The 277,747-nt window shown below is 43.5% G+C and overlaps 9 protein-coding genes across 42 annotated transcripts; 8 read left to right on the forward strand and 1 right to left on the reverse strand.

Moving 5' to 3' along the window:
• The first annotated feature begins 12,208 nt into the window (after positions 1-12,208).
• gphna (gephyrin a) lies at positions 12,209-71,840 on the forward strand. 19 transcript variants are annotated; one of them, XM_020054244.3, is made up of 28 exons: positions 12,209-12,332; positions 29,523-29,601; positions 35,565-35,622; positions 35,858-35,986; positions 36,923-37,084; positions 37,166-37,339; positions 38,483-38,629; positions 39,160-39,291; positions 44,355-44,489; positions 54,757-54,798; positions 55,748-55,822; positions 57,979-58,044; positions 59,081-59,123; positions 59,209-59,346; positions 59,545-59,589; positions 62,584-62,676; positions 62,829-62,884; positions 64,512-64,631; positions 65,266-65,324; positions 65,523-65,676; positions 66,214-66,335; positions 66,658-66,745; positions 67,365-67,438; positions 67,557-67,621; positions 68,297-68,392; positions 69,846-69,949; positions 70,178-70,274; positions 70,394-71,840. In XM_020054244.3, the coding sequence occupies exons 1-28, from the start codon at positions 12,269-12,271 to the stop codon at positions 70,525-70,527; spliced, it is 2,751 nt and encodes a 916-aa protein (XP_019909803.2). In that variant the 5' UTR covers positions 12,209-12,268; the 3' UTR covers positions 70,528-71,840. The 19 variants fall into 19 exon arrangements, with proteins under 19 accessions (XP_019909803.2, XP_019909802.2, XP_028981291.1 ...); XM_020054243.3 differs by having other exon boundaries at positions 35,858-35,950; XM_029125458.2 differs by lacking the exon at positions 68,297-68,392.
• Positions 71,841-72,534: 694 nt separating this feature from the next.
• mpp5a (membrane protein, palmitoylated 5a (MAGUK p55 subfamily member 5)) lies at positions 72,535-103,113 on the forward strand. 2 transcript variants are annotated; one of them, XM_010897255.4, is made up of 13 exons: positions 72,535-72,726; positions 90,779-90,888; positions 93,095-93,614; positions 94,986-95,194; positions 96,859-96,936; positions 97,511-97,657; positions 97,955-98,194; positions 98,342-98,525; positions 98,608-98,751; positions 99,233-99,400; positions 99,652-99,854; positions 100,069-100,179; positions 100,338-103,113. In XM_010897255.4, the coding sequence occupies exons 3-13, from the start codon at positions 93,164-93,166 to the stop codon at positions 100,512-100,514; spliced, it is 2,112 nt and encodes a 703-aa protein (XP_010895557.1). In that variant the 5' UTR covers positions 72,535-72,726; positions 90,779-90,888; positions 93,095-93,163; the 3' UTR covers positions 100,515-103,113. The 2 variants fall into 2 exon arrangements, with proteins under 2 accessions (XP_010895557.1, XP_010895558.1); XM_010897256.4 differs by lacking the exon at positions 90,779-90,888.
• A 1,366-nt stretch (positions 103,114-104,479) lies between these two features.
• On the forward strand, positions 104,480-109,032 carry eif2s1a (eukaryotic translation initiation factor 2, subunit 1 alpha a). Of its 2 annotated transcripts, none has more exons than XM_020054404.2 (8): positions 104,480-104,495; positions 105,708-105,956; positions 106,166-106,245; positions 106,421-106,572; positions 107,322-107,428; positions 108,350-108,447; positions 108,621-108,764; positions 108,882-109,032. In XM_020054404.2, the coding sequence occupies exons 2-8, from the start codon at positions 105,716-105,718 to the stop codon at positions 109,005-109,007; spliced, it is 948 nt and encodes a 315-aa protein (XP_019909963.1). In that variant the 5' UTR covers positions 104,480-104,495; positions 105,708-105,715; the 3' UTR covers positions 109,008-109,032. The 2 variants fall into 2 exon arrangements, with proteins under 2 accessions (XP_019909963.1, XP_010895556.1); XM_010897254.4 differs by lacking the exon at positions 104,480-104,495 and adding an exon at positions 105,029-105,191.
• Positions 109,033-109,162: 130 nt separating this feature from the next.
• LOC105026085 (cation channel sperm-associated protein subunit beta) lies at positions 109,163-127,366 on the forward strand. 6 transcript variants are annotated; one of them, XM_034297467.1, is made up of 28 exons: positions 109,163-110,268; positions 110,401-110,470; positions 110,636-110,724; positions 112,025-112,174; positions 112,311-112,365; positions 112,528-112,647; positions 113,378-113,530; positions 113,873-113,962; positions 116,504-116,634; positions 117,056-117,088; positions 117,184-117,250; positions 117,348-117,394; positions 117,478-117,630; positions 118,331-118,474; positions 118,624-118,768; positions 118,866-119,017; positions 119,812-119,978; positions 120,454-120,650; positions 120,915-121,103; positions 121,431-121,571; positions 121,770-121,912; positions 122,965-123,162; positions 123,251-123,361; positions 123,545-123,655; positions 126,195-126,336; positions 126,549-126,649; positions 126,759-126,833; positions 126,944-127,366. In XM_034297467.1, the coding sequence occupies exons 1-28, from the start codon at positions 110,242-110,244 to the stop codon at positions 127,151-127,153; spliced, it is 3,411 nt and encodes a 1,136-aa protein (XP_034153358.1). In that variant the 5' UTR covers positions 109,163-110,241; the 3' UTR covers positions 127,154-127,366. The 6 variants fall into 6 exon arrangements, with proteins under 6 accessions (XP_034153358.1, XP_034153359.1, XP_019909958.2 ...); XM_034297468.1 differs by having other exon boundaries at positions 121,842-121,912; XM_020054399.2 differs by having other exon boundaries at positions 120,915-121,097.
• Positions 127,347-143,632, reverse strand: ankrd6a (ankyrin repeat domain 6a). 6 transcript variants are annotated; one of them, XM_020054401.2, is made up of 15 exons: positions 143,544-143,632; positions 142,844-142,984; positions 142,536-142,583; positions 134,946-135,101; positions 134,069-134,167; positions 133,643-133,840; positions 133,095-133,193; positions 132,935-133,012; positions 132,547-132,666; positions 132,307-132,468; positions 132,057-132,215; positions 131,713-131,865; positions 128,792-129,095; positions 128,168-128,562; positions 127,347-128,055 (listed from the first exon to the last, which is right to left on the reverse strand). In XM_020054401.2, the coding sequence occupies exons 4-15, from the start codon at positions 135,090-135,092 to the stop codon at positions 127,849-127,851; spliced, it is 2,121 nt and encodes a 706-aa protein (XP_019909960.1). In that variant the 5' UTR covers positions 135,093-135,101; positions 142,536-142,583; positions 142,844-142,984; positions 143,544-143,632; the 3' UTR covers positions 127,347-127,848. The 6 variants fall into 6 exon arrangements, with proteins under 6 accessions (XP_019909960.1, XP_034153364.1, XP_019909962.1 ...); XM_034297473.1 differs by lacking the exon at positions 142,844-142,984 and having other exon boundaries at positions 133,679-133,840; XM_020054403.2 differs by lacking the exon at positions 142,844-142,984 and having other exon boundaries at positions 132,562-132,666.
• Positions 143,633-143,688: 56 nt separating this feature from the next.
• rragd (ras-related GTP binding D) lies at positions 143,689-166,593 on the forward strand. Its single transcript, XM_013137367.4, has 8 exons — positions 143,689-143,897; positions 145,836-145,981; positions 146,199-146,345; positions 147,296-147,495; positions 148,174-148,288; positions 154,595-154,737; positions 162,663-162,811; positions 164,757-166,593. The coding sequence occupies exons 1-8, from the start codon at positions 143,759-143,761 to the stop codon at positions 164,909-164,911; spliced, it is 1,194 nt and encodes a 397-aa protein (XP_012992821.1). The 5' UTR covers positions 143,689-143,758; the 3' UTR covers positions 164,912-166,593.
• A 16,566-nt stretch (positions 166,594-183,159) lies between these two features.
• Positions 183,160-205,149, forward strand: gabrr2a (gamma-aminobutyric acid type A receptor subunit rho2a). The gene is made up of 9 exons (XM_010878755.3): positions 183,160-183,559; positions 187,262-187,368; positions 195,158-195,225; positions 195,902-196,125; positions 200,488-200,570; positions 200,857-200,997; positions 201,173-201,325; positions 201,431-201,651; positions 203,427-205,149. Exons 1-9 carry the CDS (start codon positions 183,417-183,419, stop codon positions 203,775-203,777), a joined length of 1,491 nt encoding a protein of 496 aa, XP_010877057.1. The 5' UTR covers positions 183,160-183,416; the 3' UTR covers positions 203,778-205,149.
• Positions 205,150-206,225: 1,076 nt separating this feature from the next.
• On the forward strand, positions 206,226-230,853 carry syne3 (spectrin repeat containing, nuclear envelope family member 3). Of its 4 annotated transcripts, none has more exons than XM_010878748.4 (19): positions 206,226-206,388; positions 207,810-207,967; positions 209,589-209,761; positions 210,158-210,296; positions 210,894-211,064; positions 211,933-212,088; positions 212,603-212,950; positions 215,313-215,449; positions 216,134-216,308; positions 217,180-217,362; positions 217,514-217,657; positions 217,926-218,060; positions 218,237-218,398; positions 220,120-220,292; positions 221,480-222,518; positions 222,729-222,884; positions 223,898-224,074; positions 224,401-224,448; positions 227,765-230,853. In XM_010878748.4, exons 2-19 carry the CDS (start codon positions 207,824-207,826, stop codon positions 227,951-227,953), a joined length of 3,849 nt encoding a protein of 1,282 aa, XP_010877050.2. In that variant the 5' UTR covers positions 206,226-206,388; positions 207,810-207,823; the 3' UTR covers positions 227,954-230,853. The 4 variants fall into 4 exon arrangements, with proteins under 4 accessions (XP_010877050.2, XP_010877051.2, XP_010877052.2 ...); XM_010878749.4 differs by having other exon boundaries at positions 227,768-230,853; XM_010878750.4 differs by lacking the exon at positions 224,401-224,448.
• A 13,863-nt stretch (positions 230,854-244,716) lies between these two features.
• On the forward strand, positions 244,717-272,719 carry clmn (calmin). The gene is made up of 13 exons (XM_010878752.4): positions 244,717-245,169; positions 262,173-262,234; positions 264,143-264,238; positions 265,719-265,802; positions 265,918-266,010; positions 266,110-266,303; positions 266,481-266,674; positions 266,916-266,998; positions 267,488-269,803; positions 270,438-270,625; positions 271,084-271,171; positions 271,282-271,340; positions 272,017-272,719. Exons 1-13 carry the CDS (start codon positions 245,079-245,081, stop codon positions 272,156-272,158), a joined length of 3,690 nt encoding a protein of 1,229 aa, XP_010877054.2. The 5' UTR covers positions 244,717-245,078; the 3' UTR covers positions 272,159-272,719.
• The last annotated feature ends 5,028 nt before the right edge of the window (positions 272,720-277,747 follow it).

Here is a 277,747-nt window from a genome sequence, read left to right on the forward strand (position 1 = left end):
TAAGTTACAGTTGGAGTTAGGGTAAACATTTATAGGGTTAGAGTAAAATGGCTTGGTTTTGGGTTAGGTATTAAGGGTTAAGGTTTGGGTTAGGTCAAGACTTTTGAATATGAATGTTTGTGGTACCCACAAGGACAGTAAAACGAATATATACAGTGGGGAGAACAAGTATTTGATACACTGCCGATTTTGCAGGTTTTCCCACTTACAAAGCATGTAGAGGTCTGTAATTTTTATCATAGGTACTCTTCAACTGTGAGTGATGGAATCTAAAACAAAAATCCAGGAAATCACATTGTATGATTTTTAAGTAATTCATTAGCATTTTATTGCATGACATAAGTATTTGATACATCAGAAAACCAGAACTTAATATGAGGTACAGAAACCTTTGTTTGCAATTACAGAGATCATATGTTTCCTGTAGTTCTTGACCAGGTTTGCACACACTGCAACAGGGATTTTGGCCCACTCCTCCATACAAACCTTCTCCAGATCCTTCAGGTTTCGGGGATGTCGCTGGGCAATACGGACTTTCGGCTCCCTCCAAAGATTTTCTATTGGGTTCAGATCTGGAGACTGGCTACGCCACTCCAGGACCTTGAGATGCTTCTTTCGGAGCCACTCAGTTGCCCTGGCTGTGTGTTTTGGGTTGTTGTCATGCTGGAAGACCCAGCCAAGATCTCGCGATACATAGCCCCATCCATCCTCCCCTCAATACGGTGCAGTTGTCCCCTTTGCAGAAAAGCATCCCCAAAGAATGATGTTTCCACCTCCATGCTTCACAGTTGGGATGGTGTTCTTGGGGTTGTACTAATCCTTTTTCTTCCTCCAAACACGGCGAGTGGAGTTTAGACAAAAAAGCTCTATTTTTGTCTCATCAGACCACATGACTTTCTCCCATTCCTCCTCTGGATCATCCAGATGGTCACTGGCAAACTTCAGACGTCCCTGGACATGCGCTGGCTTGAGCGGGGGGACCTTGCATGCGCTGCAGGATTTTAATCCATTATCACACTTTTTTCTGTGTCTTCAAGAAAGACACTCCATTGGTAAAACTGGATTTATTGTCTAACTGTATTTTTTTCAAGTTTAAATGTTTAAATGTTGTGATATACATATTACAATTGTCCAGGGACGTCTGAACTGCAGCCCGGGTGGTTGTGGAGGCAAAAACTCGGGCCTGGGAGGAGTTCGGTGAGGCCATGGAGAAGGACTTTCGGCTGGCCTCGAAGAGATTCTGGCAAACCGTCCGGCGCCTCAGGAGAGGGAAACAGTGCCCTACCAACGCTGTTTACAGTAGAGGTGGGCAGCTGTTAACCTCAACTGGGGATGTCGTCGGGCGGGGGAAGGAGTACTTCGAGGATCTCCTCAATCCCGCTGTCATGTCTTCCATTGAGGAAGCAGAGGATGAGGACTCAGAGGTGGACTCGTCCATCACCCGGGCTGAAGTCACTGAGGTGGTCAAGAAACTCCTCGGTGGCAAGGCACCGGGGGTGGATGAGATCCGCCCTGAGTACCTCAAGTCTCTGGATGTTGTGGGGCTGTCTTGGTTGACACGCCTGTGCAACATCGCGTGGCGGTCGGGGACAGTGCCTCTGGGATGGCAGACCGGGGTGGTGGTCCCTCTTTTTAAAAAGGGGGACCGGAGGGTGTGTTCCAACTATAGGGGGATCACACTTCTCAGCCTCCCCGGGAAAGTCTATGCCAGGGTTCTGGAGAGGAGAATACGGCCGATAGTAGAACCTCGGATTCAGGAGGAACAGTGTGGTTTTCGTCCGGGCCGTGGAACACTGGACCAGCTCTATACCCTCTACGGGGTGTTGGAGGGTTCATGGGAGTTTGCCCAACCAATCCACATGTGTTTTGTGGATTTGGAGAAGGCATTCGACTGTGTCCCTCGCGGCATCCTGTGGAGGGTGCTTCGGGAATATGGGGTCCTGGGTCCTTTGCTAAGGGCTGTCAGGTCCCTATACGACCGAAGTAGGAGCTTGGTCCACATTGCCGGCAGTAAGTCAGACTTGTTCCCAATGCATGTTGGACTCCGGCAGGACTGCCCTTTGTCACCGGTTCTGTTCATAATTTTTATGGACAGAATTTCTAGGCGGAGCCAGGGGCCGGAGGGTGTCAGGTTTGGGGACCACACGATTTCGTCTTTGCTCTTTGCGGATGATGTTGTCGTGTTGGCCCCTTCAAACCAGGACCTTCAGCATGCGCTGGGACGGTTTGCAGCCGAGTGTGAAGCGGTGGGGATGAGAATCAGTACCTCCAAATTCGAGACCATGGTCCTCAGTCGGAAAAGGGTGGCTTGCCCACTTCAGGTTGGTGAAGAGTGCTTGCCTCAAGTGGAGGAGTTTAAGTATCTAGGGGTCTTGTTCACGAGTGAGGGAAGGATGGAACGGGAGATTGACAGACGGATCGGTGCAGCTTCTGCAGTAATGCGGTCGATGTATCGGTCTGTCGTGGTGAAGAAAGAGCTGAGTCGCAAGGCGAAGCTCTCGATTTACCGGGCAATCTACGTTCCTACTCTCACCTATGGTCATGAGCTTTGGGTCATGACCGAAAGGACAAGATCCCGGATACAGGCGGCCGAAATGAGCTTTCTCCGCAGGGTGGCTGGGCGATCCCTTAGAGATAGGGTGAGAAGCTTGGTCACCCGGGAGGAGCTCGGAGTAGAGCCACTGCTCCTCCACATCGAGAGGGGTCAGCTGAGGTGGCTTGGGCATCTGTTTCGGATGCCTCCGGAGCGCCTTCCTGGGAAGGTGTTCCGGTCCCGTCCCACCGGGAGGAGACCCCGGGGAAGACCTAGGACACGCTGGAGGGACTATGTCTCCCGGCTGGCCTGGGAACGCCTCGGTGTCCCCCCGGAAGAGCTGGAGGAAGTGTCTGGGGAGAGGGAAGTCTGGGCATCTCTGCTTAGACTGCTGCCCCTGCGACCCGGCCCCGGATGAAGCGGAAGAAGATGAATGAATGAATACATATTACAATTATAACCTTGCTTCAACACAGCGAACTCCTATAGGGAGGGTTGAAAATTGAGACTTGCCTTCTAAATCACATCTCACCAAGTAGGTTTCTGCTCACTCAGCCAGGTATCTACTTTTCACTGATATCTGCGAGGAGTACTATGAGCTTGCCCATTCCCAAACTGCTACAAGGGGTCACTAGAGCGGCACAAGACAAGACTGCCCTGTCCAACATTCTACAGATCCACCTAAGATGGGCCATAGACAATTTGTACTGTAGGACTCCCAGTCACTTTTGATTTGCCAAGACCAGAATTTTAATTTCTGGTTGCAAAGACTCACCTGAACTGCAAGGTAATGACTTTACCGCTGCGCCATTCAAGGAGCTAGACAACCATAAAGATCCAAGATGTTTGATGGGCCAAACTCTTGACCAAGTTCATAATCTCACAGTCTCTCTCACAGGGAGAGAGAAGGGGGAAGAGGCGGAGTGTGGGGAGGGAGAAGCGGGAAGAGGGGGAGTGTGGGGAGAGAGAAGGGGGAAGAGGGGGAGATCACAGAGCGTCAGAGTAAAAACGGAGCTTGTCAGTCTCTTGTCTACACATTGAGAGGCAATAAAGGACACAGAGAAAGAGAAATACATTTGGGGAAAAAGACCTCATAATTACAGCAGTTACCTCCGTAAAGCAGATTACCCCCGCCCTATCTGAGACATACAATACAGATCGTCCAGAAAGGCCGTAGCAGGACCCTACATTAATCTCTATCTTCCTTAGCCAGGCAAAGCTGCCTTAATTATTCTGGCAAATGGGCTTTTCTTCCCTGAGAAAATTAGGCTGTTTCCCAAATGGCACCCAATTTAATATCTGGTGCGCTTCTTTTGACTAGAGCCAGATTCCCTGTGTTAAGTGTATGTCTTTTAAAAGTGAATAGGGTGCCATTTTGTATGCACCCAGGGAACAGAAGGTGTTACGTGTGCCTCAGAGGTGCGAATTCAGACCTTTTATATTTCACATCTTCCATTTTTAATAGCTAATCCTATGTTTAATGTTTAAAAGTGGGATCTTTTTCCTTTGTTTTTTCAAGCAGGGATTGGTTCTTTGGTCTGAACTGGGATGGCGCGTTACAATATCAAACTGTTGATATTGGAGGTGCACTTCTGAGGGGTTCAGAGGGAGGTGTGTTCCTGCTCCTTGTCGCCATAGGTCCAGTCCCTTTACTGACCCCAGCTCGAACCGTTGTCCCTGCACAGCATGACTTTCCACTCACCGCCATTACCACTGGCCCAAAACGGCCAAAGCAGCTGTATCCACGTCGGTGCTATTTTCATTTCACAGTAGATAACGAGTTCATGAGACTACAACCCCAGCGACACCCAATTTCCCGGGGCACCGTGTGGCTCTGATTAAGACCATGGCGCCGCGATGCCGTTAGGGACTTGCCATCCTGTTGTCCGCCTGTGGAGAGGCACAGATGCCGCGTGACTGACTCCTGTGGTTGGCCGGCTTGACGGAGAGCTGGAACGGTGCCCTTTTATTAATGAAGAAGGATCACATGCCTGGGACTGCTGTGTCAGCTGTGACAGCTACCGCTGGATGGATTGGAGGTAGGGAATGATTGGACTAACTGACAGGATTAATGTGTGTGTGCGCGCACAAAGGGGAGAGACACGACATGCAAGAGAGTACAGAATGCCTGTTTCAACAGGCTAGCTTACTGTCCAGCACGTCTTTGGTTTTATCTCACTATTAGGGAACAGAATATTGGCCTATACTAGGCATATGTATGTTTTTCAGTTAAGGGTGGCACCAAGTGGGATATGGGGGTGGGGCATATGCAAATATTTGTAATATCAATACAGTATGTAGTATAGCATTCTCCAGTATACTAAAACATTCCAAAGCATAGTAAGCACTACGCTACAGCATGGAGCACAGTATTCCACAGCTGAATACATTGTACCACAGAACACCATACCAAGTATTCTAGTATTCTATCATAAACTGTTGCTTTTTTACATGAGATTGCAAACGCGAACTATGGCCAGGATTCATTTGCACTGCATATTTGGACCAGTCACCGTTTAACTACTAAGCTGACATGCAGCACTTAAAATGAACGTGGTCACAGCAAACGCAGGAATATTGCATTTAATAAAACATGGCATAAACCTGGCCTGTGTCTGAGGGAGTTGGTATGTGAATAAAAGACTTAATTTTCTATGAATGATTTACTGAAAACAGGATGAAACGGCACAGAGCACAGAGAGAGGATATGGGGAGACTTTCAATTATGTATCCGGCACATCTTTCAGTTTCCTTCAAGTTGCAGTTCCTGGATGTATGTGTGTGTGTGTGTGTGTGTGTGTGGTCTTTCTTTATGTGTATATGAGGAGACTTTGCATGATGTATCAAGCACATCCTTCCAGTTTCCTTTCCAGGTCCAATGGAAGAGGTTGTGGTTTTAACCCCCACACACCTCCCAAGCTGATCTCACCATGACAGGAGTTGGGTGAAACCCGGGACTCAGAAGCTCCTGTAACCCTCCATCTTATATTCCCCATCTCCTCTGTGTCATCCGCTCGTTTTTCAGCCTGTATCTGACTCGTTAAACACACTGGCCAGACAGCAGCGGCGGCTGGTCCCCGGCTGTGGAATAGCTCCTGGAATTTACTGCCCATATTTCCTGGTTCTCCGTGCGTTCCCACCGGCACCCTATCCCCTGTATTGTGCACTACTCCCCTATATTTTGACCTCGGCCCAAGTGTGTCCTGCTTGGTATTGTGTGTGTGATGGATAATGCCAGTGACAAACCCACAGCGTGCCCCTAAGATTTACCGCACAACAGATCAAGGTCCACAGCTCAGCCACAGTCAGCTCTGCATCCTTCCAGAACGGCAGTTTGTCTCCAACAGCAACTAGGAGATGCATGCAGGAGAGGCAGAGAGGGAAGGGAACACACACAGGCGCACAAATACACACACACACACCATTTTCATAAAAGCCATGCAGAAAACCAATCATGACAGTGATAAGGTTATGCCCCCCCCCCCCCCCCACACACACACACACACACATACACACACACATACTTTGGATGGAGCATTTAGTCTAATTAGCTGTGGGCTATTAACACACACAGACACACTTTCTATCCCACTCATACACACACACACACACACAAACACACACAGTGGGAAATGAAAAGAAAAAGCACCTGGTGTTTTTATAGCAATCAACCTGCTGACAGTCAGCTATAGGTAATGTGGCAATATCTTTTTTCTTCTGCCATTTTAAATGTCAACTCACACACAAGCACACACGCACACACACATATACATGCATACACACATTGTGGGAAATGAAGTGAATATGCAGCCATTAAAAGCAAGGGTTTTATAGCAATCAACCCCCGACAATCATCTGTACGTAAAGTGGAGATAAGCTATTTTATACTGCCATTTTAAATGTCATCATGTTTAGCTGTGAACCCGTGATGGTGGGCGTACAGTACGTTCAGAATTAGGTACGCGCACATTGCGTTCCCTCTGTAGTTAAGCACATGTTGTTCCCTCGTCCTCTTCACAGTGGTACTCTTTTCCAAGCTGAAGGAACAGAACGGTTCAGGGCGAGGCACGTTTAAGGATGTTCAGATAGAAACACGGCACGTAGAACAGATAGATACGATCGCTGGTCAGGCTGAATAGGAAATAGTTTTGACTCTGTTCTATTTCTGCAATGTTTCAAAGTTTCCATGAACCTCTGCCAATCATCCCAGCTATTTTCTTCCCCTTTAATGTCCTTGTGTCAAACTCAAGCCTACAACTACAATAACCCCGTTCTGCTACAGTTTAATGGGATCACTACGGTTTTAAATGATTGTGGGCAGTGGGATAATAGCACTGCTTTGGAGATGGGCCTATGCTACGAGGGTCATTCTGCCATTACTGGACACGTCTGCACTAAACCAGCATGAATAACTCACAAAGAAACAAGCAACACAATGTCTGTGAATAGGCAGTGACCAGATATTGTGCTTTTAGACATAATATATCTGAGCATTTTTCCAACAATTTTGCCTTTCAGTTTACCTTTCCTTTTGCTAAAAAGGAAAGACAGTGTTTCTGCCCCCTACTGTTTCCTTAGCGAAGCACAGCTCTAACCAACACAGCCATTCGTCATCAGGTAAAACTCACAGTTAAATCCTGAATTTATCCATCGGTGTAGCTACAATACCTATAACTGACATTAATATTAGTTGGAAGTGGAGTGATAAGATATGAATGGGGAGTCTGAACAGGTTCAAGCCGCCAAATTGTCTGGAATGGAGCGTGAGACAATTCTCTAAATAATCACAAGATGGTGCTAAACCACCTCTTTTAGAGCTGCTGAGCCAGCCACATTCCCACTTGACTGCCAGCACTGGGCCATCTGAACAATCAAACACCTATGCATTTATTGAACATGTAATATCATTCAGTGAAGTAAATAAATATGTTGTAATTGCAGCCTTTAGTTTCATGGCGAAAGGTGTTTTTGCATTTTCTTCAAATAACAAACAACTGTCCCTAAAATCAATTGGACTTGACCAAAGTGTTTGGTTTCCACAATTCCTCAGGTCACAGTTAATTTTACAGAACCTTAATATAATATATCCTTTGAAAAAAAATTAAAATACAGAAATGGAATTGACAAAATGATTGACACCCCAGACATACTATTTGATAGCACAGCCGTTGGATAACTGGATGTTCTTCCTGAACATCTTCACTGGCACTTTAACCTACTCGTACTGTGCAAACTGCAACAGTTCACAAAGAACGCAGCCTCGTCCAGGAGAGTAGGCTACTGCGGCCTTAAACATCTTGATGACATTACGTAGGGAGTTACAAGTCCAGCCCCAAGGTCTCAGAGATTGTGTCGTGGTTACAATCGTGTGTCTGATGTCCTCAGATATATTTCAGTTTTTTTTATATTCTCATTGTGGTTCACACGTTGACACAAATTTTCTCAATTTAAACTGGTTGAATTGGTGATTTTTAATATTGCAGGCACCCGCAACTCACTACAGATTAATTCAATTCCACGTTTAAGAAAATGTCCATTATTTGAACACAGGGTGAGCGCGTCAATACCACTGGCTACAACTGTAGTATGTGAACCTCAGCCTTGCTGTTGTCGCCCCGGACCATTGCGCTGTACAAGGAGTCTTCTATTGGAGCGTCAGAGAATACTGCCCACTTCTTCAGAAATAAAATGTTATGCCAACATCTAATAACCTTCAACAAACCTGAAATTAACCACAATGCTCAATTCCATTATTTCTTTGAAATCTGCAATCTGTCATGAACTGTTAGCTTATTTCAGATGCAATTGCAAGCTTTTTAATATAAAAGGTTAGGCATGCAGGCTTTTTTAAATATTTTGACAACTTTTAACTGGGAGTTGGACAGCACAATATGTTGAATTGGTAAAATAACGCCTAATCCTAAATGATCTAACAAAGAATGAGCGTCCAGGTTTCAAATCCGCTTAAAGTAACTTCTCAGTGTTTACAGATTTCCATTAAATATATAATTAGTAAAAAAAAGTCTAACATTAACTAAGAAATTACTTTAAAAGTATAGGAACCCTGTTTACCTTTGTCTGTTGTTAAGATGTTCTTGTTTTGAGCTCTTGTCATCACACTGATCAGCTTAACAGGGCCCAGTTTCCTGATTGCAATGGAACATGGTTTTAAAAGGTATGCATACAATCAACCTTCCTTGCCCAGCCTCGAACAGAAACGCTAGTATATTACACAGGGAGAAATTAGGACTGGAATTTGGAGAGGCTGCTCTGAAATACATTCATTACCTTTCTCTTTTTTTGGTTAATATAAGACTTGGGCAACACACTGAAATTTACATTTAAATGAAATTGACTTGGGGCCAGAAGATGAGCGCGAGTCCCCTGACACAATCTGGTGGCGGAGCGGTGGTCATTATTTACTGATCTGTGGTCACAGTTTGTGTCATTAATGGCACCCTATTTCTTTTAATTATAGTTTACACATTTTAAACCTAATCTCTATGGGCCCTGGTCAAAAGTAGTGCACTACATTGGGAATAGGGTTCATTTGGGACTCCGACGTCAGTCTGGCTGTGGTAGTCTGGCCCAGGCCCTCTACTAAACCTTCGCTGCCACCACAAATCAAAATGAAAGTGTCATACTTTTCTCAGTTCATTTTTAATAGATTAAAGGGGCAATCTGTGGTTCCTACATCCACAGATTTTTAATATATCCAGAATTTAACATAAATCCCTTATGAGCTTAGTTTTACTGCCAAACTCATTAGAACCAGTTAGGTTGTTTCATTCCAATGTTTGTAAGCTTTGTAAATGTAATATACTTATATATTGCCTCAAAACATGTTGAAAACTATCATTTGTATATTTTAATGGTCGGTCTTTGCAGACCGTTATAGGATTTAGATGGACACAAGGACTTGAGAGGAGGTAATAAGGAGCATGAGGAAAGAATAAAGATAGAGTAGAGTGGGAAGGTGGAAAAGGAGAGAAAAGAAGACAAAGTATGGTCAGAAGAGGCAGAAAGGCTCTCTGGGTAGAGATGTATTGTAAATGACTCTATTGTTCAGATTCAGTTGTTTTGTGAATTATTGTTTTCATTTTATCCAGATCAACTGAGAGTCAGTGCATATATTTTAAGAAGCTAAGTGATAGAACCACACAACTAAATAGTAGTAAGTACATTCTACTCAATGAATTAGTTACTGGCAAAAGTCAATGCAAGAAAGAACACAATACAAATAATAAACATAAACAAAATGTCTTTGTAAATTTACATTTAAGTAATTTATGTGACTAAAGGATTTCAGTTGCGGGGGCTTGTGGTGAGGGACTGGTGGTCAGCGCCTCGTGGTGAAAGATTTGCATGGTTGTCACATTATTATAGTAAGGTCTTCTGTCATGAGACAGCATGGTAATAGGTGTGAAAAATAAAATCTGGTCTTTTGCCCTCTCAAATCTAAATGGGTTTACAGGGACCAAAGGGAAAATAAGTCTATGAATTTAATCTGGCTGCTCTGTTTTCAAAGCCAGGTCTTTACTGTTCTTAAATACAGTATATTTGATAAAACTTCAAGGTTTTCAATGCAAATATAAGGTCCTCAAACCTGATAAATGTAAATGTATAAAAATTTTGTTTAGTAAAAATGTATTAAAAAATATCAAACCTACAAGGAGATTAGAGTTTTCGAGAGCAGCTCATATGATTATTAGTATTAGCATTATAGACACATTACTGACCTGTGTCCTGGGATTTCTGCGTGTCTTATAAATAAATCCTTGGTTACATGGTCAGATGTGTGTATTCGTGGGAGTCGTGGGGGTCATTTTGTAGCTCAGAACATTTGGCCTCAATTAACCGTGCCTGAATTCACAAACATCGCTCTGGTATAAATGGATGCAAAATAAATACATTTGTTTTCCAGAACTTTCTAATAATTTTCTGATGCATTTTAATAACTCTAAAGTATAAGCATACTTCCTTCAAACTGACCTTTGTTCTTGGCTAATTTACTTTCCAGACATGGAAACCTATTAGAAAATGTGTTCAGTTGGCATATAGACTTGGGAAATATTGTCTTTTTTATTTTTATTGGCTGTTTGTAACTGACCAGTGGCCACAATCCATTCAAAGTCTCATCCCTGGCTGAAGCTCATCAAAATTCAACCTGGAATGCCTCGATGCTGTTTAAAATTGCTTCCATGTGAGGACATTACCATACAAAACTTAATCCCTGACAGCAGAATATCTCCCCAGCTATTAACCCTATTCCCTATATACTATATTGCATTACTGCTATATGTTATATATGATATAGGATAAACCATTCTTTAGGATTCTGATCAATGTATCCAAATTATGATTACATTTAAAATGAATTAATTATTTAGCTGGGACATATACAGTTTCATAAAGAAACTCAAAAGCACATTTAATATTGGACAACTTGTTTTCACAAAGGTAAACAATTGGAAGCCATGGGTTAAAATGCCCTTTGGAGTCTGGGACTCAGTAAGCAACCATTTGGTGGTTCCAATAATTTAAAGGACAGAAAAGCTCAAGATACCGAAAGGAAAAACAGCATGACAACAACATGTCAGTGCTTACCTATAAATGTCTACTCTATACCATAGAAATCCTGAGTGTCCTGTCACAACATGGTTTTATAAAATATGTGTTGACCCTCTAACATCCCATGTCTCATCTCCAGCAACAAACTAGGGACATATTCAGCACATCAAAGAAACTCTGTCATTTACCCTCAGTTGCATGCTGACTTCAAAGACTGGCAATGGCCTTGTTCCACTGAACCGAGGGAATATGTCTGGCTGGTCAAACTGAATGATAATGGCCTTTTTCCTGGCAGGCTCCAAATAGTGTGTGTTTGTGCGTGTATGTGTGTATGAGAGAGAGAGAGAGAGAGAGAGAGAGAGGGGAAAGAAAGAAAGCAGGATTTAGAAGCCTTCTGGCAGGCTGAAGGCCCTTGTGCTCTCCAGACAGTCTCCATTAGTCCCCTCAGTGAATCTGGAGCTGGAACAGAAACAGCAGTCATAGAAGCACACTGGTCTGATTAGTAATCAGGTTACCAACTACTTGGATGACCTCTGTTGTAGAAGATTCACCAAGAAGGTCATACTAATGGCTGTATTTTGCTTCTGATCCACTATAGAGTAGTCCAACAAGCATGGAACAAAAATTGTAATAATGTTAATATTTAGCCATCTTATTAGAGAAACTGCGTGGAGAAGGGAAAATGCTCTAGGCGATGGGGTCTATCCCAGTGCTGCCACCAATGTTGCGATATAAAGAGTGGACATCTGCATAATCCGGTGTCATTCTAGAAGTAAGCCTGCAGTAAATGCGCTACCTGCCACATACGCTGCGCAATAAAAGCCTGGGAGAGACAGAAGTACAATACCCACATGCGGGGAGAAGACCACATTATACTACATTACGGGCGGTACGCTGTAGGCTTGTGGCATCTCTCATTTCGGAAACTGCCTACTTGTAAGGGTTTCCGCATGAATGCACGTATTCACATTTTCAACTGCCCACGCACAGTGAAGAAGTGTGGGATGATTTCTAAATATACATTTCCCTAACATCGTGTTTCTGCATGGTCTGAACTCGACTTGTAACGCCTGGCACCCATACAGCCCCCCTCCTCCCCTTGTTCAATGCTCTCTGCTATCGATTCACATTGGACCCTCAGTGCGGGCGAGAGCGGTGGTAAACATGGCGTCGGAAGGGATGATTTTAACCAACCACGACCACCAAATTCGAGTCGGAATTCTAACGGGTAATTTCTAAATCTCTCTAAATTGTTTTATTTCATTTCCGGAAACTCCTGTGTGTTCAGATTACGTGAGTGTCCATGCTGTCTTGCTCTCCAGTTGGTTTGAGCCATCTCGCTAGCTGAGCTGTGGCTATCTCGCATCGGCTTCTCGAGCCTGTCAAACGGTTAGCTCGCTACAGTACTGCTTGACCTGTGTTCCTCGACTCCTAGCTATAACGCTGGTGATTTACAGATGTTTGCCTCTGTGTGTTTTTTTAAACAAATTTGCGACATTTTAATGATTTTTATATGCAAAATGCACATGTTCACGAATGTGTACAAATGCTGCATTTTTTCGCTGTGTAGAAAGCAGTTTTGTGATTTGAATAATTCATGTCTTGTACGCAAGCAAGCAGTAGCCTGGTAAAGCAGAGTAGCACGAGCAAATTTTGTCAGTGTCGCGGACTCGAAACTAAGATCTGAATGAATGACAATACATTCTTACATTTCATCTTGATTTATTTTGCAATACTATTACATAATTAATTGTTGGTAGCTGCTAAGTTAACAGCACTATTCATTTAGAAAATAGGAGATTCATTAGTGTGGGAAGCTTGTCATAGCATGTCATTGCATGAACATTTTAGACGCATTGATTCCGATTACTTGTTATAGATCATCCAACATAGTTGTTCATTGCAATACGTTGTATTGGATGCATGACAAAATGGAGCTGTATTTTGGTGCAGCTAAGCGGTAGTCAATTTAACCAGCCGTAGAGTATAATCGTTGTTTTGCAATTCAAAGCAAGTCTGCTGAGCTTTATGTCTGACCCATTCACCCGACCCGTTTTTATGGAAATAATAATTGCTAAAAGATGACACACACTGTTTGGACATAACAATCTGACTACGGATGAGGACCTATCACACACGAGTACCCCACCCCGCCCCCTAGATTCGGGGTAGGCGCTGTTCCTTGAAACGTGGTGCTGAAATTGAGCGTTTTAACGCAGCGGTTTGTTCGAGGGGTATCTCTGGCATTACAATGGGTGGGGCGTTGGGGATCCCCCAATGGCATGTAATGCTATATCTATTTTAAACGCTTTCACCGTTTTTATCTCTTCTTAATTACTAGTCAGTCGGAGGACTTCTTTAGCTGTATTTAAAACATCTTATTCTAGCAGATGGTTTGTGGCCACAGTTTGGACTATTTGTGAACCATGTTAATGTTTATGAATGCTGCCCAAATCTCTTTCCATAACCCATCCAGGAGATGAATGATACCTTTGACCTTCAGACTGTCCATGTGGTATGCAAATTGAAATACTTTCCGAATTTTACTGTTAATTGTACTGAATGAATGTAGTAGTGTCTGCATATCATTTCTTTAGTCAGTGGAAAGCTAGCTGTTAGTTTTTAACTGCCATTTCCTCGTCTCAGTATGAAATGTTGTCCATCAGTCCTCCTCTCCTGTGTGGTCTTACATCAGAGATGTCATGATTCTCTCTGTTAAGCATCTCACTGGAAAAGGCTAATAGAAAGTTTCTGTAGAAGGTTTCTGAGGGAGATCTCACCTCTGTGGCGGACTACACGTTTCCTCTCGATCCTCTACATCCGTCAAAAAGAGGGGGCACCTGAACCCACTGGTCTATTCCGGACCAGCATTACACCACAGTCATTCATTAGAAAGATAAAGTAGACCTGGTGTTTCTGGTAGTCTCCGCCTGTGTGAGTTTGCTCCTCGTGTGTGTTCAAACATGTGTTTATGTGTTGTGATGGTTGTCACTGTGTATTGGCCAGATGCTGTAAAAGCTTCATCCATCCAGCCCGACAGTGGAGAGCAGTGGGCCACGGCAGTGTGTTTAGCTGGGCCACGGGCAGGTTCTCCCAGTTCCCTCCTCCTGACTCTCCCGCTGTTTATCAAGTGGCTGGCAGCTAGCATAATTGGCCTTGTCAGGTGTGTGTGTGTGTGTGTGTGTTGTGTTTGTCCATGCATCTGTAGTGGCAGCTATGCTAATTGTCCTTGCAGGTGTGTGTGTTTTAATCTTAGGTGTGTTTGGGGTTTGGTTCCTGTTGGTTAGGTAGATACACATGATGGGACATTCGTACCGGTAGTAAAAGACTCAGCAGTTGTTTGTCATTTGGTGTGTCACCCTATGTGTCGTTTTGTCTGTCTGTCTGTGCCTCTTCTTGTCTGGCTGTACCAACCTGTCTATTGCTCCGTCTGTCTCTTTGCGTCTGTCTGTCTTTCTATGCGTCACCCTATCGGTCGTTCTGTCTGTCTGTTTGTACTAACCTGTCTGTCTTTCTGATCTGCCTGTCTGTCTGTACCACCCTGTTTAGTGTACCTGTTTAGTCTGTACCACATCTTTACTCTCCAGTAGTCCGGAGAGTAAAGATGCAGTGTGACTTAGTTATTCTACATTTTCTGACAATATTAACTTTGATAAACAAGACAAAAAAAAAATAACTTGGGGCAAGAAACAGAAAAATAAAAACCTGTCAAAAAGTTTGTTTCTTCTCCCAGCACCCGATGTTGCATTCAAAGGAGCTGCGGCTGGCGTGGATTTCTTTTTCTTCCAGACAGAGTAGAGCAGAGTGTCTGTCTGACAGCTCCTGTCTCTGTGCTGTTCAAAGAGCTGATCACAACCACGCTGCAATGCTACGCCGCACAAACCAAGGCTACATGGTCTGTGTGTGCTTCCTGTCCCTCTCGCCTTTGCACAATGGCCTCCTTTGCGTGTGCCCTGCTGAGATCCCCGTATCTCCCGGGGTCGAAGGGCACGACAGTGTTGTCTGTCCTCAGCCTTTTACCAAGACTGTAAGCCTATGGGAACTTCTCAGACAATTGACCTTGAACAACCGACTCAAATCTGCCTTGCAGAAATGAGAGGAGCTGGGACTGTTGAACGCGCTAATGAGGTGAGGGGAACGTGATGACAGTTGGTGCCGCTGCAGGGTCTTGTCTGGACACAGATCTGCTCTAACCGTGTAACACCTCGGAAGCCCCTGTTTGCTGATCTGAGATCAGATACTGTAAACTGTAAGCTCTATAAGCTCTGGCTGGCTGTGAAGGAGGAGATGCCGGCAGCTAATTCAATCTGGAGCTCATGTTGCCAGCCTTTTAGGACTTACTGAGTGTTGTTGCCGAGAGGCTTCTGTTAATGCCAAGTGCTACTCTACAGTGGGAGTCTACCAACCTTAAACCAACCTTACATGGTCTTAATGAGATCTGGTGGGATATATTTTAGTCACTGGTATCAAGGGTGCCTCTTAAGTCAATGTAGTCATTCTATAGTGTCCATTTGTTACAGCAGACGATGGCAGTGTTTGGTCTCCATTTTGAATGGAGGTTGGCCTTGTTCGTATACGTCCACACAACCACACGTGGCTTTTCACATCTGCTGAGGCTTTTCTATAAGCTCCCTGTCATTGGATTAAAGCCCATCGAACATACTACTGTAGATTATGGATTAATGCTGGAATTAGGATCATTGGACATACTGTTATTAGATTGTGTATTTCTGTGTGTCGATCGCTGGGAATCTCTCCTATGGAACTAGACGACTGTCACCGTGGACATGCTTTCTGCAGCCGTAGTCCATCGTGTACTAGCCTCTGTGCTGTTTGATGAGAGTCACCTTGCTTGTGGATGTGCCAGTCTGGCTGGGGAGACCTATTGTATTGGTGGGTGTAGGAAGATAGGGTGTTCTGGTATTACTGTGACCATAATTCAATCGTAATGATCTCTGAGAAAGCCGAAAGGGGCTTTGAGACTGGCTGGTCATTGCGGATCCCACAGTTTCATATCCGTGTTTGTTGTAAGAAAACATCAACACCTTGAGGGTTAACAGTTTAGGCATCAAATCTGACTGGTTAGTGTAAGGGATGCTGTTTGGGGCAGTGTTAATTACATTTTTTTTTTTTCTTTTGAAGAACCAGCCCTCCCCAGAACATGCCGGATCAAATAGCTGCTGGTGCTCTTTATTTTATTTGGTCCTTGCAAAATTGGTCAGTATTAAATGTTTGAAGGATCTGGGCAAATGTCTGACATTGCCTCTTATGAGACAGTGCTGCACTCTAGAGTCCCTAACATGCCAGTTCCTAACACCTTGGCCCCTCAGGGCACTTCTCTCTACTCCCGGTTTATGTGTTCTTTCAAGGGTATACAGCAGTGCCCACGGGCTCCGGGCGCAGTGCCCAAGGGCTCCAACGCTACATGGCTTTGTCATAAATGTGGAACGCCACAGAGCACCTGGTGTGATGACAACAGTATTTCTAGAGATTGAACTCTTTGCTACACGTGTCTGCCCGTACTCCATTCATTGGAATACACCACATCAGTGTGTTGTAGACCCAGTGGGCCAGCCAGTGGGCCAGCCAGTGGGCCAGCCAGTGGGCCAGCCAGTGGGCCAGCCAGTGGGCCAGCCAGTGGGCCAGCCAGTGGGCCAGCCAGTGGGCCAGCCAGTGGGCCAGCCAGTGGGCCAGCCAGTGGGCCAGTCAGGTAGTGTTTCTATAGCCTTTGGTTTATGCAGACTCCCTGTTCTCCTCTCCCCTGCTTTAGTGGAGTGCCTGAATGATAGAAGTACGAAGATAGTGAGGGATTGATTAGAAGAGAAGAGGGGGAGTGGGAAATTAAAATTTGTAACGAGAAAAAGACAACGAGCTAAAGAGTGAGTGCGTGAGAAAGAGAGAGAGAGAGAGAGAGGCTTCACCATTGGTTCAAGCCTGGGACTGGAGGGAGAGAGAGAGGCTTCACCATTGGTTCAAGCCTGGGACTGGAGGGAGAGAGAGAGGCTTCACCATTGGTTCAAGCCTGGGACTGGAGGGAGAGAGAGAGGCTTCACTATTGGTTCAAGCCTGGGACTGGAGGGGGGGAGAGAGGGTGGGTGGATGGATGGAGGAAGGAAGGGGTGGATGGATCAGAGGCTTGATGAGTCCATTAGGATGTGGATGGAGCAGTGCTGGGTCATATACATGCTGAGTGACTTCTCTTTCTGCTGCTGTTGCCTGAGTGCCTCTACTCTGCTTGACCCTTTCTTTACTTGTGCTCTTTCTCTCTCTCTTTGGGGTATGTTTTGTAGTTTATTTATTTTTTATTTATTTATTTCTCTCTCACTTTCTACCTCTGTAAAGCAGGGCAGCAGCTCTTTCCTTGTAGGTTTTAAACACATGCGCGCGCACACACACCCACCCAACTGACAGTCTTGTATATTTTGCCGTGTGGGGATCAGAAAACCAAAATCTGTTTCCTAACGTTATCCTTACCTCAGTTCTAACCCTATTTGTAAGTGTGACCCTACACCTAACCCCTAAACTGCAAATTGACGGTAAAAGTCAGTCTTTTCATTTTGTACTGTTCTTGTATGGACTTCTGGTCCTAAGTTGATCTGTGAAATGAAAACCAAAACGAGCACACACACGCGCACAAACACACACACACACACACAGTGGTTGCAGAAGAGACAGAGACTCCTCTTGAGTTCAGTGAGAAGACAGAAACAGCTAAAAGAACATCAGGGCTAAAATCCTCCCCAGTCTTAATCCTTTAGTAATCTATGTTTTCCCAACCAAGAGCCTGCAGCTCACCATAGTTTGGGTGTGTGTGTTTTTGCGTGTGTTTGGGCTTTCCTTTCACAGATCAAATTAGGACCAGACATTCTCACAAGGATGGTAAAACATGAAAAATCTGCCCTATTAGAACCTTCTGCCAGTCTCGATGACAACAATGTAAATTTCCAGTTAAGGGGTTAGGTTTGGGTCAGAGTTATAAATGGGGTTAGCGTTGGAATTGAGGTTTCTTTAAGGTTTAGATATTAAGGGATAGGTAAGGATTGAAATACAGCAGTGTATGTTAGAGTGTGCTCCAGGTTTAACAATACATGAATTGGTGATAGTAAAACCTGACCCACCCTGTTGTGACTATTTTTTACCAGAAATTTTTTTAATCGCCACCAGAAAAAAGTATATTTTCAGCATTGAGGTTAGGTTTAGTGTAAGGTTGCCCCAACATTGAAGCTGAAACTCTCAATAACCATGCGGTTGTGTGTGTGAGACAATATCTTGGTGCCACTGGCTAGCTTAAATCAGATGTCTTCGCTGGCAGTTGCAGTGTGAACTGACATTTACATTGAAAAGCCGTCAAGTATTTGAACAAAATGAGTCCTGGTATTAAAGTAATCTACAAAAATACCTACAGCACCCACAGGAAAAACTAATACAGATGGACATGTGCGCCCATGGCTAGAGTGAAACATGTTTCATTCACCTTTTGTGGTGCAGAAAAATGCGGAAGTTGGCGATTTGGATGTTGCACATGACAATATCGCAATTTAGTTTATAATTTCATTAATCGTGCACCCCTAGTTTAGGGTCAATCTTATAATTTGGGTTAGTTGTCCAGCAAGGTAAAGTTTAGACATAAAGGTTACATTATTTGAGGTTAAGATAAAGTAGGGAATTAGGGGACATGGTTTTCTGGCCCCTACAGGGATAAAAATATATATACATGTGGGAGGATATGGTGTGTACGCGTGTGAATTCGTTTTGGACGGATTTTAAGTCATTGTGGAGTATAGTGATGAGTCATACTCCTCCACGTGGAAGGTTGATTTGAATAAAGAAAGAATGCAGGGAAAGAAGAAGGATCAATACCGAGACTGTCCTCTGCAACTCATGATGCCAGCCTGTTTTGTCATGGCTCACATTGTTCAGTCTTGTGACTGACCTGCGGGCTGAGGGAGCTTGTTTAGTTTGCAAGGTTCCAGTCAATTCAGGATGCACACCAAAGTTACACTTCTCTTCAGTGTTTTTGAGTTAGGAACATTTTGATATTTGCCTCTGGATGTGTTTGCATTTGTTGAATGGGCTGGAATTAAAACAGAGTCAACCCAACTCTCCAGTTAGAGAGCTTTCTTTCTGTGGAGAGGGAAAGTGGGCCTGTTAGCTCTGTCCAGTTCTCTGTTGACCTCTGCTTCATTGTGCTTGTGCTTTAAATCTTCTTAACAGACGCTGCCAAAGCCACAGCTTTATTCTACTACATTTATTAAGGTTATTAAACACCACAACAATGGCATGCTGCGGGAAGTAGGACAAGGTCACAGTCAGATTTGCTTTAGTCGTACAGCGTATCATTTGTTTTGGCTCACACTGATTAAAGTAGGTGGAACTCCTGTAACTGTGAGCCACTGACCATGACCTTCACGGCACCAAGCTGTACACGATGTCAAAGGGAATCATTCTCCCTCCGTCTAACCAGACGCTAGCGCGACGCTGGACCCTGGCAGCACACTCCCTCCACAGACTGGTGACAAAGATGTCGGTTTGGCTCTCTGTTTCAACCACTGTGGAGATTATCAAGCTTCAGTGTTAGTGGACAGAAAAGCACTCTGGCCCCGTCCAGTCTCTGGTTGTCCAGGCCGATCCTGTCATAGTTCCATCAGGGACGTGGGGGGAGGTGTGTACCGCCACTATACGGGGAGGGTTATCAATGATTCATAGTCCACATCTCACTGGGTTAACAGGTGTTTCAGTCTGGAAGGTGTTGGCAGCCTGGGGAGTACAAGGAACATGCTGCCTGTGATTCCTCTAGGATTTTCTTACAGCTGATGTGGCCAAGGTAGACTAGCTGTTCCTGTGGACTTCCATTAGTTGAGCCAATGCTAGTTAGAAACTTTGTATCCATGGATCTTACAGAATCCATAAAAAAAATGCTAAAATACTATAAATATATAAGGGCAAAAAAAGACAGACAGTCAGACAGACATCGTAGCTAGCCCATGGAGCTACTGATGACGGCTAAAGACTGTCAGACAGACATCGTAGCTAGCCCATGGAGCTACTGATGACGGCTAAAGGCAGTCAGCAGCTGCATAAAATACAGTAATTTCTGCAGCTGTCTAAAAAATTGTAATCTTATAAAGGAAGATGTTGTTGGACAGGACAGCAATGACTGTGTCAAATGTTCCCTCTGTTTTTCTGTCTCATGCTCATATTCTGTCGCCCCATTTTTCTGTTGTGTGTGTGTGTGTGTGATCCAGGTCTGGCAATTGATTTGGGGACTAGAAGTCCCCGCAAACCTGATAAATTGGCCTTGAAAGTTTTTTAGCTAGTTCTCACAAAAAGGTGTTTTTTCACCTAAGGGCTTAGGGAAAAACTTGCATTTGGGTTTGTGTTAAAATTGTGGATTATTTTTGGGTTAGGTATTATGTGTTCGTTTTGGGCTGTTTGAGTTGATGCATAGAGGTTAGGTTATTAAGGTTAAGGTTAGTGAGTAAAAAGGGGGACAGGCGTGGGTGGAGAGAGACGGCTCAGCTCAAACAGCTGTACTGTTAATCCAGGTAGAGAGGGAGGGAGCGAAACAGAAAGGTTGAACAGGTCTGGCCTCTCCCGCCCTGTTCCTGAACACACACACACAATACTTGGAGAGATTGCTTGCTTCTGTATAGCTTTGCCAAAGCAAGTACATGCGTGCGTGGCGCTGTGCAGTGTCAGTTTAAATGATCAGGTGTGTGTTTGTCTCTGCCGTTCTGATTCCTGCTGTAGCAACACAGATGTACTGTACCCTGCCCAGTCCGGGAAGCTCTACTGCAATCCAATCAAATACTGGCCGCCGTTCTAAATAAAGACTGCCCAGAGACATGCGCTGTCAATACCCGGAGAAATCTGTCCACATCTCTTCCCAACCAGTCAGTCATGCAAACGGACTATTTTTATTAACAGACTAACATATGCACATACATAGTAAACATCCCTAATGGGACCCTATAAGGTGCTTAATTTTGACCAGGACCAATTCAGGAATAACAATAACCTGGAACTCAGCCATATGTTCAGCGTTAACCCTTAAATGGATGGGCTCATTAGCTTACGTTGAGTTGAGATTACATTAGAGAATGTATCCACTGGCATTTTGCCATTTGCAAGTCAGTAATTTGGAGGTATGACAGTGACATGTCTCTGCATCTGTTTAGTGGGACCGAGTTACGGGAATAACGTTCTGTCAGCCCGTTTAGAGTTGCAGTTACGGGAATGTAAATAATATGTCCTTTGGCCTTTTGCTCTCTGCAGGGCAAGCGCTCCGTTTATGGATGCAACGTGCCATCCCTTGTCTCTTAGTGTGATGAGCCTTAATGCGGCAGCTACGGAAATGACATCCTGTTAAGTGCGACAGAGTTACAGGAATGACATCCTGTTAAGTGCGACAGATTTACAGGAATGACATCCTGTTAAGTGCGACAGAGTTACAGGAATGACATCCTGTTAAGTGCGACAGATTTACAGGAATGACATCCTGTTAAGTGCGACAGAGTTACAGGAATGACATCCTGTTAAGTGCGACAGATTTACAGGAATGACATCCTGTTAAGTGCGACAGAGTTACAGGAATGACATCCTGTTAAGTGCGACAGAGTTACAGGAATGACATCCTGTTAAGTGCGACAGAGTTACAGGAATGACATCCTGTTAAGTGCGACAGAGTTACAGGAATGACATCCTGTTAAGTGCGACAGATTTGCAGGAATGACATACTGTTAAGTGTGACAGATTTACAGGAATGACATCCTGTCAGGTGCAGTTGAATTACAGGAATGACATCCTGTTAAGTACGACGGAGTAACGGGAATGACATCCTGTTTAGTGCGACGGAGTAACGGGAATGACATACTGTTAAGTGCGACGGAGTAACGGGAATGACATCCTGTTAAGTGCGACAGAGTAACGGGAATGACATCCTGTTAAGTGCGACAGAGTAACGGGAATGACATCCTGTTAAGTGCGACTGAGTAACGGGAATGACATCAAGTTTACTGAGTCACTGCAAGCAGCCGTGGCCGGGTGGTTGTTTGCCCGTTAAGGGCATGGTTATCTGCAACCCACAGTTCATTTCAGTGGCAGGACATGGGGTACTCACCTCTGTGTATTTAAATATCCCTGTTTCTCCTGTCATTTTCACCCTGCTCACTCCTCACTCTCCTCATTCCCACCCTGCTCACTCCTCACTCTCCTCATTCCCACCCTGCTCTCTCCTCACTCTCCTCATTCCCACCCTGCTCTCTCCTCACTCTCCTCATTCCCACCCTGCTCTCTCCTCACTCTCCTCATTCCCACCCTGCTCTCTCCTCACTCTCCTCATTCCCACCCTGCTCTCTCCTCACTCTCCTCATTCTCACCCTGCTCTCTCCTCACTCTCCTCATTCCCACCCTGCTCTCTCCTCACTCTCCTCATTCCCACCCTGCTCTCTCCTCACTCTCCTCATTCTCACCCTGCTCTCTCCTCACTCTCCTCATTCTCACCCTGCTCTCTCCTCACTCTCCTCATTCTCACTCAGCTCACTCCTCGTTCTCTCATGCATTGAGTGATTTCGTTTATTCGCCAGTTCAGAGAACACAGGGATATCACCAAAAAGTCAGAACCTTATTTCCATGAGTGTTCCTAGATTCCATGGTGCAATAAATTACATTTAAAGACTGATTCAGTGTATAGATATCAGATACCAACCCCTTCTTTAGATATCGGAATCTATTGCTTCATCATTAACCAGCTTTGGGCATCCTTTTAGTTTTGGTGGTATCTTCTCCTTCTATATTCTTATCATATTCTTATCCATCTCTCTCCTCCCTTGCTCCAGCCAGACCTGTCGATCTATGTTGATGTATGGTCCGGCCCACCTCATCATTCCTCTCCTCCCCCTTCCTCCTCTCTTTTTGTATGCTTTCTGTTCTCCTCTCCTTTCTTCTTTACGACCTTTCTGTTCTCTGCTCCAATCCCAGACTCATTCACTCCATCCTTCCTTCCAATGTTTCAATCGTTCCATGTCTTGTTTTTTCTTCCTTTTCACCTTCTTCTGTTCTCCTACCGGTGTCTCTGTCTTTCCATCCGCAGGAGCTTAAGGGGGAATGAAGGGATGGCGTGGAGTGGGTGAAGAGAGGATGGGCAGTGGTGACAGGAAGGGGCTGTGGAGAGGAGAGGGCCCAGTCTGTCCAGAATGGAGCGGCACTGTGTACTCTAGTCAAGACAAAGCATTTTTCAATTGCTCTGATTTCCTTTTCTACAACCTATCATTTCCCTCTGAAATACTGCATTGAAGTGCTTCATTAGTGAGCATCCATTCAAAATGCATAAGTCACTTAAATAAAACATCAACAGTCAGAGGAGATAGAGGCCCTATACGTTCAGCTGCTTCTATCTGCACTCCCAAATGCCACCCTAGTCCCTACTTAGTCCACTACCTATGGTCTAGGGTCCATAGTTCTCTCATCAGAAATAGGGCACTTTATACTGTAGGGGTCTGTGCATTTCGCAACTAAACCTGGACTCTGCTGCTGCAAACTTCAAGTATTTCAAACAAATTAAAATGGAGAAACTCCAGGTGATCGCTGTTTCCCTCTGTCCGTCTCCCCGTCTCTCACCTTCTCCGTCCGTGTCCCTATCTTCCTCTGTTTCTCTCTTTCAGTCTCTCTCTGTCATCACTAGTGGGGACTGTAGACTAATGGGTCTCCCTTCTCATGTGCGTGTGTCTGTGGAGTGTATCTCAGTTGGACGTGGGCATGCGAGGATGTTATGATGCATGTAGGCCACCATGTGTGTTCCTCTGCCTGTCTTCTGGCAGGGTGGTCTATGGGTCTGAGTGTGTGTGTGTTGAAGGATGGGCTGTGCAGGGTGGTCTATGGGTCTGAGTGTGTGTGTGTGTGTGTTGAAGGATGGGCTGTGCAGGGTGTCATGCTGACTCAGTTCCTAGCTGTAGCGGAGCACCGGGGATGTAGTCTGATGTTTTATGAATTCCTCCAACTGAAGATACAATTGATGGATACAGGCTCCGAGGCGCTGATCATTCCTAGAGCAAGCCCAGGGCACTAGTCACCTCCACACATATAGTTTTTCTCTCAATTAAACTGAAGTTAGTTTTTTTTTGTGTGGGGGGGTGGGTTAGGGTATGTTACTGAGTACGGTTTCCTTGCCTAATTTTGCTCTAGTGGCTCCTTGTGACAGCTTGTGAGGTAAAAGACTGGAAAGTGCATATCTGGGACGTAAGGATTCCGATCTAGACTTTTTGGTTGAACGAGCAGCATAGTAAGAACCAGAATGGCATGGGATGGGATTCAGAAGACACACATATCAACATGAGTCTGTTGGGATTTGCTGTAATTAAGTAAGACAAATTGGAGAAAAAAATATTGGGGACAGGAACAAAAAGGCTTCAAAATAAACACACACAACAAGTAGGCTTGGTTGTTCCTTAACTGCACCTATACTCAAAATAACTACAATTGGAAATATTTCCAATGACTAGCGCATTAGTCTTAGTCACTGCCTTAGAGTACAGCTGAATTCCTGGCTAACGGGAGACACTCAAACTAAAAACGTTATAGCTCAGGAGTGTTTGCCGTCAGTGGGTGGTGTTGTTTTAATGGGTCACAAGACCGTCAGTCCAGAAGGTTTCCCTTGAGATTTTCATACAATATTGTGACCTCCCTTTCGCATGATGGATTGCAACATTCAATGAAGGGGTGTTTCCACCAACTCTTGATGAGGGTTTCCTCACTCATTTGCTTGACATTTTTAAGAATATAGAGAGTACACCAGAACGTTATAGAGAGTACACCAGGTTATAAGCACCTTATCAAGGATACAGTGCAGTCCATTTGGACAGTGCATTTGGACAGTGACACAGTTTGTTCTGTTTTGGCTCTGTACTTCCACACGTTGGATTTAAAATTAAACAATGGCTGACTGGTTAAAATGCAGGCTGTCAGCTTTAATTTGAGTATGTACATCCATAAACCATAACCCGTGTAGGAATTACAGCCCTTTTCTTAAATAATCTGCCTATTTCAGGTGACTATGTAAGTGGACAGATGAACATAATCTTCAGTAATGGTGTCATGATTAGCTGCAAGGTGAATTGCCGTCCAGGGGATTTGGTTGGATATTAGCAGACAAGATGTTTCTGTACACCTGAAAAATTCATCCTACTTCTGCTATCAGTGGCGATTTCATAAACAACACTGGGTCAGTTCCAGTAACAGTCACACGTGCCCATACATGCCCAGAACAAAACACTCCCTACCTTTTTTCACAGATACCTTGGTATGCTAGTTTTCCGGTTTTCCTCCACACTTTCCTCTTGCCCTCACTCTGGTACATGTTAATACTTGTGTCATCTGTCCACAGCACCTTTTATCAGAGCTCCAGTTTTGGGGTTGTACTGTTAGTCTGAACCGGTGTTCATACGCGTGGCAGTCCAGCCTCTGTAGTACGGCTGGTGAAGACTTCCGGAGGTGGAAGAGGCTGACGTCCTTGTCTCCTTCCTGGAGGGTACTCCTAATCCTGCTTCTGCTCTTCTTTTTAGTTTTTTCGTGTGTCTTGTTTATGGTGAGCATTCATTGGTCATCCTCTGTGGAAGTTGTCCTTAGATTTTTTTTTTAATGTCTTCATTATGGTGAGCATTCATTGGTCGTCCTCTGTGGAGGTCGTCCTTAGTCTACCAGGTGTGAATGGTAGGGGAGCACCCGGGAAATCAACCAGACAATGAATGGACAGTTTTACACAAATGGACAGTTTCAATGCGTTGGATTGTGCCCTACCTGTGCTCTGCGGCCGGACTGGGGTTGTTCAGGGGATTCTCTGCCAATGCTCCAAAACTGTGGAACAGTCTACCACTCCACATCCACTCTGCCCCATTCTTGCCCATATTCAAAAAGCACCTTAAAAGCTATCTTTTCAATAAGTCCTTTGATCCCTAACCCCCAAGTCCCCCCTCCCCCCTCATTTGTTAAGTGACCTTGGGTATTATGAAAGGTGCTATATAAGTTATTATTATTATCCCGATTTCATCAAATGACCGCTCACACTGGTCATTTGTCATTGCTGAACTAACTTGTGTTTTATTTCCTCTTCAAAATGTCCCACACAGTTGTTTTGTCCATGTCTCTGATCAATTCATTGTTATTTGTATCACAAAGGCCAGCTTGACTCACATTTACACTTCTTTGGTCCTTGTGTTGTCAGACAACAGCACACAACTCCAAATGCAGGTGTAAAGCCTAGGGTCAAGACTAGACATTGGCAGTTTTCTTGTGCATGCACTAGTGATGCTAATATACACTTTCCTAATAAGAGACAGTTGTGTAGCCAATTGTCCAAATACTTTTGCTACACTTAAATGGGGGTGGGGGGCTGCAAGGTGTGCTGTGATTTTCTAAAATGTTATTTTAATGTGGATGAAAATAACCTCAAACCAAAGCTATCAGTTTGCACCCCATTGTCATTGTATTAGTACATATCCATAGTGCTGGAACACAGAGCCAAAACAACAGCACTAGTGACTAGTGTCTAAATAGTAATGGAGGTAAAATACACCTTGATACATCCAGGATGAAAGGAAGACTGACTTCTTGAAATGTTGAAGCTTCCATGTGGGCCAGTAAAACAAGGTGATTGTCACGTTCCAGCCTCCCATTGATCCTGGTGTTCCCAGGAGGACTAGATTCACCGCGACCATGGCTGCCCTTTCTCCTACTCTTTGTTTCCTTTCTGTGTTTTTCTGAGAAAATGAAGGAAATATTTAGGGTAGAATGTCCTGTCTTATAAAACGTGTTTTAAACTCAATATTTGTAAATTCAACTAGTGGCACTTTCCACAACATGCTGGCTATGCTGGGGTCTTCTGAACAGGCTGACGGATGTGCTGTGTGTGCTAAGTAGAGGCACCACTCGAAAAAGGAATATAAAATAGTATTAGGTTTCATTTCCTTTTTTTTCTTAGCTGATTTTGCTCACATACACACGCTCACACACACACACATACCCCCACACACACACGCTCACATACACACACACACACACACACACACACAGGTGTTGCAACAGTTTGCCGCTGTTGACCGTGAGCCTGGGGATCAGTGTGTTCCTGTCACGGATCTCTACGTCAGCCCTACGATGAGCTGACCTACCGCACACACACACACACACACACACACAGGCGCGCACGCACACACTTGAACACGCACACACGTACGCACACACACACACACATATACACCCCCACACACGCGCATGCGCACACACTTACACACGCCTACGTACACACATGCGCCTACGTGTACGCATTTCTCTCCCCTGCTCCCTGTCTCTTCCTCTGATTCTCCTGTTGCCCTATTTTACACTCTTCTGTCTCTCTCCCCTCTCTCTCTTTCTCTCACACTCTCTCTGTCCCCCCTCAACTCTGTCACTCTCGGTGTCCGTCCACCCATATAATGTAGCATGGGGAGCTGTTGCCCGGTTGGTGAGACAGAAGAAATGGTGAGAGACAGATTGCGGGAAAAGTTTAATAACGAAATGGTTGAACCCAATGAGCATGTACGTCACTTGCTAACGGCTGTTTCAATACACGGCAATTCTAGTCAGGTCACTTCAGTCCATCACTAAAGTTCCAACCTCCTCTGTCCTCTCTTTCTCCCTTTCTCCAACCTCCTCTGTCCTCTCTTTCTCCCTTTCCCCAACCTCCTCCCTCTTCATTTCTTCATTACAGGGTAGCTTGAGTACAATCTGGGTAGTGTGGTGACATAAAGGCTCCTTTGAAGCCTGTTCCAACTGCACTCATTCTCTCTTTCTGTCTCCCCTCGTTCCTCTGGATGTCTCCCTCCTCCTCTACCTGTCTCCCTCCTCCTCTACCTGTCTCCCTCCTCCTCTACCTGTCTCCCCCTTCCTCTACCTGTCTCCCCCTTCCTCTCTTCCTATCATGTCCAATCATCAACACTCTTGCTCAATCTCTTGTTTCGTTCTCTGTCCCCTCATCATTCTTGGGGTGCAAGTGGCAAGCCAGGACAGGGGCTGGTGAGGATAAGGGTATCCAAGTGGCCGAAGTTCCTTTCTGTCTCTCTCCCTTATCTGTTCCTCTCTCATCCACTTCCCTCCTTCCGTCCTTCCTTCCTTCCTTCTCTCTGTGGACATCACTCCTACCGCCTGCAGTCTCCTGCATGGGATCTCTACCTATTTATAGAAAAAGGGTTATCGGGGAGGAGCAGAGGGAGAAGGGGGTTACGGAGAGTGGAAGAGGGAAGAACAAGCAAAGGAGAGGGAGTGCGTGGGTAGAGAACGTGACTCTAAAAGGGGGAAGAACATGTGAATGACAGAGTGGGTAAGAGGAAAATGGAGTAAATGGCTTAGAGAGATGAGAAAGGGGAAGGGAGAATGCTGCAATTACGGAACAAGTATTACACCATCCTCCCTCAGCCGCTCCCTCAGCCTCCTTCCCTGCCCCCTCTCTGTGTTGCTGGTTAAAATGTCAGTGCTTTATATCGTTTAACTGGCTACAGGTCAGCGCTCTAATACGGACCACCATCCCACATGACGACAACGCCCTACGGCCGCTCTATCCCTCCTTTTCTCTCCTCTTGCCGACCCTTTCTTTCGTTCTTTTTCGCCCCTTCTGATTTCACTGATATCCACATTAGTGACGATAGCCTTGTCTCCACAGCAAGCGCTAGGGAGTCAAAACGTCCCCCGAAGCTCGTTGCCACGCCTCTTTTTATCACACTGCTTGCTCAACCAGGACATTTGCACTACAACACAGGTGCTGAAGGTGAACGCATTCCTCAGCCAACAATCACGACCCGGCAGCCCTGGAGCCCTGTGCACTGTTGGGATGCCGTTTGAATCCCGGTCACACAGGGAAGTGGCTGTACTCGAGGAAGTGACTGTGCCATTCCTGTCTCTTTCTTTTTTACCTCCACATCTGCCCACTCTATTTTGGCTCCGTCCTCGATTCCTCTTTCTCACTTCTCTCCCTCCCTCCACTGAGTGAGGAGTGCTGAAGGAGATATTAGGTGTGATGTGATGTCACAGCCATGTCCCCTGAGTGTGCAGTGCTGATGAACATATAAGGTGTGATGTGATGTCACAGTCATGTAAATTGCTGCACTAACGGACCAGAGCACGTTTCTAATTTGTTGTGAAACTTACTTGGCGATTAAACTCTTTCTGATTCTGATGTCCCCTGAGGAAAGCGTGCTGATGGAGAGGTGTGATGTGATGTCACAGCCATGTCCCCTGAGTGCACTAGCAGATGAGTGCTGTGTGTTACTGTGTGTTCACTGACCCACGGAAGGCCTCAACTAGCCTAATATTTTCTCCCCTCTGTTCTCCCTCCCACCCCACCCCTCTCCCCCCCGTTTCCCCACCCCCTCTATCTCTCCCTCTTTCCCTCCAGTGAGTGACAGCTGCTTCAGGAACCTGGCAGAAGACCGTAGTGGAGTGAACCTTAAAGATCTGGTCCACGACCCCTCACTGTGAGTCCATGTTCCCACATTTGACCTTTTGCTGTACTGAGAGGTCCCCATAAATGATTGCCATATAAGAAAATCCTGTTTTCCATAAACCTAATTTTAATCCCTATTTTAACCGTTACCCTAAACCTAACCCCTGATGTGGAAATAGCCTTTTTCTTCACGGGGATCGACAGTGTCGCTCCACAAGGTCACATAGTCCTTATTTTACTGTACATTGGTCGTCCCTAACGAAATAGTCAAACTTTAACACACGCACACAATTGACCCCGACCCTTTTTAGACTCTGGAGGTGTGTGTATGTGTGTGTGTTCCTGCTATGGGCTGGCCTCTTCTCCACGGGACCATCTTGCATCACAGCCTCCACAGCTTAGGTTGTTCCTCACGTAGATCCCACCTGACAAGCCACTTTCACCAAGGACAGAGGCTCCTCTGCTCTCTCTCCAGCCTTCTCTTTGCCTCTCCCACTCCATCCATCTCCCTCCATCCCTTCTGTCAGAGTAAGGGGTCAGGTACCGGCGTGTAGCGTGCCATTTAAATAATTGATTAATCTCAGTACAATTATGCTGGTGCCACATTTGATATTTCACGGCAGCACAGGCGTGTTGTGGACCGTTGAGGCCCCATTGTGTGTGTGTGTGACTGCTTGTGTGTGTGTGTGTGTGCACCCTAAGTCTAATGGCTGTTTGAATACCCAGACAAACCCTAAGGCTAGTTAGCGGTTGTTTTAATACCCAGACTAACCCTAAGGCTAGTTAGCGGTTGTTTTAATACCCCGACTAACCCTAAGGCTAGTTAGCGGTTGTTTTAATAACCAGACTAACCCTAAGGCTAGTTAGCGGTTGTTTTAATACCCCGACTATCCCTAAGGCTAGTTAGCGGTTGTTTTAATACCCCGACTATCCCTAAGGCTAGTTAGCGGGTGTTTTAATACCCCGACTAACCCTAAGGCTAGTTAACGGGTTTTTTTTATACCCAGACTAACCCTAAGGCTAGTTAGCGGTTGTTTTAATACCCAGATTAACCCTAAGGCTAGTTAACGGTTGTTTTAATAACCAGACTAACCCTAAGGCTAGTTAGCGGTTGTTTTAATACCCAGACTAACCCTAAGGCTAGTTAGCGGTTGTTTTAATACCCAGACTAACCCTAAGGCTAGTTAGCGGTTGTTTTAATACCCAGACTAACCCTAAGGCTAGTTAGCGGTTGTTTTAATACCCAGACTAACCCCTAAGGCTAGTTAGCGGTTGTTTTAATACCCATCACGGAAATCAAATCATAACTGTTAAACTTGTTCTGTTGACCTCTACAAACTGTGTGGTCTGTCAGTTAACTAGCATGATTCAGTCTGTCTCTCTGTTCTGTTGTAGCAGGCACGCTTATGGTTTGGTGCAACAACATTTAATCACGTTGTTGAGAGTCCATGTTACCACAGAAACCCACTCAACCGGAGGAATTCATGAATGCACACACACACACACACACACACACACACACGCACGCACGCACGCACGCACGCGCGTACGTTCATCCCAACTCTCCATTAACCTCAGAAGCCATAATATCAGAGAACCAAAACAAAGGTCAGTGTAGAGATGTGTTCCACACGCTTTCTGCTCTTTAAACCACCGCCTGGGTACACACGCGCGCACACACACACACACACAATGTGGCCCCCGGCAGGGTTGACAGTGAGTGACCGAGTGTGACGGCACAGTGATCAAGGGACAGGATGCTCTGAGTCGCTAATGACAGTTGGCAGGGAGAAGGGAAGGACGGGAGGAATTGAGAGGGAGGTAGAAGAGGGGAGGAAGTGAATGGGAGTGTGAGAGAGAGTGTGTTTATATCTGGGACCCTCCTGATACAACACCCCAGATTCATTTAATTCCTAGTTCCTGCCAAACCCATACCTCTCCTTCACACTCCATCCCTCTCTCCTTTTCTCCACCCTGGGTACTCTGGTTATGTGGCTACTCTGGATATGTGGGTACTCTGGATATGTGGGTACTCTGGTTATGTGGCTACTCTGGATATGTGGGTACTCTGGTTATGTGGCTACTCTGGATATGTGGGTACTCTGGTTATGTGGCTACTCTGGATATGTGGCTACTCTGGATATGTGGCTACTCTGGATATGTGGCTACTCTGGGTATGTGGCTACTCTGGGTATGTGGCTACTCTGGGTATGTGGCTACTCTGGGTATGTGGGTACTCTGGTTATGTGGCTACTCTGGTTATGTGGCTACTCTGGGTATGTGGGTACTCTGGTTATGTGGGTACTCTGGTTATGTGGCTACTCTGGTTATGTGGCTACTCTGGTTATGTGGCTACTCTGGTTATGTGGGTACTCTGGTTATGTGGGTACTCTGGTTATGTGGCTACTCTGGGTCTATGGCTACTCTGGGTCTGTGGCTACTCTGGGTCTGTGGCTACTCTGGGTCTGTGGCTACTCTGGGTCTGTGGCTACTCTGGGTATTTGGGTTCTCTGGGTATTTGGGTTCTCTGGGTATTTGGGTTCTCTGGGTATTTGGGTACTCTGGCTATTCATACCCAGTCGGTTGCTGCAGTAAATGGAACCTTAAGCATAGAGCTCCAGTCCACCTTTAAAGGAAGCTTAGCAATGGGCTGGTCTTAAATATCACAACAGCATGTTATTCATGAAAAACAACTTGCTCAACCCTAAGTATCATCTGGATATGTTATTGAGTAATGTGCCCATTGAGCACGTTGAGAAAACTAAAGGGCTTCATTTAAACCTAGCTGGCAAGCTGTTATCGTCAGTAAATGTAGTCAGTAGTTATTAAAATGGGTGGGCTGTCCATGATAAGCGGTTGCTCTTCTTTTCTGACATCTCATTACGATAATGTATATATGGTTATTCAGTCCGTTCTGCAAGTGGCTGGGGATGAATGGGTCTGCCAACAGACCTCAATGTTTAAAGTAAGGAAAGGCCAATGGGGGAGGTGAGAGAGAGGTTCGTTGTATTTCTGAACATTAGAGATTTGTTCAAGTGTAGCGTTGGAGAGAAATCCTTCCAGAGGGAGGGAGGGAAGCGTAGGAGCGGGAGACTTATGGGATGTAGAGGGAGTAGCAGATTGAGCCTATTAATGTAGCTGTCCCAGAACAGAGCAGATCGGCACAGCTGGGACATAGCAGCTGTAGACAAGGGCAGGGGGTTATGTACACACACTCTCATACACACACACACACACAGATTGCTCAACCTTATGTAAATATACAACCCAACACACCGATCTCTGTCGCTTTCCCTCTCCCTCTGCACCTCTGCCTGTCTCTCTCTGTCACCACTACTCTCCAGCTATTCCCACTGTACACGTTTCGGATGATTTTCTTGGAGTTTTGTTAGGTTGTCTATTAAACTTAACATTGTATACATCACAGCCCTTATTAAGAGCAACAGTTTCGACAGCTCCTCTGCCAACTACATCTCTTGTCCTCTTCCCTGAAATAAACCGTGACGTTTGTTAGCGAACACAAATGTTGTCGTTGGCACTGTTGCACAGGAAAAAAAACAAACGTAGGTTCTGTTTTTTGTGTCCGTACTGCTAAGGCTCATTGTTAATGTCGTTTTCGCTGCTTTTCAAAAAAAAACGAATGAAGATTGAAGAACACGTTAGAAATACTGTTGAAGGGCCACTGTGTTGAATCCTGACTGAAGTTTACAAGACTGAATTTAAACAGTAACGTGACTTACTGACTTACTCCCCCTCTTACCTATCCAAATGAGACCGGAACAGTGTTAGCTGGTTTAGGGTGGGGTTTAGGGTGGGGTTTAGGGTGGGGGGGGATAGTATAACGCAAGAATGAGTAGACTACAAGTCAATGCAAACTGATAGATGGAATGTCTAGAAACTTTAAAAGGGGAATATATCAATACTCCAAATACTTCTGTTGGAAAAATACGTTTAAAACTTTCACTTAAAACATTAACTGCTGATGTCTTCTGGTCGTTTATGCTTGTAGCAGGAACGGCTCCAGGATGAAATGACTGAGAGGCCATTTTATAATAAATGAGGGGGCATATCTAATTCATATACCATTTGCAGTGCTTATGGGGAAACAAAACTGGGGGGCACAGATTCTATCAGGGGAGGCAATACACCCTTTTGCCCCCTCGTGGAGCCGGGCCTGGCTTGTAGTTACGCTAGTAGTGCAATAAAATGTGTATTTCCCCTTACAGAAGAACGAAATTGAATGAAGAAATAAAAACGTTGATCATGCGTGTATGGTTTTCTTTGCCTGGTTGTAATTACGTCTAATTATAAGAATGTGCAAAATATGGTGCTCTTTTTCTCTTTCGCTTTCCTAGTTAACCTTCCCTTGTGAACTGATCGAAATGCTATCAGCGCTGACGGCAAGCTAACTGACCGTCCATTTCACACCCGTTAGTGCAAATGTACTGTTAATGCATACCATTCAGGAAGAAAGCTTTTTCACTTCAGCACGCAATTCATGGAATGATGCCAAACTAATGCTGAGCAATGCAGTATCTCATTTCTGCATCTCCCGCAGACCCAACTAATCAATAAGGAAATTGGTTGGCAACTATTTTTATTATCGACATTATCAATTTTTATTGATTAGTTGTTGTAGCTCTGTATTGTAGATAGGCAGGCAGACCCTTATCTATCAAACGTGGTTAGACAGGCAAATATCGCTTCCTTGTCATACAGTAGTCTACTCCAGTTCATACATAAATTATTCAGAAAAACTGCGTAAAACCATTTTCAAATAACGATTAATACTTAATGTCATGATGACAACTCATTGTGTCGCGTAAAGTTAGCTAGCTAGCTGTAAGTCATAGTCTGAGGTCAGATTATTTCAGAACAGGAAGTACTGCACCACCTGGTTTGTAGTGTTTTAAACATCATGATTGCACACAAAACTGCTTGTAGCATGATCAGTGTAACATGGAGGCTTTGCGAAATTGTCCAAAACATGTCAACATAAATTTTTCTGAAGTCACTCGCTCTTCAGTACACGCTCTGACATAATAGGGTGTATCAGTTAGCGTGCGAAACCCATTTCACCACACCATCTGGCCAATTATGTGTGAAACGAATTTCACTGACCTGGAAATCTCTTAAACTTTATACAAAACAACTAATGGTCTCCCAGGGTGAAATGCTCCTTTAAGGAAAACCTTCCATTTTTTCCAAGATGCAGCAGGCATAACAGCACCACAAAAACTGTGTTCATTAGAACTTCTTGACAAATTACAAACAGATTTTGCTATTTCACCATTGAAGATTTCTATTTGCATGGCTCAATTTAGTCTGTTTCTTCAAATTTCTTGTGACTTTCTAAGGATTTTGACAGTAGACTGAATTCCCTCTAGAGTTGCGTTAGGTTCAGATGTTTGTATATTCAGTATTTTGTGTGTATTGCAGGATTAACTTTTAAATTATTTTAAAGAGGTGTGGATACATTGATTTTGATGTACAGATCTATTTCTGAGATGACATGACTGGCCTTTACCGTGTTGGCCTTTCCCTGGTGTGGTAACTATATCTTCCACTGGTAGGCGCCAGTGGACACCATTTGACTTCAGCTGACTGTGTTTCAGCGTTCTCGCTCTCCATCACAAAACCATCAGTTTCTACAAAGAACTTAACAGTCTGACGTTTTATAATTAGGAGTTATAACAATTTTCTTGTTAAGTTATATCAATTTTCTTGTTAAGTATCTCATAACCCAATTCATTTCAGTACATATTTGTTTAGTTCAGGATAACTTATTTTCTTCTGTCTCTCTCACTTTTAACACTTTGTTCTTGGGCACTTACTTCCACTTATCTATTTTTGCTCCCTGTTTGTGTATGCCCCCCCTACACACACACACACACACACAAACACACACACAACGCACTGTCTCTACTGAGTTTGTTAAGACTGTATATGAACTGAAGTAACTATGTTGTTGTTGTTTTCTGTTTCCCCCCACAGGCTTGGTGGCATCGTATCTTCCTACAAAATAGTCCCAGATGAGATAGACGAGATAAAGGTGAATGCCTCTCTCTCTTCCCCAACCCCCTTTTCTCTAATGCTGCCCCCTAGAGGCCACCTTGGGCTGTGGTTCAAAGGTGACACCATTTTGGATTCTCACGTTTACACTCTCGCTACATGAAATCGTTCTTCTGTCGTTACACCCTGTTATCTTGGAAACATTAACCAATGTTACGGTGATCTCTGTGATTGGCGATGCTCCCAGCCAATGACCTTTCTCTCTGCTTATTTAGGAGACGCTAGTGGACTGGTGTGATGAGAAGGAGCTGAACCTGATTTTGACCACTGGGGGAACCGGCTTTGCCCCCCGCGATGTCACGCCCGAGGTACATGAAGACCCCAAAGTTTGTGTTTGTGTCCATGTGAGTGTGGATGTGTGTCGACCCTTGATGCCATTTCAAAATGCAGCTGTGTGTGTGTGTGTGTGTCAGGTTAGTCGCATTACGGATGAATACGTTTTTGTGTTTTACTTTTCTGTATGTCAATTGTATTTTTTTCTTAGCATGTGTGTTCTTTTACTATTGCAACTGTTTTATTGTGTTTGTGTGTGTGAGAGTGAGAGAGAGAAAGAAAAAGTGCTTGCAACTCCTGGGGGATTACTGCTGGCTGTGCTGTGCATGGTTTCTTGTTTCTTTTCCCCCACTTCCCTGCTTTCTCCTTCATTCTCAAGTCTCCCCTTTCCTCTCTCTCCTTCTTTGTCCAATTCTGTCCCTTTCTTTCTTTGAACTGTACTTCTATCTCTCTTCTTTTTTCCTAATGTTCATGTTTGATGTGTCATTCAACTCAAGGGCACATGGTATCCGTGCTTTTTAAATCAATTCCCCTGTTTTCCCCCTTTCTTCTGTCATCACGGTGTGTTTCCCACTGGGATGCAACGAACAGGGGCTCATAGAGGTTCTTTCTTCCTAGGGGATTGAGAGGGTTACAAACACACACACGCGCGCACGCGCGCACTCTCACGCGCACTCTCACAGCTTAGATGAGGGCGTTTCAGATAAAGTAACATCAGGGTTTGAAAGGCATCACTATTGTACCAATTCCAGCAGCTCCCTGTCTGTCTGTCTGTCTGTCTGTCTGTCAGCACAGTGACTCTGGTCCTTCTCTTGGTTGTGGTAATTACTCTTTCGGCAACATCACTAGATGGATTTGCCTTGGCAGTCGTAGGGTTTAGCAGTAGCTTTTTCCCCCGCCTTCAGGCTGTTCTCTCAGACCTGGTAGGGGCGCTGGACCCTGGTCACGGGTTGGTGGAGGTGATATTAGGATGAGTGTCCCCACCCGCCTCCCTCTCTGTCCGTCAGGCCACCAGGGAGGTGATGGAGCGGGAGGCTCCGGGGATGGCCCTGGCCATGCTGATGGGGTCACTCCAGGTCACCCCCCTGGGAATGCTGTCCAGGCCGGTCTGCGGCATCCGGGGCAAAACCCTCATCATCAACCTACCTGGCAGCAAAAAGGGCTCGCAGGTAGGCCCCCGTACGCCGTCGACTTGCTTCGTTACTCACCTTGACCTCTAACCCATGACCCCCGCTTGGCGCTCCTCACAGGAGTGTTTCCAGTTCATCCTGCCTGCCCTGCCCCACGCCATCGACCTGCTGCGCGACGCTGTGGTGAAGGTGAAGGAGGTCCACGATGCCTTGGAGGACCTGCCATCGCCTCCTCCGCCACTCTCCCCCCCTCTCAACCTCAACAGCGTAGCCTGTACCCAGACGGAGGACAAGGTGACACTCTTTCTCTGTCCGGTATTTGAACTTTTTCTGGGGTAAACTTGAGAGCAGATGCGCTGAGACACCTTCTGTTAAAATGAATTTGAGGTCTGTTTACAAACTATTCCCATTCCCAACTTTGTTTTATTCCTTCACCATAACCACAATGTTTTATTTCTTTACCATAACCACGTTTTATTACTCCACCATAACCACAATGTGTTATTCCTTTACCATAACCACAATGTTTTATTTCTTCACCATAACCACAAATATTACTCCACCATAACCACAATGTGTTATTCCTTTCTTTATAACCACAAATATTACTCCACCATAACAACAATGTTTTATTCCTTCACCATAACCACAATGTTTTATTCCTTCACTATAACCACAATTATTTATTTCCCTGAAGGATTCTGGCTTTTTCTGGCTAATTAGATTCTGGCTTTTCACTCAGCATAGTTCTACCATCCAACCCACTGCTGAGTGACATTGAAAAGCCAGAATCTAATTTGCCAGAAAAACCTGAACAAGCCACAATCCTTCAGGGACAATCTTCTGTGGACAGAGAAGACCAAATTATAGCTTTTTGGTAAAGCAGACCATCTCTGTTTGCAGAAAACAAAATGAAGCTTTCAAAGATACCTTCCCACAGTCATACCTGGAGGAGGTTCAGAGATGCTTTGGGGTTACTTTGCTTCTTTGGCACTGGGAGCCTTGAATGTGTGCATGTCATCGTTAAATTAAGAAACTACCAAGTCATTTTGGTGTAACATATTGAACCCAGTGTCAGAAATCTGGGTCCCCATCAACTGTCATGGGCCTTGTAGCCCGACATTGTCCCCAAACACACTTCAAATTGCACCCAGGTATGGTTCATGAAAAACTTTGGAATTGCCAGCAATGAGTCCATTTCTAAATCCCATCGATAACCTGTAGAGAGATGTGAATACAGCAGTTGGGAGGCATCGTTCAATCTTTGTGAACTGTACCAGTTTGCACAATAATAAGTGGACCAAACTGCCAGTACAAAGGTGCAGGAAGATCATCCATGGTTAATAGCTTGATTGCTATTATTTTAGCCAATTATTGAGTATAGTTTGTCAATGTTGTTCATGTCTGTTCACTAATGGAGTGTGTTCTCGTTCAAAGGGTGTGCAGTGCGAGGATGACGACGACGACAAGATGAAAGACGGTGGCATGGCGTCCAACGACGACCATCACGGCCACTCCCACCACCGCCACGCCCACTCCCATGGACACAACTCGCACATCACCGCCGCCGCCATTGCTGCCAAGGTAACCGCGCGTGGTGAACACACGCTGTGATAATAGTCCTTCTGTCACTCATGCAGCTACAATGGATAACTGTAGGAGATGTTGTGCGTCTTTGGAGCAATTAGTTCATCTTAAACGGCCTAGTCGTGACTGAAACAGAGAGGTAGGAAATTGTGGAAAGGTTTATTTATTTTTTGTGACAAATGCGGTTGTCCACTGCGTTTCACACGGATGACGGGTTGAAACGGAATAGGGGTTAGTTGTGGGTGAAGAGTAAAGGAGAGGGGCTAAGGGGAGAATTCGTGAGGATGAGGTATTTGAAGGTTGCTCAACGTGTGTTGTTGTCTCTGCTATGTTATTTCAACGTTAGGTTCCTGTTCACTTCATTACTGTGTTGATCCATCAGTGTTGCGATACTTTACACGCAAGCTCATTTGTCTACATTTTGTGTGTGTCTTTGCCTGTCGCATGTGTGTGTATGTGTGTTTGCCTGTCGTGTGTGTGTGTGTGTTTGCCTGTCGTGTGTGTGTGTGTTCCATCTCCATCACCAGAAGCCCCACCAGCACCATAACCACGCTGTTGTCATGGCTAAAGGTAGTCCCTATCTACCTGGTCAGGTGTCTGCCCTCCCCCCCGCCCCATCTCATTTCACCTGCTCCTGCTCCGGGGACCAGGCGGTAACGGTAAGACCCTCCCACCCAACACGTCACAGGACTCCATCACACCTTTCCCTGCCCTCAGCAAACGACCAGGGGTTCACCTCAGTAGTTCCCAGTCCTCCCCCCGATCTGCTCCTGAGGAATTGAGGAAGGGCTGTTCACCGCATCTTATGTTAAAGGTTTATTACAACTCCACGACCCTGTCATGCGCCACATCAAGCGCTAGTTGATTTGATCTGTGCCCACCAGACCTGAAAATGACAATGCTCAAATACCGAAACCAAACAGTTCGAAACGTCACTTATTTCACCGTAAGTTCACCCACTGTTGCCTAAATGTATATAGTCCTTTATTTGGGGCTGGAGGTTTATGTGAAAATTCTTGAACACTCATGACTTGAAAGTAGAGGTGGGATCAACCAAGTGCTATTTTAGAGCCTGGCAATAGAGGCGCTTACCGCTACGCATTCGGTATGAAACGATTGAACAATGTGTGTGTGTTAGTGTTTCCCTGGAGCATGCAGCATGCCTGGCCTCATCAGCTTGTTGGCCTGTGTTGCTGATCAGGGCATGGGCTCGATGGGCCGCCAGTAAAGCCTGTGGCGTTAATTAGAGGATAGCTAAGCCGTAAGTGGAGGAAAAAAGCAGCGTAAAACCCTGTGGCTGTCCCCCGGCCCACTGGCTCGTGAGGATCTGTCACATAGCCACGCTCTGCCAGCAGCAGCCCTGAGGGGATGGGGGGCTGAAACTGGACTGGAGCCATACTGTGTAGAGCACAAGCACACGTACATGCATACATACATACACACACGTACGTACGTACGTACATACATACATACACACACACACACGCACACATACATACATACAAACATACACACTTACATACATACATACATACATATACACATACACGTACATACACACACACACACATACACACACATACATACACACACACACATACATACACATCCGCACACACACACACGTACATACAGTGGGGCAAAAATGTATTTAGTCAGCCACCAATTGTGCAAGTATTCCCACTTAAAAAGATGAGAGAGGCCTGTAATTTCCATCATAGGTACACTTCAACTATGAGAGACAAAATGAGAAAAAAAATCCAGAAAATCACATTGTAGGATTTTTTATGAATTTATTGGTAAATTAGGGTGGAAAATAAGTATTTGGTCAATAACAAAAGTGAATCTCAATACTTTGTTATATTCCCTTTGTTGGCAATGACACAGAGGTCAAACATTTTCTGTAAGTCTTCACAAGGTTTTCACACACTGTTGCTGGTATTTTGGCCCATTCCTCCATGCAGATCTCCTCTAGAGCAGTGATGTTTTGGGGCTGTCGCTGGGCAACACGGACTTTCAACTCCCTCCAAAGATTTTCTATGGGGTTGAGATCTGGTGACTGGCTACGCCACTCCAGGACCTTGAAATGCTTCTACGAAGCCACTCCTTCGTTGCCCGGGCGGTGTGTTTGGGATCATTGTCATGCTGAAAGACCCAGCCACGTTTCATCTTCAATGCCCTTGCTGATGGAAGGAGGTTTTCACTCAAAATCTCACAATACATGGCCCCATTCATTCTTTCCTTTACACGGATTGTCCTGGTCCCTTTGCCGAAAAACAGCCCCAAAGCATGATGTTTCCACCCCCATGCTTCACAGTAGGTATGGTGTTCTTTGGAAGCAACTCAGCATTCTTTCTCATTCCAAACACGACGAGTTGAGTTTTTACCAAAAAGTTCTATTTTGGTTTCATCTGACCATATGACATTCTCCCAATCCTCTTCTGGACCATCCAAATGCTCTCTAGCAGAACTCAGACGGGCCTGGTACTGGCTTAAGCAGGGGGACATGTCTGGCACTGCAGGATTTGAGTGCCTGGCGGTGTAGTGTGTTACTGATGGTAGCCTTTGTTACTTTGGTCCAAGCTCTCTGCAGGTCATTCCCTAGGTCCCCCCGTGTGGTTCTGGGATTTTTGCTCACCGTTCTTGTGATACTTTTGACCCCACGGGGTGAGATCTTGCGTGGAGCCCCGGATCGAGGGACATACAGTGGTCTTTTATGTCTTCCATTTTCTTATAATTGCTCCCACAGTTGATTTCTTCACACCAAGCTGCTTACCTATTGCAGATTCAGTCTTCCCAGCCTGGTGCAGGTCTACAATTTTGTTTCTGGTGTCCTTTGTGATGGAAATTCCATGTATCGACACTTTTAAAGGAGTAAGAAACAGAGACAAAGTTCTCTTGGCACATTCTAACAGTTTTATTAACTATTATGCAAATATGAGAGACGCGTCAAACGCTTACAGACATAATCATCCGAGGAGTCTCTAACTCCATACATGAACAATCCGTATTTATTACATAGAAAAAGGGGTGTGGTAAGTTGTTGCCCGTCGGTCTCATGTCAATCAAACACATGCCCTTTGTTCTATCACATGTCCTGGGCTTGACACAAGGGACATGTTGTCTTCCCCCATCTGGTTAACTTTCTCAACCCTTGAGGGAAACTTAAAGCATCTAGACAACCTACAGGTCGGCAGATGATTAACCCTACAACCTACTGTGACCAATCAAGAATGCCCCCTAAGACATATACCAGATCCCTCTCTCCTACATTCCTAAGGAACAGAAAGGACTGACACCTTCTTTGTCTAGGCAGGAGGACATGGCCCAAATACCTAATAATCCTCTGATATTATACAGACATGTGTGTCACAATCAAAGTAAAGATTTACATACCAGCCAATAGAAAGACAGACATTTCTCAAATGTACCTTAGTTCAAAATTTCCATAACACCTTTGACAGCTCTTTGGTCTTGGCCATAGTGGAGTTTGGAGTGTGACTGTTTGAGGTTGTGGACAGGTGTCTTTTATGCTGATAACAAGTTCAAACAGTTGCCATTAATACAGGTAACGAGTGGAGGACAGAGGAGCCTCTTAAAGAAGAAGTTACAGGTCTGTGAGAGCCAGAAATCTTGCTGTTTGTAGGTGACCAAATACTTACTTTACCGAGGAATTTACCAATAAATTCATTAAAAATCCTACAATGTGATTTTCAGGATTTATTTTTCTCATTTTTGAATGGGCCAAAATACCAGCAACAGTGTGTGAAAACCTTGTGAAGACTTACAGAAAATGTTTGACCTCTGTGTCATTGCCAACAAAGGGAATATAACAAAGTATTGAGATTAACTTTTGTTATTGACCAAATACTTATTTTTCACCATAATTTACCAATAAATTCATTAAAAATCCTACAATGTGATTTTCTGGATTTTAGATCATAGTTGAAGTGTACCTATGATCGAAATTACAGGCCTCTCTCATCTTTTTAAGTGGGAGAACTTGCACAATTGGTGGCTGACTAAATACTTTTTTGCCCCACTGTACATACATACACACATACACGTACATACACACACACACACACGCGCATACATACATACGCACATACACGTACATACATACATACATGCATACACACACATACACATACATACATACATACATACATACATACATACATACATACACAGAATGGGCCAACTGATTCAAGCTGATAGAAGAGCAACTTTGACTGAAATAACCCCTCACTACAACCGAGGTATGCAGCAAAGCATTTGTGAAGCCACAACACGCACAACCTTGAGGCGGATGGGCTACAACAGCAGAAGACCCCACCGGGTGCCACTCATCTCCACTACAAATAGGAAAAAGAGGCTACAATTTGCACGAGCTCACCAAAATTGGACAGTTGAAGACTGGAAGAATGTTGCCTGGTCTGATGAGTCTCGATTTCTGTTGAGACATTCAGATGGTAGAGTCAGAATTTGGTGTAAACAGAATGAGAACATGGATCCATCATGCCTTGTTACCACTGTGCAGGCTGGTGGTGGTGTAATGGTGTGGGGGATGTTTTCTTGGCCCACTTTAGGCCCCTTAGTGCCAATTGGGCATCATTTAAATGCCACGGCCTACCTGAGCATTGTTTCTGACCATGTCCACCCCTTTATGACCACCATGTATCCATCCTCTGATGGCTACTTCCTGCAGGATAATGCACCATGTCACAAAGCTCGAATCATTTCAAATTGGTTTCTTGAACATGACAATGAGTTCACTGTACTGAAATGGCCACCACAGTCACCAGATCTCAACCCAATAGAGCATCTTTGGGATGTGGTGGAACGGGAGCTTCGTGCCCAGGATGTGCATCCCACAAATCTCCATCAACTGCAAGATGCTATCCTATCAATATGGGCCAACATTTCTAAAGAATGCTTTCAGCACCTTGTTGAATCAATGCCACGTAGAATTTTGAAGGCGAAAGGGGGTCAAACACAGTATTAGTATGGTCTTCCTAATAATCCTTTAGGTGAGTGTACATATATATATACACACACACACACACACACACACACACACACACACATATGCATTCACACAAATATATATATATATACAAATACATGCACACAGATACACACACACACACACACACACACACATGCATGCACACACACACACACACACACACACACATATATATATATACACATACACATAAATGCACGCGCACACACACACACACACAAACATACAGGGTTTAACATGTGACTTCTCATACTTTATAGATATTGTTACAGCTCTTAGAAAAAAATTGAACTTCAGAGGACTGGTTGAAATCGGGGATGGGCTGTTTGTGGCTGGTCAAGTGGTCACTAGTGGTTTTATAAATAGCCCCCTGACCCTGTCTTCCTGTCTGAGGGGTAGATAACTAGTCGTTTTATTACTAACACTCTGTCTTCCTTTCTGAGGGGTAGATAACTAGTCGTTTTATTACTAACACTCTGTCTTCCTTTCTGAGGGGTAGATAACTAGTGGTTTTATTTAAGATAATATTCCACTGTATCTCTGTGTGTGGTAGAGCTCCCTAACCCACTGTGTCTCTGTGTGTGGTAGAGATCCCTAACCCACTGTGTCTCTGTGTGTGGTAGAGATCCCTAAGCGGATGTAAGTAGATGTGGTAGTGGATGTAACTAGATACCCTGTCTCTCTCCACAGATCCCAGACAGCATCATCTCCAGGGGTGTCCAGGTCCTGCCCAGAGACACAGCCTCTCTGAGCACCACGCCCTCCGAGTCGCCCCGTGCCCAGGCCACCTCGCGCCTCTCCACCGCCTCCTGTCCCACACCCAAAGTAAGACACCTCTTATACCCCACATTCGTCCATCCATCCATCCATCCATCCATCTCTTCATTCCTCCACAACCACCCAGCCTGGCCTTAACACTACCCACCCTCATTTCGCCTCGCTCCCGCCTCCCTCTCGCCTCCCTCTCGCCTCCCTCTCGCTGTGTCCCATCAAGTCTGGGGAGGGATGGCCTGTTCCTCCTTGAACTCCCTCCCTCTCCATGGTTTTTGGGGAGGTGTGCTACTGGAGCCCCGTGTCCAGACAGTTGATTAGGTTGAACTATAAGCTGCTCATTTTGACTACAATTTGATCCAGTCCCTGTGCACCGCTTTAACATTTCATTTCCTGGTTGGAGCAATGACCCCTGCTGGAGTGTCTGGTCCATATCTGATTAACAGATGTCCTGTGGTGATTTGTTTCAATTGACAGTATCAAACCGCACTGTGACCAAAGGCTTGGTATAGTCTGCTGTTCTTTTAATGTCTTCCTAGTGCCATCCCCTCCCCAATGTCTTGGTTCAAGGGTTTCTGGGTCTGGTCTAGTCATCTAAACCAAGTATAGGCTGTGATATCCTGTCATAAGTTTGGTTTCATGTATATGCATGTATGTTTTAATGTACATTATATGTATTGTATATTAATGGAGTTGCTGATTTAGGTGTTATAAGTCTCGTGTTGAGCCTTTGTTGTGTTTCTTTTGCTGAGCTCTGAGAGGGGGATTGGAATGGGAGAGCTGATTTATCTTGACTCTGTCAAGCTTTTTGGTCTTTAACCACCAAACCCATTCTCATCAATGTCATGTTTTTACCTAGGAGGTATCTTTCTGTGGTGGAGTGTGGCTCCCCAACCACTGTGGTCATACAACAGGGCTTCGATTTCCCCCATGCTTCTCTTATCAGAACGCTATTCGATGGAGTCTGTTTTCCATTCACCTGGTCAGGTGTGTGCGTGTGTGTCTGTGTCTGAGTGTGCATGTTTGTGTGCGTTACACTTCATAACTTGACATTGAATAATATTTTTTATTTTGGTCTTGCACAGTGGTGCACAAATTGTAAGATGGGTTTTACACCATAAAATTCATGGAATAGATGGGACAGATATGGACTTCATACCGTATTATTCACTGTTATATGGGACAGATACGGGACTTGACACCATATTATTCCCTGTTACATGGGACGGATACGGGACTTGGCACTGTATTATTCACTGTTATATGGGACAGATACGGGACTTGACACCATATTATTCACTGTTACATGGGACAGATACGGGACTTGGCACTGTATTATTCACTGTTATATGGGACAGATACGGGACTTCACACCTTATTATTCACTGTTATATGGGACAGATACGGGACTTGACACCATATTATTCACTGTTACATGGGACGGATACGGGACTTGGCACTGTATTATTCACTGTTATATGGGACAGATACAGGACTTCACACCGTATTATTCACCGTTATATGGGACAGATACGTGACTTGGCACTGTATTATTCACTGTTACGTGGGACAGATACGGGACTTGGCACTGTATTATTCACTGTTATATGGGACAGATACGGGACTTCACACCTTATTATTCACTGTTATATGGGACAGATACGGGACTTGACACCATATTATTCACTGTTACATGGGACGGATACGGGACTTGACACCATATTATTCACTGTTAAATGGGACGGATACATGACTTGACACCATATTATTCACTGTTACATGGGACAGATACGGGACTTGACACCATATTATTCCCTGTTACATGGGACGGATACGGGACTTGGCACTGTATTATTCACTGTTATATGGGACAGATACGGGACTTCACACCTTATTATTCACTGTTATATGGGACAGATACGGGACTTGACACCATATTATTCCCTGTTACATGGGACGGATACGGGACTTGGCACTGTATTATTCACTGTTATATGGGACAGATACAGGACTTCACACCGTATTATTCACCGTTATATGGGACAGATACGTGACTTGGCACTGTATTATTCACTGTTATATGGGACAGATACGGGACTTGGCACTGTATTATTCACTGTTATATGGGACAGATATGGGACTTCACACTGTATTGTCTCTTGAATGTTTTTGATATACTGTCTCTTTAGATTACTTGCATGCACTATAAGGTGAGCCACATTCCACACCATTTATCACATATTTAAAAAGTTAAGTTACCCAGCTTACTTTTGAAACCACGTACATAGGTACAAAACCACTTCTTTCATCAACAAATGATAAAAAATGTATCCTTTACCTGGATCAGTTATCCCTGCATGTAAATGAAGAGCGTTTGTAGGCCGGGCTGATGCAGAAAGGCGGAAGCATTAAGAGAGACATATGAGATGGAGAGAGCTCTACATGGACGCAACAACAACATGATCATAGTGGACAGAAGTCTGATGTTTTCCACAGCTCCCTCTGTTGGGGAAAGTGTGTCCTGTTCCCTGTGGAACGGTTCAATGATAATGATCCCTCCCCACTTACAAGCCCCGATGTTATGAATAGATCGCCTCCACTCTCATCACATACTAATGTATGGTTTCATCTAGATTATTCTATTCCAAGGTTTTTCTAACCCAATAGTCAGGGTTAGTTGGGTTTATAGCTAAGATCATGTTAGGTCCTTGAACTTGCAATTATCACAATATTATCTTAATATTGTTAAGAGTTCTGGAAGTAAGATGCCAGACATGTCTTTGAGTCCAAGTCAAGTCTCAAGTCGTTTAAGCACTATAGGATATAGTTATATTCTGTTAGTCCAAAGCAAGTCCTTTCAACTTAGGGTGCACTTTTTGGGGATGACTATTATTTTATGGACTATTTTAAATCAGCAGTCGATAATCAATTTATCAAGGGGAGCAGTCCCGATCTGGGAACTTTTTAGACCGAGACGAGTGGCGTATCCACCCTTGCCCATTTTAAATTGGGCTAGCACCTTTGCCTAAAGCTTGTTGGCTCGGCTCCAGAGCAGGGTTAGCATGGACATCCAGGTGTTAGCTCCAGAGCAGGGTTAGCATGGACATCCAGGTGTTAGCTCCAGAGCAGGGTTAGCATGGACATCCAGGTGTTAGCTCCAGAGCAGGGTTAGCATGGACATCCAGGTGTTAGCTCCAGAGGAGGGTTAGCATGGACATCCAGGTGTTAGCTCCAGAGCAGGGTTAGCATGGACATCCAGGTGTTAGCTCCAGAGGAGGATTAGCATGGACATCCAGGTGTTAGCTCCAGAGGAGGGGTTAGCATGGACTTCCAGGAGTTAGCTCCAGAAGCAGCGCCAATAGCCAGTGTGAAACAGTCAAATGCAACACACCATTTTCACAGTCTAATAACATAAGTTGCACTTATTTTGCATATGCTTGCACAGCTGCGTTCTTGCTGCCAGGAGTTGAAATTGTGGTCATGGTGTCCCAACACTGCCTCGGGGCCTGGCACGTAGTGGGGCAAATTGGCTCATCGCTGTCCAGGGTTGGTATCTGACAAGGGTTGCCTTGCTGCACCTCAGCGAGAAATCGGTCCAGCGGCTAGTCGGTCGTAGGCCAGTTTACTGCATTTACCCGAGTACTTCCTGTGACTTCACCCTAACCTTTAAGCAAGCGTGGTCCTAGCTCAATAGTACATTTGAAACAGATGCTGTGGGAGAGTGAGACAGAGGAGGAACCCATACATTTTGTAGATGGTTTGAGATGCTTGTTTGTGCATGTGTGTGTGATTATTTGTTCCAGTGCTGTAAAAGCCCTCATCAGTGTTGCATAGAATTGAAGAGAGCCGTGTCTATGCAGCAGCAGTCAGGGTCTGTAAGTCATCCTCCAGGGGAGGTGATTGGAAGAGGGAGAAAGGTGTCCTGGTGTGTAACGCTCCCTCTGATTAAAGTGTTTCTGTCCTTCATATTTACAGTATGGGCCTTGTGATGCCACCGGCCCTGTGTGATCAGCCTTCTAGCACCAACACATCATTCAGTCATCACCTCATCTACACACACATCTACTGTAGGTCTCACACACACACACACACACACACACACACACACACACACACACCATCTACTGTAGGTCTCACACACACACACACAAACACCTTCTACTGTAGGTCACACACACATACACTTCTTCTACTTTAGGTCTCACACACACACACACACACACCTACTGTAGGTCTCACACACACACCCACACCTTCTAATGTAGGTCTCACACACACACCTTCTAATGTAGGTCTCGCACAAACACACACACACACCTTCTAATGTAGGTCTCACACCCACACCTTCTAATGCAGGTCTCACACACATGAGCACACGCATCAACCTGCCCATCTCGGTACAAATTCCAGGTACCCAAGCAGTGTGTTCTGGTTGTTGTTTGCCTTGTGTTTGTGTGTGTGCATGTGTGATCAGCACAGAGGTGATATGTTGGCGTTCTGGAAAGACGTGAAAATATCAACGGAACAAGCTCCGTTGACAGGCGACATACCAGAACACTCCGCATTGAAATATGCTGCAGTGCAATGGTCTCTACGCTGTCTTAGGAGAAAAGCATTTCAAGCTTTGCTGCCTGGGAATTGCCCTCCGGTGTCACATCCTGGTTAATGAACGTTCTCGTCACTACCTCCCCGCGTCGGAGCTGGATTGGCATGCCTTCTGCCTTCCTTGGATGGGGTCGCCGTTTCTCAGCCTCCGTCATTCGGGGGCAAACCTGAGGAGGGGCCCTTCCACAGTGGGTAATGTACTGATTGGTTGAGGAGTCAAGCTGGGTAAACATAGACCAACGGGATGGAGGAAACAGGAAAGGAAGCACCACAGCTGGCCCTAATATCTGCTAGCACCGCCCTGGGGCTGGGTGAAATGCCAAAACCTCTCCAGGGCACCAGGCCCGGCTCCTCGTTAGATCACTGAATTGTCGCCCTAAGCGACACAATTTCTTTTTAGTTCCGAAATGGATCCACTTTATTTGAAATAAACATCTGTGGTATAACTGCAAGTAAGCGTGAGGGAACAGGGTTGAGATTTCCTAGGGTTGTGAGAGCATAAACGAGGGAACAAGGTTGAAACATTTTAGGGTTGTGAGAACATACCCAAGGGAACATTTGGCTGACAGAAGACTGGGTTAAGCGGTGGGCACAGGGAACATGCGTTAAGGGAATACAGGGCCCAGAGAACACAGGGTTGAGCCTCCAGCCATGTGGACCAATGGAGACGAGGCCTGGGACTCTTGACCAGCGTATTCCCAGGAACATGTACACGCTTTCAGCCCTGCAGGCACACATGCTTCACCTAGACCTGCAGAACACATCAGACAGATCCATACTGTGTGTGTATGTGTTTTAGGTCTAACTATACTCATGGGGACCAAATGTCCCCATGAGTATAGTAAAACTAGAACAAATTTGACTCATGGGGACCTTTTGCTGGTCCCCATGAGGCAAAAGTCAATTTCCGGCCCTGGGTTTAGGTTTAGGGTCAAACTTACAATACATTTTAGAGTTAGAATTTTTGGTTAAGTTTAGGGTTAAGGTTAGGTATTACATCTTGGTAAAGTTTAGGCATAAATGTTACTTTATTGAGGTTAAGGTTAGGATTGGGGTTAAGATTAGGGCAAGGAAGCATGCAGTTTCTATTTTCAGGTCCCCATGAGGATAGCTATACAAACTTGTATGCGCGTGTGTGTGTGCGTGTGTGTGTGCGTGCGTGTTAGCTTGCAGCTGCTCTACAGGGAAATATTCCTTAGTGATGGTTGAGATGGTGTTTACATGGAGAAGAGTCTCCATCTGTCTGTCTGAAAACTACTTTCTGTTTCTGTATATGCCATTTTTCCCTCTCTTCCTCACTCTCTTTCTGTCTCTTTCCTCTTCTACTCTTTCCATGTTCTCTCCTCTGTTTCCCTCTAGAGCACTACATTGTGTTTGTGTTTGTGTGTGTGTGTGTGTGTGTGTGCGGAGGAGGATGTGTTACAGACATTGTTCATCAGTTCTCATAACCGTCGCACACAGACTGACAGACTGGTGCTACATGCATGTTTTAGTTCTGAACAGCCGCGTCCAGAATTAACTTCCAGCTCCTGATGTTCTCAGCTTCCTCCGCTCTCCGCCTCTCTCTCCGCCTCTCTCCCCCAGCTCTCTCTCCCTGCTCTCGCTCTCCCTCGCTGCTCACCCGCTCATTTCCTCTCTCTATCGCTCTCTGTCTTTTCTCCACGCTCTCTCACTCCCACTCTTTTCCTCCCCGTTCTACAGTCTTCATCATCTCTCCCTCACTCAGTCACTCGGCCTGCCGCGCCAACCCTGCGCTCTTCTCCCTTCCATTTGTCCCTCTCTGAGTCTGCGGTGTGTGTGTGTGTGTGTGTGTTCTAGTGAGCGGGTGGGAGACTACATCATCATACTCCAGAAGCAGAATAAAGCATGGTAAGCATTCTTTCCTCTTCTGACTGACTGTCTGACTGACTGGTTTTGTGTTTTGGTTGCTCATCCTGCACATGTAAGGGGGATATAGAGAGGTAGTTGTTTTGTGCTTTCCTTGGGGATGAGAACATTGTGGCTCATTGTTTGTTGTTCATGCATAACGTGTCTGTGTGTGTGTGTGTGCGCGTGTAAATGAAATAGCTCAGTTTGCTAGCCACTACTCATATCCACTTAGATTAGATTATTAAATATTGTGATCACTTTCTCTTCCTTGGTTATGGCCAGGTCTGCTCTATTAAACAGTGCTGTTGTCTCAATGAGACAACCCCCGGATGAATGAAAGTGAAGTTGGATTATATAGGTTGCAGACAGCACTGCCTCGGATGATTGTCCTGTCTTGCGGCTGGATGTGGGGTTGGCAGAAAGCCAGGCTCTGGATGCTAGCGCGTTGTACTACAGGTGTACTGAATGGGTCTCTCTGGTTCTCTAGCGTAGCTTCATGGTGCTGCCGATGGCTGGTCAGTACCTGGAAGACATGGTTATTGTATGACAGTGTTTACTTTTTAGAGCGACCCAGGGTTCTTCTCTCTGTCTTTTTCTTTCTCTCGTCTCTTTCTCTCTGTCTCTCTCTCCGTCTTCCTCGTTGCCTCTCTTTCTCTCGCGGTGCCTGGGTGGTCAACATCATGGGTTCTTCTCTGTAACCTGTGAGTTGGACAGCATCAGCCTTATTTAGCACAACGGCACTCAAAAGACCGGTTCATAATGTTTTTCATTTCCTCTCTGTATAGTTAGCAGGGAAGGGTTCTTCCTTTCTACGCTCTGGGTGTATGTGAGAGAAAGAAAGAGGGAGCGCTAAGTGAAGCCCTCCCTGTCCCTGTGGGTTAAACACAGATGGACACTATCTGTCCTTCTGTTTGTTCTGTACTTTTCTGCTGACCAGTTCTTCCTAGCATTAGCCCCCCTGTTCTGGGCAACAGGAATCCAGGCAGATTCTTCTGTGTTCTGCTTGTACCTTTCTCGTGGTAAATGTTGCTCTGGGTCCCTGGCCATTTTTGGCACATTAGGTATACCTTAATTGGCATGATAAGCTTTATAGATGCCTTATAGTTGACGTTTAACGTGAGTTAGGGACAACACATCTGGAGGCCACATGATAAGGGACGACACATCTGGAGGCCACATGATAAGGGACAACACATCTGGAGGCCACATGATAAGGGACAACACATCTGGAGGCCACATGATAAGGGACAACACATCTGGAGGCCACATGATAAGGGACAACACATCTGGAGGCCACATAAGGGCCGACACATCTGGAGGCCACATAAGGGCCGACACATCTGTAGGCCACATGATAAGGGCCAACACATCTGGAGGCCACATGATAAGGGCCGACACATCTGGAGGCCACATGATAAGAGGCAACACATCTGGAGGCCACATGATAAGAGGCAACACATCTGGAGGCCACATGATAAGGGACAACCCATCTGGAGGCCACATGATAAGGGACAACACTTCTGGAGGCCACATGATAAGGGACAACACTTCTGGAGGCCACATGATAAGGGACAACACATCTGGAGGCCACATGATAAGGGACAACTCTTCTGGAGGCCACATGATAAGGGACAACACTTCTGGAGGCCACATGATAAGGGACAACACTTCTGGAGGCCACATGATAAGGGACAACACTTCTGGAGGCCACATGATAAGGGACAACACTTCTGGAGGCCACATGAGCACGAGTGGTGGAGGGGGATTTGGCTGGCTCTGAGTCTGAACTGTCCCTGAGGATAAAGATTCTGCATAACACTACAGTCAGATACAGAAAAAGAGAGATGGAGGGCCGGATGGATGGATGGATGTAGCGAGAGATGGAAGAGAGAGAGCAGAAGGAAATTGTTGTGATAGAAAGTATGATGAGTAAAAGTGACATGAACAAGGACTTGGCACTTCGGGCTATATGCGATGCGTGTGTCTGTGTAAGAACAGCTTTACTTTAGAAATCGTGGTGCACAGATAACCCAAGCTGTGTTTAAACCAGGAAAATCTGGTTTATAGGGACATTTTGTCTGTCCCCATTTACAAAAATACATGTTTTTTTGGGCTTAATGTTCAGGGTGAATGCGTGTGCGTGTCGACCTCCTCTAGCTGTAGCGTGTGCATGTCGACCTCCTCTAGCTGTAGCGTGTGCGTGTCGACCTCCTCTAGCTGTAGCGTGTGCGTGTCGACCTCCTCTAGCTGTAGCGTGTGCGTGTCGACCTCCTCTAGCTGTAGCGTGTGCGTGTCGACCTCCTCTAGCTGTAGCGTGTGCGTGTCGACCTCCTCTAGCTGTAGCGTGTGCGTGTCGACCTCCTCTAGCTGTAGCGTGTGCATGTCGACCTCCTCTAGCTGTAGCGTGTGCATGTCGACCTCCTCTAGCTGTAGCGTGTGCGTGTCGACCTCCTCTAGCTGTAGCGTGTGCATGTCGACCTCCTCTAGCTGTAGCGTGTGCGTGTCGACCTCCTCTAGCTGTAGCGTGTGCGTGTCGACCTCCTCTAGCTGTAGCGTGTGCGTGTCGACCTCCTCTAGCTGTAGCGTGTGCGTGTCGACCTCCTCTAGCTGTAGCGTGTGCGTGTCGACCTCCTGTAGCTGTAGCGTGTGCGTGTCGACCTCCTCTAGCTGTAGCGTGTGCGTGTCGACCTCCTCTAGCTGTAGCACCATGAGATGTTTCCACTCCCAGGCACTTGACAGTGAGCAAGAACAGCATCACTGTGACATGGCTCTCTGTGGATAGGCTGGACACCAGGCTATAATCACCTTGGATCTGTTCAGGCATTTCACCGCTAAGCCTGGTGTGTACACACACACACACACACACACACACCTGGCCTCTGTCCAACACTGCAGATAAATAAAACTAACTGTGAGAGAATATCCCTTCCGCAAGCCGCTGTTTTCAACCATGTAATCATTTCCCACAACAATGGCCATGAGACTAGCTCATTTACATGGGTTGGTGTGTTTGAGCTGGAATGGAGGACTGTGTGAGTGTGCGTGGGTCCGTGCGTGTCTTTGTACATGTGTGTCCTATGCACACTAAGTATTAAGTAGCAATCCCACCCTTATTCTCTGCATTACACACCTGTTGATTGGTCGTTGCACGCCCATCCCTCCTACACACACGAGCACACACACACATATACACAAACACACCATCCAGATGTTGATTGATTACGTCAGAAAGAGTCTTGAGGTCACCTGATGGAGAAGGACACGCATCTCATGGTTGTGATGGAAACACCCACCCCAATGAGACCGACGTGTCAGCCACAAAAGAATCCTGTGGATTCGCTTGACACAGATGTGAACAAAGGAACCAAGCTCAAGCCCAACCCCATCCATAATGCTGCCACCGCACTACTGCCATCTTCCATCGCCAAGCCAACACTCTGCCGCTATCCCTTTTAGTGGTGTCTACAGCTTCCGGCCTTGCAGTTCGACACTAGCTGAAGCAGATGTCAGGTTTCCGAGCTGGGTTCAGCTCTGTGTCTTACTCTAGCGTTTGTCCAGGCATGTCTGCGGCCATGTAGCTTTTTCTTGTTGTGCGTACTGCCAGATTAGCGCTGAGCGGAGGATGAGTTACCATAGGACACAACATATGCTCCAGGGGGCCTTTTCACTGTCAGCATATCCTCTGTATTCCTGCCCAAGGCTGGGGTGAGTGGCGGCTGTTACTCTCCAGCCCAGCAGGGGGGGCTGTTGTGTGTGTCCTCCCTCTCCTTTCTCACCGGTGTGTTTAACCCTGTTCTCTTCTCGCCCCTCCCCCTCCCCCCTCTCTTTCCAATGGCTTCGTCGCTAGGCCCGGCTCCCCTCCTGCTCATCCAGTTATAGTGTCTCCGAGGTACCTCCAGCATGTGTCAGTCTACCTGCGTCGCCATGGCAATCGCCCCATACACCCCCCCCCCCCCCCCCCCACTCCCACAGCCACCCCATCTCCCTGGACCCTTCAGACAGTCATGCATCTCACTGATCCGATGACCCAGCTTGGATGTCATTTTTTTTTAATGGAAATATTACTTCTCTTTGTTCTTACCTCATTTAGAGAAATCCACTAGGTTCTTTTTCTTGATTTGTGTCCTGTATTTATTTTGCAACTCCTTTCTCTCTGTCATTATTGTAGAACATCATTTTTCCAAATGTTGTTCTTTTCTCCTTGTTCTAAAGCCTCGCAATATCCTGTGACCTTCCAACCTCACACACACACACACACACTCTCTCACTCACACACACACACAGTCAGTGTGGCTGTAGGGGAGACTAGACGTTGTTTGAATCCTCCTGGCGTCTTTCCAAATGACACACTATTCTCAGAACATAACCTGATCGGAGTGGGCTGTCTCTTCCATGCCTCAGGGTGGTAATCGACTCAGAACAATCCCTTCAAAAAGACCTTCCTGCCCTAATCCTCGCGCTATCATTTCGCACAGTGACTGACCATAGCCCTTTGCTTTGTTTTCATCACAGCAACCTTATTTTTCCTTGCTGCTGTTTTCTGAAAGTGTCCATGGTAGTTCATTTAACGGCTCAGGACCTTCAGATCTTTTCCTATTTGTTTTTTTATTTGCTTTGATTGGCTAATTGTAGTTACTGTGCAGTTTAAGATAAGTTGTGAAAGGTGTGTTTGAACAGTCTGTTTCTGAACAGCTGGGAATTGGTTGTGTGTGAAGTCACACCTGTGTGTTATTTGTACGTGTGTCCATGTTTGTTTAACGTTTGAATGAATGTATGAGCTGTGTGCGTGCGTGCGTGCGTGCGTACCATGTGAGTGACTGTCCTGTGGCTTTCTCCAGGCCGCACGGAGAGAATTCAGGGCTCACCTGGATGAGGTCATCACGCTCCAGTCTAGGTACTCTACCTTGGACCAGGTAAATGGTTACACGCACACGCACGCACACACACACACACACACACACACACACACGCGCACACACACAGTTGTGTTTCACTATACTTGTGAGGACATTTAGGGGACTAACAATTGATTCCCATTCAAATTCTGATGGTCCATAATTCTAAACAAAAACTTAACCCCTATACAGTATTTGAGGCATATTTATGTTTTATGGGACAGGGAAGTGGGGAAAGATAGAGAAGAGAATTGTTGCTTAAAATAGCAATTGGTTGGATTCTAACCCATTCTGCAGCAGATCATTTGCACTGGATTGCACTGGATTGCACTGGACCACCCTAAACCTAACACTAAGCCTTAACCTAACCCCCAATTACTTCTCATTTAACGTGTACCCTTATTCTTACCCAAAACCTTATCCTGTAAGACAAAACTAGTTTGTTAGGGTGGGCAAATTGTTTGAAGTTGTGCTATTTTTATTTGGTTTAAAAGACTTACAAGTATAGAAACACACACACACACACACAGACCCACACAGCACCCTCCAGGTTCTGTCATCTCCGTTGTGTAACAGGCTAACTATAACACAGGAGGTCATTATATTTTGTCCTGTTAGCACTATTGGCATCCTGGCCCACAGGCTCTGATCGATTCCTCTGATTGGGTAATCACCTAGTAAGGGTATTTTCAATTGGGCCTGACAGTAATGTCTTTCTTCCAGTCCCCCAGCCATCAGAGTCCTTATTGACATTCATCAACATGCACACTCATCTGTTTCTGCTTAAAACCAATCTCCTCTCCTCAGAATGACTGTGGACATGGTGTGTGTGTGTGTGTGGGCATTTTTCTGTATCTTTTGCAGCATCTGGCAAAGACAAATAATATTCCCACATCCCCTATATTTCTTCATTCCCTCCTTTCTTTCTTCATTCAATCATTCCGCCGCTCCTCATCTTCTCTGTCTGCCTCGCTGTTTCATTCACGATGTTTGGCTGGCGGAATAACCAACAGTCGAGGAAAGCTGGAAGAAACGGAGGAAGAGAGAGAAAGGGTGGAAGAGGAAAAAGGAGGAAAGAAACATATAAGGGGGTGGGGGGGAGACGCTGACAGACGGAGAACATCAGTGTCCACGCGGAGAAAGTGAGTCACTGTGTTCCTTCCGTCGGCAATCCTCTTCTCCGCTTGTTCCTGTGAGCCCGTTGTCATGGTGAAGTCGGACAAGCCTGCTGTACATAATGTGTCCCACAGGCAGCTGCCTGTGTGCGTATTTGCACATCGGGACGTGCGCGCGAGCGCGTGTGTCTCTTGCGTCTCCCTAGAAACAGTCCTCCTCTCAGATGTTCTCCTGCCAGTCTAGCCGTGGTCGGTAACACGGTGGCATCTCGTCCGTGTCTGTGCTGGAGCCGTTGTTTGTCTACTGCCAAGCTGTTTCGCCGTTTGGTTGTTTAGCTGGGTGCTTTAGGGGGCGGAGTCCTGCTGTTCTCCGTGTGGCTTAGTCAGTTCGTTTCCGGCCTTGGCAGATTACGAATTGATAGGCAGAGATTGAGAGACGTGTAGTTTGAACTCTTGTTTTGCTGTTATTATTTGCTTTATTTGGTTATTATTATTTTTTTTATTTTTTTTTATATGGGGTCTACGTAAAAAGAATCCAATCCCTTTTCCTCAACCCCAACCTTCACCTCATCTATACTCCAGTCTTTGTTCACGGCCTGCATGACCATATTCTCTATTGTTCATGTACCAAGGGGGATGTGAATGTTTTAAAAACACACACACACACACACACACGATGCAGGGCTGTGAAAAAAACATGGTGTGTTAAGATGTGTTAGTCTCACTAACGCTGCGTTGCGCTTGCTCAGTCATCCTTCCTCGCCCCGAGCCCGCATCGTTCCGTATTCTCTCGTTCTTTTTTCCACTTCACCTCTCCAACCCCCCCCCCCCCCAGCACCCGCTTTTGTCTTCAGCTACAGCTGTTCACTTTTCAAAGCTCACCCACCTCTTACCACCTCCACAGAGAGTCGACTCTCGACTGTCTGTGGTTTTATTCAACCCCGGTTCGCTGATGTTGATGACTTTAAGCTTCTGTCTCCTAGTTCCTCTGCCTGTCTGTGTGCTCTGTCTGTCTGTTGTCAATCTCTTGTCTCTGTCCATACGCTGCTCGTACTGTAGCTCCATTCTAGGTTGGAGGGACTCAACGAGGACTACCGAGGCCATAGCAGGACCTACGACTCGCGAGTAACTACTTCTCCACTACGTCCTTTACATCTCTCTCTCTCTCTCTCTCTCTTTCGCTGTCTGTCTCCTTCTGTCACTCCCTCTCTCCCCCACTAGCTGTCCAGTTATTCTAACATGCATCTTCTCTCCTTGTTTTGCGTAGCTGTGTGGTGACGGTGGACTCCGTTGCGTTCGCTAGTAGTCTTTCTCTCTTTGCTCATCATCCCTCTTCCTTTCTCCATTGAGATGCTGTGCCATGTTTTTGCCCTCTCTCTCTTCTGTTAGCGTGGGCTGCCAGGGCCTCGCTGCGCCACCTCACCCAACCCCCCCCCCCCCCTCCCGCCACCCCCCCCCCCCCCCTCAGTGTTTCTGACTGCACAGATGTGTCATCCGAAGCGCCGGCCCTTCTGAGAGTGGTGATTGGTTGGTTGGTTTGACGGTTAGTCACACCTCGCCGGCACTCCTGGGGAGAGAGCCGCCTCTGACTCCCCCGTTGCGTCATACCGCCGCCAGCCCACGTGCCTGACACGGGTCTCACAGGTTCCAGCTAGGGGTCCCATTACTCCATCGTTACAGCACACAGTGGTTTAAACACTGCTGACCATCTCCTATGTACTCCTGAGATTTGTAGCCCCCCCACTGGAAGCCAAGTCTCCGGTTGTAGGAGCTAAGCCCGTAATCAAGGAAGCCTTTGCTCCCCCGCACGCCCCACCCGCCTCCCACGCCCCTGTTTCTTGCCCTCCCTGGCCGACTGTGCCCCCCCCCCCCCATACACATGCTCTGCTCAGATATGTCCTCAACCTAAGGACTCCTCATCTGTTGCCATTCATCTGAGGACTGTACTGATGATTGTCTCTGTGTCATTAGAAGTTAATGGATGTAGATGGCCATTCTAATGTGTTGGAGCCAGTGTGTGGAATACTTTTATACTTTCTGGATTGGAGGCCGCTATTCCCATTGGGATCTCACCTCAACCATTTCTCTGCCTCTTCTTTCCCTCACCTCCTCTCTTTCTGTCACCTTTTCCTTCTTTCTGTCTCACTCACCCTGTCTGTAGGTTCAGTCGCGGTGTGGCAGCAAAGAAAACATCCTGCGAGCTAGTAAGTTATTGACTTTTTCGGAGGTTTTTCTGGCCGGTTCCCGGCGTGTGGGCGTTCACTCATTCCCTCTCGCCTGTTCCGTCAGGCCACAGCGCGGTGGACATCACCAAGGTGGCCCGTCGGCACCGCATGTCCCCCTTCCCCCTCACCTCCATGGACAAGGCCTTCATCACCGTGCTGGAGATGACCCCCGTGCTCGGCACCGAGATCATCAATTACCGAGGTGGGTGAGAAGGAACCCCCCCCCCCCCCCCGGGAAAGACGGACTTAAGGGCTTGGTGACGGAGGGAGGCGTGGGGGAGTTTAACGGTGCCTTCCCAGGGTTCTCGGACGTCAGACCCCCTTGGCCTACGCCACTGGAGTTCTGTCTGTCTGTCGGAATCCTATGTGTGTTGAGTCCATTATTTCTTTGTTCCAACAGCTATTCCAACTGACCCAGATGCTCTCCATTCCACCCTGTCTATCGGTCTGTCTGAGTTCCCGCCTACCCAGCTGCCTGTTGTCATCTCTCATTGGCTTGATTGTTAATTGACCGATTTGCTTTGCTAACCAGTAAACACCATACACGTCTTTTGTGCGTCAGTTTAGGCGTGTTTCGCCAAATAACAGCACACGCCCCCTAACCATCCTAATGTTTGGACTGATTCCTCAACGACCCTTTGTGAGGGGTTCAGGTTTTGCCTTTTAGTTGCTTAGGCTGTTTGTTCACACCATGTCTAAAGACACACTTGAGAGTACAGCCCCATGGAGTGGGAAAACCAGCTACAGGGAGCAGTGGCTCATTGCAGTCTAGATTACAGAGGATTCTCACCTATAAATAACATTACATTACAGTGCCCACTTGGTGCTCATGTGAATTTCTTCTTTTCCCAACTTTTCAGACCAGTGCCTCTTTCTCTCAGTTAAATAATTTTTTTATGTTTTAGTCTGTCTCCATTGGACTGCAGCACTCTGCGGTGTTGGTTGCATGTTGAATGACTGTCATGGCGACCGTAGCCTGGCTGCCTGCAAGGTTCTGACTGTCAGCGCACTAAGCCTATGGCCTCTGTGTGTTTCTGTGGGAAAGGGTGTACAGTGATGTGCTCTGGGGATGGTTGGGTTAATGTAGCACGCATGTGAGCAACAGAGACGGGCCCTAACCTGCGTGGCCCCCGGCAGGCCCCTGTGGACCAGACCGGGTTAAGCACATTTGGCCCCGGAGTGGCGCGGACTGGAAAAAGACCCCTTGCTTTACCACAGGAGGAGCGTCAAAGCAGGAGAGGAAAGCCGGGGGTGTGGCCGGGGGCCCGGTGGGGGCCAATCCTGCAGGTGCCTCCACCTCCCTGGCACCCTGGCATCACACAGGTCAGTGATGTCATCGGTGACATCGTCTGTGATGTCAAGCCTCCCCCCTCGCCACCGCCAAGCTCCACCGCTAAATAAAGGCACTCAGAAAAAAATAAAAATAAACGACGCCAGCTCACTGCCCAGAGCCCACTGCCCAGAGCCCACTGCCCAGAGCCCACTGCCCAGACCATGGCACACAGGGTTTCGGTTGGGGGTCTCAGGGGGACACAACTGGAGGGGCCCAGTCCCGCCGCTCTTTTCATTCCTCGATCATTTCACCCCCTGACCACTAGGGGGCCTGGACAAGGCCATGGGCTTCCAATGCTGCTGTTGCTTCAGAGTCCGTAGCATGGTCTGGCTGCTAGCAACACCCGCCCACTCCCCTCGACACCATATTTCTGTCAGTATTGTACAGTTACCGAGGACCCCGGGTCCTGTTGTAATAAGACAGAAGTTGTGTTGGTAATGTCTGTAAAAAGGACTGGAAATGCAGGAGCGGGCGATTGTCACTCTGCAACACCTTCCTCCTCCGGTGCCAAGAAAACCACTCACAACATTATAGAGTTGTCGTTATTACAGTATTCAACAGCAGTCAGTTAAAGAATCCAGTTGTTTGACAAACTGTTATTTTGTCCCGTTGGTTAGTATAACAATAAAAGGAACGATGGCTGTTTAAACTGAAAGGAAAGATGGCTGTTTAAACTAAGTTGAAGAGGTTGAAGGAGGTGGCTGTTTAAACTAAGTTGAAGAGGTCGTGGCCATGTCGGAGTAGCTCTGTTGCACTGCGTCCAGTGGCAGTGGCCAAGCTCTAGAACGCAGTGGTTTGGTTCTCGATGACTGACGTGCGTCTTCATTCATCCTGTAAAAGAAAGTAATGAGGAGAGAAGTTGGTTTCGGTTGGTTTCTGGTGGAGCAGGCGCTGAGGTGTATGAATCACTTCTTGAGTTTTGTTAGTAAAACTGTCCCAGTTGGACAAACGCACAAACACACATGCTCTTGTTGTGATAGCAGGTACAGTAGCATTTTCTTTCAGCTAATAGAGCTGATTGTTCTATTTTGGCGGGCCCCTGTCTCTACCTGTCTAGTCATTATGTCCCGCTGTGTGTGTGTGTGTGTATATTTTATGCTGTGCGTGGTTATGGCGTCTTGATTTCCATGGGAAGTTGTGTGATCTTACTAAGCAGCTTTGTAGCCTCGTCAGTCAACTTGACACAGGCGAGTGTGGTGGCGCTCTGCCCGCTGTGGATTCTGTGTTTGTCTGTTTCCATAGATACCTCCATCTGTTTGATCATGGCTTAAAAGGCATGTCCTATATTTAGCTGCTTTTTGTCACGTAATGTCTCCTAGTAGTCAGCCTCCAACAGAAGAGGTGCCTACTCTCTCTCTCTGTCTTTCACCTCTTCATTACTCTCTCTTCCATCCTCTTACTCATTCAGTTTCTTTCTCTCTATTCCTCCTGGATTGAGTATTTGTGCGTGTGCGCGTGCGTGTGCCCGCGTATCAGAAATGGTTGATTGGGCATAGTGTTTAGGTGGTTAAGGTTAGGGGATATCTGAGTTTCAGGTCCTTAAAAAGATAAGAGTGTGCGTGCGTATGTATGTGTGAAAGGTTGTAGTGCGTTTCTCTGCTGATGTAACGTCAGAGTTTGCTAGGATTGCGGTTTCCCATCAGGTCCCTAGCCTTCTGTCTCCTTCCCTGCCTCTGTCTTCTTTCTCCATATTCCCTTCTCTTTGTCTTGCTATCTCACAAATGCGCACACACATTAACCAAGGGAATTATGTCATGTAAGGCCTTTCTGTGTGTCTAGACTTGGGTCTCTTCACATTGAAGTCCTCTACACCCATCTTGTCCTCTCATTGTCTGCATCTCTGTGCTGTTGTCAACAGGTTGTGTAGCAGCATGGTTCTGTTGTGTGTTCTCAGTCCTCACTGCATTGCATACACACCCTAACTGAACCGCCAGGAAACACAGCCTACCCAGCCAATGGATATGGCCTATCCCGCCAGCATGCATTTCTGATATTGTGTACATTTCAGCGTGTGAGAAATGACTAGCCTTTTTTCCCCACTCTGCTTTCTCTCACCTTTGTCCTGTTTTGGGCTCTACTCTACTTTGCTCTACTCTGCTATTCTAGATGGGATGGGCCGAGTCCTCGCTCAGGACGTCTACGCCAAAGACAACCTGCCTCCCTTCCCTGCGTCTGTCAAAGATGGGTATGCCGTGCGAGGTGAGAGTCCGCGACTGGGTACACACCTGTTTGAGACATCACAGACCTTTAATGCTCAACTTAGCGCTTGGTTTTTCTTCGGCTTTATCGGTCTCACTGTTACTTCCGTCTCTTTCATGCCTCCGTCCTTTCCGACTTTCTGTTTCTCTCAGCGGCTGACGGTCCCGGAGATCGTTTCATCATCGGGGAATCGCAGGCAGGACAGCAGGTGAGCAGTTTGTGAGCCCTGATATTTTAGAGCACTGCTCTGCAAGCATCTTAAAGTAGAATTAAAAAAACTCCCTCCGAATTCCACCGGGCTGTCCTGCCATGTGGATCTCCGCAGGTCACTGGCTCAGCTGTGATTACGAGACTCCCCACAGAGACACCTCCCCACAGAGACACCTCCCCACAGGGACACCCCCCCACAGAGACACGCTGTGTGACCTCCCCACAGAGACACCTCACAGAGACACATCGTGTGACCTCACAGAGACACACAGAAACACCTCCCCACAGAGACACACTGTGTGACCTCCCCACAGAGACACCTCCTCACAGAGACACATCGTGTGACCTCACAGAGACACACTGTGTGACCTCCCCACAGAGACACATGTCGTGTGACCTCTCCACAGAGACACCTCCCCAGAGAGACACATTGTGTGACCTCCCCACAGAGACACCTCCTCACAGAGACACATCGTGTGACCTCACAGAGACACACTGTGTGACCTCCCCACAGAGACACATGTCGTGTGACCTCTCCACAGAGACACCTCCCCAGAGAGACACATTGTGTGACCTCCCCACAGAGACACCTCCTCACAGAGACACATCGTGTGACCTCCTCACAGAGACACACTGAGACACTCTCCACAGAGACACAGCGCGTGACCTCTCCACAGAGCAGATGTTCCCTCCAAGCTGTGTGGCATCGCTGAATAATGACCAGTCTTTTCAGAGACGCACATTGGAGTAAAATGTCACTAGTGTCGCCCCATTGGTTTACATCGTAAATGTTTTCTCTACTGTGGAATTTGTGATTGGATTGATTCACCATGTTAGCTCCTATTAATGTAACAAACCAAAACAAATCTAACCAGCCAAGACAGTCCGTGATTGTTATTTCAGGCACAGTGTATCCAATTATTATATTAAATTGATAGGCATTAGCGTGTTATAAGGAGATCTGCACGATTTGACATCAGCCGCACACTGGTTCATTTTATATGAAAGTTAGTGGTTATTGGCCCATTTATAGCTGATTTTGGGATGATTCCAACAAGAGCACAAAACGTGTACATGAGTAGCCATGTTTGAAACTTCCTGCAAAGAGCTACTTCATGTCCTAAAAAGGGAACCGTTGTATTTTGAGACCGACTAGCTTGATTAAACACGCCTGAATGTAAGCCTTGCATGTTTTGAAAAAGTCTCTACAATAGGCCTAGGTTGTGATCAAATAAAAACATTAGCCTACGCATCCACAGATGAAACTCTAACTGAAGATGCTCAGAATGTTCGCAATGTTCAGGTTTCCGCTTGGCGAACCTGAAATTTGCTCAGTGCCAAACAAAGTTAGCGGGGAGCATTACAAAGTACTATAAATGGCTGTCTGTACAGCCCCCGTTCCCTGCTGTCTGTATTTACAGCCTCCCCATGGACACTCATTTTCAAATGTGTCTTTTGAACCCTGTACACGGTCAGTTATTTCTAGCCGTAAACGTACAAGAACAGCACCTCGTACCAGCATGGAAACGGCATGCGGGTATTACGCCTTGACTGGTGAGGAACATGTTTAACACCTTTTATAATGTTGTGTGTGTGTGTGTGTGTGTGTGTGTGTGCGCGCGCAGCCCACCCACACAGTGATGCCGGGTCAGGTGATGCGGGTGACGACGGGGGCTCCTATCCCCTGCGGGGCGGATGCTGTGGTACAGGTGGAGGACACCGAGCTCCTCCGAGAGTCAGAGGACGTGAGTCAACACCCTGAATCAGTTTCACACACAAACACGGTCCGACTCTCCCCTCGCTCCCCTGCTCTCTCCCCTCGCTCCCCTGCTCTCTTCCCTCGCTCCTCTGCTCTCTCCCCTCGCTCCCCTGCTCTCTCCCCTCGCTCCCCTGCTGTCTCCCCTCGCTCCCCTGCTGTCTCCCCTCGCTCCCCTGCTGTCTCCCCTCGCTCCCCTGTTCTCTCCCCTCGCTCCCCTGTTCTCTCCCCTCGCTCCCCTGCTCTCTCCCCTCGCTCCCCTGCTCTCTCCCCTCGCTCCCCTGTTCTCTCCCCTCGCTCCCCTGTTCTCTCCCCTGCTGTCTCCCCTCGCTCCCCTGCTGTCACCCCTCGCTCCCCTGCTGTCACCCCTCGCTCCCCTGCTTTCTCCCCTCGCTCCCCTGCTGTCTCCCCTCGCTCCCCTGCTTTCTCCCCTCGCTCCCCTGCTTTCTCCCCTCGCTCCCCTGCTTTCTCCCCTCGCTCCCCTGCTGTCTCCCCTCCCCTGTTCTCTCCACCATCTCTCTGGTCTGTCTCCCATCTCCTCTCCACGAACCGAGAGCCTTTCTTTATTCTACATGCACACTCTGCTGTTGAGTTTCCTCTTTCTGACCTCTATCTGCTTTCAGGGCACAGAAGAGCTTGAGGTGCGGATCTTGGTTCAGGCCCGTCCTGGACAGGACATCAGGTAAGTGACTTCTCAGCTGTACCAGTCACGACTGACTCCATCAGTTCTGTTTAAGTCTGGTCAGTTCTGGATGTGAATAGAATTTTCAACTATGCTTTTCCGTACCAGTAGTTGGTTATCTCACGAGCTGCCTCGTCTGATTGGTTGTGAATAATAGCTCTAGTTCCTCACAGGCCCTCTGTGTCTCATCTCCTCCAGGCCCATAGGTCACGACATCAAGCGTGGGGAGTGCGTCCTGTCCAAGGGAACCCACATGGGCCCCTCTGAGATTGGCCTTCTGGCCACCGTTGGCGTCACCGAGGTAGAGGTGCAGAAGTTCCCTGTGGTGGCTGTCATGTCCACTGGCAACGAGGTGAGCACGCGCGCGCATACGCACATACACACACGCGCACATACACACATACACACATACACACACGCACACAGACGCGCGCACACAAACACGCACGCACACACACACACACACACACACACAAACACACGCGTGCGGACATGTGAACACACACAGTTATGGACATGTGAACACACACACAGTTATGGACATGTGAACACACACACAGTTATGGACATGTGAACACACACACAGTTATGGACACATTTTGTCATCTCTCATGGAGTCTTTAATACCTGGTATTGGGACCGAGGAAGGGATTAAGTGGAATCAGAATGTCAAGATGTGTAAAATGAAAATGTACCAAACTCACCCCAAAAAGACATTGTGTTTGATTAATAGCAATTTATTAAACACGTTTCTAGATTAATAATGGGTTATTTTACAATTTTTTTTGACAGTTGACAGATTTGAATTGACAGTTATTGGGATGGGAAAATCTTGTTTGCTGTGAGATGCAATAGACAATGGGTGACGTGGTCATTTGTTTTTGTGTAGCTTCTGAATCCAGAGGATGACCTGCACCCGGGGAAGATCAGGGACAGCAACAGATCCACACTGCTGGCCACCATTCAGGAACATGGCTACCCCACCATTAACCTGGGCATCGTCGGAGACAAGTCAGTCCACACCACCTAATTTTGCCCTTCAGCACTAGGCCGCTTTCATTGACTCCCATTTTTCCTAGTCTGGGACTAAAAAGCATGCTCGATGGAGAATCTTAAGGGCTGTTTTCGGGGACAAAGATTAAGCCTAGTCCAGGACCTAAAACAATCAAGCTCAATGGAGCTTAATTTATTTTTTTGTCCAAGACTATGCATAACTTCCGTCTCTTAAAAGTACTTTTCAGTTCAAGACTAGGGAAAGTGGGTATGGAAATGTGTAGAAGCCTATAGGTTCTGAGACATGGCAGGGTTGTGAACTATGACCTTTACCCTACAGCCCAGATGATCTCCTCAACGCCCTAAACGAGGGCATCAGCCGCGCTGATGTCATCATCACCTCCGGTGGCGTGTCCATGGGAGAGAAGGTGAGGTTCAACTGAATGCTAAAACAGATGGGGGGGGTTTTAGATTGCTTTTGCCTGAGGTCCCTGTGTGTGAGAGCCGCGTCCAAACCGTCGCGACTGGGGACAAGAATTCACCGCCAACTGGGTATCCGTGAGTGCTCCGCAAGTCCGTCTCGCTGCACTCTGCTGCCATCTGCTGTTCTGAGCCGGGTGTTACTCCGAGTGACGACACCGCGGGTTTGGCTGACGTTCACCGCTCAGCTGAACGCTCCGCTTCTCTCTCCGGGTTTTCTGCTCCAATTACTGCTGTTGCTGGATCACAAATGGACACCTCACCATCTGTCAGACCGGCGGACGTGTCAGAGATGCACAGCGTTTCCATTAGATTAGAACTTCAGCAGTCTCCTGCGATTTCCTGGCAATATCTCAATCTGATTCAACTGTGTCGGGATGAAGTACACTATAAACATGGGTCCGGTGTTGCTCACTCTCTGGAGAATGGCAACTATAATGCCAGGGCTGTGGGTTCAAATCCCACAAGGGGGCCAGTAGGAAAACTGTTTATTACTCTGGATAAGAGTGTCAGCAAAATGACTTGAATGTCAATGTAATTAATATACTGGATCTCTCTTTGTTTCAGGACTACCTGAAACAGGTGCTGGACATCGACCTCCATGCTCAGATCCACTTTGGACGGGTGTTTATGAAGCCAGGGTGAGTCAGCTTACAGGAAATTCAGTACAGTTGAAAGGGGTATGTTTTGTGGATGGATGGTTCAGAGTTGTAGGCCTTGGATGGACTCTCTGACATTGTAATGTCCTCTCTCTCGTAGTCTTCCCACCACCTTTGCCACTGTAGACATTGATGGAGCACGGAAACTGATATTTGCTCTACCAGGTATGTTGACGAGACGTGTGTGTTTACTGTTTACGAGACGTGCATGTATTGTGTAGTGTGTGTATGTAGTGTGTGTGTGTGTGTGTGTGTATGTGCGCTGTGTTTTGTTCGGGTGTATAGATGTTGTTGAGTCTCAGGACTGGCAGGGGTATGCTGGTCTTTGACTGAGATCTCAGGCACTCATCTGTGTCTCTGCTCCAAGTCCAAAAAGTCACCATTTAACAATCAAATATGTTTCAGTGAGAGAAACATGTGATACTAATCCAACCGCATGCCTTTTGACAGAGCTAATGTTTCTCTTTCATTAAAATTCAATTTTCGTTTCTGCGGCACCCTCAGTTTGTGTGTTTCTATTAAGGTCTTCCAAAACTGTGCTCCTGTTTTACCTCACCCCAGACTCACTCAGCTCTAGACCGCAATCACCCCCGACCCCATCTGAACCTAACTGGAAATTTGACCCGTCCAGCCAACCAAAGCGCCCCGTCTCCTCTCTTTCCCGACCCTGCTGACAACAGCCAGTTTTGTCCTTCTGCTAGCACTCTACCTGGCCCCCCCGCCTCTGCCCATCCTATTGCCCCGCCAGCTCGCTGCCTTGCCCCTGCCCGTCCTACGTTTGTCCGGAGGGCTGGTCTGTGGCTGTGGTGACTGCCACTCTTTTCATATTCCCCCTTTAAGGTAATTTCACCTTCAGAGACACAGGCGCCATTCTCATCGACTCTGTGCCCGACAGTGAGGCAAGCAGACAGCCCGTGCCACCGCCACCGCGCGGAAGTAGGTTCCACCTCCGTGGTCGACCGCACTGTAGAGTGGGCTGCTCTTTACCCGAAAGCAAGCTTACGTCAACTGAGCTCAGAAAACGGAATTTAAGCTTTAAGAAGAAAATAATTCTCCCATTGAGTGCCTAAGTGATTATTGGCCTATAATTCACAAAATGCAAACTTGAGGCTAAATTAATCAATTTTATTTTTTTCTCCCAAACTTTGGGCATGTTTGGGGGCATTTGTCTGGTTTTTACTAGTAATTTGACTAAGATCACGACACCTTGTAATAAACCCAAACTTGAATCTTAAAAGTAGCTGTAACATAAAATAGTTAAATGTAGTTTTTCTTTACTTTTGTGATTTTCTGTTCTGTTTTCTGAGAGAAATATAGTTCTTTTTTTTACGTTTATGTGGCATTGCTATTGGTTCTGTCACCCCTCGTTATGTTACTCAGTGTGTCACAGAGCCCGACCTCTGTCGGTATCCAATGGTTTCCATGCTATTGCTTTTTGTTGTGATTTGACATCCACCCCCTGTCGCTACCGTTCACTGCTGCTCGTTGGTGTACAGAGAGAGCACTCACAAATCCCCTAAGGAGTGCTCACTCACTAGCCCCTTTTCAATCCACACAGTGGGACTGACACAATTCATATGTCCAGATCCCACCCTGGTCCCAGTCTTCAGAGCCACACTGGTGCAGTGGTATAAAGTAACTAAGTAAAATATAGCCCGAAGTCCTGATTTATTTGAAGGATTTTTGGACTTTATATTCTCTGACAACTTAAGAAATAAAAAAAGATATACTTGACTTACTACAATACATTTTCCTTGACACCCATTATAAAAGCAACATTTTTTTAAACGAACATTTTGTAATTCGCTTTGTACTTACCTTACTAAGAGAACATCCCTGGTCATTGGTATCTCCTCAGATCTCACTAAGCACAAAGTCTTGGTTTGTAAATGACCACTGAGTGTTGGAGTATTTGCCTGGGTATCTGTAAATTAACATCAATTACACAATTCTTCCCGTCTGCCTTTTGATGCTTAAATATATTTCAAACCAGATAGTTTTAGATTTCTACTCAAGTAATATACTCAGTGACCCTTGTTGAGTGAATCTCTATTTAACTTCTTTTGCTGAGGTATGACAATTGGGTGCTTTTTCCACGACTGCACTGGTGTGAGTGGCGGACTGTGGCTCAGCACCCCCTCGTTTTCCCGCCCCCAAGCCAGACCCCCTCCTCCAGGCCCAGACTCTTGGTTTTCCCTTGTCCTGGTCTGGAGGGGTTGCTAGCTGGAGCATGTGTCAACACCCACCAGGCTCCTGAACCTTCCAGCTCCTATCGTCCAAATGAACCTTTCGCCGGTCCGTACCCCTGTCCTTCATCTGCCCCCTGAGCAGTGGTAATGTCCCCTCCTTGTCTCCTCTCATCCTCAGCACCTCTCTCTCTGTTGGTCAGGTAATCCAGTGTCTGCTGTCGTCACCTGTAACCTCTTCGTCATCCCCGCTCTGAGGAAGATGCAGGGTATTCTGGATCCTCGGCCCACCATCATCAAAGCCAGGGTACGTGAACAGCGCTGGCCGATAGGGAGCGTTTTTAGCCACGCCTTGAAGACCAATATCAAGTCATTGTCCTTGGAGACAGACATGTTAGTCCTCATAGTTCACAGCAGGGGCTGTATTCACACCCAGTAGCTTTAACGGGAACACTCTGGGGTTTAAACCCGGGTGTTTGAAGTGGAGTGTGATGTCATCACTCTGCACCCTGACCTCTGCGGTGTGTTTGAACAGCTGTCCTGCGATGTGAAGTTGGACCCCCGTCCAGAGTACCACCGATGCATCCTGACATGGCACCACCAGGAGCCCCTGCCTTGGGCACAGAGCACAGGTATCCTCACCCCATACCACGTAGACACAGGGTCCTTTCTAACCAGCATGTCTGCATAGGAAATACGGTGTCTCCTCTCATGGTCCACTCTCTCGTTCTCACTCTCTTTGCCTCCACAGGAAATCAGATGAGTAGTCGACTGATGAGTATGAGGAGTGCTAACGGTCTGCTGATGCTGCCCCCGAAAACCGAGCAATACGTAGAGCTTCATAAAGGAGAGGTCGTGGACGTGATGGTCATAGGACGACTATGATGATGTCATCCTCCGGGGACAGAGAGACAGACAGGAGGAGGAAGTGGTGCATGTCCACATATCATCAATATTCTGTAATATGTAACGGCACAGCTAGTTTCGATTGGTTTCGGATAATGATGTTGGTCATGTGTAATTTATCAACATCTCAAATGTAAAACGAGTACATTGATCATGAAAATATTAATTTGAAAATATCATTGTATTTCGAAGAAAGACAAAATGTAATACCTTTTAAAAGTGAAAAAAAAATATTTAAACCATAAGAGATTTATTCTGTATTATATTATGATAATTATTATGATTATTATTATAATTATTAACATTATATTATCCTCATATTAAGCAACTCTGTTTCTTTCATCCTCGCAATTGCTTTGTGTGTTCAACGCTAGACCTTATAGATAGATAGCAGTAGCATTTCAATAGGAAGCTGTAGGTGCTTAACAGGATTCAGAAAGAAAGCCTATTTAAAATAATGTCAGAAGTCCCCCTTGGGCAATGTCCCAATTCTCCACCCTTCTCCTGAAGTGTGCACTTGCACCATTGTCGTTATTAAATGCATGGGAATGGTGTAGGAATTGGCTGGAGGGGAATTGCCACCAATGCTAAATCTATGCAACGAAGTATGCAGGAGAAGAGTGGAGAATCAGGATGTGGCCTTGGTGCTCTGGCTTGATTCAGTGCTTTCAGAGCCCTGAGGTGTCTTTAGGTAACACCGCTGTCTCCCACCCTTTACTAGTATTCAATGCCTCATTATACAGGCTTCATTATGATTCATAATGGCTTCACACACAGCTTTGCTTGTCGTTTAACTTGTGAGTCGTGTTTATGTGCGCAGTGCCAAATGTGGTGGGCATCGTGGGTCAAAGGTTAGTGTGTCGTCATAATGAGACCTGGGCCTATGTTCATAAAGTGGCTCAGAGTACGAGTGCTAATTCATGATCAGAGCCCGAATCCAAAAAGCCTCAAAATAGGAGTGCTGATCTAGGATCTGTCAATCTAATCTTTTTATTGTGATCTAAAAGGCGAAACAGGTCCTAGATCATCTACTCTGAGATGGTTTGTGGATGATGTATGGGCCTAGGTCCCTCTGTGGATAATTATGATATAAAAAATAAACTGATCCTAGATCAGCATTCCTTTATGAATACAGGCCTTAAAGAAAGGAAGCATTGTGACTGTGCCCCCAACTGGCCGACGGTTTCTCCTAGCTGCCCTCCAGGCCCACTAGCTTCTTCATTGTCTGACCCCACCTGGTACTGAAGTCCCAGCCAGAGCCATGTATATCCCTTCACATATCTAAATATATGGCCACCCTGTCCCTCTACCAACACTCCCTCTCTCCACCACCCTCACCTATCCAGGAGTGCTCAGCCCACACACACACACACACACAGATACACACACCTACACCGACACACATTAACAAACACTAGTACAGATAGTTGAGTGAACAGGAGGAGGGAGGAAACTTTCTTTTGTTTGTTTGATTTCCGAATGAAGAAACAGTTTATTTCAAGTGCTGACTGCCTTTTTAACAACTATTTAAACAATGTACAGAAACATGAATAAATAAAAAAAGTGATATTGTACAGATATTATGGTGACCAGCACTCCTGGAGAAATTAATGAGCATCGAGGAGATATTGAACTCTGTACTATAAACATTTTCTGTAATGATATTGATGAAACTGATGAACAATTAAAAACAAATCTTTGATCATTATGTAAAATTATTTGTTACGTCTCTTATTTATAAAAGGAAAAATCTAACTACTTTATGATAATTAGAAATATATTTCTACCACTACTTTATTTTATTGCCTTGATTTCAAAAATATAAATAAAATAAATAAAAAACTGAATCTACCTCCGTCACTTCATAAATGTAAACTTAGCTCTCATTGGACAGGACAGGGCATTGTTTGGGTCCTGTGCCCTGAGCATTGTCCAATGGCGAGCATTGTTTTATGAATGCATTGGGGCGCTGTGGAGCAAATGGGAAAGAATCTTCTGAATCCTTGAGTTGGAAATGACTCTTAACACAAGGCAACGGGGGACAGGATGTCGATTGATATTGTGGCGAAAAGTTAGGAAGTGTTGTATTTTTTCCCCACTCAGTTCGTAAAGAAACACTTGGAGTAACGTTGTATCCGCCAATATAGGATATATTGTCGACAATATTGCTGAAAAAAAGTGAGTAGTTCTTCCATTCGCTGTTTATTTTGGAGTGCCATTGTTTGCAACAGGTTGCCTGGAAGGAGCTCGCTAGTTAGCATACTAGCGGTAGCGCAAGCGTTTAAAGTTTTTAATACCTTATAACAAAACATTCGCATCTCATTCAATTAAAGCTTGTGACCTGTTGAACTCTATGGAATAACGCGTAGTATATTCACTTGTGTAAAATTGTCACCGAATGATCCTGTCACTTTCCACCCCTCATGTCACAGCAGAAAATGTCGCAAATGTAATGGCTGGTGTCAGTGGTTAATAAGCTAGCTACCTGTGGAAGTTTGCGTGCCTTTAAAAAGGTATTTCGTTTTAGTCGAAAGATTTACAATAAGACAACTCATGTTTGCTTGTATGTTGAGTAACTTGGTAAGTAAGTTGGTTTGTTCATTTCTAGTCGGTCTGCTACTTGCTCACAAGGTGGACTTCTAGCTACATGAAAAGGACTCCTGCATTTCCAATGTAATTCGGGTATTTCAGCCTGGACTCCCGCCTTACAGCTAACCTTGCCTCCGCAGATTTGGCATTCCATTTAAGCCGTTTAGCATTTCAGTATTTGATACAGGATGGTATCAACGTAGGAGATATGATGGGTGTTAAGTCATTATTGTGACAGCAAATCGGTATAATGTACTAGATTAAAGAATCTATTCAAGGATAGAAACTAATCGTCAATTGGTATCTGCCTCTATAATTAGACAATGAGTTGTATAGTGAGCAATCATTTTAGGCAGTGCTTGTCTGACCAAAGCATGAATAACTCGTTTTTGTCTGTATAGTTCTTGTATACGTGTCCAGATCACCCATAGTAATGAAATCCAGATACTGTAAATGACTACCACCTTATCAATCATGCAGTACCCACTCACTGGAGGCTTATCTTCTGCAGCCCAATCTTATCAGTTTCCTTAAAAACAAGCCTCCAGTCAGCTGACTATGATCTGTCATTCACAGATAGGAGGGTGTCCAGATTTTTTAGTTCCCCAGTAATATTGCTTATCACAATTAACAGTGCTTTGTGACCTGTGAGAATCACAGCTGTAATGTTCACAACTGGGCCTAAATGATCAGATAAGCCTGTGATGTTATATCTGATAATAAGCTACAAAATACATGACAGCCAACTGTATTCATTTTCATTTGACCATCTCCTTGTGAAGATATGCAGTACTGGTTTTCTAAAACTTCCCTTATTTACCAACAGCATTTAGAGAACATAAACAGATGTGATTAACTGTGAGGTCTGCTTTCTGGTACGCTTTCATAATAGGTTTTGTAATGACACTATTCTTGGAAAAACAATTAAGTTTTAGAATTGAAACACAACCGTTGAGACTTTAACCAATTTATGCCTTAAGGGACACACAGAAACAGCAGGTGTAAAATGTAATGTCTTATCCTGTGAGTGCTACCAACTAGGCCTGCCCTGTGTTATCTGGACTAGCCTCCTCGGTTGATGGAATAAGCTCTGAGGAACTTGTCGTCTTTCTGGCCAGCCTCTTCAATGTAGCCTAGCTCAGTGGTTTTCATACCACCTCAGATGGGCACTTAGATGTTTCACAATTTTGTTGCCCCTCTGTTCTAGCTCACCTGCTTCACCTGTTCGAGGGCTTGATGATTAACTGGCAAGATAAGTGTGCTACCTCTGGAATAGTTTAAATACGTAGTACAGTTGGGGGTCCCATGGGAGAGGTTTGAAAACGTCTGGCATAGTTGATGTAACCAGTATCAATAATATAATTACTTCCTATTTCTATCGATGCGAAAGCATCAGCTCATACTGTAGGTACGTTAGATCTGTCTTGAGGCTGTATACATTGTGTACAACCATGTTTCCAAACAAGTTGGGCCACTGTAAAATGGAAGTGCAAGTCATTTAAACCCTATTGATAGAAAATAGCCCAAATATATTAATTTGAATGTTGAAACTGAGAAAAGTAATTGTTTCTTGAAAAAGAAATGGCCATGTTGAATTTGATGCCAGCAACATGTTTCAAAGAAGCTGGGACGGGGCAACAAGACTGGAACATTTCTGTTGATTGATGGGGTATAAAAAGAGCGTTCCAGAGAGGATGCGTCTTAGAAGTAAAGATGGGGAGGGGATCACTACTCAGTGAAAGACTGTGTGAGCTAATACTGCAACATTTTAATGTTTCTAAATGTAAAATTGCAAAGGGTTTGGGGATCTCATCATATACGGTACATAATGTATTTAAATCATTAAAAAAAGATTCTGAGAATCTGGATAAATCTCTGTACGCAAGAGACAAGGCCAAAAACCAAAATTGTATGGCCATGATCTTCGGGCCCTTAGGCGGCACTCCATTAAAAACAGACATGATTCTTTAGTGGAAATCAGTGCATGGGCTCAGGATCACTTATGAAAACCATTTTCTGTAAACACGCTTTGTTGCTGCATCCACAAATGCAACACCATGCAACAGAGAAACATACATAAACAAGATCCAGAAACGCCGCCACCTTCTCTGGGCCTGAGCTCCTTTTAGATGGATTGAGACAAAGTGGAAAACTCTCCTGTGATTTGACAAATCAAAGTTAGAAATTAATTTTGGGAATCATGGATGCCACATCCTCCGTGAGAGTGGCCATCAGGCTTGTTAGCAGCACGCAGTTTAAAAGCTGTGACGGTATGATCATGCATTAGTGCACATGGCACGGGTGACTTGCACATCTGTGAAGGCACCATTAATGCTGAACAATATCTACAGGTTTTGGAGCAACATATGCTGCCATCCAGCCAATGTCTTTTTCAAGGAGACCCTGAACTGTGGAGCAGCTGAAATCCTATATCAAGCAAGAATGGGAATACATTTCACTTTCAAAACTACAGCAATTGGTCTCAGTTCCCAAATGCTTACAAAGTGTTAAAAGAAGAGTTGATGCAACACAGTGGTAAAGTTGCCCTGTCCCAATTTTTTTTTTTAAACGTGTTGCTGGCGTCAAATTCAAAAAGGGGCATGTATTTTACCGAAAACATTTCTCAGTTTCAACATTTGACATGTTGTCTTTGTACTATTTTCAATTTAATATATGGATAAATGATTTGCACATCATTGCTTGCTGTGTGTATTTGCATTTTACGCAGGGTCACAACTTTTTGGGAAACAGGGTTGTCATTTTCTCTTGCTGTTTAACATATTTGTTTTTTGCGGAAAGCTCATGGGCCCACTTTCACATTCTATTGGTATCGCACACACACAGTAGCGAGCTGAGGCAGCAAGGTCCAACTAGTTCAGCACGTCGGCAGTAACATGGGGCCTGTTCTGGTCGACTGGACCCGGGCCAGAAACAAACAGTACCGTAGTGTTCTATCTGACCTGTCTCTGTCCCGCAAGAATTCTCAATCTGTCACTCAGTGAGGGCAAAGACTGTGCCCCATCAGCCCTTCTGTCTGCCTCAAATAAGCTACCCCGGCCTTAACCCCTGGGTGATCTTGACCACTTTCCTCTCTCCAAAATAGACCCTGGTTCAATTACAATAGTAGGTGGTTTTCTGCTATAGAACCAAATGATAGCATCCCAAGAAGCCCCTCAAGAATAGCTAAGCACCCTGAAGTTAGATTTGTATTAACTACATGCACACGTGCCTTTTTTACAACGACTAAGCTACCTCTAAGCTATGCCAGTAAATGATTGCTTTTGCCTCCCCTTGACTGGCGACAGAAGTAAAATGAATATTTGAGTTGAAATTCAGTCCGTGTTTTCTTCAGAATGACCTATTTATCCATCTTACTGACTAGAATTTAGAAATACATTCTGCCCTTTTCAGCATGGAGAACATTTGTTTCTCCAGTCGTAGTTGTAGTCAGAGAGAGACTTCTATTTGTCTAACTATGAATGCATTCCTGCAACTTCCGTAATGTTGCCCACATGGGAGTAAACAAGTTCACACTGTCACATTTGTACGGTTGGTTTACATATTAATTGAATTGCCTTAGCTTCCTTTTATCTACAATGCCGAGTTGAAGGTCATTGTCAACTTTTTATCCAGGTTAGAATCTGAAATGACTCCACTTTTTTGGAAAGGTTTAATAGCTGATTAGTTAACTAACTTCTGCTGCATGTTATCAAAATGTTGTGTGTCAGGATCTATTGTATTGATTCTATAACTCTATGTATCAAGTCTTCTTTGTTTATTTGTTTTTGATTGGTAGGCAAGTTTAATGTTTGGCAAGTTTAATGTTTATTTTGCGATATACTCAATATTGCAATTAGGTATTGCAATTCATGTTTCTAAATAATAACCATATACATAAGAACATCATTGTAGAACTCCACTACATCTGATATTAAAAGTGAGCGATTTCATCAGCTGATTCTAGGGATGTGAAAAGTGAGGAAGTTTGGTTAACATTTAAATAGGCTTTTTTATTTTAAAACAATTAGGATTTTTTTTAAATCAAATGTCATGTGACTTGGCATGTTTAGGTAGTTTTTTTGACATGGTCTTCAAATATATGATGTACCCAAGCAGTGTGGTAAGCAGATACTTTATGGCTTAACAAAAAAATAATATATAATAACACAACAAAATCTTATAATACAGGCAAATGCATATGATCTCTCTGATTTCCCTCACCACCTGTTCAGAAGCATGCACCGCACCCATGGACTGGCCTGGTTGTGTCTAGCATGCATACCTAGCTGGATTCATTGTAGTTCATGTTGTATGACAACCCAAGTTACACTATGGTATAATGATGTCTCAATCCCTGCTACTGTAAATGCCATGGTCTTCTATGGACCAGAGTCTTTCATATTTCCATCATTCCCTCTCTCCACCTTCATTCTTCCAGTCTCTTCCCCTCCCTCCACCCCTCCTGGTACGAGGTGGCACGGTATGTATGTGCCTTTACTCTCACTTCACTGGGCTGCCGTGGCCAGGGTTCTGTGTGTGGAGTGTTGGAATGTGAAGTGATAGTTGTGGAGAAGATAACTACCTTGTCTGTTTCTCCTCTACAGTGACAGGCTGAGTGGACAGCTGTTCCTGGAGCCTTTCCTTAACACTCTGAATACCTGTTATCACAAGGCACTATGCCCAGTTATCGGTTTCTTCAAATCTCCCTTATTTTTCTCATTCCAATGTAAGCCAAGTGAGTGTACATCAGCCAATGCTGATGTATTTAGTTTTATATTTAGAGTTGGAGTGCTGCCAATTGTTGTTGGTGTACCAGGTCCTCACAGCTAAATGTTGTTTTCCGCTACATTCACTTGCAAAACTAGGGAACAGAAGCAATCTTTGAAAAAACAACCAAGCATTGTTTACCCTAGTAATTACAATTATAGTGAGGCTTTTTACGTTATTGTTCTAATGATTATAGCACCTTGATTATAGATGAGAATTAAATGTATGTATTTAATCTGAACGCAAGCCTTAAGGAAGTGACTGGCCAAACCAACCTCAGCCCAAGGTAAACTCTGACTTTAACTTGCAGTCCAATTGCTCTACCACTGCCTTAGATGAGAAGACATATTATGTAAATGATGTAACCTAATTCTTTGCAAATAATTGTTAGCTCAACCTATTTTATCAGTAGTAGTATATCTGACAATCGTATTACTACATGCTTGCATAAACCGAGGTATTATAAGTTGTAATCTTGTCCCCATACTGTTGAGTCACACAAGTAGCTTAACAAATATAAACTCCTCTAGCAATCCTGTGTGTGGACAATCCATATACATTACCCCTTACCCAGATTTTGTCATTCAGGCACACTGTCATTATTTAAAACAATCCATTATTCAGCTTGATCTCAGTCAGTCAGTAATTAGCATTATTTGCGTCGTACAAATTCATGAATGGAAACAGTACGTACCCCTATCACAAAGCAGCATTGGGAGTGGAAAACTACTCAAAACTAAGACAAGTGGTGTTGTTTACATCAAAGAACATGATGTTGTATTCCTCGAAATAAAGTTGTAATTTTCGCAATATAATTCTCATTTCAAATTAACTTATTTTGTTTACTGGTCAGTTTTGTTCACCATTGTATCAATCCACGTGTTCGTTCGGGAAGAGTAAGTGTAGGCTATACATGACAGTAAAGGAAAGTTAGTATTCGCTAGCTAGAAAGCAAGTTACCTATTTCATCTTTCGTATTCACCTAGGACAGTCAAACTTTATTTGCATGAGCGAGAAAGGAAAATATGTATTGTGTCTGACTCTGAATACGAGGATGGAGAAAATTATTCGGGGGATAGAGCCTTACTTGTTCTAACCATAATACACAGATGATGAATTGACTGAAAAGATGCTTGCCAGCAGCTAAAGGGGGGCGATAGTGAACACGTTAATCCCCAACCCTTGCCCAGAATATCCGGAGGCAAGTGTACTTTGTGTAATACAACATAGCAATCGGAAGTATTACTTGCAGTCTGTTTTGTCTCCACGGGGGTAAAACTGGGTAACTAGATGGAAAAGTGAACATGGGTCACGATTCAATTTATTAAAATGTTTATGGCAAAAATTGTCTCGTTGGCGAAGTTGCTCCATTGATTCTCACATAATACAACTCCGGAGAGGCAGAGGTATTGTCCCAATCGCAGTGCGAGTACAATTTAATTAACTCAAGAGCAGGCAAAAGTTGATATCGGTACAAACAAAGGAAATCCAGAAGTTCAAAGTTGATCATATGCACCAAATAACACAGCGTCACAATTCAATTATTACACGACATCTACTTAATAAGAATTAAGAAATATATAAAGCAAAATATAGCAATAATATACATAAGTGTAAACTAGCAGCAATTCTAAAAAGCTAGGCGACGCAACCTATCTTCACATAGTTGTTGAGGTTAAAGTTCACGCTCACACTCATCACTGCTGAAGAACAGATGCTGTTTATGGTGGCTATAGGAAATAGTTTGCTAGTGCCCGTTTGAATTCAGTCAATTCCACTGGCTGTTTCGTGGGTGTACAGTTTAAAAAGTTGGTGCTACCGCGACAGACTACTGAACTTAGTTGGAAGGGTTTTGGAGTAGTTTTCCACTTGCAGTGCAGCTTTGCGATAGCGGTACGAAATAATATATTGTTTGAAAAAATTACTGTGCTTTCTGGAATATCTCTTCGTAAGTGAACACTGAGAAAAATATGAATTTTGGAACTATCGCTTTAATATTGTTGTTGTTGGGGTATAACATCCACCATCTGCAAAGAAAGGTATGCTAAATCCACTAATGGACCAATTGGCCACATTTGGGCGTAAGCAGCCAAGCCACATTTATCACACATACAGGTGCATCTCAAAAAATTTGAATATCATGGGAAGTTCATTTTTTACTCTAATTCAAATAAAGCGACACCTTCATGTATTCTAGATTCATTACACAAAGTGAAACATTTCAAGCTTTTTTTGTTTGGCTTAATGATTACGGCCTACAGCTCCATGGAAATCAAAAATCCTGTATCACAAAATATTAGAATAAAAACTTATAATACAGATATGTCAACCCAAGAAGAGCTATAATCAGCTAATTAACTCAAAACACCTGCAAATGTTTCCTACGTATGTTAATTTATGCACTCAATACTTGGTGCGGCTCTTTTTCCACAAATTACTGCATTATTGTGGCGTGGTATGGAGGCAATCAGCTTTGATAGCAGCCTTCAGCTCGTCTGTGTTGTTGGGTCTGGTGTATCTCATTTTCCTCTTGACAATACCCCATAGATTATCTATAGGGTTCAGGTCAGGCGAGTTGGCTGGCCCATCCAGCACAGTAATACCATGGGCTGCAAAAGAGTTTCCAGTCGTTTTGGCACTGTGGGCAGGTGCCAAGTCCTGCTGGAAAAGGAAATCAACATCTCAATGTCACCAGATGGAAGCATGAAGTGCTCTAAAATCTCCAGGTAGACTGCTGCATTGACTCTGGACTTGATAAAACAGTGGACCAACACCAGCAGATGACATGGCACCCCAAATCATCACTGACTGGGGAAACTTCACACTGGACTTCAAGCAACTTGGATTCTGTGCCTCTCCACTCGTCCTCCAGACTCTGGAATCATGATTTCCAAATGAAATGCAAAATGTACTTTCATCTGAAGAGAGGACTTTGGACCACTGAGCAATGGTTCAGTTCTTTTTCTCCTTCACTCAGGTAAGACGTTTCTGATGTTGTCACTGGTTCAGGAGTGGCTTGAAACTAGGAATGCAACACTTGTAGCCCATTTCCTGGACACGTCTGTGCGTGGTGGCACTGACTCCAACATCAGTCCACTCCTTGTGAAGCTCCCCCAAGTTATTGAATCTGAGTTGCTTGACTTCTCAAGGAAGATCCTCTCAAGGCTGCGGTCATCCCTGTTGCTTGTGCACCTTTTCCTACCACACTTTTCCCTTCCAGTCAACTTTCCATGAATATGCTTTGATACAGCACTCAGGTCAGCAGTTTTCCCAATGATTGTGGTTGTGTGTACTGAATCAGACAGAGATTGAAGGCTCAGGGAGTTAATTAGCTTATCAGAGCTCTTCGCAGGTCTACATTTCTGTATTGTAGATTTTTTTTAATTTTCATTCTAATATTTTGAGATTGAGTTTTTGAGATTTGATTTCCATGAGCTGTAAGCCGTAATCGTCATGATTGAAGCAACAAAGCTTGAAATGTTTCACTTTGTGTAATGAATCTAGAATATATGAAGATGTCACTTTTTGATTTGAGTTATGGAAAAGCATATCTTAACTGCATTACAGCCAATCCAGAGGCTGATCTAGCACTACGGTTTTTCAGTTGTGTTTTTACCTCTATATAGGGTTGCATGATATTGGAAATCACTCACATGGCAATATTTTGTTTTTCTGCGATATATATTGCAATATGAAAAAACAGAAGATGTCTTCAGAAAGAGCTTTGGCTATCAACCTGACAATCTGTATCCTTCATTCTTCCCCATCCTCTACAATAAAAATGTATGAAAATGGTTATATTTCAGAACAGGTTGCTAGGTAATAATATGTAACAGTAATAGTATAGCTTATTTATACAGTCTATGTAGTATCCTACAGTCTATGTAGTATAGCAACAGTAGTAAAATAGAATGCGCAATTGGGCATAACTTGGAAACTGCAAGATGCACTATGTGACCAAAGCACTGCAATCTGGTCCACTTGTTCAGGGCGGCCCAGCCTTCACCATGTTCACGGCATTGTTTGTTGTTATACAGACTAGATTACTCTAATCTAGGCCCCAATCAGCTAAAGCTTCTCTCATCCCTGTTGCATGTTCTCACTTATTTGATCCTCTGGGGAAAATACAGTTTGCAAACCGTGACTTTTCACGGAAGTCCTCATTAATAAAGTGTACGGTCAAACGTATGTAGGGCTCCGTTGTCCAGCTGGACCAAAAGTCTTGTTGCTGTATAATATTCAACTTGTGACAGCTCTGTTTCAACTTGTCTTGCGTTTCTCATACAGCTCTGGGATGGCAACTTGAGAAAAATAGTTGCGTGATGGCATTACAAGCAAACGGTTCATGTTTTTAAAACCCTCTTTGGTAACCGTGTTAATTGGTAACAAGTCTTTGTTGACGTGAACTGTTATTGAATCTGTGATTTTTCTGCGCAGTTTGGAACTTTTCTTGTATGGTATTTTTGCTTTGGACAGCATTGAGATGCTATGCACGCATCATATGTAGATTTGTGGTACCACCTTAAATGATCAAACAAATTGGTCGTGTTGCCTCGTGTTGTGGCAACAATTGCAAGGCACTCTTGACAATGTACCTGTTTTTGGTCAACATTATCCTGTCTGTAGCGAAAATATTTCCAAATAATTGACAAACCAAATTCTCAATTTCTGCCTTTTTTGCCTTTTCCTCGCTCATCATTTCGTCATGCGGAAGCAGAGCCTGCATGTCAACCACGTGTAGCAACAAACTCCATGTTTAAAATAATAATTATAACTAAATGTGTATCCAATAACCCATACATTTGTGGAAATTGTTATATCAGACAGATAAACGCTAGTTTTCCATTAGAAAACAATATATATTGTAGACTGATATTTTTACCTTACTAAATCGCACGTTCTGCAATGTGACTACTGCGGATGCGTACATCACGCAATGTCAATGCTGAAACCATATATTGTGCAGCCCTACTCTATACCTTCATAAAAGTAATGTGGTGTGGGAAAATGCTACAAAAACAACTTCTATCTTGGGCTGGCAGTGTTTTAAGACCTAGAGAAAGCTATGCATAAAACCTATTAGAAAAGCAAAAGCAGACTACTATGTAAATACACTGTCTACCTGAAATGGATGTCCTTACACATTCTGGAAAACAATAAAAACCCTGAAGAACAATGCCTTCACCACACTGCCACAACAGATAGTGTTAGACTAAGTAACTGTTACTGAACAAATGCAATTGCAGATTGTGGCTAGTGATTTATTTTCTTTACTTCATATCTACGCCAAATGACAGAGGAATAAATGAGAGAGGAATATATAAAAAAAAAACACAGGGGCTGATATGCTGGATCTAGGCTTATTGGTTAGTGCTGCTCCAATTATTTCTGGAACTCTAACACTATATATATATATATATTTAATCTAACATTCATTTGGGTTGTTATCCCTGAAGAAAAAAAAAAGGTGGGGACACTAGTGTCTTTAATAACTTTTGCCCTGTCTAAATTCTCATCCCTTACTAAAATCCTGGAGGCATTGGTAAATTGTTATTTTCCTTGTTACCCGAAAATTTAATTTTGAACTGATTTCAATCTGCTTTTAGAACTGGGCACGTTACTGTCACAACAACTGCACTTGTTGTACATGATATTGTCAAAGCCTTAGATGAGATATTAACCTGTGTTGCTCTGTTTGTTGACCTGTCCAAGGTGTTCAATGCACTAAGTCTTCTTTAGGCCTGGCCAAGGGCACCTGCACAGGATATGGAAGGAAATCTACATTCCTTGTAGTCCACAAATCAATGTGGGTCCTTTATTGTTCACTATATATTAATGAAATATTAAACTTTTTAAGATGTATTTCTATGTCACAGAACCTAGCATGGGATGACCCTAAAATGACTACCCTAAATGGTTACTGTATAGAACGTGTTGCTTCTTTCACATACCTTTGTATTTTATCTCATTGTTAGATGAAAAGCTGTCTTTTAAAACGCGTTAATGACTTGGTGAAAAAGCTAAATATTCTTTTTTTTTTTTATAGGACATGTCTGTCATGTCAGCATAGAAAATATATTGTGCAATCAACTTGTTGTTACTATGTTGTGGCCTTGGCCTTGTTTTCACTGGTGCCCATTTTCGCGTTCATCACTGTCTGTTAAATGGTCAAGTTGGCTGGGAGTCACTGACGTGTAGAAGGGCCATACGTTGGTTGAGGTTTTTCCTGCAACTAAAGTTAATGAACAGGTTTTCATAGAGTGGGGTGGCTACCGGAAAACGTCATTCCGTGTATAAGGAAAAGGGAGGAAGGTCTATGGGGTGTCTGCTCAGGGCAGTGGGCTGGAGGAGGGAGGCTCCTGGCTTTAGAAGGAAAGCTAAAGTGAGCCAGCGAGGCCGACAGCAGTCTTTAGTTGACTCTCTAAGTGTGCTTGCGCCAGCTGCTGCTGTGAGGTACAGTATGACAGTGTGTGCTGTCACAACCATGCCACTCCCAGTGTCTGTAGACGAGTCCCTTCATGCCCACTGTTTTACTGGTTGGTCCTGTAGCCCCGCTGTGGAGGCGACACCTGTTTGAGGTCAGCGCCCGTGTCTCTCTCAACACCGGCATGGCCCCATAAAGCTGTTAGTGGTTTTCTTGTACGTCTTGTTGAAGCCCCAGAAGGAGCGGTGTGGTTGCCTGGAAGATGGCGGTCATGTGGTGGTGTTTGTGTGTCTGTCTTTTAACTGGGTTAGCTATTGCTGACTTTGTTGTGAGTCATGCTATCATAGCTATGGTTATAAGGTGAGGTAATTGCCTGATGCTTCCCACTGATTAGTGTGTGTGTGTTTGGGCATTCACAGCAAATAAGTTTTACCCTAATGAGAGGGTGTAAGAAGATTAACTGTGAGTCACTAACAGAGTCTCTGACATGCCTGGATGGTCGGACAGGTACTGACACTGTCAGTCGACTCCTTAAATTCAGGCCTGTAGCTCTGTTCATCCCATTCGACTTTTACTGGAAGATTTGCGCACTCCCACAGCCTAGGGCAGCCTCGGGCTGGCTTACTGCACCTGTTCCTCTGAAACAAAACGCATACATGCGCACCTGCCTGTGCCCACGCATAGACCGACACACACACACACACACACACACACACTGTGAACGAGTTCCTACTACTTTAACTGTCACATTCTGGTATTTTTACTGTTGGTGCTGGGAAGCTGTAGAGCACTGAGTGACTAATGTTATGTGTTCTATGTATTACAGTGTTGCCACAAATAAGTATACATAATGCACCAATGCCATAATATTGTAGCGGTTAGATAACTTTTGCAGTAGCAGTATTACGTAGACAACGTGAAGTTTTTCTGATTTTGTTTTATTGTTTTACGAAGACAAAATAAATAAATGTAAAACAAAATCTTGTTTTGGTGTTAAAGGAAAATGTGCCACTTCTCATCACTACTTGCCAATTTTCTCACAACAGTACCACTGGAAATTGTAGTAATACAGTAAATAATAGTAATTTAGTAGTGTGAGGACCGATTGGAGTGGCAAGGAAAAGTATTTAGAATATTTACTTGTGTGAGATGGATGAGTGGAGATGTTTTAAATTTAGCAGTTTTTAACATGTCCAGGCATTAATTCATATTGAAAAGGGCTCTTCTAGCAGCAATTAGTATTTACAAATAAAGCTTGTTAGGCACAGTTTCCCCAAACTCCTTCTCATAACCAACCCTATCCAAAACTAAACATATTTGGGCGTGGCGGCCGGACAGGCATTGTCAGTGGGATATAAACATAAGCTCAAATTTTGTATTACTGTTCAAACCTGTTGACTATGCTGATGTTGCATGATGGCTGTTGCATCTCTGATAAGTGAAGTCATGCGAGTTCTCTTAATTCTACCAAATTGCTAGCATGTCCACATATCCACAAGGCAGTTTTATTTACTAAGTTTTCAAGCTTGAAGAATTTACATTTCTCTTCCTTCATTCTTCATTTCCAGTTCCATGGGTCAACTACAGAAATTCAGAACTGACTCTGATTAAGTCAGGTAGGATCTTAGGTAATCGATTCCTACTCAGATCCATAGAGACTTCTCTTCTATCTATCAAGTTATTTGTGGCTATGCATAGTTTAAAACAACAGAAGTTTATGGTCATTGGTTACAAACTGGTTGTATAATTGTTATTTTTGTGTCTGATGTTATTTTACGTGTTCATTCGCATTTGAAAAAAATAATCGTTCCATAACTCTGGTGCTGCTCCTTATGAGAAAACACCAAAATGTTTATAAGAAATGAACTCACACATTTTCTCTCACGAGACACATGTTCCATTTTTCTCCAGTGCTACCCCTTACAAGATGACATTACATTCTAATAATTTATCCAAAGTGACATACAGTAAGTGCAGGAAATGTTTCCCCCGGAGCAACGTTGTCCCATTTGGGATTCTAAACGGGAACCTTTCGATTACAAGCTTGACTCCCTAACCACTGACACCCCAACTTGAAAGCTTTGGTAGGATATAACTAAAGTGGTTAGTTTTGTTTTGTGAAAGACATGCAGCCTTTCGAGTACAGTTGAAAACAGTGAAATTGGTAGAGCATCACAAGTGGCCCCAATGATCTACTGGACTATCTTAACTTCGTGCAAAAGGGACTTGCAGACATGTTTGTGGAGAACCTTCCGTACCAGGTCGTAATGCAGCATGTCAGAATTATTTCAATGATGCAGGGGTTGTACTCAGAGAGGACCCAGGCCTAACTTCTTCAGTTACCTTAGGGAGTAGAGCCGCTGTAGAACTCTCGCCGTGCAGAGACCGTGTCGTGGGTGAACAGGGAGTAAAGCAGGGGGCAGAGGACATACCCCTGTGGGGCTCCGGAGTTTAATTTCAGTGTACAAGTATGTAATATTCTTTTGTGAGGAGTAGCCTTAAGCATAGTGCCTGAGTCTGAGAGGACCATCAGGGTGACAGCACAGACTCCACCAGGGTGCTCAGCAAAGCCCCACACCAACAGATGGTCCACTCTAAGGAGTGCTTGGGGGTGTGCGTGTTTATATCTCACCTCATTTGCATGGCTCCTTTAGGGGGAAGGGAGGGTCCTGCCAGACGAGATTAGCTCAGGGTCTAGATATGTTGTCTGTGTGGCTGCCTCTTATTTCTGGATGTCTGTAGTTAATTTGGGGTGGTGCCTGGTCTCTCCGTTCCTTCTTTCATCCATGTCATGTCTAATTGTATCTACGAAATTGTCATCGGAACAACTCAACGGATTCGGGAGAGGTGAAGACATGCCTTACACTGAGGCAAACATACCAAGCCCCTCAGCTATTTCTCACACTGCTTGTCCCATAGGATGTCATGTGGGCCAGTCTGTGGGTTCCACAATTCTATATGTTTTGTGATTCATTACTACTGTGCTTTTTATATTGTAAAACTAATATGTTGTTATCAAATGGTATGCAGATGTATACCATTTCTCTTATCAGTGCTAATGGTTTAAAGATCTCTCAGGTTAGTTAGGTCAGGCGTGTATATAAGAGGTCGTGCTACTGCTGGCCCACAATCATTGCCTTAGGTAATCAATACATGGCCTTGGGCACAGAAACTTGTCAACCTTGACTGTGCATTAACGTTTTGCTTCGGCTTTAGCCAGTGTTGGACAATGCAAATCTCATTGAATCGTTAGGCTTGTTTAACTACTGTTTTGACATTTTATCACCCAGTCTTCACAAATCAGTATTACTTAGCATTGTGTTGCAGTTCCTAGTTTATATTTCTCAGCAATACATTTTATTTCAAAAGAGCTTTCTCAATGAATTAGTTATTCTGTCATTTACTGTAAACTACTACTGTTCTTATTAAGGCCATTATCAAATAAAAAGGTGAAAGATAGCAGAGTACACTGGTGGAAAAACCTTTCAAGTATTTAGAATGGTAGCTTATAATTGAATTAGTACTTACTCAATTCAAGTACATGAATAAAATGGGAGTGAGTAGATATTCACAAATCGGATGCCGTAGGGAAAGCCCTGCAGTTTTTTTCATTTACATACACATTGTCCTCTGTGTCCTTGTAGCACAACGCATGTGATAGGTTACTTAAGTCCATAAGAACAATGTGTTTTCTGCTGAAAAAGGGAATGATTGAGATGTGTGTTCGTCTGCTTCTGTGTGCGATACTGTAACAGTCTGTCTTCTAGATTAAACACACGTCACTCCCTGAAACTCCATTATTTATTCAAAGCTTCTGCTCCTTTTTATGTGTGAACGTTTCGAACAACAAACATGCTGCTTCTCTTCCACATCACACGGGGAATTTCTTGTCAGTTGTTAAATCTTATAACTTTTTAAAGAAAATAACCGATGCCATTCGACAGTTATTTAAGTGGTCTTATTCAGATAGAGATTCATGCAGTTATTTTTTTTCTTAGCCTGACAGTTATTTTTCTTAGTCTATTGGAAAATTGATTCAGCATTATGTTAAAGTGTTGTGTATATGTGTTTGTTGGGCTGTAAACACGCTGCACCGACAATGTTGAAGGCAGGCCCCACCGATCTGACCAACACCAGACTATGTAACCTGGCCTGTGTGCTGGATGTTTAATGGTGTTTGTTTACCATACTTGGTGCAGGTGAGTCAGTGGCTGTTCCTGGTATCTAATAGTAAGGTTTAAACTAATTGACATTGTTGCTGATTGTCGTGTAGCCTACACTCTCACTGCCTCAATTAAGCCCTTTTGTTTTAGCAAGAGATCAGAACATGTCTTGTCTTTTGAAACCTCTCTATCAAACAGGGCAGGCCTTCATCTAGCCCCCGCCCGCTTTGAATTTAATAAAGAATAATGTTTAGGCTGTGATTGCACTGCCCACACACACAACCCTCCCTCATACACTCACACCCTGTGACCCTGACAATGGGTCCCTTGTGTGCTGCTCTGGAATGCTGTTCCCAGGCTGTTTTGCATTCTTACCATTTGCATCATGGGACTTTTTCTGTGTCACTGCAATGCTTTGACCGCTGAGATGGCCCGAGGCCCTATACAAGGGAGGGAGTTGTGTGTGTGTGTGTGTGTGTGTGTGTGTGTGTGTGTGTGTGTGTGTGTGTGTGTGTGTGTGTGTGTGTGTGTGTGTGTGTGTGTGTGTGTGTGTGTGTGTGTGTGTGTGTGTGTGTGTGTGTGTGTGTGTGTGACTGGTAAATCTCCTGTGGTATTTGAAAGAAATAAGAATTTTGCATTGGCGATGTTCTTCTTGACTCTTATTCCATCAGCATAGTGATAGTAAAGGTTTCCTCAGGCAACCTCTCCATTTGTCTTAAGATGGTTCAGTACAGTTCCAGAACATAACCAGTGACTTACAGCCCAAGGTGTTTGTATTAAAGCACATGTGGGTAATTCCAGCATACAGCATACATGTTATACATTTTAATGCAAAATAACAACTTTGATGTTAGTAAGAATGGACAAACTATAAATGAATTGTTTTGATGTCTTGCACCCTTTGGCTGCTTCCTTGAGGTGCAGCGGTTAAGTCTTCTTTTTAAAGGATTATTATTGTTTTAATTACAAAACATTTCCTTAAATGTTGTGAATGCTACATGGCCTTGCCGGACCCAGTCTCACCCTCTTTTCTATTTTGGACTGTAAAATATAATCTAAATTACACATGAAGCAGCAGTCAGTCTCAAAGGGGATAAGTAAAATTTAAAGCTGCATTCTTCAGAAAAATCACCCATGTTTGCTCTGTAATATGTAGGTTGTTATGTTTTAAGGGATCCAGTGTCGAACAAACTACGGTCTTGTCATAACTGTCATAACACAGATGCTGGGAAATGTAGTAGCAACAACACACCTCTTCCAGCCCCCGAGGCAGGATCACGTAGTAGAATGGGAGGAGTGTGAAATACAGGACGTGTCGAGAAGCTCCACTGATGATAACCGCCAAATGACTTAAACAGATTTATCGCCACACTATATTGCTAAATATATGGTTCCCACCTACAGTGGAAAGCCCGGTTTAAAAACCTGCTCAATACGATTGATGCCAAGTAGGGATGTCACAATACCAGAAATCTAGTAGTCGATACCAATACCAGTGAAACTCCACGATTCTCACTACCCAATTTAAAACAAGGAGGCGGAACTGCAGCTGCACTTGCTGCCATCTGTCACGTGTTGGATCCCTGGTACCTACAAACTGTACAACAACCAGTACTGTCATGTTTTCAGAAGCTTCTCGTGACATCCCTAATGCCAAGTATCAGTTAGCAAACTGCAAGCATTTTGCAGATGAAGGTGTGTCACAATAATATTGTTTCGGTACTCTAAGTTATCAGTGCGCTTTCAGAAGTGTTTTACCTCTAGAGCTGATACAGTCAAGCGTTATGGTTTAATGGCAATCAATTCATAAATACCTGCTACATTGGTTAAACATTAGCCTGTGTGTGGGGTGTTTGTGCATCTGTGTTTTGCACATCTATTTGACTAAAAGTAGCATTGTTTATTTTAATAAGGAAATACTTTTTTTTTTATTATTATTTATTCAACTTTTTTTAGCCTTCTAAAAGAGAAACAAGAAAAAGATTGACAAATCCTTAATCGTCAAAACCTCTAAGCACTAAAACAAAAGAAATCTAAAAACAGATGCTCAATCTAAATTTTAGATGCTCAGGTTGACTTTTCCATGGAATCGGCTTGTGTAAGGGGCTGTGTGCTTACACTTGAATTCAAGAGAGACACACACACACACACAGAGTTGTCACGCACAGCTGTGTCACGTCCACTTCATACACATCATTGCTCCCAACCACTCCTGCCACCTCCCTTCCCCGTTCCTCTCCATTTCCCCACTGACGAAGCTAGCTGACTGAGTGCCTGTTGATCCTAGGAGGGGAAATCCAGAGAGCCAGAGCCTGGGAGAGGAGACACTGCCCTGGGGGAATCTACAAAGAAATCCCTCTGCCCAGCCACTACCGGAGAGCACCAGACAACACTTGGGTAAAGACATTAGACCCTGTTTCTCCTCCCTTTTTTCTACCAACAGTCCTCCTCCTACAGTATACATGTTTGTGTGTGCTGCTGCCTTTGTTTTTTCGCCTCCTTTATTTCTCAGGGATGTTCAGTGGTGACCTCCCACTTGCTGACAAAGCTGTAGTCATGGAGACGCGGAGTGCGCCGTCGTAGCCCAGTAATCTCCACACGGCAGAGGGGCCGACTGAGGGAGGGGGGAAGGGAGGCGGGGAGGGGAAGCCCAGACAGAAATGAGGCAAAACTGGGGAATGAATAAAGAGAGTCAATGTAGGATTTTGTGATACATGGAGGGGAGGAGGTCTAGTTCACATCCTGAGCTGTGCTGAGGCGGTTATGATGAAGGATAGCACTCCCACAGGCAGCACGAACCATGCTTGAGTGCTGCTGGTTGCTTCGGTCCGGGGTTGTTGTCTGTGGTCTCTGTACGGGGGGGGTTGTCTGTGGTCTCTGTGTGGGGGGGGGGGGCTGTGGTCTCTATGAGGGGGTTATCTGTGGTCTCTATATGGGGTTGTTGTCTGTGGCCTCTGTTCGGGGTGTTTGTTGTCTCTGCAAGAGGTTATCTGTGGTCTCTGTACGAGGGGGTTGTCTGTGGTCTCTGTACGAGGGGGTTGTCTGTGGTCTCTGTACGAGGGGGTTGTCTGTGGTCATACTAACACAGCCCACCGTGGTGTAATCATGTTCTAGTCTGGGTCAGTCTTTGAAGGGCACGGTCCTGTGCTTTGCGTTTGTGTCCAGCTCTCAGTGGGACTAGGAGGAGAGGAATGTGCCAGGGTGGGTGGAGGAGGGGAGCATCCACGAACATAGGGACAAAGGTTATCTATTCTCCTGGTGTCCAGGGTCATGTGACCAGCTGTGGGATTGAGTGAGAAGGAGAATGGGGGACCCCTGATTTTGGCAGGTGATATCTTCCTGAGGCTACAACCGAAATGTGTTATCTGTGTATTGACACACAACAGGATGACTGACCGGTCACCTTCTACGATGACCTCTTATCTTCTAGGCCGACTAGTGAGTCAGGTTTTCAATCATGTTTGTAAAATTGCAGAGATCTTTGACTCACTGCACTGCCCTTTGACCCTTTAGAGATCCATTGAAAAGGTGAGGGGAGTGTCCGTGTGTCAAGGGTTAGAAGTGTGTGTGTGTGTGCTGAGGTGTTGGCCTAGTTTAAAATCATCTGTGTAATAAGAGGTAATGATGAACAGTGATAATGGCGTCTCTCGCCTAGTCTCTCTCAACCGGGGAGAGAGGGACAGATAAAAGAGGAAGCTGTTATAGGGCTCGGTGTGTTTGTTGCCCGGCCCTGGTGTGTAAATACCCTAGTTTATCTCCTGCCTATAGTATTATTTTACAGTTTGGTTCCCAGTGTTTTTCGGGCTGGGGAGGAGTGTGGATGTCAGTGACGTGTCTAGGAATCTCACATATAGTTATGCATTACAGTTAATGTTAATATACAGTTAGTGACTATAAATGGTGTTTAGGTTTGTTTTGATTCTGAGCAGTTACTTGAATGTCAGAAATGAATTAAGGCCTGGTCTTCCAGAGGATTCGTGAGCAAACAGGCATCTCTGGAAAAACAATCTAGTATGGTTTAGTTATCTCCAATGCACTTTTCAAGTATTAGATATGCGGCATGTATTAAGTATTTACTGGACTCCAATCTGACAAATTACAACAGCTCAAATGTGGATAGACAGGCCGTATTTGCCTAAACCATTCAGATGATTAATTTAAATGTTTCCTTGGTGTAGTTGACATAAAACACTGAATAGGGCTTTCTGTCTCGAGCCTGAGGAAAATGGACCATCGATAAAACTAATGGTTTCTCACAAAGTCGTTAGTATCAGCATCAGCTGCAGGATAACTGGCATTCAGTGATCAGTCAGAGAACGTCCCTGTCCATTTGAAATGAAAACTATTAAGTACTATAAAGCACAAATTATCAAAGAGTTCCACTGTGGAACATTTCAATGTTTAGCCTTCCAGATCATTGTGGTGTATTGCTGTATGTCTGCGTTTATTACATTCAAATGGGAGCGGGAACAACCAAACTCTCTCTGGCCTATGACCTCCGTGGCCAGACGGCCAACATTCCTTATGGCCAATGTGTTTTGGGTGGTCGGTGAGTGACAGCCTTTCTGCGCCGTACCAACCCTGTCTCCTCCCTACTCTCCAGGCCCCTCCCCGAGATCCCAGCATCTGTTGAGTCGACTGTGGCCCGTCAGGGTGTCATGGCCCCCAGGATATGCAGAGGTCAGCCCTCCTAGTGCTTCCCCCGGACAGCCACCTGCAGACAGACACACACGGAGGAGGCCCCGGGGTGCGGATGATGACCACCCATATGAACGGTCACCTGACCGAGTCAGACGGCGGAGGAGGCGAGTCCAACATGGAGGAGCCACAGCAGTGGACCAGGGAGAGGGCGGTGGACTGTCCAGGGGACCTGGGCGCCCGCACCCTGCCGGTTCGCCGCTCCGCCCAGCTAGAGAGGATCCGTCAGCACCAGGAGGACCTGAGGAGGCGCAGGGAGGAGGACGGCAGGAATAGACAGGAGCTGGATCTGAACGCCTCCATACGACTCAAAAAGCTCTCTCAGAACCCCAAGGTGGGCATCGATAACCCCACCTTTGATCCAATCGAAGGCCCAGGAGGGCCCCTGGGGCTGTCGCCCAACCTCGGGGCCCCAACTCTACTGGGTAAGAAAGACTGTTTTAGTGAATACTCTGAACAAAGCCAATCATGTTTATGGGTGATGTGAATCTTAGAGCCTATTTAGAGTACATCAGTGACAGTGTTGTTTACCTAGTAACTAACATTCTTTTAGAGTTTAAATGCCTGAAAATTGTATCTCTGCAAATATGCCATTAAGTCTCGTTCATCTAAATAAAACTATTGTTAGTGTTTCTAACTGCTCTGGAAGTATGCAACATTACTGATCACAACCCCATGTGAAGAAGAATCAGTGCCGTGGTTTGTTTGGAATTCAGAATAGGCCTTTCCAGCTTTCAACACAGCCTAGACAAATGGTGTTCAATAAAATAATCAGCACATCCGGATGTTGATTTCTCAGAGGACACGGAATGAAATGTTTCTCCTCACTCTCACACCCCCCTTTCTTTTCTCTTTAGATTTTTATGAATCATCTGTCTCTTTCTCTTAGCGCACACAAATTGGGTGTCCCTCTTTTTCTGTCTGTCTATGGCTTTTCCTCCATCTTTTACCCCCGAGTTCATTGTTCATTGTTCTTGTTCCAGGTATATGCTTACAAATGAGACAGAAAACACACACACACACACACACACGCACGCACACACTTGCTACATTCTTCTGGTAAAGCTCTCTGAGGGAGTCCTGCTTTATTTCCACTTAATTCTCTGATGAGGGAGGCTGTTAGAGACTGAGATGGAGGGAGATGGGGTGTGAGTAAGGAGGAGGGGGTGGGGTGTGTTAGCATTCTTCAGACGGAAGGAGTTGGGGGGGGGGGGCAGGATGACGGTTAATTAAAAAGTATGTTACAAAACATTCTGACCCTGGCCGCTGGCTGTGTGGCTGTCTGTCCTCTCCTCTGTTTTCCACCCTCTTTTGTACTTTTCCTGCCCTGTGTTCTTGTATTGATCTACCACCGCTCCTGACGAGTTAATGAAGCATCCAAATGATCCAAGTCATATGGCCTAGACCAAACCTATGGAACTATAATGGAGAGAATAGAGGAGGTACATCAAATAGTCTGTGAAGTACTGACACTGCATCAGATGGCGTGTCACTAACCTCCCACTAAGATACTCCCATAACACACACACACACGCGCACACACACACCTCTCCTTATTGTGGTCTCGCTTAGACTGGACAGTTATGCCTTGGAGAAGGGTCCTGATTTTAGAGAGCGGGTAAGGTTTAAGAATGTTTTTTTTTCTTCAGATATTAATATCCTGTTTTGACAATAGGCCCTGTGTGAGTAGTTTTATTTAATGGTATGAATCTTGAACCGGTGTGTGGTGCATGTATATGGACAACCTCTGTAGACGGGATGTCTGACACCCTCTTCCTGTGTCTCACTGCCTGTAGAGTTGGAGGACCTTCTGATGTCCTTGAAGCAGATGCAGCACTGCCTGTCTGACGCCCAGAGCCAGGAGGATGTGGAGCTAGTCCTACAGCTGGTTCAGAAGACTGACTTCCAGAAGGCCTTCAACATCCACAACGCCGTGGCCCAGCACATGAACAGGCCCAGCCCGCCCTTCCCCCACACGGACCACGCTCAGAGCCTGGCCCAAGAGGTGAGTCCTGATCTGAAGTCAGTCTGGCCTTTTATGGTTAGAATTGCAAAGGTGAACTGATTGTAGATGTGTACTCACGGATCAACCTTTCCATCCAATGGTCTTTGGCTGAGAACCCGACTCTGACTAAATGAATCTAGAAAAGAAGGAAATGGGATGGGACACCAACATACACACTGGCCTGGCCAACTGGAGAGAGCGACCACTGGGAGGGTCTGACACAATTACACCAACACACACATGCACACCTAGATTCATACACACTCACAAGCAGTTAAGTATTGCTTGACACTTCAGCAGAACAAAGAACATTTTGCCTGCATTAGGTAGCCGACTAGCCATGAACGAAGTAGAAGTTCAGAGTTAGTCCACTCTTACAAGGTTTCTATTGGACTGAACCTCTTCAAAGTCCTAAATTACTTTTGGGATATTTTGTCCACCAATGAATCTTGGTTAAGAAGGAAGCCTATTCTTCCCAGAATCTCTGTAGTGTGAAAACCTGTTAATGAGCGACTCCGTAATAAGCGTGTTTATTGATGTTGTCCTGTTGGGTCTTCCCGTCCTGTCCATTCTGCCCCAGCAGCACACAGCAGCTCTTGTACTCCGCCCCATCATTAGAGCCCCAAATGAAACCCACTGACCTGGACGGGATCAGACGGGACACTCACAATGGGGTTTGTCTCTGTCTCTCTGCTGCCTGCTCCGTTATAGACCGACTCACTGACAGTTAGCCAAATCCACCAGGGTTATATTAATGAGGCTCAAGAAAATGGAGCAAAGCAGGGAGGAAATCCAAGAACCGCCCTGTGTGTTTATGCATGTGGAGGGATGATACTCCCCTGTTTACATGTAGACCTACACCAGTCGTGTCAAAGGCTCCCTCTTCCAAACTCCACTTGTGCCCTCCGACGGGAAAGGTTCAGTGGCCTCCCCATTGGCTGCTGTCGCTTCAGAATGTCCAGGTGTCCTGTCTGCCAGCCTCCCTGTGAACCACAGCCCCACTGTGTTCTCTAGTGTCTGCACCCAGGCTGAACCCCACCTCCACAGGCTCGGGGCTGAATGGGTTGACCAGGTCGACCTGGTTCCTGTGAGGTCAGCCCCTCCCTCCTGTGTGTGGGTGTGTAGAGGAGGAGGGGGTGTTGTGTTCATTTGGGCACCAAGTAGAAGAAAACAGAGGAGGGCCATTTGAACCCTTGCAACAACTGTCGTAGACACTGGACAACTTTTTCCATTGTCTTCCGCTGCATGCCCTGTTGAACGTATCCCAAGCTGAACCTGGGGGGCTGGGCTGGTTATTATGCTTTCACAGCCTGGGGCAGAGGGCCTTTCTGAGAACCCACTTAAGCTCTAAGAATAACGAACCTTTACTCCAAGGAGAACGTTGAAAGGCTTTGAGATCCACCCCATATCTACCCACATGGATGTAAACTGCATCTCATTATACAGTGTGCAGAGGTTTATCGGTGGACACCTGCGACAGCCCCCCCACCCCCCAACCCACCCACCTCTGTCACTGACTTTCCGGACATAAGTCCCTGTCTGTTATGATGTTCAAAGGCTCTGTACCTTTTGATCAGTTTCCTTGGTGTGTCAGAACAGGTGTGAATGATGAGACGTTTCAAGTTGACAGTGTCCCCCTCCCTGTGCTCTGCTGGGTTCCCCAGGTCCAGTTCATGGTTCAGAGCAGCCAACTCAAAGAGGGCCTGGAGCTGAACAGCCTGCTCTCTTCACCACATGTTCAGGTAAGGCCTCTGTGTATTAGCTGTGTAACTGGGTGTTAGTTAACCTGTCAGTGTGAAAGCTGTGTATCTGGGTAACTTGACTCTGTGCCAGTGAAGTACTGTCCTTGTAGAGTCTGTGTCCTGTCTCTGGACTGGGTTTGTTCAGGTTAGGACAGTGTTGGTTCAGCCGTTGAATCCATGTCTTTACAGAGGGATCTACACCAAAGCCCGTATCCACAAAGCCTCAGAGTAGGAGTGGTGATCCAGGATCTGTCCATATAGTCTTTCATCATGATTCAGATGTCAGAACAGTGATGGAGCACTACCTACTCTGAGGCGCTTGGTGAATATGGGGTCCAGATCTCTGGTATTTCTGATCCAGTTAACTCTCTCGTGAGTGTAGGAATGGCAGATATGGCCAAAGAATTATCATAATATATTCCTGAATTCTTTTGATACGATATGGAGGACGATATATTAACAAAGATTATCCTTCCTGTGGAGAAAAAACGGTGTGCCACGCCTGCAAACGTTCTAAACTGAACTGTGGTAGTTACCCCTGTAGGTCTGACTGCTGCTCCCTGTCCCTCCCCAGGCCGTGCTGCTGGCCCATGACGGTGTAGCGGAGCAGGAAATGCAGCTGGAGCCCCTGACCCCAGACGGCCCGTCTGAGACCCTCACCCAGTGGGGAGGGGAAACCGTCAAGATAGTTCGCATTGAGAAGGCCAGGGACATCCCACTGGTAAGACACAGCCTTTTAAATCACTGTGTTTTTGGAAGAACTCGACCATGTCATTGGGCGGCGATCATGTGACTGTTGTTCTCCATTAAATCCTTCAGCTTCATTGGGGAATGCTTGTGTACTTTTGCTTCTGCAGTAAAAACAACATTTTCAGAACATCATTTATTGAAGGTGCTGCTTCAACATTTAGTTGCAAGATTTCTTACTTTCAAACCAATGGTTTTTGCTTCGCACACATGAAAAAGCTATTTCCCTGAAATCACCTTTAACTAACATGGGTTTCTCTGTGTGCGTCAGGGTGCAACCGTGCGCAACGACATGGACAGCGTGATCATAAGCCGCATCGTGAAGGGCGGGGCAGCAGAGCGCAGCGGGCTGCTCCATGAAGGAGATGAGATCTTGGAGATCAACGGGGTGGAGATCCGGGGGAAGGATGTCAACGAGGTCTTCGACATCCTCGCCGACATGCACGGCAACCTGACCTTCGTCCTCATCCCCAGCCCCCAGACCAAACCCCCGCCCGTCAAGGAGACCGTGGTACGTACAGACACACCTTCTCGTCAGACCATTCCGCTCCTACCCTGGCCCAAGACTCCTGTTGACGTTTAATATGACCTGTGTCGATATGAACGGTCACTGGTTCCATGAGAAGAAGGTCAAGTGGCGTTTCCTCTGTTCCGCCAGGTCCACGTGAAGGCTCACTTTGACTACGACCCATCTGACGACCCGTACGTGCCGTGCAGGGAGCTGGGCCTGTCCTTCCAGAAGGGAGACATCCTCCACATCATCAGCCAGGACGACCCCAACTGGTGGCAGGCCTACAGGGACGGGGACGAAGACAACCAGCCTCTGGCCGGGCTGGTCCCAGGTAAGCTCATACACAATGAGCCAAGTTTCAGGTCAGACACTTGGGGCAGAGGAGAGTGTAACGTGTATGTCGCCGAATGCAGGCAAGAGCTTCCAGCAGCAGAGGGAGGCCATGAAGCAGACTATCGAAGAAGACAAGGAGCCAGAGAAGTCAGGGAAGCTATGGTGTGCCAAGAAGAACAAGAAGAAGCGGAAGAAGCTCCTCTTCAACGGCAAGCAGAACGACGGTAAGGCCCGGTTGGCTGGAGGAAGGACCCTGTAACGTTGTCCTAACTCTGCCCTCACACCAGGCTGACCATGGAGATCATGGTAACTAAGATTTCTACAGACTGCAGATCCTAGATCAGCACTCCTGGTCTGAAAGGCTCGGTGGACACGGCCCTGCTAGCTGTGTGTCTCCACTTCTGGAATGTGCCAACTCTGCTTGATATAATGCTTATGCACATGGAACTGCTCACACTTACTCTTCCCCTATCATCACAGTATTGAATGATAGTTGTATCTCTTAGGGTGGCTAAAATGTTTCAGCCTCAGCAAGAAAAAACAGTCATGTTTAGATTAGTCACTATCGCGTTGAGGCAACGTACCGGCAACGTTGGCATTGTCATGACCCCAACATGTAGTTGAAAAGCTTTTTCAGCTCTACTCAATGCCTCCTTTTCCCAACATGTGACCGCTGTTTAAAAATAATCTCTCTGCTCCTCCCAGACTATGACAACGAGGAGATCCTGACCTATGAAGAGATGGCTCTCTACCACCAGCCAGCCAATCGCAAGCGTCCAATCGCCCTGATTGGTCCACCCAACTGTGGGCAGAACGAGCTGAGACAGAGGCTGCTGTCCAGCGAGCCGGACAGATTTGGGGGCGCTGTCCCACGTAAGTGTGACCCTGCTTTGTAATGTAGAATGTGTGTACTCCATTATGTAAAGGTTAATACTCCCCACCTGTTTGTCCCTCTAAGAAGGCTTCATATTTCAGACTTGTTCATTTCCCATGTTATGAGGAGGATGCATGCAGGTGCTCCGTAGTTAATATTTAACAGGTTTTCAAAGAGCGCATCAATTAGGGCTGAGCATTTCAGGGATCTAACGATTGTGCACACTGTCGATCCCAAAACGGACTTCCAGACACGACTCGGAACCGGCGTGACGTGGAGGTGAATGGGAGGGACTACCACTTCGTCTCCCGCCAGGCCTTCGACATGGACGCCGCCGCCGGGAAGTTCATCGAGTCGGGAGAGTTCGAGAAGAACCTGTACGGGACCAGCACCGACTCGGTTCGCCAGCTCATCAACACGGGCAAGATCTGCCTGCTCTGTCTTCACACGCAGGTAGGATGTGGGGGGAGGGAGGGAGGCGGGGGTGGTGACGACATCCGTGCTTGGTATATACTGTTGAGGGGAAGTGATGGGGATATACAGTGGTCAGGAGGTTTCAGACAGGGATTGGAAGACGGACAGGTAAAATAAGGGGAACACAGGGCACCAGATCGCTTGTTGCTACAGCTGCCATGTCTAACCGCGTACTCTCCTCTCCTCCTCCCAGTCCTTAAAGACTCTGCGCAGCTCAGACCTGAAGCCTTACATCATTTTCATAGCTCCGCCCTCCCAGGAACGACTGCGAGCCCTCCTGGCCAAGGAGAGCAAGAACCCAAAGGTAGTGAGTCATGTTGACACATCCGTTTCTTCATTCCGTTTGTATAGCCCCCGCAGTCCTGTCAGGGAGACCTGAACTGTTTCCGTTGCCTTAAAGCTAACGTGGTGAAATGTGTTGGTCCTTCCCACTCTTATCACCCGCCCGTTTCTATTCATAAGCCGGAGGAGCTGCGCGACATCATCGAGAAGGCCCGTGAGATGGAGCAGAACTTCGGCCACCTGTTCGACGCCGCTATCGTGAACACGGACCAGGACAAGGCCTATCAAGAGCTGCTGAGGCTCATCAACAAACTGGACACGGAGCCACAATGGGTCCCCTCTTCCTGGCTGCGCTGAGGGCCGGACCAGTGTCTCTCTCACACACACACACATACAACCTGACACCTGCATATGATGACACACACCGCTTGCCTGACTCAACACACTACTCCTTGGTTCAGTGATGTGACAAAGACCCTGGATTGTGGACAATAGTTGCCCAGGGAAGACGTATTAGCTGAACATTAGCCTTGACAATATTCTCCAACCAGAAACAGTGAGAGGCTTGTGGAAGTTCCTGAATCTATAATTCACTTAAAATGCTTCACTACTTAGGATGCTGGACAGAACTGAACTGAGCCAAGCTCGCCTGCCTGGAGGGGGGGGGATGATTGAAATATTGCTCTGATCATTTTTCTTCTGTCTTTTTTTCTTCTCTTTGCTGTATTTCTCTTGACTAAATGAACTATTCACATTCCATATGAAAAGTATGATAAGACTTGGCACTTGCTGGCAGAAATGGAGTTATTGCTCCCATCCTGCTTATGATACCTATTTATGATTGTAAATATATTTTTAAGACGGTTTCGATGATGAGTAAAATCCATAGCTTCTGTGATGTAACATCCAGTCAGCAAATGGCTCTCCTACAGAACACTACACTGGTAGTCGTTACCTCTGCTTTGCTGCTCGGTCAGATGTCGGTCTGCTCAGTAATGCCAAGCTGACGTCACTGGGGCATCGTCTTGTGGTGGCAACGAGTTGCTGCTGACCTCCCTAACAGCCTCTGGGAATGGGATCAGGCAACGGCTGGTATCGCTGTCATCGTGGATGTGATTTGCACACCTAAACGTCTGAGAGCAAATGGCACCCAGGAGTAGCATTACATTAGCGGCACAGGCAAGTTCAGTCAAGAGAGCCAAAACAGCAAACACTCTGGCAAGTTTGATCCAAAAGTGACCCAAAACAGCAAACCTTAACCCCACCTGTGGGACAAAAAAACTAAACTGCAATTTATTTTAAATGTTTCAATTGCTGTGTGAACAGGTGTGAACTTTATGGCAGTCAGAGGTATAGAGGTACTGGCATGGGTTCACTGGGTGAGGGATATTATTAAGACCTAAATGGCCAGGTGAAGGGAGTTAATTTAAGTCTTTTAATAGGAACTCATCTCACCTGGTGGACACAGACATGTACTGGTGAAGACTGGGCAGGTACTTTTATTTTGTATTTTTTACACCTCTGACTACTGCACAGGCTGAACTTAGAGATGCCTTTTAGCCACTGGTTCTGATCTGTTGGCCTTTTACACTGTTGGGCCAATCGAACCTATGCTGTGCTAGCTCAGAGTAGTGTGAATAAGGTTCTGGAGGAGAAATTAACCTTACCCCGCACCTCCACCCAAGCACTGTGGGTCGCACCTACATAGAAAGCTGGCCTATCCAGAATCACTGGATTTAAACCACCATTGATGATAATGAAGCGAGATTGTTAGGTATTTTTACAGTTATGAAACTAAAACCTTCAGGGGTAACTTTGTTTTTCTTGGTCTTCGTTTTCTCTATCTCAGTATTCATCATGCATTCTTCCTGTGCTACATTGTAGGAATGTGGCCATAGAAATGGAGTTCAGTTTCTATGAGACTTGTAACCAGCAGTATTTTATTCACAGAAAATGCTAAGGATTATCTGAGCACCGCTGTATGTGGGATTCTTTTAATAATCAATAGTTTATCAATACATTATTTGAAATTGAAGCATTTTCTAATCCACTGAAATGCATTATAAACCATCCAGCTATGCTGCCATTTTAATCCAATGGTTTTCACCACATGAGATTTTAAATGTGTGATTTTTCTTTTGGTCTCTGTTTTGGTTTTAGAGCTGTTATTGAAATGTTCATTTTACTCTTTGATCTGGGTCTGTGAAGTTGAACCGATACAAGCCTGAATGCTTTAGGAGCAGGGGAAATGGTTGGCCTATTATTATTTTTTTTTTATGTTTGTTTTTGCATGTGGTTTTTCTGTGATCATCAGTTTAAGTTTGCCCTTGATTAGAATGTCTGATTGTGTGTGTGTGTGTGTGAGTGCGCATGAGGGGCAGAACTGTCAGAACTTAAAATTCAAGCATTATCTCCAGTAGACATAATGGAAAATGGTCTTAACAATGATCCGTTTTACATGGTTACGCAGTTCCCGTGAATGTCGTGTTACTGAAGATAATGGTGCATTTTAACATTTGACATGTCTGCATTTGTAAGGTTCAAGGTAGATTGGTCAAGTACAGAGTATTGCAACTAAAGTATGTTCCCCCAGCCACTCTTCTGTTCCTCATTTCTTCTGGTTTGGAAACTAGAACCAGAACTGAGGTTTACTTAGTGTTCCACTGGTACCGTCTCCTGGACTTGCTCTGTACCAGCCTGATACCAGATCTGTTGGTGTTACTGGTCAAGGATCAGGCCTGCCCTGTCTATTGTATTATTATGATTTAAAAGGGAAAACAGATCGAAGATCAACACCCAATTCTGAGGTTTGGGAATTTATTCAGATCTGGTACCAGTCTAGTTCAATCCCTTCAGTATGTACAGTATACACAATGTAGATTTGAGCTGTTAACTGGAAGTAGAACTAATGAATGTAAAATTACTGTATTATTAAAAATCACCTTTTCTTTCTGAAGATGTTTATGTATGAATTATTCAAGTAAATCAAAAACGAGAGGAATGGAGGTAATGGAATTTCTTTCATTTCTTTGGCACTGTTTAAACAGATGCTGTAGAAGTTATAGGAATGTACAGTGATACAAGTTACTGCTTTGGGGCTACAGATTGATCCAGTGGGCTCACAATTTATGGGCTCTTCAATATCAGAACATATGTCTCATTTAAGACATTTTAATGTTATGATAATATCAATCTTTAAAGATCTGACTGCAATATTACAATTTCACACAGTGTATAAGTTTTAAAGCAAAGTGGATCCATTAAACGTTCATTAGTTTATTGAACTAGGGCCAGGCTTCTCAGATTTGGCAACAGCATCAAGTCGAGTCACTCCTTTTGGGGTATGAGGCCTACATTCATTCCCATGACCTTTCAAAATGCTCAGTTTGACACCGATGTAGCCATCTACCAGTATGTGTTAAATGGTTAAAAGGATGTACACTACCATTCAAAAGTTTCAGGTCACTTCATTTTTGCCTCATTTTTTAAAGAAAAGTACTTCTGTCCATTAAAATAACATGAAATATTGTGTAGACAATGTTGAAAATAACTATTATAGCTGGAGACTACTGGTTTTTAATTGAATATCTGCATAGGTGTACAGAGGTCCATAATCGGCAACCATGAGTCCTGTGTTCCAGTGGAATGTTGTTTGCTAATCCAAGTTTATCATTTTAAAAGGCTTATGTGACCATTAGAAAACCCTTAGGCAATTATGTTAGCACCGCTAAAAACTCAGATTACAGACTCAAAATGGCTAGAAACAAAGAACTTTCTTCTGAAACTCGTCAGTCTATTCTTGTTCTGAGAAATGAAGGCTTCCAAGCGAGAAATTGCCAAGAAACTGAAGATTTCGTACAACGATGTGTATTACCCCCTTCCCAGAACAGTACACACTGGCTCTAACCAGAAAAGATTGGGAGGCTCCGGTGCATGACTGAGAAAGAGGACAAATACATGAGCGTCTAGTTTCTGAGAAACAGATGCCTCACAGGTCCTCATCTGGCAGCTTCATTAAATAGTGCCCGCAAAGCGCCAGTCTCAACATCAACAGTGAAAAGGAGACTCTGGGATGTTGGCCTTCTAGGCAGGGTTGACAAGAAAAGGATGCATCTCAGAATGGCCAATAAAAAGAAACGATTAAGATGGGCAAAAAAACACCGACACGGTACAGAGTAAGATCTCTGCCTAGAAGGCCAGCAATGAAAATAAGTATTTCAAGAAAACCTGATCCAGATCGCACAGCACCTACGCAACGACTACTCTTCCAGTACAATGACCAAAGTACACAGCCAAGACCAAGCTGGAGCGGTTGTTGAGACAAGTCTGTCACTGTCCGTAAGTGGCTGTTTTTACGTCAATAAATTGTAAACAAAATGCCACCAAAGTGAAAGGGTCTGCAACGGGCCAAAGGATAAATGTTATCAGTCTCCAACTCTTTGGAAAGTTATTTCACTTATTTTAAAACACACATGGCGACACCTTGTGGATATATATAACACAGCTCAACTAATTCGAAATACTGATTGTATTTCTGTGGGACATGGCTAGAAAATTAAGTATTAAATAACTGCCACGTTAGCTATTACCGGTGACAACCATGTGCATCCCAAACGTTTTAGGCTGTTCAATGGTAAGATAGTGTTCATTTACACCTTGGTGCGGTGCAACATCGTGCTCTAGTCATTCATACCGATTTAACGACCACACGAATCTCGGGGGGATTAAAGTTAGCAAATTGGCAAGTCACGTTAATTCGCTCACCCATTGCAATGGACCGTTTTTTTAAATTTGGTTTTGTGTAGCTTAGTTACCAGGTGTGAAGTCTGGGTTCAATGTGAGCTTGTTCATTTAGACGTGACCCGTAATCTTCCAGTTCCGTTTCCGGGTTAGCTCACAAGTTCGCGCTTGCTGATGAAATAGTTAAATTGTAAATCTTTTCAACTGAAACGTATATTTTAATGTATGAACTTAGAATTAAAACATAAAAATAAGTACATCTCAAGTTTTGGATATAAGATCTAAATTCATAAGGTAAGTACAGCGTGTGGGTGTCAAGTTTTGAATGAATGAATGGAGGTGTCTGATGTGAAGAGAGTTAACGTTCAGCGAAGGGTACTACCTAGCTAGCTTACGTTAGGAACCGTATCCAGCTGTATCTCTTTTTAAGGTCTTCTTGATAGATATGGCTGAGATGTATCTAAAACGTAGTTGATTTCCTTCCCTAAATATGTAGACAGCGGTAACAAATTATTCATATTTTTAGAATCAGCAGTCACTGTGGCAGCTGTTTGCTACTGCTAGCTACCGTATCTACTGATACTACAGAAACAAGGATTCTCATCATTTAAATTATCATGTTTAATACGGAGTTAGCTACTAGTTCAGTTGAAATTGTTCTACCTTATGATAAATTACTCTATATCGATCTACATGTTGCAAGTATCTACTCTAGTGCAATTCCAGACGTCTGATAATATCCAGTATGATACAAAGAGAATACACCTCCTCAGCATTACATTCACTCATTTCATGATCTCTTACCTACAGAGCATAGGATGCCGTCTCTCAGCTGTCGATTCTACCAGCACAGGTTTCCAGAAGTGGAAGATGTGGTGATGGTCAACGTACGCTCTATCGCAGAGATGGGCGCCTATGTCAGCCTACTCGAGTACAACAACATAGAAGGCATGATCCTTCTTAGTGAGTTGTCTCGCAGACGTATACGCTCCATCAATAAACTAATCCGGATCGGACGCAATGAGTGTGTGGTTGTCATCCGAGTGGATAAGGAGAAGGGTGAGAGGAGAAATGCTTATCTGGTTGTCTTGTAGCCTGGTTACAGATCTGTCGATGCTGTTTTTGCCAACTTCTGTCACAGATGACAATAGGCTTTGGCAATACAGTACGAACATATCTGGGATCAGGCAAGTGGTCTTGTGCCCATTGTGATAAAGAGGTGCATGTTGCCATTGGTTCAGTGCCCTTCTCCTTTTATCTGTCTTTAGGCTACATTGATCTGTCCAAGAGAAGAGTTTCACCTGAAGAAGCAATCAAGTGTGAAGACAAATTCACCAAATCCAAAACAGTATGTTGTCAAATTCCTCACATCATGTCTATGATCCAGGTTCACTTGTCAGCTAGTACAATAAAATCTTTTTACCTGGGCTGAAAATGCAGACGGTCTGGTAAAGCTTTTTGGACTTCTAATTATATTTTCTCTCAAGCTAATCCTAGACTGTGTGTGTGTTCTGTAATGACAGGTGTACAGTATATTAAGGCATGTGGCTGAGGTTCTGGAGTACACCAAAGATGAGCAACTGGAGAGCCTGTTCACACGCACCGCCTGGGTGTTTGATGAGAAGTACAAGCGACCTGGTTACGGAGCCTACGATGTCTTCAAACAGGCTGTGGCGTGAGTATGGACATTCTGGTGGGGATTGGTTGATGGAATTCTCTTGTTATGATGATTGTCCATGAAAATATAACTATACATTGTTAGTTGTTCAAGAGTTTAAAGAGTTGAATCCATCAATTAAAGGTTCTCTGCTATTCAATCAAATCAATCAAATTTATTTATAAAGCCCTTTTTACAACAGCAGTTGTCACAAAGTGCTTTACAGAGACACCCGGCCTTAAACCCCAAGGAGCAAACAACAGTAGTGTTGAATTTCAGTGGCTAGGAAAAACTCCCTAAGAAGGCTGAATTTTAGGAAGAAACCTAGAGAGGACCCAGGCTCAGAGGGGTGACCAGTCCTCTTCTGGCTGTGCCGGGTGAGATATTAAAAGTCCAATTGGAATAAATAATACATTTCTCTGGGCTAAATCCAGAGGCTATTTGATTTTAGACTAGGTCAGAATTATGACCAGGTGGACAGGGACAGCAACGGGCCCCCCAAACCAGGTAATCCGCAGGTGTGGACCAGGACCACATCTCCTCCTAAAATTTAAAACTGGAGGAAACGAGAAAAGTTGGGAGTGCATTCCTCATATCCCCCATCACAATAATATAGCAGCGTAACACCTTGGAACTGAGACAGAAACTATTCTGTCCAAGAGAGACAATCCATGAATCAAGTGATTAGTGACTAATTTGTTTGGCCATAGCCTCGATTACCCCAGGATTGAGTGTGCTAATATGACTTGGGTGTTTTTGGTCAACAGGGACCCAGCCATTTTGGATTGTCTGGACTTGACAGAGGAGGAGAAGGCTGTCCTCATTGACAACATTAACAGAAGACTCACCCCACAGGCTGTCAAAATCAGGGCAGGTACGTACACTTAACGGTTCAGCCATAGAAAATGTATATACTAGAACTTGATTGGTCCGTCTGTGGCAAATTCAACTGATTAAACGTTCAATTGAAAGTTGCACACCTTTCTATATGAGGTCTCACACCTCACAGTATGTCAACTCAAAAATCAAGATATGTAGTCCAAGGATTTATAATAGAGTTGGAGAATCTGCTCACATCCAGCCGAACTGGCATCACCAAATGTAAATAAAAATGGAATGCAATGATTTGCAAATCATTTAAACCCTTTATTCAATATAAAAAAGTACAAATACTACATATCAAATGTAAAAACTGAGACTTGAAAAATATATGCCCACTTTGATGCCAGCAACATGTTTCAAAACAGAGGCAACAAAAGACTGTAAAAGTTGTGTAATGCAAAAAAAACTAAACCTGGTGGAATATCACACAACTAATTAGGTCAGTTGACAACAGGTCAGTAAAATGATTGAGTATTAAAAGATCATTCCAGAGGATGGGTCTGTCAAAAGTGAGGATGGGGAGGGGTTCACCACTCTGTGAAAGACTATATGGGCAACTTTTTTTAAATGTGTTGCTGGCATTAAATTTCCAAAAACAATAACATTTCTCAGTTTCAACATTTTACATGTTGTCTTTGTACTTTTTACAATAAAATATAGGGATAAATTATTTGCACATCATTGCATTCTGTTTTCATTTGCATTTTACGCAGCATCCCAACTTTTGTTTTTGTACGTGAGATATTTCAGTTTTTTATTTCCAATGAATTGGCACCGATTTCTTAATGTTTTTGCTTTGTGATCATGACTCAACAAAATACGTGGGTACGTGCACATTCTATTCACTGTAGTTCTATAGCATCACAGGAATGGCTTAGAATGATACCTGCGCCAATCTCCATTTCTCCCTCAGACATTGAGGTGGCCTGCTATGGCTATGAGGGGATTGATGCCGTTAAAGAAGCCCTGAGGGCAGGGCTGAAGTGTTCCACAGAGGCCATGCCCATCAAGGTAAATGACAACGACACGCGTTCTCTGGGCCCAGTTCAAACCTGGTCCTATACTAAAAAACATCCATTGAAAGTGACTAGGTCCTAGATTACTTCATCTGTCTGGGAAAGTCGCTCAATGTGTAACAGCAACGTAGTCCACTCCTTTCCCCTAAACCCATGTTTTTCTGATAGATTAATCTGATAGCCCCTCCACGCTACGTCATGACCACCACCACACTGGAGCGCACCGAAGGTCTCTCTGTTCTCAACCAGGCCATGGCAGTCATCAAAGAGAAGATCGAGGAGAAGAGAGGAGTCTTCAATGTCCAAATGGAGGTGAGCACAATATATTAAGGGGTTCAGTGGGTAGGGGGCCCTTAAAAGGGGAGGGGGTCAGTACATTGTGTATAGGGTCCATTTTATTGATGTTCTGTGTTTTTTCTTCCCCTGCAGGCAAAGGTTGTGACTGACACTGATGAGACAGAGTTGGCCCGCCAGCTGGAGCGACTGGAGAGGGAGAACGCTGAGGTGGACGGAGACGATGAGGATGGAGAGATGGAGGCCAAAGCAGAGGACTAAACAAGAAGAACACAGGGATTGGATACAAAAAGGAGACCAATAATACACAGTCCAGTGCCAGGATTCATTAGAATTTCAGAGGAGTGCTGATCTTGAATAATTTCTAGTCTGTGTGGTTCTATTCATAATGGTGTCCTAGATCAGCACTTCCACTCTGCGAGGTTTCATGAAGACACGCCCTGTCTGGGTAAATAACTTTATTTCAAATATGTGAGCATTCTACAATGTCTCTCCAACTAAGCCCTGTGGACTTAATGGCAAGGACCTCCGGGAAGCTAAGAGAGAGAAACGGCTGAAGGGATTGATTCATGTCACACTGCCAAACACAGGGTTGGGAATTTATGATTCTCCAAGTGGACACAGTACACAAATCAATATCATCACTGAACCATAGCTGTTTGAATTGCATCCCAAAAAGAAGGGGATGGGTAGGACGGGGTGGGGTTAGTCCACTCTGCTTTAGCCAACTTATCTCTGTGGAAACGTTGGCTACACATCATTTAAAACAGAATGGCTACATCTTGGGTAACTGGTGTGGTAACCCAGGACCATACTAGATGGTTTGTAACCAACTCTGTGACACAGTATGGGACCAGGCTAGATTTAGTAGAGGTATTCCCTTAAAGATGCACTGTAGAGTTTTTATATCATTTCTTCCAGGAGTTGTGAAAGTGGTGCTCACAAGCCAAAATCGGGACCTGTTTGTGGTGCACTATTGCATCCAATTATTTCCTGATTGAGGGAAGGGGGAATAGTCTGAATTGTTACATGAACTTGGTGAGCTTAAGAACACACAGTGCATCTTTATGGATAGATTAAAAGACTAGGGCTTTTTAGATATAGCTAACGAATTTGGAATGAGGATGGCCATTGACAGTGGCCTTGTTTTTCTACCTAAGAACATGTAATTACAATGGCTTGGTGAGTATCTGTTGGAAAGAAGATACTCCCCCAGTGTGGTCACCTAACCAACTCATGGATTTTTATAACTAATGGTGCTTTTATTTCTATGCTGACAGGACTATGTTATTTGCATTAAACAAATAAAATATCATTTTTGAAAAACGTTAAGTTTATTTTCTCAGGTTAAAACGGTTGAAAGTGATAATTTTTCTAGCGCTCTCTAGCCCATTGTTGTGATCTAATCTAGTTTTCTGGCAAACGTAGCACATCGAAATTGCGAAATCACTAGCTAGTAAGAACACTTGTAAGAACACTCAGAGGCGGCAATACTATGGGGAATCTTCTACCTTCGGTCAAGGTAAAAATCAGGCTAGCTAGTATCTTAAATTGGCCTCAGCTAGGGTTAGATGTTTGCATGTGAATACAGTTTACATTTCGTTTTATAGACAGCGTTAACAAATGACAAATAATTTCCAAATATTTTCTGTAGGTGAACCAAATGATTGTCATCCTAAGCATTTTGCTAATGAGGGTGACGTTAGGAACCTACACTATATCAGGTCAGCTGTAAAAAGTAACTAGCTAGCTAGCTAGCTACTGCTAACATTGGCGTTGCTAGCTACCTAGCTACTGCAGTAAAATATTCAGGCTTTTTTGTCAAATCGATGCGAACAAATTACATGTTGCGGTTTAACAGCTAATTACTTTGATTTATGTATACCCAGGTGAACCAGCGGAGCAGAAATTATTTCAATGTGTGTCAGGACAAGTTGAAAGCAACAGGGTTCGATTGTACCTCAGTCTGGAAAACCTGGTATGTTCTCCAGAAGCAGTACTCGTCAAACATTCATGTACAGTACCTACTACTAAACACGTATATATACAGTACCTGACTCGCTTACCTATTACCTGCAGGGTTGCCAGATTTTAGTGACAGTATACTGAACAATCACCTGCAGACTCAAAATACCCAAACGCTATTTTTTCTATACAACTCTAAATCAACCCGCCCAAGCCCATCTTTTCCGGCACACTGTCATAAAACATGACCCCATTTTGCAAGAAACCTCTCCATCTGGCAACACTGACAACCTCTCATTTATACACCCTACCTACTACACATTTACAGCATCTACAGTCATGTGAAGTAAGCCCCTGGAACGTTTTTTCTTTGTATTTGGACAACCAAATTCCTTAATAAAGGTAACCCAATTTCTAATCACTAATCACAGCAAACAGAATTTACTTTGAAACCATTCATGCTATTAAAATTAACAGAAATTAAACAAAAGGTATCTCACTCTTCACTGGTTAGTGAACAAGTTAAACTGCAAAATATTACCAAAATTGTTATAAACAGCTGCAATTAATGCTAGACTTGATGTTGGGCAAAAAACAAAACACTGCCTTTGAGCAGAAGAACATCATACCAACCGTGAAGCATGGGTGTGATGGCCTTATAGTGTGGGACTGATTTTCTTTCTCAAATTCTGGCTAACTTGTCATCACTGAGTCAATGATGATTTCTTTATTGTACCAGAGAATTCTTGAGGACAGTTTGAGGCCATTTGTCAAAAAGCTGAAACTGTTTTGAGAATGGATCTTGCAACATGTTAATACAAAACACAAACAAAGCTACAACAGAATGGCAAATAAAGAAGAAATGGAGGATCATGGAATGGCCAATTCAAAGCCTGGATCGCAATCCTATCAAAATGCTGTTAGGGGCCATGCATGCATAGAAAGACCTTGAACAGGACACATTTGAAGCAGTAATGTAAAGAGTAGTGGGCAATAATTCCTCCCAGTCCATGTAAAAGACGGATAGACAGTTATAAGAAATGGCTACTTGAATCTATTTCAGCTATTGCATTGCATTTTTGTAGACTTTTTCTGAATAAATTATTGCAATGCATGATCATTCAGTTTCATTTAATTTTGTTACCATCATCCATACATATTTTTACCATCATCCATACAAAAGAGAACTTGAAAGAACATGATTTTAATGTGTAGGTTTGTTTTGTTTTAGACCTTTACCATATCAACTTGAAGCAAAAAGGTCAATCATATGGTTAATTCTATTTAAGTTATTCTATTCTAATTTATTCAAGGTGGTGGATTGCATGTTACCTAAGAAACCAGGAAGCTCTGCACGACAGTACCTGAACCAATTAGAGCTTTACACCTCATCCGGCCTTGTGCCAACTATGGCCATCTATAACAGCACTAACTCAGCCACCTTCGCCTTCAAGTTAATTATGGTAAGATGAGTTAGGATTAGGATTTGGAGATACACACATCCAAATCAATGGCCTGATTCATTACCTAAATTCCATGAAAACTCATAGTTTCAAGAATAAATGTCTAATGTAACTGTGCATTTCTTCTGTTTATTAGAATGCATCGTCCTGGAGAGTGAACATCCCCAGAAAAAACATTACCATCAACACAGGTAACATTATTTATCATTATTGAGCTGATTACTTGAAGACCATTATATGTAGTAGCGCTACAACAACAGAAACTACTTTCAGCAGCCTTTAACAGGCTTGACCGGCCTGTTTACACCTGTCTTCACTCTGTCTCTCTCTACCCCCATTCCTCCCTGTCTTAGCGCCAGCCCCTGTAGATGAATGGTATGTGGAGTTCAGTATGTTCCATAGCCTCTCTATGTTCAGCAAGAAGGGATCCATTCTGGACCCACTGAAGGGAACGCTACTGGACGTGGCCAGAGGTAGAACTAGTGGTCGGGAGGACCTGTTGCTGAAACAAATGGGGCGGGGGGTCGCTTATATGACCAAATTGTGGTACTGTACTTTACAATCAATTACAACTATTTAAATATCCTGACATGTCAAGTGGTTGTACAGTTCATTTGGCAGACAGAACAGAATGCTGTAGTGAGGATGAGTTGCTTGATGTCGAACGACATAGATACACATTAAGAGTTGGCTGATAAGAATTTTGTTGCTGAATATTATTATATACTCAGCTGCTTGATTTCTGGCATTGTGGCTTATTTTTCAAGTTGGCGGAATAAATAATTTTCAGCCCAAGGGTTTTATCAAAAGTTCATGAGTATATCATGGTGGTCACATTTCTTTCATATTTTTTCCAATCTCTAAAGAACATATTGCCTGCATTTATTTTGTGTGAATAAATGCAGCGTTAGCTTAGTAGAGATAGACAGTCTGTTCTTCATGGTCCATCATGCCACATATGGCCCGCCACGATCTAGCTGTAATGGTCATTTTCAATAATGACAATTTGGTCAAACAACTTGGGGTTGATAGTAATTTCTATGTTACCTGTCTATCCCTCATGGACTTTTATTTGTCATTTGGCAGATGCTTTTATCTGCTGTTACTTACAGTTTTTAAGGTTGCAGTTTATATCTAAGCAGTTTAAGTATGATCTTCAGTGAGTCGGTCGTAATCGCACTAGCCATGACATCTCTCCCTCAGAGCCCATCCTGCAGTGGGCGATAGGGGAGGAGGTGTCATCTCACATCATTGAACCCCACCTCCACCACGTCGTGAAGCTCCAGGTCAGCCAGAGTCCCTGTGCTGCTGATGTGGCCGTGCTAGCACCTGTCTTTGCTCCAGGGACGCACACAGGTGAGGAATGAGTATAGAATTTTTTTAAATTTGGGTCTCCATTGTCCAGTTCCAAAAAGCTGCTGCTAGCTACTCCTCCTGGGGTCCACAGAAAACATGCGTTACTTAATACCAAAAAAGGAATGTATGCAGAGAGACAGAACAACCTACATTTAATATTAACTCATTAGTGACAGGTTAACAAACAGGAGCTTGATGCTCCCTGTGTCTGTGTGTCTGCATGCTTGTATCAGAATGAATGAGTAACGCTTTGAAACGCTGTCCTCAAACATTCCCAGTAAGTGTTCCCCCTGCCTGTAGTCAGTCACTGGCGTTGCTTGTGTGTTCCCTGTCTAACTGTAGGAGTGGTCCTCAGTGTCACCGGCTCGGCCTTCACCTCTCAGGCACGGTGGTTCAATGCCACCAGGACACTGTGCAGCTTGATCAGTGAAGGTAGGGCATCTTATCCGTCACATTTCTGTTTAGATATACAGTGGGGAGAACAAGTATTTGATACACTGCCGATTTTGCAGGTTTTCCTACTTACAAAGCATGTAGAGGTCTGTCATTTTTTTCATAGGTACTCTTCAACTGTGAGAGACGAAAATCACATTGTATGAGTTTTAAATGATGAATTTGCATTTTATTGCATGACATAAGTATTTGATCACCTACCAACCAGTAAGAATTCCGGCTCTCACAGACCTGTAAGTTTTTCTTTAAGAAGCCCTCCTGTTCTCCACTCATTAGCTGTGTTAATTGCACCCGTTTGAACTCGTTACCTGTATAAAAGACACCTGTCCACACACTCAATCAAACAGACTCCAATCTCTCCACTATGGCCAAGACCAGAGAGCTGTGTGAGGACGTCAGGGATAAAATTGTAGACCTGCACAAGGCTGGGATGGGCTACAGGACAATAGGCAAGCAGCTTGGTGAGAAAGCAACAACTGTTGGCACAATTATTAGTAAATGGAAGAAGTTCAAGATGACGGTCAATCTCCCTCGGTCTGGGGCTCCATGCAAAATCTCACCTCGTGGGGCATCAATGATCATGAGGAAGGTGAGGGATCAGCCCAGAACTACACGGCAGGACCTGGTCAATGACCTGAAGAGAGCTGGGACCACAGTCTCAATGAAAACCATTAGTAACACATTACGCCGTCATGGATTAAAATCCTGCAGTGCATGCAAGGTCCCCCTGCTCAAACCAGCGCATGTCCAGGCCCGTCTTAAGTTTGCCAATGACCATCTGGATGATCCAGAGGAAGAATGGGAGAAGGTCATATGGTCTGATGAGACAAAAATAGAGCTTTTTGGTCTAAACTCCACTCGCCCTGTTTGGAGGAAGAAGAAGGATGAGTACATCCCCAAGACCACCATCCCAACCATGAAGCATGGAGGTGGAAACATCTTTCTTTTGGGATGCTTTTCTGCAAAGTGGACAGGACGACTGCACCGTATTGAGGGGAGGATGGATGGATGGGGCCATGTATCGCGAGATCTTGGCCAACAACCACCTTCCCTCAGAAAGAGCATTGAAGATGGGTCGTGGTTGGGTCTTCCAGCATGACAACAACCCGAAACACACAGCCAGGGCAACTAAGGAGTGGCTCCGTAAGAAGCATCTCAGGGTCCTGAAGTGGCCTAGCCAGTCTCGAGACCTGAACCCAATAGAAAATCTTTGGAGGGAGCTGAAAGTCCGTATTGCCCAGCGACATCCCCGAAACCTGAAGGATCTGGAGAAGGTCTGTATGGAGGAGTGGGCCAAAATCCCTGCTGTAGTGTGTGCAAACCTACAGGAAACGTATGATCTCTGTAACTGCAAACAAAGGTTTCTGTACCAAATATTAAGTTCTGCTTTACAGGTTTATGAAATACTTATGTCATGCAATAAATTGCAAATTAATTACTAAAAAAATCATATGTGCATAGGGGTGTAATTGAGTTAGTGGTTTTGAATTTGTAAAGGCAAACATCGGCTATTAAACCAACCCCAATCAGTGTGTGAGTCAGCAGTCTACAATGGAGTTGCATGCAGAATAAGCCAGAAGGATGTAACTTTGTGGGGGAAGCCAGAGAGATGTGTTGATTATAGAAGGAGTGATCAATAGGTTATATGTGATATTATAGGTCAGTTGATGGCAGTCTCAGCCACATCCATAGAATTACAATACGGAGCTACCTAGGACTGGAGCAATACAGCTGGGTCGTTACAATAGGGGGCTGCCTAGGACTGGAGCAATACAGCTGGGTCGTTACAATAGGGGGCTGGCTAGGACTGGAGCAATACAGCTGGGTCGATACAATAGGGGGCTGCCTAGGACTGGAGCAATACAGCTGGGTCGTTACAATAGGGGGCTGCCTAGGACTGGAGCAATACAGCTGGGTCGTTACAATAGGGGGCTGCCTAGGACTGGAGCAATACAGCTGGGTCGATACAATAGGGGGCTGCCTAGGACTGGAGCAATACAGCTGGGTCGATACAATAGGGGGCTGCCTAGGACTGGCGCAATACAGCTGGGTCGTTACAATAGGGGGCTGCCTAGGACTGGAGCAATACAGCTGGGTCGTTACAATAGGGGGCTACCTAGGACTGGAGCAATACAGCTGGTTCGTTACAATAGGGGGCTGCCTAGGACTGGAGCAATACAGCTGGGTCGATACAATAGGGGGCTGCCTAGGACTGGAGCAATACAGCTGGGTCGATACAATAGGGGGCTGCCTAGGACTGGAGCAATACAGCTGGGTCGATACAATAGGGGGCTGCCTAGGACTGGAGCAATACAGCTGGGTCGATACAATAGGGGGCTGCCTAGGACTGGAGCAATACAGCTGGGTCGATACAATAGGGGGGCTACCTAGGACTGGAGCAATACAGCTGGGTCGATACCGTCATGAGCAGGCTTACTGTGTGTGGAAGAGAATGCTTCCGGTATTCCTGAGGGTCGTCTTGTCAATGACCCTTGAACCCCTGACCTGCTATCTCTACAGTGTGCGTGTCTGGCTGTGTTGGGATCTCCATCGTAGACCTGAAGCTGACCAACTGTCACCTGTTCCTACTGACCAATCGGGGACTCTTCATCAGCCAGGATCTGCTGTCTCCTGTCACAGGCCCTCTTAATGTACCACACGCAAACATGCACATACACTAGGAAAATGAGTGCATACATTTAAAAAACAAACATTTTTACTGCCCCTCCCCATCCGTTTGATCATGCCCATGATCCGTTTGATCCATTTAAAACCTTATCCTATCTTCTCAGATCTGAAACTCTGGCCAAATAAAATGTTAAAAATACTTGTTAACCCTAAACCTAACTTGTAACCCTGAACCTAACCACTAGCCCCTCACCCCAGTTCAACAGTTCTGACTGTCTTAACCCCTATTTTTCCCATTGGGGACTAACGACAGGTCTCCACCAAAATAATGCAGCACCCACTATTCAGTTGGCACAAACATTGCTCATGGTCCTCAGTCATCAACAAATATTTTCTCTGAACAGTTTGTGCTGTGGTACTGACATTTGTCTGTGATTCTTTCAGTTCACCTTGCTCTTCCTTCCTGCTCTGGCTCAGGTCTGTAGTCATGTCATTTCAGGCTATTCTCCGATATAGTTGTGGCACAGTGCCTCCCCATAAACACCTAACAACTGACTGCTTGTCTTTCATAGATGGACTATTCTGCAACAACTATTTGGTTTTCCTCTCAATGTGTGACGGATCGCATCTATTTTAGTGGTATGGCACAATAATAATCCCAAATAAAATGTACATATTTAGATTTTTTGTTCTTTTTGTGGAAAGGAGTTTCAGTCTGTGTCGTCTCTGTCTTTAGATGACACGATCAGTTTGATTTCCAATGAAGGAGAAGATGAAATCCTGGTAGGTGTCATTAAAATGGTTGCTTAAGAATGTTATTCACCATAGTACTCTGTTGTGTTTTAACCTGCATTTGTCTGGGGCAGAATTCTAAGTGTGTGTACAGCAAGTACCCCTTCAAGAGGTGGTTCCTCTGCCAGGCCTCCACTGACGAAATCACAAAGAACCCCAAACAACGTTACCTGTCCTTCCTCTATGACCGCCACCAAGACACCGGCCTTCTGCTCTCACACACTAAGGTGCCTTTTGTAGAAATAAACTCAACTCCACCGATTACCAAGGAGTTGGGTGGTGCTTATTGTTGGCTGACACCAGCAGCATTTCCACAAGACAATAACCTTTCCTAAACACCCCGTTTCTGTGCCGTCAGACCTTCCGTCTGCTAAAAACAAACATCTGTCCACTCCACAAAATGTATGGGGTTGAGGTTAAATAGATTTCTGTATGACCTTTATGTATGTATCAAGTATGCAGGTATACAGTGTCTCACAAAAGTGAGTACACCCCTCACATTTTAGTAAATGTTCGTAAACGTTGCTACAATGTAAAGTAGTGAGTGTACAGCTTGTATAACAGTGTACATTTGCCGTCCCCTCAAAATAACTCACTGTTATACAAGCTGTACACTCACTACTTTACATTGTAGCAAAGTTTTATTTCTTTACATTGTAGCAAAGTGTTATTTCTTCAGTGTTGTCACATGAAAAGATTTTGTGAGATACTGTATATAAACTCTTTCTTCCAAATGATCAGGACTGTATAAATGAAGAACTTTAACTGATTGACAAATTGTTTTCAAACCACAGGTTTTTTAGATGCAAGTTTAAATGCAAACACAGATAGCTGAAAAATAAGTGTGATCAATTAACGATTGGTGCAGGAGGTGTTTCACCAGTGGTGTTCCACATTGAAAGATGTTTGGTGTGCCTATCCACTCAGGAAAACGGAACCATGGTGTCAGTGTTTGGGGTCAAGGAGGAGCAACCTCTCGATCGTTGTACTAAGTTCCCAACAGCACTTATAGACTTCCAGCCCACAGGAATCTTCCTGTTGGACAACAGTGTTATTTTGTATGGTTCAGAGGTATCTGCGCGCACACACGCACAAAAGGTTGAAAACTCAGGGCCCTAACCAATTATCAAATATATGTTCCCTTCACGTACTGCATATGAACCATTCTGTCTTGATTATACTGCCCTTACACACCCGTCATCTACATCTGGACTGTTTAGGTGTGGACGTCCTCAGACAGAGGCTCCACCTTCAAGTGGGTGTTCTCGCTGGATGATCAGATTGTGATCAACGCCCTGAGCTGCAACGCCATTGGGGTGGTGGTGTTCTTCACCGACCAAGGACACCTCTACATCATGAAGTCAGGTGGGACAACAGCGACCATACGCTGTAGCAGCTGTAGTACGTAGACTTGAACCGACCAGCATTCCCATCCCATCTCCACCTCCCTGCCCTCTGGCAGGTCTGGCCAGGCATGCTTGGTTGAACGAGACACTGGCCATGGCGAGCACACTGCTGTGCGATCACATGGGCACCCTGATGGCCATTCAGCTGGGCAAAGATAACCCCAGCGGAGTCATCTACAAGACCATCCCGATAGAACACCTCATAGAGGTCAGTGATGTAGGGACAGCACCGTCCAGATAGACCACCTCATAGAGGTCAGTGATTTAGGGACAGCACCGTCCAGATAGACCACCTCATAGAGGTCAGTGATTTAGGGACAGCACCGTCCAGATAGACCACCTCATAGAGGTCAGTGATTTAGGGACAGCACCGTCCAGATAGACCACCTCATAGAGGTCAGTGATGTAGGGACAGCACCGTCCAGATAGACCACCTCATAGAGGTCAGTGATGTAGGGACAGCACCGTCCAGATAGACCACCTCATAGAGGTCAGTGATTTAGGGACAGCACCGTCCAGATAGACCACCTCATAGAGGTCAGTGGTGTAGGGACAGCACCGTCCAGATAGACCACCTCATAGAGGTCAGTGATGTAGGGACAGCACCGTCCAGATAGACCACCTCATAGAGGTCAGTGATGTAGGGACAGGACCGTCCAGATAGAGTACCACATAGAGGTCTGTATTGTAGGGACAGCACCATCCAGATAGACCACCTAATAGAGGTCTGTATTGTAGGGACAGCACCATCCAGATAGACCACCTAATAGATAAAAAGGGTAAATGGGTATCTGTTTAGAGGTAAAAACCAACATACTGTTCAGTCTGGAGAAAATGTCTCACTGAACAGGACTGGGTTATGGTATAAAACTGTCCTGGACAGATACGATGTGTAACTTTTTGACAACTTATAGTGTACAAAAGGGCTTTAACCTATAGCACATAATCTATAGTGGCAATGTTTTGTTCTCCTGCCGGGTGGGCCTGTTTGTGTCCCCGTAGATACATGAGATGGGCTTTGCCAAACCTCTGGCCCTCCAGTACACCACAGACCACACAGTCCTGCTGCATGAGAACGCTGCCACCCCTCCAAGCCTTGATGAACTCCACCAGCACACCCGAGGCAGCCATTTCACCCTCGATCATGTGGGCAAGGTCATCTACTTCAGGTGGGAGGGGGGGCTCTCGTCCTAGTCTTTCCCTCTACTGTCCCTCTACTGTTCACTTAATACTGTCCTCAGCTGTCCTCAACTAGTCGACTCCCAAAGGCCTCATACCTCTTAAAGGAACTGCCTTGTTATCCCACACCCAAAAAGTGTTGTCCCACAAACCTGTCCCACCTATCATTTCATAAACGGAAACAATTTCCTCACGGTGGCAGGGAGTACTGATTGGTCATTCATAAGGTCGCAATCATTTGTCGAAGGCTTTGTGATGTGCCGTGCTAACTGCTTAGCTTCCTCCAATGTTCGAGATCCAACTACGGATCCTCTAAAAGCAAACACATTTAACCGTCCCCTCCTGGAAAGGGGGAGGCACCCAGCGTCTACCGACTGGACGGCTCCATCTGCAACATTACCAGGAAGTGTAGCCGTAACACAAGCTTACGCTACCTTCCTAACTGAAGCGTCTGTCCTCTCTTAGTGACGGTGGGATGATGGTGATCACAGATGTGTTCCGGAGTCACTTTCTAGAAGGGTTCGCCGGGGCCGTCGTCGGGGAGATCCTGGAGCCGTTCAAAGGCGCCAGTCTAAAAGAAGAACCTATGCAGTCACACGACCTTGTAGTGATGAAGGACGGGCAAGAGGGTCTCAGTGTTGTATTGCAGCTCAGAGACCTGGGTAACTGGAGAGAAAGCTTGTCATTCAAAACATTTAGGGATTCCAAAAGTTGTTTTGGGCCATGATCTGCTTGCTACCCCCAAATATATATTTTGTATCATGCTAGATTATATATCCCACCAAGTGAATTATGATAATATTTCTATCCACAGTCTCTGGTGCGATTGCAAAAGGAATCGTCTGTGTTTGTCACGACTCACAATTCAAAGCTTTAGTCTACCCCGCCGCAGTTTCTCCTGCACTCAGCTGCCCTGTCTTTTCCAGATCCGTCCAAGGGGTTTAATTCATCCCACGTTGGGAAGACTGTGGTAGCGCCCGGCTTCAGCAGCTATCTCATAACCGGACTGTTGTCCGACGGCCGTGCCTTGGCCAAACCCACCATGCCGGCCCTGGTTCCCCCTGTGATCAGGCACCGGAACAACGAGTGGCTGCTCTTCAACTCTGCAGGTTGCTGTGTGTAGTGTGTTCAGTATAACTGTCAGTGCTTTACAGTGGCTATGGTTGTGCTATGGGGTTAGCGTCAATACCCAGATTATGCCTAGTTATAGGTCATTTTAGGCTGAAAACCGCTGATGCATAGAGCCGACGACAGTGGGAGTGGGATTGCCCAGAGCGACGCGCTAATCAATTAAAATTCTGGGGAAACTGTTTGAGTATGAGGCGTGTATTTAAATGGACACGTCAGACGGAGAGAAACCGCATCCGTTGATGGCGCTCTGATAAATTATTTGATGGTTTTTAGGTTTAAAGTGTGTGAAATCCATCCATTTATTCATCAAGGCTGTGACAGTTGGGGTATGAAGGAGGGGCCATGTCGTCACGCCATGCAGTCATTGGACGGTCTGAGGAACAATGCTCTGGTGAGGATCAATGTCAGAGAGCAGCTCAACTTCACCTTCAAGGCCTTCATGTCCGACTACTGTGAGTAATGTTCCCCCTTCAATGTGGTAAACAATCTGCATTTCTCTGTAAATCCTTCTGAAAATGTTTATTACTTTCAGGAACTCCTTTGTTTTTAATATCCAACAACGGATGTTGCCCTTTCACCAATTAAACATTGGCGGAGCTGCAACTTTAAACCGTATTTCCTTCGGTGTGGTGACTGTTGTGTGTGTGAAGCTCTGTCCATGGTGTACCATAAGAGGTTCATGCGTGTGGTCCTGACCAACCCTGTGGTCATCCGGGTCACAGCTGTCCACTCCTGGGACGAAACAAACAACCACATGCTCACCCTCACTGCCTTCAGTCACCTTTGTAAGAAGGTATACCTCCATCATCCATGTCACCTCCATCCTCCACGTCACCTCCATCATCCATGTCACCTCCATCCTCCACGTCACCTCCATCCTCCACGTCACCTCCATCCTCCACATCACCTCCATCCTCTACGTCACCTCCATCATCCACGTCACCTCCATCCTCCACGTCACCTCCATCCTCCACGTCACCTCCATCCTCTACGTCACCTCCATCCTCCACGTCACCTCCATCCTCCACGTCACCTCCATCCTCCACATCACCTCCATCCTCTACGTCACCTCCATCATCCATGTCACCTCCATCCTCCACGTCACCTCCATCCTCCACGTCACCTCCATCCTCCACATCACCTCCATCCTCTACGTCACCTCCATCCTCCACGTCACCTCCATCCTCTACGTCACCTCCATCCTCCACGTCACCTCCATCCTCCACGTCACCACCATCCTCCACGTCACCTCCATCCTCCACGTCACCACCATCCTCCACGTCACCTCCATCCTCCACGTCACCTCCATCCTCCACGCCACCACCATCCTCCACGTCACCACCATCCTCCACGTCACCTTCATCCTCTACGTCTCCTCAATCATCTACGTCACCTCCATCCTCCACGTCACCTCCATACTCCACGTCACCTCCATCCTCTACGTCACCTCCATCCTCCACGTCACCTCCATCCTCCACGCCACCTCCATCCTCTACGTCACCTCCATCCTCTACGTCACCTCCATCCTCCACGTCACCTCCATCCTCCACGTCACCTCCATCCTCCACGTCACCTCCATCCTCCACGTCACCTCCATCCTATACGTCTCCTCAATCATCTACGTCACCTCCATCCTCCATGTCACCTTCATCCTGATTGTCACCTCTCTATCCTCCATGTCCACTCCTGTCCTCCTTATATAGTTTAAATTACAAAAACAAATGTTTATTTGTAAACAGAAACTCCAATTCATGTGTTCATTGAATGAATGGTAATTCAATCTCAGTTCAGGTCCTGAATTGACAGATTGCAAATGAAATTGGTTCCCCCCCTTCTCCCCTGTAGGCCACCACGACAGTGACCGTGAACATCCCAGAAGCCTCTATGTTGTGTAGCACCTCGACCTTCACGTTCACGCTGCAGAACACCTGCCCCGAGGGACTCCAAATCGTCTACGTGTCCCCACAGCCAATCAGTGACCACGAGTGGCTCCACGGTGACCCAGTGGACAAGATGAACAACAAAAGGCTGTTCAGCCTGCCTGTGAGGGAGAGAGCCACAGGTTCCTGCTGCACGATGTCACCGGAGTTAACCGGTTGAGCTGATAACGAGGTGTGTCGGTGTGTTTCAGATTAACTACCGGCCTCCCTCTGGGAAAGGTGTTTCAATCCCTTACACAGACAACATCTACAACGCTGATCCAAGTAAGGCCCGCCCCCGGGACTTCTACGCCATCTCCAAGGTAACGATGTTCACCTTCACACACACGCATATTACAGCACTGCCTCGGCTCTGAGGTGAGTAGTTCTGGTGGTCTTGTGTGTGTACATGTGCATCTTTGTTGCTGCTGGGTTTTGTTTTTCTTCCCGCTGTTCAGCTGGGACACTTCTACAGAGTGTTTGATGCATTGTGTGCCTCCCTACAGAACTCAGGCCGGTATAAACAGTGTGCTGGGAAGAAGTCGGCTGAAGAATGTGGCTGTACGGACCTACTGAAAGTCTCTCCTCTAGCTATCAACTCAGACTGCAGACAGAGGGTACATAGAGAGAAAGAGTCAGAATCTCCAGCTTGTGACAACATTCGCATGAGCATCAAAAAGCCATTATCAGCACCAGTCATCAATGTTAACCGGTCATCAATGTCTTCTAAATGTCTTTTTTTTCTTCTAAAACATTGACACACCAATTTTGTACTAATAGGTACAACCCTGTTTCCAAAAAATGTGGTAAAGAAAAACAATGCAATAATGTGAAAATCATTTAAACTGTATATTCAATAGAAAATAGTACTGAGACAACATCCAATGTTGAAATTGATAAATGTTATTGTTTCTGGGAAAATGTAATTTGAGTGAATGTATTTGTTTAAAAAAAGGTACAGAGGCACCAAAAGATTGGAAACATTGTGTGATGCTAAAAAACTATACCTTGTGGAATATCATACACTGAACAAAATTATAAACGCAACACTTTTGTTTTTGCCCCCATTTATCATTAGCAGTTTCACTGTATTGGGGGGGTCCGAAAACCGTTCAGTATCTGGTGTGACCACCATTTGCCTCACACAGTGCAACACATCTCCTTCGCATAGAGTTGATCAGGTTGTTGATTGTGGGCTGTGGAATGTTGGTCCACTCTTCAATGGCTGTGCCAAGTTGCTGGATATTGGCAGGACCTGGACCACACTGTCATATACGCCGATCCAGATCATCCCAAACATGCTCAATGGGTGACATCCCATGCAAGAACTGGGATGTTTTCAGCTTCCAGGAATTGTGTACAGATCCTTGCAACATGGGGCCATGCATTATCATGCTGCAACATGAGGTGATGGTCGTGGATGAATGGCACAACAATGGCCCTCAGGATCTTGTCACGGTATCTCTGTGCATTAAAAATGCCATCAATAAAATGCACCTGTGTTTGTTGCCCATAACACACGGCTGCCCATACCATAACCCCACTGCCACCATGGGCCACTCGATCCACAACGTTGTCATCAGCAAACCGCTCACCCACACGATGCCATACACACTGTCTGCCATCTGCCCTGTACATTGAAAACCGGGATTCATCCTTGAAGAGAACACCTCTCCACAGTGCAAGAAGCCATCGAATGTGAGCGTTTGCCCACTCAAGTCAGTCACGACGACGGAACTGCAGTCAGGTCGAGACCCCAATGAGGACGACGAGCATGCAGATGAGCTTCTCTGAGACGGTTTCTGACAGTTTGACAGTTTGGTTGTGCAAAGCAATTGTTGCAGCAGATGTCCGGGTGGCTAGTCTCAGACGATCTTGGAGGTGAAGATGCTGGATGTGGAGGTCCTGGGCTGGAGTGGTTACACGTAGTCTGAGGTTGTGAGGCTGGTTGGATGTACTGCCAAATTCTCTGAAACGCCTTTGGAGACAGCTTATGGTAGAGAAATTAACATTCAATTCACAGGCAACAGCTCTGGTGGACATTCCTGCAGTCAGCATGTCAACCACACACTCCTTCAAATCTTGCGACATCTGTGGCATTGTGCTGTGTGATGGAACTGCACATTTTAGAGTGGTCTTTTATTGTGGCCAGCTTAAGGCACACCTGTGCAATAATTATGCTGTCTAATCAGCATCTTGATATGCCACACCTGTGAGGTGGATGGATTATCTTGGCAAAGGAAAAGTGCTCATTAACACAGATTTAGACAGATTTGTGAACAATATTTGAGAGAAATAGGCCTTTTATGTACATAGAGAAAGTCTTAGATCTTTGAGTTAAGCTCATGATAAATGGGGGCAAAAACAAAAGTGTTGCGTTTATAATTTTGTTCAGTGGAATTAGGTCAATTAACGTATCACAGCTTAAAATTGCAAAGAGTTTGGGGATCTCATCAACGCAAGGGACAAAGGTGAAAACCAGTATTGGATGGCTGTGATCTTCGGGTCCTCAGACAGCACTGCATTTACAACAGACATGATTCTGCAGTGGACATCACTGCAGGGCTCAGGAACACTTCCGGAAACATTTTCTGTGAACACAGTACATCACTGCATCCACAAATGCAAGTTCAAACTCTGCCATGCAAAGAAGAAACCATATATAAACAACATCCAGAAAGAATATATTATTGTGTCAGAGATTCATTCTAGGATTTTTGGCCACTGGTTGCAAAAGTAGCACTGTCAAGATGAAATTGTTCTGCTAAAATATGTGCCCCATGTTATCAGAACCACTTGTTTTCAAACTTGGAATTTCCGGTGTAACTGCGTTTTGATAAAGAATCTACTTATAGATTATGTACATATATGAGTAACATTTTACACATCCAGCCCAAAATGTAAAAACCTGGTTATTCACAGTTAAGTAAGTTCCAGACTGCATCTTTAATAAAACTGCTTTCTGCATAACTAGGTCTTGTTGGCTGGGAGCATTAATCAAATTTAGTCTATTCATTTTATATGCATGTAGAGTACCAGTCAAAAGTTTGGACACACCCACTCATTCAAGAAAATGTCTTTGTTTTTACTATTTTCCACATTGTAGAACAATAGTAGACATATTTTGACTGACTGTAAAACATCCTTTTACTATAGGTGCTGAGGTTAACGTTTCCTGTGACTAACTTCAACATCAACCTGTTCCTGAGGAGAACTGAACACGCTGACATCCCACTCCGCTCTCCTTACTTTGTAACTGTCACAGAGGTCAACAACCGAACCAGCTGGAAGGTCACTGGTCAGTCTCCGGTGTCATCCCATAAGGCTTTGCAGCAATCTTAGGCTGATGCCTTTTGGTGACATTATAGTCAGGTTGCACACTAATTCTTTTCATTGTCCTTTTAGGAGCAGTATGTCATTGTTCTCCCCCATCACTTGTCTCTAGTGCCCTACAGTCTAACACAGATTCTCTGTTGCGGACTAGTCTTATCCTATACTTTGTGTGATTAGGGACCAATGTCACCCCCACCATGGAAAGGATGAGACAATATTTCAAAGGCAGTCTGAATGGCAGTCTGTACAACCCAGAGGGACTGCAGATCAGCCTTTATGTGAGCCATCCATAGTCCCTCTGACAATATGAGATGTTTTCTGTATACATCTGAATTCATTTCATGTGACATTTTTCTAACCACCAACTATCATTGTTATACTCCACAGGGCTCTGAGCTTTTCCACTTCCAAATTTCTGTCATTCCGGGAGTGGTGTTGTGTGACCTGGTGGAAGAGGTGCAGGTGAGGCACCCACGCAAGTCAGTAACGTAAGAGGAACAAACTGGATCACCCCTTCACCCACATCTCTCAATGCTTCCTCTCTGTCCCATTTGCTCTCTCTTCACGGGTAGATCTATGTAGATGAACCTCCGCTGGCATTCCCAACCCAACACCTCGTCAACAGCATGGCTGCCATCATTCTAGGGGGCCTACTGCTCTTCGGCTTCTTGCTCAGCTACAAAGGCGTGGCCATGCCAACCAAGGACAGCGTCAAAGCCTTTTTCAAAAGACACCAGGCCACGGTCTCTCCTAGCAACACCGTAAGCCCTACCGAAGAGTAGGAGGTTTGGCATGGTTTGGCATGGTAAAAGTGTGCTACATTTATGCTTTTCATTTTTGCACCATTTTACCTGAGTTTATGGTGTACACATTTTTGTTCTGATTACACCTTTTTGTATGTCTCCTGTGACATTTATATTTGGGAAACATTGAAAGAAACTAGTAACGATGAGAATGTAGACATTAAAGGAGAAAGACGTTTGGTGTGAGTTTTATTAAGGGTCAGCTGTGATTTTTTTAAGAAAAGGATCCATGAAGAAAAAAGACAGCACTCATAAATGTGAATCCAAATGACTGTGGAACTCTGAAGGAAAAACTAAGAGGACGTAGCAATGTGCAAACCAATATTACATTTCCAAACTGGTTACATTTAAGTTAGGGTTATAGGGACATTTCAGAATTTTGGCATTGAGGCCTTTTATGAACATGCCCTGAGTCAGATGAACTGTATCATTGTTATCTGTTCATATGTAATTTTAAGAAAGTTGAATGCTAAGTGCTACTGTAGGAACCTAGTCATTATTAGCACTGGCTTGCTAAATAGTAGATGCTGTTACATTAATTAGTTTTTAAGCAGTAATCCATCTCTTGCAAAATAGATAAATGGCCTCATTGCTTAAGTTCCAAACTCTCCGTTTAAGAAAAAAAGTCAGTTTGACATTGTAATGGTCGGCTTCTCAAACTCTCAAGGTTGACATCAACTGGCTTTGCTCACATTGGTTCCATGGCTCTTATTGGTCATCTGGAGCTGTTCCAGCTCCTCCTCCAGGCTGCTGATTCGCTGCAGGAGTTGGTCCCTCTCCTGCTGTGCCCTGAGCTCTGCCTTCCGCCTGGAATCCTGGATCCTCCTCTCGTACCAGCGCTCCAGCTGAGTGGACACCGTCTCAAAGAACTGCTGGGTCACCTGCAGCAGAGATTCCGAAAAAATAAGTGCGCACACATCCACTCGCCAGAATTCCATGGAAAAGGAATTGCTGGCCACCAGAGGCCATTGTAATGATCCGTTCATCAGTCACCTCTGTGGCTTGTAGGTTGTCCTTCTCCTGGCTGAACGTGGGCTTAGGCGGCATGCCTACAAAGAATTCTGCGCTCCTGGTCCCGTCGTTGGGTCGACCCATCAGGCCGCGCGATCTTACCCGGTCCCGAAGATGCTTCCTGTGGTGCCACCCATGGCTCCGGTGGCTATTGCCCAGGCCCTGATCCCAGTCACTGTTGGGTGACTGGCTGCTGCTGACACTGCGGGAGCAGCTGTCCTTATCAGGCCTCAGGAGGGCAGCTGCCATTTGATAGTGATGCAGTTCTGGATGTTGCCACCGGGTGGCACTAGAGCTCAGGAGGTGTCCTGGGTCGTGGCGGTGAGCTGGCAGGGGGAAAACACTTGTGTTCTGGTAGTCAACTGTGAAGAGCGGAACTACGAAAGAGGAGGTATTTCCAAAACAGTTATTAGCAGTTACTCAAGATATCATGTTTTCTAAACCTAGGCCTAATGCATAGCAAACTTTATCGCAAAAATGTTGAGGTTAAACAAATCCTTACTTGTTTAAAGCGATAAGACTTCTATGTATGTATGTGGGGGGGGGTGAAAGACTCTGAAACCGACCTCCTTTGTGTGTTATCATCATCATTATCCTTACACTCACCTGGTGATTTGTCCAGCTTCAGCTCAAAGTATCTCCTGCCCGACCCCTGACCCTGCTCCAAGCTGTGTGGTGCATTGTGGGTGGTGGAGGATGAGGGGCATGGTGACATTTGGACATAGTTAGTCAGAGAGCTGCTGCTGTCCCCTGAGAGGAGCAGCGGGAGGCACTCACTGACCCCCGCATGCTGTTCTGCAGGCGGGGTGGGTAGCAGTGTGTAGTGCTGGTGGTCGTCAGGGAGGTGGTGGTCTGCATCATGGAACTGAGTCATGCACCACCTCTTCAGCTCCTGGGTCACCGCTGCCTGCTTCATGTGGGGTCCAAACCACGGGAGAGACATAGGTTTAGGGTCACTGCTTCCTGTTCGAAGTGTGAATAAAAACTAAGGGTGTTTGTACCATTTAAGACCTCTGTGCCTCCTCTGCCCAGGACAGGTCCCTGGTCCATCCTGGACAGACACTATCCTCTCTGCTCGAGGCAGGTCCCTGGTCCATCCTGGACAGACACTATCCTCTCTGCCTGAGGCAGGTCTCTGGTCCATCCTGGACAGACACTATCCTCTCTGCCTGAGGCAGGTCCCTGGTCCATCCTGGACAGACACTATCCTCTCTGCCCGAGGCAGGTCCCTGGTCCATCCTGGACAGACACTATCCTCTCTGCCTGAGGCAGGTCCCTGGTCCATCCTGGACAGACACTATCCTCTCTGCCCGAGGCAGGTCCCTGGTCCATCCTGGACAGACACTATCCTCTCTGCCTGAGGCAGGTCCCTGGTCCATCCTGGACAGACACTATCCTCTCTGCCCGAGGCAGGTCCCTGGTCCATCCTGGACAGACACTATCCTCTCTGCCTGAGGCAGGTCCCTGGTCCATCCTGGACAGACACTATCCTCTCTGCTCGAGGCAGGTCCCTGGTCCATCCTGGACAGACACTATCCTCTCTGCCTGAGGCAGGTCCCTGGTCCATCCTGGACAGACACTATCCTCTCTGCCTGAGGCAGGTCCCTGGTCCATCCTGGACAGACACTATCCTCTCTGCCTGAGGCAGGTCCCTGGTCCATCCTGGACAGACACTATCCTCTCTGCCCGAGGCAGGTCCCTGGTCCATCCTGGACAGACACTATCCTCTCTGCCCGAGGCAGGTCCCTGGTCCATCCTGGACAGACACTATCCTCTCTGCCTGAGGCAGGTCCCTGGTCCATCCTGGACAGACACTATCCTCTCTGCCTGAGGCAGGTCCCTGGTCCATCCTGGACAGACACTATCCTCTCTGCCTGAGGCAGGTCCCTGGTCCATCCTGGACACTATCCTCTCTGCCTGAGGCAGGTCCCTGGTCCATCCTGGACAGACACTATCCTCTCTGCCCGAGGCAGGTCCCTGGTCCATCCTGGACAGACACTATCCTCTCTGCCTGAGGCAGGTCCCTGGTCCATCCTGGACAGACACTATCCTCTCTGCCCGAGGCAGGTCCCTGGTCCATCCTGGACAGACACTATCCTCTCTGCCCGAGGCAGGTCCCTGGTCCATCCTGGACAGACACTATCCTCTCTGCCTGAGGCAGGTCCCTGGTCCATCCTGGACAGACACTATCCTCTCTGCCCGAGGCAGGTCCCTGGTCCATCCTGGACAGACACTATCCTCTCTGCCTGAGGCAGGTCCCTGGTCCATCCTGGACAGACACTATCCTCTCTGCCTGAGGCAGGTCCCTGGTCCATCCTGGACAGACACTATCCTCTCTGCCCGAGGCAGGTCCCTGGTCCATCCTGGACAGACACTATCCTCTCTGCCTGAGGCAGGTCCCTGGTCCATCCTGGACAGACACTATCCTCTCTGCCTGAGGCAGGTCCCTGGTCCATCCTGGACAGACACTATCCTCTCTGCCTGAGGCAGGTCCCTGGTCCATCCTGGACAGACACTATCCTCTCTGCCTGAGGCAGGTCCCTGGTCCATCCTGGACAGACACTATCCTCTCTGCCTGAGGCAGGTCCCTGGTCCATCCTGGACAGACACTATCCTCTCTGCCTGAGGCAGGTCCCTGGTCCATCCTGGACAGACACTATCCTCTCTGCCTGAGGCAGGTCCCTGGTCCATCCTGGACAGACACTATCCTCTCTGCCCGAGGCAGGTCCTTGGTCCATCCTGGACAGACTCTATCCTCTCTACTGTCCTTCTCAAATACTAAAACACATTCTAATACAGGTTTACTGGCTGTACTTACAGTTTTGTACGAGACAGAAGTCTTTGTACGCATGTGCAGCACAGCTGAATTAAATTGCATTTGACAGACCTGGTGTATAAATGGACTGGTTGCAGACAGACCTGGTGTATAAATGAACAGGTAGCAGATAGACCTGTTGTATAAATGGACTGGTGGCAGACAGACTTGGTGTGTAAATGAACAGGTAGCAGACAGACCTGTTGTATAAATGGACTGGTTGCAGACAGACCTGGTGTATAAATGAACAGGTAGCAGATAGACCTGTTGTATAAATGGACTGGTGGCAGACAGACTTGGTGTGTAAATGAACAGGTAGCAGACAGACCTGTTGTATAAATGGACTGGTTGCAGACAGACCTGGTGTATAAATGGACTGGTTGCAGACAGACCTGGTGTATAAATGGACTGGTAGCAGACAGACCTGGTGTATAAATGGACTGGTTGCAGACAGACCTGGTGTGTAAATGGACTGGTTGCAGACAGACCTGGTGTATAAATGGACTGGTAGCAGACAGACCTGTTGTATAAATGGACTGGTTGCAGACAGACCTGGTGTATAAATGGACTGGTTGCAGACAGACTTGGTGTATAAATGGACTGGTTGCAGACAGACCTGGTGTGTAAATGAACAGGTAGCAGACAGACCTGGTGTATAAATGGACTGGTTGCAGACAGACTTGGTGTGTAAATGAACAGGTAGCAGACAGACCTGTTGTTTGCTCCTGCGGTCCATCCTACCCAGCCTAGCGTTGACTTGAACCTGGACCATCTGCATCTGTGTCCTCATCTCCTCTCTGGTGATCATCAGCTCTCCCTCCAGCCTCTTGATCATAGGTTTACACCGGCAGCCATTGGCTGGGGCCTGACCAAAATATCACCATGTGTCATTTTGTATTACCTACACATGTTATTATAGATATTATAGTATATTACAGCCACACAAATGCTTCTACTAAATTGTACTATTATTTTAAGTGTAGTCATGGCCTCAACTAGGACATTAGTGAAAACGACTGGAGTTTTGCGTCCCTACTCACTAGTGAAGTGACGGACCTGTTTGACGGTGCCCTCCTTGTCACGGTACAGTGTGTACAGCTGATAGGTTTTGACGTGTTGAGGAGGCGGGACTCCATCATCGTACAGATACCAATTGCTATTGGTGTGGAGGTCGGGGTGACCATTCCCTCTTCTAAAATGATTCTCTTCCATGGCCTGGAAAGACACAAGATGAATAATTTGTCCATTACTTTGCAGCGAATGGAAATGTTCCTTCAATGCAACCTTCCGACACACCCCTGGGCACCTGGTTGAGGGGGGTCTGTCTCCTCCTGGGGCAGGTGTTGGTTGGGGATGTTTTACTGTAGTGAAGATGGTGGTGATGGTAATCTAACTCTGCCCTGTTCACGCTTGTTCTACTGGACACACCCTCCCCACTTTGGGACGCCTCAGCCATGGACCCACTGTCCTGATCACGGAAATAGCCGGGGTTAGAGATGGAGAAAAACAAGTCAGAATGGTGTGTTTGCAATGGGAGTTTAATTACCCAGCAAGAGGCTACCTTGCTGGGCAGAACCTCTTCTCTGGTGACTGACTGGGTTCTGCGTTCTGTCTTGAGCCGGTCCCTCCTCTTCTTCACCGTCCTTCCTCTGATAAATCGGTGGACCTGAACAACACAGGAGTGTATGTCTGTTGCTAACTAATTCCAGCTAAGGTGCATCAAATAAAGAACCTATAGGATTAAAACACACTGGAAGAAGAGACTACTAAATATCCGGTATGCTGTCACTTTAGGCAACAGGGCCGCTCTCTTTAATATTCTTCAATAAATCCCCTCACTCCAGGAGGGAAAAGTAAGCTCAATACACCACTGGAATGTTTTTACGGTGCTGTGTTTCATTGAAGTGCTGTATTGTGTTCCATCTCAAACTGACCTGTGGAGCTTTGGCCAGCAGGAGGGACACGTCCTTGTAGTTGTAGTCCCTGGCCTTGTCCAGAGCAGTCTTCCCTTCCTGGAATACACATGTAGTGACATATAGTGAACTGATTAGAAGTACTGTAGGTTGTGCTGGAGTTTCAGACACTGCCTCTTACGCTGTTGCGTGCATTTCCATCAGTTCCGGCTTCCAGGAGGAGCTGAACAGTCTTCTTATGGTTCAGGGAAGCAGCTACATGGAGAGCAGTGTCACCTCGCTGGGCACCGGAAACAGGCAGGAGACAAGGCAGTTATTGTTTCATCCAAAGTTTGTTGCGATAAAATAATGTTACTGCACCAGATATATTTCTCAGATAGCTAGCTTATTTAAGGAATGTTGCATTTAGTATTCTAGGCACCTAGGCTGTTAGTGGCTGGCTCAGACTGGATATAATGGACAAGCACCAGCACCTATATTTAGAGGAGAATGCATTAACCAGCAAATAACCACGATTGAGCTTGCAGGTCTCCAAACTACCACCAGGAGTCTTTAGCGTGCTGAATCTTTCTGATACCATCCCTGACTAAACCTGGGAGGTACTGAGACAATTTACACCGACACATGCGAGGTCCCTGGGCCTGATTTGAACTTCAAAGCAGTGACTTCTCCCGCTGCGCCAATCCGAAACCCTGTTTTAGTAACAATATAATTCAAGCCGGAAGCTACCTGGTTTTTCTCGCTAACGGAGCATAATGCGCCCACCAGAATCTTGATTAGGTCCAGGTGGTTGTACCGGGCTGCCACATGCAGACAGGTGTCCCCGGCGTTGTTCTTAACGTCTGGGCTGGATCCTCCCAGCAGCAGCACGCGGGCACTGTGAGGGTGAGCGTTCTGACAGGCCAGGTGGAGAGCTGTGTTCCCTGCCTGAGAGCAAACACACCCGTCAATTCAACCCCCCGGGAGATCCAGCTCGGCTTGTCCGATCCCCAGCACCCGTTGTTGTCGAATTACAGGTTGGTGTCCTCCATAGGGAACTGGATGATTAGAAAAGCTCTCCCCCCTAAGAGAAACCTTGACAAGCGCTAGACAGATTAGTAGATCAGTTGCAAGAGTCAGACCTACAGGGTCACATTCAAACTTGGATTTCTCTACCTTGTTCCTGGCGTGAACGTCAGCCCCGGCCTCGACCAACAGTTTGACCGACTGACAGAAGCCATGCCAAGAGACCTCGTGGAGGGCCGTGTTGCCGTCCTATTAGAAACAGTCAGATTCAAGAAACCCTTCAACCATTCAGTGTAATGTCATTATTCTGCCTGGAGTGGACCTTGTAGACTGTTTATGCAGATGTATTAGGTACCTGCGTTGTAATGCCGTGTGTTTTTGCCAGCTGTAATTTTAGACTTGAAGATTCAGTGATATTTCACGAACACTGTTTCAGATTTAATTACATTTTAGAAACAACGTTTCAGATTCAGTGACATTATATTGGTTGAGTGTTTGTGCCTGAAATGGCATCCTATTAGATTCAGTGACATTATATGGGTTGAGTGTTTGTGCCTGAAATGGCATCCTATTAGATTCAGTGACATTATATGGGTTGAGTGTTTGTGCCTGAAATGGCATCCTATTAGATTCAGTGACATTATATGGGTTGAGTGTTTGTGCCTGAAATGGCATCCTATTAGATTCAGTGACATTATATGGGTTGAGTGTTTGTGCCTGAAATGGCATCCTATTAGATTCAGTGACATTATATGGGTTGAGTGTTTGTGCCTGAAATGGCATCCTATTAGATTCAGTGACATTATATGGGTTGAGTGTTTGTGCCTGAAATGGCATCCTATTACATTCAGTGACATTATGTGGGTTGAGTGTTTGTGTCTGAAATGGCATCCTATTAGATTCAGTGACATTATATGGGTTGAGTGTTTGTGTCTGAAATGGCATCCTATTAGATTCAGTGACATCCAAAGGGACTTTTGTAGGGAATAGGATCATTACTGTATTTCTAGACATTTCTCTGCCTCACCTTGTTCTGCAGGTCTAAAGCGCAGCCCCCCTTGATCAGGCCATCTATGACATCACTGTTCCCCACCATGGCTGCTTGGTGGAGGGCTGTCTGATGGCCATGTGATGTCAGAGGGATATGGGCATGGGGCGCCTCCCTGTCACTCATCTCTGCTCACTATGGCAACACAACACAACACAGGGAGAATTCAACATTATACACTTCCACGCCTGGAGGCACATGCCAAGATTCGTACCATGCCTACATGTGCACACGTGAACACATACACACAAACTACTGCACCACACTACTGGATTACGCCATGAGGGATTACAATTATGTACATTATCAATCACCTACAATTGATACCTTATCAATCACCTGTTTTAATGATCACAGGTTGGAAAAGTGTCACTGTCGAGGCAAAACGGGTTGCTGGGTATAATGCCATCAAAACCAATCAAAGATGGAATTTCATGGCTTAGTGAGGTATGATAGTAATTCTACTTATAGAATATGCACATAAGGACAACATATTATACATCCAGCCCAAAATTAGAGGCCTAAAAAAATGTTTATGCAAATGTTCTGGATTGCAATAAAATAACAGTAAAAAAAATAAAAAGCTGGTGAAAATGTGTTTTATTTCAGGCCAAAGTTTTGGAGATAAAACAAAACGGACAGTTTACGAAAGTACTCTCTTTTTCCCCAATATCACATTCCAATGGGCTGGTCAGCATCAATTGTGGTAAGAACTAGTATATGCCCATACTGTTAAACACACAAAAAATAGCTTTTTAAAATAATGAATAAGCTTTAAAAAAAATCTCGGATCAAAGATGAAAAGCCAATCATGTCAATATACTAACTCATTCACTATTACTCTGCAATGTGGTGAAAAACAAATCTGCGTAACAAAACCAATAGGCATATTATAATAATTATTATCATGTTGAAAAACTAACATTAAAGAGTAATGTACAATAATCGATATAATAAAACATTTTTATATCTAATGATCAATATTTAATGACAATTATGTGGTCTGAAAAATATTTTCTTACATCATCCAAGAGGTCAGTTTTCCAGCAGGACATTCCCCAAAGAGCCCCAGGTGTAGTGGCCTGTCACATGAGCAGTCACTATCTATGATATATGCCCTCTAAACAAAAGGCATAACAGAATTTTTGTGGGCAAAAATGAGGGCATTTAGGCTGCAAGATGAAAATAGTCACTCCCCTTGCCACTATAATCTGTTGCCCTGGGACAGTTCCAGGGTGTGTGTGTGTTTGTGTGTGTGTGTGTGTGTGTGTGTGTGTGTGTATATACATCCATATGGTTCTGCATTTTGGTTTGCTAACCAGTGTGTGCACTGGTGATTGCATATGTACTTGTCTATGTGTTGCGGAGACTACATTCTGTATTAGCGTGTGCGTAAATGTGTGGGTTGGCTAGTCACTGTGTCTGTGTGACCACGTGTCTGTACAGGGCCGTGTCTGCCAGCCGGACGAATTAAAGGCAGTTAACAATCCCATGTAGTTTAATCCTCGGGGGGGGGGGGTGAAGCAGCAGAACTGAGCTGGGAGCTGAGAAAGATCCACCGATCCTGCCTACTAGCGCAGGGCCGGCACGCCTCCTGTCAGAGAGTGTGTAGTTGCCAAGGTACTTGAGTGATCTCTATGGCTGTACACACACAGCGACAGATGTGGCTTTAGTGTAGCGTGTCATCCTCGTTCATTCGATTCACCCCTTTCATTTTGACTTCATTGTACATTTCAATGTTTCCCAAACGGCAATTCATATTACCTTGGGAAGAAACGAGTCCATTATCAATGGGCTAGGGCATTATTTGGGATTTTACATGGGTTTGGGAAATGTTTCAGCCCGGTATGTAGAATCCGGGCTACACTAGTTCACAAGCTTGAAATATTATGACTGATAGATAAGACTATGCGGAACGCATCTTCAAAACCCTTTAGAACAGAGCAGACAGGCCCGACAGTAAATCAGACTGGGGGAGAAAGAACATACATTTTAAGGTTCTTTTCTTCTCAGAAGATCACACACATTTTCCATTTTAGTCTTTTAGTAGATGCTCTTACTGAAAGCAACTTACAGTTAATGCACATATGCAATGATCTTGCTCGATGCATTTTAAACCTTCCTTCCAAACGAAATATTATTACAGATCAGTCTAAACATTTTGGGGCTATAACGTAAGTTGTCCAGTAGTTTTCAAGGACTGTCGTGTCCCCAGTTAAGAAAGTCACTATCATAGAAAAGTGTGTGAACCCTTGCTTTACCCACACTCTATCCATCCCCAGTCAGTCAGTCAATCAGTCAGGCTGACAGTGTTATCAGACACTGGCGAAACCACTGGGGTGGCAACTGCCACCCTACAAAAATGTCATGCCACCCCAGTTGTTCATATTTAATATTATTGAATAGTATTATATTTTTTCTACTTTCATTGTTAATCTCTATGGTAAAGCGTTCCAATATCATTGAGTCCCCCATTTCCCGTAAAATGGTCAGGTACTGTAATGCAATATTATCATTGTGGTCTTAGCCTCAACAATGGCATGTGACATCATTTGGAATCTGTTTTCCTAATATGGAATACTGTATGAACAGAATGTTAGCTTAGAATTTTGCCGATTTGTTAAACAATTGTACCTTTTGTATAGCTCAAAAGGTTGAAACAGTTTAGGCCGATAACGTGTTGCGAAGCAGAAGGCCGCGGGTTCGCACCCCACCATGGGAGCGGACCGACATTGGAGGAAGCAGAACTGTTAAGCAGCACCACGGTGACAACGAGCTATACAAAAGGTACCATTTTGTATTTGCTTCAACATTTTTAAGGTTGTCATAAAGGCGTTCACGTGTGTTACGAAGCAGTGGACCACGAGTTTGAGTCTAGTGTGGCACTGGTGAAAACACTGGGGTGGCAGCTATAATATTTCTTGCCACCTAAGTGTTCAGGTTTCTACTGTAATATATTCAGATTTTTGTTTGTTTGTAGTATTCAATTTTTTCTACTTTCGTTGTTAATCTCTATGGTAACCCGTTCCAATAACTTTGAATCCTCCCATCCCCGTAAAATGGTTGAGTCCTGGAGTCCTCCTGCTGCTGTCACCGTGCTGCTCCCCCTCCCTTCCAGTGAAAACACCGGGCGTCGGTCCATGCTACTCTGTATGCAACGATCAGTCAGGGTCACACTAGACTAGCATAGCAGTATTAAAAGAAGGTACTACTGCACATTTTTACTAAATATACGATACAAAATGTAATCTTATAATCTTGCTTTAGCAGCAGCCTTTTATTATAGGTGAGATATGTCTGATGTCGTCTACTAGCTAATGTAATGCAATTGTCAATATTATTGGTAAAGTAACGCGAGCTAGCAAATTTGCAGATGAAGTAGCTTGCCGTCATTGCCATGTAATGCTTGTCCTGATAGTTAGGAAAGGGGCATTGAACAATGTTGATGTAGCTTGCAATGTTAGGTTAATTTCATCTGTGAAGAAAGTTAAGGTTTATCTACAATCATTCTAAATTAGACATATCTGGACATCTATATAACATCAACAAAAAGTGATTTGTGGTCATATGTGATTAACAATTGTCATTTAAATTTTGTTTTATATATTAAATATATATTAAAAATTATATATTAAAAATAAACTTCAAAGTGTAGAACATGTATGATATTTAATGGCAAAACATTACACTGTCCATTTTCAGTCGCTGGATTTGTTTAAATAAAGTGGACAGAGCCAACAATAGAATTCACCCTTGAATTTCAACTTGCCACCCTTCTGCCAACCCATGTAAAATTTTCTAGAAACGCCACTGTGTGTGCATCAGATCAATGAGAATAACAAGTGACAAATCCATCCATTAAACAAAGATTTTTACAACGCCTTCTAGTGCTGATAGATAGCTAGGGCACAATACTGCAGAGACAACCAGGGTGAGCATAGCCAGAATACATGTCTTTAGATACTCGGTTCCAGGTGTTGGCTTCCTAACTTTGCAGCTGCGCGGAAGGACAGATGGGAGTTTGCTGAACCGGTTCCTGCTCGCTCTGCTGAATGCTTGGGGCCATCTGTTGTTGTAGATACTTCATACTATGAGTGAAAGGAACAGCTGATGTGAGAACTGTGTTTGACAATAAAAGGAAAGATTTGGAGAAATGTGAAAGGTTTGTGTGAACTGATTGACACTCTGGCCGTTTTCATTGTACAGAAGGATGGAAGGTGATTTATGCAGGTTTTATGTTCAGGGTTGCAGGTTAGCCTTTTTCGTCATGAATCTTTCATAGTTTCATAGTAAGATCTGCACAGAAAGCAGAAATGACATAATGGTTGACACAATGATGAGGGCAGAGCTTATGTCCCTACTCTGAAGTCAACAAGATGAAGCAAAATGGTTGAAAAGAATGCAGAGCTGTGGTGCAGTGCTAAATCTTCCCTGCATTAATCTCATATTTCCTGCCAGGGTTCAATTTCAGCGTCCTCCCCTCCTTCTGGTCTCCCGCCTGCCTGTCTTCCCCTAAAGTGTAAATGCCCCACATATAAATGGGCTGGATTTGAGTTTAAGGTAGACAACTACTAACCCTGGTGAAATGTCCATAAAGAACATGCTGAAAATTAAAAGCTCATTACATTAGTGTAGCTCTTCCAGAACAATATTGAAATACACCTGCTCTTTGCATGTGAAAGCCAAGTAGTGAGTACAAATGGTGTTAATAGCAACGTTTACAGTAAGTTCATGTAGTTTATATCAATGTGCTTTTTTCAAGATATTTAGATTATTCAGGAGAGTCCATTCAGTAACAATTCATTTTGCTACCATTTTTCACCAGGTAAATTGACAGAAAACAAATACTCTTTTACAGCAGTGTCCTTAGAAATAGTAATTGGAGTTGAGTTGTAAGTAATTGATGTTCTTCTTGAATTCTTAAAACATCCCAGATATGGTATCAAAAATGCAGAAATGAAAGAGCTTCCCACTTCCTATCATCCGATGATCTGGATTTCTGTAAATGATCTAAGAGAAGGATAATGGAAAAGGTATTACATCATCATCAACCCCCCCCCCCCCCCCCCCCCCCCCACACACACTGTCAAACTTTGGATATGGTCATAGTGATTGTACAATTTCTTTCTAGCCAGTCTCTGGGAGCAACCAGTCATATTCTGTATCTATTTAAACACTAGCCTGCCTACTGGATCCGACAAAACAAGAGGGTTGTTATTGAGGGCTGTGGTGAGAATATGAATGTGAATATTAGTGTTTCTTTCTAAAGAAAAAAACAGAAAACAGTTACTGTGCAACAGTAACTGAACTGGATATGTCTCTACCCATGCTGTTCAAATCAATCAATCACATTTATTTATAAAGCCCTTTTTACAACAGCAGTTGTCACAAAGTGCTTTACAGAGACACTCGGCCTTAAACCCCAAGGAGCAAACAAGAGTAGTGTTGAATTTCAGTGGCTAGGAAAAACTCCCTAAGAAGGCCGAATTTTAGGAAGAAACCTAAAGAGGACCCAGGCTCAGAGGGGTGACCAGTCCTCTTCTGGCTGTGCCGGGTGAGATATTAAGTCCAATTGGAATAATTAATAACTTTTCTGGGCTAAATCCAGAGTCTATTTAAATTTAGACTAGGTCAGAAGTATGACCAGATGGAAAAGGACAGGGACAGCAACGGGCCCCCCCAAACCAGGTACTCCGCAGGTGTGGACCAGGACCTCATGTCCTCCTAAAGTTTAAAACTGGAAGACACTGGGAAAATTCTGAAAATGCATTCATCATATCAACAATGATTTATAGTTGAGGAGGAGAACTTAGTGGGGAAGGAGAACTGACCCAATCCCCAGCACAATAATATAGCAGCATAAGACCTAGGAACTGAGACGGGGGGGGGGGGGGTCCGGCGACACTGTGGCCCTATCTGGGGGAGGCCCCGGACAGGGCCCAACAGGCAGGTAATCAATCCACTGTTGAATTGGCTGCTTTTTACCGTGGAGAAACTGGTCAGGGGGAATTACGTGAAATGTTTCACTGTTATGTCGATATAATATCTGGAGTAATAGCAGATTGATAATGATTCACAATATTTACCAGAAATTCTTTGGGATGCATACAAGTGTGCATTCTGAAATTCTGAATGTCTCTGTTATTCAACAGAAGGAGGACCAGCAGGGTAGTCAGGATTTGAAATTCCTCTGTAAATTCTACACATTTCACTACCTTTCTATAAGAAATGAATTACTGAATAGTTCAGGCCATCATTGTGCCATCTAAATCACTTAAATATTTAAAGTACAGTACTGTGCGAAAGTCTAGAGTACTGGGATATCCCCTTAAGATGCTGTCAAGACTGGTAATGTGTGTTTGTGTGACATAATAGGAGAGCATGAACCAGTAAGGACTTGTGTGGCAGGATTCTTCATACCTATACAGTTATCCAAGAAATATGTGGTTTGTCACAGGGCTCCCGACACTGCTAACCTGCTGTTACGTCTTGATCTGTTGGTTAACTGAACTTACATAATATACAGCTCTGGAAAATATTAAGAGACCAATGCACCTTTTTCTTTCCTTTCCAAAAAAAGTTGAAAAGGAAGGTTTTGGGTGAGGAACAGAAGCGTTCATTTTGCAGTGGTCTCTTTACTTAAACCCTTCTGTTCCTCACTCAAAACCTTCCTTTTTCACTTTTTTGGAAAGGAAAGAAAAAGGAGCAGTGGTTTGTTAATTTTTTCCCATGATCTAACCACTATCCATGTGGAACATATTGATGATGATAGCCAGGGAGGGTTAAAAAGAGGGTTAAAAAGACAGGTGCATGTATTCAACAGCGTGAATGCATGACTATCAGCCTTGGTAAGGATTCACAGTCTCCACTAAGCTATAGATTGTGTCTTTCACAAAAGATTAGTGAAGACATGTAGTGTTAGTGAGGCATAGGTAGAAAACGACACAACCCACAGGTCCCATTAGAGGAACATATGTTCCATAACAGACCAAGTCATACATACGCTATGTATGATTTTGCAATACACAACAAACTTGGGGCTCGTGATTCCCCAATTTTGATTACAAAGAAAGGTAGCATAATAATAAAGAAATAAAATGAAGGAAAAAAATCTATACATGTAAAGCTGAGCTTTACAAACATGTAAGCCCAAAAGCAAACCCACTGCAGAGCAATCATCCTCTTAATCCAGCCAGGACCACTTCTAATCCAGCTGCTGCTCAACCAGTAGGTCGGGTAAAATTTGTATATCGGCTCCAAATGTTGTTCATTAGTATCAGTGTTTATACTGATGTATTCCAACCGACGACGGATGCATTACCATTGTACGTTCGGTTTTGCATTTAGCCATTACAGTTCAGTTACGTTTTTGCATGGTTTCAAATTTTATATGGTTTTACATTTTATATGTTCCAAAAGTAATGGGTATTGCTATTGGGACATATCAAGTTGTCATTTGAAAACATTAGCGCCTCTAAATGAGACAGTCTCTAAGAAGAAAAGAGGAATCAATCTAAGGAATGAACAAAACATTTAAAACAACATGATATCCAACAGCCATGTACTCACTGTTTCCCTGGACACCACAGCATCAGGGTAGACCACCAGCTGTCCACTCTGACAGAGAGGAAGATAGAGAGATAAAGAGGATGAGATAAAGGCAGAGGGAAAGAGAAAAAAATGAAGGGAAGGAGAGGAAAAGAGTGTTATCACAGTGTTTGGATTTGCTACAGTTTACAGTCACATGCTTGCAGATGTTGCACCACTACAGTTACACCTCTACCAGGGAGATTTATCATTCCTCTGTGCCGTTAGTCTTTTTTTAATTGTACCTCATGACGATCATAGAAGGCCGCCTATTAACCAGGAAGCCCTACCGTGGTCACGGAGAAATCAGAGATTTTCTGCATGCCATAAAGCTGTGCTTTAAATCCAGATGCACACAGCATAGAACCATCTCTTCGGTGTACACAGCGGAGTAGCATACTGCCCAACCTCAAGTAGCCTGGCTAAAAAAACTGCTTGAGAATAAAATTGTTTGATAAATTTAATTAATAAAACCATTGCTTAAACGAACTTTGAACACATTATCTTCTTTTTTAATACTCCCCTAAAGCGCCATCTTTTGGTCAACATCGGGCAGTGTTATTGAAAGCTGCGTATGTAAACTTTGGAATCAGTATCAGTCGTACAGAAGCGCAGGTGACATACGCTCGTTGAACTGTCCGTGGTCCTGAAATAATTTGTTACCAGAATACTCTAAATGCTTTGCGTACAACTAACACAGACAGATTGATTTGAAAATGAAACAGAATGACAAATACATTCTTAGTCTAAATTTAATTTGTAAAATATATTTAAGCTATACTCCATTTGAGCACTATGATTTAGCTTTACAGGATAATTATCAATTTCTAATTAGGCAGGAAATCTATTATTGTACACCCCGAGATTCGTACAAAAAAAATCTACCACGTCCTGGTAAGTAGTGCGGCTACGCCATGGCGAAGAAAGTGAATTACTTGGTCCTCTAATTGATTTTCCTCCAATATAAGTTTTGGCCCTGATGTAACTCACACGATTCTTTCCAATACATCTGAATGCGGTGAATTGTTGCAGTGTTCTGCGAATTCTTAAGCGGGCGGACTGGAATGCTGGCTACTCAGTGAGAGGGAGAAAGGGTGGGGGGGGTGTGGGGGGGTGAAAGTTCATAATGGTTTGCAAATATCAGGTGACAATGCTGTGGAAAAAGTTGTGCAGCGTCTGTGGCATAGCCAGACACTTATAAGAAAATGACCACCAGCAGCAAGGTGGTTTCGAAGTACATCGAGGTCGAAGACGATGAAACTTTGGCGCTTGGTTTTTATGATGACGACGATGACTTCAATACGTTCACTGACGGGGATCTGGACTGTAGCTGCGAAGACGGAGGTAGTGGGAAAACGTTTCTCCCTTAGCGTAAGAAATGGGCTAAAGTGAGATTGCACAAGTTGTCATCTCACTGTAGCCCAGCTATCTAAATCGTGGGGGTGACTTGCAACCGAACCTTTTGTTGTTAGTGTTAAATGTTTTTAGTTCTACTCCGCGCTCTCTGCAGCCCAAAATAACCTCACAGTTCTTTAATAAAAAGCTAGCTAGACCGGCCTGTATGAAAACTGTTGCGTTCACAAAGGTTACGACCCATTAGAAACTTGTTTGTTCGCGTGATGGTGTGGGCGTTGTTACCCTAAAAGGAATCATTGGTCAGTTTTGCTAATGAATGTGATGCACGTATTCTCTGTTGAGCTTTCGCTGTGTCGCTGCAACACCGCTGCGTTTATACTCACTGTTATCATTAAAAATATTCAGTGCATCTGGTTCTGCTTTTTGTTTGGGGCTTGATGCTTGCATTGTTTATAAAGTACTCTAGAAAAACTTTATCAACGTTTAATGAGAAATGTGTCATCATTAGTGAAGTGATGCATTGAGCTGCCCGTTCAAATTATACTAGCCAATCAAATAAGCAATAAGAGGCACGTGCAATATGTATACTTACTAATTAATTGGCACACTTTATCTAGTATATAGGACGCTACAATGGAGCCCTGGTCAAATCTAGTGCACCGAATACAGAATATGGCATGTAGTTTTTGTCTGTCTGATTCTAATGATGACTCATCTGTCACATGACTGTGAGTCTCTCTCGTTCTCTCCCTCTCTAGTCTCAGAGAGTGTTGTTATATTCAACATGATATTTCATCATTTTCCAAGACATGGTGTGGTGTGTTCTTATTGGGTGAAATGTCCACTGGCCACTGTTTCTTAAAGTAAAATGACCTCCCAATAATTCTCCTCAAAACCTTGTCAAATGCTGAGAGGGTCCTCCTTAATCTTTTCTGAAGTTCTATGTCCACTAGCTTGTTGGGTAACAATAATCTCAACACTGCTAACAGCCTAACTGGGTACCCTCTCCAGGGTACAGCCAGCCGTTAGACATGAATCACTCAGATAAGTCCACTCTGGGAAAATGAATTAAACTGAAAAACCGTTTCAGTTCCCCAAGTTGTGGCTATACTGTAGAAGGGCCCCTCAGAATCTATAATGCATTTCCATTAAGGTGTTTCCCCATCTCAACACTGTTACTCATTACATTACAGGAGTGCCAAGTCCCAGTCCTATTTCCCAATTCTCTTTATAGTGCTTTACTTTTGACCAAGACACAGTAGTAACAAGTAGTGCACTATATAGGGAATAGGTTTCCGTTTGGGATGCAAGCCTTATAATATTACAGCACAGAATGCCATCCACATTCTTCCCTCAGTAGAAAGCTATCAAGGTCACACGAAGCATGTGATTTAGGCTAGCTCAGCGCCAAGGCCAGAGTAGGCCCTGCCTGTCTTCCAATTGGCACCCTTACTCCCTATGTAGGGCACTACTTTTAACCAGGGTTCTATATAACCTTGATGAAAGACAGTGTGTTATACAGGGAACAGGGTTCCATTTAGGCCCTGTGGGGCTGAGGAGATGATCTATCTATGCCGTGTGAAGCGAACCATGCCAGCTTTGCTGGGGGAGTGGAAGAAAACTGATGTAGTGTTAGTTGGTCAGGCCGTTTGACATCAGTCTGTTTGGAGCAAAAGCACGTATTCCCTGTGCCTGTGTTGCTGTAATGCATATTTTACAGTCTGGAACATAGACAAAATTCCAGTCCTGTGTCAATAACCAGGAAGTCACCATCCTTGAGAGATTAACTACTATTTATTTTTTACACAGGAAACCTAGGCGAGATGGGCATGTCAAATAAATCTATTAAAACAATACATTTAAAGAGATACACATTCTTGTGGTAAAACACATCCCTTCATTTCTTCTTTCTCCCTCTCAACCCAGGGGGCTTCAGTGATCCTCTGAGTGGGGAGGTCAAGCCCAGAATCCTCCTGATGGGTCTGAGGCGCAGCGGGAAGTCCTCCATCCAAAAAGTGGTATTCCACAAAATGTCGCCCAACGAGACCCTCTTCCTAGAAAGCACCAATAAGGTAAGACACAACAGAATTAGATGATGTCTTCACCTCACTACCCAGGCTCCCGGATTAGCCTGGTGGCTGAGGCATTGTGACGCGTGTGGTTTTGGTTTGTATAAATGTATTCACTTTTATAAGGTGGTATTCATTTCTTGGAAGTATATGTTTTTATTGTAAAGTGTGTTGTGATTTTAGATGGACTTTAACAAAAGTTCAATTTGATTTGGATAAGATCTGCAGGGAAGATGTCTCCAACAGTTCCTTCGTCAGCTTCCAGATCTGGGACTTCCCCGGGCAGATAGACTTCTTCGACCCTACCTTTGACTACGAGATGATCTTCAGAGGAACAGGGGCCCTAATCTTTGTCATCGACTCACAGGTGACAAAGCAGAGACTCAGGTGTCCGTGCTGAAGTTGCGGAGTCCCCAAATCTTTGCCAAATTCTTTGGTTTTACAGACATCCCGGTTGAAGCATTCCAGGTTGGCCGGATTTCCTCTGGGATCGATGAAGTTCAGTTCAGTGCAATTAAATTTGAAGCTGTACTCAAAACTTTAGAGTGTACAGGGAAAGTAGAAAATCTCCTCGGTCTGTGTTAGAAAGTACAAGTTAGATGTGTTCCACACCTCTTTGATAAGGACTCTTGCTGTGAGCACTTCAATCAGCAATCAGGAATTCCTTTTGGTGACTTAGCAGTCTTTGAACCATCTATGTGTTATTGAAGAGCTAGGGCCAGATCTTACCAAGTCCTTCGTGTTATGTACATGTATTGTGAATGCATCAAAAGGCATTTATGCATTCAAATACAACAATTTTATTAATGTTTAAAGCGTGTCTGAGTGCTGTCTTCAGATGCATGGACAACACTCAGGTTGTCAACAAAAGGAGATTTAGAAGGGTGGCTTCAAGAGACTTCTATGGGTGTAATACAAATAGTATAAATGTTTTTATTATGAAGTTAGTTACTTACTTTCCTTGTGTTATTACAGCATTTTCTAATCAATTACTGTTTATTCATCAGTGACTCCCTCTCTTCCCCCACTATCTCAGAGATGGGCCTTCCATTCCTGCTTCTACTCCCTGTTTTAGATCTCACTTCACTACTTTAAATGTTTGATCGTATGTGCTACTGCAGTTCAGCCTTTATCCACAAATGTACACATGAAATAAACAAAATTATAAATACATAAAACTGTACATACATAAATAAACAAAACAAAAACGTTTAAATAAATCAAACTCTAAATAAATAAATCCAACTATAAGTGATTAAATGAACTATATAGTTAGGGTTAGTAAAGTAACCAAACGGTCTCCCTGTACCTCCCAAGGACGACTATGTGGAGGCGCTGAGTCGTCTCCACCTCACTGTGACCCGGGCCTACAAGGTCAACCCGGACATCAACTTTGAGGTGTTCATCCACAAGGTGGACGGCCTGTCGGACGATGCCAAGATTGAGAAGCAGAGGGACATCCACAAACGGGCTAATGACGACCTGGCTGATGCTGGCTTAGAGAGGATACATCTAAGGTCTGTGGAGATATTAAACCTTCAAAACGAATGACTAGTGTTGCCAAATTGTCCATTGACTTCAGTATAGTCTCCTATCACTGTTCATTGAATTCAGTATAGTCTCCTTTAACTGTCCATTGAATTTAGTTTAGTCTCCTATCACTGTCCATTGACTTCAGTTTAGTCTCCTATCACTGTCCATTGACTTCAGTATAGTCTCCTACCACTGTCCATTGAATTCAGTATAGCCTGCTTTCACTGTCCATTGACTTCAGTATAGTCTCCTATCACTGTCCATTGACTTTAGTATAGTCTCCTATCACTGTCCATTGACTTCAGTATAGTCTCCTATCACTGTTCATTGACTTCAGTATAGCCTGCTTTCACTGTCCATTGACTTCAGTATAGTCTCCTATCACTGTCCATTGACTTTAGTATAGTCTCCTATCACTGTCCATTGACTTCAGTATAGTCTTCTATCACTGTCCATTGAATTCATAATAGTCTTCTATCACGATCCATTGTCAGTGCTTTTATGCTGGATTGCGCTTTTATTGCGCTTTTATGCTGGATTCTTTACTGTGGCTTGCAAACCTATTTGACTTTGGGACAAATATGTCTGTAAAAATTTAGATGGGTGATAACAATACCCTTTTGATTAAATTGTGATTGCCCCTTTGACCTTTAAACTTTCAGCTTCTACCTGACCAGCATTTATGACCACTCCATATTTGAGGCCTTCAGCAAAGTGGTTCAGAAGCTCATCCCACAGCTGCCCACTCTCGAAAACCTGCTCAATATCTTCATATCTGTGAGTACTCACAATAGTCCTCAATCAACTGATATCTGTGAGTACTCACAATAGTCCTCAATCGACTGATATCTGTGAGTTCTCACAATAGTCCTCAATCAACTGATATCTGTGAGTTCTCACAATAGTCCTCAATCGACTGATATCTATGAGTTCTCACAGATGTGTGCTGTTTAAAGTGTCTGTGTAAAGAAAACTAAACCATGGATTGCATGTTTCTCCAATAAACTACTTTTAGTGTGATGTACCTGAACTCTGCTTAAAATAAACTGAGTGAGTACTCCTCTCCCTATGATACTTTTGAACCGTACCCCGAGAGACCAACCTAAGTTTTTTCAGCAGAAGTGCTTTGAAGGCCTGAGAAAAAGAAAATCTGTACAAAAGCACGTCTGTATTTTAATTTGTGCTCAGTTGAATGTGAAAGACGGCATGGCTCTTTCAACACCCAGAGTTGTTTGATTCCTGCCAGGGACTGTCATCTGAAAAAAGAAATGTCTGCTAACTGTCATATTAATTACCATTACCATATTAATATGAATGATTTACAGCATATTTGTTTCATAGTGTTGAACACGTTGGATTTCACCCAGAAGGTGGCAGTACTACTGAATATAAATAATGGCAGGGGTTTGTAGAAAGTTACGTCATTTCACTGTCAAAGAGAACATTGAAAATAGAGATCACCATAACATTAATATATTATATACACAGTAATTAATTTACAGACAGGTTTTCATTGAGGCTATTTGTAGAAAACCATCTACGTGACTTGAGAGGTACTGATATCTGATGTTCAGCCACAGAAAGGAAGCGTAAGTCAAGCCTTTAAATGCAGAAATATAATGTGTGATCTTTATATTAATTAAATAGCTAATAATGTCAGGGGTAAAACCTTTTCTTTTGATAAAATAAACTTGAATAAGCTTATGTTGCGATGCAGCAACCTCCTCCCTCTGCGTGTGTGTGCCTTCTTCGTTGTAATCAGGAAAGTGTTTCTAGTACATTGGTATCCTTAATAATTAAATAAGAACTTTAGATGAGAAACCTTTTATGTCTTAAGGAACTTTACATTGAAAAGTGCTTCATATTGGAAAGTCTTTGTGGGGAGGAAGAGAAGGTTTACAGATGTTTACATCATTTAGGCTGCATTACAAATTTCATTTAGGATTTATATTTACTCCTCAGTTTTGTTAGTTTGTACAACTTATTTGTCTTAGTGATAAATAGACTTACTCTACATTCTACATTTTTGTCAGTGGACGCTGTTACTGAGAGAGATTTACAGATCTACATTTATATTAGGAAATTAGCAGGAACTCATATCCACTCCTTTCATTGAACATTAGAAAAAAACAACCACTTATTAGTCTTTGAAATGATCATCGCCAGGAAGAAAAACAAGAGTGTGTGTTTGTGCAAAAAGACAAGTAGTATAGGATTCATCCCAGAATGACGTAGGCATGTAAATCCTTATGAGTAGATTCTTAAGCCAATCAGTTGTTTCCCCTGGTCGATAAGGTAGGAGGAGAAGAAAGGACAAGATGAACCTCCAGCCCTAATAGACTAGGATGGAGAAGACCTGCTGTTCAATCTTCTAGAACACCTGCCGTGAAGCGTTCTTGAACACCTGCTGTTCCGTCTTCTACAGCACCTGCTGTTCAGACGTATATAGATCACCTGTTGTTCAGTGTTCTAATACAGGGTTTCTAACCTAGTGCCCAATATGGGGTGCCTAGTGGGGGTTCGGGACCCTTCTTGATAATCGAGGTGAAAAAATTATTTTATACCGACCTAAATGTTGTTTTTAACAACTTTCAAATACTGTATTCACAGCTTGCTTGGGAGCAAGCCCACAGATCGCTCCTATGCATCACACTGTTGGAGAACAGATTGTGTTAATTTGGCCACCTAACAGCTGCTAGCTTTAAGTAGATAACTCATAGCTACTTATTTATCTTTAAATATAATTTGACTGGCTTGCCAGCTATGCCAGTATTGATGTTGACAGTAAATTGTCAGACTGACAATTTTACTGTAGGCTACTTGACAACGAAAAGCTCTTTTGAAAATCATTCTAAGCTATGGTAAATGACACCAGGCAAGCTGTTTGCTTATCTAATGTCACATGCTGAATGGATATGCTACCCTCAGGAAATTACAGTCTGTTAGCTAATTACCGTGAGCATAAAAATGCATACAGTTCTGGCTTTAATGCTATCGAATACAGCTAAATGTGAGCAATGGTTTTGTGTGTAATAGTCTGACATTTTACACAATGTATGACTGTTGCTATCAGTTGTTCTAGAATCTTCATTTGAGAAGTGTTATAACTATTAATATTTATTAGTAACTAATAATGATCATAAAAAAACAGTAGTAGATGTTCCACAAAGACTAGATTTCCAGAGCGGTGTCCCAGAACGTTTTCTGCTTACTGTATCACAAAGTGAATCTTGCTCTCCCGGGGGAGGCCCCTTGAAGTGCATTTCACCAGTAAGCCAGGGGTTTAACACGTTTCCTCAACACCCTGTGGATAGACCAAGTTCCCCTGGGGGCTGTGTGTACCCCTGGTTAGGATCCACTGTTTTCTCAAGCTCCCAGCTTTTATTCAACGTTCAGATGGAGTCCAGTTGAAGTCAACTCAGATCACACAGTTGACAAATGGCCTCATCAAACCACAGTAAATCCTTGCTGACCAAACACTAGTATACTATCTAAAATACACTATCAACATATGGGCAAAAAGGCTTGGAAGCCATATGGATTTTTTTTTGTGGATGGGAGAAATGTATGAAAACTTGGGGGATTTATTCCCTAGCTTTCAAATAAATGATCCCTTTCTCTCTCTCCCTGTGCCTCTCTCGCTCTCTCTGCTTATGTTAATTGTTTCCAGTGATATAATATTTACAGAGGAGTGGGGGACACAGATAGCCTTGTTAATAACATTTCTTCAAAGTTTACACTCTGTTTGAGTCCTTTTCCTGCCTCCGACCCCTGGTGATCTGAAGATGTTGGTTACACTCCAAATGACATTCTCTTCCCTACCCTAAAAAGGGCACTAGTTCTGAACCTTTTGCAAATGAAGTCCACTACATAGAATATAGGGAGCCATTTTGGACAGTCCTTATCCCACCCCTGGCTGTTCAATTGGCGCTGTCTACTTTCCCTTCTTTGATTTACCCCTTGGACCCCTGGAGAGCTTACAGCATCCACAAATGGCCTCCACCTCACTCACTCGTTCGTTCCTATCCCCTTCCAGGGCTTTTTGGTCTAGCCAAAAGATATTGCTCCCTGCTGCTTGGAGTTCTTAGAAAGTGAAGTATCTCCAGTCCGAAACCTCAGGGCTGGAAGGTTCTGTCTGCACACAGCATAGTTCTGAGATACTGAACATCAAGGATTTCACATCCTAAATCTCAGAACTTTTTTGTTGTGAATTATTATTTTATGAAGGGTGATACATGCAGATAGAACCTGAAATGGTTCTCTAGTTCTAAAATGTTCAGCCATAAGGTTCTACCTGTTAGGAATGTTTAAACTTCTTTTCCGTTAATATGTAATCTGTGCCAGGTTAACATTTAATGCTTTGTATTTTATTCCTGTTTAAGTTCAGTGACTTAACCTCATAGATTTTTTTTAACATGAAGATACCATGAATCATTTACCAAATTTTTAATGTATTACAAAGTACAGGAACATTTAAATTTTTTTTCATTTTTTTTAGAAAACATAAGTTACGAGGCTCAACATAAATCTTTACAATCGTTTACAGTTAACTTACCTTTTGATTGCAGTGCTTTTGTGCATTGTAGAGAAAAACCTCAAAGGTCTTCATGTTCCTGGGTCTCCACTAAGTCTAAAAAATAAGTTTGTAATTTATGAGTTTGTAGCTCCAACTGTTAGGTCCTAGTGTTCATAACCTTAAAAAAACATTCATCTCCGGCTGTGAAAAGTCAAAAAACAGCATGTTCCCTTCACTTTTTCCTTTCAGAGAATGTAACTTCATCGTTTGTGGCTCTAACAGTTGGGGTTGTATAGCCTTTTTCATAATTCTGTCTTTTCCTGAACTTTCTACTGTGATAAAACACTGGAAACACTGCTTTCTACGCAATGCAATGCATAAATGCCCTATATGGCTAATTCAAAAGAGTCAGTTGAAGTTTCTACCGCAAACACACATAGCTATTTATAACACGATGTGATGACATCTCATGGCCAATGTAGTTGACTTCAGAGTTTTATAACTTTTTCAATTTTGATACAAAGGTAAAGATATGTAAAGATATCTAATGACTCCTTCAAGAGAATTTATTTTAATGTATATACTGTATATGTATTCATGTTCAATACACATTTGTTAAAGCAATATTTAGCGTAAATATAAACATTATGTACTGCTGTATGAAGAAACTAATAACATTGCTAAAGTTTAAGTCTGGTTGACCAATTTGATAGTTTTTATTAGTCCCTTACACCCTAAGTTACTTAACTATGATCTAGTCTTCAGTAACGTGGTAATTTAGTAATCTTTCAGTAGATTTTGCTAGTCCCTTACACCCAAACTATGATCTATTCTTTAATAACGTGGTCATTTCGTAATCTTTCGGAAATATCCCTTCCATATATCTTTGCATTGATATAGGTCACAACCTGAAAGAAAGCAAGGCCTCTTCAAATGGTTATAATTTTTGTTAGTCCCTTACACCCAACGTTACTTACCTATGATCTATTCTTCAGTAACGTGGTCATTTCGTAATCTTTTGGTAGATTTTGCTAGTCCCTTACACCCAAACTATGATCTATTCTTCAGTAACGTGGTAATTTCGTAATCTTTCAGAAATATCCCTTCCATAGATCTTTGCATTGATATAGGTCACAACCTGAAAGAAAGCAAGGCCTCTTCAAATGGTTATATAAATGGATTTTCACGCACAACCATTTCTAGGGTTTACAAAGAATGGTGTGAAAAGGGAAAAACATCCAGTATGTGGCATTCCTGTGGGCGAAAATGCCTTGTTGATGCTAGAGGTCAGAGGAGAATGGGCCGACTGATTCAAGCTGATAGAAGAGCAACTTTGACTGAAATAACCACTCGTTACAACCGAGGTATGCAGCAAAGCATTTGTGAAGCCACAACACGCACAACCTTGAGGCGGATGGGCTACAACAGCAGAAGACCCCACCGGGTACCACTCATCTCCACTACAAATAGGAAAAAGCTCACCAAAATTGGACAGTTGAAGACTGGAAGAATGTTGCCTGGTCTAATGAGTCTCGATTTCTGTTGAGACATTCAGATGGTGGAGTCAGAATTTGGCGTAAACAGAATGAGAACATGGATCCATCATGCCTTGTTACCACGGTGCAGGCTGGTGGTGGTGTAATGGTGTGGGGGATGTTTTCTTGGCACACTTTAGGCCCCTTAGTGCCAATTGGGCATCGTTTAAATGCCACGGCCTACCTGAGCATTGTTTCTGACCATGTCCATCCCTTTATGACCACCATGTACCCATCCTCTGATGGCTACTTCCAGCAGGATAATGCACCATGTCACAAAGCTCGAATCATTTCAAATTGGTTTCTTGAACATGACAATGAGTTCAGTGTACTGAAATGGCCCCCACAGTCACCAGATCTCAACCCAATAGAGCATCTTTGGGATGTGGTGGAACGGGCGCTTCGTGCCTGGATGTGCATCCCACAAATCTCCATCAACTGCAAGATGCTATCCTATCAATATGGGCCAACATTTCTAAAGAATGCTTTCAGCACCTTGTTGAATCAATGCCACGTAGAATTAAGGCAGTTCTGAAGGCGAAAGGGGGTCAAACACAATATTAGTATGGTGTTCCTAATAATCCTTTAGGTGAGTGTATTTGTTTTTAACCTAACGGGGGCATACGTTCAGTTTTCTGAGAAAGTGAGGAAACAGACATCAAGAAGGTATGTTATGAACTATCAAGAATGTAAGGTTCTTTCTGCAAAAATTTTTAGTTTTGAGATAAAATTTATTTTTTTATTGAACCCCAGCATTGTGTGATTCAATCAAAAATACAGAATTTTCTAGAAAAGTTTTTTCTGTTGTTCTTTGCAGTTAGAACCCTGTGGCTTTTTTCACACCGTGAAACACCTAGTAAGCAAATGGTTTAATGCTATTTAAAAGGCAACTCACAATGTGTAATCATCGGACAATGGCAGCTGACACTGATGTTGGAGACGATATCTTGGCCACCTGCGGCTTTTAATGACTCGGGTTCTCTTCGCTGTGTCCTCTTAAGTGTGCTATCCAGTCTCTTTGTGTACCCCCAGAACTCAGGTATAGAGAAGGCCTTCCTGTTTGACGTGGTCAGTAAGATCTACGTCGCCACAGACAGCAGCCCGGTGGACATGCAGACCTACGAGCTGTGCTGCGACATGATCGACGTGGTCATCGACATCTCCTGCATCTACGGGTGAGTCTATGGATGAGTCTACGGGTGAGTCTACGGTTGAGTCAATGGATGAGTCTATGGGTGAGTCTGCGGGTTAGTCTGCGGGTGAGTCTACGGGTGAGCCTACGGGTGAGAACCAACACGCTTCTGTCCGTAAGCAAACACTTTTCTGATCAATCAATCAATCACATTTATCTATAAAGCCCTTTTTACATCAGCTGATGTCACAAACTGCTTTTACAAAACACCCGGCCTTAAACCCCAAGGAGCAAACAACAGTGGTGTTGAATTTCAGTGGCTAGGAAAAACTCCCTAAGAATGCCAAAATTCAGGAAGAAACCTAGAGAGGACCCAGGCCCAGAGGGGTGACCAGTGACTCTTCTGGCTGTTGCCAGGTGAACATATTAAGATTATAATTGTAATAATTAATAAAGTTTAGAGTCTATTTAAACTTAGTCCAGGTTGGAAGCATGACCTGATGGACAAGGAAAGGGACAACATGGGGGAGGTGTCACCACAGTGGCAGCTGAAATCATCAGGTATCGTCTCGATCTGCAACACAACCAGGAGGACTCTGGACAGGGATAGCAATGGGTCCCCCAAGCCAGGTACTCCGCAGGTGTGGGCCAGGACCTCATGCCCTCCTAAGTTCAATACGGGAGGAGACTTGGGACTGAGACAGGGGGGTCTGGTGACTCTGTGGCCCTATCTGGGGGAGGCTCCAGACAGGGCCCAACAGGCAGGAAATCAATCCACCCACATTGCCAAGCATCAACCAAAGGGAAAACCACCAAATGCAACCACCCTGAATGAGGGCTGAGTATTGCCAGCAGAGTACAGTCCAATTGCACAGGTGCGCAACAGAGAGACAACAACAAGCCAGGGACACTGCCTCCGAGAGGCATTGGAGGGAGGGCAATTCAATGGCGATGAGAGCCCACCTGGCAAGACAGCAAGGGTGGACAGTATCACACCTTTCTGGTCACCTTCACACCCATGGGCCAGGCTACACCTAATCATAGACTGTGCTGTAGAGATGAGTCTTTAGTAGACACTTGAAAGTTTGCACTGAGTTTGCATTTCTAACCTTGATTGGCAAATCGTTCCACAGTAGTGGAGCTCTATGAGAAAAGGCCCTGCCTCCGGCTGATTGTTTAGAGACCTATGATAGAAATTACAGACTTGCTTTGTAAGTAGGATCACCTGCAAAATCGGCAGTGTATCAAATACTTGTTCTCCCCAATGTATGAATGGCTGGATCATTTCAGCAAGGTAAGTAGGAGCAAGTCCATGTATTGATTTATAGGTTAACAATAAAACCTTAAAATCAAACCTTAAATGATGGTGTTAACAGTACTTTCTGGTCACATGCAGTCATGCCACTTCATTCATGGATCTTGGCACCTGCTAGCCTGATTGTTGCTTCTTTAGTTCGAGGGCCCGTAGCCTGAGTACCAATCTCCCTGTACTGCATGTTGTATGAATTAGCAGAAAGGACAGAATGTGAGCTGAAGAGACGTAACTGTGCCCGCTTCTTGCAGCCTAGTTCAGAATTAAAGTTAATTTATCGAGTGACACGCTGCTGTGAAAAGAGACAGTCGGCATGAACCATGTAAGCATAAAACCCACCGCCCAGCCCTGCTTATGTACGCCCGCTGAACCCGCTGAACAGCATTCATCCTGCAGTATACCGGGCCTCCGAAATGGGTCGCACATTCAGATTCCTTTTTCTTCCATCTGGAAGTTGATGAAATGAAAAGTCAACTGGCAGTCTTATCCAGTGAAGCCAAGCAGGGGGTCTGTGTGAATCCTAATCTTCAGACTCAGTGTGTGCCTCTGTTCAATTTCACTCCAGCTGAGACAGTAATTAGATCTTAATCTGAGTTCCCAGTCTGTTTTAGTAGATAGTTATTCTGTCTCTCTGTCTGTCTCTCACACCCACACAAAAACACAAATGCAGACACTCACTCTCACACACATACACATACTTGTACTGCTATAAGACAATCTTTTGGGGAGTAACAATTGATTTACATAAAACACCCTATCTTTCCCAAACCCTACACCCTGACATTAACCCTGACATTAACCCTGACATTAACCCTAGCATTAACCCTGACATTAACCCTGACATTAACCCTGACATTAACCCTAGCATTAACCCTGACATTAACCCTAGCATTAACCCTGACATTAACCCTAGCATTAACCCTAACATTAACCCTAACATTAACCCTGACATTAACCCTGACATTAACCCTAGCATTAACCCTGACATTAACCCTAGCATTAACCCTGACATTAACCCTAACATTAACCCTGACATTAACCCTGACATTAACCCTGACATTAACCCTAGCATTAACCCTGACATTAATCCTGACATTAACCCCAGCATTAACCCTACCATTAACCCTAACATTAACCCTGACATTAACCCTGACATTAACCCTGACATTAACCCTGACATTAACTCTGACATTAACCCTGACATTAACCCTGACATTAACCCCAGCATTAACCCCGACATTAACCCCGACATTAACCCTGACATTAACCCTGACATTAACCCTAACATTAACCCTGACATTAACCATAGCATTAACCCTAACATTAACCCTGACATCCTTATTCCTAACCTTAACCCTAAACCTTACCCAAACCCTCAATTAACCCTTACACCCACACCAAAAACAGCATTTTTTTAATTGAGCTTTCTTGGTTTACTATACTTATAATGCAGGCAATCACAAGTTGCCCTCTAAAAGAACACACAAACACCTATGAAATGGAAAACGTATGACCACTGTGACCAATGTCTCCATCCACCGTATTCCTCTCATCTATAACTACATTGAGGAAGATTACTCGCCAATTCTCCAAGTCTATTTTGGTTTTGAGGAACATAAAACATTCCCTTTTATTCATCTTATGGCCTGTAGAGCTTTCTTCCCCTACTGGACCAAATCCTAATGCCCCACGGCAGTTGTAGGAACATTGCCTTGTGTAAATAGTTGTCTTTTGAATTGGACATTGAGTGTCCTGTCCTGTGTTTACTAAATATTCAATGATACTTATCAATGGGTTGGGGATGTTAATCCCAGTCAACTGGTTCAACTCCTATAATCCTGCTCATTCCTATAATTGGCGTAATCACTCATAACCACTGTGTGTTGAGCGTTCTAGTGCATATTGTTTGCAGTGAATCACCCAAGTGAGACTTTGGTGGGGGATGAGGTGAGCTTACCCACTTAATAATTAAAGCGCTTAAAAAAATATTTAAATGCAATCAATTATAATTTTAATTAACTATAGAGCGATTTGCAGTTTTTGTATTAGACTTACAGTTGTTTTAATTAAGGCGGTTAAGTCAACCACGTAACAAGTAGACACAAACGTCTAGTATTTGCACTCCCAAGATTTGATTTACATAAAGACTTTATATATTAGTAAGATGAACAGGGATTGCACACATTATATCATTTTATTTATATGTTTTTAAAGGACACATTTTGGAAAGCATTTTATTTTATTTTGTTAGGAAGTTGTCAAAATCTCTCTGACTTAGTTTTGGACTGTGTGTTGAAGTGTGCACTTCTCTCTCACTCAGGGAAATGAATGTAGAGCTAAAGCAACATGTGGAGCAGTGGTTCCCAACCAGGGGTACAGGGGGTACTTGAAAACACTCATAACACCACTCATGACACCATAGGCTTACTAGTGAAATTAACATGAGGGGGTACTTCAGGGGTACTCCAAGCAGTGCAACATCTTTTTGGGGTACAGTACCGGAAAAAGGTTGAGAGCCACTGATGTTGAGGATATGCTGTTACTAACCTCTCACTGCAGGACTAGAAAGAACTTGGTGGAAAATGCAATCTAGAGCAAACACGCTAAATCCAGGAATTCCAATCCATTATGAGATAAATGTTTATGTGGTTGATTTGGATTGCAGGTTTTCTTGCATGTACTCTAAATGACCCTGTCCCAGCAGTTTTCAAAATACACCATACTTATCTTTCAAATATTTTAATGAGCAGAGCTTAAAATAGACATGGAGTGATACAGATTGTATTACATTTAATTTGTATTTTGTTTCATAAATGAAAATGAAAAAAAACGACATGGACAAAAAATGGTTGTAGGCAACAGGAAAGGAAAGCTGTTGAACATGTTATTAACTTGTACCATACTATGAAGGGCCCATGATGTGACACACTAAACAATTTGTAGGGAATTCCTTTCATTTAAGTAGCTATATCTTGTCTCAGTGATCTGGTGACAGCATGCAACGACCGACAGTGTTAATTGGCTGATGTTCCTGCACCGATGTTCTTCCATTTCTCCTACATTTGAAGAGTACTTCTTCAAAAACTGTTTTCAGATCTCTCCATGGGTTCGTAATACAATTCCAATCTGGAGTCACTGCTCGTCAATTTGGTCTAGCGTTTTGTCTTGAACCATACCTGGGCGTTTTTTTAAGTATAGCGTTTTGTCTTGAACCATACCTGGGCGTTTTTTTAAGTATAGCGTTTTGTCTTGAACCATACCTGGGCGTTTTTTTAAGTATAGCGTTTTGTCTTGAACCATACCTGGGCGTTTTTTTAAGTACAGCGTTTTGTCTTGAACCATACCTGGGCGTTTTTTTAAGTATAGCGTTTTGTCTTGAACCATACCTGGGCGTTTTTTTAAGTATAGCCTTTTGTCTTGAACCATACCTGGGTGTTTTTTTAAGTACAGCGTTTTGTCTTGAACCATACCTGGGCGTTTTTTTAAGTATAGCGTTTTGTCTTGAACCATACCTGGGCGTTTTTTTAAGTATAGCGTTTTGTCTTGAACCATTCCTGGGCGTTTTTTTAAGTATAGCGTTTTGTCTTGAACCATACCTGGGCGTTTTTTTAAGTATAGCGTTTTGTCTTGAACCATACCTGGGCGTTTTTTTAAGTATAGCGTTTTGTCTTGAACCATACCTGGGCGTTTTTTTAAGTATAGCGTTTTGTCTTGAACCATACCTGGGCGTTTTTTTTAAGTATAGCGTTTTGTCTTGAACCATACCTGGGCGTTTTTTTAAGTATAGCGTTTTGTCTTGAACCATACCTGGGCGTTTTTTTAAGTATAGCGTTTTGTCTTGAACCATACCTGGGCGTTTTTTTAAGTATAGCGTTTTGTCTTGAACCATACCTGGGCGTTTTTCTAAGTATAGCGTTTTGTCTTGAACCATACCTGGGCGTTTTTTTAAGTATAGCGTTTTGTCTTGAACCATACCTGGGCGTTTTTTTAAGTATAGCGTTTTGTCTTGAACCATACCTGGGCGTTTTTTTAAGTATAGCGTTTTGTCTTGAACCATACCTGGGCGTTTTTCTAAGTATAGCGTTTTGTCTTGAACCATACCTGGGCGTTTTTTTAAGTATAGCGTTTTGTCTTGAACCATACCTGGGCGTTTTTTTAAGTATAGCGTTTTGTCTTGAACCATACCTGGGCGTTTTTTTAAGTATAGCCTTTTGTCTTGAACCATACCTGGGCGTTTTTTTAAGTATAGCGTTTTGTCTTGAACCATACCTGGGCGTTTTTTTAAGTATAGCGTTTTGTCTTGAACCATACCTGGGCGTTTTTTTAAGTATAGCGTATAGCGCATTGTCGCACTGGACGACACCTTTCCACACCTCTCCCACCACGTCCTGGCCGTCAGGCTGACCGCGCTGGAGCCTTCCTCTTTGCTGTGAGAGGATGGCGGTAAACAAACCATGTGATAATGTTGGGAGCCTCCGGGTCCGTTGAACCCAGTGCGAACTGGGTCTGCTGAGAGCGTGTAGGACCGCTGGGCCCCGGCAGGGAGGCTAAGGCTGAGCATGTAAGCCGAGGACATACCCTGGGCACAACAGCTGCCAGTCAGGATGGAAATGGCTGGGATGGAGATACGGCACGACGGGCCTCAGGAAGGCTGAGCTGAAGAAGGCTGTTGACTGTTTACGCCTCAGGGCAATAATACTCCAGATAAGACGAGCTCTCACCGTGTATCAGGATTGGAAATGGCACAGACTTTGAAATATTTTTTATATTTCCTCTCTGTGTGTTGTTATGCGTGTGTGCACGTCTGTGTGTGTGCACGTCTGTGTGTGTGCGTGTTCATGCACATGTTCATATGGGCCTAACTTTAATGTTCTTCTGTGTATTTGCTGTCTGCGGTGAGGGGTGTGTGTGTGTGTGTGGGGGGGGGGGGGGTGGGGGTTAGGCTTGTTGGAGGGGTGTGTGTCTGGGTTTCCGGTCCCCACACAAACAGAAGAACAAGCGTGTGAGTGTGTGGCCTTGTATGTAGGTAATTGTGTGTGTGTGATCATGGCCAAAATCATGACCAAACAACAGTCTTATTAACAATTAAGTAATGGTTCTTGCAAATTGAGTATTTTTCACTTAATTTAGGTAATGAACCACTCTTGTGTGCAACTTTGCATGCTATTCACTTGGCTTGCTGCTCAGATGGCACTTAAATGTCCCCTGGCCACTGCATTGAATGTCTGCTCCTTTTGCTAGTAATTAGGCTACATTTTAGTCATCTAACACAATCTGCCCTCTCATGCAGTGAATCTAACTAGTAGGGGGGAAGACAACCATGGATCACAGCTATGCTTGTAGGCCTTCTTTCAAAGCAGACTACATTGAATGTTTTCCCTGCCACAGGCATTACGGTGAGGAACTATTCTTGGCTTGCAGACCGTATGTCAATGCATTTCCCCCTAAAGCTCCTGAAAGCATGGGATTAAGCGGGAGCTTTTATTCATTTGGATCATTACCATTTGATCCGGCATCCGTTACATAGCAACGCTTTTTAGGTACACATGTACTTTCTCAGTTTTATGCTTGTAGGAATACATTAGATCATGCCCGTCCCTATGTCAACCCAGCTCAAGCCATGGAAAGGTGCCCTCTGTCTGAAATGGATGGGCCTCGCAATGGAGGAACAATACCTTTAGAATTGCAAAGGCATTCACACATGTACTCTATAAATTGAAAATCCAAGGAAGCTGAGATTCAAATTCCAAGACCTACTTACATCTCAAAAGCCTGACCATAGTTCTACTGCAAGGTGACAAAGGGTTAAACACTTTGCACTATTATCCTCTCCAGCACGGATTAAATGAAATTCGTCCTTGGTTTTTGTCTTTTAATAGTTTGAGTGTGAGTACCTACAGTACGTGATTCCATGTTTTGACTCATACATAACTGCTCCTGACACCTGGCAGTCTGACCATAATTTACTCCTTACACACCTTTACACACGAGGAAGAACAGAATGAGGATTCAGAACAGTGTTTTGGGGCTACAATGCATGGTGTGGCTTCTATGGTTAACAAAGAGACCCAAAGTTATAGTCTTAATCTCTCATAAACGAGAATGACCCAGTTCCAGAAGTTAAAATGAGTTAACAAAGAGTAAATGCTTTGGTTTCTTATTTTGTGATCACATGACACCACAATGAGTCTTTGACAATGAATAGTCTTTAGAGAAACAACAAAGGAGAGAAGACTGACGACAAGAATGGGAAAGACTCCTCAATATATTGGACGAAAACAAAAAAGAGAAAGTTGATTAAATTCATTGATCAACCATGTAAAAGCACAAACAGACTACATGATTAAAACCAACAAAAAAGGGTTCCCTTTATCTCAGAATTATTTTAAGTCCAGACCCAGTGTTCTCAAGTGTAAAGTGTGAACATCACCCTTTTATTCTTTGTATCATGAATTTTACCATCACACATCCCGCATTCTGTACCTTATACCTTTTTCTCTTCCTTCTGTCATACATCATTGTTTTTCCTTTCTCATTCCTCTCCCACCCCGGATTCTCTTTCCTCTCTCATTCCTTTTTTCTCCCCTCTTCCCTTGTTCTTGTTCTTCACTCATCCCAGACTCATCCCTGTCATGCCTTGTTCTCTTTGCTCTCAGGCTGACGGAGGAAGAGGCTGGACAGCCCTACGATAAGGAGTCCATGGCCATCATTCACCTGAACAACACCACCGTCATGTACCTGAAGGAGGTCACCAAGTTCCTGGCTATGGTCTGCTTCCTCCGAGAAGAGAACTTTGAGAGGAAAGGTGAGACAAAGTTGCAGTGAGAAGAATTGTGTTGGGTTGGAGATGCAAAGAGAAGTAAAAAACAGTCAGTTTGTGTCCTGAATGGTTATTTATAGTGCCACACTTTGGACCAGGGCCGACCTTTGGGGATCTGGCCTCTAGCCTTATGGGGATGTTTTTTGTGGCTTTACAGAGTTTAATCCCTCCAGTGAGCAAAATCATTTGAAATATGTTCTATTCAGTGGCTTCTTTAAATTAGAAAGGTTAAAAAAAAATTGTCAAGTATTTTCAACATCTTTACAATGTTTTGTGCTCAAAGGCTACCTTTGGATATCATGTGCAAAATGTGGTGTTTATTCAATGCTTGACTGATGCCGAAGTGTTGTACTGAACACCTGGTACTAGGACACCTGCTGTTTTAGATAACATACATTCCAAAGGGTAATGGCTATCCAGGATGAAATATTTTTGATCCCAACTCCCGCCTCATGTTGAGTGATATGTGATGAGTGATCTGTGATGAACGATCTGTGATGCGTCATCTGTGTGGAGTGGTCTGTGTTGAGTAGTCTGTGTTGAGTGGTCTGTGTTGAGGGGTCTGGGATTAGTGATCTGTGATGAGCACAGTGATAGAGGTTAATTGACAGACGTAACACAATAGATGATGAAATGGAAGTCAAAAGCTAAATTGTGCCCAATATTGTGCGGAGGATAAAGACCAATTACCACGTCCGCTCATTGAACAGAGGCTGCTCCAACTTCCTGTTACTGACGCAGCATAAATCATTTATAAATAGAATATCAATATAATTGCAATGGAGGGCCCATTAGTCCCTGGACCTCTTTCTTTCTCACTATCTTTACAACCTCTTAAGGAGAGTTGTGTGGAAACCTTGGAACCCATGATCAAAGGCTCTCACCTCCCTTTAAAGTTGTGAACTCCCTGTTGGTGAGATGGAGCCTTGACTGTCTGCAGTAGCCAGTCTGCCAGAAGATTGGACATCAGATGACACCCTGCTTGTGACAATACAATAGGATTTCTTTGAAATGAATTCCTTTCAAGTTAATAGGTGTTCATGAGAGTGTTCTCCTGGTACAGTATGACACACAAACTCTGGGAAGAAAGTAGTCACATCGTATTTTATGTATTGAATTCCAAAATACGGCCTCTCAACTTCTTTGTGTCACTTTTTACATTTCCATTGCTACGCCTACTCCACATTTTCTGCAAATAAAGCTGTCAAATTTGTCAGGAGAACAAAGCATGGAACCTGTTTGTTAAGGAGTCAAAAAATATCCTCTTTCCCTAAATATGAAAAACAAACAATAGCTCTACAATCAAAAGGTTATAGAAAGTAGCATATCATTATGTAGAACATGGTATTACACCAGGCCATGTAGCATCCGGCATGTTTGCACCTGCAGTTGTGAAGGGAAAGTTTACCCTCCCAAACTTTAAAAGAATGTAGGTAAAAGTTGTCTTCCAAACTTGTATGACGTCTTTGCATCAGCATACTATTCCACTGAATTTAAAATGTGTGTGTTCAGTTTTTTTATAGTGTTGAGAGACTCAACACACTTAACAATTGCTGCACAACAATGGTGTATTTTGCTTCTCTTCAAAGTTAGTGACTTCAAAGACATTTCAATCTCAGGACAATAGTGAAATAGGTATGTTTGGAGCAATGCTGGCTAATTAGCGATAGCTTGGCTTTGAAAGTGTAACAAATAAATGTAACATTTATTTACATTTTCAAATGAGTTAATGAGACACAAGAGATTTAAGTACATAATAATTTTTTCTGGTTATTGCAGTTTTTAATCTGATTCAGAATATTACTTTCGCTGATGGTTGAGATTGTGAGTGTGAGAAGTATTAGTCATTTTAACATTATAATGGTTATGATATGTTAACTGGGAAAAACCCTGAATAATGACCTTAACCTATCTTGTCTTTCTCCCACAGGACTAATTGACTACAACTTCCACTGTTTCAAGAATGCTATTCAGGAAGTGTTCGATGTACGAGTTAAGGTGCAGAAAAACAGAAAGCTCCTTAGCCAGAGGAGGCGGAGCAAACAGGCCTTGACAACCAATGGAGTTCTCAGCAACCCCCACTGAACACCGCATCATTGGTGATATGACATGCCAATCAGCCATCTTTAAATAACATGAAAGATTTCAAGGTAGTTTGTGAAGCTTTGTTATGGCCCCACACACTCAGATTGTACAACTACTGTTTCAACCCATTTGGCCATACCACAGGATCTGCTCAGAGTTGTGGAGATGCCATTTAGTGTTTTGTTTAGGATTACTATATCTTTGGGGCCATACTTGCGAACATTAGAAAAAGTTTGAGCATGAGCAAATTAAAATGCTAGTCGTAGTATTATGTGACAGAATACTACATTACTAGCTGGTCTTGTCAGATAGCCTGGCATATGTTAGCGCTATGTTAACATCACCTGAGGGCATGTGAATATTTCTTGGAACACAATTAACCTTTCTTCTAAAAAACTGAATAATTTCATAAAATAAGTATAAAAAAAAAGATAATCACAAATGTGGCCCTTCTGAGTTTGTACCAGACCTACTTCGGGGTCCAGAGGGTAACTCGAGGACTTCGTAACTGTTCAAAAGTCCCTTGTGGCTTGATAGGAACAACCAGTACTTTTACTAATCAGTTAATACCTCACACATATTCTAAATTGCCACGTGTTAAAGTTGACCTGTATGTTTAGAGTGAGCCCAGGGTAAGGGAAAGCTTTATTGGTTTTATACAAGGGTCCATAATGTAATTTAATATTGCCATTTATAATACAGCAGGTCAAAGTGGATATGGATAGTGCATTTGGAGTAGGATGGACACTGAATGATGCCTCACACGACTAGATGTACCCTGAATGATGCCTTATTCAAGTAGTGTGTGAGCATAGTTTACTGGTCAAATGTAGTTCACTATATGGGGAACGTGAGATGCAGTCCACCTGAGAAACAGATTGTAAGAATAGTTGCTCCTGAAGGCAACAGACTGTATTCAAATACTAATTGAAATTATATATATATATATCTTGCCTGTTGCAATGGAACACATAAAATCCCATTAGGTGCAGACCATGCCCACCTGTAACTCCAAACAGATTGAAGCAAACTCAAAGTATTGGAAAGATGTCAAATATTAGTGGATCCCAGGTCTGACAGATGCATTCTGATCCAGGCTCAAAATGTCACCTATCTGATAGTCAATAACTTTTTTGTGACGTTTTTTTTAATGTGCTTGATTAAGTTATAAATGTATAATATATAAGGAGTATCAAAAACAGCATCAAGTATTGTTAGGTACACTATGTACCAGTCCGCATAGGAGCAAAAAATACCATTATGTACTTTTATTATTTTTTTATAGTGTTTTGGTTTTGTACATGTCTTTCAAAAAGCACTTTGTGGTCAATGCAACGGTATCTGTTGCAGCCTTCTTTTTGTTTTTAAGGAACATCAAAGTTTTTATCATAATTACATTTGTTATCTCAAAAGTGTTCAATTATAGCATAAATACTATTATTTTTGTAATGCTAAAAAAAATGTAATGGCTTCGTTTGAATTTGGAAGCAGTTCCCTTTTGGATGGTCCCTCTGTACATGGCCACATACTCCGCCAAACGTTGTACCTTGCCCCCCCTCAGAGAACCAAGGTTAGATTGTCCCCGCCCTCAGAGAACCAAGGTTAGATTGTCCCCTCCCCCCTCAGAGAACCAAGGTTAGGTTGTCCCCTCCCCCCTCAGAGAACCAAGGTTAGGTTGTCCCCTCCCCCCTCCGAGAACCAAGGTTAGATTGTCCCCTCCCCCCTCAGAGAACCAAGGTTAGATTGTCCCCTCCCCCCTCAGAGAACCAAGGTTAGATTGTCCCCTCCCCCCTCAGAGAACCAAGGTTAGATTGTCCCCTCCCCCCTCAGAGAACCAAGGTTAGGTTGTCCCCTCCCCCCTCCGAGAACCAAGGTTAGATTGTCTCCTCCCCCCTCAGAGAACCAAGGTTAGATTGTCCCCTCCCCCATCAGAGAACCAAGGTTAGATTGTCCCCTCCCCCATCAGAGAACCAAGGTTAGATTGTCCCCTCCCCCATCAGAGAACCAAGGTTAGATTGTCCCCTTCCCCCCTCAGAGAACCAAGGTTAGATTGTCGCCCCCCCCCCCTCAGAGAACCAAGGTTAAGTTGTCCCCTCCCCCCTCAGAGAACCAAGGTTAGATTGTCCCCTCCCCCCTCAGAGAACCAAGGTTAAGTTGTCCCCCACCTCAGAGAACCAAGGTTAAGTTGTCCCCCACCTCAGAGAACCAAGGTTAAGTTGTCCCCCACCTCAGAGAACCAAGGTTAGGTTCACCCATAATGGTATTACTAATTCACAGAACCATTTTATTTATTTAAAATGTGTCTTTATTTATTTAGGTAATAAAATAACATTTGTTAATATTTATATTTTAAAATTTTACAATATGTGAGTGAGTGTGTTTTCAGCCTGGTTGTGTAAAATACTGTTGCATATACAGTATTTTAGGCATCCTTTTATTGTTATGACTGTACAATTGGTTTACTACCAAAGGCTATGATTTCAAGGTTGCCTGCGCACACACACACACACAAACACACACATTCACACATGCTTCAATTTCTATCAAAGTGAGGACCGCATTTTGTACCAATCATTAACCTAACTTTTATGCCCTAACTTACCAAACCCTCACTCCTAAACCTCATGTTAAAGCCTAAATGTAACCTTAGTGCTAAGGCAAATTCTAACCCTAAACTTAAACATAAACCTAAAAGACAGCCATGGTGCTCACTTTTCCAAACTGTCCCTCACATTGTAGTTATTCCAGTACCTGCATACACACACACAAAAAATACTTTGTAAGGACCAAAAATGTGGTCTGCACAAATATAAAGATAGAAGTATAAAACCACACACACAATGTGGAAACAGACACAGATCTTCCAACTGGCAGCAGACACACACTGACTCCTTAGATTGTATGCCAGGGCCTGGGTAATATCATTTCTCTCCAATTCTCTTACAGTAAAAGAAATGTCAGGGCCGCTCTTCAAACAGCCCTCTGTTGACTCTGTAGACTGACATCCTCTCACACTGCTGAGGCCCCTTATGCTGCCTGGCTCCCAAAATGAGACCCTACTGTCTCCGTGGTGCACTACTTCTGACCGGGGTCCACTGGGCCTTGTGCACTTAAATAGTGAATAGGGGGGTATTTGGGAGGGAGTCTGAGATCATCCAGCATATTTTTTTCCTGTTTGATTTAGGCTCTTATCTGTTAGCTGTGGTACGTTTCTCTCTCTCTCTTGTCTCCTGAGCTGAAACAATGAGTGTCACGTGAGGGACAGAGAAAGCCGCAGCTCACAGATGGGCACTGCTCTAGCCGAGTGGAGGCTTTTGGCCAAGTGGTGTGTGGGGGATTATAGTTTGAAACATCAAATTGTCTTACGTAATACATTGTAGTGCAGACGTTAACACACTGCAGCTTTCCAGCAAGGAGCGACTGTTACACAATTCATGTTTGACCTTGTGACACCAACACACACACACACACACACAGAAACACAGCCTCTTAGCCCGATGTAACAGGTAGTGCGTCCTCTGGGATTAGTGTCTTGTGTTCCTTTGAGGCTTTAAGTGGGTGGTGTTACAGTATGCAAGTATGTGTGTATGTGTGTGTATTATTATTGTACAATCAAGTGAGGACATTGTTTCTACTGTGTGTATTTGTGTCTCAAGTGTATGGGTGTCTGTGCGGGTGTATTCGCCTCTAAACCGAACGTGTGTGTGTGTGTGTGTGTGTTTCTACTTACCAGTATGTCAGAGACTGTCAGTGTTGATCATGCAGCTTGTAAGGCCCAGCTACTGTAGCTGTCACACTAACACAGTGGGGAAATTTTCTGTGTTCCAACTCTGAATAGACTGTTTGATGAAGGGGGAGAGCAAGAGAGAGGGAGTGAGAGAAAGAGAGAGAGATAAACTGTTTAGAGAATATTCATGGCATGTTGGTATCCTGATACTCATACTGAGAAGTAACAGCCCTTACTTGCCAAAGGATGCAGCAAGCTTTGTACGTTTCTCTTGTATACAAAGGAATCATTTTACTTCAGTTTTACGTTTTTAAGGTTTTGTCAATTTCATTAGTGACATGTTCCTTCACTGCTGAATTATTAGGATGTTTGTTTTGAACTGCACTTCCAAATCTGATGGATGGGAAACCTCTAGTTATGTAACATTGTATGTAGGAGGCAGGACACAGGCACGGGGATAATGGAGGACCTTTAAATAAAAGGAAATTAAATGTACAAACACTAAAAACAGGACATGAACAGAACTTTACAAAATAATAGAATCCAGAACAATGACTGACAAGGTACCAGAGTGAACAAGGAACTTAAATAGGGCCTGTGAACAGGAACACAGGTCAGCCATTTTCTGAATATTTTAAATATTTTAAAATGTAAAGACACATATACTATTGCTTGTTTTCTCACTTGACCAGAAATTTTGTGAACTGTGTAAAATGTTTGCAACCAGGAAATGGTTGGTTTCTCTTGCCTCCGTCTCCCATTGCTCATTTGAGATAATCACTGTGTCCTAGTAGCCACAATAGTCAAAGTCAAATGTATTTATAAAGCACATTTAAAAAAGAAAAAAATATGTTGACCAAAGTGCTATACAGTCAAAACATATAGCTAAACATATTTATAGGACTTGACAAACATAAACAGAACTTCCTACCCATTTGCAGACTCAAATGCTAAAGAAAAAAGATAGGTCTAAAGGTGGGATTTCTTCTATCATAGAAGAAAGTGATGCTTTTCCATTTGACAACTGAAGCCAGTGCACCTTGTTTTGAGCATTAAATAATCTGCTGATTTGAAACGCTATCATTTCACAGTACTGCAGACACCGTACATTATGGACACTTTCTTCTATTACAATGCGAAAAGTCAACATAAAGCCTCTAATTACTAATAGTACAATACAATAACCTTTTATTGAAAATGCAACAGAATAATGATTTGTTTCAAATGTGAAATGTGTTAACTTACAGTAATTACAGTAATATTAGAGTAATACAGGAATATTTTATTGTCTATTATTGGTTTATTATAATTATAGTAAAACCTTCAATGTATTACACATTCTCCCAAACTGTGATTTCTTCCAGGCAAACAATGTGTACTGTAGGCTACATTACTATTCATTTGCTGTGATGAACAAGGAAATTAAATGCTTCAGTGGTCCCACATTGATTTCAAAGAGATATATTTTTCATATTAAAATGTGCAGGTCATATTACTAAACAGAAAGCAAAATGATATTAAAATAGGTAGGTTGCAAGGAGCAGTAAAACACAATTCTGACATCTGCATTAAGGAGCATTTAAAACCAAAAAAGTTTGCAATTTGGATTAGCTGTGCAGGTGGATTTAACACATGTTGATGTTTTACCCCAGGGCGGATTTAGCATTTTGGAAGAGTGGGGACAACTGGTTTATGTCATGGTAGTTGAAGGAAGAAAGGATATGAGTCTGTACTTTGATGCAATGTGAAAATATATAGTTGTCATGACATTATAAATAGATGTATATGTTCTAGACAAATATACCCACATCTTCAAATGGTTGATTTTTCTAGACTGCAGGTTATTATTTTAAAAGCCTGATTAAATGTGATCATTATTTACACCACCCCCCACCACCCCATATCTCCACTGACCAGAATATTTAACTGTGAGGCATTACTACACAATTTCAAATGTGGACCATTTTCCAAGTTAAATCAAAGGAGTTTTACAGTGTGTTTTTTTGGGAGCAGTACCTCTAGTAAGTTGGAAGCATTTGTTTTCAACCTTACTTGCTAACTGCTCGCTAAACGCTAGATGAATGTAGGCAAAACGGATGATCATCGTGGATACGTTCGACATCAGTGTAACATCTCACCAGTCGAAAGTCATAATCAAAGACTTGCCTGAAACTGCTTGGTGGAGGGAGAAATCTTCCCAGAGGGAGGGCCGAATGAAAAAGTTGCTCCTTTAGAAGTGCAACTGAAACCGAGGGAGTTGACACTGAGCGGATTGCCATGTTCCTAAAATGTCCGCCTGATATCCTGCCCCTGTTCCTCCAAGATTTTTTTTTAAGGGGGGAGCTAAGAAGTGCATGCATATCTTCTGATTAGAATTTAGATTAGGTCAACAGTTATGCTATTGTTCTGACTCATGAGTTGGTCCCAGTCACGTGCTGACAAACGTTATAAAACACAATGTTACAAAGTCATGTTGATTTTACATTGGAAAAATGCTTTTTTGACCGTTGGTGTGGTTCTCAAGAGTCCAAGGACTTTACGGGCTTAATAACACTCATTCTAATCGATCCGTTCAAAAATGTACCTTCCCAAAGGGATTGCTAGTTATTATACATTAACAAACAAGGAACAAACTACTTTCAAGGAAACTGCAATCCTTGCAGATGAGTTTGTGTTTAGGAATGTACTTTACAGTCAGGGAACCACATACAAATCCCTACATAAGAATTAATCCAGATAAGTAATCTCCCCTGAGGTTTCAGTCTTTTACCCAGCAACCAAAGACTAAGATGGTTCATCTTATTCGCCAGTGTCATTAATGCAGTGAAAAAGTATTTGACACCTTCCTTGCTTGGTCCGGTTGATTTGAACCCTTTAGTGTTTTCCCCCTAGTCCGGTTGATTTGAACCCTTTAGTGTTTTCCCCCTAGTCCGGTTGATTTGAACCCTTTAGGGTTTTCCCCCTAGTCCGGTTGAATTGAACCCTTTAGTGTTTTCCCCCTAGTCCGGTTGATTTGAACCCTTTAGTGTTTTCCCCCTAGTCCGGTTGATTTGAACCCTTTAGTGTTTTTCCCCTAGTCCGGTTGATTCGAGGAGGAGAGAAGACATCAAATGCATCCAGGTGTGCACCAAATAACCCAAACTGGTTTCAGGTGGCATAAATAATTTATTTTATGTAAATCTTTCACAGCCAAATTCATGTTACGCAAGCAATAAGGCACAAGGGGTTACGTATATGACAAATATACCACAACTAAGAGCTGTTAGTTGTGATGTATTGGCAACATAGGTACGACACAGTGGTATTAAGTAACCTTTGAAAGACGGCTATAATTCCAAGCTATATTCTCAGATGTGCCAACTCAAACAAACCTACAAGCCTTTCTGTTTTATCATTGCAATCCTCTAATCAAGATATTATTTAGACTTGGGACATCAGGTGGATGCATTTAATGATGATGGTGGATTGTGGTTGTGACATTAAGCAGTGTGTCCTGACTCTGTGGATGTGACATTAAGCAGTGTGTCCTGACTCTCTGTGGTTGTGACATTAAGCAGTGTGTCCTGACTCTATGGTTGTGACATTAAGCAGTGAGTCCTGACTCTATGGTTGTGACATTAAGCAGTGTGTGGTCTCTAAAGATCCAATGGCACATCCTAAGAGTTGAGGTCTGATTAACTTGTTTTTCTGACAAAATGTAAGAGATGGAAGAGTTAGTGTTGTTGGTTTTCGAGTTGCAATCATTAAGATTTTAAGAGACAAGACCCACTGAATGAAATACAACTGATTCTCATGAAGACGGTAATGCAGAGATTGGATATAAACACTGAGAAAGTATGGGTGCAGAAAGAAAAATGTGATCTTGAGAATGCAAAGTTCCATTTAGACATAAGGTTGGTTGAGCAGAGCAGATCCTTGTGATGGAGGAGGGCGCAACATACATTAAGCTGTACCAAATAATAACAAATAGGCTATAATATATTTAGGGTACATTTAATAAAGCCTATTGAATAGCCTAATTAATTACATTTATAATCATTTCCAGTGTGCTTTCAATCACAATCACATAAAATTCAGTAAAATAATGAAATATGCTTTTAGGCTAATCAATACCGTAAATACATATATTTATTGATTGTTTATTACAGGCTACTTTCGAAATTGATCTAAGGTTACACTGGATGGCTTCCGTTAGAGTGAGAAAAGCTGAGAGACAAACAACACCTTCAATAGTTTTCTACCACTTATTTGGATTGTATACGCCTGAAACATTTGTTTTCCCTTTGTTTGATGTGCTCCTTTCTGTTTTTTGCATTCTCTATCCTACTACCCCATTTCCAAAAACATTGGGACGCTGCGTAAAATGCAAATAAAAACAGAATGCAATGATGTGCAAATCATTTATCCCTATATTTAATAGAAAAGAATCCAAAAACAACATATCAAATGTTGAAACTGAGACATTTTATTGTTTCTTGAAAAATATATGCTCACTTTGAATTTGATGCCAGCAACATGGTTCCTTTTCTGGGGCAAACCTGGTGGTGGGTGTTTGTTAATAGTACCTTACTTCAGTTGCTTGGCCATCATCCAGGAAGCACCCCATGGACCCCTTTCATTGCTGTTTTAGAACCACCTGTTTTATTTTGGTCATTAGTTATTTCCTTTGTTCCCTTTCTGTTGGGGTTATTTTTGGTGTTAGTTATTAAGGAATAAAACTCATATAGTTAGGTCCCTACTGGTGATGGTGACTTTATCCTTTTCTGGATCCTTATGAAGAGACTGATGGTCACTGACAAGAACCAGAAGGCTCTAACACAAACACAGAGAGACTATTGTCATTTAATTTAAAGGAGTATTTTGACTTTATTAATCTTAACGTTAAACTGTTCCTCACCCAGAAATAAGGTATTTATCTATGATTTTGTTGTCTTTGAACAGCCATTACCAACTTATGCTAACCTTAGCCACTTCTCCCAAACTTCTGCTAACTTTAGCCACTTCTCCCAAACTTCTAGTAACTTTAGCCACTTCTCCCAAACTTCTGCTAAATTTAGCCACTTCTCCCTAACAATTAATGATAATTAAATGTAAAATGGTCAAATTAAAATTAAAAAAAACTCTCCATATCTGGTTTGATGTCACCTAAATGTGATTTGGAAATAACAATGAACAATTTACCTCCATAATTTCTTTAACTAATAGTTGCTTATGTTTTTAATGTTTTTTGTTTAGTTTTTTACTGAATCCTGGATTAAAGTTTCTTTCAGTTCATGGAACCGTCAAACATTAAGTTGCAGAATAAAGTGAAATTTTTTATGGTTTATGACTACTAATGATTGAAATTTAATTTCAAAATACAATTCTTCTGCATTTCATATTGTACAAACCATATGCCTTAATCCTTAAACCAATGTAATGTGTTTGGGTTGTAGATATCAGAAAACCAATGTAAAGTTTTCGGGTTGTAGATGTCAGATAACCAATGTAATGTGTTTGGGTTGTAGATATCAGATAACCAATGTAAAGTGTTCGGGTTGTAGATATCAGATAACCAATGTAAAGTGTTTGGGTTGTAGATATCAGGTAACCAATGTAAAGTGTTCCCATTCACTGTCCCTGTTTAAGTTCCTTCCTTCCTCATGGTAATTTTTCCCATCCTGTTCTGTTTTTATGTTATTTCTTGAGTCTTGTTTTTTTCCTTTTTTTTATTTTATTAAGGTCCTCTGTTCTCCAGCCCTCTGTGTCCTGTCTCCCTCTTTTGCTCATGACACCCAGTTTCTTTTATTGTCATATCATGTACAAGAACATGGTCAAGCACAGTGTCACAAATGTAACTACAAATGATATTCCTTCCTCTTCCCTTCAAATTTTTCCTTTACCTCTCTCACTCTTTTATTTTCCTAAAACATAGATGAACCAGCCTCTGGCCATTTTTATTCATGATTGCTTTTTGACAAATTATGGCTGTAAGTGTTTACCTCGACCATCCTTTGCTGAGAGTGTTAGAATTGAAATGATTTTGTTTGGTTAGTGAATGGCTGTGACAATATGGTGACAATTGTGCTTTATAAAGATAGAGATTTGCAAATATGTGTGATTGGAACAGAGCTTTCTGTGAAAACAGGTGAATTGACCTTAATGGTTGGGGTAAATGGTTGTCCATCAGGAATTTAGCAAATTTAGCAAATGGTTCATAGAACCAGTTTTAGTGATTGTAAAAACCTGTAAATGAAACATGATATGAGCTACTAATACAACTTGTTTTGAATTGGGCACATTATTTTCCTCTCCTCAGCCTGTTCCTAGGTTATTGGTGTACAACAGTAAGTACTGGATTGTGTTTTTTGTGAATATGGATTTTTTTTCTCTGGTTTGTTTTTTGTTGTTGTTTTTCAAATTAATATTATTCAGAGAAAAACTCTCTTGGATGTTCAGAGTTCGTGTCGAATAGGAAAAATTTGTTTAGGTTTTATGAAAGTAAAAAAAAAAATTACTTTTGAGTAGCCTATTTGGCACTACTATTTCATACGAAAATAACAAACAGTAGATATGAGTGATGTACTTATGACAAACGCCTGCCAGGTAAGCCTACTTTGCATTTGTAAGGTTTGGGGGGAAAGTTAAACAACATGTGTCAACCCATCACATGTGGTTATCAATATTAGCAACTGAGTGATCAAAAGCATGTACCACACAGACAAGGGCAACACATTAATTGCCAAATATTCTGTTATGTTTTTTTTTTTAAGCCAATAATCTCTAAACAGCTGTGGGGTAATGTAAATTAGATATTAACTGGGAACCTGCAATGTTTGACATTTGTGAGAATTGTTTGTTCTTTACGCAGCTTGAGGTGGAACAGAAAAAAATGTATGTACTTCATAATATTTTAGCAAGCTACTTATAAATGGCCTGCGAGCTACCAGTAGATCCATGTATATTTTACATTCACTGCTCATATCTAATTATTTTATGTAATCTTATGCTCACCACCAATCTTTAAAATCTACCACTGATGTTGTACCTTTGTTTTGTAAATGTTAAAACCACCAAACCACCAAATAAAATTGTGGGTATATACAGAATGTATGTATATGCAGTAAATATGTGTTTAATTAAAAACGAATATAATAACGCAAAAATCCCAAGCCCCCCCATGTTGAAATTTCCTTCACCAGTCCCTGTCACTAAGATATGTGGGAAAGAATCCTTCAGGATAACAACAAAATAATATTATGTCACTACCATGTTGAAAATGTACTTTTGGACACCAAGTCATAATTAATTAACTTAATCTATAAAGGGAAGCCATCATGACACACTGGGAAATGTATTTCCGTTCAATATTCTGCTCAGATGCAGAAGCCTTTGTGGGTCCTTTGTGGTTAACAACTAGCTAACTTCATCTAAGACATATTTGCACAAAGGCTTGAGATTGATTGATGACAGCCGAGCCTTCTGTTGCAGTAAAGACCCCTAGTCAACAGTAATTTGAGCTTTCAGACAAAACGCTGTTTGGCTCAGGTGAAATAGTGTCCTCTGTCTTTAAAAAATCTTCAGCAAGTTGCCAAAGCCCAAAACTTTTTCAAGAGACACACACTCTTTCTGTCAGGAATACTGAGCTTCATTAACTATGGATGAATATAGTACCCAGATATTCTATTAGATACACACATTTTATAGCCTCCAGTCTTCACCTCTTCTGACATAGATACTGCAGACACACACCCACAGACACACACACACACACACACAATAATAGAGTGAGTGTTTGACAGTGGAATGATTGTAACAGAACATCAACAGCATTTGTGAAGAGATAATGTCCAGGGTCTGGGAACACGGGAATGAAAATCTATCCTTTCATCATCATAATTTCTTTGCAGCCACAGATATTTCACTCATTTCATACATCTCTCTTGAAGCTGAATAAATGCTTTTCCTGGAATTGCAGAAGCAATTTAAACCAAATGGGCTACAATGAAGTATTATGTTGTCATGGGGACCCTCTGAAATAGTCAGATTGAAGCCCCCAGTTGCAAATATATTTAGTTCTAAAGAGAAAATAACATGGAAGTAAATTACATTTAAGACAAGAGTTTCAGTATTTTTCAGGTAAGTAAAGAACTGGAAAGGATTACACATTCAGAAGTACATATCTGTACACTTACATTTTTCTATAACTGGAAGAACTCTTGGGGTTCTAACCAGAAAAAGAACCAGGCAAGCCTAGTTCAGCCGGCCCACAATTAAAAGTGATGATTGTTGTTACCCTCACTGGGGGTAACAACAATCATCACTCATGATTCAAACCCAGGTCCTCCATATGAGAGGCAGTGACTTTAACCACTATAACACAGTGCTAAACATTTACCCAGTCACTAGACATCATTAAGCATTGTGTGATACTGACTAACATTTCTTATTAAGTTTACCTCCACCATGAATAGCATCTATTAATTGTGTGGCTTTTGCCACTCGATGTTTTTACAGCTTATTAGCCAGTAATAGGCTTCACTCAAAACCTTCCTCTTTCACTTTTTTGGAAAGGAAAAAAAAAGGTGCAGTGGTCTCTTAATTTTTTCCGGAGCTTTATATTTAATTTAGATGGTCATACATTTTTATGTAGGTTTACTATAATATGTTTTAATTTTTTTTAGAAATTACAGTGAAATGTAACTTTACTGCTATAGTACAAAGAAAAACATATTACATACAAAAAACAGTACACACATTCAAGTGAATGGGTAAGTGTGTCCAGACTTTTTACTGGTACTGTCCACGGCAAATCAGACAGAAAAACAATCAATGGTCTATTTTCTCTATCTGAGAGAAATACATACACTCAGATAGACTGCATTATTCTGGCACTAAATTACACCCACATGCACTTTGCCATTGTTACAGAAATTTAATTTGGCTTGTTAACTGAGGTATGTATTAGTTTGTAGCCCAAAGAATTCAGTCCTGACAGTCAGTTTTGTGTGAAGACAACATTGGAAATAAGATGTCAGCTTCCTGTAATGAATTCTGATCCTGTGAAGTGGGTGAGAGTCACAAGTGAAACCGCAGACACCATCTTGTTTCCTAGACTCTCTATTTTTGGAATATGTCACATCATTTACATAAATCATAAGTATCAAAGCCAAAGAAGAATTTTCAAAATGTTGCTTTACCCTTGGTGGTTCTGGCTCCCGCGCAACCCATCTATATTGGGGACCAATCTGATGCTGGTTGTTTTTGTGATTTGGGGTGTGAGTTCAGTGTTTGATTCCTTGTGGCTAAAAAACAAACCTCTGTGGCTAAACATCTGGCCTGAGCAAGGAATTAGGCAAAAAAATATTGTGTATTTGGCTCTCCTTTATCTCATCATACTGAAATGCTTACTCACTGACACTTTTCCTTTTTATAAATGGAGACAGGTTCATGTATATTTAGGCAGGAGTTAGTGACAGCAGTAGCAACATGGTGATGAGAGCCTTGAGATCGAACATGGTGAAGTTGCCATACTGAGCGACAAAGGTCTATGCAAAATCTTTTCAGCCTCCTGAGAAGAAAAAGGTTTGATGCTCTTTCCTCACAACTGTCTAGGTGTGTGTGGACCATGTTAGTTTGCTTGTGGACACAGAGGAAGTTGATCCTCTCTACCCGCACTACTTAAGCCCAATATACACTGTTTAAAATGGGAACACGTAATCATCACAGTATAACACCAAGTCAATTAAACTTCAGGGATATCAATCTGTCCAGTTGGAAAGCATAAACGGGTGTGAATCAATGTCACCTGTTTTGGTGCAAATGAAAGTGACGACAGGTGCACTGGAGAGGCAAAAGCAAGACAACCTCCAAAAAGGGAATGGTTTTGCAGGTGGTGGCCACAGACAATCGCTCTCTTCTTTTTCTTCCTGACTGATTCTTCTCTAATTTTGTGTTTTGCTAGTGTCCTTGTCATTACTGGTAGCATGAGGCGGAACCTGCAGCCCATTCAGGTTGCATAGGTAGTCCAGCAACTCCAGGATGGCACGTCCATACATGCCATCGCAAGTAGGTTTGCTGTGTCTCCCAGTACAGTCTCAAGAGCATGGAGGAGATACCAGGAGATGGGCCGTTACAAGAGGACAGCTGGACAGGGCCATAGAAGGACATCAACCCAGCAGCAGGACCAGTATCTTCTCCTTTGTGTGAGAAGGAACCAGAGGAGCACCGCCAGAGCCCTACAAAATGACCTCCAGGCTACTAGTGTGCATGTTTCTGACCAAATTGTCAGAAACAGACTCCATGAAGGTGGCATGATGGCCTGACCTCCTTTAGTGGGACTGGAGCTCACAGCCCAGCACTGTGCAGCTCAATAGGCTTTTGCCAAAGAACACCAGAATTGGCAGGTCCGCCACTGGTGTCCTGTTATCTTCACAGATGAGAGCAGGGTCACACTGGGCACATGTAACAGACGTGAAAGAGTCTGGAGATGCCATGGTGAACGTGATGCTGTCTTCAACATCATTCAGAATGACCATTTTGGCGGTGGGTCAGTGGTGTTCTGGGGAGGCATATGCTTGGAGGGTCGCACAGACCTCCACGTGCTAGCCAACAGTAGCCTGTGGTCTTGCTGACATGGATGGAGAGTTTGTTGTCCTGACACCCTACTGCTAGGTCTTCCTATAGGAGGCCCTATAGACTGTCTTGTCTGTAGCTGTGGTAGTTTTACAGCATTCTCATGTAGGTATTCCTCTTGTTCAGGTTGGTGAGGGAAGTGTGGAGTGCAATCTAGATTGCAGTGACTATGTATCTGTCTTGGGGACATGCCAGTTGGAGTGGGTCCAGTGTGTCTGGCAGGAGAGTGTTAATGTTAATCATAACCAGCCTTTCAAAGAGCAGGTGCTCTCAAGTGTTGTTTTGTGTTACCTGTCTCTAAGGAAGAAATGTTGGGATTAGGAAGTGAATAAGAAGACGTACACAGCCCTGATTGGCTGATAGGAAAGTCTAAAGCAAAGTAGGCCAAAACACTGAACTGGTTAAAATTCCAATATGTTTTTTTAAACAGCTCTTACACCTTTAGGGCATAATCATAATTTTTGCAAGTTTAAAGTTTTATTTTAACATCACAGTGTGACTAGAAATCATTCTTTCCAGGGACTCCTTGAGGATCTCCAATGTTCCTCAAGTCCACCATAAATTCTATGAGTGTACACTCTCAAAATAGGGTTCCATAAGGGTTCTTTGGTTGTCCTGTGTTGTGGAAATTTCTATATACAATGTATTCTAACTGAGAGAACTTTGTTTCTGTGTCCCTTACTCCGAGTGTCGATACATGGAATTACCATCACACCTGTCAGGGGAAATGTTTTTGGCTCATGGGAGAACTATTCTGGGTTCCACGTAGAACCTAGGCTATGCATGGACAACAAAGGTGAAACCAGGAACCAAAAACAATTCTAAATCCAACGAAAAAAGGGTTCTCCTGCAGGGAGAGCTAAAGGCTTACGAAGCACTTTTTTGTAATCTATTCTTCAAGGTAGACACTTCCACCTGTTAGTGTTAGCCTGGATGTCACTTGGTTTCAGCCGTCTTTAATAACTCCTCATGGAATTGTCACGACTACTGTGACAACGGGTGACAAGGAGTTGGCCGATAGCAGGAACGAATCAGGACCATGTGATCTTGCGGTGTGACTAACTGCATTGTTTTCCCCTCCGTTTCATTTCCTCTGCAACACGGGGAATGCTTACAACTACTGAGTATAGCCAAGATTTCCAGTGCTTCGTGCCAAACAACTGCTCCAGTTCCAGCTGTATTATCTGTCGGAGCATCAGTTGTATCCCCACCCCGTCGGGAGGGTAGCGATTTACCTACAAAACACTGTCGGCAGCTCTGTGACAATGTGTCAATGATCCATGTAGATGGATATCATTATTGCCAAAGCTTTTATGGAAATAATAGCAGCACCGCAGGGGGCATCCCTAGTGAGTGGCTGGCGTGTCCCCCTACATTATGGTTACTTACACTCCGTCTCTGTTAGGACCAGCAGTCCTGTAGCTCATTGGCTGGGTTCCGAATTGCACCCTACTGCATAGTTACGACACTACTTCAGACCCCTAAGCGGCCTGGGTAAAAGAAAAACAGAATGCACTATATAACGAATAGTGTGCCATTTAGGATGCCTCCTCCGTTGCTGTCTATATGTGGACTTGTATGTGTGTGTGAGCGTGATGCACCAAGCCACCCCCATCACAGCAGCACAGCAACACCGTCATTTGAAATACGTTATTTGATTGAACCCTCACCTTCATCCTTATCAGAGCAATGTGTTGTTTTACAGTTATTCCGCAGCGATTCCATTACAGACAAGCTGGTAACGCAGCTTAACCGCACAACCAAATATAAATGTGTTTTGTAAGGCGTTTATTCCCACACTGGGAGGGAATCCATGTAAGAAGAGAATAAATGATCCTAACCACCCTCAAATGATGCCTATTCCCCTAGTTTTTTCTCTCGTTTTGTGATTTTGAATTATTATGTAATGTACAATACTTCTGTTTTTGTATCTGTTGGGGGCTATATCCTGCTCCTTGTTGTGCAATTTGGAAATCTGAGAACCTCTGCAACCAGGTTCTACTATGACTCTAGGGGTCTATGGGTGCCAATTCCCAACGTTCTGCAAGTCCAATTAGAGGAATTGTTGCTAACTTGATAACAAAATGTAACTTGTTTATAGCTTTACTATCCCCGGGTTAAATGGTGGTTCCCAATGTTTCCATATCACCAATTCAACATGAGATCCCTTTCATGTAGAAGTCACATAGAGAGGGATCTGTTAATTAACGTTGTTGTTGAAGAGCTTGGACAACAACACATCTCTGCCTTCACAATGGCAAAGTGCACTACTTTCAAACATGGAACATAGGTTTGGGTAGTAGTGCACTATAGGGAATAGGTGCCATCTGCAAAACACAATGGGCTTTACCATGTAATAATCCTATAAGAACACACTAATCTCTTCAATTAAAGATGCATTCCAGGATTTCTGGCCACTGGTTGTAAAAATGGCACTGTCGAGTCAAAACGGGTTGTCAAAAATTTAGTACTATGTTGTTCTGTTCCAATATGTGCAACTTCACTAAAACAACTCGCTTTCAGACTGGTAATGTAATGGCTAACTGTGATATTATAAAATCTTCTTACAGATTCTGCACATATAAACCACATAAGTCATAAGACATCCAGTCAAAAATGGGACGTTTTACAACAAAATATGTATTTGCAAAAGCCCCAAACTGCGTCTTATAAATGAAACCTCAACCTGATGACAGATGTGTGTTTATATGTTTGTTACGAGGGATTACCATTTAAATGTTCTATATTTGAGTTCAATAAAAATTGATAGTGGGTGAAGTGTACTTAGGGAATGGAGTGGCAATGCAGAAAATGAACAGAATGGATTCATCCCATTTTAATAAAGTCCATGCAGACTAACTTCCATTACATAATAACGGGGAAGCGTCAGTGTAGCTTGTGGCTCCACTGGCGGGGGTCCAACTCAGTAGCTCGCTCCGGGTGACAGTGGGTGATCTCTGGGCAAACGTGGCAGGGGAGAATTGCGCTGAAATCCCAGATAAGCTGCGGTTCACGGGCTGCACCAGAGTGGGAGGTGAGTGGGCGACGACAAAACGCATCAAAAAAAAAAAAAAAAAACGTGTCATCTTCTGCTGATGCGCGCCACACTGGAACCAGGGCTGGATGCGCCCCAGGGACCCCATGGCCTCAATCCCCTTGGTGCCCAGGCCTTCTTCCCCTTCAAATTGGAAAAGTTAATATTTTTCACATTTCTCTGCCTGTTGGCCCCAGGCTTGTGGTTGGATTGCTGTTAATATATATATATATATATATATATATATATATATATAATTTTCCCTGCCTCTCGGGCCCCCTACGAGGCTAAGGCCCCGGGGATTCAGCCTCTGTGAGCCCCTGAAATGATCAGGACCTGCCGGTGCCTCTTACCCCCCCGTCGATCTGAGAGCCAGGTCTCAGCATGGAGCCCAGCACTCCCCTGAGAGTGGCCCTTATTATCTCAACTTGAGAGGAAAGAGAAATCACTGAGAGAATACTAATGACAGGCGTCTGCCATGCAGCTCAACTTTGAATTTGCTAGTGATGCACAGGCTAATTACTTTTTTCTCCTATTGAAACTGTTTTCTCTGAACTTTTCAATGTACAATGAGTATCTTAACACTGGCTTAATTTCCATATATACGTTTGTACGTTAACCCAGACTCCACACCCTCCGTATCTTCACTCAGAAAACACACCTGACCAGCCTATTTATACCTCAATAGGGCTTTCTCTCCCTTTGCCGCGGTACACCGGAGGCTGTGTGATTCTGATGTTACATACTTACTAATCCTGAGTTTTATCAAGCATGTTCAACATGACCTGGCGCTCTCTGCCTGTGTACGATGTGCGCTTGGAGCTGCGATGACCAACCGTGGGGCTGAAACCGACCAGGGGCGCTGGGCGCATCGAAACAGCTGTGCAGTTACTAACCAATAACAATCCGAGGAAACACCTCGGAGTATAGATTCCCAAGCGTTATTCAAACACAACGTATAACATCAACATCAAACCATCGCTGTTGCAATGCAATGCCTCTCAGAGCACTTGGTTTCCCGTGAGCGAAGAGATGCGTCTGTATTTAAAGGCGTGTACCTGTAGGACTAGGCATGGACTGAACGAGCCTTTTGGAGTCACTTGTGGAATTTTGGGCTCACGCACGGGACGATGCCTTATCTAACTAAACCGCTGCTTTTACTCTTCTGTCTAGTCCTTACCGGGGAATGCCGTAAGCACGGACACCGAATACGTAGATGGACGGGAACCGTGGAGACGGCAAGGAATGGCCCAGAGTCAGAAAAGCATGGACCGTAAGTGGTACTCAATATTTCTCAACCAGGTGTGGTTCGGTTGCAGTGGTTCCAGATCTTCTCTTTGATGTGGCTGGATTGTTTGTATCTTTCAGTATTATACAATTGTCTTCCTCCTCATCATCATCAAATGTTGAAATCCACAAAACATGGCAAGCTATTATTCTTACTTGGACCAATAGATGAAAGCACCATTATAAACGCGGTTGAAAACGATGATGAGGATAAATATGATGACTTTGACATGAGGATGCTTATGATTGATGAGTGCATCGTCAGAATTCTGCGCTGATTTAGCCAAATCATTCATTGTGCACTGCACGCTGATTTTGACATGAACAACTATCCAGTAACTCTAGCAGAACTGGCTCAGTGAGGTGCAGCAGCACACAGTAGTGCTTATGCAGCAGGACCCAGTCAGATGGGAGTCGCAGGTAGACGCTATTCAGCCAGGGAAGACCCTATGGGTAACATTGTACATTTATACTAAAGCCATTTAGCAAACGTTCTTATCCAGAGCAACTTACTAGTTAGTAAGTGTATACATTTCCTTTGCTTTTCATACTGCCCCCCCCCCCCCCCCCCATGGGGATTGAACCCAACACCAAGTGCCATGCTTTTACACTGCGACATCATGTTATAGCAAGGTTTTGTAAGCTTACTGTTGAAGCTGTACTCGTCAGTGACAGGTTTGTGGCTGTCTGCCGGTGACACCTGTACGACCACAGCACGTCCACGTGTCTCGGGCATGTTTTGTCTGTCAAAGCCAACGGGGAGGGAAGAACATCTGTCACTCGCTAGGGGGCAGAGAACGGCAGTTACAGTCACCGCTAATCAAAGCAACCCTAACTTCCCATTAGAATTTGTCTGTTGATATGTCATAGAATGCAGGGCAGGGAAGTAAACCTGGGTGGCTGCGGTGAAATGCGAAAACCCTCAGCTCTGTGCCAACTCCAACCGAATCCATGTTGCATCAGGATATGTGAACCGCAGGCAGCTGTTTATACTGCTAGATGACCGCCGGTCCTGGCATCCCACGTAAATGTGTGTCACTGCCATGTAGTATGCATAGGACTGCTACATTATGTAGTGAGGATTCCTGCCTCACATTACAGTACATCTATTAGAAACTAAGGCACGGCAAATGGTACCCAATTACTATAGAAATGCATTATTTTCTTTTAGAAAGTTCTACAGCCTTTTACGTTTAAAAGCAACACAGTATGTACAGTGCCTTCGGAAGGTATTCAGGCCCTTTTTGTTGCGATATAGACTTGTATAGTTGATTTAATACAAATCTACCCAAAATAGAACATTAAAGTATTTTATTCTGAAATGTTTGCTTATTTATTGAAACTTAAAAGCTGAAATATGTTAAGTACCGAAGTATTTAGACCGGTTTCCATGACACTCCAAATTGAGCTAAGAAGCATCCTGTTCCCCTTATCATCTTGGGATGTCTCTAGAACTGGATTGGAGTCTACCTGTGGCAAATTCATTTGATTGGACGTGATTTACAAAGGCACACACCTGTCTATATAAGGTCCCACAAATTACATAGACTTGGGTCGAAGCATAAACCTGAGGAAGGTTATACATTTTTTAATATAGCATTTAATCTTCACAGTGGTACAGTGGACTATATCCTTCTGAAACGGAAGTCGTTTGGAAACACCAAAACTCTTCCTAGAGCTAGCCTTAGAGCCAAAGTAAATAAGCAGGGAAGAAGGTAGGAAGGTGACCAAGAAACCGATGGCCATTATGACGGAACTTCAGAATTTCACTTCAAAGATGCGAGAAACTGCCAGAAGGAGAACCATCTCTGCAACATACAATTAATCAGGCCTTTATGGTAGAGGGGCTACAGTGGGGAGAACAAGTATTTGATACACTGCCGATTTGCAGGTTTTCCTACTTACTAAGCATGTAGAGGTCAGTCATTTTTATTATAGGTACACTTCAACTGTGAGAGACTAAATCTAAAACAAAAATCCTGAAAATCACATTGTATGAGTTTTAAATAATGAATTAGCATTTTATTGCATGACAGTATTTGATCACCTACCAACCAGTAAGAATTCCAGCTCTCACAGCCCTGTTAGTTTTTCTTTAAGAAGCCCTCCTGTTTTCCACTCATTACCTGTATTAACTGCACCTGTTTGAACTTGTATAAAAAGACACCTGTATAAAAGACACCTGTCCACACACTCAATCAAACAGATTCCAACCTCTCCACAATGGCCAAGACCAGAGAGCTGTGTAAGGACATCAGGGATACAATTGTAGACCTGCACAAGGCTGGGATGGACTACAGGACAATAGGCAAGCAGCTTGGTGAGAAGGCAACAACTGTTGGCGCAATTATTAGAAAATGGAAGAAGTTCAAGATGACGGTCAATCTTCCTTGGTCTGGGGCTCCATGCAAGATCTCACCTCGTGGGGCATCAATGATCATGAGGAAGGTGAGGGATCAGCCCAGAACTACACGGCAGGACCTGGTCAATGACCTGAAGAGAGCTGGGACCACAGTCTCGAAGAAAACCATTAGTAACACACTACACTGTCATGGATTAAAATCCTGCAGCGCACGCAAGGTCCCCCTGCTCAAGCCAGCGCATGTCCAGGCCCGTCTGAAGTTTGCCAATGACCATCTGGAAACTCCACTTGCCGTGTTTGGAGGAAGAAGAAGGATGAGTACAACCCCAAGAACACCATCCCAACCGTGAAGCATGGAGGTGGAAACATCATTCTTTGGGGATACTTTTCTGCAAAGGGGGCAGGACGACTGGAAGGATGGATGGGGCCATGTATTACGAGATCTTGGTCAACAACCTCCTTCCCTCAGTAACAGCATTGAAGATGGGTCGTGGCTGGGTATTCCAGCACGACAACGACCACGAAACACAGTCCTGGAGTGGCTTAGCCAGTCTCCAGACCTGAACCCAATAGAAAATCTTTGGAGGGAGCTGAAAGTCTGTATTGCCCAGCGACAGCCCCAAAACCTGAAGGATCTGGAGAAGGTCTGTATGGAGGAATGGGTCAAAATCCCTGCTGCAGTGTGTGCAAACCTGGTCAAGAACTACAGGAAACATATGATCTCTGTAATTGCAAACAAAGGTTTCTGTACCAAATATTAAGTTCTGCTTTTCTGATGTATCAAATACTTATGTAATGCAAATGCAAATAAATTAATAAAAAATCATACAATGTGATTTTCTGGATTTTTGTTTTAGATTCCGTCACTCACAGTTGAAGAGTACCTATGTTAAAATTACTTTGTAAGTGGGAAAACCTGCAAAATCAGCAGTGTATCAAATCCTTGTTCTCCCCACTGTAGAAGGAACCCATTCCTGAGTCAAAGACATATGGCACTTAAAGGACTGTGTGTCTAGCTTTGACTATGTGTCTTTTTTCCAATTACCTAACTGTACTCACCATTACAGTACATCTAGTTAAGTATGGCTTTTTATTTTTGGGCACCCTCAAAATTTTCCGTATGGAATATATAATCCATTGTTAAATTTCGGGCCTTTTGGATTTTTTTCCTTTATTCATGATTTAAGTGCAAGGGGTCTGAATACTTTCCGAAGGCATTGTATATCAAATAGTGCCTTTTGGAACCAAAATCAGACAATCTCCACGTTGACCTTGAATAATTCTAAAGGGTTTTGATTATAAGGGTGTTGTCTTGTTTTATCTCAGATCCTTGGCAAAAAAGCCTCCAGATGTGACCAAGAATCGCAAGTTGAAGTCAGACCAGCTTCTGAAAGTAGATGATCATGATTTCACCATGAGGCCGGCTTTTGGAGGTAGGGGAACCCATGCTCGTTCATACACACACACACATTGAAGAATCCATTTACCGGAAGGTTTTTCTTGGACCTCATTTGTATGTAAGATTTCATGAAATTCTCCTTGAACAACTTGCAGGGATTGCATTCATTTCCTATTCATGCTCGTATCAGTCTGGATAAGAGGGTCTGCTAAATGTAAAATGTGTATTTCATTGCTTAAGTGCTGTTTCACCTCAGTCAGTGGCTGAGTTTAATGGTTAAGCCATATTCCCATTCCCAGTACTGTGGCAATGGCCATCAAGCCTGATTGGTCAATTACATACTTTATATAAAGGAATAGTCATCATCAACTCTGATCTTCCAAGTACACATCTCCTGCTCATCAGAAAAGCTCTTACTGTCTTTAAACTAGAAATGTCATAGGTAATAAAAGTATGCTGTACCTATGTAATCCATTAGTCTTATTGGACCTGTACCACATTTTATCAGACCTCCAAATAATGGATTTATGTTTATATAAAGATAACATGCTCTTAAGCATCTGGAGAGGAATCTTTCAAGCATATTACTTAGTTTTCAGTTACATACTGTATACTCTTGCTTGTAATACTCTACAAATGCTATGTTCTTTCTGGTGCATTTTGAGAACAATTCAGGAGATGTTTCATGGATTTCCTCTAACTGAATCTAGAGAGTATTTTCCTGTGCTTTGAGTGCACAAAATCTAAGCAGAAGTATTATTGTCTGAGTTCAGATGAGATTGTTGCTCAGGGCTAGTCTTTGTGTTGATGCACTTAAAAGTTTGCTTAGTTTTGTCGCAGCCACGAAATCCACCAACCCAAACTTTAGGATTGTTTTCTGTATGACAAAGACAGCTTTTTTAACGATGTTAGGAGATGGTGAATTTGAAAAACTCGAAAAAATGGGAGTGAGAGGGAAAGAGCATCTACAAGTCTCCTTTTGTTTTCATGTTTTTTCTAAACTTGTATCTGGTTTGGAGCCAATCTGATGAAAGGGTCTGTTTTGTGGGGTTGTACGCGGGGGAGGGGGGGCTTGTCCCATCTCGTCGAGTGTAACATGGATCGTTACTGCAGGGGAACGAATTTTCAGCACATCGATCAGCAGGGGGTAACACACACAGACACGCACAACCAGTACACACAAACACACACAGACACACACGCACATACACCACACTCACATACACGCACACACTCACACCCAATGCACAGATGCACACTCCACACAGACATGCACGCCGTTCAGCGGGGGGTCACAGTTCTGTGCAGAGCTGGAAATAGCCGGAGTACAATCATACCCAGCATCACAACAAAGGATACATGGATCTAATGACACTACCAGGGTATAATGGAAACTATATGTCAGGCTCACGTACACGAACACTCTCCTCTCCTTGAAGTGACACGCCAGACACAGAACAGCTAGTGGCACTAACTTTCTGGGTGCAAACTACCAAGGTTAATCTGGTCAGGCTTAGCTTCTTTTAAAGGCGCACTGTGTAGAATTCTGTCTCTCTCTAATGTTTACAATAATATTTTAAACAATTACACAACATTTCTCCTCTCCTAATTTTACAGAACAGGACCCAAATAATATTAAGTGGTCCACGTGAAACTTTTGCGGGTTTTTGGTTGGGGGGCATTGTACTGTCAGTGTCTCAGGTGAATATGAAGAGTCTACAAGTCAATGCAAACTGATTGACGGACCGGCGAGAATATTTGAATGAGGAATATCTCAGGCACACAATTTTTTGGAAAATATTTATATGAAACATTCTCTTAAAACATTCCCTGCCGACTTATGACAGTAGTACAATAACATTTTTACATATGCCCCCTTTAACCTCCCTCAGGGCATTTAGTAATACTCTGTAGAAAGCATGATGGTAGTTTATGTATGCATGTCTTGGGACACTGATTTGTATGCTCCATGCAGTTAGTAATGCATTATGCAATTGTTTTTCCTCCTACCCTTAGGCTTTACAGTAGTACATGTAGTTTGGCATCGCAGGTGTTTTACCCATAGGATAAGAAGTGAGCTCTAGTCTAATCTAATGCATTGGTAGGGTGGGTCCTGGATTTCAGTCCAGGGGAAAATAACATGTTAATCTCATTTCTAATCCATGGGGTGGGGGGCGGGTATATCTCTGGTGTCATATCATATGGGGAGATATGAGAGAAAGCCTTGAGCACTGTTCATATGATATTCTATGCTGGCCACAGTGTGCCATTCAGAAATGTGCTGGTTTAGTGGCTTTAATATATGTACCTGTGATAACAAGGTCAACAAAGAGCCTCATTGTACCACCAATAAAAAATAACTCCTAGTGAGGAGCTCTGGAGTGAAGAGAAGAGGAGAGATCAACATATAGTAAATACTGATGCTGCATTTCTCTATGGTTGTGACATTCTAACCCAGGATTTTATTAGACTTCTGTGTTGTTAATGTAATCCAGAAGCACCTTTGTTGCGTGGTATTGTAGGTACTGTATATGTGCCCTGCCCATGTGTGTTGCATGTACTATGGAATGGCCACCCGACTACTACGTTTTTATACAGACAAATTAGACATTCCTATTTAGTCACCAACACTAAGCTGTACAATTGATGGTTGGGTTGAACACTAGCTATCTGCAGTAGTTTTTATCCTAGCCTAGTCACTGCACTTACATGTGTATTGACGACTGAAGCTAGCTGATTTATGTTGCCAGTGCTAGCTGGGGATGCTAATAACCATGAACAGATTAAGCTGGCTGGGGTTCCTTCTGCTGACCACATGGATTAGCACATGATTCAGAGACTACTTGTGACAGCTGTTTAGCATCCATAACACTGTTTCAACACAGAAACCAGACAGACCGGCTTAATTGGTCTCTAAAGGACACAGTACTACTGAGAAGTACTAAAGACTTAGTACAGACAGTGTTCAGTGGAACTACATTAAGCATAGTATAGTACAGAAAGTGTTATTACTAAGATTATTAGGAGTAATATAGTAATATAATACTGGCAGTATTGAGTAGTACTAATAGTAATATAGTCCTGGCAGTATTGAGTAGTACTAATAGTAATATAGTCCTGGCTGTATTGAGTAGTATTAAGAGCATTACAGTAACAATACATAAGACTAGTAGTGACATTCTGCTGAACAACTGTGTTGGGGTGATCAGTAAATATAGACTGTCTATGCCCAAAGGCATCATATCCTACATGACATCACTACAGTATTTATTTCCTACAAGACATCACTAGACTACTTATTTCCTACATGACATCACTACAGTACTTATTTCCTACATGACATCACTACAGTACTTATTTCCTACATGACATCACTAGACTACTTATTTCCTACATGACGTCACCACAGTACTAATTTGCTACATGACATCACTACAGTACTTATTTCCTAAATGACATCATGTCCTTTATCCATGTCTGTAGGCCTACTTGACCCAATTTTGCTCCACAAAGCACTAGACCAGAGCAGCATGACATCGTTTTACCAAAATGCATGTGGTTTGAATCAGTGCCTGACTGCCAGATTTCTTTTAGGCACTCCAGGAGGGCTTTTTATACCCACAACGGATGTATTTTACAGACATTTGATATGCAATATGCTGCCATGCTTTTGATGTAGATTTGGAATGTAAATATTATGGGCTCCTCATTAATTCAAACTATTACATAATTCATATCAATGCAAATTGACTCCAGACAGCTTCTGACTGTAGACAATGTAATGCTGCTGATAATGACATGAAGACTCAGTAGGCGGCTGCACTATTACTCCAGCCACTTAGTTCAATTAGTTGGGATGTCAGTGGAAATCCACTGTGAACAGCATTGATGCTTTTAAAACAGAAATACAGTTTAAAAACCCAAATCTTCACCCCCAAAACATTTGCATGAATAGAAACAAGCGTTTTCATTCGAGGGTGAATGTTTGGCTGCTGTTCCATGTGGAATACAATGCAGCGGCGAAGAGATATTCCATTTTCCATGAATTGACAAACAACACAACAGTTGCTTCGACACTTCAAGCTTTTCAATGTAATAATTATACAGAATTCAGGCCACCAGAAAATGTGATATATATTATATGAGTCAAAAAACCGCTCTGCTGATATTGCTGGGAAGAGACAGAACCATTTTGATTATTTATTCTGGTACTGTGCCATGTATCTGGTTCTGGTCACAGTTTTGGGATTGGCTGAAAAATCCCAACATTCTCTTAAAACTAACCCAATTTGGAAAGATCAATCATAAAATCCTTAGCAAAAATATTAAATTCTAATCTATTGATTAAAAAAAAAATATATATATATATTATACATAAAATATATTGATATTGTTCCATTAAATGTTATGGACCTAAGCGACTTTGAGTCTAGTATGACTGTTGGCCCAGGTCACTGTTTCCAGTTCCTCAGAAATGTGCTCTCTCCAGGGCTTTTCACAATCGACACAGTGTCTAGGGTTTACTGAGAACGGTGTGGCTAACAAGAAAACATCCAGTTAGAGGAAGTCCAACGGGCGAGAACAACTTGTCGATAAGAATGGTTAAAGAAAGTGACAAGAATCATGCCAGTTAAAAGGTAGCCGGCTAACGAGCATATAATGGCACGGTTAATGGCACGGTTAATGGCACGGTTAATGGCACGGTTAATGGCACGGTTAATGGCACGGATGGGCTCCCAGTGCAGCAGACAAACACCGGGCTACTCCTATCAGCATAAAAGAAAACCCTGTTTTTTTCTGAAGGGAAAGGGGTCCCAATCGGTACTGGATGCGTGTATCTAATGAAAACACTTCAGTATATTGATTCAACTTGTAAAAATAGAACATTGCTTTGGATTGATGAATACTATGTAGAAACAGTCAGAAAGTATTGATCCCCTTTAGGCTAAATGTCTAGGACGAATGTGGGGCAAATCGAATCAAGGTCAGAGTCATTAGATGCAGATGGTTGACACACACAACCACACACACACACACACATACATACACACACACACACGAACACAAACACATGTACACCAGTGGGGCGTGTTTATTGAAAAACGTACCAGCACGGTTTACACAAAGGAAAGTGATATAACCATGGATTAAATCCAATTACACAGGCCCCAGGAGAGATACATGTAAACAAATAGCCAACAGATTGTCGGATGTGGTGCTGCATATGGCAGAGATGTGTGCCGTTTTCTTAGGTCAGTTCTTGTCTGTGCAAATTATCCCAATTGACCAAAGACTTTATTTTCCCAGCGGTGCAAACAAAGACAGGAAGTTGGATCATGTACATCATATTCGTGTCGCACCAACACGGTTTTGTTCTGTAATGACCACCCCTGACAGGCTAATAACCATGCAATCGTAACAGATGAGAGAGATACACTTTGATATCTAGTGAGATTTCTAAGTCACCATTTTCCCTTTAACCTAGGCCCTATGCTGCTGATGACCAGAACCCTGGGTACTCCGGTCAATAGTAGTGCTCTATAAAACCCATTACTATGGGATTCAGGACACAGTCCCTCATGTCACTCTCAGTCCAGACGCTCCGATTGAGAGCGAAGACCGATTCAGAAGCAATCACATTGAAGACAGAGCGAAGACTAAGTGATTTTGAACCACAGAAAAATATTAAAGCAACTCCGCTGGCAAATCCAATTCACAGCCTCTTCTGAAATGGAATGTTACTGTAGGCGTGATTTTTATATTTATGAATAATGTCTTCTCTGGAGTGTGTCTGTCTACACGCATCAGTAGATCTATAAAGCGGGTATGAAAGGTTTTCCCCTGTACGCTTCTCACCCACAGTTTTTACATCCAAAATGTCACCCACTTTTATGGGCCCTGGTCAAAAGTAGTGCGCTATAAAGGAAACACTGTAGGTTGCCACTTGTGACACAGACACTGATCAATTTACCAGTACTGTGGAATAGGGGAATAATCCCAAAAAGTAACACTAATGCTTTAAGAGGCTTTGACTTTATCGCTACCTCATACCAGACCTGTATGATAGAGACTTATTGTTGGCATACCGTATATTATGAACTGATTGGTTTGAATTCTGAATGCTGATTGCCTGAAAGCCATTGTATATGACACCAAGCGTATGACTAGATGTTTCCAGGCACCTCTAAGGTTGACCAACCCTTAGAGGTGAATATACCACCCCGTGGTATATAGCCAGTATACCACAAGCCTTCCATACCTTATTTCTTAAGTGGAGTCTAGCAGATTGGCATTCAAATAGGTTAGATTATGCTATTTTCTCCCTCCTGAGGAGATCATTGGTTGTCTAATTGATGAATGAATGTGAAATATAATGTGTTGCTTTGTGGACGTCAGGTACGTATTCATGAAGCACCTCAGAGGGGGATTGCTGATCTAGGATTAGGTACCCCCATTCCAGTATACTAGAAAGTTCCATAGAATACTACCAAAAACTAGTAGTTGTATTATCTGCACAAAAAATGCTGAAGTGTAAATATTACAATAATCCCTGAAAAAAACTCTTGCTCTTAACTAACCCATTCCCATCCCTATATCCTAGTTTGTGCCATCTATGCCAAGGCCCTCGTCGTGATAACCCCGTAATTACCCCTCAAGGAGAAAGTCCCCACTTCTAAGTCAAAGATAATAAATCCAATAAAACTGAAAGTTTAGTTCTTTTCAGAGAACTTTCCTACTTTCTGGTTGAGGACTTTTTAATGATGTTTTTCATTTAGTGTATTTGATGTGTCTTACCTATTGTACTGTTTGGTCAAGCAACAACCATACAAACCTCTTGACCACGTTTACACGCTTTGTATTCAGATGCAGCCACATTCATTGCTGTTTGGCTATTTATGTTAATGAGAAGGTATACCTAAAGTGGCCAGTGTGTGTGTATACTAGACTGAATGAATACTAGACAAAATGAATACTAGAATTAATGAATACTAGAATGTACAGTGTATGGGAAAAAAAAAAAACTAGCAAACACTACAGTGAATAGTACAACACATCAGCTAAAACACTAGGGTATACTAGAGTATACATAATACTGTAGTATATAAATATAGTAATACAACAGTATTTACAGCATAGTATACTATTTTATTTTTTGATATGGGTATGAATATCATTGGTAGACCGATAGAGGTTTTTCTGGTATGTGACCTATTTTATGTGCGAGAGTGCATTTGTGTAATTGGGCTTGATCTTTTGCTCCTCTGCCCACAAACAGCTGAATTGGTGCTGAACTCTAATGTTTCCGCTTCCCTTTGGCACTAAACTGAGTCAGGTGATTACTGCATCATCAGCGTGCAAAGTTTTTGCTTTCAAGTTTAAAGCTGATCATTCATTTCATTTCCTGTAGGAAAAATCCCACACAGCCACTGTAAGCAGATATTCGCATTTAAGTCATTTAGCAGATGCTTTTATTCAAAGCTACTTAGGGCAGTCAGGGCATATATTTTCACAACATTCATTCTGGCTGCAATGTGGAATTGAACCTACAACCTCTGCCATTACAAGCACCATCATGCTCTTCCCGATTGAACAGCAGGGGGCAAGAACAGAAAATATCACTAGGAGCCATCTGACAAGGATTTCAGTATTTCGTTTGTTAAAATAACCACACACACAGACACTTGAGATATAGCCCAAAAGTACTATGATAAAAGAATGAGAAGCCTGAACACAGAACACTGCTGTTCCTCAGTATACAATGTTTCAACTTCACAGAAGTCTTTGTAGGTTTGTTCAAATCTGTCTTTCTTTTTGTTTTCCAGGCCCTGCTATCCCAGTTGGAGTTGATGTACAGGTGGAAAGCTTGGACAGCATTTCGGAAGTAGACATGGTTAGTTGATAGGTTATAACCAGAAAACATAACCTGTGTATTGTGGGAAGACTCTTACATAAAAATGCCCACATCAGTAACACTTATGTCAATACTTCCTGGATTCAAATGCACGCGTTGGACTATTTCTGGCTAACTTCAATCCCTTGTGATAGTTATGCAGATAGTCACAGTGAAATGGGCTCCAAGCTGTTACTGTTACGTAACGGGAGGGAGTAAGAGAGGGATGATCTACATCAGCCAAGGAAGGGATGTGGGGAGGAGGGAGGATTATCACTGCCAAAGAAGTGGAGAAGAGGTCTGTTAGGGTTAGGACAGGTTGCAGAGAAACCAGGGAATCAGCCCTGTCCTTCACTTCATTTAAGCTCCACCAAGATTTGAAACCAAAGTGCTCTGACAGCTGGGTTCATGTCATGTTTTAGCACTTCAAAACTGTATGTGTTGGGTATAACGGACTCATTTAATAATGTAACCACACATTACCTCAGCAGCACAGGTACTGTGTTACAGTATGATGACTTACTGGACAGTTTTGAAACATTACCAGGCTCATTCTTTTTTATTCCTCAGTCAACTACTCTCTGGAACTAGGTGATGCAAAATGTGCACTGTTTTATATTTCTCTGGCTGTCAACAAATTGTTAACAGACCTTAAACCCTCAACTTTGTTCCATAGGACTTTACCATGACCCTGTACCTGAGACACTATTGGAAAGACGAGCGCCTGGCCTTTACCAGCTCCACCAATAAGAGCATGACGTTTGACGGGCGCCTGGTGAAGAAGATCTGGGTTCCTGATGTGTTCTTTGTCCACTCAAAAAGATCCTTCATCCACGACACCACCACCGACAACATCATGCTCAGGGTCTTCCCCGATGGACACGTCCTTTACAGCCTTAGGTGAGGCTGGGATGCAAAATTCCCCCGGAACACCTGGACATTCCTTTGTAAAGTTCTTTGTAAAGCGCTTGTGGGTCGTTCTGTGGTGAGACGTAATTTCTTTCATTTTTGGCGTTATCGTTACTGTCGCGTTGCTTCATGCATGTATACTCCAGTAGGCACATTTCCTAACAGCTTGCCAGCTGACCAGAGAGACCACAGCCTGGTCTGAGCCTCTCTCCAGGATTAAGGGGGAAGACAGTTGCATCTTGTGCCAGTGCTGATCCTTCCTGCTGGGAATGCTGTACGGGTGAACAGTTGCCATTTGAGTTGAAACCACTGCCAAAGGCCCAGAAATTCAATTTACTTATGTTTGGAGGGATGTGAAGTGGGTTTCACTTAGTTTCAAATAAGTTGAACCCTGTTTTTTTCTTCCAAATGCGGTTTAGTCCGATTCATACGTAAAGGTTTGCTTCATCTCAGCACGATTGGGAGAGTAAAAGATTGATGTGGCCACACAAGTGAATCTCACCCAGCCATCTGTTCCACACTACTCGCACAATGAGGAAGTACTTGCCAGCACCTAGTTCTACTGTAAGAGGAGAATGCATTTACTGGCTAGCAACCAGGACTGAGTTTATAGGCACCCAACCAAACACAAGGAATTGCTATAACACAGTGGGGCAAGGGAACCGTTGTCTGACACCGACCCCAAAGGGTGCCCGGCCAATGTGAACTGCCACACCTGTGGCTCTCGGGCCGTGTTGGTATGTCGAGACCCGGATTTGAACACCTGGCTGTAATGAGGCAGCTGTACTGCATGGCACAGACTTACCTGCAGCGTTACCCAGGAGCCCCTGCGGTTCATTTCTCATAAAGGTGCTTTTTTATTAGCTTACAATTAGATCAAAGCTGAAAATCTTGCTTGTTTGGGATTTAATTATATAGTGTAACATATCTGTAGAATAATATAATGTATCAGAGCCTAGTTGACTACGGTAGTAATGCAGATTGCATGTTCAAAGGTAAACCATTACAAAGTATACTTCAGCAGTTACTGTGATGATGATAAATTGGTGTTTGAGTGTAATTACAAATAGATATATGTTTTTATAGATGTTATTGGGGAAAATAGGCTATGTGTGAGTATAGGCAGAAGTTGCAATACTTCTAGTCCTATTCATTTGGCTACATACAGTGTGCGGTCAAAGAAAGAGTGCTCCCCCATTGACAAAAATAAATAATGTACACCCCTGAAGAGGTGATTACAGCACCATTTGGAGGTAAATGGCATTACATAAAAAAGCTTTGTTCAGAGTATATACCGAAATAAGGAACGAGGCATTTAACAATTTCAGAATTGCCTCAGGGAACCATAAATATGCTAATAACAATTAGTTAACAGTTCAATATCTACTCAGATGAGTGTATATTGCAATGACTAATGGAACTGACATCCTATATAATTAAAGTGAGCTAGTACATTCATCTGACCAGTTGTTTTTGGCATAGACTGACCAATAGATTGCGTTAACATATTGTGCTGACCAGTTGAACATAAGCTTTTAACGGTAAAGGCAGAAGAGAAGACTGGAAATGTTGATGGTAAATTATAAATATTAATAAATAAATGTAGAAATAAAAACGTATAAAATACAAAAAGAAGAATGATTTCAAGAAGAAACTCTTTTTGATTATTGAACTGAAATTGAACAAGAAATATGCCACACATGACAAGGGTTCAGGTCCCTGAAAGGCGTTTTATTAACAGAAACTGAAGAGGAACTGTGGATCAAATCAAAAGGCAAAACGCCTAGAAGAGGAGGTGATGTCTTTTCTGGGGTGGCCTCATAGTGATGCTTTGAGAGATGGCCTCTGGACCCCTCATCTCCTCTGTACCCCTCGTCTCCTCAGTACCTCTCGTCTCCTCTGTACCCCTCGTCTCCTCTGTACCCCTCGTCTCCTCTGTACCCCTCATCTCCTCTGCACCCCTCGTCTTCTCTGCCCTCTCATCTCCTCTCGTCTCCTCTGTACAACTCGTATCCTCTGTACCCCTTGTCTGCTGTGCACCCCTTGTCTCCTCTTGTCTCCTCTGCACACCTCGTCTCCTCTGTACCCCTCATCTCCTCTGCACACCTCGTCTCCTCTGTACCCCTCGTCTCCTCTGCACCCCTCGTCTCCTCTGTACCCCTCGTCTCCTCTGCACCTCTCGTTTCCTCTCGTCTCCTCTGTACCCCTCGTCTCCTCTGCACTCATCGTCTCCTGTCGTTTCCTCTGCACTCATCGTCTCCTGTCATCTCCTCTGCACTCATCGTCTCCTGGCTTCCTTTTTTCTTTTTAAACACTTTTGTTGCTGGGCCAGAGCAGCATCACACACCTTCTTCTACGGCTTCCTGCTTCTCCTTCTACCTCGGCTACAGCTCTTTCTTAACCCTCAACTGGGGTGTTTTTATCCCAATCCTGACACAGTACTGATGACCAACTGGGGTGTTTTTATCCCGATCCTGACACAGTACTGATGACCAACTGGGGTGTTTTTATCCCGATCCTGACAAGGTACTGATGACCAACTGGGGTGTTTTTATCCCGATCCTGACAAGGTACTGATGACCAACTGGGGTGTTTTTATTCTGATCCTGACAAGGTCCTGATGACCAACTAGGGTGTTTTTATCCCGATCCTGACAAGGTACTGATGACCAATCGGGGTGTTTTTATCCCGATCCTGACAAGGTCCTGATGACCAACTGGGGTGTTTTTATCCCGATCCTGACAAGGTACTGATGACCAACTGGGTTGTTTTTATCCCATTCCTGACAAGGTACTGATGACCAACTGGGGTGTTTTTATTCTGATCCTGACAAGGTCCTGATGACCAACTGGGGTGTTTTTATCCCGATCCTGACAAGGTACTGATGACCAATCGGGGTGTTTTTATCCCGATCCTGACAAGGTCCTGATGACCAACTGGGGTGTTTTTATCCCGATCCTGACAAGGTACTGATGACCAACTGGGTTGTTTTTGCAGGACCGAGTAAGCAGACAGACAGACAGACAGACAGACTGACTGACTGACTGACTACCCACCCCTTGTTAAATCACATAGTGGTTAGAGAGGCAGACTTATAAACTATAGGTCCCAAGTTCGTACAGAATTATTCTGTATTGACTGAAAATGTCTTTCTCCATGTTGGTCTTTCTGGTTAGAAGATCTTATTAAAGGTGAAAAAAGGTTGATGATTTGCCTTGACTTCAGCCTTCACATAAACACAAGCTGTGTTTTTGAAAAAGATGTGTAGACTTTTTTTATCCACTGCAATGGGATCGAATCATAGTGCTCTTTCAGCAAAACCTCTCTTCTCTGAAATGCATCACTCTGATAGAGCATGAAATGTGTTAAATGTCTTGAAGAGAAAGCCCCCCTGCACCTAAGGGATTGACTAGTAAAATGGTCAACACTGGAATGAGGATCTTGGTAAATTGTATGGATTACATCAATAATTATAGTACCCTAAATTGTTCTCAAAATAACCTGGGTCTGTGGGGGAAGCAGGATGACACCTAGACAAAAAGGTACATTTGCATTTTGCTTCTATTGTTTGTTAAAATTGGAAATGTGCTTCAGGCGGATTATGTTTTTAAAAATCTGTTTTTGAAAACTAGGCCAAAATGTGAATGTACTACTAAGTTGTTTTACATGCCAGATAGATTAGACTATTATGCTGCTCCAAGTCATTTGCCAGATTGAATGCACATTCAATCTCTCTGTTCTCTCTTGTGTTCTAATGGGTTGAGAACTAATTGTTGTTCATTAAACAGGTAATGTTGTTATTCACATTATTTATTTTTTTATTCATATTGTACAGTACGGGTCCAACATGAATTGATGTGTGTCATCCAGGTCCATGTGTACATGTGGGGACCAGACACCCGCAAAAGTTTTTTAAACCATACCATTCTGCCCTTGCATGGTTTTTCGGCCCAGTCGCCAATAGGGAAAATGATTTGGGGCTTTGAAGTAAGGTTACATTTAAGCAGAATTTGGGATACCTTTAGCTTTAAGGACTATGAGTAAATGTCAGGGTTTGGTTAAGTTTACAAAGGATAAAAACACATTGTGTGTGTGTGGAACAGTAATGAGGGCAGATGAGACCAACTGTACTTAATGCTGTTAATAAGTGATTCAACCTAGTAATTCGCCATAAAAACAATATGTAATGCTATTTACACATTTCAGAAGACAAAAAGCAAATACCAAACCGTGAAATAATTAGTAATCTTGTAATAATATGCAACTATTTTCTTTCAGTACTCTATTGCAGTCGATTCCTGGGGAAGCTTAGGCCAGCTGATATCACATCATGACTCTGTCCTTCCTTTACAGGGTGACAGTGACAGCAGCCTGTAACATGGACTTCAGCCGCTTCCCTCTGGACACACAGACCTGCTCACTGGAGCTGGAGAGCTGTGAGTAACAGACATCTATGAGCTACTATGATGGCTGATACAGTCAGAACTTACAGTGTTCCATACAGGTAGAATACTACGACACACTGAGAAAACCCCAAATTACATCAATCCATTAAGGTTTGTCTCACAGTGATCAGGTCACAAAGTGTTATCTTTTCGTTTACAGTTTTAGTTTTAAATACACAGAATGATAATTATAGACCCGGCCCCAGATAAGCGGAAGAAGATGGATGGATGGATGGATAATTATAGAGGACATATTTATGTTGGTCATGCTCCCCAGATGCCTATACGGATGAGGATCTGATGCTGTACTGGAAGAGCGGGGATGAGTCCTTGAGTACAGACGACCGTATCTCCCTGTCTCAGTTCCTCATCCAGAAGTTCCACACCACCTCTCGTCTGGCATTTTATAGTAGCACAGGTACAGTGCTGTAAGGTTAAGACAACTGATAAATGAAGCACATTTCACTTATTGTGGCTGAGCTACAAGGTATAGACCCATTTTGTGTTGATTGTATATTCATTAAATTATATGAATTGATATTCTCATTGGTTCTCTTTGACCCATTTTGTGTTGTGTTCTTCCTCCTGTACAGGATGGTACAACCGTCTGTACATCAACTTCACCCTCCGGAGACACATCTTCTTCTTCCTGCTCCAGACCTACTTCCCCGCCACTCTCATGGTCATGTTATCCTGGGTGTCCTTCTGGATTGACCGCCGGGCCGTTCCAGCACGCGTTTCCCTGGGTAAGATCATGGCCGTGTGATACTAGCAACCATCAGCTCAGATGTCTTACGGTCTGATTACGATGTATTGCTGTTACATCGGTTTCCTTCTGCTCGTCCCTTCAGGAATCACCACAGTGCTTACCATGTCCACTATTATTACTGGAGTCAACGCCTCAATGCCCAGGGTGTCTTACATCAAGGCTGTGGATATCTACCTGTGGGTCAGCTTTGTGTTTGTCTTCCTGTCTGTGCTGGAGTATGCTGCCGTCAACTACCTTTCCACTGTACAGGACCGCAGGGAACGCAAGATGAGAGATGAGATGAGGGAGCGGGCCAGGTCACAGGTAATTTACCCGGTCTTTAGCATTCCCCATTAGCTACGGCCAAAATGGGCCACACCAGAACAATGAAACATCATCTACTGGAGAACATTAACTGACAAATATAGTACAAAGAGAGAACTACAAGATACATTTTAACACTATTTATTGTAGAACAACTCTTCTTTAAATAACAGGAGACGATTTTGAGCACTGTATAAAATCATCACACAACTGCACTGACATTGATAACAATATGTAACATAATTTTGGTTCCTGGGTAGTGAGTGTTATTTCGTAATTGCTTATGCCTAAAAAGTATAGAAAATGGCTTTTATTCCCCACAAACTTTTGCTTTTGTGACCAGGACAGTGATATTTTGAAACATACCTATTTCCAATGAGAAAACTGGATAATTTGTGTCTTTTTGTTCACAGAAACCGAACAACATCTTAATCCAAATTAACATGTATTTATTCTAACTTAACACAAAAATGACTTCAAAATGTAGATTTAGAAGTGAGTTGTTTTTCAATACTTTATATTGTAAATCACTTTCACGAATCAGCCCCCAAATGTAGTCTCCCATCATGTTGTTGTTATATTGTCTTTGGTAGCGGCGTTCAAAGTCCAGGAGATCTTGACTGAAGCGCTCGCCTTGCTCCTCCAAGTATGCTCCCATGTTCTTCTTGAATTTATCAAGATGAGCATCAAGAATGTGGACTTTGAGGGACATCCTACAGCCCATTGAGACGTATTTCTTCACCAGAGTCTCAACCTGCTCCACATAGTCTTCGGTCTTGTGATTGCCCAGGAAGCCCCAAACCACTTTGACAAAGCTGTTCCAAGCCAATTTCTCCTTACTTGTTATCTTATTGGGGAATATATTGTACTCCAGGTTCTTCTTTGTCTGTAGTCTGACAAAGACACCGGCTTTGATCTTTGCCTCAGTCAGCATAGGGAAGAAGTCTTGAAGGTACTTGATGGCTGCCGACTCCTCATCTAGAGCTCTGACATATTGTTTCATAAGGCCCAATTTGATGTGCAGTGGTGGCATCAGTACCTTCCGGGGGTCCACCAGTGGCTCCCACTTGATGTTGTTCCTCCCCACAGAGAACCTGGTCCTCTGTGGTCAGTCCAGCCAGTGGTAGTGCGCCTTGGTGTCCCTGCTGTCCCAAAGGACTTGGTAAAACCGCCTTGGAGACCCATCGGGAATGTCACCATTTTGACATTTCCTATGACCTCCCAGCGGTACTCATCATCCTTCAGGGCAACCAGCAAGGTCTTGATGCTGTTGTAATCCTGTATTTATACTACTGTTTATATTATTGGAAAGTTCTAGAAAGTTCTAGAAGTTACTCCAAGTTTACTCACTGAATCTATGTGATGTTCTGGAAAACAGGAACATTTTAAAATATCACTGGTCACAAAAGCAAATTTGGGGGGAATATTAGCCCTTTTCTATACTTTTGAGGCACAAGCAATTAGTGAATAACACTTACTATACAGGAACAAAAATAAAAGTCTTAAACGGTGTAATACAGGTGTGATACAAGTCAAATATAGAACAGTGAGGCTCCTAAAACAGTCCTCTTGTTTTTATGCACTAACGTTAACATCCTTGCCTCTTCTTAGTGCTAACAGCCACATCCAACCATCATCAGATCTTTCATTAACATCAATGCCTAATTCAACCTCTCATTGCCTCACAAATAAGCGATCAATGAAATGAGTGAAACCAACTAACAACACCCCAGAATGACCTCTCTCTTCCCATCACCTCGTCCCCTGTCCCGCAGTCGCTGCCCTGTAACTGTGGCATGTCCCAGACCAGAACCATGATCCTGGACGGTACCTACAGCGAGGCGGACACCAACAGCCTGGCCGGCTACACCTCAGGACACATGGGGCCCGAGGAAGACGTGGAGATGCCCCGCGAGGTGATGACCGAGAAGCAGCCTCCTGGGGAACACATGGTGGTTCATCTGTCAGTCAGCAGTGAGTCAACGGCCACCAAGAAGAAAGGCATACGGGCCCTGAGCATCATCCAGAACACGCACACCATCGACAAGTACTCCAGGATGTTATTCCCCGGCTCCTATATCCTGTTCAACATCATTTACTGGTGTTCCTACTGTATAGGAGCATGAGGTCAACTACTTAGGTCCCTGGCCTAAAGTAATGCACTATATAGGGAAAAGGGTGCCATTTGGGACGTGGGCTGTGTTCATCCAACCCTTGGTTTACATGGACACTTGATACCAATTGCCAATATTTGAGATGAACTATCGATTAGGAAAAGACCCATATGAGACTGATCTAGATGGGTCTGTTCTTAGGATGTACAGTATGTTAAGGTGAGGGTGACTCACTCGTAAAAGGATGAGGGATTGTCAGAGTTCCGAGAGACTGAGTGCTGGTGGGTTTAAGGAATGAATGACTAAACTAAGGGAAAAGCACCAAAGAGAGACTGAAGCCTTTCATTCGCTTTTGTACATTTCTTTCAATAGATTTTTCGGGGTATTGACTGCTTCAACTGTGTCTCAGCTGTTGTTCAAAACTCTTCTGTCTAGAGAATCCTTATTTCAACATGTTTTTGTTACCTGGTCTGGGCATTTGGCAGATGTATGTCAATAATGTTGTTAGCTTTTCATTAAGGTCTATTTCACTAAGTATTATTTCAGTCTGTTGAAACAGCGTGGTGTTTGACAGAGTGGAAGTAAATGTGTCTCAAATGGCACCCGATTCCCTTTCTAGTGCACTATTTTGGGCTGTGGTCAGTGCACTTTAAAAGCAAAGGGGTGCGATTTGAAGGTGCAAAAGTAAAGTGGTCTGGGTTATAGGTTCTGCTACTAATGTATGTAAAAACTATGATGTAACATAGTGCTATTGTACAGAATTATGTAGGACTACAATGTAAATACACCTAAAAAATTGTACATATATCTAAAGACAATGTGGCTCATGGAATGATGGTTAGTGGAATTTCAAACCATTAGGGATGTCCTATGTGATCAGCCATCGTATTCTGAGGAGCTCATGTAGAGCCGAGATTACACATGGCTTGAGATAGGGTGTGTCCCAAACGGGCCCCTATTCAGTATGTAGTGCAACGAAGGGCCCATAGAGGTCTAATAAAAAGTATCGCACTATGCAAGGAACAGGGTACACATTGGGACACAATCATTGGCATCTTAAAAGTATATTGTTGATTTTCAAAAGTGAAGAAAATCATGTTTTATTTTGACCAATTCTGGCATTACTTGTCAGGTGAGGAACTAGAAATGAACAACTGTTAGTAAACTGTGGTTTTGTGTCAAACTGTGGGCAGAAGTAAGCTTTAAGTAAATGGATTTGTAAGTTACTGAGTTTCTTCACAGGAATACAGTGAGCATTAATGCGTTTTATGAATCCATCAATTCCTTTAGCAATTCTATTTTCAATAAGGGGTAATAAGTAACTTATTTTCCTGTAGCAATATGTTAATATTGTTGAGGAAGAAAAACAGAATGTATTTGCATAATTTGGTGTTATTAAAATATTACTGATGAAATGTGTTCATATTTTATTAGTAGCAAGCAAGGACAGCACAGCACAACAACTATTCAGACCATTAACCCCAAATTGTAAATTTCTCTAACCTTAAACCTAACCCCAAAGACAGAAAAAAAAATCCCTAGTGGTAATCTGTACCCTTTAGAGAATGATTTGTTTTTAGGTCCCCATATTATACATATAGCCCCCAGATCACACCCACATACAAATACACAAGCTATCTAAATGGGGACAATAAAGATAACTGTCCTATTTCTAAATAATCCTAAACCTAAATCTAACCATAACCTAATCCCAAAGACCTAACCTTAACCCTGTATAACCCGGACTCCTAAAATTAATTCTAACCCTAACCCCAGTTGTAACTTTCATCCTAACATGACAGAAAAATTGCTTTTCCAAAACATGAAAAATGTCCTTGTTAGTTGTATTTTTGGTAATATTGTAAAACCTGTTCACACACACACACACACACACACACACACACACACACACACACACACACACACACACACACACACACACACACACACACATACATAAAAGTTTGTTTTTCTATCCTTGTGAGGAACAGAAAACCATAAAACCCCTAACCATAACCTAATTTAACCTTAATAACCACACCTTCATGGATAACTTAGTCTAGCCCTAATGCATAAACCTAACCCATCATGCACTACATTTAACATAGTCCTAATGCTTATTGGACGTTTCACCCTAAACCTAACCCTTAAGCCAAAAAATCATGTTTTTCCCAGTGGGGACGTCCCCACATAGTAACCTAAATTTTGTATGATAATTTCCTTCTGGAAATATTTTATGTTTTACTAACCTTCTGGAGATTGGACACACATTCGTCCACAACCGGCCCTTCTTCACACACAGATATAACTCCTATTCATTACCATACAAGACACGTGTTCTGTGTATCACTTAAGCGTATGCCTACCAATCCCTACTCAAGTGCGCGCCTTTCAGTTTGAATTTTTTTTTTTTTACGCAGGACGCTCACGCCCCACGATTATCAGTTGCTCTGCGGATTTGCTGCTCTCGTCTGGCTAAATCTGTTCGACCAGCCTATGCTGCTGTAGCAAGCAAGGGCCTCTTGCCTTTACTTCCTGCGGCATGCTATAACTTTACAGTGTATATTAGGACATTTGTGAGCAGATAGGATAGTTGTTACTTTCACCAGATGCACAGGTATCGGTAAGTTGGTTCTTTGTTTCCTATTAATTATTATTTCGTGATTGGGATATTTCTACCGCAGCCTAAATTATAACTATAAGTTATTGCTCATCTTTACAATATAACTATCGGACTACAGTCATTTAACATGTATTAATATAGCCAACATTTCCCTCTATATCCGCTGTAATGTTTTAATTTGAATCAGAATCTAAAAACGTGCTGAGATCGCTTATTAGCGTTTCAGTCGTTAACTATTTCCGTAGAAGTTATTTGGTTACATGCAAATAATAAATTATTGTTATAAAGAATGCAGACAGTTTTTAATTCAGAAGAATAGCCCTAATGCAGTAAGTAAAATCATTGTGTTTAGAATATAATGTATCAATCGTTTCGACGGTTTATTTACATTTAGGAATCGCGAGCTGTCAAACCGCAGATGGCGCGGGGAGGGTTCCGGTAAACTCTTGAAATGCGCTTTTAACTTAATCTTTAAAAATAAATTATGTTGGTTGGTTTAGTTCATCCAATGAAATAACGAACAGACGTTATTAGGTGTATGGGTTTGTCCATGGTTTTGCCAAAACCATGCAGTTGTGCATTCATAGACATGATTGTCTGTAGACAGATGGACTTAGGGAATAGCCTGTTAGTGTGGGTTGTGGTGGGGGAAATGAGTCACTCAGCAAAAAGGCTCATTCTGGTTAGATTTCTTTCAAACCACCCCTTTTTCCTACTCTACCAACTTGTGATCATGACTAGCCTACAAAACAATGCAGTGTATTCTATTAAAGCATTCCAATTTCCTGGAGGGGGACACCCAGTAGAAACATAGATGTCTGTGTTTGGAAGCATCACAAGGGCCTCAGCAAGATTTTCTCCAAAGCCATCATGTCAAAAGTTGCTACCACCTTATTACAGATTGAATGCCACTATCGGGTGGGGTAGTAGATGTTAAAACAACTGCTTTAGTTGTAATTACGGTCTGCTCTGCTGTGTACAAACACTGCACGCCACCCTCATTCCTTCCTGGCAAGATTCCTAAGTGCGGCCTACACTGAACGGAGTATTGCGATTAAACCCAGGGAATTATTTTGTGGTGTTTACTTTAATCAGATTGGTCGATTTGTACGCTATGTGACAAGTCCTAGGTAGTAACGTGTTACTATGTCGGGGGAAACCAGTGGGTCAACGCAGTAGGCCTAGACCTAGTGTTTGTGGTTTGGCTCAAGCGTTTACATCCTGAATACACAGGGGGAGAGCGTTGCTACATGAGAGAAACAACAAATGCAGCCATATCATTTTGAGGCTATGTTGTTCTCCTAGTCGGTCGTACACACAAACACGCAGACGCATTATTCTACTGTTTACCAGAACACCTGCGAGGTGTTCATTTTTCAATCCCAGACTCCACCATGTTTCTCTCCTCTCCTACTTCCTAGTCTGGTGTGTTCAGATGACACAGCAGGAGCAGAAGGAGTTCAAGGAGAGCCTGGAGGCAGCTCTGTCCTGGATGCAGGCCGTCCAGGAGAAGCTCCGGATCAATGACAACACCCAGGGCCCCCGGGCTGCCCTTGAGGCCCGGCTGAGAGAGACAGAGGTGAGACAGAGCCGTAACAGCTGAAGTTTCACCTATTCAGCTAGTCTGTGCTTCTGTCTGACTCGTATTCATTCACTGCAGTGTATCTGTGGTTTTCCATGATAGTGTTCTTTTCTAGAGTACCCTAATACTCAATATGTATTGGGACAGTAAAGTCCGCATGAGGAAAAAGTCCATTTCCGGCTCTGGGTTTAGGTTTAGGGTCAAACTTACATTTCATTTTAGAGTTAGAATTGGGGTTTCTTTAAGGTCCAGGCGTTGTTGGTTAAGTTTAGGGTTAAGGTTAGGCATTACATCTAGGTAAAGTTTAGGCAAACATGTTACTTTCTTGAGGTTTAGATTAGGGTTAGTTTAAGGTTAGGTTTAGGGTTAAGATTTCTATTTTCTGGTCCCCGTGAGGGTAGCTGTATGAACTTGTGTGTGTGTGTGTGTTTCAAACTATAGTTCTGCCAAAATGGCGAGTCAGTGCAAAAAAAAAGTTTTGCCAAATTGCACTAAAATGTGTTATAGCCTCAAACCCAATTAGTGCTATGTTGACACTGACTGAATATATCAAAGTATTCCTTATTGTGTAATGTTTGCTAATTTCATGTATTTACTTGTGAACTGTTCCTCCTATTTACCCATGCTATCATTTGTAAAGTCTTTGAAATATTTGTGAGCAAGCGTGATAAGCAGCAATCAGTTAGACAGCGCTGAAATAGTTGCTGGGATATTGCTACTCTTGAGCTATATCTGTTTCATAAAATGTTTTCTCCATTGACATGCCTTCAAAATGTTACAGGGTTGTTTCAGGGTTGGCTGAACAATTCTGTAGTCAGGTGTGTACTGTGTATAATAATGTTGAGAGGATTCTGTAGTCAGGTGTGTACTGTGTATAATAATGTTCAGAGGATTCTGTAGTCAGGTGTGTACTGTGTATAATAATGTTCAGAGGATTATGTAGTCAGGTGTGTACTGTGTATAATAATGTTCAGAGGATTATGTAGTCAGATGTGTTCTGTGTATAATAATGTTCAGAGGATTATGTAGTCAGGTGTGTACTGTGTATAATAATGTTCAGAGGATTATGTAGTCAGGTGTGTTCTGTGTATAATAATGTTCAGAGGATCCACTGCTGATGGTTGTTTTGCCATGCACTTTTTTTTATATATATATTTATTTATTTATTTTTATTTATTTATTTTTGAAGAGTGGGCAATCCATACTCATGTTTTTTCTTTATTTTGACAAAAGGAAAGCAAACACGTACAGAACCTGTAAGATGAGGCGGGACCTCAAATTAGCCCTTGTCTTTAAGAACATTTAGTCAAGGTGCTGTAGCTGGCCCAAAGTTGATTGTAAATGTTGACAGTAGCAAAAACGGATGTCGGTAGAAGTGAAGGGTTAGTAGGTTTTTGTTGTTGATTGGCTGTTAGTGGATGGGCCGTACATGTAGGGAACCAGTCCACTGTCACCATATTCATCTGTGGTTCCCAAATCACACAATGTTCATAGTGTGCTACTACTGACAATGCAGAGCTCATAGGCCTACAATCAAAATGTTGGGAAAAGGCTGCATTTTGGGACCTCTGTGATGTATTCGTGATCTCATCATTGCTTGTGTGTTATCGCTGGACAGAAAATCCTGGAATCGGAGCATGAGGGCCGTGTGAAGATGGACATGGTGTTGGTGGCTGCAGACGTTTTACTGCAGAACGGAGATGAAGAGACTAGAAACAACACACATGTCAAACTTAAAGACCTCAAAACATTATGGGAGGAGACCTGCACCTACATCATCCACTGCCACAGGCATGTAACCTCTCCCTCCTCCATGACCTTCTGTGACCTATGATCTCTAGCAGTGAAAATAGCAGGTCAGTTATGGAATCTTTCCTAAAAACTGCACTTAAATGAACAGATGCTTCCCTTTTCTTCCAGTAAGTGAGCGTCCTCTGTTTCATTGGTGCATAAGCAACATAATGTATGCATAAGAGAATACATTCCATTTGGTCATTTCTAGATTTAGTCTTTGATTAAAAGCCTTGGATTCTTTTTTTGACATATTTCAGTTCAGTATTTCTAACCATAAGTAAATGTTTCATAATGAAACACTGTTTCAAGAATAGTTTCTAAATAGTTGCTTAATGTATTATTAGCTAAGGTAGTTATTATAAAGTGTGGGCTTCCATGCCTCTCTTTTCCCAGCCGTGTAGAGTGGGTGTGGTTGCACTGGAATGAGTACCTGAAGGCCTTCGAAGAGTTTCAGATGTGGTTGGTCCGCACGCAGCGCAGTCTGGAGCCAGAGGTGGAGTTACAACTTGGGGTGAAGGAGAAACTCTGGCAGGTGAGAGGACACATTTGGGGTGCATTCATTCTGCCAAACGAAACATCCAGTTGGACAATGTTTTTGCCACACAGAAGCAAAGACATTAAAAGTTCATCGCTTTGTTTCTGTTTGGCAAAAACTTTGCAACAAATAGTTTTATTTGGCATAAAGAACACACCACTGGCACTGTGTGTTAACAGTCGTTTAGTGGGGAGGATGTGAAGTCTGCCAACTGTTTGAAGTAACAGTGTGAGTAGAGAGGATAAGGCGTGGTTAAAATGTATCCGTGTACATTCCTTTCTGGTGGCAGGTTAAAAAATAAAATAGCTGTGTAACATTTCAATTGTGCACATTACTTTTCAGTTGGATGCTCACATGGGAATATAAAATCTTTGTAATTCCAATTTAATTTGCCTGTCACGTCCATAGACAGAAACTAATGTACTTCCTGTTTTGAGCCTGGTTGTAAGAAACAGTAAGATAGCTACCTCAAGAAAATATGTGAATGAATGTAACGTGGCTTCCAGGCTGAAATGATCATGTGAATCACAGTAAGGTGTGTGTGTCTTCCGAGTGGAAATTACTTGTGTGTGTGTGTGTGTGTGTGTTTCTCAGGTGGACCATCAATCCGTCTTGTTGAGTGACGTGCAGAGCAAGGCGCAGCTTTTGGAGAGGCTGCTGGACGAGGCTGCCTCACTGCACAACCGCATCCAGGACCCCAGTGTGGACCAGGAAGCACAGGAGAGGATGCAGGAGGAATATAACAGCATAAGGGACAGGGCTGAGGTGTGTGTGTGTGTGTGTGTGTGTGTGTGTGTGTGTGTGCACAATGTCAGTATACAAAGGCTTTTTGATGACTCTTGTTCAACATCTCAATCTTCAATCTATCTTTTCAAACACTCTGCATGACACTCAGGCTAGTATTCCTGTGTGGAGCCACGGTGATGAATGTGGAGACCATAATTACTGTCAGGCTACATAACCGGCATACTGGATTGGTTGAAACCGTGCTGCTTGTACTGAGGGGTTTAATCACTTCCAGACAGGCAGCAGCAACATACAGTTGAGTCCTCCATTCTCAGAGTCTAGTGACTTTAGTGTGAGACAATGCTGTTGATGAATACTCTTCAATTGGCCCCCAAGCTTCTTTTTTTCCTTTCTTTTTCGGTAGTCACATAGCCAAGACAATGCTCCTGTTTCTTTCTGCGTTTCATACAGCTCTTTGAAACATCTGACAGTACAGACCAACAATAGTCTTTTTCACTCCCTCTCTCACTGCCTTTATTATTAAAGGGAATGTTCTTTCAGGACTCCTTGCTTGTTTGAACGTGCTTATGTTGAGGCAGGGCATTTGGTCCGATGGGGGAATATGATAATGATTTATGTTCTTTTGTAGCTTGTTTTTAGATGGGCACATGTGTTTCCTTGGTAGCTTGTTTTTTAGATGGGCACGTGTTCCTCAGAACACTTTCAAAGAAGCTATAATACCATCAGATTGTTCAAAGCTAAGTAGTAAGCTAATATGTACACCATCTTTCATTTTGTTTATCCTTTGTAATGAAATATTCTTTGAATTGTCTTTGAAACTGTAATAAGCTCTGTCTGTAGGTTGATGAAAGAGCTCTCTAATCCCCTTGTATCACATTATAACCAGGAAAGGCTGTCGGTGCTGCAGAAGATAGCTGAAGAACACCAGCTGTATCAGAGCTACGTCTTGAAGTTCCAGTCGTGGCTGTTGTCCAAGACCAAGGAGCTCAGCACCCTGACTGAGGCGGAGGACACAGCTGAGAACAAGTTCAGAGCCCTGCAGGTAAGAGCAGTAACACCCTAGTCACATGACTAGTCAAAGGGACAGTTGAGAGTGCACCCTAGTCACATGACTGTTTAAAGGGATGGGTGAGAGTACACCCTAGTCATTACTGCTTAAAGGGACGGGTGAGAGTACACCCTAGTCATTACTGCTTAAAGGGACGGGTGAGAATACACCCTAGTCATTACCGCTTAAAGGGACGGGTGAGAGTACACCCTAGTCATTACTGCTTAAAGGGACGGGTGAGAATACACCCTAGTCATTACCGCTTAAAGGGACGGGTGAGAATACACCCTAGTCATTACCGCTTAAAGGGACGGGTGAGAATACACCCTAGTCATTACCGCTTAAAGGGACGGGTGAGAATACACCCTAGTGTATTACTGCTTAAAGGGACAGGTGAGAGTAATTTAATAAAGTTTGATTCCTATTTGAAGGACACATACCATGCTGTCATCAACTTGTCCTTTCCTTGTTGTGTGTTACGGATTTGTGCACCTTCTCCCTTCGCCAGGCACTTGACGACAGCGTGGCCAGTGAGGAGCAGACTCTGCTGCACATTAAGGCCATGGCAAAGGCGGTGCAGGCCAATACATCCCCCAGAGGTGCAGAGGTGGTTGTGAAGGAGGTGGAGGAAGTGCATGCGTCCTGGCAGAGGCTCCGCCAGGACCTGTCTGACACCGGGGAGGGGCTGAAGAGCAGCCTGGACTCCCAGAACCAGTACCAGAGCCGCTGTAGTCGCCTTGGGGAAGACATCGGGCAGCTCCGGGCCCTGCTGCACAGCCTGAACGAAGACCTGGAGATGGCCAGGGAGGGGGAGCGGATCGAGGAGCAGATGGTGGGACAGTGGAGGACGTACACGGTAGGAGATATACCACTTCTTGTTCTCGTTTTCAGTCACTTTCTCTCTCACTCTCTCACCCTCTCTCCAATCCTCTGACTTACTTTTCAAACCTTCACTATCTCTTCTTTTAACTTTCTTCCAATCTCCTGGCAGTTCTGCCGCATTCTTTCCTCAACCCTGAGGTTTACAGCTTTAGGTAGTATCTACTACAGGTGTCTGACAGCCTGGGAGGTTGCTGTAACTATCACCTTTCAACAATGCCCTCTGGCTGAATGCCTGGGAGAGGTGTGGTGGACTGGAGATGATGAGATAATAGTTGTGGGCGGGTATCCTTCCAGTCAAACCGCTGTCCGCAGGTGTGGTGTTGAATATTCCCATCTATTAGACAGACGCAGTGGCTGTGTTTGTAGTGTAAAATGCGGATGATTTGACTTAATTTAGACCTCAGACTTGTAGACGATGGGGAGATCAGGCTATGGACGATTACTGAGCTCAGTCTGAGGAAGAAAAGCTGCCAGACGACTCAGATAATTAGTAACAGAGTATGACTGAATCATTTCTGGCCAAATGCACTTAACCAATTACTGCATCAGAGGCTTGTTTGCCTGCTGCTTTCATTCCACTGAAGTGAATTTCACCCCTGTCAAGGATGTTTTTGTTGTTCAAGATTGTAATAGAGGTTGAAAACAACTTGACGTAAAATTAATTATGTCAAGATGGAAAATAAAAAAATGTAAGGCAGAAAGAAAATATGGTTTAATAGTTTAACTCTGTCACTAAAAAGAGTACCAGGTTAGTGTGTACGCCAGTATGGTTGTTGCTGTTGGCAGTTTGTGTGTGGAGTAGAAACTACAGTGGGGAGAACAAGTATTTGATACACTGCCGATTTTGCAGGTTTTCATATTAAAAAAGCATATAAACAAATCATCCCATTGTATGATTTTTAAATCATTAATTAGCATTTTATTGCATGATATAAGTATTTGATCACCTACCAACCAGTAAGAATTCCGGCTCTCACAGACCTGTTAGTTTTTCTTTAAGAAGCCCTCCTGTTCTCCACTCATTACCTGTATAAACTGCACCTGTTTGAACTTGTTACCTGTATAAAAGACACCTGTCCACACACTCAATCAAACAGATTCCAACCTCTCCACAATGGCCAAGACCAGAGAGCTGTGTAAGGACATCAGGGATACAATTGTAGACCTGCACAAGGCTGGGATGGACTACAGGACAATAGGCAAGCAGCTTGGTGAGAAGGCAACAACTGTTGGCGCAATTATTAGAAAATGGAAGAAGTTCAAGATGACGGTCAATCTTCCTTGGCCTGGGGCTCCATGCAAGATCTCACCTCGTGGGGCATCAATGATCATGAGGAAAGTGAGGGATCAGCCCAGAACTACACGGCAGGACCTGGTCAATGACCTGAAGAGTCTCAAAGAGAACCATTAGTAACACACTACGCCGTCATGGATTAAAATCCTGCAGCGCACGCAAGGTCCCCCTGCTCAAGCCAGCGCATGTCCAGGCCCGTCTGAAGTTTGCCAATGACCATCTGGATGATCCAGAGGAGGAATGGGAGAAGGTCATGTAGTCTGATGGTCTAAACTCCACTCGCCGTGTTTGGAGGAAGAAGGATGAGTACAACCCCAAGAACACCATCCCAACCGTGAAGCATGGAGGTGGAAACATCATTCTTTGGGGATGCTTTTCTGCAAAGGCTACAGGACGACTGCACCGTATTGAGGGGGGGATGGGGCCATGTATCGCGAGATCTTGGCCAACAACCTTCTTCCCTCAGTAAGAGCATTGAAGATGGGTCGTGGCTGTCTTCCAGCATGACAACGACCCGAAACACACAGCCAGGGCAACTAAGGAGTGGCTCCGTAAGAAGCATCTCAAGGTCCTGGAGTGGCCTAGCCAGTCTCCAGACCTGAATCCAATAGAAAATATTTGGAGGGAGCTGAAAGTCTGTATTTCCCAGCGACAGCCCCGAAACCTGAAGGATCTGGAGAAGGTGTGAATGGAGGAGTGGGCCAAAATCCCTGCTGCAGTGTGTGCAAACCTGGTCAAGAACTACAGGAAATGTACCTTTGTCTGTAATTACAAAAAAAGGTTTCTGTTCCAAATATTAAGTTCTGCTTTTCTGATGTATCAAATACTTATGTCATGCAATAAAATGCAAATTTTAAAATGTGATTTTCTGGATTTTTGTTTTAGATTCCGTCACTCACAGTTGAAGAGTACTTATGATAAAAATGTCTTTGTAAGTGGGAAAACCTGCAAAATCGGCCGTGTATCAAATACTTGTTCTCCCCACTCTATGTGGTTCCTTGGGTGGCCTCTGATTTATTTGTTGTTTTATTCCCACTCCCAGAATGTCCGGGATACTCTCTTGGCTGAAGAACCCCAGGTGGAGAACCTGAAGTCCCAGCTTAAAGAACTCTTCCGCTTTTCCCAAGATTCTCGGCATCTGTCTGACGATGTCCTGGCTGTCGTGAAGGAGTACCAGAGGTGAATAATGCAAAAGAAGGGAATAAGAGAGCCATTTAAGATGTCATCATTCCCTGTACTCTAAAGATGCTGTTTACAGTTCAAAATAAATTGGGTGAGAGAGGTGGAAGTTAATTCCACCTCAGGTGGTCACTGTTGGAAAATTGATGCAGCAGAGGTCAGGCATAAAAAAAACAATTTTCAAGGACAAAGACATCTGCCAAATTGCTGTCAGGTTGAACTGTGACAATGAAGTGGACTATTTACAGACTATTGGATTCACCTTCAGAGGGATGGTTTAGCGGAATTGGCAAAAACCAACTGATGTGTTTTTTTCTCCTGTAGGGTAGGTAATAACTTCATGCTCTAACTTGTTGTAACTCATGTAACCGTTACAACCGTAACCCCTCTGTAAACACCAGACATGAGCCAATCAGCTGAAGAACAGAGCATACCACTTACTCTCACTTTGTAGTGAAAGGATGTCTCGACTAATCATTCCTTTAAACATACAGTCAATATTTGTCTTAATGTCATCCTGTATGAGCTCTATCTTTCATCCGACATTGTGACAAAGAACCTTCCCACTGTTTTTAATGTTTCTACAGTCTACCGGTGTTAAAAGGAATACTGTATGAGAGGATTATGTGTCATAATGGTGATTTTTACGTTTCAGCTTATCTTCTGCCCTCTGTCTGTCGGCAGCGTGAAGTGTTGCGCTACAAAGCTGTGTGGCGAGTCTGAGATGGGGCTGAGACAGGTGCTTCAGGACCCACTGCACGGCTTCTCCCAGTGGAGCCAGAAGGTCTCTCAGGTCCTGGAGGCTTCGGCAGATGTGTCCGAGTTCTCGCACATCGCCATGCTGGTGCAGAACATCGAGGTAGACACACCGCAAGTAGAAATAATAATGGGAACGCTAATTGATAAGCCGAATGCAGCGCTTTTACAGACGCTTGAAGCATTTGACAATGTACAGACTAAGCAGCTGTTAACCCAGGGTTGTACAACCTCTTGAAGCCCAACACATCTTCAGGTTTCAGTGTGGCCTTCAGGGCCTGACTGGAGACCGATGCTGTAATAATAGATGAGAGAAAACCAGATAATCTACAGTGTTCACACTACCTTAATTAGGTCAGCTATTGAAATCTAATCAGCCCTTCATACAGAACTGGAACCGGACCGAAATTAGCTTAGGCCGTGGTCCAATATTCCCTTTATAGTGCACTACTTTTGAGCAGGACACATAGAGCTCAAGTTAAAAGTAGTGCACAGTATGGAATAGGGTGCCAGTTTTGGGCACATTAGCCCTCACCATCAGAAAATGGAATCTCTTCTCCACTGTGGACAGTAGAAAATGACTTTCTCCTATATAAACTCCCCTCCAGACATGGGAGTAATGGAAGCTCAGGCTGAGGGAGTTAAATCAATCCCAACACTAGGAGAAAGAGATCAGAGGTTCATGCTTGCTTTACGTTGACAAAGAGGAATGTGCTCTCTACCTGTTAGATCCCCAGAGGCATATATTTCTACTGCTACACATACCTTTTCATCCGGTCGTGGGTTTTTGTTCTCCTCCTTATTTCTCTTTCCTCCTTCACTCTCCGCTGACCTCCTCCTATTAACTTCCCTCTCTCCTCTTTCTGGCCTCATGCCTTGCCCGTGTTTTTCTTTCATTTCTTTCCCTCGATGCCTTTCTGACATAATGCCCTCCTGTCTGCGACCTGTCTGCCCCACCCGTGCTCCGCTCACAGAGGCTGCTGAGGCACAGTCAGCAGCTGCAGGAGAGGTTGAGTCAGATGCAGGTCAAGAGAGACCTGCTGGGTTCCGTGTTTGGCCCCGACAGAGCCCAGAGTCTGCTGACAGAGCTCAGCACCGCCGTGAGGAACAGGGAGTTACTGCACAACCAGCTTTTGCAGAGGAAGGGAAGACTGGAGGTGAGTGCGTGTGCGTGTGCGTGTGCGTGTGCGTGTGCGTGTGTGTGTGTGTGTGTGTGCGCGTGTGTGTCATAGGGCTCCTGTAAGACTTTATTAGGGAATGGGGTGCCGTTCGTTACGCTACAACTTTTCTGATTCATCCTGTCCTTAGGGCTTAATTTCACAGACGAAGCACTTTGACGATACCTACGACTCAATCAGGAACAAGTTGACCGTTCTGAGGGAAAGACTGATGTCAGCAGACAGCCTCCAACCAGATATCCTGGCCAAGAAGAGCCAGTCAGACCAACTACTGGTGGGCCACTACCTCAAATCCTCTCCCCTCGATTCCTCTTTCCTTGCCTTCCTTCTTTCAAAGAATTGGATAAATGCCATAATGGAGGGACCCTGGGAACTCTCTTAATGGCAAGGAGATGGGACGCAAGGAAACCGAGAGTCCCAGTGCGTCTCAAACCGTGACACTGGTTTTCTTCAGCTTGCTCCATGGGGCAGTGGGATAAGTGTGTTGAAATGTTTCTTAAACTGTTCACAAGACAGGAGCTTCTGCTTCGGTCCTCTTTCAGGTGATCAAGAAGGACCTGGAGGACTGTGATGCCCAGATTACTGCTCTGGAGACTCTGGTCTCAAATAGCCCCACTAACAAGACCCAGTGGCAAATGCTTCACGGGGACTGGAGAGTCCTTTACAAGGCGGTCAGGGTAAGGCAGTGGAAAGCTTCGACCATACAGCTGAAATTGATATCTTTCCAATTATCAATGCATTTCTGACTATTGCTGTCATGTTTTGTTCATATTTGAGCTTTGCATCACATTACTGTGTGATCACTTGTCAGTGTTATCTTTCACGTTGACGCGTGTGCCTGCACATGTCTCAGGTGAAGCTGAATGAGAGTGAGCAGAGCATTGCGGAGCACGAGAGTTTTCATGACAGCCTGCTGAATGTCCAGCAGTGGCTGATGGTCATGAAGCAGAAGTTGGAGTCCTACCGCAGCCTGGCTGGGGAGTGGAGCGTAGACAACAGACAGCATGAGGCAGAGGTACTTACTGACCACACACACAGCATCTGTCTGTAATCCCTGTGGCACCCTGGTGATAAAGGATTCAGAGAGGATACAAGAATAAAGTTAATCCCATTTATTTACGTGTGTGCGTTCGAACTTTAACGGTGAATTCAGACCAACATTACTAGGGTCTGGACTAGGATCTAATGCCTCTCCTGGAAATAAACGGCCTTCCTTTACTGTTACTGAGAAGGGTGGAGAGAGCGCTCAATCAAAAGCCAAAAAAGCAAGGTCATTGTAGAAAGAAATGTGCTTGCTCATATTTCCCCACTCAGTATTTTGTTATGGCAAAGCTAAAACAAATCTGGTCAGCCTATGGCTTCCTTCAGATTGACCACAAGCAGGGAATGAGTTAGTTCTTATAGGTCGTAGGGGAGACGATTAGGAGAAACTCTGTTCAGCTGGTAAGGCTAATGAAGGTGGATCCTCAAGAGAGATTATGCTCAGTGTCGCCACCTAGTGTTAGAACACAGGCTATGCAACATGGTTATTCAGTCCTCGGGGCTCGTTTATCAAGCATACCTATGTTCAAATCTGTGCATGTAGATTTCTACACAGAGAGGATTTGTCAATATAAATGTTTGCTTGTGAATGTTCAGAAATGTGTGCGCACGGTGGTGGAACAAGAAAACCTTGACTGTTTAATATGGAAAATATTATTCTGAAATGTGTGAATTACATTTTCAGAAAAATAACTGTTTTTCCATTGCACATTTCATGCAACATTTCTTAATGTTCTTCGGTTTTTCAACAAGATTTGTTAATTTGTAAAAATAAAAATGTATATAAAGTAGTTTTTTGTAAAACCGTTGTTGATTTATTATAAGAAAATGGGAAATGGAATGGGATGCTGATTCCCTAATTTACCACACGCTACACACTGAAGAGAGACCGGTGGGATCAAACCGAATTAGTGGATAGTGCATATATCATCTTGACGTTTTTTATATATTTTCTTCAGAGGCAAAAAAAGGTAATAAATGCATTTCTGGTGGTCAAGTGCCATCCCCACTCGGTTTTGTTGAAATGGGCCCGTTTTAATAGCACCTGGTCTGTCTGGCACATTATGACCAACATAAATGGCATATTTCATATACCTAAGACACTGAGCTGGTCCTATCCTCCCTTTTGCAAGCAACAATGGAGTGAACCAAATAAATAACCTCCTATATCTGTCAGAAAAAAAGTCTTAGATTTTTGGTTTGGGTTGTTAAGCTTCTTGCTTTGACATTGTATGTTCCACAGGCTTAAAATGATGATTTTGACTATACATGGTTTATTAGGGGTGTTTTTGAAATGCAAATAGACAGGTTTTTACCAAAGTGCATATTACTTTTTAATAAAACACACGTTTGCTACGCGTGCAGCCATTCTAAATTCTGTTCAAGTACACATTTTGGATAGTTTCTACTCAATATTTATAAGTGAGGTTCATGTTGAGCTTAATTCAACTGCAGTAGATCTAATTTGATGTCAATCAATTTTTTATTTAGAATTGTTGCAAGACAAGTTTTGAGACATAGCTGAGCAAAACTGGGGACGAACAGAAACGGGGGTCACTGGGCTATCGAAAGGGCGAGACCTTTCATACCATACTATAGTCTTTCTCCAGGTTAACACTTCTAGAGACTCCAGGTAGCGCAGAAACTATGCTAAGGGAAATAAACTGATGCTGTGCTCTGCTGTCCCCCCTGTAGAGGGCGCTGGGTGAGTTCCCAGAGAAGGAGCTTCAGCTGCACCAGACAGAAGTGCAGGGCCAGCGGGTGCTGGAGAGGACCTCTGAGGAGGGACGTGTGCACATCCTCAGGGACATGAAGCACCTGAGAGAGTCCTGGATGGCCCTGCATGACCTCAGCCTCAACCTCTTCAGGTACACTCTCCAGAGGGTCGGATGGAGAATTCACTGAATTACATATGGCTCTGTTCACAATCAGAATCGCCTTTATTCCCTAGGTATGTTTACACACAGCCCAGAATTGTGCTTGGTGTAATGGCACTGGAGGAAGATATTGGGGCAGAACAGAAATGCTACATCAAGTTATAAACCATGGATGGGCGTATGAGAGAGCAGAATATTAGTTGTGCTTGTCTGAGTTGGGGACGGGCATATGATATTCTGTAGCGCATTCTGCGGTGGAAGAAGTACTCACTTTTCATTCAGTTCCAAAATATAAGAAACTTACAAGTAAACCACAAGCACTGTCCGCTGCGATGAGGCTGCCTTGCTGAGATCAATCAGTCGCCTTCCTGGTGTTTAGTGTTTATTTAACTGTTATATAATAGGACAATGTATATAAGCTATACTGCATAACATGCATTTGTGTGCATTGCAGAAACTACTAGGTTGTAACAAATGGTCTTACTGATGTGGAGGTGTCTGTATATTCATTTGAATGGGTTTGAATCAATAAAAATACCTTGAGCGTTTGCTCCAAACTGTAAATGGGGGAAGGACAACTCTTAGCTAATCACACACCCTTCTGGTATGTCATACATTTAAAGACGCTGCCGGTCGCGTAATTTGGTGTGTCTGAATGCGGAGGGCTCCACTCTCCAACGGGTCGATCACAAGCTTCTGTCAGCTCACAGCCCATTTATTCGTTTCACAGTAAGCAATTCTGTACCAGTATGACACTGCAAGCTACAGCATACTGAATGAAATCCATCCTGGTTTAACGCTTATTGGCTTAAAAATGCCAAATTGTTTTCCTGTGTTTGTGCGTTTGATTGCTCATTGCACACAAGGAAATCCGTCCGTTCTGTATGCGTTATTTGTATTGAATGAGCCTATGGAATCTGGCACTAGTGGACCATACGTCTCTATAGGACCACAGTCTACGCTACTTTATCTGCTTTATACTGTAATGGCTTGCATTTAGGTTCTCCTTGATCTTCGTTCGGTTTGTGCGTATCTCCAAAAACCTTGCAAACTGTATCTGTCAACATAAAAGTATGAAAATATTACATGTGCTGTTGCATGCATATGGAATCGTCCAATTCCACACCGATCTTAAAGAGATTCGGTAAGATGTTGACCATCTGTTATTCCTTTCCCAGACTGCTGAATTCCCACACCTCCTCCGAGGATCCTGACTCAGACATCCAGCAGGAGAGAGGCCTCGCTGCGGTGCGGCCAGGCCCAGCCCGGGAGCTCTTTCCTGGGGAAGGAGGAGATGTAATCAGGGAAACAGGCTGCAGCAGCAGGAGGCAGGTTTCTCCAGGCTGGGCCTCACAGGGCTCTGGGTCCGGGAAAGAGCGAGAAAAGGGGGCGGAGGCGAAGATGGAGCAAAGCCAAGGGGATGCTTCCGGTACGTTGAGGGCGTGGGTGGAGGGAGAGTCCCAGGGCGGCGTGGAGGATATGGATCTGTCCGATCATGAAGGACTGGGCACCGATCCGCATCTGGGTGGACAGCTGAGTCCGGTGACGTTCAGCCAAGGAGGCAGTCAAGGACGAGGCGGCGAGGTCAGGGGGGAAAGTAAAGCCCGGGTGCAGGAAGAGGGGGAGACAAGCCATAAGCACTGCCTCCGTGTCGATGAGGTGGACTCCTCCGTCGCTTGGAGGGGAGGGTACGGTGAGGGTCAGGAGGGAGAGGGGGAGAACGGAGAGAGAACCACAGGGGTGAAATCAGGCCTTTCAACAGGCAGAAGCCCACAGGGCAGGAGGGTAGACCTGGGGGAGTCTGGGTCTAGCAGTAGCTGGGGGCCGGGGAGCTCTGGTGTTACTGCGAGCGGAGCTATAGGGAGATCTGGACCCAGGAGCAGCCGGGTGGAGGTGGTGGGGGAGTCTGGTTCCAGCAGCAGTGGCCGGACGGAGGAGTGGGTTGATGAGCAGAGGTCCAGAGAGGCGGCTGTTGTTGTGGGGATGGGGTCAGGGCAGGGACTGGGGTCAGGGCTAGGGCTGGGTAGTAGAGGCAGCTACGGATTGGGTGAAATTGGAGAGCGTGGGGGAGTGGGAGGAGGACAGTTGCGACACCGGGGCTCCTTCACACCAACCAAAGTGAGCCGGGAGGATTCAGTCGTGGAGGTGCTGTCATCCCAACAAGACCCTGCTAACAAAACCTCTGGATGGCTACAGGGATCAAATCAACACGCCACGGTACAGTTAGTCTCCACTGAGTGTGTTAACTACAAGTACACTAGTCCATTCCAGTTAATAAAGGGAGGATCTCTTAAAATAGGCCCAGTAGAATTTAACTGTGCTCCCAGCAACCCATTTGACTGTGGCTACCCACCGAAATATCAAGGAAATGTGCTTATGAGTTACCGATTCCTTTGATGATGATGATGTTGTTGTCGGCTCCTTCAGGGAGGTTCAGGAGTAGCCCTGAGTGCAGCCCACCACAAGGGCAAGAGGGAGTTTGAGGCCTGGCTACAGAAGGAGAACGATACTCTCTCAAGGATTCTTAACACCAAAGGGCCGCTAAGCACCAAAGAACTCAAGATCAGGCAGAACACACTCAAGGTTGGTGCCGATGATTCCTCTCAGAAGTAGAAGTAATTCTGTTTGGTTTTTTCCTTTCACCCATTTCTTTTTATAGTCACATAAAAAAAATGACAGCTTCTTGAGCTAATTATGATGTGCAATATATATCCAGCGGGAGGGGGGGGCTCCAATGAGTTGGGTCTGGGGGAGTCTAGGTAGAGTGCGTTTGATGAAAACTAGGCTTAATGGTTTGAGACTACTTCAAAACAAGTTATGTTCTTAAAATGTTAATTGGCATGCTTTATAAAAGCATCCTTAAGGTGTGCGTTTCATCAAACATTCCGTTTTCTGAGGTACCGAACCAAGCCCTCCGATGGCAGAAACAGACCTGACAGCGAGGCCTTGTCATAATATGGCACATTCCTCATAGTCACTACTGACAACCGTACAGTCACATCTCAACCACAAGCTCCCTGACAGCCAGGCATGCTGTGACCTAAATCGCACCATATTCTCTATATAGTGCACTGCTGTCAATATAAGGCTCTGGTAGAACACCAACATGTATTGTGTAGTGAATAGGTTGCCGATTGGAAGTCTCGCCGGCCATTTTAGTGGTTGGATTGTGTCTGTCAGGATGGAGGAGACAGTAGTTACTGATTCAAAGCAGAAGAGTGATTTGAAGATGCTTGTTTGTTTTAGGGATATACTGTGTGTGGATGTCTCTTTGTTTAGAGGGTGTAGTGGGGATGTACTGCTGGGATAAAGGAGTAAGGGTTTATTCTTCAGGGTTTTCTGCTGCCTGTATTCTTCTGAGGGAAGATCCAAGCTGACAGTGTGCATTGACACATTGCTTATTGTTCTCAGTGGATGCCTATCCTCCAGCCATTTTCACGAGTCCCGTCTTTTGTCATCTTTCCTTCCTTCTGTTGTTTACTCCCCGTTCCTTTCTCGCTATCTCCTCCTCCTCGCGGTCTCCTACTTCTTTCTTTCTGTTTTTCTGTCTTTATTCATTTTTGCTTTTCTATCTCCCACCTTTGTCACTGCTGCAGACTTTGAGGTCCAATGTGGGCTGGGGTCAGGAGCAGTTCCTGACGCTACTGTTGTCTGGGTCTGCGGCCGGGGCTGGCTCTGAGGACGTGGGCCTGGAGGAGATCCGTTATCGCTGGATGCTCTACAAGTCCAAGCTGAAGGACGTGGGAGACCTCAAGGCTCTGTTGAATGTTAAGGTGAGATATAAATATACTGTATTGACCTGCGTGTCCCAAATGGTACCCAATTTCCTTGATCATGTAATATTGTATTTGTGGGCTCGCCACTTAAGTATAGAGGGTATAAAAATTAAGTAGGACTGTTAACTGCAAGGGCCCCTCTAAGTGTCTCTTAAATAACAAAAAATGAAAAATGTAAAATGAAAGACCAGCAGAGGGCAGCAAAGGGTATCCCATGTTTAAGTAGTGATTCATTGGTCTACCACAAGATGGCAGTATGTAATTATTTTAGGTGGTGACTGCACTAAAGAACAAAAGTCTTGTTTTCTCTGTTTTTCATTCAGAGGGCTGCTTGTGCTGCTGTACAGGAGGAACACACTGAGACAGTTAAGGTACAGTGTACCAAGCTCATGTGCTTCTCGTGATGAAACTTTCTTTTAAAATTCTGTGTAGTTCAGACTTTGTTGTGTGTCTGCTGAGGCCTATGCATAAATCGCTACAGCATTTATCCTTTTGGTCTAATTAATAACGAAAATATGTTGGGACTGGGACTGCTCCAGACAGTTTAAAAGCAACAAAAGTTCCCATTGAGTGGAGTCTTTCCTGGGTATCCTACATATACACACAGCTCTAGGTCCACTTGTCTGACCACCCGGGACTGGGAGCAAGTCAAGCATGTCATCTCCAACAAACCCAAGTTCATTTAGAGGCCCAGTGAGGTGGAGAGGAGATTATAAAATGACATGCTCTCTCAATCCTGCCCTCATCTAAAAATCTAGGAGACCTTTTCATCGCCTCAGATTCCTCTCCAAATGTTTCTCCTCTCTCTGTCTGTCTGTGGGGTGAAGAGGGGACCCTTATTGGGCCCCTTTCATCCTCTGAATAACTGCAGTGTTAGGGGCCCCTAAATTGAAGAGGATTTAAAATAGTTTTTGGTGTAGGTAGATCTTGCCTCAGCCATTGTCCAGAGATTAGTTTGAGGTCAACTAGCCTGGAGCCCTTTGGGTTTTACACCTTGTCCCAGTCACCATCTGTTAATGGCTAATTAGGTGGACAGCCAGCTCCCATGCTCATCTGCACTTCCTGGAAGTTATCTTTTGGCAGTCACAATGATCTATGATCAGTTTACAGTTCTCACCTCAGCTATTTGAAGAGGAAATATAGGAGAGATTTTTTTTGTCAGTGAGCAACTTCATTTACTCTCTGTTTTTCTCTGTCACTCTTGTTCTCTCACTTGCCATTTCCAGAGAGCTGTGAACGCAGCAGGTGCCTGGCAGTCTAAAAATAAGCAGTGTAGCTTGCTGAGTTTTCCCCGGAGGTCGTTGATTTGAAACAAACTACAACAGACACAGATGAAAGAAAAACCAGCGGTGTCACCCAAAGCCATGTCTAAAGTCCATTCCAAGTACCTTAATGACAAACATTCCCGCAATGTCGACAACTGTTATAATTAGGTTGTTAATGTGTAGAGGTGCATGTCAGTGGAATTCTCAATCCACACATTCCTAGAAGAGTAGAAATAGCTCCTTTGCCTCACACACACCAACCTTTGTCCCACTTACACAAAGACACACCAGAGGTAAAGAGAGCTAGGTGTCTGTTCCTCTCTGGCTTTAACCTGAACTATAAACATACCTGAGGATTGTTTACATGCTCACACCCCTTGGGCTACATCATTCCTATCTGCTTGAAAAGGTCTCCTAGATCTTTAGAAAGCCCATTAACTAAAGCATTGTGGACTGATCTGTTTATGTGCCGTTTCAGTAATTGAACCGCCAGGTTTATTCACAACGACTTGCATACATTACATAACATTACTGCAAACATTTAGTACTTATTGTACTTTCCCCATTTGTTTGGTTCCAGGATGAGGAAGGGGTGTGTTTGGGATGTGATGTGAAGACCAATGTCTTTATACACAAAATACTGTTGCACACAACACGCCGTGGCCAGCAGCAACCTTCATCATATTCCCATTAAAACAACAGTCTGAGCCATTTAGACTTTGACCACAGGCCTATCTATCACACTGTCAGGCTGGGCTGCTTGATGAGCTTAGCGCCTGCAGAAGATGATTGATCAATGTATTAAAAAGGGCTTAGTGTCTGTCTTTAATTAATTGCTATCGGGACTGTTTAGTTTGAGTACCTGGAATGGAGATGATGTCTGTTTGGATGCGGGGGTGGGAAGAGGACAGTTTCTGGACCGTTCAGAGGCCCCGTTACGAACCCTGTGGCTCTAGCAGTCTACTAGGGTGGATGGTACCGAGACCCGTAACATAAAACTCATGCAAATTAGTGTAGCGTAAATGAACAGTGAGAACAAACGACACAGACAACCAAAGCTACCGTCAAACATAAAACGTTTATTATAAACACACGGTAAAGGGGTTAGGGAAAACGGCTGAGCTGGACCCAAGAAATGAAACAGTATAGTCCAAACACCCCTAAATTGAACTTGCCTGCCTCAAGAACCGCTTAGCTGACTACTAACAATACAAAAATACACTGGGTGGTCCGCTCAGTTCTGACTAGTGTTTTTAGACAAAGTTTTCCTTAGGGTTGTGTATGCCCCAGGGACAAACAAAACACACAGGTTGAACAGGGACTAAACAGCAAACAATGACTGAACCAAATGACTGGGTTTTTAAACCAGGGATGTGTAATGCGATTGGGTAATGGAAAAAGGAACAGGTGGTGCAATTACGACTGGTGTCCACTGATTGGTCCACCTCAGCAGTCAGGCGATGCACTCATGACTGCCAGGTGGGAAACACCAACAAGCACAATCCGGAACATAAGGAACACCTGGGGAAACGGCAGGAGGGGAAAACCACAAACGCACATACAGGGTACCTGCATGCGTAACAGGCCCTCTCTCGCTCTCTTAAGAAAGGTGGTGGAGGAGGTTGATGGAGCAGGTCTTGTTGAGTGATTGAATATGTAGCGGGCACAGAGTGGGCGAGGAACCTCTGAAGCGCTCACTCTGCTGTGTTTGTGCGTGAGAGAGAGAACTGTTAGCCTTTTCTGGGTGTTTACTTTGTTACCTATAACTGCCTCTACTGTATAACTACTGTTGAACTGACTCCGTTTAAAACTCCCTTTTAAAGTAACAATCCAGACGTCAGTGAATATATGTTGTTGAGTTTAATTCAGTGGCGCTGTTTGTTTTCAGAAAGTCTTCAGATACTCCATTTAAGCTGCCTCTTTGCCTTAATTATGAACCAGTCAAGTGTGCCTTTATTATCCGTCCAGTATAAGCAGCTCTTATATTAGTGCATCCCAGAATGTACCTCCCTATTGAGAGGCAGATGGTAGTCTGGTACATTGGATTAACTTTCTTGTATCACTCAAAGCTGGTGGGGGCGGGGGAGTAAAATTCACATGTACCCTTGTTTATTGATGTCGCTATCAGCTGGGCTTGTTTTGGATGTGGTTCTCGTTCCCATGCAAGGCTCATTGTTCATCCTCTGTCTCTGGTTATTGTCTCCTGTTCTTGGTGAGGATGAATTCAAACCGGGTGTATTTCAGTCAAAAAGGAAGAGAGTGGAATTTCATGGGTTCCATTACATTATTTTATACCTCTGTTAATGTTTGTCAAAAGGTCACTATAAATGTGGCTGTATTTCCTTTGCTAAATTATAGGCTTAGGAAATTAGGTTTGGTGTTGTTTGTGTGCGTTAACATCTCCATATCATCTCCATGGCAGCAGAAGACTCCAGGCCTCCTGTACCGTGTTTGTCGGGTGGCCCTTCCCCTCTGGTTACTGCTGTTGGCCCTCCTCCTCTTCGCCTTCCTCTTGCCCTGGATGGACGAAGGCTCCAGCTGCTCTCTGTCCAACAACTTTGCCCGCTCCTTTAACATCATGCTGCGCTACGACGGACCTCCACCCACATAGGGAGTTCCCCCTCCTCCGTCCGCAGCACCAGCCTCTACCCAGAGACCGCACGGAGACCTGGGAATAGATGGTCCATGTTTCTTCAGCCATCATCCATTCAGTGTGTGTGAGTGTGTTTCTTTGCTGTGTGTTGCAGTGTGTGGGCGGGTTGCCTTGGCTCTTTCCACCTGTTCCTCTTGATTCAAGCTGTTCTCCACTCTGCACCCTACACAGTCAAGGCATTTCAGAGCATCTATCTCTCACTTTCTGACACACACACACACACACAAACATACAGACAGCACATCACTCCCATCAATCTGCAGAGCACTCCACTCCTATTTGGTCACTCTACCATAGCAATGGCTACCAAACACAGTGGACAGGATCCAGATTTGGATATTTATTTTTAATAATTGGACCTGCACCAAGACAACCTTTCATGGTTTACCCATTTAAACATCTTGGCAACATGAGAAATGGGTATTTAGCAAAGATGTGGATGCTTTCAAACTGCTTTGAAGCTATACAAGTAATGATTGCGATGTGTTTTAAGGCTTTATTTTTTTACCTGTACATAGTGGTTTAGGGTTGGATTTTTTTAAGTACTGTGGTTCATGACAGCCTGGCACTGACCTCCGTGATCATGAGTTAGGCACGTTCTAGCCCTCCATACGCGCCCCAAAAACAAAATGTTCTGTCTTGTGTTGACTCATCTGTTTTCTTTGACGGATGCGACCAACATGTTTAAGTGAAGACTGTTATTAAGGTAGGGGTTGTAGTATGTAGCACGGCTACAAGCTGTTCTTATATAGGGCAAACCCCTGACATGATCGCTTGTTGCTTTTATTTGTTTGTTTGTTATTGTTCTAATTGCATTGGTATTTGATTTCATACCTGTGGTATATAGTGTCTAATAGACTGGGTGGTTTGACACCAGAATGCTGATTAGGTGATAGCCGTGGTATATGACACTCTACCACAGGTATGACCTCGCATCCAGTTTATAAGAGCAACAAGGCATCCCGGAGGATTGTAATATATTAGCTATATACCACACCCTCTGGTGCCTTGTTGCTTATAAACCGAATGCTTAGAATCCTGAATGCTGATTGGGTGATAAGTGGTATAGGAGACTGTATGACATCAAACCACATTTTACTGCTATAATTGTGTTTGTAAACAGTTTAGAGGCGCAATTAGGCATCTCTGGGATCTCTGACGTATTCCCAATGTTCTATATGGTTATTTGTCTTTGATAACAATCATGCAGAAAATCATCAATTTCTCATACTGTACCTTTTCACAGTACACATTCATTATGTTTGTAATGTACTGTAAGCAAACAATGCGCCTTTCTTTTCTGAAGATGCTCTGCTATATTTCAAACTGCCATAATAACCCCTCGGTACAATTTAACTGTCCTATGAAAACAGCAATTGGAATCAGACTTCTAGCTTGGGAGTGGCACGTGATGTTTTATTTGACCACGTGATGTGTTATTTGAGAGCTCTAGATGCTAACTTTACATTTGTTTTATATGGGATGTTCTGCAGGGTCCAGAATATGGAAATGGCTCCTGTTATGGGAGAATATTTTGAGCAGACTCTTAAAATGACTCAATGTCCCACTCAACTTTCTCTCTCTCTCTCCCTCCTTTCTCACTCCCTCTCTGGCGTCCCCTTATCTTTTCTCATTCACTTTTCTCCTGCTCCCCTCCCTTTGCTTTTTTGATTTACAGACCGAAGAGTTGCTAGGGAACGAGGCCAAATCACATAAATCTATTAGTGTCCTATCGCATAGCACACGGCATTGTTATGCCTGAAAAAGGAGGTTTTTTTTAAAAATTAGATTCTAGTTTTTGTTGGGAATGAGGGAGTATGTGTTAGTTGGAGTTCTGTCCTATGCTAGAAAGTTGTATGGCGGTCCGTGTATCTGTTCCCTGTCTGGGGACGTTTCAGAGGGCTGTCTTTGTCTGTCGTCATTTAAGGTCACATGTCTGAGAGATGTCAGTCATAAGGAACGTGTGTACAAAGCAGTATTCAAGGCTTGCATACTGTTACTGTTAGCTGGTCTTAAACTGTATATTTATACCTGTGTACTTCGGACTAGAACCAAGATATGCAATGCCCTTCAGACCTCACACATTTATTCAACATATCTAGCTCTTAACGTAACTGCAAAGCAAAAATACGTAGCACAAAAACTCACAATGCTTGTTTACCATAGAATAAGATGATATAAGATGCTGCATCCTTTTGTGTACCAATTGTTACAGTTGTCCTGGCTGGCACTTCTGCTTTTTGTACAATCTACATCAGTTATATGCGTATGCAACCAAATACAATCAATGCAAGTTCAGTGCTTAGCCAAGAATCCTTGTATGTAGCCAGTATTGGAGAGAGGAAGTGGAAGAGGATGAATATCATGGATTATTATAGCATTCCCTAGAGGTATGTATGGGTACAATGGTTGCAAAAGTCAGATTAAGAAGGAAAAAAAACAATTATGGAAATTCTTTTCTACTTGATCCAGTTTCCAGGATAACTTCACTATAGCTGGGAAACCTGGATATTTGGGAAACCACTTATTTTTTTATTTTTTTTTAACCCTCATTAGTTTCCAAAGTGTGTTGAAAGGAATTTACCAAGTGCTCTGCTTAATCCATCAGTGTAGTTACCATAGACATGAGGGTATATTGGAGGCATGTTATGCAAATTAGTTTCTGCTTTACAGAAAAGAAGTAAATGCACATGCAAGCTGGAATGAAGATTTAAAGCTTTTGTAAAACAGTAAAATATGATGCTTTATTATACTACTATATTATTAAATGCCTAAAATGTATCACCAGAGCTTGTATTTAACCAATATTTTTGTATTGTACTCAAACTGGCAATAAATATGCAATGTGTATAGTCAAACTTGTTTCTGAGTCTTGTATGGTGTCTGTGGCACAATGCGAGGAACATTCAGCGTGTTTTCTGGTTTTCCTGAACTGCTGGTTGGAGGATTCTGAATGTTCTACTTATTCACTGTTGATTCTGGTATTTCCCAACCAGGACTTTGGGGAAAAAACAGAAATGTTGTTGAATGCATTGAAAGTTCCAGCAATTACGTTAACCCTACACTAGGTATAGTTTGGATTCACTCATTATTATCAATTACTCCCTGGTTCAACATGAGGGGAATGCCAAATGCATCCTAACCCTGAAATAGTGTACTACTGTGTTATTAGCAGGGCTCCAGTGAACCGTAGGGCACTCCCTAGGGAATGCCATGCCATTTGGGAGGTACAGGTTTAAAGTATAACATGATTTTAGTTTATCTAGAACCAGGATAGTCAATAATTGAAAGGCTCTTAGCAGGTCTTGTTAGGTCAAGATAATCCTCTACATGGCAAAAGATGAAAGGCAGCCAGCGAACATATCATTTCACCAGTTGTCAGTTCTGTTAGCTGGAGGGCTAAAATTGAGGGGACACTATTTTGGAATGAAATATAGCTAATATAGCCACCTGGGTGGTGGTACTGTATGTTTTCCTGTGTTGAATAGTGGGGGTAAGTACTCCAGTGGGTTTGACAGGCTGGGCCACACTGAACACCCTATATCTGACACACCGCTCCTGCATCACCGTGAAACAGCACGGTTTGCCTTCTCAGATTTCTGTCGCTCCATTTTTCATTCTCGTATATCCCTTCATTGCAGCAGATGTTGCTAATGTTGAACGATGTCAGACTCCGTTCTCCTATTGCAGCATCAATTGGTTAAATCTGAGCTAGCCATTTATGCACAAACACAGGACACACACTATTAAAATGAGGACACCAAAATTCGAAACCTTAACCCTTAACTTTTGCCGTAAATTTAAAACACAAGCCAAACTATAGCTTTTTTATTCTAATGGTAGGCAAACAAATGTCCCAATAGCTCGTCTTCTGCTCACTCAAGCCCAGTTTTGGGACATTTATGAGCATGTTTTTATAGTTCACATTCAGAATAAAAGCTCCTGGCAGACAAATAACAGTTAAGGCTGGGAGCATCACAAGCGCAGACTTGGGTCGCCGTGTGCGTGCGTGCATGCGTGTGCGCATGCAGGCATACATATATATATGTTTGTGGGCATGTGGACTGTGTCTTACCTGGAATAGGCAGTTAGTAACTGGCACACTTTGCGGGAGCCCTTATTTGACCTAATTCATTCACACAGAACCCCCTGACGGGGAAGCTGGACTGTCTTCCGACCTCTTTCCTCTCCATATGTACAGTACATCACACTCACTGAATGTGGAAATAAATGTTGAGGTTTTCTTTCAGTGTGTGTCTGACTGTCAGATGTCAGTGTATTTTCCTCTCATCCACGTACACAACAGACCACAAAATCTTACATAATGCTATGAATATCTAATGAGTCTGTGCTTATTGCACTGCATTTCTTTCTCCCCTGCATGCATCCCCTATTACATACACCTCTGCTTTGGTCAGCTACACTCAAGGTATATGACCTATTATTCAAAAATGAATATGAGGCATAAGTACAGAATTTCAACATTTTATTTTTATTGTTCTCTGTTTCATATGTTTTGCCAACAAAGAATAACAGCACTGACAGAGTTCAATTTCCCCCTTTTGTGTAAACATAAGTATTGGGGCATTTGTCTCACAGGTGTTTGTAATTAATCAGGTGTTTCCTGTTCCACTGATAGTTTACAAATAAAAGATCTGTGAATGTATAGTCTCGGTTTTATCCTTTGCTGTTGCATTTGGAATCTGCGTTTGTTGTCAGGAGGCACAACCCAACATGTTTATGGAGCTGCTTATGAAGGAAAAACATGCAATTTAAAGTTAATATAAAAGAGGAAGTCAATTTGAACCATAGTACTAAAGATGGGCAAAAGACTGCGGCAACATATTTACATTTACATAGGCTGCATTGCAAGATGCAAACCTCTGGTGGAGGTAGTGTCATGGTGGTAGTGTCATGGTGGAGGTAGTGTCATGGTGGAGGTAGTGACATGTGGTGGTTGTGTTATGGTGGTGGTAGTGTCATGGTGGTGGTAGTGTCATGGTGGAGGTAGTGTCATGGTGGAGGTAGTGACATGGTGGTGGTAGTGTCATGGTGGAGGTAGTGTCATGGTGGAGGTAGTGACATGGTGGTGGTGGTGTCATGGTGGAGGTAGTGTCATGGTGGAGGTAATGTCATGGTGGAGGTAGTGACATGGTGGTGGTAGTGTCATGGTGGAGGTAGTGACATGGTGGAGGTAGTGTCATGGTGGAGGTAGTGACATGGTGGTGGTAGTGTCATGTTGGAGGTAATGTCATGGTGGAGGTAGTGACATGGTGGAGGTAGTGACGTAGTGGAGGTAGTGACATGGTGGAGGTAGTGACATGGTGGAGGTAGTGACGTGGTGGAGGTAGTGTCATGGTGGTAGTGTCATGGTGGAGGTAGTGTCATGGTGGAGGTAGTGTCATGGTGGTTGTAGTGTCATGGTGGAGGTAGTGTCATGGTGGAGGTACTGTCATGGTGGAGGTAGTGACATGGTGGTGGTAGTGTCATGGTGGAGGTAGTGTTATGGTGGTGGTAGTGACATGGTGGAGGTAGTGTCATGGTGGTAGTGTCATGGTGGTAGTGTCATGGTGGAGGTAGTGTCATGGTGGTTGTAGTGTCATGGTGGAGGTAGTGTCATGGTGGAGGTAGTGACATGGTGGAGGTAGTGTCATGGTGGTAGTGTCATGGTGGAGGTAGTGTCATGGTGGTTGTAGTGTCATGGTGGAGGTGGTGTCATGGTGGAGGTAGTGACATGGTGGAGGTGGTGTCATGGTGGAGGTAGTGTCATGGTGGAGGTAGTGTCATGGTGGTGGTAGTGTCATGGTGGAGGTAGTGTCATGGTGGAGGAAGTGACATGGTGGATGTAGTGACATGGTGGAGGAAGTGACATGGTGGAGGTAGTGTCATGGTGGAGGTAGTGTCATGGTGGAGGTAGTGACATGGTGGATGTAGTGACATGGTGGAGGTAGTGACATGGTGGAGGTAGTGTCATGGTGGTAGTGTCATGGTGGTAGTGTCATGGTGGAGGTAGTGTCATGGTGGTTGTAGTGTCATGGTGGAGGTAGTGTCATGGTGGAGGTAGTGACATGGTGGAGGTAGTGTCATGGTGGTAGTGTCATGGTGGAGGTAGTGTCATGGTGGTTGTAGTGTCATGGTGGAAGTGGTGTCATGGTGGAGGTAGTGACATGGTGGAGGTGGTGTCATGGTGGAGGTAGTGTCATGGTGGAGGTAGTGTCATGGTGGTGGTAGTGTCATGGTGGAGGAAGTGACATGGTGGAGGTAGTGTCATGGTGGAGGTAGTGTCATGGTGGAGGTAGTGACATGGTGGATGTAGTGACATGGTGGAGGAAGTGACATGGTGGAGGTAGTGACATGGTGGAGGTAGTGTCACGATGGAGGTGTGCTTGGCTGCCTCTGGTACTGCCTCATTCATCATTATTGATGATGTAACGAATGAAGGCAGCAGCACAGTAGATTCAGAAATGTACAGAAGTATCTTGGCTATCGATGTACAAGAAAATGCCAGCAGACTCACAGGGTGGCGCTTCACAATCCCACAAGACAAAGACCCAAAATGAATTAACCATCCCAATGCTTATGGATGGCACTGTGGTATATGGACCTTATGTGTGACCTGCATTCAAATGAATAAACAGCCTATCAAAGTATTTGACTGAAAGAACATGATATCCAGGAAAATCATTAATCAATAACAACCCCATTTCCAAAAATGTTGGGACGCTGCGTAAAATGTTAATTTAACAGAATGGAATTATGTGCAAATCCTGTTTCCCTATATTTATTTGAAATTAGTATCAAGACAGAATGTAAAATGTTGAAACAGAAATGTGATTGTTTTTGAAAAAATACATGTCCATTTTAAATTTGATGCCAGCAACATGTTTCCAAAAAGTTGGGACAGGGGCATGTTTACCACTGTGTTGCATCACCCCTTCTTTTATCAATACTCTGTAAGTGTTTGGGAACTGAGGAGACCAATTACTGTAGTTTTGAAAGTGAGAGGTTTTCCTATTCTTGCTTGATATATGATTTCAGCTCCTCAAAAGTTTGGGGTCTCCTTTGCTGTATTTGTCATTTCATAACGCACAAAATGTTTTCAATGGGGGGCAGGTCTGCAGACAGGCCAGTTTAGCACCCAATTTCTTTTACTATGGAGCCAGGCTGTTGTAACATGTGTTTGGCATTGTCTTGCTGAAATAAGCAAGGCTTTCCCTGAAAATGACATTGTCTGGATGGCAGCATATGTTGCTCCAAAGCCTGTATATATTGTTCAGAATTAATGGTGGCTTCACAGATATGCAAGTCACCCATGCCATGTGCACTAATGCACCACCATACCATCAAGGATGCTGGATTTTGAATTGTGCGCTGATAAGAAGCCAGATGGTCCCTCTCCTCCTTAGCTTGAAGGACGTGGTGTCCATGATTACCAAAAATAATTAAACATTTTGATTCGTCAGCTCACAGGACAGTTTTTCACTTCACCTCAAATCCATCTTAAATGAACTTGGGCCCAGAGAAGGTGACAGCGTTTCTGGATCTTTTTTATACAGTGGAGAGAATAAGTATTTGATACACTGCTGATTTTGCAGGTTTTCCTACTTACAAAGCATGTAGAGGTCTGTCATTTTTATCATAGGTACACTTCACTTCGCCAGTGTATCAAATACTTGTTCTCTCCACTGTATAAAAAAGATCCAGAAAGGCTGTCACCTTCTCTGGGCCCAGGTTTTGTGAATGCAGTGACATATTGTGTTCACAGACATTGGTTTTCAGAAGTGTTGCTGAGTCCCTGTAATTATTTCCACTACAGAATCGTGTCTGCTTTTAATGCAATACCGCCTGAGGGCCCGAAGATCATGGCATTCCAATATTGGTTTTCGGCCTTGTTCCTTCCATACAGAGATTTCTCTGGTTTCTCTGAATCTTTTAATGATATTATGTATTGTAGATGAGGAGATCCCCAAATTCTTTGCGATTTGATGTTGAGAAACATTTTTCTTAAACAGTGACACTATTTGCCTGTGCAGTCTTTCACAGAGTGGTGAAGCCCTGCCAATCTTTACTTTTGAAAGACTCATCCTCTCTGGGATGCTCTTTTTATACCCAATCATGTTACTGACATGTTGTCAATTAACCAAATTGGTTAGAGATGTTCCACCAGGTTTTTTTTGCATTACACAGCATTTCCAGTCTTTTGTTGCCCCTGTCCCAGCTTTTTTCAAACATGTTGCTGGCATCAAATTCAAAGTGGGCATATATTTTTTAAGAACCAATAACATTTATCCGTTTCAAACCAGGACCCAATATGTATCTGGTCGAAATTGAGAAGACATATTGTGCAAGTTGGAAACAAAATCATTAATAGTTGACAAAAAGACTACCTGCTTCCCTGACTGCCGGAACAGTCGGCTGCTGATTTTATTATGGTAACCGGATTTAGACTACAGTGTAAACAGAGAAGTGTATTCAGGAGGGAGGACCCAGCATGCATGTAGATGGCCTGCTATTGCATTATAGGAGCAGGAAACCATGTCTGACAGGGATAGAGGGCTAGTCTGAAGATGCTTTGTTTTTTAGGAAAAAGCTTAGATGAAGATCAATGAAGTGAGAGTGAGCAGAGTTGTTGTTCGGTTTAGGGTAAAAAAGGACCACCAACTAAATGATGATTCAGGATGATGGAGTGGAACAAGATCATTCAGAGAGGACGTGCTGTGGAACAACATAATTCAGGGCCGACAATTTGGTGCAGAGAGCAGCCTGGTTTCATAGAGCAGACTTAGTGCACCAAAATCTGAGACAATGAAATACAAACCCAATTCCAAAAAAGTTGGGACACTGTACAAATTGTGAGTAAAAAAGGAATGGAATAATTTACAAATCTCATACACTTATATTTAATTCACAATAGAATATAGATAACATATTGAATGTTGAAAGTGAGACATTTTGTAATGTCATGCCAAATATTGGCTCATTTTGGATTTCCAAAAAAGTTGGGACAGGTAGCAATAAGAGACCGGAAAAGTTAAATGTACAGATAAGGAACAGCTGTAGGACCAATTTGCAATTTATTATGTCAATTTGCAACAGAAAAAGAGCCTCTCAGAGTGGCAGTGTCTCTCAGAGGTCAAGATTCACAGAGGATCACCAATTCCCCCAATGCTGCGGCGAAAAATAGTGGAGCAATATCAGAAAGGAGTTTCCCAGAGAAAAATTGCAAAGAGTTTGAAGTTATCATCATCTACAGTGCATAATATCATCCAAAGATTCAGAGAATCTGGAACAATCTCTGTGCGTAAGGGTCAAGGCCGGAAAACCATACTGGATGCCCGTGATCTTCGGGCCCTCAGACGGCACTGCATCACATACAGGAATGATACTGTAATGGAAATCACAACATGGGCACAGGAATACTTCCAGAAAACATTGTAGGTGAACACAATCCACCGTGCCATTCGCTGTTGCCGGCTAAAACTCTATAGGTCAAAAAAGAAGCCGTATCTAAACATGATCCAGAAGTGCAGGCATTTTCTCTGGGCCAAGGATCATTTAAAATGGACTGTGGCAAAGTGGAAAAGTGTTTTGTGGTCTGACTAATCAAAATTTGAAGTTAATTTTGGAAAACTGAGACGCCATGTCATCCGGACTAAAGAGGACAAGGACAACCCAAGTTGTTATCAGCGCTCAGTTCAGAAGCCTGCATCTCTGATGGTATGGGGTTGCATGAGTGCATGTGGCATGGGCAGCCTACACATCTGGAAAGGCACCATCAATGCTGACAGTTATATCCAAGTTCTAGAACAACATATGCTCCCATCCAGACGTTGTCTCTTTCAGGGAAGACCTTGCATTTTTCAACATTTGATATGTCATCTATGTTGTATTCTGAATAAAATACAGAAATTTGAAACTTCCACATCATTGCATTCTGTTTTTATTCACAATTGTACAGTGTCCCAACTATTTTGGAATCGGGTTTGTATGTTACACTAAGCTACTGTACATTTAGCCCTGTGACCAGGTTGAAAAAAATGGAAAAGGAATACTAGGGACCTTTTAAAGTCAGTCTGGGCCCTCCCAGTTTAAGGTGATCCACCAGTAAAAGCAGAAGTACCTTAATAACATGCAATAACCCATTAATCAATTATCAAATTAATTCACTGACTGCTCTTTGGTAGTGTGTATACATTTACTTCACCATTCTTTTTCCATAGGGAATCATTGTGAGGTATGTTTTTTCTGTGTTCTGTGTTTTGATAACCATCTACATTTCTTCAGGACAAGATGTTTGTCTACATATTTGCGTCAATTCACTGTACTATCATAACATTGGCTCAATATATGCTAAAATATATGATCGTGATAGAAGGTTTCTTGTCTTTATATGTATTTCCACAGTCATCTAAACTCTTATGTGGTGTAAGCCTACATGAAAACAGACCTTATTTGAAGCGGATCCAAAATCTTCCTTATGGAAGCAATGAATGGAGGTACATTCATGTTTTGCCACAGGGTTTCATTGGGATAATGACTCACACTATTTCAGTGAACACGGTGTGCTGTCCATTTTGTTGATTCAGTGGCTGATCACCACATAGCAACCCAATATGTGCTCACTGAATCGTTGACCTCTGTGTGTCCTCTCATATTTTTGATTGGCTGATCTCTGGACCACAGTCCTTTGAATGCAACCATATCAATTTGAAGGTGGGCTGCTAGGCCAGGTGAAGTGCTTGTCTCCACCCCTCCCAGGGCCACTGTCATGAAATGTGTGTATGACTGACTGCTGTCATGACCTGCCAGTGCCACAGCTCTATCTCTCTCACTCTCTCTCTCTCTCTCTCTCTCTCTCTCTCTCATGAGTTGTTTTCACCACACTGTCACAGCCTTAGGCCTTCTACAAACAAGCTTGTATGAAAGGAAAACCGAGAAAGGGGTGTTAGCCTGAAGGGGCTGGAATTTGAACCCACGATGCCGGCTGGGGAATCATACTTGTACCAAGGGTGGTTGTCTTCACCTCTACGTTCCTCAGGGCAGGTTTGAAATGCCTTTACGGTCAACTCACTTCAGCAATAATCATAACGCATCGTTATCTGTTCTGAAGGAACATTTTGCTACTTTCTCACCATTAAGTGACAGAAGCCTCTAGGGTTGTGAGGATCTGAGACAAGCCAGTACAGTTAGATTGATTTGTATTGGGTTGTGAAAATAACCTCAAGGGGAGATCTACTGATGGGTACAAGTGCTTTCAGGAGAGCTGCATGAGACAATCGGTTTCACCCCATACGCATCAGGCTTTAACATTCAGAATCAGACTAGTTCTTTATGGGTTTTATGATAACTTAATTTATTGCTTGTTTAGCCTACAATATGCAAATACCAATTTTGTCCCTCATTTTATGGCACATGTGTACAGCACATTCCTAATCTGCACATCTGTTGATTGCTAATCCAGACAGATCATCAGTAATGGTCATGGATATAGTTTTTTATTCTCCTTGGGCAGGACCCGATCTATTAAATGCTACTTGTACTAATGCTGACTGGAGAACTACATAGACACAAGACAATTAGGTTTTTATTGTGGTGAAAAAATATCACAATTTGTGAGTGGGAGAGGATGTTTTGACACCTGACATCTTCATTGATATAGTGTTGGTATCATTTATTTGGCCCTTGCTTGCTGTTCAGACAGAATTTGAGACCCAGAATGATTCATTTGAAGTCCCATGTTGCTAGGGTAATGTCAGTAGTGACAGTAGGTAGACTAGGGTAATGTCAGTAGTGACAGGCGTAGACTGAGGTAGCGTCTGTACTGTCAGTCTGTACTCCAGGACAATGTCTGTTTTGACAGTAGGCAGACTAGGGTAGTGTCTGTTCTGACAGTAGGTGGACTAGGGTAATGTCTGTTCTGACAGTAGGCGGACTAGGGTAGTGTCTGTTCTGACAGTAGGAGGACTAGGGTAATGTCTGTTCCAACAGTAGGCGGACTAGGGTAATGTCTGTTCCGACAGTAGGGAGACTAGGGTAATGTCTGTTCTGACAGTAGGCGGACTAGGGTAATGTCTGTTCCGACAGTAGGCGGACTAGGGTAGTGTCTGTTCTGACAGTAGGCAGACTATGGTAGTGTCTGTTCTGACAGTAGGCAGACTAGGGTAATGTCTGTTCCGACAGTAGGGAGACTAGTGTTATGTCTGTTCTGACAGTAGGTGGACTAGGGTAATGTCTGTTCTGACAGTAGGCGGACTAGGGTAGTGTCTGTTCTGACAGTAGGAGGACTAGGGTAATGTCTGTTCCGACAGTAGGCGGACTAGGGTAATGTCTGTTCCGACAGTAGGGAGACTAGGGTAATGTCTGTTCCGACAGTAGGCGGACTAGGATAATGTCTGTTCTGACAGTAGGCGGACTAGGGTAATGTCTGTTCTGACAGTAGGCTGACTAGGGTAATGTCTGTTCCCACAGTAGGCGGACTAGGGTAATGTCTGTTCCGACAGTAGGGGGACTAGGGTAATGTCAGTGACTAAAAGGCTGCTCTCCCTCTAACCTTGAATCTTCATATCCAGCCAATCAAGCAGACAGATGGACGGTCCGCAGAGATCGACATTACGGAGAGATAGACGCTGAGCTCTGGGAATGAGTGGAGATGTGGGGGAGGATGTGTGTGTACAGGTGGGAGGGGCTGTTTATCGGTTTACAATTTAGAGTGTGTGGGTGCTGTGTGTGTGGGTGTGTGTGTGCTGCTGTATACTATCTATAGTGCTGTGTGTAGGAGCGCAGGACTATTGCATGAGTGTATATTCATATTCTATCCTTACAACTACAAGATGTACATGTAATTTATCACTCCAATGGCCATGAATGAAGAGGTTTAATTAACTCTATTTAACTGATTTAAGTTAAAAACAAATGACCAAGGAGAAAGAACCTCAAACATCAATTCATGATGAAAAAAGCACCAAAACTCAGATGCCTCAGTGTGTCGTGATCATGAATACACACCAGCATGGTGACAGATTCTCCCACTCTTCTCTCCATCTCATATTCCATCTCACTTGTGTACATCCCCTCCCCAAAGGTTCCTGTGAATCTGATGGACTGTGTTGACACTCATCATTATGTAACATTAACTTTGGCATTTTCAAAGAGGTTAAAGCAGCATTTGACAGTTCTCTTGTGTTTTAATCCCAGTTACAAGTGACGCAATATCAGATAAGATTTCTAGACACACAGAGCATTCAGACCAGAACAGCAGCATGAACTGACAACACAAGGTCAGGCCACATAAACTAAACACTGGCTCAGTGCTTTGAATCCAGTTGTAAATAGATACCACAGCACTTTGAAACCCCAGCACTTAGCAACTAAACAGTAGCAGGCTTTACTGGCTGCAACATGTTGCCTTTTAATGCTGTGCATCTTTCGTTATCTGCACTAAACACTAAAGCTCACCTTCCAAATAATTTGTTTTTAATGTTCTGGCACAGTAAATATCCAGATGGTATCAGTAGAACGTCCACGCTCAAATTAGAAAGGATTGTGTAGTGTAAAAGCACTAAAATGCAACTGACTTTGTTGAATTAAACAACGTGTATTTCTATTTCTTCCTCCCAAATGCAACCGTCGTCTGTGGGAGTGAAATCACTTTCATCTCTGTTTTGTGTTATACAACAGCTGCCTCCGCATGGACCTAGGAGTGGGCTGGGGAGCAAGGACCCTACGCCTCATACGACTGTACTGCTCAGCACTGCATAGAGGCGGACCCTGAGAGAGAAAGAAAGAGACTTTACTACAGCTCAGAGAAAATAATCAACCAAAATGTTCCGCTGTACTCATTGATGGGACTGCGTCATTTTGCAACGCTGAACTCGGCCTTTCCTCTCAATCGCTTTGTAAAACCAATCCCTTCTTACAATTCCGCAACGATGATAAACAAACAAGAACCAATTAAACTAGTTTGTGCGGGCTGTTGCGGTCTGGTTCCTCTGATGGCTTTGATCCACTCCTCCTCCATATTGTTCTTTAGCATGAAGCCCTGCTTAGGTTGTTGGTGTCAGGGTTAGCCGGGGAGAAGGGCAGGACAAGGGTTATAGCCTACATAAATCAACACAAGAACACGTCCGGCAAAAGACGGCAGGCCGGAGATGAGGTCATTGAACGGCTCTGTCATGCCCTGTAGGTCCCTCTGAAGTATATGTGTTTATGCATGTGCTGGCGTGATGCATACACACTAAGCCCATTGGCTACTCTGAGGAGGTGATCAAAGCTTCCTTCTACCAGGATTTTATACCACAGATGATGGCTGGCTTGCTACTGTATTTCTGTTCTTCTGACTTGGCTACCCCATTGTATTTTGGATTGCATTGTTTACCTGTCCATTCAACTGTCCTTTCTTGGCCTCTGAAACTGGCATTCTGTTCCGTGTGTCTTCTCCAAACCAGCAGTGACTGATTCTCTGCCTTAGGCTGTTTTATTATCCAGATGGGACCTAGCTGGCTCAGAGTTAGTCACTGCACAAACAACGCGAAAAAAGCATGGTGTAAATCCGCTTCTACTGCTACCCTCTGACTTTCCAACACCTTTTTTTTTTTTTTTTTTACAAAATGTGCTATTTAAAAACATTAAACATAAACGTTGGCTGACAAACGAATGCTTTAATAAGCAATTGTCACATACGGTAGGATTATAATATGTGAGCAATATATGAGCTACAGTGCAACTTTAAGAGGATCTAATGTAGTTTCTTATCTAGACCCTCGCTGACACTTATGTCTCAACTACAGTAGTTCTGGTTCCTACTGTATGTGAGTCTGAGATTATATTATATGTAATGAAGACAAAGGAAGATCAGCATCATGGGTTAGCCTTCCCTGCGTCAGGCAGCAAACACTTGTTTCCCTCATTTCCTGTGACGCCCTGATCTGTACAAGCCTGATTCCACAGCTAACGGCTTATTGAGACTATTGAAAATCCACTGAATATCAGAAGTAAAAGGGTGCTTGTTTATATCATTGGAAAATGCATGGGAACAGCGAAGAGATTAAAACAAATACTGATTGCTTTGACATGTAAATTAACTTTCCAAAGTGCTATTACAGTATTATAATGGAATATTTCCATGCAGGCTTATGATGACTCATCTCCCTTCAGCCACTCTGTCCCTGTGGGTGAGGGATGGTAAACTAGAGTCTGATGCGCTCTGCTCATGGTAGGGCTTTAATATAAAATAGATGAACCACCTGGCAGGTATAGGATCGTTTTTTGTGTGTGTGAGAACCATCTGCCAGGAGCTAGTGTTCACCAGCCGTCCTGGGTCTGAACTGGTACCACCTGCCAGTCACATGGTATCCAACACTACTTGGCATTAGTCTCTTGGACAGACTATGGGTGCTCATCAGCTAGGACCAGAGACTAGTTAGCATCTATCTGCAGGTCAGAGAGGAGCTAATGTACTCTACATACCTGTAGGTGTACAGAGGCACTGCAAGAGAGCCTTTATTACCTCCAGAGTTACTAGTAAATACATGATAATAAACCTATGTATGTATGAATGGACTTACTCAAATTGCAACAGCTTTGCGTTGTACTTTACCAACATTGCAAACTGTGCATATTTACCTTGGCAGTGTCAATTGTTTTATGGGTTTACTTATTGTATTTACAAAAAATGGGTTAATCATCCCTATTCCCAACAAAGTGGTCCTGTAAAATGTATATGATAGTCATTTAGCTGGTGCTTCTATCCTGAATTTACAGTAGTGAGTTCATACCTTTTGTTTCCTTGTTCTCTCCCCAGAGTTACACAAGAAGGGCATTCAGAGGTTTCATTTTTTCTTTTTGACTGTAAGCCATCTTCCTTTCGTTACTATGATTTCCTCTCATTATGAGGTTCCTACAGACTTGACATAGAGAGACGAAACCTGTAATTTTAAAGTGCATAATCCTGGCTAAACCTTATAATTACCATGACTTTAATCCCTGTGTGTACCTTTCATAGCATCCGCTAGCATCATAAAGCCTTTCTAATGAAGTAGCGTTACACAGGAGCCTGGCTAAATGGGCCAGCTACCCACAGAGACCTGGTGACGTACCCAATGGCACCCTATTTCTTATGAAGTGTGCTATTTTTTACCAATGACTTCTGGGTCCTTGTCAAAGGCAGTGCACTGAAGAATTGGAGTGCCGTTTGGGAGGAAAGCGTCTTATGAGAGGGTGAGTCAGTGGTTGATCCAAATGACCACTGAATGTAGTGGACTCTCCTTTCCTCAAGGGAGGAAGAGCTTATTTTTAGCTCCACATGAGGCTTTAAATTTAAATTTTTATGAAATTAATTTAGATCAAAGGTTGTATCCAGATTCAATCACCAGGATATAGGCAGTAGTCCTTTAATGTAATGCATTTGCATGCCACCACAATAGGCCAGTCTGTTCACTCTTGTAATAATAGGGGGGGGGGGGGGTCCTTACACCTGTTGCACATCTTTATAGTAAATCAAATGTTTTGTCACATAGGCTATTGTAAGTCAACCATGCACCGTATCATTTTATTTCGATTTTGCGATGAAAACCCAATTAATTCACAGTGGAATTTTCCGAGAGTTGCGAAACTCCTTCCCATCTGAGAGCGTAGGAAATCTCTTCTCATGGCTATAGTGGCGGGATGGTGGGCGTGTACTATACAACAACCCACCTTGAAAATGTTATCCAGGTGCTGTTCATTTCCCTTCTTTCTATAGCTGTTGTGTTGCGGCGGTCAGAGCTGTGCCATTTTCCGCGTCCCGGCTTTGAGTGGAACGGTTATGCTGCTTTTTACGTCATCAGGGGAAACTAAACGAAAACAATGCTCCTTCACCAGAAACCGTCTCCACGGGAGAGCATTCTGTTAAATTAGACCTCCTCTATTCTATACCGCACACCATGGCTCAGCGTCCGGCGATCGCCACCACCACAATAGCCAGCTAGAGAGAGCGGGGAAAGAGGAGTAGTGCTGCCATCTCAGTCCTATTCAAAAGAGACGGGAGGTTGGGTATTCTTCTTTTGCAGAGGTTCAGACTGCAAAGTTTCCCCAGGGTATCGTCCTGATGGCTGGACACGAGTGGGAGTATAAAGATTGGTTCGAACGGGAGGAATTTATCGGACAGATTAGCGACATCCGAGTGCAGAATCTACAAGGTACGTGGGCTACGGGGGCAGCCAACCATGTGAAATAGAATAAAACCACTGCGTTTCTTCACTGCGGTTATGGTAACGCTTTGCATTGGTTACAGAGCTATCGGAGAAGCCATAGTGAGTCACCCTATATCAGAATACCTTTAAGGTTTTAAAATAAAGGTTTGTAAACATAGATACCCGTGCTACGGCTGCGAGTTTGAACTTTTTGGGTTTTGCATTTTTCCACACTCGCGGCTATTTGGTTTAGCCTATCTCTTCTAATTTCACGAAATTCGTTCGCACCGTGTAGGTATGTGAAAAATGGGTTAGGGTTAGGGACCCTAAATGTGTAAACGGTAATAAACTGTAGACTGTTCCTGTACCAAAAACCACAGGCTGGGAGACCGTCGTTTATATAGCAGGCAATGAACTTTAAATCACGGGGCGAGCTAGAGTGATTCCTTGCAAATATATAACTATGATGTTTCTACAGAAGTTCTAGAACATAGGAGTTGCAGGTTACGTTGTTTATGACTTGACTTCAGAACCCTGTTGCTTCACCTGTGGTGCTCACAGTAGTCTGCCTGCTCTCTCCCTAAAGTCTCCCTAAAGTATGTTGTTATAACTAGACTATGTCCAATGAATAAATACGATTTGGGCAGCAAAGTGGAAATAATGGTTTTAATGAGTATTGAGAAGGAGAGCTTTGTCTCTCTCCAAAGCAGGGATGATACATCAACTGAGTCCATCCCAGGGCGCGCACACAAACACTGCTCTAGACAGACAGATGCACTCTTCAAACATTGTGGCCTCGAATTCCTTAGGTCAAGCAATTAAAGACTCAAAGGTCTGATAATGTAGAAGACAGGTGTGTATGCATTTTATTAGACATATTTAGACATATTGTCTTGCCAGGTCCACGCAACTGACACACATGAACTAGCTCTGGTCCAGGGCTTTAAGTAAACATTCCTCCACCAAGGAATGGTCACTTACACCGGACGAGAGATACACATGCCCTTGACATTTTTGCTAAATGCCAAATAAAAAGGAGATGCACCTCTACCTGTTCTGCTGGTTTTGCCAAGCCCCTGGGCTTCTGAAAAATGAAACCTGTGAGCTTCATGCACAATCCTTTTCTATCTTCTTGTTCTCAATCACCTTTCTCTGCTTATTGCTTGTTCACACTCTCTCTCTCTTTCTGTCTTTAACGCCCACTGGTTTTGACACTTCCGTCTGATGGCCAACTGGCCCAGAAGGCTTTGTTGTTGGATGAAAGCACACTGAGGGGAAGCCAGTCCATTAAAACAATGGTTTGAAGGGCCTTACATAACTCATAATCTCTCTTCCATCAGAGAAAAGAGCAATGCCCACTTTCTGTCTCTGCGTTAGAGTCCGGGACTCTCAGCTGTCTGTTCTCACACAACTGGTATCCCACCCAGGACGCTCCTGGCTCATTGAGATGCATGCTCCTCCTTCTGAGCTGGTCGCTCCTGGCTCATTGAGATGCATGCTCCTCCTTCTGAGCTGGTCGCTCCTGGCTCATTGAGATGCATGCTCCTCCTTCTGAGCTGGTGTCGAGTAGAGTGCTGTTCTCTGTACTGACCCAAAGCTGAAGCGTCATTGGTTTGAAATCTTCACATTCTCATTGGTTGGCAGTGACGCACGACTGCCTCTAAATGCTACTGAAAGTCTCTGCCGTTCATTCAGATGATGGCTCAGTTGGTGGAGTTAGACGCTTTCAACGCCGGAGTTGTGAGTTTGACTTCACGGGTCACCGGTATGCAAATCTGTTAACTCATTACTGGTAGTTTTTCTGGAAAAGGGGGTCTACTAAAAATAACCCAAATTGAAATATAGCTGGCTACATAAGCTGACAAGCATTCACTGGACACTTTGTTAGGTAAGCCCATCTGGTGTTGGGTTGGACATCTGGTGTTGGGTTGGACTCCCTTTTACCTTTGTACCCTTCAAGATTCATCATGTTGTGTGTTCGTTGAGCTTGAACAAGTCTGGCCGTTCTCTGATCTCTCTTATTAATACAGTGTCTTCACCCACAGAACTGCGGCTGGTTTAATGTTGTTTTTTTGTTCATACCACCATTCTATGTAAACAGTAGAGACAGTAGTGTGTGAAAATCCCAGGAGGTCAGCTGTTTCACCACATCTAACACCCATAATCATAACACACTCTAAGATCACAAGTCTTCCCAATTCTTATGTTTGGTCAAACAACCTAACCTCTTGACCATGTCTGTATGCTTTTTAGATTGAGTTGCAGCTACAAGCTTCGATGTTTGGCTATTTGCATTAACAAGCTGGTGCCTAATAAATCAGCCAGAGAGTATAAAGCACAACGCTTTAAACAACATTTACTGTTTGTATTTTCATTAACACCTTCCCTCATTAACACTGTCTTTTATTAATATTTTCCCTCATTAACACCTTCCCTGATTAACACTTCCCTTATTAACACTGTCCTTTATTAATATTTTCCCTCATTAACACTTTCCCTCATTAACACTTCCCTTATTAACACTGTCTTTTATTAATATTTTTCCTCATTAACACTTTCCCTCAGTAACACTTTTACTCACTTGGTCATCCTTCATTTCAATCCTCTGATGAATGTCGGTTGACCGAAAGTTGAAATAAATTGAAAAAATGCATTGATCCTGAGTGTGCGGAGATCCTTCTCTTGTTTCTACGTCAGTTCTTCTTTTCCTTCACCTCCACTACTGACAGATGTGCAACAGTCCATCCTATATTATACAAGTTTTGCCCTGACTCAGCTGCCATATCACATCTCTGAGTTTTATCCTTGGGAGTCAGTGTGGGCGAGTCAGTGTGTGGGTGTCAGTGTGGGGGAGTCAGTGTTTGGGAGTCAGTGTCGGGGAGTCAGTGTTTTGAATCAGTGTGAGGGAGTCAGTATGGGGAAGTCAGTGTTTGGGAGTCAGTGTCGGGGAGTCAGTGTTTTGAATCAGTGTGAGGGAGTCAGTATGGGGAAGTCAGTGTTTGGGAGTCAGTGTGGGGATGTCAGTGTTTGGAAGTCAGTGTGGGGGTGTCACTGTTTGGAAGTCAGTGTGGGGGGTCAGTGGGTCCATCCCAAATGGCACTCTATTCCCTATATAATGCGCTACCTTTGACTAGGGTCCATAAGGCTTTGGTTGAAAGCACTGTGTAGAGAATAGGGTGTAGTTTGGAACGCTGTCACTGGCTGGAGGGGGATGTGACTGAGATGAGCTCAGCAGGAATAAACGATGCATGGAAGACTTCACATCTGACATCTTGTGCAGGACAAAGGTTGTAGAAGCTGGAGCTTGAGGTCACGAGCAGGGATCAGGAGTGTGTGTGATCGAGAGGCAGTGAATGAACAAGTGTGTTTTTCACGTGTATGCATATGTGTGCTTGTTTTGTTTAAGTGGACACACCTGTTGCTAGGCAAAGAGAGAGATGGGTAGACCCATCAGTGTCTACAGTCTGTCTGCCTTGAGGAAACAGACATCTGTTGAAGTATTTTCTAAAAGTCCTCTACGCAACCGAGTTTGCTGCTGCTGCTTCCCTACTGTACGTCCCCTAAAAGTTCAAACAAGCCAGAGACACAGAGCCTGGGTGAGTCTGTCTTTCTACTCTGAGAGAAAGACGCTGGCTTTTTTTTTTTTTTTTTTACCCAGGTAGGGAACAGCTTTTCACACCACGGCTGGAAGGAATGCCACAAACACTCAAACGCGTTTGAATGTGACGTTCTTGAACGCTCGCCAGGCCGGTCAAGCGCTGAGTCTTCCACATCTCAGCATTCATCCAGCGGACAGCAACTCGGGGCAAGAGGCAGAACACCCACCGTGTACGACAGCCCCCGTTCCAGTATGAGTTTTAAGGAGGGTATGGTGAGAAGACCTGGGGGGACAGAGACAGAAAGACAATGGTCTTTTCTCTTTTGCTCACACCGTGGCGCACATTGGTTGTTCATTTCTAAATACTGTATTAATCCTGTGCTGTGTAAACCACCTCAGATGTCCTCTTGACTTTTTTTTAATTCTCCCCCGAAGCCTTACATGTTTATTTAATACTGACAGCCTTGGTAAAACTCACGGAACAGTGTTATTCACTGTCAGCACGCCATCCATCGCATTGTGGACACCCTAACAGCTGCTCCCCTGGAGGGTTATGGACAGCAGTGCTCTATAAAGCAAACCCGGTCCTGTTTGGAGGGATGACGTTGTGCAAGATCCTTCACTGTCTCCTGCTTTCCTCTTGGAAAGAATTGGTATCATTATTGCATGGTAAATCAGAGCAACGGATTTTCATATTGCTCTGTATATTATGCGGCCTCAAGAATTTCCACAACACTGTACAGATTGAAGTTCATGAAGTATTTAGACCTGCTACCAGACCACGTCCTCTCTTACTCTCAGCTTCTCCCTCTGCTCAAAGCCTGGGTGAAACTGTGGGATCTGCTGTGGCTGAAAGAAAAGCAGAATTAAGGTCGCGCTCCCCCTCTCCCTCTCTGTTACAAGGCACAACCACTTTCATCCTGTGCGTCCTCCTCCGCCTCCACTGCCTCCTCCACCTCCTCTCTGTGTTACTGGAGGATTGCCTCGTTGTGTGGTTTGAGAGAACCAGTCATGTAACATTGTCCCGATGGCTGTAGGTGTGCAGCTACTGACTTCTGGCATCTGGTCCATGGGGGCATGAGCGGCTGACTTGACTTCCATGTACCAGGCGTTGTGTGTGTGTGTGTTGAAGAAAAAGCCACAGAGAGCTAGTAGTTTGCATAGCAGATCTATTATGTAAGCCATGTTAACCCTGCCATTGCTGGATTCACACCTCTCTGTCAAAGTAGCATATTGGCGTTGACTTGAACCATCAATATTTCTGGGATAATGAGCCAATTAAATTTGTTTTACATTCTCCTAAGGAGTTGGGGTGAAATGTATTAAATGTTTTAGAGAGGCCTGTTTGTATATGCTACTAATGTTACTTTGAAATGTTTCAAATGATCTCAGCTTCTGTTCTTTCATCCCTCTAACAAAGTCAATAAAACAGTCAGGCAATGATTATAAAAAATGTATTCTATGTGAAAAGTTCAAATCAGGAAAGAAATAACATGAGATTTTAGGTGTAAGGAATTATCTTGGGTTACCTTTTTTAGAGGTTTTGGGTCACAGTTTTGCTTCCAAAAGTACATCTCTTATAAGAGGCCCATTTTCCACTATAAATACCATGGCTCCTTTTAAAATCTGAACAGTTAAATTGTCAGATAAACCTGTATAGAGAAAAAGAGCTGGGGTGAGGTCACCATACTCTTTGTCTAAACTCTGTGAAAGTGGTCTTTAAAAAGACAGTTTTATTAGATGCAGGTGTTTCTACCAATGCTAAAAAATGAAACAGCCCAACAGAACTTGAAAATCAGTGGAATAAGTTAAGTGAACTTTCAAAGATTCTAGTAATGTGATGACAAAGTGGTGCTCTGCTCTCTGCCTGCAGCTCTGTTTTTATAACTAGCTCTTATTGTTTTTGAGAGACGTTCACAGGTTGACCCATAAGCCTCAATAGAAAGTAGTCAGTCAACAGGGGAGAATAAAAACAAACATATTTTTGTCTCCCTTCATTTCATCAGCGATGATTCCACTGATTTTCTTTTAAGTACCTGCCAAGTGTTTTCAGACTTCTATTGCATTGGTAGAGGCGTATGATTCTAATAATTATATGCATGTGTGAAATGGAAAAGTCCCTAGAGGGTGAGGTCATATGCAGGGTCAGTCAGCATCGAGGGTGAGGTCATTTGCAGTCAGTATCCATAGTGACCTTATAGATTTTTTTTTTTTATCGCCTAGTCGGCATGGGGATTGAAACCTTTTGATTACTGCCCCAACATTCATACTTTGAGGTAACCCGAGATACAGTGAGAAGAACAAGTATTTGATACACTGCTGATTTTGCAGGTTTTCCTGCTTACAAAGCATGTAGAGGTCTGTAGTTTTTATCATAGGTACTCTTCAACTGTGAGAGACGGAATCTAAAACAGAAATCCAGAAAATCACATTGTATGACTTATAAATAATTAATTTGCATTTTATTGCATTACATAAGTATTTGATCACCTACCAACCAGTAAGAATTCCGGCTCTCACAGACCTGTTAGTTTTTCTTTAAGAAGCCCTCCTGTTCTCCACTCATTACCTGTATTAACTGCACCCGTTTAAACTCGTTACCTATATAAATGACACCTGTCCACACACTCAATCAAACAGACTCCAACCGCTCCACAATGGCCAAGACCAGAGAGCTGTGTAAGGACATCAGGGATAAAACTGTAGACCTGCACAAGGCTGGGATGGGCTACAGGACAATAGGCAAGCAGCTTGGTGAGAAGGCAACAACTGTTGGCGCAATTATTAGAAAATGGAAGAAGTTCAAGATGACGGCATCAATGATCATGAGGAAGGTGAGGGATTAGCCCAGAACTACATGGCAGGACCTGGTCAATGACCTGAAGAGAGCTGGGACCACAGTCTCAAAGAAAACCATTAGTAACACACTACGCCGTCATGGATTAAAATCCTGCAGCACACACAAGGTCCCCCTGCTCAAGCCAGCGCATGTCCAGGCCCGTCTGAAGTTTGCCAATGACCATCTGGAGGATTCAGGGGAGGAATGGGAGAAGGTCATGTGGTCTGATGAGACAAAAACTTCTACATGCTTTGGAAGTGGGAAGATCTGCTAAATCGGCAGAGTATCAAATACTTGTTCTCCCCACTGTAATTCCTTACACCTGACATCTCATGTTATTTCTTTTCTGATTTAAACTTTTCATGTAGAATTCAAATGTTATAATTATTGCCTGACTGTGTTTTGATGACTTTGTTAGGGGGATGAAAGAACTGAAGCTGGGATCATTAGAAAGATGTCAAAGTAATATTAGTAGCATATATGAACAGGCCTTACTAAAACGTTTAATTTCACCCCAATTTCACCCCAACTCACTCATCAAGGGCTAAGAGAACATTGTATATTGCACAATATAATGGCTATTTCGGTTTAGTTTGAAAAGCTAAATTCTGTGTTTTAGCTTTGTACAAGTTTATCTTTTGTATATTTTATCATTGTGCCTGTATTTTTGATTGTTAAGTTTCGACTGTTTGGAATGAGAAAGATGCAGTCTGTGACATTGACATGATATTTTCTCAGTAGTTTTTGAGGGACAATTATCTTGTTCTTCAGGACATTGCCTTTGTCAAATAAGACCTTTATGATTTGAAGAATGTTTCAGCTCACAGTTGCCTGTTACATGTCTTTCTGCTTCTCTGTTCTCCTTTTATTTTTTTGTCGCCCAAGGCAGAGAGAGCTAAAGCACATGCTTTTAACTCTGATCCTCATGAAAAGAACTTCCCTAAATCTTCAAACCAACTTCTTTTGACCTCATAAACACTTTGAGTCCCAAATGACATCCTATTCCCTTTTAATGCACTCCCTTTAAGACGTGAATCAATTCTTCTAAGAATGTAGGCGCTTCTGACTGAAGTGGAAACAAAGAAAATCACTGGATGTTCTTACTGTTCTTTGCTGTGGTTTGGTCATTTGTTTGGTCTTTTTAGGTTTCTGATAAGAGTCTTCAATGTTGTTATACCATGTGTACATTGGTATGCTGGCTTAGTATATTTAGATGTAATGCAAAACCCTGAAATAATTTGCATATGGAAATTATGCTGTGTGTCTTGGTTTCCTGGTATCGTCCACATTTGTTTCCCATGACAATGCCTCATGCAGGACTTGAAGTGATTCTGTACCAATTGGTACCATATTCCCTATTTGGTGCACTGTTTATGGTACCAATGATCTTTAACAACAGGATGCAGGAAATGCTAATACAACTGTTTTAAAATGCGGTGCAAACCTGTGGGACCAAAGCTTTCACCTATTCAACCTCGTTGGACCAGCCACTGTACCTCAAGGAAGGGCCCTTGCCTTTCTGCAGCGTGACTGTGAAACATAAGCAAACAGTGGATAAGGTGAAGGAAGGAGTAAAGTTAACTGCCTTCAAGTTCCGGTGTATTTCAGGTTGACTCTTTACTGACCTCAGAGTTCTCTGCTTTTCCCTCTTGTGGTAGTAATACAGCTACATTCATATGAACCTGACTGATCCTAGCATCCGTCAAAAGATCTGTACCAACAAACATCATTTAGCACTCCTTTAATGCTGTATTAGTGATTGTAGTTCAAAAGTGTAAGTTAGTTTTCAGAATAGGTAAGCTAAATGTTTACTACCTGTCAAATATGCTCATAGAGTCAGCATTAATTTATATTCAGAATCTGGTCTTCAAGGTCACATCCCTGGAGTTTATTTAGCCTATTCATGTGTACAGTATGTGTGTGAGAAAGTGTAGACAGTGTTGGTGTGTATTTGTGTGTATGTGTTTATGGGAGAGAAAAAAGCACATTTTGCTGGATGGACGGATATGGAAATTGATTTCACAAACCTCTGTATGAAATATTGATTACCTGACAAAGAATGTTAAAACACGTTTGGGATGAATAAACAATTATTCCTTATTATTTTTGGTTCATTCATTTTACAATCTAAAACATTTCTGTGGCCCTTTCTTCTAAATGGGCAATCCGGTATTGGTACAATTTCTTTTTTTACTTAATAACCATTGACTCAATGCTGTGTTGTTTTTCAAATCCCAGATTTCCTCTTTTAAGGTATGAGTTGACACAGGGGCATTTTTCTATGGTAAACATATGCTTTTGGGAATAGACATTGGTATCCCAAAATCCTCTTTTCAGGAAAATATTCAATTACAGATAAATGGTAAGACCTACGTAGAACCAAAATAGACACTCTAAAACGTGAAGAAATGATCGTTAATATTATTCAAACCATTAGTCTTTGAAGTCCTCTGGGGAAGATTACAACACTTAGCCTGCATTTAGGGAAGCCCCTGTCATGGCACGTGTCTTGTTTGTATTTTAGTGAAAGCTCGTCTTTGTTAGGCAGTTGTTTTGTTGTTCTGCAATGTGAAAAACGTAACAGTAGATATCTGATGAAACCAAACTAAGGACCGTATCTGAATGCGAGGCAACATAGATCAACAGGAGGGAAAATATTGAGGAAGGTGATTGGGCGAACCATGCATTTATCCACCCAATGTATTTTATTTCATCTTTCCGTCTGTAAATTCACCCAGCACATTCATTTCATCTTTCTCGCCTACTTTCAAAAGGATTCTGCACTTTCTGTTCCTTCCGCATGTTCTGAGGTGCGTGGGAGGTGGTGCCAGGCAGGCAGTCAACTAAGGCTGTGTTCCTAGTGGCACCCTGTCCCCCACCAATAGTGCAATACCTTTTACCAGGGCCTGAGGACTATATATGGGATAGGGTGTTATTTAGGGCACACAACATGACATCTGGAGGCATTTTGTTACCCGAGGAAGGAAGACAACCCCCCCATCTTCTTCCACCTTGTCTTCACAGCCTTTAATTGGCTAGCAGTGAGGCACATCTCTACAGTGGCTCTAGCCGCCCGGAATTGCCTCCAGATTCTCCCTCGATCCCACTCTGTTTTGTTTATCAGGGGTAATTACTATCAGATGAATGAGGGAGACTGCTTGTCACGGGGGTAAACTTTGTGGTCCTTGTTTTGGTTGTTTCCACCATTGTCCTGACTCCAAAGGTCACTGAAGGGAGATGGGCCGTCGAAAATGGACCTCAATATTGGCATAGATACATTTAAATGTCATATGCAGCATTTACTACGAATGTGTTCTCCGCGAGTGTGGGAACATAGCCACGAAAAGCTGAACTGTCAATGAAGCGTAGTCGGATTCAATCCCGCCCAGTGTCTTACACTCTTACTGAATATGTGCCCACATTTAAGTTAGCTGTGTTTACTCAGAGTTAGGGGCCACCCTTTGCTCTCAGATCCACAAAACGTTCCTTTAAATGGGTGAACATGAAAATCGGGGTGGATTCACACTGCAGTGAGTCACTGAGAAAGTCTAACAAGACACACCTTCAATGGCTGAGTGCTATTTGACCCCTTGTGATGTTTCTACTGTCCCACCATGTTGTCCCTCCACTGTTGGACCACATTCCAAGAAGCACTCCTTTCCCAACTTTGTTCACTACTTTTGACTTGAGATCAGTGGGCCCCGGTCAGAAGTAGTGGACTTGGTAGAGATTGGCAGTGTGCTGTTTGGGATGTTTAAGAGAGAATTCATGGCCCAGTGAAAAGGCGTTTCTTTACCATAATGGTTGAGTCCCACTCGGCAGGCTCCACCTCTCTTTGCATGGCAAGCAAATGAGAGTAGCCTCAAGCATCCTGGGTCAGTTTGTCTGGAGTTGAATTCTGTGAAAACCAGGCTCATGACAACGGCTTTGTTTTGTAGATACTGTGTGGCACTGTGCGACCAGCCTAGCGCCAACACACAAAACCGATGGCAACGGGTTGTTGAAACTCAGTGGATCTTTTTTTTGTATGATAGTGTTGTCAGATTGCATTTGCAGTCAAAGGGTTTTCCCCTCAAACAATGTTGCTTCAGTTTCTCCTTGATACGGAGTTAGACCGCCAATAGAAACAATCGTCAAGTATTACCAGCTAGTTAGGTTTGGTCTGCCTCCAAAGCAAACCCCAGCCTGGATATGATGAGGTGAGATAAGACTCTGTAGAAAATGGCTTGTCACAATGTACATATTGACACATAGTGAACAACAGAAAGCCAGTGTTTATTAACATTCCAAATGCCCGCACGGTTCCTCTGTCACATCCCACATAACTCCCCATTCCCTATCAAGTGCACTAATTACAACTAGGGGCCCTGGAAGTAGTACACTAAGTAAGTTATAGGAAGCCGTTTGTAACTCTGCCCTACTGTCAAGTAGTCTGGCCTTGTTTTCACACTGAGAATAACCTCTTTAATGGCTGTTCAGCCAGAGAGCATGTCCCACTCTGCACCTGGGTCTCTTAGGGTTGCAGCACCTAGAAAATACAGTAAAGCCTGTTCTCTCATCCTTTTAGTCTGAGATAGGGAAACCCAAAATAAGACCTTTAAGAACATTCTTATCACCTAAACCAGTGCCTGTATTAAGGTTAGAATGAGCCGGTGTTGTTTATCGTATCACACACACAGTATGACTCCCTTCCTGCTTTATCATTCAGACACTTACCAACACACAACATCCCTCCAATTGCCATACTAGAATGGGGACATTCCAGGGAACCATTGTAAGAAAAACTAACCAAAGCTAACCCCCAGGCTGTCAGCAGAGAAGCTTGTCCTTGGTGAGTAGAGCCGAGGACTGAAAGAATCTTTCACATGCTCAGAAGCTACGAGAACTGAAGCCCTTGGGGTGCAAACTCCAGAAAGTCGGATCCAAAGCCACTCCATTCTGAAGTCTAACTTTCATTACAAAGCTTAGTCCCCAGTTCACAACCTTACCTCAAAACTACAGTGGTTTATCAAAAACCAGGTCTGGCTTTACACAGCTTTTTTGTGTTGGCAGAAGTGTGAAAGGATAACATCATCTTAACGTCTTCTGCTTCCATTCCAGAGTTCAAGATTTGCTCTTGGAAGGCAGAATCCATATTTGCCTGTGAACTGTATAGTCGTTTATCTGGTTCTAACATACACCCTTTGTCCTCAAGTTGTCCTGATTGTGTCAGTTGCATATTATCTGATTACAAAACATTATCACAATAGTTTGTACAAGATTAAACAAGGACATGTTTTCACCCGGTATGACATGTTGGTCACCTGGTAAGAATATCATCATATAAGGGATGGACACTGTTTGTGGGAAACTCCAGACATTCCCTGGAGTATTGTCTGTCTGTAACATTCACTCTCCCATGGACTTCTCTCTGGCACAGCACTTCATAAAGGGTAACCTTTCCGGAAAAACTGGAGCACAACTGGACAGTCTGTGTGTTTTGGTACATATCTGTTGTGAAATCTCCCACTAGACTGTGTCCACAATATTTTTTGTATCATTAGAACATTTGCCGCAAGCTAATACATTTTACAAGAACAATCCAAGATCCACTTTTGGTTCGCTCGGTTTTGTGTTGTTGAATTCACAAATCGCCTTGACGGAGAGTGGACAGAACAAGAGGAAAAGAAACAGAAAGTAAATCATCCTTTTCCTTATCTCACTTAGCCAAAATTGCTGGTGTCATTTCCTGGAATCAGTGTGGCTTTGTCCACTTCATTTTGGTGATGGACGAATGAACGAACAGTCTGGCAAAGCGCAACACAACACACTTGCTATAAAGAACCAGCAGCATGCAATGGTTTACATTCAAACACATATGTTCACACATTTTATTTACTATTCCTTTGGGTACCAAAAATGTATTCTCATTACCCCTAATCCTAATTGTAACCCTAAACCTTAACGTATCCGTAACCTTAAATCCATGCCTAAAATAGCAGTTTTAAGTGAGGATTGGCAAGAAGTCCTCACTTTCTCAGATTTTCCGAAGGTTAATATACATGAGGAGTTCTGGTCATACACACACATACACACAGTCCAACGATATGGGTCCAGATGCAGTGTGACTTAATCAAACACTACTGCGTCAAACACTACTCAGTCAAACACTACTGCATCAAACACTACTCAGTCAAACGCTACTCAGTCAAACATTACTGCATCAAACGCTACTCAGTCAAACGTTACTCAGTCAAACACTACTGCATCAAACACTGCTCAGTCAAACACTACTGTGTCAAAACACTACTCAGTCAAACGCTACTCAGTCAAACATTACTGCATCAAACGCTACTCAGTCAAACGTTACTCAGTCAATCACTAATGCATCAAACACTGCTCAGTCAAACACCACTGTGTCAAAACACTACTCAGTTAAACGTTACTCAGTCAAACACTACTGCATCAAACACTACTCAGTCAAACGTTACTCTGTCAAACACTACTGCATCAAACACTGCTCAGTCAAACACTACTGCGTCAAACACTACTCAGTCAAACACTACTGTGTCAAAACACTACTCAGTTAAACGTTACTCAGTCAAACACTACTGCATCAAACACTACTCAGTCAAACGTTACTCAGTCAAACATTACTGCATCAAACACTGCTCAGTCAAACACTACTGCATCAAACACTGCTCAGTCAAACACTGCTCAGTCAAACACTGCTCAGTCAAACACTACTCATCCGTCCGCCATAGTAAGTCACTCTCTGAGCCGAGATACATTGACCTTCTTGTCTGGCCCAGACTTTGTCACTCCTTGACAGAAACCAGAGCAGTACTGTATTTTGGATAATGTACCTGGAAAATAAGATCAACAGTTGTGGATGGCCGTGATTATTAATATGCCCAGTGGGCTGTTGGGTTTACTGACTAGCCACTCATTATATGTATTTTTCTTGGCTAATTTACCACAGAAATGTCTGCCAAATCTCGGTGTAACACAACTTCACAAAAACATACAGCTGTTCCACCTGGCCCTGCTGTTTTGCAAATTGTAGCCCGGTATTAAAGTTTTACTAACATCAGCCACACACATACAGCGATACACATACAGTCATCTGGAACCGAAATTGCTGTCAAGCCAGTAGAAAGGCATTTACCTCATCTGACAGGGTAGTGTCTCCGTGTAGCCTACGGGTTGGTACTTCTTGATATTCCTTATTAGTTTGTTAGACCTGCCACATCTGAGAAGTCAATCAAACTTACCAGTCTCAAAAATGTAAGATTGACACCAAAATAAACTCTTGAGATACAACTTAAAATTCTAGCAATTTGGCAAATTCACAGGCTATTGGCTATATACATGGTGTGCCAGTACCAAGTGCGTGTCCGGGGTAGATGTAGATAGCAGACTGGTGAGTTCATTACACTGTCACGTCTACAACGTCCTCTTTACAAGATGATTGAAATGGGTCCAGACAGTCCAGAATGATGGTATTTATGTGAGCCTTGACCAACATTTCAAAGCATTTCATAGCTACAAATGTGAGCACTACTGGACCATAGTCATTGAAGCAGTTTGCTTTAGATTTTTGGGGGGCACATACACTGTGGTAAACTCTTTGAAGCAAGTTATTATTACACACTGGGTCAGGGAGAGGTTAAAGATGTTAGTGAGGACACCTGCAACATGTTCTCCTCAGGCTCTAAGTAGATACCGTAATATTCTGCCTGGCCTTGAGGCCTTGCAAGTTTTTATGGAAGGCATTTAGCTCATCTGGTAGGATTGCGTAACTAGAGAGATTGCAGCTGAGTATCCGTTTGTAGTCTGGGGTAGCTTGCAAGCTCTGGCACATCCCACGGCTGTCACAGCCCGCATGGTCGGATTCAATCTTAGTCCTATCGGATTCAATGCTAGTCCTATTTGAATGCTAGCCAGTTCATGTAACCAAACAGATTTGTATCTTGCTGATTGTAAGCAGCAGATATGACTTTTAGATCAGTGCTTTTTTTATAAGCCTTCTGGTTACGACATTTGTGTACATTTGATCGGTGTAAAGTTGACGTAATTCTTGCATTTATTAATACAACCTGTGACCGCTGAACCTTGGTTCGTTTTCCAATTTGTGTTTGCCAAATAATCCTTCAGTTTCATTCACTGACACGAAGCAGGAGAATAAAGTTGGTGTCAGATTTGGTAAGGGTAGGTGGAGATGCCTTGTATCCATTATTTGGAGTTAAGGAAAGTTCCTAAAATATCCAGTTTTTCATCTGTAGATGCGCAGTTGACAAATTTCAGATCTGTTTAAGTCATTGGCTATGAGGAACACTAACCGTGGGTGCTGATTTCCTTCTTTGGACTCTACATCTCCTTGGTTGCGATCTTAGTGCTAGCGCTGGTTTGTGGTGGCATATAGATAACAGGTAAAACATGGCTGAGATCTCTTTTGGAAGAGTAGCTAACATGTTCTACAAAGTACTGTGACATATGTCATAAGTCAGGTGAGTAAAAAGTTGAGGCTTCTTTAAACGACTCTGCACCATCCATTTTATTAGACTAAGCAAAGAAGATAAAATAAAATAGAACAATTTAAGAGAATGTAAACATTTTATGAAGACTAATAGTCTTGTAAGCTTAGTGTAATATTACACACAGAAATACATGGAGAGTACAGTGTTCATTACTAAGCTTTCTTCTATAATCTCATGGGGGTTTCCTCCTGCTGCCTGCGACTAAAGCTCCTTCTCAGAGCAGGAGCGTGCTTTTGCTGCAGTGTCTCCCTCCATCTCAGTGTCTCTGTGTTTGTCTGTTCGTGTCTGTGTCGCTGAGGCTGAGAGTGTGTGCAGATGTATAACTTGTGTACCAAAAATCTCTGCAAGGATATTAAAACAAGGAACATTTTACCTTGTGGAGGCATTTCCAGTCCCCATTGGGGAATTGACTACATAAGGCTTTGAGGATAGGTTTCTGTTAACATTAGCATTGGGGTAAGGGTTAATATTAGGTCTACAGTTAAAGTTGGGGGTAAGGAGCTGGATTTAGAGTTAAAGGTTCAGGTTATGTTTAGGGGTTATGGTTAAGGATATTAGGATTTTGAATGGGAATTGTTTTTGTGTGTTTGTGTGTGTTTAAGTCACTGAGCTTATGGCATTTCTCTATAATGAGGTGGCCTTTTCCCAGCGCTCCAGCTGATTGCCAGCAACTGACCAGAAATCAGACAGTAACCAGCCTTTAGTCATAAAAACACAAAGAGTCTAGCTAGTCTTGGCTTGGGTTCCAGAGACAGCTTTCAGCACTCAGCTGTGACAGAGAGGAAGAAACAGTGTGTGTGAAACAGGGAGAGAGAGGCCTACTGAGGGCCCATTGATAAAAGGAGGTCCAAAGCTCCAGATTGAAAGGTTTTGGGGAAAAAAGAACTAGCAATCATTCTATGTTTGTGCTTTGCTCAGTGAGGTAAAGGAGTTCCTATATTGGTCAATAAACACCTAATTTTACAACCAAGCCATAACAGGGGATTGAAGAGATGAATTGCCTGGTGCCTAGTCGGGGCCAAAAGGTATTAAAAGAATATAAAAAAGATGATGATTTCCCTTCTGTGGTTTTTATTACGTTTTGTTCATGCAGCACATTATTAGCCTGGTCTCCAATCTGTTTGTGCCCTCTTGCCAACTGCTTATGGAATGATCATGTTTGACTTGACAATATAAATGGAGAATATAAGATCTAGACAGATCTGGGACCAGGCTAGGGGTATTCGACATCTTCTCTTTACTACGTGATTAGTTACTACTACCCACAGTTGCTCGCTGTCATAAATATTTCTTCACACTCCAGCATGGCTGTCAGTTGAACTTACCATCAGGGGAATTGCAGTGGTAACAGTAGTTGTATCCATGGTTACTACTACAGGGTCCCTCCCACTCTTCCTCCTGCCATTCATCATCCATCACCTACTTCCTGTAGTCTTGTTGCTACCATGGCAACGTCCATTATTTACATCCAAAGCTTCCGTCCTGTAAGAACCGTAGAATTACACTCATAGATATCCATGATTATACTACTCCCTGCATCGGAAAGGGGGGCAGATAAGTTATGGAGTGAAGGTACTTTATCATTGGCGGCTAGATGACTATATTCATGTGTTTGGTTTAATGTTACCCCTGTGAGTCATTAGAATATGCACCAACAAACACATTATAAAAGAGAGCAAGAACACCCAAGAGTCATGGTTTATGTGTGTTTATGTGTGTGTTCATGTGTGTGCTTTTGCATGCTATGTTCACCCTTTGTATGGAGTGTTGACAAGTCATGGCTGCAGGGTTGATGCAGTTCTGATTAATGATTAGCTTTGTGTGACAAATGGAACTCTATCTCAAAACCCTATGTAGTACACTACTTTTGAACAAATCCCTATTGGCCCTGGTTAAGAGTAGATCACTGCATAGGGACCTGAGGGCTACTTGGGACGTAAGCTGGAATTAGAGGATGCTGTTGCATGGCTTGTATTTCTCTGGATTCACATCTTTTATTCAGAGCCTCCTTATTCACATTCTCCTTTTTGTTTTTGTTGCTTTTCTCTTGCAGTTGAAAGAGAAGTCGTTCAGAAGAGGACATTTACAAGATGGATGAATCTACATTTGGAGAAGGTAAATTAATCTGTAGATCCATTCTGGGTCCATTTAATTGAAATTCCAATAGTTATTTTCTAGGAGAACATTCTTTACTTTGGAATTTCTGTTTACTTCCTGTTAATTTTCTTAATTAAAATGGAATTGACCTCAGTTCTTTTTTCAAGCCATTCTTAAAACAAATCTTAACTGGCCTAGCATCACAAACTTGACTATAAGAATGAATTCCTAAACTTGGGTTACTTTTTTAAAAACATTTTTAGTGCTTCTCATTTCTATTTTACTGCTCTCTCTTACAACAATGAAGACCATACCTCACACAAACAAAGAGTTGTAGCCTCCCCTTCTGCCCTATTTATTATAAATGGATGTAGAGGACCTGCTAATGCAGAGAGCGACAGCAGTAAAAATGCACTAGCCTGTAAATGCTTATCTGATAGAATGTGTTGATGCTAGCTGCCTGCCCTGGAGGGTTTCACCTCCCCTTCCCTTTAATGTTGTACACTTTCCAAATAGAACCCTTTTCTTTATAGGGTGCCTTTCCTAATAAGGCTTTGTCAAAAGTAGTGCACTATATAGGGCACACGGCGCCATTATCAGCTGTAGCTTCCATGTATACTAGCATATGCTAAACTAAATTTGCCATTTTACTGTGTTGGCAGAACTTGCTAGACTAGAAGGAATCGGTCACTCTTGTAAGGTCCTCATTTCATCTCAGGGTGTATTGTATAATTTGAGAGAAGGTTTTTTTTCTCTGACTGAATAGAATTCCTGAACACATTTCCAAGGAACCATGGCCAGCAGGCCCATACATACTTGACATCTGTCTGTTCACCTACTGTACACGTACCCTCAGTGGTTTCGTATTGCCCACTCTCTCAAGCACACACACTCGTGCACGCTCTTTTTCCGAATCTTTTTTATCTTCCCTCTCTTTAACCGTCTCTGTCTCTCTCCCTCTCACACACGCACAAACACACATGCACAAACACTTGTTTTGCTATACTATGTGGGGTCTTTTTGGGGACCAAAATGGACTCAGATTAAAAATCATATTTTCCATAACACCTAACCCTAAAACTAATCCTATCTTTAATCCTTACCCCAAAACTTGAACATAATCACTAAGCTTAATTCTTATATACACATAATTATAATCGTAACCTTAAACCCAAGCCTAAAATAGCCCTTTTTACTATTGAGGCCAGACAAAATGTTCTTCAGCTGATTTCCCATGGGTTGTGGAAACTTCTGTAAATACACGTACAGCCAGACAGACTGACATAGTCAATCTGACACAACATACCGCACAGTGAGTTCCATTATCTTTATACCTAGTTTGCATTTGCATGGTCTTGTTATGCTTCTAAGGTTTCAGAGAGCAGAGGACTGAGATGTTAACAGAGCAAAGCCATAGGTCAGGGGGATTCAGGCTGGGACTTGGTGTGACTGAGAGTCCAAACAGTGATGAAGCCTTTGTTTCTCTTACACAATGGGCCTCTTTTCTCTGGCACTCAGTCTGGCGTTGCATCCAATCTCTGACCCATTATTTAACAATCATATGTTTGTCCCCTGAGTTTCAAGGGAAAGTATTTCTCACTCAGTTACTGTTCTCGAGTATGCGTTCAGATGTTCTGGAGATTGGTTTATGCATGGTTTGGTTGAATGTAATATTTATTACTTAAGAACTGTTTTGACAGGCTTCTCATTATACTGAGAACATCCATATTTAACAATTAGTGTCCTTCCAGCATTAAATCAACACCAGGGAAATGCCATAGTGGTCATTATTCAACATGAATTATTGGTCCGACATCAGACGTTCCTACTTTTGGAGCATAACTGTCTATTCAGGGAGACCAACATTTATTTACTTTTCATCAGGGCTGTTGAAATATGAACTCTCTTCTCCCCTCTGGTTTTCAGTGTACTCCTCCATTGGAGGTGAACGACCTGTTCAGAGATATCCAAGATGGACGTATTCTCATGGCTCTGCTTGAGGAACTTTCCGGGTGCAAGTTGGTGAGATTTTTCTTTCAAACGATATAACAACCTCTACACACACTATTCAGATGCTAGTGATGTTTATTCGTTTGTTGATTCACAAATTACACCATGTAGAGCAGAGGTGTCAAACCGGTTCCACGGAGGGCCGAGTGTCTGCAGGTTTTTGCTCTCTCCTTGTACTTGATTGGTTAATTAGGTCACTGATTGGTTAGTTTCTACCCTCACCTGGTTGTGTAGGTATGAACTAGGAACCAATTTATAGGAAAAACCAAAGACCTGCAGACACTCGGCCCTTTGTGGAACCGGTTTGACACCTGTGATGTAGAGTATGGGCCCTGGTCCAAAGTATTGCACTAGGTACAGTGCCCTCCACAATTATTGGCACTCAAGGTAAATATGAATAAGGATATGCTGTGAGAAAAATGGCATTGTTTTCAGCTTGATCTTACACTCAAAAAATTGGATGTATTTAACCTTTAATTGAGTCAAAGGGTTGTCATCCTCACAATCATTGGTCCTCTGCATTTAGTACTTTGTGCTCCTTCCCTTTGCTAAGATAACAGCTCTGAGTGTCCTCCTATAATGTTTGATGATGTGGGAGAACCCATAGTAAGAGATTTGAGACCATTCCTCCATACAGAATCTCTCCAGATCTTTCAGAGTCCTTTCTCCTCACTTGTGGACTGTCCTCATCTGCTCACCCCACGTTTTCAATGGTATTTAGGTCAGGGGGCTCTGACTGCCATTACAAAAGTTTGATCCAGATAGGTTGTGGCCCAAAATGTCTTCATACATGATGTAGGCCATGTGGTCATGTATCCAAACAAGGTTCCCAGGAGATTTGGAAGTAAAACACACCCTCAACATCACATATCCACCACCATACTTCACAGTTGGTATGAGGTTATTTTCTGCTTGACCATGGCTCTTTTCCCATCAAACTCACCTCTGGGGATGCCAGAAAGCTAAATTTTGTTCTCATCAGACCATGTGGTTCCAAACAAAGTTCCAATGACATTTAGCAAACTCCAGTGGAAATGGTTATTTTAGGCAGGTAGCCTAAAAATGAAATGTGTGCTCTATGACGTGTGTCCGGTGTATAAAATTAATTTTAAGTGGACTGTATGTGATTCGGCACCTCCCTATCTTAATAATATTTTAAATGCATTTCTTGAAATTCTACAAATTCTCCAAGGATATGTTTGTTATTTTAAAGGTAATTTCCTGAAATTCTAAAAGATGTTCCATGATGCTAAATACAATGGCTCTGCAAACATTGCATACACTTTCAGGATTTTAGATGTATCAGTAATAATATATAATTATTGTGACTAAAATTGGGGGCAAAATTACATATCACATTGTTTTACTAGACCTTGTTTTTAGATATCCATCAGTTATAGGCTACATTAAAATAAATATTTGTGTGTAAGATCATGCTGATAAACAACAAAATAACACACCCGTTGATACTTGTATGGCTGTTGTCCTACAGCTTCATGGATGGAAACAGTCATCACATCGCATCTTCAGACTGAACAACATCGCAAAGGTCCTCACCTTCCTAGAGGAGAGAAATGTGAGTCAATCACAGACAGACACCTACTGTATGGCTAACACAGACGATCACAAATGACCAATCACGTATGAATGAACATTTCTAATAAACATCCTTAAAATCTTTACCTGCTCAGGTGAAGCTGGTCAGTATTGACGCTGCAGATGTCGCCGATGGCAACTCTTCCATTGTTCTCGGACTCATCTGGAATATCATCCTGTTTTTCCAGGTAAAAATGTTTTCTCTCTGTATTTCTGTCTCTCCCAACCTATTCTCCGGGAGAAATTAAAATCATGTAATAAGGGCCTCCTCTCCTCTCCTATCCCAGATTAAGGAGCTGACCGGGAACATTAGGAGCCAGTTTCCCTCATCCTCAAGTCTGTCCTCGCTCCCCACCAGCTCCGACTCTGACACCTCCCTCTCTAGCACGCCCTCTGATGAAAGGCCACGCTCAAGTGCCATGCGGGATCATGGGAAGGCCATCAAGACGCTCCTGCAGTGGGTCCAGAGACGTACCAGGAAGTGAGTGATGATGGCGTATGTCAAATTCAAAAGAGATTAACTCAGAAATATAATTCAGTATTTGGTTAACCTTTTTAAAAACAGTACAGTCAAAGGCAAACACAGTACTGTAGTGTTTAAAATGTTTTACTGCAAATTAATTCAAGGGTTAGTAAGAGACTGGTCTGTGTGTGTCAGGTACGGTGTGGCGGTGCAAGACTTTGGGAAGAGCTGGACCAGTGGTCTGGCTTTCCTGGCCGTCATTAAGTCCGTTGACTCCAGCCTGGTGGACATGAGGAGAGCTCTGCTGAGGACAGCCAAGGAGAACCTAGAGGAGGCCTTCAGGACTGCCCACTACAGCCTAGGCATACCTAGACTGTTGGAACCAGAGGGTAAACTACTCACCCCAGTTCAGTTCCCTCCATCCACATTCAGTCAGACTTCCGACAAGGGGCATTTATGTTAACGCTGCACAGCGTCATATGTCTGATACAGCAGTTGCCTCAACTGTTAAACAAGATGACATGAACAGATCTGTCACCATGCTACAGTTATACAGCGCAAGCAGAGCGCATTAGAAGATGAACCACTCAAGTTCTTATTCTATTATTCCCACACCTTCCACTACTACAGACGTCACCATCAACCCACCAGACGAGCAATCCATCATGACCTACGTGTCCCAGTTCCTTGAGCACTTCCCCGGGATGGAAGAGGTAAGAGATTCTGCGTCCCAAATGTCGCATCTGTCTATACATAGTGTACATAGGACTAGACAAAAGTAGTGCACTATATAGGGAATGTGGTGCTATTTGGAACACTATCAGTGTCAGAGTTAGTCAGAGTGACTGACTAACTCGTGATTTATCTGCTGCACAGTTCGAACAAACCAATAGATCGGGTGTTGAAGTCACGTTGGCCTGCAGGCTACATTCAGTCTTCACTCAGGTTTTGGGGAGACATTTCATATGGATTATATTTTCTTGCATTTCCAATTCGGAATTTTATTTTCCTCAATCCACTGCTTTTGGAGTATCCGATGATCACAGACTATCTAGTTTTGGTTTCAGTGAGCACAAGCGAGCTGGAACGAGTAAAAAGATAATCCGTCCATTTTCATTTCTACACCATTTGACGGTCCCACACTAGATTCAGAAACCACAGATAACATTATCACCATCTTTCCCACTCGCTCCCTCTCTTAGCCGCTGGAGAATGTATCTGATGTCATACAGAGGAGTGTGTCGTCAGGCAGACTCAGCTGTCGTGTCAACGATTCCTCCCATGACCTGCGGAATGGCATCCACCGGAGCCGGGGCCGAGAGAGGCCCTGTGTGGTCCGGAGGGACTGGGTCCAGCCCCCGCCCAAAATCCTCATCTCATCCGTTTCCGAGGAGCTCAAGTCCCCCACATCCCCACTGGCGGTGGAACGCTCCTGGGTCACTGAAGGCTCGTTGGTTGGGTCCAAACCCAGCCCTCTGCGGCCGTCCTTTGTCGATTCTGTCATCAGCTCTGTGTCCTCAGACTCAATGGTCAGCGACTCGGTGATGGGTTCGCCGGACTCCTGTTGGGAGGGCCTGCCGAGCGAGTCGGCGACGCCGGATCGGTTTGTGGAGAGCCGTAGCGACGGGTCGCTATCCGACAGCGGGGTATCCTGGGAAATGAACGTCCCTGCCTCCACGCCACATGATACCACACCCGATCTGGAGGATCCCTGGCCGGTGAGAACGGAGAAAGCGCGGGATGAGGAGCTGTTTATCGACGAGGGGAACTACTCGCTCCGGTCAGTGGAAAGCACACAGGACAGGGTCAAAACCACCGCAGGTCAAGAAGAGAGGAAGAAAGAGACCAAATACGATGAGGACGAGGAAAGGGCCAAGAGAGAGGAAGAGGAGGCTTATAGCTACATACTGGACCTGAGTGAGGACAAAGCAGCCAAGCCTAATCAAAGTGAAGGGAAGAAACTAACCGAAAGTGACTCAGAACTAATGGACACCAGCATGGGTCAGTGTAATGAAGCAAACAAGAAGCAGGTGCTGCCATCTTTAGAGTTCTCTGACCAGCCACAGCTGGATGACTCTGAGCAGATGAAGGAAAGTGTATGTGCAGTTGAAAATGTCCATCATAAGGTGCCCAGTGAGCAGGGTGGTGTCTCGGAAAGAACGGTCAGATCAGAATGCGCCAAGAAGGAAACGGTGGAACCATCTAGAGGTTCCAGCAAGGCTGTAAACCCTGTGGATGAGTTTGCTCCGGAACGTTCTGATAAAACAGAGGGTCACTTTGATGCGACTGACAGAGTTGAGACAGAAAACAGACACTCGGGGCGGCACAGAGATGGGGAACGGGCCCTGGTGTTGTCGGAGGAAAGGCACAAGCCGGTCACAGAAGACTCAAAAACACAAGAGAGGAGAACGGATGTTCCCAACGGCCACATAGAGTCACAGAAAAACACCACGGCACAGGCTGAGGTCACTGAGCCGATGCAATCACAACCCTACATGGAGATGGACCAGTGCCGGACCATCCAGGTGGGTCCCTCAGACCCAGGTCCGGACCTTGACACGGAGAGCCAAACCGGGCCTACTGGTGCCTGCACTGATGTTTGGAAAAGATCTACAGAGGCCCAGAGCCCGGGGAGAGATGTAGGAGCGGGGGTTGAAGACCCAGACATGCATGAGGACCCCGTAGGCGGCTTAGTTGAGAGGACTGAAAAGCATGAGAGCGCCCCTTGTGTTGAGGAGGCTACAGTGAATGTGAAAGCTTCGCAGGAGGGGAGAGGTGCAGAAAACAGCCATGACAGGGTGGGTGCTACTGGTTCTGGGGCCACACCCAACACAGAGACAGAAGTGAAGGTCTCCCATCAGGGCAAGTCTGTGTCCATTACCTTAATTAACCCTGGGCTGGTCCTTTCTGGGGCAGTTCCTCACACTCCTCTCCCTGACATGCCCAACCAGAACCAGTGTACATCACAACCGCCTAGTCTGGAGGAGAGAGATCCAGAACAGGACACTGGGGATCAGGCTGATGGCGGGTGTAGTCAGACAGAGGCTTCTACTGCTCAAGAGGCCGGGGTGGAAAAGACTGAAGCTAAGACTGTCTTTGTGAGGAACAGTTCTTTGGAAAAGCCTGACGTTGAACCAATGCACTTATCGAATGTCGACAGTGCTGTTGACAGGACTGGGGATCCTGAGGAGCCAACGGCTCTGGGTGAGACACTTGACCCAATGGACCTATTCTACCCAGATACAGAAGACTGTGGGACCACAGAGGAGCCAGAGGAGGAGGCGGAGACATCGGCGTGGTCCTCCTTCAGCAAGTCAGTGGAAACCTGGCCGTCCACCTTCAGCGTTGCAGCTCTGCAACCAGCCCCGTCCTCCGACACGCAGAAACATGCCGAGAGGCATGCCGATTCACACACACGTACCCAGACTGAGACACACACAGAGACAGACAGTCAAACAGATTCACACACTGAAAGCCAGCTGGAACAGGAGCAACTGGGAGAGGTGTCGACCTTGCAGGTAAGCCAGTGTTTATAGAAAGCAACGACAGATCTGAATCGACATGTTTGTGTGTCGCGCGTGTCCGTCCTGCGCACGTTCGTGTACAGTGTGATCCAGACAACGGCAGACAACAACAGTGACGCAATATTTCACACAGACCCAAGCAGCGCTAGGTCACTGCCACCATCTCATTAAAGGCAGCAATCTGTCTGATTGTGTTTGTCACCCTGCTTCCTGGCTCATATTTGAGGTGATTGGATGGGCCTATCTAATAAATTAAGTAGTGTTTTGGTGCCCTGTGTTCTGACCCAAATCTGAACCTCTATGAGTGATTGAGAAGCAGGTGACGATAGTGATTTAAGTGAGTGAGCTGTGATATCAACTGTTCTAAAACTATAGCATACTGACTCACATTGAGCAGTGAGTTCATAAACCGAATGTACTCACCACAAACTGGAAATCATTTCAGAACATTATCAAGGTTATAAAGTTCAACCCACATAATTTGAGATATTTTCGAATCAAGTGCCCAACGCTTGTCTGTGATTTCCCACTACCTGTTTACACACTCTGTCATTCCATCTATACCACAATGCTACCCAGAAAGTCCCTCTCTGAAGTACTCTGTTCCCAACATATTGTGTGCACCCAGGAAGTTGATGTGAGGGAAGACATGGGACCTTCAGACGCCCAAGAAATGTACTCCATGATGGGGGATCAGACAGCGGGAGATTGGGGTGTGGTGGAGGAGGAGGAGATGGAAGCTGAGCCCGGCGAGCTCAGCAGAACCAACGAAGAGAGGCCGACTTCTGCTGCCAGGGAAAACAATGAGACTGTGAGGTAGGAGTCTATTCTTAGGCTTCTGGTACAACTGGTCTGATTCCCAAATGGCACCCTCTTCCCTTTATAGTGAACAAATATGAGGTATGGTCAGAAGTAGTGCACTATATGAATTAGGGTATGACTCGGACACGGCCTGGGAAACATAGCGCTCGTCCCTCCCTGTTTGACAGAGCAAATTGCCTTAAATGTACCTGAATGGTTTAAACTACTCCGGCTCGAAATTATGTTGCTTTTTGCTATCGACTTAAATGCAGGAAAATGTACGTTACTCTATCGTCCTTTCTACAATATCTGTAAAAAAAAAAAAATTGGGCCTTTGCTCTAAATTGATGTTCATAATTTTTTTATCTAACATAGCATTAACTATTTTTTAACTGTCCTCTTTCTACATCTTGCTGTCTCACTCTCTCTCTCTCAAACTATCTCTCCTTTTCTCTCTTACTCTCTCTGTGCAGGAGTAATGCGGACACTGATGAAGCCATTGATGGACTTCATCCGTGTTCTACACCACTAAACCTGAAGATGAGGTCTGAATCTCATGAGGTTAGTTGTAAAATATTTCAGATATCTTGTAAGAAAACATAACTACTCGCTATATACCTCATTTATTCATAATTATTTTATATTATAACACACAACCCTCTCTTCCATAGAAGGAAAACCAGAAGGGCACGGCATTCAGCCGATCCGAACGCACCAAATCTGACGCCAGGTAAGAGTATGAGTCAGTAGGCCCCGAAGGGCTTGCTGTACCATGACTGTTCACACAGTTACAGGCTCTTCTGGTCAGAACAGATGGTTGTTGCCTTCCCTTGTCTGAGCGCATCGTCTCCGGGTCGGACTATCCTTGTCGTTGCCATGACAACCCTTCTGTTTGAGCGCTCAGGTGAGTCACCGCGGGAGTCTGATATTCAACAGATGTCACCCTGGATGGGGCTCGACTCAGCTGGCACTGGAGGGACTGTGTGAATTGTTTACATGGTTGCGTCATCTAGGGGGACGTGCATGACACATCACCCTGCAGGGAATAGGATGCCATTTGGGATTTAGACACACGGGTGTGTGGATGGGATATTCAGTAACTAGGAGCCCATAGGTGTTCCTGCTCCGGTCAATTTGAAACATTCGGGAACCAAGTCCAACAGTGGTTGTATCAGACAGCTGGGTAATAGAGTATGTGCAATAGTTCAAGTCAAGTGTTACTAACAGCTGTTTGACAGACACAATGAATGATATGTGTATTTTAAGTCATTAAAGACATCAAAAAAAGATGTCAAAATACTTGCTGTTTATGTTGACGTTCTGTTCATTTGTTTGGTTTTGGTGGTCTAAACCACACACTCTTTCCCTCTCTCTCTCTCTCTCTGTGTGTGTGTGTGTGTGTTTAGCTGGCGGGAAGTGAGGACAGGGACAACGCTGACTGAGTACTACATTCTCCTGTTGCTGTGGCTACTCCTGTACTGCCTGTTGGTGCTACCACAGATCGACTACAGAGGCCTGCCACGTCTTCTGCTCAATCTGGACAAATAAACACACGCATTCTGCTGTACACACCGCGAACATGTCACACAGACTCAACACAGGACTACAACACACACCTACATTCTGATGCATGCACACTGTCATAAACACATACCGATACGCATGTATCACACAGCTTATACCCACACCTATTCTTACACACACACACAACAAACATACTGTACACACACTATTTCATACAGATATGCACCAACTCAAGCACGCACACCACACACACTTTGCTATCTTCTCAAGTCAACATCTGCCCCCGCCCACATTGCCCCCTTACTGTTTTCTTTTCAGCACATTTCGTATCGACAGCAAATGAAGGCTTGTTTCCTCAGAATCCCAGAATAATTTATAAAGCTTTTTAAAGATTCTGTTCTTAGGCTTGTAATGTGGCTTAAACTGATATGCTTAAATTGTAAAGACAAAACCATAACATAGTACATTTCTCTGAGTTCATTGATGTACAAAGCGAGAAGCCCTCTAAGAGTATAGAATTGTGCAGTGCACATTATCTGTTTTTTTGTGCAGATAGTTTATGGATACAGTTTATGAACATTTGCAGTGGCCCAGTTATGTACATTTAGTTTATGGAATATCATGTAGTTTGTTTAATAATGATTCATAGGCCACACGTAGGCCACCGTCCAAAGGGTTCACAAATATCCAAATGCACGCCTGTCACGCCCTGGCACGGCAGGCTTGCTGTGCCAGTAAGATCCAACGCCCTCTCTCCTTCGTTTGGATCACGGACACTGGTTCTGTTGTTTATCGTCGTCACCTGTTTCCCTAATCACTGTTCCTGTTTAAGTTCCTCCTGTCCCAGTGTCAGTCTTGGTTTGGCGCACGCCTTTTGTTTTGGTTCTTCTGTTCAGTCCTGTCTAGTTGTGTCGTGTTTCTTTTGTTATAATTCAAGTTCAGTTATTAAATGTCTTCCAATCTCCCTGCGCTTGTGTCCGTGCCTCAGAAACTGTGACAACATCCTCTAAAAATTCCCAACCGAAGCCTACTCTGTACACTTAGATGTGTTTAAATGAAATTTGAAATCATATGAAAGCCAACCACTGTTAGGTGTATGCCTTTTGGACTAGGATAAGACTTCAGGATACATCTGATTATGTCCTTGTTGTGGCCAATGAGTTATGCACAGAGGTATGTACAGATTTAAGGTGATGTACTTTACAACCTCTATTAAGTCCTACATTTATTAATGTACTGTGTTCTCTAATAGAAAACAATATTTTTCTTACGTTAATCTCTGTGGATTCTGCAGGAGCTTGGGAGTGTCGGTTGTGTGTTGATTGTGAGGCTTGGAGTGTGTCAGTTGCACTTTTTGAAACAGTATGTGAACTCCCAAAGATACAGTGTTTAGAAATACTGGAATTAATAAGACACAATCAGCAAATTATGAAAATAGTTTTAACATACATATGAAGTAGTTATGAAGCGACAATTTGTGTTTACTAATAATATGATGGATGTATTAGTATTTTCAGAATGCTGGAGGAATACAATCTTTTTAATCTTTATGGATCAGTTGAGAATACAATCAATGGATTTTTAAAGTTTGATGATAAATTAATTTCATTGTAAAATCAAATGTTTGTATGCCTGTGGGTTGTTTTTTAATGTGCTCTTATTGATTCAGCTGTGCTTGAGCTTGAGACCTTCAATAAAAAGAGAATGCTTTATGATTATCGTTACAATGTCTGTTTGAATACATTGTCAGTGATTTTTTTATGTTTTGTGGGTATTTTGATTCTTTATTGAAGGTATGAGGTGACTCAGATAGGTGGGAAGCAGACTGAAGGATTACAGCCAATATAACATGGCTACCTGATGTGTCATGCATAAGACTCACAGCTCTTATGCAAGGTACAGTGGGGAGAACAAGTATTTGATACAATGCCGATTTTGCAGGTTTTCCCACTTACAAAGCATGTAGAAGTCTGTAATTTTGATCATAGGTACTCTTCAACTGTGAGTGACGGAATCTCAAACCAAAATCCAGAAAATTACATTGTATGATTTTGAAGTAATTAATTTGCATTTTATTGCATGACATAAGTATTTGATACATCAGAAAAGCAGAACTTAATATTTGGTTCAGAAACCTTTGTTTGCAATTACAGAGATCATATACGTTTCCTGTAGTTCTTGACCAGGTTTGCACACACTGCAGCAGGGATTTTGGCCCACTCCTCCATACAAACCTTCTCTAGATCCTTCAGGTTTCGGGGCTGTCGCTGGGCAATATGGACTTTCAGCTCCCTCCAAAGATTTTCTATTGGGTTCAGGTCTGGAGACTGGCTAGGCCAGGACCTTGAAATACTTCTTACGGAGCCACTCCTTAGTTGCCCAGGCTGTGTGTTTTGGGTCGTTATCATGCTGGAAGACCCAGCCACGACCCATCTTCAATGCTCTTACTGAGGGAAAGAAGGTGTTGGCCAAGATATCGCAATACATAGCCCCATCCATCCTCCCCTCAATACGGTGCAGTCGTCCTGTCCCCTTTGGAGAAAAGTATCCCCAAAGAATGATGTTTCCACCTCCATGCTTCACGGTTGGGATGGTGTTCTTGGGGTTGTACTCATCCTTCTTCTTCTTCCAAACACGGCGAGTGGAGTTTAGAACAAAAAGCTCTATTTCTAGACCAAAAAGCTCTAATGGTTCTCTTTGAGACTGTGGTCCCAGCTCTCTTCAGGTCATTGACCAGGTCCTGCCGTGTAGTTCTGGGCTGATCCCTCACCTTACTTATGATCATTGATGCCCCACGAGGTGAGATCTTGCATGGAGCCCCAGACCGAGGGAGATTGACCGTCATCTTGAATTTGGATATCATCCGTCTTCTTCCATTTTCAAATAATTGTGCCAACAGGTGTTGCCTTCACACCAAGCTGCTTGCCTATTGTCCTGTAGTCCATCCCAGCCTTGTGGAGGTCTACAATTTTATCCATGATGTCCTTACACAGCTCTCTGGTCTTGGCCATTGTGGAGAGGTTGGAGTCTGTTTGAGTGTGTGGACAGGTGGTTGGTAGGTGCTCAAATACTTATGTCATGCAATAAAATGCAAATAAATTATTTAAAAATCATACAATGTGAATATCTGGATTTTTGTTTTAGATTCCGTCTCTCACACTTGAAGTGTACCTATGATAAAAATTACAGACCTCTAAATGCTTTGTAAGTAGGAAAACCTGCAAAATCGGCAGTGTTTCATATACATGTTCTCCCCACTGTATATTGGCCATAGACCACATTCTCTCGTTCTGTATTGCTTAAATATACAACAATTACAGAATCCTTACACTTTGACCAACAGAAGATGGGATTTATAGCATGGATGTAACATTGAAACAGGAGACAGGCACAGGGAGAACTGTGGACTTAATGGGAACATTCTATATATATTTCAACAGAAAGCTGTGTTTTTGACTAGTATTCATACGTAACTGATCAAATAAATGACTAGTCATCATTGCACTTGACTGCCGTGTTTACACAGACTGGTTTCCAATACAAAGACAACACGCCCTCTATTACTAGGTTACTTCATTCCTCATCAGAAATGCATGTATTGTGTCAATTGGGCACAACCATGAAGAACTGCACACAGCCTGTATAGAGGTTATTGTAGGTTGTTCTGTGGTTGCAGGACATTGTCTCTCAAAAGTAGGAGTGCTTATTTAGGATCGTTTCATTTCTTGTAGACTCATTCCGGATCAACTTCTGTAAGAAGCTTGATACATCAGCCTGGGCCTCAGTAACCTTGTGCATACTGCCATCTAGATGACATGATATCCATGCACCAGTGATCAAGATAGCCTGTCACAAACTCTCCACAGTCCATTGATCAGGTAGCAGCTCATTTCAATTTGTTTCATTTAAGAAGTAAGGAGTGGTGCAAGTGTCAAGTTTTACAGTTTGTCTTTTGCAATTCGTTCCAATCATTGGCAGCAGATTAAAACTTGTTAATCCCTGAATTTATCTTTAAGTTTTATTGTCTTATTTTTTTTGCAGTAGAGGTAAAATCCAGACACTGCCTCCAAAACACTTTTGTTTGTACCACCTCTGCTGCTGCATAAAAAGGCATTAAAACAAAAAAAACACTTCTGTGAGTTTCTGTTTCAAGAATCTTTTCTCCAGTATTTGCTATCAAAGGGCTACACTTCATTGAGAGTTGAAGAGATTGTAAGAAAGTTCTTGGTTCAAATCCCAAACTTTAATATTTAGCAAGACCCAAAGTTTATTTACTGTAGGTCTTCACTATCTTCTATAGCCATAAGTCATAAACCCCTCATTCATACAATTTGTCTTTTTTAAAAGTGATTTTGAACCTGACAATAACCTTAAAAAAAAGAAACTATTTTTGCTTCCAATTTTGACTTTGTGGCTCTGGAGTTTGCTAGCTGTCTCCAAGTCCACACTGCAAACAATTTTATTATTAGGGTGCTTAATAACGAATAACGAATAACTATTAAACTATAGAACTCCTAGATAATAACTGTACATTATTCTCGTTTTGACTTTTGTGAGACAGCAGCGGTTATGTCCTATCTAAACAGATTCGCAGTGCATTCTCCATAGGTACACTGACAACCAAAGGAGAAGACAAATACACTGAACAAAATTATTGTAAGGAAAACGTAATTGTTCAGATTGTTTTCAAACAGGTTGGTGATGGAAACGTCTTCCTAACATAATTATGTTGACTTATACAGGGAAACAGTCCTAATGTACTAACATCATTATGTGGACTTATTTAGGGAATCAGTCCTAATGTCCTTACATCATTATGTTGACTTATACAGGGAAACAGTCCTAATGTCCTAACATCATTATGTTGACTTGCATTATTAATTTGTTCAGTGTAACACTTTAGTTTTTACCCCCATTTATCATGAGCTGAACTCAAAAATTTAAGACTTTCTCTATGTACACAAAAGACCTATTTCTCTCAAATATTGTTCACAAATCTGTCTAAACCTGTGTTAGTGAGCACTTCTCCTTTGCCAAGATAATCCATCCACCTCACCAATGTGGCATATCAAGATGCTGATTAGACAGCATGATTATTGCACAGGTGTGCCTTAGGCTGGCTACAATAAAAGGCTACTTTAAAATGTGCAGTTTCATTGTATTGGGGGGGGTCTGGGGGTGTCCAAAAACCAGTCAGTATCTGGTGTGACCACCATTTGCCTAACCCAGTGCAACACATCTCCTTCGCATAGAGTTGATCAGGTGTTGATTGTGGCCTGTGGAATTCAGCTCATGATAAATGGGTGCAAAAACAAAAGTGTTTTGCGTTTATAATTTTGTTCAGTGTAATTAATTCAAATTAACTAATAATTTTACAGATCACAGTTATGGATAACAACATTTACTGGATTGAGACCAGATTTCTGTAATATAATTTATTTAAAGGGTTAATATGTAGGCCTATGTGATGTCCTCGATCTGTATTAATGTAATGTTTTACACCATTTAATTTCAGGATGATGAAAGAAATGAATCTGATAGACATACATTTTCCTACATCATTGTCATGATATTTTTTGCTCTTATTATGTAAAATTTTATTTTCAGCACTTT

This window comes from Esox lucius, chromosome 15 (genome assembly GCF_011004845.1).
Source record: "Esox lucius isolate fEsoLuc1 chromosome 15, fEsoLuc1.pri, whole genome shotgun sequence".
Lineage (NCBI taxonomy): Eukaryota > Metazoa > Chordata > Actinopteri > Esociformes > Esocidae > Esox > Esox lucius.

Bases quoted from the DNA above. Each gene is read 5' to 3' on its own strand.
- mpp5a (XM_010897255.4), top strand. From the start codon at position 93,164: ATGCAGAGGTCAGCCCTCCTAGTGCTTCCCCCGGACAGCCACCTGCAG. The intron at 98,752-99,232 runs GTAAGGCCCGGT...TGCTCCTCCCAG, and splicing joins CAACGGCAAGCAGAACGACG to ACTATGACAACGAGGAGATC. The intron at 100,180-100,337 runs GTAGTGAGTCAT...TCTATTCATAAG, and splicing joins AGGAGAGCAAGAACCCAAAG to CCGGAGGAGCTGCGCGACAT.
- gabrr2a (XM_010878755.3), top strand. From the start codon at position 183,417: ATGCCTTATCTAACTAAACCGCTGCTTTTACTCTTCTGTCTAGTCCTT. The intron at 187,369-195,157 runs GTAGGGGAACCC...TTTGTTTTCCAG, and splicing joins CATGAGGCCGGCTTTTGGAG to GCCCTGCTATCCCAGTTGGA. The intron at 201,326-201,430 runs GTAAGATCATGG...TCGTCCCTTCAG, and splicing joins TCCAGCACGCGTTTCCCTGG to GAATCACCACAGTGCTTACC.
- gphna (XM_020054244.3), top strand. From the start codon at position 12,269: ATGGCGTCGGAAGGGATGATTTTAACCAACCACGACCACCAAATTCGA. The intron at 35,987-36,922 runs GTGAGTGTGGAT...TCTGTCCGTCAG, and splicing joins AAGTTTGTGTTTGTGTCCAT to GCCACCAGGGAGGTGATGGA. The intron at 39,292-44,354 runs GTAAGACCCTCC...CTCTCTCCACAG, and splicing joins CCGGGGACCAGGCGGTAACG to ATCCCAGACAGCATCATCTC.
- LOC105026085 (XM_034297467.1), top strand. From the start codon at position 110,242: ATGGGGAATCTTCTACCTTCGGTCAAG. The intron at 117,631-118,330 runs GTGCCTTTTGTA...CTATCCACTCAG, and splicing joins TTCTGCTCTCACACACTAAG to GAAAACGGAACCATGGTGTC. The intron at 119,979-120,453 runs GTGGGAGGGGGG...GTCCTCTCTTAG, and splicing joins GGCAAGGTCATCTACTTCAG to TGACGGTGGGATGATGGTGA.
- rragd (XM_013137367.4), top strand. From the start codon at position 143,759: ATGACCACCAGCAGCAAGGTGGTTTCGAAGTACATCGAGGTCGAAGAC. The intron at 143,898-145,835 runs GTAGTGGGAAAA...CTCTCAACCCAG, and splicing joins CTGTAGCTGCGAAGACGGAG to GGGGCTTCAGTGATCCTCTG. The intron at 154,738-162,662 runs GTGAGTCTATGG...CTTTGCTCTCAG, and splicing joins GACATCTCCTGCATCTACGG to GCTGACGGAGGAAGAGGCTG.
- clmn (XM_010878752.4), top strand. From the start codon at position 245,079: ATGGCTGGACACGAGTGGGAGTATAAAGATTGGTTCGAACGGGAGGAA. The intron at 264,239-265,718 runs GTGAGATTTTTC...GTTGTCCTACAG, and splicing joins AACTTTCCGGGTGCAAGTTG to CTTCATGGATGGAAACAGTC. The intron at 271,172-271,281 runs GTTAGTTGTAAA...TCTCTTCCATAG, and splicing joins TGAGGTCTGAATCTCATGAG to AAGGAAAACCAGAAGGGCAC.
- syne3 (XM_010878748.4), top strand. From the start codon at position 207,824: ATGACACAGCAGGAGCAGAAGGAGTTCAAGGAGAGCCTGGAGGCAGCT. The intron at 211,065-211,932 runs GTGTGTGTGTGT...CATTATAACCAG, and splicing joins GCATAAGGGACAGGGCTGAG to GAAAGGCTGTCGGTGCTGCA. The intron at 222,519-222,728 runs GTACAGTTAGTC...CGGCTCCTTCAG, and splicing joins GATCAAATCAACACGCCACG to GGAGGTTCAGGAGTAGCCCT.
- ankrd6a (XM_020054400.2), bottom strand. From the start codon at position 135,092: ATGAGTGACAGGGAGGCGCCCCATGCCCATATCCCTCTGACATCACAT. The intron at 133,013-133,094 runs GTAAGAGGCAGT...TGTGTATTCCAG, and splicing joins ATGGAAATGCACGCAACAGC to GAAGGGAAGACTGCTCTGGA. The intron at 128,056-128,167 runs GTGACTGATGAA...TCTCTGCTGCAG, and splicing joins ACAACCTACAAGCCACAGAG to GTGACCCAGCAGTTCTTTGA.
- eif2s1a (XM_020054404.2), top strand. From the start codon at position 105,716: ATGCCGTCTCTCAGCTGTCGATTCTACCAGCACAGGTTTCCAGAAGTG. The intron at 105,957-106,165 runs GTGAGAGGAGAA...ATCTGTCTTTAG, and splicing joins CCGAGTGGATAAGGAGAAGG to GCTACATTGATCTGTCCAAG. The intron at 108,448-108,620 runs GTAAATGACAAC...TTTTTCTGATAG, and splicing joins CAGAGGCCATGCCCATCAAG to ATTAATCTGATAGCCCCTCC.